Source organism: Osmia bicornis, chromosome 1, assembly GCF_907164935.1.
Source record: "Osmia bicornis bicornis chromosome 1, iOsmBic2.1, whole genome shotgun sequence".
NCBI lineage: Eukaryota > Metazoa > Arthropoda > Insecta > Hymenoptera > Megachilidae > Osmia > Osmia bicornis.
Window position 1 is genome coordinate 16,286,865 of NC_060216.1, and position 204,752 is coordinate 16,491,616.

The 204,752-nt window shown below is 37.3% G+C and overlaps 21 protein-coding genes across 32 annotated transcripts; 11 read left to right on the forward strand and 10 right to left on the reverse strand.

The window, feature by feature from the left end:
* Nucleotides 1-692: 692 nt before the first annotated feature.
* On the forward strand, nt 693-28,489 carry LOC114871881. Of its 2 annotated transcripts, XM_046285791.1 has the most exons (7): nt 693-1,177; nt 15,554-15,654; nt 21,614-21,934; nt 24,660-26,466; nt 26,526-27,082; nt 27,861-27,981; nt 28,106-28,489. In XM_046285791.1, exons 3-7 carry the CDS (start codon nt 21,622-21,624, stop codon nt 28,140-28,142), a joined length of 2,835 nt encoding a protein of 944 aa, XP_046141747.1. In that variant the 5' UTR covers nt 693-1,177; nt 15,554-15,654; nt 21,614-21,621; the 3' UTR covers nt 28,143-28,489. The 2 variants fall into 2 exon arrangements, with proteins under 2 accessions (XP_046141747.1, XP_029034269.2); XM_029178436.2 differs by lacking the exon at nt 15,554-15,654.
* A 48-nt stretch (nt 28,490-28,537) lies between these two features.
* On the reverse strand, nt 28,538-43,822 carry LOC114871882. Its single transcript, XM_029178437.2, has 5 exons — nt 43,632-43,822; nt 32,207-32,326; nt 29,298-31,202; nt 29,042-29,240; nt 28,538-28,661 (listed from the first exon to the last, which is right to left on the reverse strand). The coding sequence occupies exons 2-5, from the start codon at nt 32,322-32,324 to the stop codon at nt 28,613-28,615; spliced, it is 2,271 nt and encodes a 756-aa protein (XP_029034270.2). The 5' UTR covers nt 32,325-32,326; nt 43,632-43,822; the 3' UTR covers nt 28,538-28,612.
* Nucleotides 43,823-45,432: 1,610 nt separating this feature from the next.
* LOC114871835 (Golgi phosphoprotein 3 homolog sauron) lies at nt 45,433-49,103 on the forward strand. The gene is made up of 4 exons (XM_029178304.2): nt 45,433-46,071; nt 46,146-46,392; nt 46,467-46,642; nt 46,815-49,103. Exons 1-4 carry the CDS (start codon nt 45,826-45,828, stop codon nt 47,061-47,063), a joined length of 918 nt encoding a protein of 305 aa, XP_029034137.1. The 5' UTR covers nt 45,433-45,825; the 3' UTR covers nt 47,064-49,103.
* On the forward strand, nt 48,085-51,413 carry LOC114871836 (sentrin-specific protease 8-like). Of its 2 annotated transcripts, XM_029178305.2 has the most exons (3): nt 48,085-48,170; nt 49,880-50,204; nt 50,331-51,413. In XM_029178305.2, the coding sequence occupies exon 3, from the start codon at nt 50,365-50,367 to the stop codon at nt 51,037-51,039; it is 675 nt and encodes a 224-aa protein (XP_029034138.1). In that variant the 5' UTR covers nt 48,085-48,170; nt 49,880-50,204; nt 50,331-50,364; the 3' UTR covers nt 51,040-51,413. The 2 variants fall into 2 exon arrangements, with proteins under 2 accessions (XP_029034138.1, XP_029034139.1); XM_029178306.2 differs by lacking the exon at nt 49,880-50,204.
* A 100-nt stretch (nt 51,414-51,513) lies between these two features.
* LOC114871833 lies at nt 51,514-55,485 on the forward strand. The gene is made up of 10 exons (XM_046288557.1): nt 51,514-51,873; nt 52,114-52,240; nt 52,751-52,894; nt 52,995-53,122; nt 53,265-53,456; nt 53,658-53,866; nt 53,936-54,079; nt 54,283-54,478; nt 54,593-54,920; nt 55,052-55,485. The coding sequence occupies exons 1-10, from the start codon at nt 51,724-51,726 to the stop codon at nt 55,393-55,395; spliced, it is 1,962 nt and encodes a 653-aa protein (XP_046144513.1). The 5' UTR covers nt 51,514-51,723; the 3' UTR covers nt 55,396-55,485.
* On the forward strand, nt 55,479-59,414 carry LOC114871834 (monocarboxylate transporter 9-like). Its single transcript, XM_029178303.2, has 10 exons — nt 55,479-56,357; nt 56,690-56,960; nt 57,041-57,204; nt 57,343-57,496; nt 57,556-57,732; nt 57,845-57,922; nt 57,983-58,178; nt 58,308-58,633; nt 58,739-58,930; nt 59,029-59,414. The coding sequence occupies exons 1-10, from the start codon at nt 56,271-56,273 to the stop codon at nt 59,178-59,180; spliced, it is 1,797 nt and encodes a 598-aa protein (XP_029034136.1). The 5' UTR covers nt 55,479-56,270; the 3' UTR covers nt 59,181-59,414.
* On the reverse strand, nt 59,412-67,964 carry LOC114871831. Its single transcript, XM_029178295.2, has 6 exons — nt 67,595-67,964; nt 62,541-64,262; nt 62,102-62,461; nt 61,730-61,951; nt 61,008-61,463; nt 59,412-60,867 (listed from the first exon to the last, which is right to left on the reverse strand). Exons 1-6 carry the CDS (start codon nt 67,607-67,609, stop codon nt 60,847-60,849), a joined length of 2,796 nt encoding a protein of 931 aa, XP_029034128.2. The 5' UTR covers nt 67,610-67,964; the 3' UTR covers nt 59,412-60,846.
* Nucleotides 67,965-69,609: 1,645 nt separating this feature from the next.
* On the forward strand, nt 69,610-82,515 carry LOC114871933 (protein quick-to-court). 4 transcript variants are annotated; one of them, XM_029178540.2, is made up of 8 exons: nt 69,610-70,564; nt 71,904-72,356; nt 73,775-74,053; nt 74,125-74,661; nt 75,077-75,313; nt 75,552-75,647; nt 76,271-76,372; nt 82,428-82,448. In XM_029178540.2, exons 2-8 carry the CDS (start codon nt 71,919-71,921, stop codon nt 82,431-82,433), a joined length of 1,695 nt encoding a protein of 564 aa, XP_029034373.2. In that variant the 5' UTR covers nt 69,610-70,564; nt 71,904-71,918; the 3' UTR covers nt 82,434-82,448. The 4 variants fall into 4 exon arrangements, with proteins under 4 accessions (XP_029034373.2, XP_029034369.2, XP_029034374.2 ...); XM_029178536.2 differs by lacking the exon at nt 82,428-82,448 and adding an exon at nt 78,125-80,839; XM_029178541.2 differs by lacking the exon at nt 76,271-76,372 and having other exon boundaries at nt 82,428-82,515.
* On the reverse strand, nt 80,740-82,488 carry LOC114871934 (60S ribosomal protein L11). Its single transcript, XM_029178543.2, has 5 exons — nt 82,464-82,488; nt 81,909-82,075; nt 81,685-81,834; nt 81,237-81,384; nt 80,740-80,917 (listed from the first exon to the last, which is right to left on the reverse strand). The coding sequence occupies exons 2-5, from the start codon at nt 81,987-81,989 to the stop codon at nt 80,790-80,792; spliced, it is 507 nt and encodes a 168-aa protein (XP_029034376.2). The 5' UTR covers nt 81,990-82,075; nt 82,464-82,488; the 3' UTR covers nt 80,740-80,789.
* Nucleotides 82,516-84,257: 1,742 nt separating the features above from the next.
* On the reverse strand, nt 84,258-87,923 carry LOC114871936 (tetraspanin-7-like). Its single transcript, XM_029178548.2, has 5 exons — nt 87,472-87,923; nt 86,010-86,198; nt 85,632-85,802; nt 85,344-85,475; nt 84,258-85,092 (listed from the first exon to the last, which is right to left on the reverse strand). The coding sequence occupies exons 1-5, from the start codon at nt 87,547-87,549 to the stop codon at nt 84,937-84,939; spliced, it is 726 nt and encodes a 241-aa protein (XP_029034381.1). The 5' UTR covers nt 87,550-87,923; the 3' UTR covers nt 84,258-84,936.
* Nucleotides 87,924-88,096: 173 nt separating this feature from the next.
* Nucleotides 88,097-89,619, reverse strand: LOC114871935. 2 transcript variants are annotated; one of them, XR_006829939.1, is made up of 2 exons: nt 88,365-89,619; nt 88,097-88,111 (listed from the first exon to the last, which is right to left on the reverse strand). XR_006829939.1 is itself a non-coding variant. In XM_029178546.1 (1 exon), the coding sequence occupies exon 1, from the start codon at nt 89,560-89,562 to the stop codon at nt 88,696-88,698; it is 867 nt and encodes a 288-aa protein (XP_029034379.1). In that variant the 5' UTR covers nt 89,563-89,619; the 3' UTR covers nt 88,352-88,695. The 2 variants fall into 2 exon arrangements, 1 of the variants encoding a protein (XP_029034379.1); XM_029178546.1 differs by lacking the exon at nt 88,097-88,111 and having other exon boundaries at nt 88,352-89,619.
* A 140-nt stretch (nt 89,620-89,759) lies between these two features.
* Nucleotides 89,760-91,189, forward strand: LOC114871838 (drosulfakinins). Of its 2 annotated transcripts, none has more exons than XM_029178311.2 (3): nt 89,760-90,249; nt 90,653-90,789; nt 90,929-91,189. In XM_029178311.2, exons 2-3 carry the CDS (start codon nt 90,662-90,664, stop codon nt 91,077-91,079), a joined length of 279 nt encoding a protein of 92 aa, XP_029034144.1. In that variant the 5' UTR covers nt 89,760-90,249; nt 90,653-90,661; the 3' UTR covers nt 91,080-91,189. The 2 variants fall into 2 exon arrangements, with proteins under 2 accessions (XP_029034144.1, XP_029034143.1); XM_029178310.2 differs by having other exon boundaries at nt 89,761-90,386.
* A 359-nt stretch (nt 91,190-91,548) lies between these two features.
* LOC114871902 lies at nt 91,549-92,682 on the reverse strand. Its single transcript, XM_029178466.2, has 3 exons — nt 92,627-92,682; nt 91,941-92,159; nt 91,549-91,861 (listed from the first exon to the last, which is right to left on the reverse strand). Exons 1-3 carry the CDS (start codon nt 92,635-92,637, stop codon nt 91,549-91,551), a joined length of 543 nt encoding a protein of 180 aa, XP_029034299.2. The 5' UTR covers nt 92,638-92,682.
* Nucleotides 92,683-93,690: 1,008 nt separating this feature from the next.
* LOC114871903 (radial spoke head 10 homolog B-like) lies at nt 93,691-97,859 on the forward strand. Its single transcript, XM_046288590.1, is given in 13 exon segments — nt 93,691-93,741; nt 93,845-93,964; nt 93,966-94,021; nt 94,085-94,282; nt 94,461-94,564; nt 94,619-94,705; nt 94,776-94,923; nt 95,002-95,204; nt 95,377-95,670; nt 95,736-95,945; nt 96,013-96,132; nt 96,413-96,663; nt 96,665-97,859. Coding segments are annotated over 13 exon segments (2,022 nt in total). The 3' UTR covers nt 96,845-97,859.
* Nucleotides 96,874-108,147, reverse strand: LOC114871839 (eIF-2-alpha kinase activator GCN1). Its single transcript, XM_029178312.2, is given in 16 exon segments — nt 96,874-98,386; nt 98,461-98,682; nt 98,771-99,024; nt 99,088-99,299; nt 99,392-99,585; nt 99,651-99,995; nt 100,088-100,724; nt 100,893-102,378; nt 102,588-104,765; nt 104,768-105,766; nt 105,769-106,393; nt 106,695-107,034; nt 107,240-107,435; nt 107,952-108,002; nt 108,005-108,053; nt 108,133-108,147. Coding segments are annotated over 16 exon segments (7,932 nt in total). The 3' UTR covers nt 96,874-98,257.
* Nucleotides 108,148-108,668: 521 nt separating this feature from the next.
* LOC114871896 (inhibitor of nuclear factor kappa-B kinase subunit alpha-like) lies at nt 108,669-113,360 on the forward strand. 3 transcript variants are annotated; one of them, XM_029178456.2, is made up of 13 exons: nt 108,669-108,997; nt 109,185-109,304; nt 109,535-109,702; nt 109,778-109,936; nt 110,089-110,306; nt 110,422-110,526; nt 110,627-110,765; nt 110,837-111,025; nt 111,187-111,398; nt 111,525-111,809; nt 111,891-112,049; nt 112,240-112,560; nt 112,644-113,360. In XM_029178456.2, the coding sequence occupies exons 2-13, from the start codon at nt 109,221-109,223 to the stop codon at nt 112,705-112,707; spliced, it is 2,103 nt and encodes a 700-aa protein (XP_029034289.1). In that variant the 5' UTR covers nt 108,669-108,997; nt 109,185-109,220; the 3' UTR covers nt 112,708-113,360. The 3 variants fall into 3 exon arrangements, with proteins under 3 accessions (XP_029034289.1, XP_029034290.2, XP_029034288.2); XM_029178455.2 differs by having other exon boundaries at nt 108,670-108,997; nt 109,503-109,702; XM_029178457.2 differs by lacking the exons at nt 112,240-112,560; nt 112,644-113,360 and adding an exon at nt 112,108-112,191 and having other exon boundaries at nt 109,503-109,702.
* Nucleotides 113,361-115,267: 1,907 nt separating this feature from the next.
* On the reverse strand, nt 115,268-120,127 carry LOC114871877 (translocation protein SEC63 homolog). Its single transcript, XM_029178428.2, is given in 13 exon segments — nt 115,268-116,191; nt 116,250-116,541; nt 116,745-117,216; nt 117,331-117,478; nt 117,597-117,742; nt 118,058-118,286; nt 118,346-118,507; nt 118,578-118,645; nt 118,648-118,800; nt 118,850-118,955; nt 119,025-119,139; nt 119,201-119,303; nt 119,883-120,127. Coding segments are annotated over 13 exon segments (2,259 nt in total). The 5' UTR covers nt 120,007-120,127; the 3' UTR covers nt 115,268-116,050.
* An 88-nt stretch (nt 120,128-120,215) lies between these two features.
* Nucleotides 120,216-123,641, forward strand: LOC114871878 (ceramide phosphoethanolamine synthase). The gene is made up of 6 exons (XM_029178429.2): nt 120,216-120,642; nt 120,876-121,200; nt 121,324-121,652; nt 121,724-121,864; nt 121,972-122,126; nt 122,266-123,641. Exons 2-6 carry the CDS (start codon nt 120,898-120,900, stop codon nt 122,667-122,669), a joined length of 1,332 nt encoding a protein of 443 aa, XP_029034262.1. The 5' UTR covers nt 120,216-120,642; nt 120,876-120,897; the 3' UTR covers nt 122,670-123,641.
* Nucleotides 123,642-124,129: 488 nt separating this feature from the next.
* LOC114871895 (SET domain-containing protein SmydA-8-like) lies at nt 124,130-126,632 on the forward strand. Its single transcript, XM_029178454.2, has 4 exons — nt 124,130-124,644; nt 124,843-125,220; nt 125,468-125,803; nt 126,161-126,632. Exons 1-4 carry the CDS (start codon nt 124,193-124,195, stop codon nt 126,474-126,476), a joined length of 1,482 nt encoding a protein of 493 aa, XP_029034287.1. The 5' UTR covers nt 124,130-124,192; the 3' UTR covers nt 126,477-126,632.
* A 91-nt stretch (nt 126,633-126,723) lies between these two features.
* Nucleotides 126,724-132,421, reverse strand: LOC114871894 (protein NDNF). The gene is made up of 7 exons (XM_029178453.2): nt 132,099-132,421; nt 129,529-129,659; nt 129,030-129,339; nt 128,617-128,857; nt 128,307-128,540; nt 128,019-128,174; nt 126,724-127,690 (listed from the first exon to the last, which is right to left on the reverse strand). The coding sequence occupies exons 1-7, from the start codon at nt 132,359-132,361 to the stop codon at nt 127,322-127,324; spliced, it is 1,704 nt and encodes a 567-aa protein (XP_029034286.1). The 5' UTR covers nt 132,362-132,421; the 3' UTR covers nt 126,724-127,321.
* Nucleotides 132,422-138,988: 6,567 nt separating this feature from the next.
* Nucleotides 138,989-153,808, reverse strand: LOC114871880 (protein jim lovell). 3 transcript variants are annotated; one of them, XR_003788658.2, is made up of 4 exons: nt 153,733-153,808; nt 149,915-150,278; nt 146,407-148,758; nt 138,989-145,810 (listed from the first exon to the last, which is right to left on the reverse strand). XR_003788658.2 is itself a non-coding variant. In XM_029178433.2 (3 exons), the coding sequence occupies exons 2-3, from the start codon at nt 150,103-150,105 to the stop codon at nt 146,772-146,774; spliced, it is 2,178 nt and encodes a 725-aa protein (XP_029034266.1). In that variant the 5' UTR covers nt 150,106-150,278; nt 153,733-153,808; the 3' UTR covers nt 138,989-146,771. The 3 variants fall into 3 exon arrangements, 2 of the variants coding, with proteins under 2 accessions (XP_029034266.1, XP_029034267.1); XM_029178433.2 differs by having other exon boundaries at nt 138,989-148,758; XM_029178434.2 differs by lacking the exon at nt 153,733-153,808 and adding an exon at nt 153,174-153,722 and having other exon boundaries at nt 138,989-148,758.
* Nucleotides 153,809-204,752: the final 50,944 nt, after the last annotated feature.

The following is a 204,752-nucleotide window of genomic DNA, read 5'->3' on the forward strand; positions in this document are numbered from 1 at the left end:
ATCGGCTGCTAGAATCTTAATCGTGTCGTGAAAAATGATAAAAGGTCTACGGACTTAAAAGTGCTATTTAAAAGAGTACTTTGGAAGGTATAGATGTGCTTGCATAATAGGTTTATCGACCTTTTATAAATCGATACAGTCAGGTTATAAGAAATGAAGTAAGGTCAGTCCAATAATAGTGAAGTTTTGCTGTTCGTAAAATGATTTAAACATTTGCTGCAGGTGATCGGGTGTTTTTAATTCTTTTCACTTTCCTTCGAGTTCCTCTATTCAGAATTTCATTTTAAATTCAGGGGTTTCTAATTTATTATGCATGCAGGAATTTTAAGAAACTGAAGATGAATATTGCATAGTAATTAAACCCCTATATTGAATTTAAAATATTTTCAATGTTCTTCTGTTGTTATAATATTGTTTTTATTTTGCCCGTTTAAATAATTATAAAATATTGAACTCAAACATTAATATATATATATTAAAATATTGCTACAAGGCGATATAACACTGATTTAATTTGAAACAGCACGTGAAATAATAATTTTCTAGAAAAATGATAGGTGTTTAATGAAATCAAATGAAATCAAACATTCCTATCGGCGCGCGCCATTTGAGCGCGACGCGCATGCGTGCGCATCCATATATAAGAAGGAGCCACGCATGCGCGCACAGTAGTTCCGAATGGAAAAGCTCGCGGGAATCAGTGCGAATTTATGGAAAATGGGGGAAAACGTTCGATGTTCAGTGGTGGCATGGGCACGAACGTCGAAATTCAGTGTTATATTTCGATTGGGAAGCAACAGAAGTGAGACGGCGCCATGTTAAATAGTGGGGGTCGCGAAAGAAGAAGCGAGAAGCGTGAGCGGGACGAACAGAGAGCACGACATGACGAACACCCGGCAAGCAGCGAGGTGCAGGCAGTCTGCGCACGGACATCGATCGAAGCTCACGTACCATCCACTCCCTGAAATTTCCCGGTGTTTTCCTTTCGATTCATTCACGTATCGCGAACGAAATTTAAACGCCTCGCGACGCAACACTCTTGTGAATCGTGCCTCGGTGTAGTGACACTTGTGCCTTGCGAAAACAAAGACTGATATAATCACCCTTCCAATTCGTCCTGGTCTCTGCAACCATCCTGGACTATGGTTCGCGGTTAATTTCTTCACGTTCGTCATTGGTGAGTAATAGTTTAATTTAAGAATTTATAGAATAAGTTATATAGGAACACGCCTGTACCGATATATGTATAATATTTTTATGTTATACTCATTTTTGACTGTCATGGCGTGACAGCTATAAAAACGCGGCAATAATTTAAATTTCTCGTTTGGTATTTTCCTTCGATTACTTTTGGTGTGGTCACTGGTGACCCCTAGTCTGTTTACTATTGGGTCGTCCTTTGACCCCCAAAGTCCGCAATGCGTCGCGGCGAGTACGACACTTTCAGTGGAAGCGGGAAAAGCTGTAGGGCTAACCGTAGAAAGTCTATGGGGCTAACCTTCGTCGTAACCTCTAAAACGATTACGAAATCTGCCCACGAAGCATGCTTTCAACGGCGGGACAGTGTTTACGAGTGGTGATACGAGTCGGACAATAAGTACGCGACAATAAAACGACTTTGGTACCGCTATTGTCGCGGTTAAAGCGTGAAAGGGTTCAAAATGATACAACCGTCATTTATTTAATAAAAATCTAACTAATTTTTTATCTCATATGAAAAATCATCGTTACGTTCGGAATGTTTAATTTTTTGCAAAAAATTAACTGGTTTTTATTCTGAATTATTATGTTTTTCGTTCCGGGGGACATTAATCAATTAGTTTTTTAAATTCTTGGAAAAGGATACCTGTATTTTCGATTTACTCATTTTTATTTATAGAGGAGGGTCCTGTTTACGTCTCTCAGTGGAATTTTATTATTTATTTATTAGCAGAATCGATTATTCACTTTGTGGCGTTCGATGGTGTAAATATTAAGATTTGTTTGAAAAAGGTTGAATTTAGGAAATGCAAGAAACAGACTCCATAGATATGCTCCAGAAACTCGTATCTGTTTGCTTTTTTTTCGGTTCGTGTATTGGTTTAAATGGTGTTCCTTTCGAAACTCTTTGCTGATGGTAAAATTAAAATTATTTCCTGTGAAGTTTCTCTAGATAATGAATATTTAATGAATTTTCTGAATAATGAACGTTTAATTATTCGGTATTTCTCCTTATCCTTCGATGATCACAGTTTCTTTCAATTTTGTTCCACATCTTTTTATTAACCCTCGAACGGCGGACCATGGAGAGAGCCACATTTTCTAAATTTTACACTGTTACACTCTTTTGTTGTAAAGAGTTTTAATTCAACTCGAATTACCAATTTCCTTCAAATTATTTTAAAGAAAAGTCTTATCCCGGCTATTTAAGGATATTTTCGTAATGGATCACCATACTTGATCCTCGATTCTAAATAGAATGCAAACAATCGTGAAAGCGAATTCACTTTTCCTTATCTCAACACTTGCTCCAATTGAAGAGTTTCGAAGCGACTTTGTAAACGACTGTCTTCACGTGTGTTTCCATATTCGTCGTCCCTTTCTCTCGTCCAATTAAACTATCAAGCCAAAACGCATTACCAGGCCTTCCATCGAATGGGTTCGTTTCTTAAATTAACAACTTTATTTTTCGATTAAGGAATTCTGAGATACTTTAACGATCTATAATTTCAGTATTTATTGGCTCATTACGATAATTAATGGAAAAGGTTCTGAGTCAATTTCATGAATTAAAAGTATATCAAAATGACACTTATGATATATCAATTTAAAAATTGAAATTACAAGAATATGACTACATAAAGATTTGATATTTTTACAATACCTTTATGTCATCAAATCTATTCCAAATGGAAACGAAAAGCATCAGGCAAAGAAAAAAATCATGGAAAGTTATCCAATGATAGTTTACAAGGTTTGAGCACGTGGTTTTAGCGATTTCTGCATACTTACTCGTAGTCTGTTGGACAAAGTGTTCGTTGTTCCTCGTTACCGCGATTCCTGGTATCGAAATTGCCTGGCCTACGTCCATGGAACGAGCAATGTTTCAGAGTACCTTTTGCTGGTCGTGGATACCACGCGAATATGTTCAAACGCAATAATTCACACGGCTGGCGTACACTTTCGTTCAATTCGAGAAATATTTCCGTGGTTGCATGGCGAATTGCCGCATTCCCATCTTTATACAGGGTGATCCATTCAATTTTCTTCAAAATTTACAGAAATATCAAAAAATCCTTCACTTTACTATTTTTAAAAATACAGACAAAATCCATCAGTCTAGACCATCAAACATCACTTTAGAATTCAAGAATTCTGGGTTAGTTATATCTGGGTTAAGTCATCCAAGGCAAATGTAATATATACCTATAGACAATTACTCCAGGTTTTAGTTGTAATATTATTTATTATTTCGGGTACACGTACACCACCTAATACTCATGGTCGCTTTATAAGAATCACCCTGTACATCTGATGGTTACCCCGTCGTCTTTTATTACTGTTCCATCCTTGACTTGTGGAACTCTAAAATCACACGGAACACGCCGAAACGTTTATGGAACGACGATTAAGGTAGTGCGATATCATTCCGGTGATTTACATGTGGCTCGTGTTTGTCGTTGTCCGAAGATAGGCCAGGTTTGTATATCATGATGCGCGAGAGATTGCTCGTGTTTGCAGTCCGCTTACGTAAGTCCATGCTTCTTGATAAAATACCGTATGCTGTTAATTACATACCTCACCATTGTAAATTATTGATAACGAGATAATAGATGGCCCAAAACGAGGCGCAAAAATTACTTTCCTCCGACTTTCCCCGCCTCTGAAATAGAAATGAAAAGTAATTAACTTTCGTACGACTGAACGACATAAATTCAAATAGAAATTTAATTGAACGCCCATTGGATATAGGCTAAGAAACCGTGTCTCTAGTTGGCACACTTTTCCTTCTCAGATTTTCACTCATATAAATTTCCATCTGCTTCGGATTAAAATACGGAAGTATCGATCCATCGATAAATAATTTTTTGTGGAAAAAATTAATAATTCAACACACGAGATTAGTGAAAGCAACGTTAACGAAGCAGAACACTTGCAAGTTCAAGTTCAGTAACTTTCCGTAATAATTCAACTTGGAATCGAGTAAAAATTCTATTGTCTTGAAAGGATCGTTTATCAGTTCCAAAATATGTTAATAAAAAAAATTCGTGGGTGATTAATAATATATCTCTTGTTTAGAGAAAGTAGCATGAAACTCTTGATCAAGATCGAACAAGGAAATTATTGCTGGGGATCTATCACGATCTTGATCTTTTAATACGGTTCGATGGGTTTCTTATCTTCCACTGAACGTGCAGTTGCATCTGTAAATATATTAACCAGAGTTATAGCTTGTCGATGATCAATACGAATCGTTTAATCCGTGTGCGAGACAGCCGGATAAAGATATTTGATAAAATCTGACCGAAGAATCATCGATCAGCTACCAGTTTCTCGTTCTTAGCTTTCTCTAAAAAAAAAATTACTCAGAATTTCCTGTGGAGTTTTTTCAATTTTTTGGCATTTTGCTCTAGTGCGCCGAGAGAAAGAAGGTGAACAAACACGATGCAAGCAATATGGTATGCAGATATGCAGTCAAGCACGTTATATGATTATTTTGCAAGGCCACCCTACGGTGACAGGATCTTCTCGCGTCTAACCCGTCGTCTCGTGGACCAGGAACCTTGAGGAATTCCCGTTTAAAGAAGTCAAATAAAAAAGGAAGAAAATGTGTCGCATAAAAGCTCCCCAAACGGGTCAAGCCGGGTCAACCGATGCGATTTGGTTTATGGCGCGACCGAGAACCTCCTTGCATTATTGTATTTTCGTCGGTGATTTACGACACCGCGTTTCTCTTTTTAGAATACTTTCGTGCCTACATCAGGTCTTTGGTAAATTTCTTCACTTCTAACCAGACACGAACAAAATAATTCGAAAGTGTGAAGTAATGATAATTAGAGCCTCGTTTGCTAGGGGTGTGAGGGTTCCTGAGACTTGGGGCGGGTTGGATTGGATCTGGTCGGGTAATAAACGCGAAAAACACTTGCAACTTTGCCTAGTAATAGTCTCAAATATATCAACACAAATCAACATCTTCTTTCCCTTAGTCCACCATGGGACTCTGTAGAGACTAGGCTAATAAATATCTCTATTCCCCCTTTTCATGGGATTTCTTGTCTCCTATGCGATTCAATAGCATCGATACTCGGTTTCAAGTAGCATCTATGAGGGTGTATTTAACCCCTGTGGGAACAGGAAGCTAACCATAGAGGCACTCGAAATTGAAAATATTTGGTATTCAGGGGAGATTTACCGCGTTTCCGTTGCTGGAAAGTCGTTTCCGCTCACGTCCTCGCGAATTCTAGATGCACCTGCAACTTCGCTACAACTCTTTCGCTATTTCATTTACATTTGACGATGGATTAGTATTGCAAAAAGGTAGAAACTGGTATTTCTACCGCACCATAATTGTCCAACGCATCGAGTAACTTCAATATTTGGTTGGAAATACAAAACTGCAACTTTATTAACTTGTGTTTGAATGTTTAATTAAAATATGATACATCAGGCTGCAACAGTAAGGTAGTGAACATCGTGTAGTAGCTTGAAGTAATTAAGAATAATTACTTGCAAAGCGGCAAGAACTTAAACGACCAGCGTTAACTTAAGACACTTAATGAACCTGTTATGGAGGTACTAGATGTTTTTTTGCTGTCCTCTGTTGGATTTACTTTGAAAAGTTTCTACTAGACAAAAACGTATTTATCAAATTCAGGAGAGTGCTAATTATTCGAATATAATTAAGTATCTATAATAAATCGCCATCGTTCGGCCCTAGCTTATGGTAGACAGTTTAGAGTCCATTGCTCCCATTTCCTTCGAACCAGTTCCCTCAATAGTTTCCACCTCTCTACCTACACGTTTCCCTTAGAAATCTTTAGCAACCTTTAATGGAGTACTGTAATAAAAACAACAATACCTTGTATTATTATAGCAATTATACTTCGATTCCTCTTTGTTTCGTTTTCTTCCGTTTTGATTATACATAGAACAAGGTCTGAGAAGAGTAGCGTGTCCGAGGTTCGCTTCCGGTGTTCGAAAGGATCTACGATTGTAGGATCGTAACGCGTTCCTGGCGATATCGCGCATCGATGCTCCTGTCAACGGGCGAAAATTATCGGCACCACGACAACGTGAATATCGGTGCCGACTTTAATGCTCCAGAGTTGCTGGCGGAATGCCGTAGTTGTCGCTGGAACAACTAGTTTACCTCTGGTGGCCATTGCACGCTACCAAGTGCGACTCTAGCAGGAGAAAAAAAGGAAAAATCAGTGGCGATCGCTGGAGCAACTGGCTCGGGTGACACACGAGAAACTCCGTTAGATCTCATCGTCAGACAAAATGAAAGCTTTAGAAGGATCATCGTCGCTTGCGTTGTAATAGGTTGTTGAGTTTCACTAAATTTCATGACAGAAAAGTATTGCAAAATGTCACTTGTGATATATCAAATTAAAGCTTAAGGTGGCTCGAACATTTCTATAGCATTTACTCCTGGATATCTTTAACTCGAGTGAAGTAATAATTAAAAGAGAAACGCTTTGAAATGGTCAGATACCAAATCTCTACCTAACTTGTGTCGTTCGTTGCGATCCTCAACCCTTCATTCTCTATCAAGAATATCAATGAAGCGTTTATACAGCCATGTTTTTGAAGCTTTAAACTTTAATTCAATGTACCATAGGTGTAAGTTTGAGATACTTTTATGTGATGAAATCATGTCAGAAATTCTAAGTGAAAATTTCATCAAAACGGGTCCAGTATATTTTTAAATTCCTCTCTATATAATAGTATAGATATTAAAAAGATTTAAAAGAATCTTCGTTCAAAGAAGAAACATCAAAGAAACGCGTTACGACACCGTCCTTTTCACCGGTCAATTATAGTCGCCTTCCATTTGTAATAAAAGATCGTCATTCACCGCTAAATTTGAAAGTAGGTAACTAATTGCCAGCACATCAATTCAAAGCAAAAAAGAAAAAAAAATTAACAGGTTCATGGACACCATGGGTACTTTTACAAGAATCACCTTTTATCCATCCACCTTTGATTTTCTAATATCTCTTCTTTCCGGTTCTAGTCCCGCTAATTCCTTAATCCTTCATTTTTTTAAGCGAGCAGGGACATTCTGCCTGTTTATCGACCGGTCGTATTATCGTTCGAGTAGATCGATCTTAATAGAGGACGTCGATGATCCCTGCGGCGATTCTATGCGACTTAATACCGTGTTTAATACCCGACTAGCGCAGTTACTCGTTCCAGGACGAAGAATAAAATTCTACTAAAGAAAATGTGCAACGATACTCCAGATTCCATTTGATTTATTTTTCCTAGCGGCAATTAAAAGGTGGGCGGCGCTCGAGCGTACAGCGCGTCTCGTGCCACGCCCCATGAGGGTGCTTTTCAAATTATTAAAACATTTGACGAGGCGATTTAACGAAAAGCAAAAATTATAAGGAGGCACGCTTCGAGAGGAAATAATTCAGGGACAAGGAATAAGTGGGACAGAAATCCTGTCCATGGAACGATCCGGTCCACTGGAGATCCTGAGAGGCACGAAGCGTGTCTGAAGGCTATTAAAGACCCATCTACCTGGTCCTAAAACAATACGATCGTTGAATGCAGGTGTGTAACGCCACGGATCGTCCCGAGAAATCGGTCGTGAACCTTTGATCTTCGTAGGTAAAGTTGTTTCTGACCCGATCCAATTATGCACGTCGACCGTAATTATGGGTTTAATTAGATGGCCAGATGGGCACGGTGAGAACGTCGAAACGCCGTGACTCGAGCATGGACCTTCGAGTGATTAATTAACTTTGATCTTACTCTTGAACTTTGTCCTCCGGTGTAGTTGGCGGATTCGCGAGAAGGTGCCTTTTTTCACGGGAAGCCAGGTATCAATTTTATTATCATCGACTAGGATTTGCATTCCTTATGCCGCGCTTCCTCCAGGCTATTTCCGGTCCGCACGCATCGAAAGTTTTTCACGCGGCCGGACAGATCGCGCCAGAGGGGATTCCACTCATCCTTTCTCGTCCAAGCGTAAAGAAGCGGATGTTTTGCTACGAACCGCAGGATGCGCGTCATTGCTCCCGGCTGATCCTCCATCTTTTCCTATCGAAACTATCGAGGAACCAGAATTTCCAGGAAATTTCGAGCGACCGCCGCTGCAACCATGTGTACATACACCCGAGTCTTTGTCCAACGGACCGTTTTATTTGCACCGATTATATCACAGGTGTTATCTTACGTTACCGGACGAGGTATCGGATGTTACGCGGCATAAGGGCAACGTCGAAACGTGGCCCTTTTCTTTGCAATTTGAAACTTCTTACTATTAATCAACTCCCCTCTCATCGGTCAATCAATATTAATATTTTCCTTCCGGGTTGCCGCATACATCCAGGCTCGGGTTAATATTGTATTATTTCATTGGTTATTACACGCGCTGCGTCACTGGTCAACAAGGTGTTAATTAGGAGCATTACCATTCATAAATTACCGGCGACCGCGAAAACGTTTATTAACGATAATCAATGCTCGCCAGTGTGGCTCTCTTCTGGTGTATATTGCACTTGCAAATGGTACCGGATAGCTATTTAGGATCATGGGGATACCGTTAAGCACAATGTGCAGACCGTGCAACGATAAACCACACCGGCTAGCTTCTCTCTCTCTCTCTCTCTCTCTCTCTCTCTCTCTCTCTTTCTCTCTCACTGTACCATTCTCGAGCGTTATTCTTGCGTAAAGGGCCGCGTAACTTTATAATAGATATTAAGCGGAACAGTTACTGCTCTTACGACGACCGTGATTCTCTTCAGGCTGCTTTATACACGAGGGACGGAGGTCGGAGACAAGGGTAACGTCGGTAGATGCCATTTTAAATTTGTTACTTTCGCTCTGATGCTCGGTTCCTGCAGAGAGAAAATGCAAGCTGAACCCCGTTGCACGGTGTGTAATTTTCGGAACGATTAAAGCCTCTTTCCCTTACTCGTTCACGCTGCTTAACAGCTCGCGTACCACTCTCGGCGCCGCGCCGCGCCGTTTCTAAATAAGGCGCGGAAAAAGCGCGGTCCGTGAGATAGCATTAACGATCGCCGGGCCGAGTGGCGCGATAAATTTTCCAACGAGCTTCGACAAATTTCCAGACGATAAGGAAGCTACCGTGTCGCCTGATTAGCCGAGTTTATCTACTATCGACACGGTTGGAAAAATCGCAGACGGTGAACCATCCTCCACGACCCCTTCTTCCATTCAACGCAATATCTTACTCCAGGTTGGAGAGCTAAGTCGAGACAGTTCGGCATTATCTCGCGCGCTCTCGTCGCATTATTCCGCCCCGAGCACTATATTAAGGCTACGAAATTCCTCGAACAAGCCGGCCAAGTATCCAACAGTACAGGCGAACGGCATGGCACTCGGAGCGCTTAGGAAATCCAGATGTCTTAGCCTCGAAATGTTTACGATGGAAAGTGGAGGCGTACACCTCCTCGTTATCGAAACCTTTCTCTATTCCGCCGTTTTTAACCTACCGTCGTCGATCCTCTTTTTCTCACCTTGAACTCTTCTTGCCTAGCCGGGGCGCGCTCTATTTGGATTCGCGTGGCCAGAGGAATGATCGTATATGGTAGACAGGTTAGCCTTAGATGGTTTGAAAGACCGGTGGCTGGCTACCAGGTCCCAGCCTCGCTCCCTTCGGTCAGGATAGGCAAAAACTAGGATAGGCCTAGATGGCCGCTTCCCCCGAGACAGGCTACGTGATTAGAGAGGAATAGAGACGGGAAACTCGTCCGGGGCTAGCTTCTTACATGCGTGTAAGTGCGTACGGAGAAGAGAAGAGGCTGCTGGATTGATCGTGGAGCCGAGGGAGAGGGAGAAGCAGATATATTCAGCCTAGCCACGGCCGGACAGTGCACTGAACTTGGCAAGAAATCCAAGGTTGCATGGCTTAATGATCTAGTTTCTTCGGTGACGATATGATTCACTCGCGGGCAAGATGATAGCTGGAATTTTTGGAAGTCACCAAAAAAGTGTAACATATTTCTTCTTCGTTTATTTTTCATCATTCCGAATCGGATCATAATTCAAAATAATCCACGCTTCATTGACGCGTTGCTCCGATACGCATACCGTTAGCAGCGATCGAGAGGCAACATTCCGGTTAGTTTCAGAATAATTACTCTTCCACGTAGCTCAGACCAGGCTAATGATCACGGTATCAAAAGAAAAAGATGGAAGGATAAACACCGCGTGATTGCTATACGCTACCTGATTTATACCTATCCTTTCCACGGCTTAGGGGATTCGTAATCGCGACCGAATCAAGTGCAATCTTTAATAGCAACCTTGCCTTAATAACACCGTCCTTTTCCTTCTGTTTTCATCCGGCGAACCCTCCCGATGCGATGGGCTACCATTAAACTTTAGCGTCCTTGGACCCATGGAAACCTTTTACGCTGGACGGGAGTAAATTGGTCCAGACGTAAGAAAAAGAGAATCCGTTAGTCTTTGGGTGTCACTGGACCACTCGATGAACTCTTCTGGTTACTCGAATGTCCCGATACGAATCCAATGCTCGAGAAACCCGAGCGGATTTCTGGTGGTGGATCGTCTAGACGCACATTGTGTCCGGTAACACGATCATCGATGCTCCTTCTTCATCATCATCATCATCTTCTTCTTCTTCTTCTTCTTCTTCTTTATCGAGTTACCGTAACATCGCTGGTGCCCGAAAATGGTGGCGCGCTCGTTATTTTCGTAATAACGGAAACTTTTTTTCAGCCCCTTCTGGCGAACCTTTCCTGGTCATTAGACTGCTTTTTTCGTTGTCGAACGGGACGAGGACAAAATTTTTCTTCCCTTAAACCTCATTTCCGCGTGAACCGTTATTTCAAGCGGGTTCATTTTTCTGTGCACCATCGACCGGTAGCCGATTAAAATTTCCCGGGTGATAGGAGATAAAGGTGATTCATCGGGGGAGGGCAAGGCTGCCTGGAGGACACACGTGCAGGAAGTGGCACGCCCTTTGGAATGCCGTCGAACATTGTGAACGGCCGCAAGGTGGAAACAAAAGAAACGCATTCTAATAGTTGCATACGCACGTAGTGGCCCTTCGTGCCTCGACTTTGGTAAAAGGTAACACGTGTTCCCGAGAAATAAGTCGTTGAACCGAAAATTTGTTTAATTAATCCTTGAACGATCAAACTTACAAAATATATACAAGAATGTTATCATCATTTTTAAACGAGAGAGTTCCATGTATTGAAACAATAATTTTCAAAGGAATCATGTAAGATTTAAAAAATGAAAATAAATTGGGACTCTCTTCGTGGTCCACGGCGACATCCGAGGGTTAATTTCGAACGATTCTTATGGAAATTCACCGTCACCGTTACCATCACCGTCAATCAGGCCACTTTGCACGAGTATAATCGATAAATTGAATGATAAATGGAGACGATTGGCCCTCTCTCTCGCCGTTTGGACGGTGAATAAGAAGAACAAGTGGCAAGGCTGCGTGGAGGACACGCGGACAGGAAACGGTAGGACCGTTTGGAATGCAATTCGAGCAACGAAATTCGTTCTAAAGCATACGGGCTGGCCCTTTGTCTGCATGACCTAAACGCAACTGGATGACCGGTGAGAAGCTGAAGGGAGAGGCGAGGAAGAAGAAGACGTGATGCGCCTTTCGATGCGAATTCTAAGCCTCCGGGCTGACGGCCTCAGGCCTTCTGAAACCTCTGCCATCTTTTCTTTGCTCTAAGCTTCCATGGTGGAATGAACTCCGGATGGATGGCTTTTTGCTTCGATTTGCTTCGATTTGCTCGATTAAAATTTAAGTAATTCTTAAGCGTGTTACTTGCATTAGGCAAATGAAGAATTCTTCAGGGTCGGTTTGATCCTGACGAAGATTTTCTTTAATATCATAGCAATCTTCATTTTTGATCCACGTTTCTAGGAGAAGAAGTTTCCTTCGTTTTTACGGAAAAAGAAAATTACCTACCTAATTTGATGCTTCTAATATTTTATCAGATGGGTAATTGAAATATAATCTTTTATAAATGACCGCAAAAAGTGTGGGCAAAGAAACGTGATAAGCGAGGAGGAATTCTTTTAATATAGTTGATCGATTCGACTTCCGACAAGCTTGAATACCGGAAGTGGGCAAGAAAATCACTCCAAGTTCAGACCACTTGACAGAGTTGACAGAGAAAAAAATCCTTGCATAGAAAGGATTCTTCGGCCTGTGATGCTTGAATGTCATAAGAACCAAGCGAAATTCGTTCGAATGCGTGGTAAATGCGAATCGTCGCGTTCCATTATGGCGAAGCTTGGCAATAAAAGTCCATCTACGCATCTGTCTTTCCTAGTTTTTCTACGGAGGACAGCCGAGTCCATCCAAATGGATGATGCAGCGCCTTTAGACGGGCACAAAGGATTCCACCTGGTCTACCTCGATTCACCTGATTCCACGGCTCTTCCAATATTTTCTTCCTTCAAAGAATTCACATTTGCAACCTTGCATTATTTAACGCGTAAGGCGTCTTCTATCTTTAGTTTCCATCAATTTGGTCGCTGCTCGATAAAAAGGAAAATGGCGCGTGCCATTTAACCCCTCTCGGTCAACAGGTGCAACAGGTATTTGACGAAAGATTAGCCGGCCACTAGGAAACGCGCACCGTGATTTATGCATGCAACTTGAAAACATGTTTCCAAGTCTAGCGGAAACGCCTTAAGCCTGCGAATCCCGTTTCCGTTCTTCTGTTTAGTAAAATCCAATCGATACATCCTGAATACTTATCTGTTTCATCCTACACCCTGCAGCTACTCTCATTTCCGGTCTGACTATCATAAAATCACTTTCCTGGCCTATCCACTTAGCTGGATTAAGGAAATCAGGCATCCTGTAACTTCTTGCTTTAATGCTAGGCTGATAAATAATTACCTGATTGTAAGTTGCTCTAATTTATCTAGAAACATGATTCCTCCGGTTAGGTGGAATATTTATTCAAATTAATTCTACAACATAGGACATCTCTTTAATATGTTCAGTACCGTGACACCCATATTTGAATTTCCATATCATTCCATCATTCATATTAATTTTTTTACTTACCTAAGTGGAAATACTCATATTGGATACTTGAAATTATATCTATAACTTGTTAGTGCAAAAATTACGAGCCACGTTTTCCAGGGGCTTCATTTTAAATCTTCAATTTACTATATCAAAAAATTCCAAAATTTGATCCTAGAAAAATTCATTATCCAATGAAACTTTCAATAGTTCCAGCTTCAGAATCAATCTAATTAGAAAAAAAAAAGATGTCAAGGATATGGGTAGACGCGTGCTCTAACGCATAAAACTACCAGTTGTTTAAAAGTAGAACACACATGCATGCAATTAAAATCAAGTTAAGATTGAAGACCGTACACCTGTCTATACTGTCTTATCTACTGGAAGAAATATCACATTCATCTATCTCTTTGCAAAACGCATACCGACCCCTTATTGCATAATGACAATAATAACAGTAATTACATTTTTGCATATCTCACGATTAGGTTAATATTGCATATTTGCAACCTTGTAAATGTGCAGTCCAATTATTATTAAAAAAAAGTTTGCCTGTGTGGGTCCGATCGACCCGCAAATGATCAATTCTGCTCATTAAACCTAAGGTACGTGAATTTCCTGTATAATTCCGAGAAACGTCCTCGTGTAATAATAACGACAAAACCGCTATCTCTCCTCCGGCATCGTAGAAATACTGCGTGGTTCGGTATTATGCTGACATGCACGCCAGTCCCATAAGAAGAGACTGTCCTATCAGGGTGCGTTTCAAACAGGAAGGGAATGATTTATCGAAACACGTAATATGTCTAATGGCTGATAAAAGGCCGCATAGAAATGTTCATTCACCGGTGTACGTACAATTTAAAAATGTTAAATCGCGGTGTCCTCTGGTTGATTAATTACCACGCCGCGCTCAGCTAAATACACGGTGTGTTTTCGATAATTTAATCCGAGCCGACTCTTTTCCGGCATGCACGTTCATTGATAGAACTTGTTAAATCCACTCTTGGAGGGCTTTCTCTGCACGCCAACGATTAGCATAATTCTCCCTCATAATGAACGGAGGAAGAGCCGGGTCTAGCCGGCAGGAAAAGAAGAACAAAGGCCAGAAGAACGGAGCTCTGGACCCTACCCTCGTTTCGGTTCCGTCACGAGCACGCTAGTTAACGTTTTATGGAATCGAGCCGAACAGGTGCACGAATTGGTCCATTCGATGATCTCCTTTTTTCCCCTCTTTTCTCTAGCCCTTTCTCAACCTCTAATTCTCGAAGGAACAAAAACTTAATCGCTCGCTTCCTCTCGGGATGCTCGTTCAGAAAGAAGGAACAAAGTGACACGCACCGTAGAATTAACTTCTTCGCTAAGGTTACAATAAATAACCTTGAAATATAATACGTGTAACAGGACTTTTTAACGAGAAACAGTCGCTTTGGATCTAGATAGTTGCCTAGGCCATTTAACACCACTCCTGACTATCCGTGAATCTTGAGATAGTGAAATCCTGAAGACACTCTTCACCCCTGTCTAGTCGCGAAAATTTACGGCTCTATTGACGCTGATTAATGGTACGCTCGGTCTATTTATAATTTCAATTTATGAGAATTCTATTTCGATGAAAAATTCACCGTTGAAAGATGTACATAATAATTTCTAGATCTCATTGAATTTTTATTCGTACACCTTGCGTGTTTCGCGTTGGAATTTTTTACGGAGAAAAATGATCACTCGCCGGCCAATGAAAGCGTGACTTCCGGCGGATTCGCGTCGACACTGCTTCCATTGATAAATAGAGACTCGTACACGAATCAATATTCCTAATTGTTTCTTAATACGATTCTCGATTAATCCTGCTCCTGTTCGAAGAGTAGAGGCACGCAATGGACCATGGGGCCACGAAAATGGTAAAGAATAGAGGGGGAGAGGGGGTGTTGGCAGTGCGACAAGCAGTAGCTTGAAATAGCCGAGGAGTAGGGACTGTGGCTTATAGTTAGCTCCTCTTATAGTTAGCCGGTGACTAGCTCTCTGTAGAATGCGAAATGGGTCCTCTCTCTTCCATCTTTCTCATCCAGAATATCATTTTCTTTTTTCGTCTAATCGCTCGTCCTGGATACTTCTGTCTCGCTCGCTTATTTAGGCCTCAAAGTGTCTTCTCTTTGTTTTGCCCGGTTTATTTCGGCGTCAGGATCGTGGACGGTGTTTTGGAGAGTTAAGTCTGTTGGCCCAGACTCCGAGCGACGGAATCTCGGCAGAAAAAAGGAACACGCTTCGCTCCGCTCGACGATGAATTCCGACGAACGAATAACAAAAATCATTCTAATCTAATTTTTCGATTTGTTTCAGATAGAATGTAATCGAGCCAGTAGATCTACTAAGGATGCTATAAGCTGTTGGGTTTTCCTCAAAATCGAAATCGAAATCGAAATCGAAATCGAAATCGAATCGTGAGTATTTCGTTCACTTCCTTGTTCAAACCGCGAATGTAACACGATAGTATTCTATTTCCCATAAAATACAGAAGCCATAGAGAAGACAGAGAAGCCAAAAGAAAATTTTATCGATTTCTATTCGCGAAGCTTTTATAATAGCTCTTTTATAATCAACTATCGTCGTAAATTAAACGGTACAAGTTTCTCAGGTTTCGAATTATTTATAATCCATTTGTAAGCTTGAAACACACATAGGTTCAATTAAGCCCGGGGTCACTGCTCGGACTTATTTCAACGCTGAGCCGCTCTCATTGGCTAAATTCTATTATTTATTTACGCTCGTGTTGCTTTATCAGGCTTGAGAAAGCGGAAGAGGCAGAGGCTTCCATGGCTTCGAAAACGTATAGAGAGGGGAAGCTTGAAAAGTGCGCTAATTATTGTGTCACTCTTAGAACTTAAAATCAGTGCAATTTAAAGAAAAAAGAAAATTACTATCAACGAAGCCAACCCTAGTCAATTGACTTAAAAAAGAAAAAGAAAAAAGAAAAACTAAACGATTTTTATCAGAATTGTTTGCTTATCAGTGCACGTGTTTGAACCTGGTCTTGTTCTACTCGAGCGAGCAACAGAAACGTCTGTTCATCGTGGCAGCTCAGAGGAATAAAAATCTCGAAGGAATTTCGCCACATTTACGAGCAGCCTGCTCGACCGTGAATCGAATTCGCGTTGCAACACGACGACGATTTTCCTTTCGCCTGGAATTACGCGCGCTCCGCTCCTCGCATCGAGATGGCCCGATTCGTGAAAGCTCCACTATTCATGCATTTTTTTGCTCGATTAAGGCCAATAAACTTGTGAATCATGTACGAACATGGGAGTACGAGCTCCTGTATTAAAAACGAAAAATTTACATAACTGGATTGAAGTCTTGCGCTAGATAAAAAAAATAGACGTATCAGGTTAAGAAGATTCTGAAGAGTTGGGCGGGTATTTCTTGAACAGTGATTAACGGATTTTATAGATAAAAGGTGAAGCTACATTTCTCTTTTTTATATCGCTTCGTTTTATATCGATCCTGTGGTTTGTTATCGATGAAAAAATTCAGGTGTCTTAGTTGAAAGCGGAGTTCTTGGTATTAGTGAAACTCGAAGACAAATTAATGAGGAAGAAAGGAAAGAACACGAGCTTGCATAAAGAAGGGAGGTCTTTTATTACTGCTCTGCATGTATAATTAAAATTTTCCACTCGCCAAGTCATTCCAGTGACCTATATTTCGTTACAACATGAATTATTAAACTTTCAAAAATTCTTTGTACTAATTGCATGAATTTCTTGACAGACACCCATAAATTGGCCCATTTTTTCCTAGAATTACAGTTCTAAAGTTTCCATAAAATTATTGCCAATAGTGTTACTTAATTCTCTGCATAATACCTACACGTGGCTGTGTATTCGTAATTATATTGTGTAACGCAATTCGAATACCTTGGTGAGCCAACTTGCTCCTCTTTAAATGAAATTTTTTTACCTCCAAAACCTGTACGAGCATCTTAACGCGACATATTATGTAAATGATGAAGTGGACAGGAACATCTATACTCGACAGTGCAGCCGTGTGATATCTAAAATTATAGATGTAACAGGCTTTGACGAGGATCGGGGAAAGCTGAAGAAACTTCTCACCACGTTATGTCATCCTCGATAGAATGCATTGTATAGTACTTAATTAATAAATTTTCAGGCCATTTGTTCTTGAAATAATGGCAAAGTAGCTCATATTACTCACGCAGTTCCGTTTCGCTGTATCTATAATTTTCTCCTCTTTTTCTAACACTGATCAGTGTTTCGAGATACCAGAACCTACGTCAATAAATAGTTTTCCTTCGATTCAGACACCCTGTAACTTGTTTTGCTTTCAGTATTAAAAGGTACATTCGTTATTAACCCCTTGAGGATGTTTTAATTACTAGTGAATTAACTTTCACAGCTTTTGAAAAAATTTCAAGTCTGTTACAAAAGAAATTTTTCCAATTTGTTGTAAGGGGTATACGATCACTTTTACGGTCCACTGTACAATGTTAATTTGCAAATGGTGTTAATTTCTAAATTACCTAACGAATTACCAAAGTCATGCTCCCATTGACGGTGCAACGTACCGTGATCATTTTTCCTGAGGATTAATTTTGTCTGAATGTGTTTCTGCCGGTGGCCGAAGGTAGGATCGCGACACCTCCTCCTCGCTGCGGCAAACGAGTGAAAGTACTCGGAATTCTTGCGGCCAGCTCGAGCCCTGAAGAGGCTTACGCAACGCGTACGGTAACAGGTGTATTACCTGCTGTAATAACGTGTCCAGCTCGTTCGCACTCGCGTATACTCGTCAAAATATCGCCAACTCGAAGACAAAACGAAGGCCCTGAAAGATGTTGCGTCACAGGCAATGTCGGGCGAACGATTAGAAACAGCCTGACCAAAGCCGAGGAATTCGTGTTAACGAGTAATTGACTGTAAAGGGGCGTTCACATTAAGAGGAAATATCTACGAGCCCGTCAAAAACCGAATTTACGAGCAGCGGATAATTAACGCGAACGCTGTAAACGATCTTGCCGACCGTGTGGACATTAATTCTGAATCAACGCTGCTGATAATTGACCAGCACGTTTCTCCACTAGGAATGTTAACAATAATGTTGCTATTGATTGGTTAATCATCTTGGAATGCTAGCGAGCCTTTTGAAGGTGAAAGTAATAAAAAGTGCAAGGCCGAATACTTTTCCTTTCTACGCTACTTTACGTTGGACGTGAAGTGGCCTCTGTAGCGGAATTCCTCGAGTCTTTCCTTTAAAATTAATACCATTTTTTTTTTTCGGATAGAAGAAGTTGTTTTCTAATCTGATACCATAAGAGTTCGCAGAAATGAGTTAGCGGTTGAAACAGGAAAAGGGTGAAAATAGAAATGCATTGCGGCCCCTATTTGGCACGCGTTCCGCTTGGGGATCACCTATTTCGACATTCGAAACTTCCTAGTTTATAAAGGAAAATGGACGGATCGATTGCACGTAATTAACCGGTATCTCTTGTTTAGAATTGAACAAGCTTTTCCAACCTCGTCACGCAAGATAAGAGAAATTCGCGGGTACATTTCTCGTTCTAACTGATCGCCAGCCATTTTGCAAAGATATTCGTTAGGTCTTAAAGCTATTTTTCTGTCATGAAATCGTATGCAACAATGTCCACGTACCATGCAACTAGATTTCTAGCGTAGAAGAGAAATCCTCTATCACGGAAGCTTGTACCAAAAATTTCACTCGCCTTTTTTAAACGTTCTTAAGATAATAACGACGATGTACACGGATGCTGTAGCATGACCCCAACGTTGGATTTCTAAACAGAGGAGAAATCTAACGAGATTTTATCGCGGAAGTACAGTCCTTTATCCCGACTCGTTAAGTAGGACGTCATCGAATTTCTATCTGGGTCTCGTGTGTCCGCATTACAAGCCGTGTAATCATCTTTCTTCGCGGGGAAAATTACAGGCCACGTGTACCATTAAAAAACCGTGCAACGTTAAGGAAAAAATTACCACCTATCCGTGTATCATTTTCGAAGTTCGACGACACCAAAGTATCAGAAAATGCCACTTATGGTATATCAATTTTGTAACGATGCTGCTTTGACACGTGCGTTATGTGAAACGATGCGATGGTATAAAAGTGCATTTAGTTACTGCAGCCAGAAGAACTTTCTCCAGCCCGGAGCGTAGTAAGTTTGCTTACTCGGCCGTTCCTTTCTTTCGAGTCAGAAAGTTTTTAATGCATTTTAATCGCGTTCGCGCGGCGATATCTCCGGCGCTCCTTAATTAATTGGAAACTTTACAAGACCGTTCCTGTAATTCGATCTCGTGAGATGATTAATTTCTAATTGCCGAACCTTAATTAGCCAGGAAAAATCAGTGAATTTTCAATGAAAATTTCTCTGATAATTGTAGCGAGCAACAGTTGGCAACGGTAGATAAAAGGAGGATCGCGGAGAAATGTTAATTTTCCATTTCGCAATGCGCCTCGTCATTCATCATCCCCGACCATTAGTTCCGTTCGCGCCTCGTATGAATATTTAACGAAACCGGCCGATTCGGCTTATCCTTTCATCGCTGCTCCTTTCTAAGGCCCGATAGAATTCGAAAAAGAAAACAAACGCTCTGCAGAGAGATTAATATTACTCTATAGAAATTTTATTGCTGTATGGCCACGTTTGATAAATCATGAAATTACCATTAATTGATAAAAAAGTGATCGTCGATCATTGTTGGCCGACGCATCAGGATCGATGCCCGTCCGCGAAAGAAGTTGGGCACGTTTTTTATCAGGATGTGAACGGGTTAGACGGTGAGGAAGAAGACGAAAGTCGTGCTTCTGGGCCCGCCAATTAACGCGTATGAAAGATAATCGTGGGGACTCGTTAATTCGCGCGGAAACCACCTGTCGCCGTATCAAAACGCGTTTCTTCTGTTGCACTCTGCTTACAAGACATATACACCGGTCATCTTCCAGCCTGATTCAATTTACAACCACCGGGAATCAATAAGTGAAAAGATAAACAGCTGTTATTTTAATACACGGTTTATTCGATAAACGCTTACCAAAAAATAATAATTTCATTACCGACTGGATGAATTGTAATTTTAATTACGCCCGAATGAATTCGAAACTTCCTCGTTCGATAAAATAATAAAAGAAGTTTAACTGTCTGGTTTCGCGTCGCTGAAGTGAAACGTGTCGTCGCGTGAAAAAACACGCGTGAATTAATTCGAGGTTGAATCTTTTCCTGGCCATTGCGCTCGCGGTATTGCTAAAGGAAGGGAATCGAAACCGACAGTTTCCGGCTCGTGATACCACGCGAGAAAGAGCTGTAAAATGAAAATTGAGAGCAAAGTGTGATCGATGATGATACGTCCGGATCGATGACTGCGGAAGGCTGGAGATTTCCAACGCTGCTGACAACTCGACTAGAAAAATCGAATCTTGAAGAAAATTCGTCGCTGAAGACTCGAATCGTACGAAACCGTAAGAACGGGACGTTTCACGGGACATCCGGTAATTCCGGCGCTTCCCTTGGGTTCGTTGATAAAATCAGGCCACTTTCACTGCAAAACGGTTAATTTACGAGCAAAACCAGCATGCAGCGTGACCAGCAGCAACGGGAGAACGAAAGGACGATGACGAGGAGAGAAAGAAGGAGGTCGACGTTCGCTTTCTTCTCATCGGGTTAATTGACCGCATCCGAACGTCCTGGTGACAAAAGATGGCTTCTGTAATTAGAGGAAAAGTAACGCGAGGACGGCGGAGAGCAGAAGTTAAATGACTTAAACGGAAGCGCGTAGGAGGTTGAATTTCGTTCGTTTCTCGCGTGCATTAGCCGTCGCGCGCTACAACTAGAGGACCTTGGAGAAGGAAAATAAATAATAGCGAGTGGCCTTCGTAGTCGACCGCGAGAGAGAAGTTAATTGCTCTCAGCGAGTTCCAGCTACCGTCGTTCGAAAATAATATATCCCGTGATCGGTGTAATGGCAATGTTACACGGCACCACGACCTCGTTCTTGACCCTCAAAAAACACAACCACTTTGAAGCAATATTCTTCAGATATTAACCTTTAATTTGATGTATCATAAGTGCCATTTCATGATACTTTCCTGCCATGAAATCGTATGCAATAAAAATCATCCAGCCCTTCGAGGGGATTCTCTTCGCTTACGATAATGATAATTAAAATGACTTTGCGCGTGACTTTGCGTTCGTTTCACCTTCGATATGACCTTCGAAGTTCATTGAATACCATTATGACGAAGCGTGCACCTTGAAAAGAAGCCATCAGGGTAAACAAGTTATCCTGAGTCAAAGAAAATGTTTCCTCGGCCAATTAATTTGCCTCGCCATATCGCTAATTCTAATTAAATTTCCAAATTTTCGTCCGCTTTCAGAAAAGAGGATGTTCAAGCGTCTGTCAAAATCGCGCCGCCACAGCGCGGACGACGTGGCCCTTTCGTTGTCCAGCCCGACGACCCTGGACGAGCCACCCGGGACGTCTACGTCGCGGGACAACTGTCCAAGCATCGCTTCTGCCGCCCTGCTGAGGGTTTCGAGGACGAAGTACAGCAGAAGGAGTTGCGGGGACACGAGTGCCGTACAGGCTTTGCTGTCCAGCAAGCAGGAGCAGGAGCAGGACGTGGTCGAGGCCGATTATCAAATGGTCACGGCCGTGCCCGCGTTCATCGTCGAACACGAGCCCGAGAAACAGCGAGGTAATTTGCTGCAACCAATTAACCAATAGATGATCAATTAATTTCTGGATTAATACAAAACGCTGATTGCAACAATTTTAATCTTTGATGCTTTTAAAATGAATGGTTCTATTCTAATTTTGGTATACCTCGACTCGTATTCTAATTAGCACGTCTGCCTAGGGGTTAATGAACTCCTAATCGGATTTCATTCCCTGGTGACTATTAATGGAACAGATCCAAACATCCGTAATGACTATTGATCGAGTAATTGTCTGTTAATTACACGTCACTTCCACTGCCAATGAATATTGATTTTCAATGAATTTTACAAAGCATTAAATGAAACCTCAAAGTTCAAGGAACACGTGATGGTTCAAAGATAAAAAATCTCCTTAATAAATAACTTCCTGCCAGAGGCTTCAAAATTTTTTCTATCTCCGGTAATTACCTCTCGGCATCATCTACATCGGGAGCAAAAAATAATGGGATGATTAGTAGTAATTTTGTCAGTAATCAAATAAATGACCGTGGATACAGGTAGCTGATGAGCATAATTATCTATGGGGACAAATAGATATCATTTATGCGGCAAACAATGAATCCGGGGTTCTAGTAACGGGCTGTGAAAGAGTACAGTTACTTCGATCGGTAACAAAAGTGTCTCATTTACAAAATCATCGAGGCATTCGACGCACGTTCGATGGAGAAAAGGAGAGGAACGTGATTTTCACATTTAAATGCGATCAGAGGTGTTCAGATGTTGCTGGGTCATACCATTTCATTTTACCTGAAGAATAATAAAATTTTGAGGCTTGCAATATAGGGTGAACATAGGATAGATGGTAACTTATTTTTCAAATTATTCTGCAAAAATTTCTCGAACGCCGTTCCTTGACATGGCGAGTCTAAGTACTCCCCGCGAGTATTCCATGCTCTGATGACTTCAGTGTCCTTTCGCGAAGTAACTGTTGCTCTGATCGTTTGGTTTTATGGTCAGACTTCTTTCTAGAACCGCGGCGCGTTGCTAACATTAGAACTTCGCATCCTTTTACTAATCGCTTCTCGGTTCGTTAGAACACGGAACGCGCAGGTGGCTGTCTGCAAAGGTGCAACATTTTTTTCACCGCGTACAACTCGCGAATTAGTAAATTGAGACAAAAATTCGAAGATAAAGACGCAGACGGCTTGAAAATCCTCGCCGCAGGTTTGCTTTAATAGGCCACGGGTTCTGCTCCGTGTCACGGTGTCTTCTTCTGGAATTAAATTGCGGATTGTAACGTGCTACCAGTGACGATGCGTTGTATAACTGTTTTCCCGCCATTCGCGTCGCGACGCCTCGAATTCAAAAGACGATTCAGCGAGAAACGCGAAACCGCGGAGTTAGATTGAATTGGACTGGAAATTTCGTTCCGCTGATATTTTTTTTTTTTATCCTTTGTGATTCCGCGCATGGATCGGATTTCTGAAGCCGACTGCACATTTCCAAAGTTTCATGCAAATAAAATCATTAATTTTTCATATTCTTTGAAAGGCACATTATCATCGGCTTATCTGGGTACATGATGCGATTAATTAATTAATTATAATCAAAATGCGTTGTCATTATATATATATAATACCCTCTAGACTAATGAGGAACACACGCGAGTGACGTTTGTCTAATAAAAAATTCCCTGTGAATTAATAATCGTCAAGAAATTTCAATACGAGAATAACAATAATCAGTGTAATTACAGTCACGTATTCTATAGTTGATTAATTAAGAAACTAATTAATCAAGGGTAGAGCGACGACGCGGCACGTCATCGCGATCGAACGGTATAGATGCACCATGTAAAACACATGCACGCTTTGATTGTGCATCAGGATGCACGGATGCAACTCGTTACCTTAATGAGAGTATAAGGCATCGCGCTTGTCACGCTGCATTCGGCTTATAATGAATTTTCCCACTTTATCCGACAAGATTGATTCGAAGAATTACTTGTCGCGTTGTGCGCCGTTCATTTCCAGCCCTTTATCTTTCAATTTGCATCACCGTACAAATGCGACGCGATGCATCATGCGAGTCAATCTTCGCCATGCTAAACTGTACACTTTAACCGTGGACATATTTTGTAGATTATTTATTGCATAACAAATTAGAAATTCCTTTAGTACTTTCGGGATTTAAGGCCATTTTGGAATTTGAATAGTACATTCAAATTTTCTGTCACGAAATTATATCAGACTTTCTATATTTCAAAACCGACCATTTAATACACAATTACGAACTACCATACCCTGGTAGCAGCTAAGAGAAGTAGCGATGACACATGCAGTCATTAAATAAATGGTCAGGCAACGGGTTAACGAGGCCATATTGCCGTTTCTCGCTCGTACTGCCGCGTGCGTTATCGCAAAACACGTGTTCCCGATACCTGAGCAGCCTGACAATCGTTGGCCATCGTATGGCCCGGCCCCGTTAACTGGGGTGACACCTCGAAAAAGTAGTCCCAAAATACGCGGAACCAACTCGTTCCTGGCTGCTGCTACGGCTTCCTCAACGTTCCTGGGGGCGACCATATGTCGCTCGCGAATGCGGATGCCGACGGGTGGTTTTTCGTTGACGCCGAGATGGCCCGGTTCTTCTGCTTCTTTGGTAGAGCTCGCGGGAATGCTTGAATTCTGCGAAACCATTCGCGCAAATGATTCTTCTCTTCTAATTAAAACTGGGAATATTTTGAAAATAACATTTTTTCAGGCTCGAGCTTCGGGGTATGGGGTCGCAGGATGAGCAAGAAGATAGACTCGTTCCGGCGGGCTGGTTCCCGCGAAACGATCTGCTCCATTTCCGAGAAACCCGACAGCACGAACAACAACAACAATAACTGTACCGCGAGTAACAACAACATAGCTCAGAAACAAGATAAAACACTGCCAGATTTCAAGCTAGACTCTAAGTCAGAAAAGAGAATACCGGGAACCTTTCATAGATCACCATCACCCTTCAAGTCCTTCTTCATCCGCATGGGGTCTACCGGGATGCTGAATTCCGCGAGAAGTAACAGGCGTTCGCAAAACATCGACGACAGACTGAAGACGAACGAGAAAGAGAATCTCTTTAGAAGCTGCAGCACCAGCCAACTGAACACCAGTCCAACCTACGTGAAGGGAGACGACCCTTCAGAAGGGATAGACCTGCAGATCTCTAGTCGCAAGGATAAGACAGTGTCCTGTGACAATTTGGCCGGACGTCAAAACGACGACATGTTCGACGAGCATAACGACCCTGCTTCCTTGTATCCCTTGGGAAGTCCTTCCATGACCAGCTTTAGCCCCTGCGATTTCGATCAATCCCGGACCGAATCGGCGATGAGAAAGAGCAGTAGCTGCGATTTCAAGGAGGCCAAGAAGTCCAGCTTCCCCTACGCCTTCTTGCGATCCAAACTGTCCGTCCTGCCCGAAGAACGTCACAGCACGTTCGCATCGAAAGACGAAAGACTGTTCAAGACTGCCTCCGAAGAGCACTTCCCAACGCTGAAGGTGGAGGATGCGTACACCGGCACCACGACGTTGGGACGTCGGCGTGCCAGGAACGGGAACCTGACCAGAGCAAGTTCCAGCAAGTGTCAGGAGGCGTCGGGCTCGAAGTCCAGTCGGAATTCGTACGCGGAATTCCGGAGGAGTTCGAGCAGATGCGAGGACAGGTACAGCCTGAACTCTAGCCATCTGGAGAGGATCGAGGACAACTTCCAGCAGGAGGACGCCGGTTGCTACGGCTCCTACGATAGCAGTCCGATGTCCAGGCAGCAGGACAACACCAGTCAGGACAGAGTGGACTTTGCTGGAAGAATGAACGATCCCAGATTTTCGGAAACGTCCTCGTTGAACGTTGACATCGATATGGTGGCCACCTTGAGAAACCACAGAAGGAATTCCGCACCCAGCGGCGAACAGAGGCTCTCCTCTCACTATGTCAGCTCCAACGAGTCCGGGTACGACAGTGACGGACCAAGAGGAGAGTCCGCAGCCGCCTCTGAGAACGAAGGTTTAAGTTTGAAGTGTACGGACAGCTCGGACACCAGCAGCGTGGTGGACTCGGAGCTGGAGAAACCCATCAGGAGCTCCACTCCCAGCGAGTGCCATGAACAGGAGAACGATACCAGGACAAGGAAGAATTCCGAGGATAGCCGAGCTGGGAGTTCAGAGCTAAACGACGGAATTGATGGTCTCAGGTGGCACCAGAGCAACTCTGGGAGGATGCTACCCAGCATCCATCAAACCTACGACGACGTAGCTATGAATTCCCAGTTTCCTGTCTGTGGAAATGGGTTACAAAGTCCTCACAAAACCCTGGACATCTCCCCGCATCGAATGAGACTGCAGCAGGACAAGAGCAGGTTCCTCAGCGACATCATCCAGCCCCCGAAGAGGGTCAGGAGGTGTCGATTGGTGCAGCTTCACAAGAGGGACCCCAAGGAGAGCCTGGGTATCCGGTTGGCCCAACAACGCTTGGGGGAACTGAGATATATTGTCGTGCAGCTAGAGAGCGATGGAATAGCGCATAGGTGAGTTGAAGCAGGAATTCTGCTCTAATTCTACCCTAACTTTTACGTCACTTCCACAGAGACGGCAGGCTGAGGCTAGGCGACGAGATCGTGGAGGTTGAGGGAAAGGAGCTGAAGACACTGGAAAGCCTTGAAGAGGTTCAGGAGTTCCTGAGGTCTTTCACGGGTAACAAGATACATTTGATGACCGCCTATGAGGAGACGGTGCCCCAGGTGTACGTCAGTCCACCCACGTTACCCGGAGAGTACGAGTACCTGGAGAATGCGAAGAATCTTTCCAATCTCTCACTGATCGACGGCGAAACGAAACAAGTATTGGAACAGTCCACTGCTAAGAGCAGCAATGATGGAAACCAGTCGACGAAGAGGCCAGACTTTCTGCCACTTTCCTGTTTGTCCAAGGAACGAAAAGGCACCGAAAGTAATCTGGAGTCATCGACGGAGCCGCAACACTACTTGACGAGGCACATTGCCAAATTCGAGAAGGGTTACGGAAAGCCGAGCCTGGGGTTCAGCGTCGTAGGGGGCAGAGACAGCCCTCGGGGCGAGATGGGGATCTTCGTCAGGAGGGTTTTCCCTGGGGGTCAGGCTGACGTCTCCAAGTCACTATTTCAAGGTAAATACACCTTCGCTTTATCTCATCAGGAATCACCAGATGCGTTTCATCAAGAACTGCTTTTACAATGCACGTAACCCAATGCACCAGCCGTGACGTAATCGAGCATTCCTTGCAAGGATCTAGCGACATAGTTCACTGTTTCAGGATCAACTATGGCCGCGAATGTGGAAGGAGCGGATCGATGCGTCACGTACGGGTCGTCTTTGCTCGTGCATTCACACCGTCAACCTCATGGACACATCTCGAATCTTTAATCCGACGCCTAACGTTGCTTGCATTTCTAAACAGCCCCAGCCATCTCCACCTTTTTCGCTTCCTCTCGCCTTTTGTAACAGCTCGCATGCCACTGTACTCGTCAGCTTTCTCGACCTCCAGCTCAAAGGATAGGTCGTTCGAAGACAGAAATTTTAATGAACTTTGTATACGGGCTGACAGGGAAATATTGAATTTCTCTTGCACGCGCGTCAGACCATCTCCTAAGCGATTTTTGTTATGCTCCCGTCGCGGTAGGCGGCGGGCACGTTATATACGAAGGTTTCACGCAACGCGTTTCGAGTTACAACCGATCCAGCACGCTTTTTACGAGCACGCGAACGTCCGCGGTTTCCTCGTGCCACTGCACCCTGCTGCATGCTTGCATAACGGATCGTCGTTCGTTTCGGTTGCATAAGTTCAGGATCGATGCATCTCCAACTGCATCCTAAATATTCCAACGCCATTGGTTCTACAGTCAAATTTCGATTCAATAATATTTTGATTTTGATTTTTCTTTCAGGTGACGAAATTCTAAGCTTGAACGGAAAAGTGTTGCGTGGTCACACCCATCAGGAAGTAATTGAATTATTTAAAGCTGTAAGAGAGGGTCCTGTTGAGTTGGAAATTACAAGGAGACACAGGTATTAATACTACCTCATGTATTTTTAATTAATTATTTCTAATTATTTTGTGATACCAATTAGCAGTGACCTCCGTGTACAATTAATAAATTTTCAATTGGAAAATCTGTTATGGGTGTCTCAGGTATCCAAAAAATCCGCAAAAATCCGCGCCATGCTGAAAGGGAGGCGTCGTGGACGAATCTGCCCACCGGAAGTGCTCTTTCGAATCAATTCTAAGCGTACGTTTCGCTGCCAACGAAGTTTTAGGATTCTAGTCTATATCAGAACGAATCTTCGATCTTTCATGATGTTTGTTTCAATTAATTTATTTAACGCGGTGTCGCGGTTGCATAGTGAATAAGTTTATTATCAAATGTTTATTATTATTGACACTATATTGATTATTATATATATTATTATTATTACTATAAGATTTTATACAGATACGTTATAGCAGCGTGAAATTCACTGTATGCGATTTCTTTTTTTATTATTATAGAGGACAATAAAAAGGTCGTAATTTTAAGGACGTCATCTTAGTTATTAAATAATCAGTTTATTTCAAAGAAATTTTACAAATTTACAGTATGTACAGGTCCCGAAATTATTTTTACAACGATCTGGGGTTTCTTCTTTTTTATACATTTCTTCAAGCGTCGACAAGTAATAGGTCTGCGCACGACTTGGCCTTCGTTGTCCTGGAACACATTATTAAATAAAATGTATAATAAAACGTTATCCTGTTTATCACATTCCCTTTGAAATGAAAAAGTAAGTCAAAAATATAGAGTAACATTTTTTCGTACAAGGCCTCATTTTTTAATAAATCAACTTTGAAGATTTAGAAGAATGCGTGGCGCCATCTAGTGTCAAAAATGAGCTTTTTTATTTTGCCGATAGGGCGCGCAAAATATATCTTTATTTTTAGTTCCTCCCATCGACACTAGACGGTGCAGTTATGTAAAATAGCTATTTAAAAAATTTCAAATTTTTTTTACAAATTGATGTATCATAAGTACCATTTTGCAATACTTTTGTGTCATGAAATTGTTAGAAAATGCAAGTCTACTATACGCACTGTAATTCCTTGTTCTTAACCCGTCTACAAAGGTGCAAGGCAACAGGTCCGGTCTTAATATTCCGGAAAAGCTGGACAGCTTTTCTGTGGGTCAAGTCGTGGCAAACGTGGCCATTCACTGCCAAAATCTCGTCACCAGCACGCAAACGGCCATCTTCAGCGGCTTGCCCTCCTGGCAATACCGATTTTATAAAGATACCTGTAACAAACACGAATCATCAATAATAACAACTTATTAAAATTAACATTAACTCACCGATGCTTCCTTTAGGACTGTCGCTTCCCCCCACGATGGTGAAACCCAAGGACTTCCGCCCAGGACCCTTTTGGAACACCACCGTCATGAATGTGGAGACAGTGCTTCTCGGCCTCCTCGGTAACGTGCAGAAATTCGAAACACTTTGCGATCCACTATTATCAACGTTCACAAAAGTCTTCTCTGTGGAGCTGGATCTATTGCACTCCTTCTTATCACGAAGATGTTTACTTTGGCGCTTCCTGAAGCGTGACCTCGGTGAATTTTCCACAATAGTACCATGTCCATTTTCCATATGAACGTTTTCATAATCCACGCTGCTCTCTGTCAGCTTCTTCGGGGATTGATCCATAGCAGTGTATCTGGAGACCACTATGTCAACGTCCCCAGGTCCACTGCCACTTCCGAGGATCCTCCTGGCCTCCACCATGCTGAGTCCTCGCAGCCTTTTGCCATTTACTATCAGGATCTCATCTCCTATCCTCAAGGTACCCTCCTTATCTGCCAGGCCATTTGGAACTACGTGGGCCACAAGGTATCCAGGACTCGATTCGGCAGTTTTCGCGATAAAAATTCCTAGACACTGATCAGAATCTCCCCTAGGGAGCTTCACCACTATCGTCTCCGTGGCGTAGGACCTGCTCCTGACTACAGCGAGCCGGGAACCCTCTGATGCCATCGAGTCAGGAGACTTCCTGTCGGGGGACTTGGAGTCTTCTCGACCAATCAGCTCACTGTTCGCAGCCTGGCAAATCTGACTCGTAGAATCCTCCAGAGAACTTATCCTGGACATGTCCCTCTTGCAGCCCCTCCCTTCGTTCCTGCTGCAGTACATATCCAGACTGGAGAAGAGCCTGGCTGTCCTCTCCACGTCCACGATGGAGGAGGAAGGCTTTCTAGGTGGTAGCTGAGGAGGTGAGTTCAAGGAGTCGTTGAGACCAGTCAACAACCCGGAAGCACTACTACTACACCTGTCATCCAGCAGGGAGCTGGTGGCGGAATCATTGTCCAGGATGCCAGAATCATTGTCATCCTGGTCCTGCTCTTCGTACAAAGGATTCGTCCTGAGTTCTTCGAGGCCTGGCAAGGTCCCATATGAAAAACTCCTCAGTCTTCTTCGCTCCCTGTCCTTCACGTCCTTTTTGTAGATCTTGGCGATGAGTTTGCTGGTGGAACTCTTCAAGTATCTGTCCTGCATCGCCCTAAACTTGGCTGCCAGGCAGCTGGAAGGTGTTATGCTGTCAAACTGAGAACCATCTTTAAATGCTGGGTCCTCTACACTTGTGGACACTTCAGGGTCGTGGTCCATGGGTGTTTTAGGTGTTTGGTGATCCTGGAACTCTTTACTCTTCCTCCATTTACGATTATATTGATTGGTATCCATTTCCATGATGCGGTCTTTTGATAATGCTGCTTTTTGACCTGGTGAAGGTCGGAAGTTTAGGAAGGAGAAGCGTTCTTCATGGTGTTTCCTATAAGGCAATCTGCTTTGAGATTTCGACCGTTTTTTTCTTTTAGCTTGAGTCTTTTCTTCTTCGATGATGTCCTTCAGATCTGATTCACAAACAGACCTGCGAAATTCGTTTCTCGTTAGATCATTCTGATCCAATTCGCACATGGAACGAAACTGCATCTTCTCAGGGTCTTCTTCTTCCTCTTCATCATCTTCCTGTTCGTCATCGTCGGAATCCCGGTCCTTGAAGAAGCTTAGTCTTGTATTCTTCACACGATCAAGAAGAGGATTACGCTTTTCACATATCCTTCGTCTTTCTTCTTGGATTCTCTTCTTGTCTTTCTTCGTGGGAGTCCGTTCCGTTGTCACTTGCGACGTCTGCACGTTGTAGCAGTTCCGCTCCGACTCGGAACTTGACGACTTCCGGCGAGCCCATCGCACCGGGGACATGTCTGTGAAAATGATATTAAAAATTGAATGACTCCTCATCTTCCAAGCGAAAGTTCGACTGGTAATGAGGGCCGAGACGAAAATGATGACGCTATATGAGCACGGGGAAGGCTCCAGACGGATGTGTGTAAGCCAGGACATCCCGTATGAGCAATTCATGAGTACGTTACTCGAGTGATAGTGAAAATAGTCACACGAAGAACAGGAAGTCGGAAGTAATTGGACTGTGTGTGAATTTCTTCGCTGGTGAGAGAAAACAAAAATATATGTATGCTTGAGTGAACTCAAATTTTAAGCCCCCCACCCCCAGATATGAATTAGTTGCATCATTATTCTAAAATTTTAAGCCTCCAAGATTCAAAAATTCAAAAATTACAAAATTACAAAAATTCATTACGCGAGAATCACTGCAAATGAAACAATTGTCATAAATATAGAAGTCTCGGGTCAACGTTTCCTGGTATTTATTATGGCGTTTCGCACCAAAAACCGCAACGATGTTATCGCAATCGTTCATAGAAGTGCGTTGACTAACATTGTGGTTTTTCAGTGAAGGCGCATGATATTTTCAAAACTAGAATACCTATTGCATTACCACAACACTATTCTCAAAGATTTACTAAAAATTTGAAACAAAAAATATTTTAAAAATCATTCACAATGTTTCCAAGATGAATGTATCTGTTTACAAAGCGTCCCGTCATATTTATTCGCTGAATTAATCGCAATCTTTTTTTTCCAATTCGTAGACCACCATAATTCTTCATAAAAGTCGACTCTCGCGGAGTCAACGATGCTTCGCGAAGTTTCTTCGCTTTCGAAAGCAAACAGAACGAATGATCAGAGAGATTCATTGGTCGCTACACGACCCAAAAAATCTGAGAAAACACAGTATCACTTTTGAACTCTACCCAGCGGCTAATTACAATTGTAAAAGTTGACGTCGCATCCTGTTTTTTGTACCATCGTGTGGCAATTGTATCGGTAGACTCTCACGGATTCTTACCTCTGTACCGAGACGTTGCATGGAAGTGGTAAGATGCTCCGTCAAGGTCTTCATCGACTTGAAGAGGACTTAGGCTCAAGAGTCTCGGTGCCTCGGCGTGGCCACGAAACCAACGCATTTCTGAAATAAAAAAAGAAAATCCATTCGAATAATTTTGTAAAAGTGAAACTGTTTACAGTTGCAGTGAATGGCGATAGAACCGAGGTCATTTTTTGTAGCGCCAAATGACGTGGAGAACGTGAAAAATGTACAAATAATTCATAAACAGACAACCTTGAGTATTTCCTCACGTTTGTGATTATGTACAGTATCGAGCAAAGTAGACTTTCCTAGGAAAAAGAGAAGTTACAAACAATTAAAATTAAAAATAATAATAATAATATTTAATTGGCCTTTGTACGATCAAATTAGACTGAAGAAAGCCCGAGGAAGAGGAAGCCCACCATACCCTCAACTGTACAATATTTTATCTCTAGAAATGTTTATGAATGGAGAATTCAGCTTTGACGCATTACATTAAAACGATAACAGAAACAGTATCATTCTTTAATGACACCATCCAAGATTTATTCTTGTAAATGAAGCCCATACTTAAACGATCCATGCGAGGATACCGCTTGTGCGCTCGTTAAAATCTCCGGCGCCGCGCCAGTCGGAATCGCGCGTGTAGGGGAAAAAAAACGGTGCAGAATCTCGATGAAATCTTTCCGTTCTTCGCATTGGATACCGTTGCCAATAAACCCATCTTTTTTCTGCCATGGACCATCGGACCATCCGAAGGCGTTACCGTTCATCTGCTCCCCGTAGAAACCGTAATTTAAACCCGGGAATATAATAGCTTCGGCTTTAACGGTTTCTCCGAGTCCATCATGCTTTTTCCGCGTGATAGTTTCTGCTCAACGGAACCCGATTATCCTGTCACCGAGACGGTGATCGGAAATGTCATTATTCTCGATGATGCTTGGAAACAGGAAGAAACATATATGCGTGTGCCACTTATTTACTCCGTCAAGCATTTCTGTTATTTATGAAGAATTCTTTAACGAGTTTACGATTCGTTAAACTCGAGGAATTGAGGAAAATATGAAAACGGAGAAAATGGATTGGAGGATCGTGGATTGTACCCTGATGAGTTGACGACCATGAACTTGTAGGTGATCCTCGATGACGATGGATTCAGGGATCCAACGCGATGGCCGGTGGTCTGAATGAAAAGTGAAAAGCGGACGTCGTGGGAGCTGGTCGTTGGAAATGTGCCGTTGGCACAGATATTTGCATCAGAGAAAGTCGTCTCCCTTCCCTTCTCTTCTTCTTCTTCTTCTTCTTCTTCTTCTTCTTCCTCCTCTTCTTCTTCTACTTCTTCTTCTTCTTCTGTCCACGATGCGCTCGTGACTACGTGTATGTACATAATCGATGCATTAACACCTTGCATAACCGAGCCGCGATGTATTAATCATCTCCATTATGCGACCGGCTCGTGGAAACGGGATTCTTCGCGTCACAGACGATGCTTTCCACGCTCGACACGTAACGCGAGACCATGGGAAACTCAGAGATCATGGTTCGTTTGTTTTCTCTCAGCCATTGTGGGATCATTTGGATAGAGAAGATTCTTGGGTCACCTTTAGACCGTTTAATGCACAACGATGTATTCATTGGCTTAAGTACGGTTTTTGGAGAGGGCCAAATGGCTTAGCTTTGGAATTTTTAAATATTGGAATCCTAGAACCTCACAATTTTAGAATTTTTAAATTTTGGAACTTCAGAACCTTAGAATCTTAGAATCTTAATTAGAATCTTAGAAGGGCCAGTTCCCCCTTCACTATAAATTAAACACTTTATTACTAACGTGAAAGTTATTTCATTGCATAACTATAATTCCATCAAGAACACGGATAAATCACAAGAGTTGCACGTAATCAAAATCGCATTTTCATAAAATCCATTCGTCGTATTTGTCAATCTACAAAAGAATTAAATAGCACCGAGGCATTGATAAGGTGATGGATGAAAGTAGAAAGTATCCAAAGAGTATCCATGATGGTACTACCAGTAGCAAGTATCGCTTAGACTTTCTTTTGACAAAGTAAACCTACTACCGGGTAATTGGCCTCGATCTATAGATCTTACGAGCTATTTCATCATACTAACTTCTAACACCAAGTGCTACACTTTCCTGTTCTTTAAAATAAGATTCTAACGACTGCCTGCCAGGCAATTTGTTTCGCAATCAAATGCACGCGATAAAAACAGAATTCCTTGCTGCTATTTCAGATTTTTTATCTTTCGAAATTTAGTAATTTGAAAATTTGGGAAGTTGACAATTTAAAAACTTGGAAATTGGCACTTTGGTGATTTGAAAATTTTGAAACTTGACAACTAGAAAATTTTAATTGCTCTGCAATAAAAATTCCTTTTTAATTGATCGAAGATATTAATTTACTGCATTCCCATTAAGAAATATTGCAGAATGCGTCTATTTCATCAGCAACGCCAACGGCGACGTCTAACACCAGTTATCCACGAATCCCTTCAGGCTGGTACCACAAAGCGACCCACTTACTGGACAACGCTCGTTGCACGGACACACAGAGAGTGTGCAAGTTGCGTACAAACTCGAGTCTTTTGGGACGGGTCGTCCGTGGAATGCCGATCGCAAACTACTTTCACGCCAGCATGATTTGAGGTAGAAATTCCCTTGGAAAATTTCACTAAATCAATATTTATAAAAGTCAGCAAAAGTTATGTACACCTATCACGAAAGAAATTTTTTTCTTTAGATTTTAGGGCCATTTCCAACAAGCCTTATCTTATTTTCCATTCACGGAAATCGCGTATCCTTGCACGCGCATCATCCACGTAAGTGCATTTCCATGGCTATGGAGCCGTGGTCGTAAACCTTGGCTTCGCCTCAAGCCTGGCACGAGGTGCGAATTATCGCTCCACGTTTAAATTGCACGCGATTTTTCCAGATGCCTTTTACTAGAAGAAGAGGCTATCTTATTACCTGGTGCACGTGCATCGCGAGACAAACTTTTTCTTCTTCTTGAAATTATACGCACGAAATACGAGCTGCGCTTCTCTTTCGTCCGACCGTGACCCATAAATCTAGCAGTGCAGTTTACTGCTTACAAACGAAAATAATTTAATAATAGTTCAAACTTTTGTCCAAGTATTAAACGATTAGTCATACGTTCGGTATGAGAAAGTGGGTCAAATGGTACCGGACAGACTGCATGCGAGTTCCTGATTTTAAAGGGCTCTCCAGAACATATCAGTATACGTAATACATATATTAATCGCATTAAAATATATCTGAATTTTCCGATTTCTTAAACCATCTTCCAAAAATGGTGACTTTTCAAATTTTTCTTTCTAACACATGATAACCTCTTGGCAATGACATTTGATGATGTCTAACAAAATTTTTAACGTAACGAGCCTAATTACTTGGAAGATGGTATCGTGGCTGGAAACAACCGCGGGAGTGATTTAACGAAGCGCACCGCGAGGTTAATTGGTTCTGGGTGTGACGACGAATTAATGAACAAAGTAGCAACGAGATCGTAATTAATTATTCAACGGATAGCATGAAACTCGGAAGTCAATTACATTTTATTTGTCTCGATTGAGTAACGTTAGAAATTTGTTTATCAAATCCTGCAGCGTCACGCTGACTTTGGTATGCGATTAAAGCTTGTTCCAGCAAGCTGCTCGTGGCCGTTTATCATTCCTGGTCCCAGCGTTACACGCGACATGCGAAATACACATTTAAGGAGACCACGGTGCACCGATGCGCGCTGCAATTGCATTCGTGCACCACGGGTTAGAGCTCGACGTTACAAATAACTCCTCCTGATTCAGGTTTAATATCGTGAAAATTACGAGTCGTAAGAGAGCCTGAAGTGTTTACGAGAACGCGAGGGCGGGTCGCTATGTTTCAAGGACAATCTCGATGATGAAGAATATTTGGAAAATAATTCAATGCTTTATTTTCATTCCACCACCGGAAATAGGGTCCATCCCTCAGAAAGATATCCACCATTCCAGTCGAATAGTATATTTATCTCTTGGAGGCTGAAGAATTTACCAAGAGAATAAAAAAAGAAATGTATTGCAAAAACAGAGAGGATATAAATGAAACAGTGTACTATTTTTATCCGTCTTTGTATAACACCGAGAAAATATTGTCCAGTCGAAGTATTCCAGATTCGAGGAATGCTCTATTTTTAAATTGAACTGAAAATTTACTGTTTGTGTGTTGCAGAAAATTCCAGAGAACGGCCGAAATGTAAAACGAAACGTGACTGGTGTGCACGACATTCTTCGAGTGCTCATAAAACATTCGCAAGGGTATGGCTACCGGCTCGTAACTCCGCTTCCTAGGTATTGTAACCTCACCGAAGGATTCTTCTTCAAGCATAGTAGCGGAACCTTTGAAAAATCCTCTAGGAATTTTATTCGATACGTATCCTTACTGCTCACTATTTCACAGAGACCAAAGTTTGGTAGCTGAAGTCACGTTGAACCGGACTTGGCATATTTCACTTGGAAACTATTCAACCGCATAGCCAAGCGGAGGGAAAAAAGTAGGCAGCCGAAGCGGATTAGCTGATCTCCTTTCCAGCCACGGTATTCCAGAATTCACGAAGCATCGCGACGTAAAGAGACCGGTTGACGGGGGCAAGAAGTTAACTGACCGTGCAATCTAAACGAGCCTCGCTTTATTCGAACTCGGAAATACGCGTTGTCAGCAATTAACGTCGCCCGTACGTAGCACCTTTCAACCTATCCTCCGTATCTAAGTCCAAACAGAGCTTTTCAGTCAACCAGTCCTCTTTACTGATACTAGGATTTTTTTTTGAGGGGGGGGGGGGCAGGTTCTTTAGACATTTTAAAATTCCGGAATTTTGGAATGCTGAAACCTTACAATCTTAAAATATTAGAATAACGAGTGTGTCAGTCTACAAAATCTTTCCAGGTTTGATTGTTACGTAACGAGGCAATTGAATGGATAATTTATGTTACAGGGAAACAGTTCGGTTCAATGATATCAGTAATTACAGTATCGAACGAAAGGCGCAGCATTCCTCGGGGCTCTTTGATCTAGCCAGATCGTTTGAACCCAAACACAGTTAATTCGTGGAATTCAGGAGTTAGATGGATAATAATCAATCCGGCATACCGTAGGAGCCACGAGTCTCTGTTTCTTCGACAACAAATGGCGATCATTGTGCAGTGTATGCTAATGATAGAAAATATTTAAGAATTAATTGGTGTACAGTGGGGATCATTTAAACGTACTATCCAAACAAGGAAGCAGTACCAGGCACGTTCAAACGATTTCTATCGTTCCTGGACTCTAACCAGCGTTGTTCCGAGTACACCGACCTCTCGTATCGATTCCTGCTTCGTTTCCGATCGAGCCAGAGCTCCGATAAGGAGAAGGCAGGTGCAAACTCGAGGCTCCTAGGCGAGTTTTCAGCATAGGCCCTGAGGAAGCTTCGTCAAGGACGTAGGCAAGGTGAACCGGAGACTTGGTTCGGTCAATTAACGGACGCGGTTGCAAATATTTCAAAGTAGAACTACTATTTGCTATTTCCGAGGAAGCTGACCCTTTGGTGGTAGCTGACCCCTTAAGAATCGTGGTAGGGAAGCTTCTATCAAGGCCGCGGCCGTGCTAGTCCTTTTATTTTCTGGCCATTTGACGAGAGCGACATGCCAGGCATTCCTCGCTCGAATAGCCGTGTAACTATGCCCTCGGCATCGCTCGCCAGTGTGTGCGTTCCTCGGTTAGGTACTTGTACAGGAGAAATCACAAAAAGTGTACCTTTCTCTACTAGGAAAATAAGAATAGAAATTAGGACTTTGATGCGTTCATTTAGAGATCAGGAATTTTTTATTCCTTTCCAATGTTGTAAAATTGCAAACGAGCCTGCGTGCTTTCCACCCGTATACATACTTTCTTCCACGTGGAGGCCTATGAATATTCATAGGACCGAAATCCACGATAAAGTTGTAAAACTAGCCTCGCGCGGTTTACACAGCTTCCAGTGATTATGCTAATCGCGAACGTGCAGGCATCTGAAATATTTTGGCACAGAATATTCTTGCTCGATTTCTCTTATCCGTTTAATACACTGGTTTATAGGTAAATTGTTGCAGATGAAATGGCAGATTTATTCGTGAAACTTCGTTATAACCCGCTGAATCATAGTCTGATTTATTGTTCGTTGCGATCCGCTACCAGTCATTCTCTATTAAGAATATTAAGGAAACCTTTATACAATCATTTTTCTTAAGGTTTAAGCTTTAAGTTGATGCATCATAACGTGTGATATCAAAATAGAGCCTGTAGTTGACATTTATGCATATACCCAGAGGTATTTGTGTGCGTAAAGGACGGAGGCTCAAGGCCGATCATTGGACAACCCTTTCTCCATTCTGAACGTGATCCCAAGAAAGACAATTTGAGGCCGTCGAGTTACCATGAACGTGGTATATCTTTATCAAAGATAGTTGCAACAGAGGTGAATAATCACGTTGTATGTACACCGAGTAACTCACGAGTCCTTTGATCGAAAGGGTTTCATAACTTTTAAGGGAAATTTTCATAGTCCGCCGTCCGAGGATCAAGTAAATCATTTTCCTATGCAATTAAAATATTTTCACCTGAAAATATTCCAAGCTCATCGTTCAAACATCAATTATCTTAATTCATTCCGCTGAAAAAGTGTTTTCCTGCATTTCACTTTCCTTCAGACTTTCCAATCCATCTATAGAAAAAGAAACAATCTAGCGTTTCCTTTAATCCTTTCGTTCAGATGGGCAGGTAACGGTGATGGATTCGTTTCAGTCGACCTCGGTTGACGTTTTGAAGAATCGAAAGGTCGCATCAAAACGTATGCGTGTTTACGCGGTACGTGACTTTTCGGTTTAATGCTTTCTACGCTTCGACGACGGATACTCGTTTCTCTTGGTGTGTACACGTTGTGCAAGTGCCACGGGAATATTGATGGGCTTTCAAAACGAATTAACCAGAAGAAACCGCTTGGACGATGGAGTTTTGCCTATTTCTCGTCTCCCATTGTTTCCTCTCGTATAACCGATTGGTTCCGTAATTATCCACGTTTATTACGCTATTCTTGTCAACCAATAGCGTTCGTTCGCGCGTTAACCATTTTTGAATTATTCTACGGAGGGAGTGGAACGTCAAAAGCGTGCAAGGACATATTCCGCTTAGCCGCTTGACTTTCCTCAGAGTTCATGGAGAACGACCGGATGTAACGATCGCATCTTCTCAGAGAACTGGTTATAAGAGATATAGGTATCGGAAAGCTGTCTTGGTACGCAACTTACCGGTCATATTTTTATCATCTATTAAGAAAACGTACCTTGATACCATTAAACCGTTTACTTATTGCAATGACCGTTCTTAGAATCGTGTTCATCTGAATCCTACCGTTCCGTGAAATCACGTATTCGGAATAATTTTCAAGTGATTCATTTTATGGAGTCTGACCAGCGTCGACAGGAACTACTTAAGGAGCTCTGCGAAGGTTAAAAATCTCATTCGAGTCTGACGTGAATTCGTGACAGAAAACTTTTGCAAAATGGTACTTGCGATATATCAAATTAAAGTCTGAAATTTGATAAAAATGGAGGTGACAGCGCTTCATTGTTATCTCTAAGATTAAGCAAAATAAGATAAAAAGAAGAGAAGACTACCATATTTCTAAATGTAAAATTTGATGTGATCTTAATGACAGAAAAGTTCTTCGAAATGACACTTGTGATACATTAAAACAAAGCTTAAGCTTTATAGAAAATAACCACACAGGATCCTTGTTAATATCTTCAACACAAAATGGCTGGTCGTGGATCGCAACGAACAATCGAGCAGAGTGTAGTTAAGACGGAGTAATCCGGCTTTGGAGGCACGCGCAAGGACACGCGCCATCCCTGGACCACGCATCCCTTTCTGAAGAGCTGACGACCGGAAGTTGGATACGTACGACGCGAGCAATTACGCTGGTAATCATGGTTGGCCCGAGAACTGGCTGCGTGGTTCGTTTTGCTTCGGGCTCTCTCCTGGCCACGCTCGACTTTCCGGTTTAACCGCTCCTTCTTCTAATCGCTCCTCTTCCTGCCGAACGATCCTCGTCCTTGGTCTTTTCCACGCACTACACCTGGGAACTTCTATTCAAAGCTCTCTGTTCGTAGGTGTGAATCCTGCCACCATCCTAACTCATAAATCGAAAAGCTAAGCAACCAGTAGCAGACACAATCGTCTAACTAGCGTTTTCTCACGTCTGCAGAAGACAGACAGTTACGATTTTTCTCGCGGTCATCCAATGGAATATCGTATGAACCAGAAACGAGATAGGTCGAAAGAGAATCCTTGAACGACAGAGGTGTCGATCGTTGAAAGGTGTCTAGTTTCATTCATCTCTGAGCGAGAATCAGGACACCCAGCGTCTCCGGAGCTGGATTTTTATGAATGAACGAAGGAGCGATGCCGTCCTAATCAGAACCAGACCACGGAAGGATGAAACTGGAAGCTACTTAAGTATCCTCATTAACACCAGGATCGACCATATGATATTTCAGTCATCTCTTTACGTAATCACCTGGGATGACTCAATCTGGGAACGAATAGAATCTGAGAAAATCTACTGAGAAAGTTTCGCGTTGGATGAACACTCGATGGTGCTATTTTTTTTTATCTGTATTAACGCGGCGAATTGTGGCCATGTCAGTTTCTGTAATTAGAACACCATTCAGGTGAACAGTAGCCAGACCCGTTTGTAAAGAATACGAAACAAGATTTTCCAACCATGTTGAATATCAATGCGCCGAATGTCGGCCGTAGAAATGACCATGCGGATAGCGATTCAGGTCGAACACGAGGATCATGAAAAGTCGTTGCTGGTTACCGGGTTAAGCCTTAGCCCCGGGCAGATGGTACCCGAAGTAGGCGATCCATACAGTAGGCGTCCGCTAATTCCCTGCCGTGTAACTAGAGAAATGAATGAACTGTGAAAAATGCACGCGTCTTCAGAGTCTCTAAAGCAGCTATGTACTTCTTGTAGCTACTTTCTCGTCCAATTACGCAACCTGATGGACCGGTCCACGAAATTCATACGCGTAGACGGCCTTCCCTATCGGCTCGAGGCTGTTCTGATATCTGTCAGCTGGATTACTATCCAACTGGAAGAAAGGGTTTTAGAGACACTCGGGCGCCTAACACGCGTGGATATAATGTTCGCTTTATTCTACCGTGACGATCAAGATACTAAACTGGTACTTTAAACGCGAAATGCTGGAATGCGAGCCAGGAAAAGTATTCATTTTCGACAGTTCCATTAGCGTAACTAGAGGCCTCCCCAAACATAGGGTACTGGTCCCCTCAATATTTTAAGGTTTTAGAATTAAAAAATTGTAAACTGTTAAAATTTTCAGATTTTTAAATTCAAAATTTCCAAATTACACATATTCAATGAATATATCTCCAAAATTCTAGTATTCTAATATTCTAAAAATGAAATATTATTAATAAAGCCAGGAGACCGACCCCATCGAATAATTTTAGTTATACCAATGGACACTAAGATCTCTACAAATACTTTGGTCAATATTTGATCGAACTTCGAGTGAAAGTCTGAATACAAGGAGTGCAAGAGCCCCGCCAATACCTGTTTCACGTGCCGCATAATTAATGTCGTTTCGCAAATAGCTACGTGCGCGATATTGTCCAGTAATTTTTGTCTGCTATCCTGACGCAGCAGAATAGTTTCTCCAAAGGAGAAACATTAACGCTGTAGAAAATAATTCTGATACATTTGAATCGACTAAATATTATTTACAAACGTACACTTGGATGCAACGTGGTATTCGACTCGAAGAATGCAAAGGCACTTTCACTCGAAAGCCCGAAACCAGCTCGCTCCAATAATCGCCGGATCATTTTCTGTAATTTTTTCCGCGTGAAATCGTGGCCACCGTCGACGCGTGAAATTTAAATAGAGGAATTTTCTATTTTATACACTAACAACTGTGATGTAAGGAGATATATTTCATATGAAATAGCTCGTTAGTTACACCTAGAAAGCTTGAAATATTCCACGCTTCCTCGTTTATTAATATTTCTAAATGATCATTCATTTAGAAAGCGTCAAATCTTAGGACAAAGGTAGAAATTCAAGGAAATGTTAAGAAACGAGCTGGTCACCGGGTACTCGTTAACAAGCAGAAGGCTTCTATCGGACTTGGCGACTGTGAGGCACACCTGAGTCATCTTAGGAATGTAACACTACGAACAGTTCGGATTTACAGTGGCCCGTTCCTCTGCAACTCTCTCAGGAAAAAGAGGAGACTGTTTTAACAGTAGCTTCGAATAATTTCACGTGAACGAATCAATTTATGAAAGTACGCGGCTCGTTGACTAAGACGAATCGCTTGAGACAACGATCATCAATCCTCTTAGTTAGTTGATTAAATTCCTTGTAATTAGATGGTAGTCAGTTTCTATACAGGGTGTTCGAAAAATTACCATCTATACGCAATTTGTTCGAGATAACGAGATAACGCAAGCTGCTTAATTGCCGTAATGTTTTATCAATTTTTCCTCGTCAACGACGATTACTAATTCAAACCATTACGTAAGGAATTAATAATTAGATAAAGGCGAATTAAAACCGTTAATTTCATAATTAAAGAGAACTCTGAAAAAGAGTGAATCTTTTCATATGTTAATAACATATTCACGGGTTGAAAATAGTTTTGGACATTGCGTAAGTCTACTTTCAAATGCAAATTTTGGGTTTTGTGTAATATTTTTTCTTTTGTTTTTCAGATTCTACATAATTACCAAACAACCAAGGTGTAATTAATTCACATTCAGTGACATTTAAATTTTTCCTCTTCTGGAACAAGTATAATCCTTATGTTTGCCGAGATGGATTAGTCACGATGAGATCAGTATGCAATCACGGTTAGCTTTGCAAGGTGCAAGTAATTGTTTACCAAAACCGAGCACCCGATCAGCTGTTATGCTGACAACCATAATCGAATTTGAATCAGCGTCGGAACAAGTGGTTCACATCGTTAAAGTGGCGTCTTCGAAGCTCCGGTTAATTACGGATAATAGGATTACGCGATACTTCCCATGGTTTCCCTTTTGTGAGACCAAGTTGCAGGGAAGTTTGCGATTCACAAGCTCGAGAATGAAATTCCGCTCGGTCAGATTCGTACACGTGCCCGAAAGTGTGCAAAACATTTCGCAAATCATTCGATACGTATCGATCACTTGACATATTTAAACAGCTGTTGAAATTCAACGATATTCACAATTTAACGCGTCGTTAATTTGATAACACTCCACCTTATCTCTTTTAGAAATTCTCTTTCCTTTAACCAGACTCACCTGACTACCTGTCCTCGCGTAATATCGATGCACAATCAATAACTCTGGCACCGAATCATCCTTGCATCCGTTATCGAAGATGGATTTTCACAATTAACAGTGAAAAGTATCACGATCGAAGACCTGACAGAGCAACGAGTACTGTTTCAGACCGACCGACCGACCGGGTCCGTACGACTGAACGTACCTCTCGTTGCGCCTTCACCGACAGCCTCGATTCCGACCTTCTCTTTCGCTCCCTCTCCATCCTACCGTCTCTTTACCTTTTTTATTTTACACTGTGCAAATAGAAATTCTACAGAGACTATCTTTGTTTTCGTGGCTCGGTGACCGATCGATTTGCGAAAACACGATAAGAAAGTTATCCGTCGCATTAAAGAATTTTCGAAATTCTTTGCTCGAAATATTTGGAAAGTAATCGATTTTCATCGATGCCATATGTTTCGAACGATCACGAGTGATCTGGAATGTCACTGTCTTCACCTTCGTCTGTGTTCCAGAGATTCGTAAGTTATGCAGATTAGGCGTGGAATTGACATTGAGCGGGAAAGGAGAATTGTTGTAACTGTTGCAGAGGGAAAGGCGCGTGAGAAAAAATGTTTGACATTTCAATGATAGTGCTGTTCGAGATTTCTCGGTTGCACGATTGAAATTGTGAATCTGTTAAGAGACACCGTTTGATAGTTGCAGCTCTGGCCCTGTAGTACATGCAAATGTGGCCACCGGCATTGAATAGTTGACATTGAACGGCGGGAAACGGTCATTAAGCTCAATATCAGTGTACGCAACGATCGGCCATGATGTCAGTGACCCCGATAAAACAGTGATTATCCTCACCTCGCTGAAATACTAAACATTTTACACGAGTACAAGTATCACTTTATTGCTACTTTCGAGGACACGTGCGTGGTTTAACTGTAAAACTTAATGTTTCTCCAGGCAAAGTCTGAACTGTAATTTTCGTTTCGCTCCATTGTTCAAGAGCGATAAAAATTGATCGTTACTTTGCCTCCGACATCTTTTCTTTGTCATATTTTGCATGTAAAAATCTTCCACGATAAGATTACCGAACATTAACGTTATCGCCCGGTTATCATTCGCCAGGGTGCTATCAAGCAATATCGTGATCACGGTTTGTCCCATGGATGCACCAGGTACTGAACTGTAAAGTAATATCTGATTAGAATTTCTAATAAAGACGTGGAAAAGATAGAATGAATCTTCCATTCAAATATTAGTAGCTTCTATCGCGTGGATTCTTTCTACTTAAAGATAATTAAGCGGCTATATTGATTACAATAGGAAAAGATTCCAATCTTATATCCGGGTTAGATTATTCCGTTATTTGACAAATATTTCAACGGAATCATTATGATAAAGAAAAACTGACTTCTGCGAAATGGAGCAGCCTTTGAACGTAGCGCGTCACGTAATTGTATGCTGGTTCATTGTACACTGCACCATTACAATTGTTTGATGAAATAATGGAAACAAAATGCATACAATAATTCATGGTAAATTAGAATAAAAATAACATTTTTAAGACGTTACCATAGAATATTATTAATAGGCTATCTAATAACGATACACTGAACTGATAAAGCCACTTAACTGTTCTTAAAATATCCGCTGAGGTATGTTTACAAATTTGTAAGAAGCTACAAAAATACACGCTTATCTATCAGTAAAATGAACGAAAATTTTCAGCAATCGCATCATCGGATGTTTTTGAAACGTTCGCGCGAAATTGTTGCGAATTGGCGCGACGATCGCAGTAAAACTACCAACGAAGAGAGCTCTCTCTTCTAAGTAACATGGTACCCGATTCGCGTTCCAGCCTCGACAATTTCCCGATTCAATTGCCATAGATTTCTTTCTGAAAACATCAGTGCCGAAACAACGCACTACATTGAGAACAATAGTGGTGTATATAACGCGCTGGGACCTGTTCATTGTTCTAGATCGAGTAATAAATGCGGACAGTATCGTTAAAATAAAATAACGACGTACTGTAGAGATTTGGCCATCTTGGAAAGATATGTCGTATCGGTCGAAACGTCAACAGTATAGTGTGTACTACTCGATACATGTCGCTGGCTTGCTTTAACTACGGCTGACTACACGCCTAATTATTCCACGGAAATATTAACACGGTGGCGTATTTGACACGCGATTATAATTGCGACAAAAGTGAATGATGAATCGCACTGACGGATTAGTACAACGTAGACGTGTGGTTAACAGCAGTAGTAGTAGTGGACTAGGCCAGGATGGCTCAAACGATATTGGTCACAATGATAAATTATCTGGCCATACGGATACAGACTCTTCCATGCAAAAGGATCTTAATTCGAACCCGACTATCGACGACGATTCCGACAAAGAAACCAGATTGACACTTATGGAGGAGGTTCTCTTACTTGGTTTGAAGGACAAGGAGGTTTGTTTGCACCACTCTTCTGTCTTCCTTTAATTCTTCAATAATATATTTTTGAAGTATACATTGTTTTACAGGGATACACTTCCTTCTGGAATGATTGCATAAGTTCTGGACTACGTGGTTGTATTCTGGCAGAACTGGGATTTCGTGGGCGGGTAGAGTTGGAGAAGGCTGGTATGCGTAAGAAGGGTTTGTTAGTCAGGAAACTCCTGCTAAAAAATGATGCTCCTACCGGGGATGTATTATTAGATGAAGCTTTGAAACACTTAAAAGAAACCGATCCACCTGAAACTGTTCCTAGTTGGATTGAATATCTCAGCGGTTAGTTGATATTTAGGTACTTTGGAAACATCATACCTGCTTTGTTTTGTTACTATTAATTCAAATTGATTCAGGGGAGACGTGGAATCCTTTAAAATTAAGATACCAGTTGAAAAATGTTAGAGAAAGATTAGCCAAAAATCTTGTAGAAAAAGGTGTTTTAACAACTGAGAAACAGAATTTCTTACTCTTTGATATGACAACCCATCCTCTTACTGACAACCTTGCCAAAAGTCGTCTTGTAAAAAAGGTAAATCGTGTGTTTTGTAATGTTTTATAATGTTTTGTAATTACTGTCTATATTTTATCTTATCTCAGTTTATGAATGTAGTCGTATCTATGTGAGAACATGCGTGAAACGTGATTAGATTGTTTGAATCCTGCTTCATGCCTTTTACACACGTTTCCGTTTATATTTTCAGATTCAAGAAGCTGTATTAAGTCGTTGGGTCAATGATGCCGGCCGTATGGACAGGCGAACCTTAGCGTTAGTTATCCTAGCTCATGCAGCTGACGTTTTAGAAAACGCATTTGCACCATTGTCTGACGATGATTATGAGGTAGCAATGCGACGAGTACGGACATTATTAGACCTCGACTTTGAAGCGGAAGCTGCTAAACCTAATGCTAATCCAGTTCTCTGGGCTGTATTTGCTGCATTTACTAAGTAACAGCCTTTTTACAAACTACAAAGTGTATAAAGCAAATACTGGGTACTAGCGTGGATACTTGGGACTACCAATTTTGCATGAATTTTAGTTGCAGTCTAAAATGGAATAGTTGCAATTTGAAACGGAATAGATGCAATCATTGTTAAAGATCATATGATTCAGACCAAATACCTTGAGCTCGACTGTGTAAAGCAGACTTAGAACATTAGCCATTTCCATTATTGTTATTTAATACACTTGATAGCTGAATTATGAATGTTCATATTTAAATATTACGAAAAAAAAAAAAAAAGAAATAACAGGATTTAAAAGTGTGAATGAGTACTTCGTGTGTGGGGTAGTGCCATGTCAGCTCAGAAACAAAAAAGATTGCACTGTGCTGAATTTTGTCCCATATTTTCTCCATGTTTATTGTGTCTGCGCATGGACTGCAAATATGTTTACAGACACAGTATTTACGTGGCCGACATTTAATGTCGAATTAAGTGCCACAGTTCCGCTAGTTATCTGAACGATAAAGTGATGAAAGTAATTCTTTGCACATTTCTGACGACGAGCAATTTTTACGATTCCTTTAGGGTCTTCTCTTACGTTAGGTTCACTTCGAAAAATTTCGTTTCAAATTTATAACTTCACTAGGTGGCAGTAAAGTACTCGAATGTCAAAAATATAATTATTTGTGAAGGTCATTCGTATCACACATTTAAAACTATCTTGATGTATTGCCATGATTTATAATTAAACGTTTCGCGGGAACAGTTCAGTGTTGTATACAAATTCCGAAGTTGATAAATTTTTAATTAATTATAGGGCTGGGTTGAAATTTCTCAATCCTTGAAACTCTTGAAACTCTTCAATTTCGAGAAATTCATTCCTGATTGGTATGTGCTTAGATACATTTTCAGTACATTTTTGTTACTAACTTGTCATGTATATGTTGCTATTATTAACATTGTACAATGTGATATATAAGTAGAAAAAAGAAGTGCAAAGTGAAGATTTCTTATTAGTGAATCAGTTTGTGAGAACAACAAAACGGATGACATTCAAACGGACTTGGATATTTTAGGAATATATGTTGTTACTGTTTTAATACGATGGAGAAATGTAAGTAAATATTAATAATATATATACCATCATCTTACAAAAATTTTATGAGTATGTATAGGGTGATCAAGAAATATTTCATTCGTTTGCAACATTAATTTAAGATATTATGTACACAAAAAGTTTGTAATATCGTCTTCAATGTTTATTTAGGTGGCATTTTTAAGTATTTAATTCACAAACATAATTTGTGAAGATACATTAATCCTTCTAACAAAAGGTATATTACTATTCTTCATTGTCATTTTAATCATATTGATTTCAATGTACAGTTTATATTAACAATTTTCATTCAGATAATGGATGGAATCACACTACATACATACATACATCTATAAAGATTAGTTTTAGTACGTGGATTAAAAAGGATCAAAGAGTTTCAGACCAATTTTTACCTTTTATTATGTAATATCAGCTAAAATTTTATATGTATTTAAAAATAGTGTCTTTAATTTATTTGCTAAAAAATAACATGTTACATTGTTTTTATGTGATTAATATTTCTTGAAACATCCTGCAACCATTGAATATTGTAAAGGTACTTTAATTAACATATAATAATATTAAAGAATTCTATAGATAAGTTTGTACAATATACAGAATTATTTTGTGTTTAAATAATTATGTATCATAGGACAGTAAATTTCTTTTCGTTTATATATATTTCTTCAAAATAATAAACAGCTGATAAAGAAATAGGTGTTCTAAAGTCCCTTAATATTGCTGCCTTAGTATTACACGATTATAAACATTTTATGTTACCACCAAACTTATCATAAAAAGGTATGAGCTATTGTTAAATTCCTTATCATGCAAATTATTAAACAATAACTAAAAGAGAGCTTGCTGGACAAGCATGGTTCATAAGTGATGAGCACTTTATTTAACATTTATTGTAATAATACTAATAATTAAAAGTAATGTTTCTACTGATATGAATTTGTTTTATTTATAAAAATTATGATGATATTATGAGCTCTACTGCCACTTGGTAGAATTTTTAGAAGTTTTTAGAAGAGTTCTAGATGCTTACACTTACAATTAGATGATGTATTATTTTTTGGAGATATTACTTAGTTTTTTTTTATTCATAGATTTTTTAAAGAGCATAGTATTATTTTAAAATTTATAAGATCATACGTGAATTATAATCAATAAGTACTAAAAATATACATATAGAAACATAAGAGTTTAATCATTTATATGAATATCATACCTGTAATAAAAAATGGTTGTATATTTCAGAAATATTAATTATGATTTGAATTATATTATTATCACATTTCTTATGTATAAAACAATATATAATAAAACTAGAATAATTAAAAGCAAACGAAATACATTTTTAGCATAGTTGAACTTGGAATTTTTTATAGAATAACGAGTAAAGGCTTATTAAGATTGATTGAAATTTGTGTATTTTAAAAAGACCGCCATAAATTAAAATTTTTTTAATTCGATCCTATTGCCATCTATACAAAAATGGCGCAAACTATTTATTAGAAACAAAAAAATCGATCGGTAACTCGTTGAGTAGTTTACGCCTTTTTTGTATAGATGGCAATACGATCGAATTTTAAAGATTTTAATTTATGGCGGTCTTTTCAAAATACACGAATTTCGATCAGTCTTTAATATCAACTTAATCAGCAACAGAACCTCGTATAAAAAGATATTACTCTACATTTTCTACTTACTATTTCATATAGATTCATCATTCTTTGCGACTGTGTCACCAGCCTGGACATATCCTATATCTATAACCTTAATTTGATAATGTAAATAACCTCAAAAAATTGCCACATATGACATATAATTTCCTATTTAAATTACGTATAAATTTGGATTTATAATTATTAGAAAGTGAATGAGAAATGTTTTGAGTTCTATTAAAGAAATAATTAATAATAACAGAAAAAAATTATTAATGATGATATTATGAATGTTTACAAATAAAAGGGTCAAATTATTCATATGAGTACTAAAATACTTATTTAAGAATATACTGAATAATTTTTAAAGATTGTTTAAAATGTAAGTAATATGAATTAAGAGTATCAGTCATTTCAATTGTTATTTATTGTGTACAAAAATATTTTAATCCTAAATCCCCTGTAAATAAATATGTTACTCTAATTGACTTTAAATATTGATTTTCAGGTTCCAGGAAATCTAGTTGTATACATATAATAAAATGGCAAAAAGTCATTCAGATGAAATTGTTCTCAGCTATTATGACTGTCTACTCAGAGCTAGTGATGTTGCATTACTTCAAGGAACACATTGGCTGAACGATGTTATAATAGGATTCTACTTTGAATATCTAGACCAAAGATACAATGGAACTGGCGAAAAAGAATTCTATTTCATAAGCCCAGAATTAACACAGTTACTAAAAATGACAGATCCATCTCAATATTCCATATTCTTGGATCCTGTTAATGTTTCAAACTCCAAATGTATAATTTTTCCTTTGAATAATTGTGACAAAAAAGATGCTGCAGGAGGATCACACTGGAGCTTATTAGTATATTCCAAACAGGAGAAAACATGTTATCATTTTGATTCATCAAAAGGTTTCAATAGTAGCATTGCTTCAAAATTTGCAAAAAATATAATGAGTTGCATTCTTAATGAAAATAATCTTAATGGAAAATTTGTGGAAGCTGATTGTCCTCAGCAGGACAATGGATATGACTGTGGAATTTATGTACTGTGTTTAACAGATGTAATTGTACAATATGTTCTGAAAACTGGGAGAGTAGGGGGATGTGACTGCAGTGAAGTTAAAAGATTGTCACAGTTAAAACGTACGCAATTGTTGAATTTAATTAATGAATTAAAGCGTAAATTAATTACTTGTACATAAATAAAAAGTGATGCGAAAATATTGTTCAAGGATTAATTGATAAATATCAAAGCGTTAGTATGAAACAGCGTTATCTCTTGTACAAAATAAACATATAGATAGAGTTAAGCATAGAATGTACATAGCCGAGAAAATATTTGGTCCGGATGCAGTTATCAAAGTTAATGTAGCATTTATAACGGTGGATAATCTAAAACTATGAAACTCGAAGTAACGTTAGTTTAAAGCACTATCGTGGTACAAGTTAGTGTGTTTTCAAGGTGCAGTATAAACCTTGAATAGTAACCGTGAACACGTCAGTTTACCTGTGTAAAATTTTAAAAACATTTATAACAAAGATCATCAATTAAATAAAGAATATTCAAATCCTACCATTACTTTTTTCTGATAGTGTTCTATTTTAAGAATACATATGAGCTTATTACTATAAATTTTGTTAATAAATTCAAAGTTTTATTTAACACGATAAGCGAGCCAATCGTTGTGTGTCGTAATGTTTAAATATTAACCATACCTAACACGCGATGTCGCGTGATGGGATTTTTAGCATTTGACGTCATCGAACATTATTTTGATGAAATAACATACAGTGTTTTAGTTTTTTTTAAATTAAAACAAAGGAATTCATGTTTAAGCAGTTGGTTGATAAGTTTGTGTTAATTAAGTCACTGATAAACAATCATTATGTCAGTTAGACAAAAGGAGTCGATAGTTAATAGGAACAAGAGTGAAGTGGAAAACAAAATTAAAAAAATAGATAATGGTAGCGAAGGTTTTGTGCCACCTGATGGTGGTTGGGGGTGGATTATTGTGATGGCTGCTGGTTTTTCTAATGTAAGTAATAATTAATTTTATTTCGGTTGAAAATTGCTAGAAAATTGAACTAAGAAATTATTAATAAAATGAATACTGCGCGAGTATTACTGAATACTGATTGAATACTGCTTTAATAACTTGAAATTTATAAATTTTTCAAATAAAAATGTGAGAAATAAATTTCAAATTATTTTTGAGTTATTTTTCACACGGATAAATCAATAAATAGATGTTACAATATATATTATTTTTTTTCAGTTTTGTACATTTCCAGTATTGCAATGTTTCGGATTAATATTCAGAGACAGATTTGCAGAATTAGGAATCAATTCGTCTCAAATAACAACAATATTAAATATAAATTGTACAGTAACATCTTGCCTCGGTATGTTAATGTTTATTAATTAATCTTTTTATTCATGCACTAAATCGACGCTAGAAAAGATTTACCATAACTGCACTATATCTTTCATAAATATTGTTACAATATCAACTGTCTAATGCTAACAGACGATGACTCGTTATCATGAATCGACAGAAAGAAACGATCTTATCATACATTTTTGTATGATTCTGTATTTTTTACTCTTATCACTGATACGCTCGTTCGTCATTAATTTATAATACTTTGTGGTCCCAATAATAACACGTGGTTATTATTGAGCTTAATTAGTGCAACAATTCTTATCGCTGTTTCGTAATTCTACATAGATATGTAGAACGTAAAGCGATAAATGATGTAAAAGTAGATAAAGAATTTTACCAGGAATTTGACTCAGGTTAATGAAACAAATATTTGATTACGTTGAATCAATTTTTACCTTCTTTTCCAAACTTCTAATATTTAATAATACTGCAAATTCGTAAAATAGCACATCAATTTTTTGTTTTATAGGCCTAGCTAATGGTCCTTTATTTCGAAAGTTCAGTTGTAGACAGGTAGCATTCGTAGGGGCTCTTATTTGTGCTATTTCTATTACGATATTGTCAACTATGACAACTTTTACCGGATCTATAATATTTTTTTCAATTTTATATGGTAAGTTAAGCGAATTTTAACTTTAGGTTAACAATTCTTGTAAGTTTGGGTCTTGATTGATCCAAGCTCCGCTGTTCAAGAGTTATCTATCGATTTTTAGGTGCTGGTCTCGGTATTACGATGTCATCAAACTCTTTAGCTTTGAATACTTATTTTAAGAAAAAAAGAAGAATTGCCACTGGTCTTAGCTGGACCTGCACTGGCATGGGACCCATAGTAATGCCACAAGTAACGATATTTTATATTAAAAAAATGTTATAAAAATTTATTTAAAATTTTGTAACAGAAGGATAGAAAAATATATTAATCTTAAAAAAACAAGATTCAAATAAGTTGTAGCTGCTAATTTGTTAATGTTGTTGATTTTTAGATAATCACACAATTGATACCACTATATGGGGTGACTGGTACCGTTCTAATTTTTGGAAGTTTTGCATTCAATGCTGTTGTTTGCGCACTTTTATTACAACCAGTTCATTGGCATGTTGAAAAGGAGAAAGACATAGATAAACTAAATAATAGTGCAAATGTAGAATCCCAAGGATTACCTCTACCTGACCAGGTATAATATTACCAATAAGTAATTTTGTAAGCTTCGCGACTTATGGGGCTCCTGCCCCTGCCTTCAGTAGACCTTCCTTTCCCCAGGTTTCCGGTCCTCGTCTGCCCTCGAAAGCGGATGTACAGTATAATATACATGCTATTAACTGTTTATTAATAAAATAACGTCAAACGTAATAACACTTTAATTAGGAAATGACAGAAACTCCTTGTCAAAATCGTGAAAACAATATTCAAAGTACTTCCAAAATCACTAGAAGATATTGGTGAAAATATCCAGAGCAATTTAAATCTTTCAAGAGGAAAATTTGGAAGTCAGTATTTGTATTATGATGACGAAGAAGATGGCCCTTCTGGTATAGATGTAATGGAACCTGGAACACCTATGATGTCACGAGCTAATGATGGATGGTGTGTATGAATGAACTATATAAAAGGTTTATCTAAATAAGAAATTTAAAAAGCGAATGTATGAGATAGGTTTTCCAGAAGACATACTTCAACTCCATCTATAGTATCCAAGGCATCAAGGAAAGAGAACTCATCGATGAATTCTAGACTATCGATGGATTTGAGTAGACAGTCTAATCTTAATGCAGGATCGTCGGTAAGCAACCTTACTAGGTAAATATTTATTATAAATAGTAACATTAAAAATTTATTAATTGTAAAAAATATTCTTGTATTTTTTTATTTTATTTTTTCTGATGGCAAAATTTTAAAGTTCACTATTATTAAAATTGAGTAATAGTGAAATTTGTAAGTAGGCACCTGTTGTTTTTTTTTTTTTTAATTCACAAATAAGTATTGACTATAAATATTTGCAGGCAAAATAGCGAAACAGAAAAAAGTAGAAGAAGGATTTCCAGTTATCAAAAGTCTATGGTTCCATTGATTATTGTTAACGAATCTAATGAACAATCAGAGGACGTTGAACGTTGCAAAGATCCGAGTTGTAATGATAAATTAGAACAAAAGCCAGTAATAATAGAAGAAGTTGAAACTGACCAATTAATAAGAAATGTGAGTTTAATGACAAAAATTAAAACAAACGATTTGATATTTTAATTAAAAACAGGCCAAAGTGTACTCCTAGTACAACTATCAGTATAAATTTTATCTAATTGTTATTTGCAGGAATATACGGAAGAAAAGACGAAGAAAACGTTCTTAGAAGCTATAATAATATTCTTTGATTTAGATTTATTACGCGATCTTGTTTATGTGAATATACTATTGGGTATGACGTTTGCTAATTTCACAGAACTGAATTTCTCTCTATTGACCCCGTTTATATTAGGGGAATACGGATATTCGAAAATACAAGTAGCAACATATATGTCACTTTTAGCCGGTGTAGATGTCGGAACCAGGTTGATTATTCCTTTTATTGCTGATTTTATTGGATGGCAAAATAGAACGTTTTTCTTGGTTGGCGTCTGTGGAATAGCAGCTGGTCGCATAGGTAAAACATTGATGAATTTTTTTGTACAATAAGAAATAAGCAAATTCAATGAAAAATTGTATGAAAATCAAAATTGATAATAATATAGATTTTATTGATTATGAGGATTAAAATGAATCAATCTTTTTCAGTGCTGGCACACGTACAGAATTATGAAGTGACTTTAGCAGTTGCAATCTTAATCGGTATTGGGAAAGCATTACGAACAGTATTCGTAGCTTTGGTAATTTCAAGTCACGTTCCCTTATCAAGACTTCCGGGTGCGACTGGTATTCAATTATTAACCAGTGGCATAGTATTCTTAACATTAGGACCAATTGTTGGTTGGATCAGGGATGTAACATCAAATTACATGATAATGCTACATTGTCTCAATCTGTTTACTTATTTAACTACAATTTCGTGGTTACTCGAAATTTATTTCGTTAAAAGAAAATCAGAAAAATTGATGGAAAAGAAAAGAAACACCAAGTGAATATGAATCTCGTAACAGAAATAATAAATAAGTATTTTATATTTATTTGTATTTAAAAAAGTACAGTACAGTATAACTATTATAATAATTAATCACTGATATTGAATTTAATTATTTGTTGTAAAATCATAAATAATATTTAATAGCTATCTCATTTTATTATCTCAAGATAATATTAAACCGTGATAAAGGTAATAAATAACGGTTTTTTTATATGAATACAATTACAGAATTATATAACGATAGTGATTATAAGGTAATTAAAATATTAATTGATATTACGCAATTAGAGGTACGAAATATTGTAATCAGTAACATTATGATTAAACGGAAATACTTTCAGTCCAATCCTTTTTTCCTGTCACCTGGTAATGATAAAGCTCAATGATAGACAATAATAGTAGATTAGATTAATCTCTCGCGTGTTTTATCGATTATAAAACATAATGAGTATTCGTTTCGTGTAGACACTTTGGACCCTACTGTATGGCTGACGCGTTTACCATCATACCTTATCGAATTTATTGGGTTCCAAAAATTCCGTGAAATTATTACGTATACTTATGAAACTATCTTCAATAGAAAGAAAAAAAAATTGTGAATTACAAATTTTGTGTCTGAAAAGGTGACAATGTGCAAGGACTAAAAGGGATGTTATAATAAGTTTTATACAGTGATACTATGCATTGTATATGAATAGAAATATTATAAGTGTATAATTTATTATTAACGTTATTAACAAGTGTGTAAAATTTCAACGGTATAATTTGTTTAAAGGTTAAACTATATTGAAGTAATTTTAATAATTAAAATTGTGTATTAAGATATTGTGATATAATATAAGAAGAATCTCTGAATTTTAATATACGAAGAAAATGAAAATGAGCGCAGAGGAAGTTACTGTAGTACCGCCGGATGGAAACTGGGGATGGATGATCGTCGTAGCATACGCATTAAATGGGGTATATTGAATATCATTTCAAGATACACATGAAGTCATTTTTTAGGGAACTTTTTTTAACGTTTAAACGATTTTATAAAAAATGGAACGAATCACAGATTAAGGGTATCATAAGGGTAGTTTTAGTTTAAAAAATGTATTTGACCTTGAAATAATCTGTTAATTTAACTTCAAGAATAATGTCAAGGTCACGGTCAAGATCAAAGCCAAGGTCGAGGTTTATTAAGCTTGAATTTATTTCAATTCAGTATAATTCAACATAATCCAATTAAATACAATTCAATTATTATTATTATTATTATTATTATTAATAAAAACAATTATTGTTCTCAGATATGCACTGTATCCCTCATGCAAGGATTTGTATTAATATTCAAGGATACGTTTCCTCTATTTGGTTTCAATGCTACAGAAAGTACAGTCATTATTAACACTAATTTAGCATTTGGTATGATACTTGGATTGACCAATGGTCCACTGTTAAGGACTTTTGGATATAGAAAAATGGCTGTTATTGGTAGTATACTTTATAGTATTGGAGTATTTATGACAACATTTGCAAGATCTTTTACTTTTCTTATTATTTCCTATGGTGTATTTGCCTGTAAGTGTAATTGTAATCAACTAATACTTTACGATAAATAATAATTATACTTTAGAAAAAATATATTATCTTTTATATAGCGTTGGGTACGACTATAACGTCGTCTGCCTTCTCATATGCATTAAATTCATATTTTACGACAAAAAGAGGACGAGCAATATCCTTGGCATTAACAATTATTGGATTGGGCCCTATAATTGTACCTCAAATAACTACGTTCTTCGTTTCATATTATGGATTTCAGGTATTACGAATTTTTTGTAAAATCCTAATTTTGTGAGATCTGAAATGTTAGAATTTATAATTTTGGAATTTAGGATTTTGAACTGAAATTTTAATTTCCATGTAATTTAACATATTTTTTTGCATATTGTATTGGTAGGGAACAATACTATTGTATGGAGCTTTCAGTTTACATTCGTTAGTAGGTAGCTTGCTACTTCGCCCTCTCAAATGGTATGCGAAAAATGTGACTAATCAAACCGACACAACGAATGAAATACCATCAAACAATGAGAAAGAAAATAAAATTATAGGTAAGAATTTTCTGAATAAATATCGACAATATTTGTAATGTAGAATTTTCAAATTACAGATGAAAAAACTATTTTACAAGACGAAGAAAGTTCAAAAGATTCTGCACCGGATATAAGTGATAATTTACAAAAAAAAAGAAGAATAACTATTTCAAGTATTGATCATGATGCTGAAATTGGAAGCATATATGGATTTGATATATCCTATATTCGGCAACTATCAGAAACGCCAAGTGGTAAAGAAAATACATATTATATTTTGAGTTTCAATACAACTTCACCTATTTGTATATAATGTCGTTTAAATTTCAATAAAACAATTAATAATTTATTTTTGGGGAGAGACAGAAATAGATGTATATCAAAGCACCGAAGATTGCAGTAGAGTAGCAAAAGAACGAAAAATAGCTCGTCTTAATAACCGCTGTAAGTACAAAGAATTAAAAAAAAAAAGAACAATAAAATTTAAATAAATTTTAATTTCAGTTAAAAGCATTGAAACTATTAATCTTGGCAGTAGTATGAAAATTTTCGAAGGAAAACCTATTTCCGTGAAATACAGTAATTTGAATGGTTACGAGGCGAACGATTCTGTTAAGACAAATGCAACAGAAAATAATACATTGTTGGAAGAAAATAACACAAAAAGTACTTTGGATAATGGAACTGATAACAATGAAAAGTATGTATATCTACACAAAGTTCACTTATTTGGAAATTTCATATCAATTAATACTTACAATTAGAAAATATTTGTTTGATTGTAAGCATTAATCATTATTAATTTTCAACAATTTAACTTTAATTACAGACCTAAAAAGAAGTGGAGTTTACTAAGAATATTCAAAATGATAACTGAATTATTTGATCTCAATCTATTACGAGATCCAATCTATGTAAATATAATGTTGGGAATGTCCGTGGCTATTTTCGCTGAAATCAATTTCTCTCAATTAACACCATTTATTTTATCGGATATGAAATTGTCGAACAACCAAATTGCGACTACAATGAGCGTTATTGCTAGTGTTGATTTGGTTTTCAGAACTCTTGCTCCCTTTGTTGGGGAATGGCTTCATCAAACACCTAGAATAATGTACATGTTTAGTTTATGCCTTTTGATCCTTAGCAGAACATGTACGTATTACATATAATAATTAATACAAAATTTAAAATATTTTTCCATTATTTTTTTTATTATTTATTTTTAACAAATATATGTGTGTTTGATTAATCCTGCAGCTTTATTATTTGCCGATGGATTCGTCTCAGTAATAATAGTCGCTGTGGGAATAGGAACTGCTAAAGGTTTTCGTTCAGTTTACATGAGTCTGGTAATACCAGCTTATGTACCAATTGAAAGATTACCGAATGCATCAGGAATTCAAATGATCGTAAATGGAGTGATACTTCTCTCTGCTGGTCCAATGCTTGGTATATAAAATAACAAATAAATAGTTCAAAAAAGCAGTATTCATTATTATTTATATGTTTTCGTATTTTAATAAATTTTTTGTTTATAACATTTACAGGTGTAATGCGTGACAGTATCGGCAGCTATACATGCAGTTTAATTACCATAAATTCCGCAACAGCACTCACAGTGATAATGTGGTCGATAGAAATAGTAATTGTTAAAAGAAGAAATTCAAAAACAAAATCAGAACAACAAGAACATTGTTGATTGACAATAAAATCTCGTAAATTTCAGAAATTGATTAGAAGCCACTTTGTATCATATGTATCATTGTAACCATTATCAATTTGCCATTACAGTACCATTAAAAAATCCATATGTCATAAAAATTGAATTTTAAAAATAAACTATGGTAAACATCAATAGAAGAACAAAGCATTAAATTATAAATAAGTATTGTTGTTTATTATATTTTTAAGTAGCATTAACATTTTTGTATATATAAATATAACAAATAATGGTATTTATTTTAAGATATTAGAAATTATACTTTTTGTACAAATTTAATTTCTCCTTTTTCTAAACATTTTCTTTATATGTATAGATGAAAATCTGTATGGCGAGCTTTCTATAGGAAAGTAGTAACCGCAACGGTATATGAAGTATGTAACTGCTATGGAATTTAATTAAGGTCGCGTGCTTGTTCAATGTCGTACGCCACAGAAACGAACTTAATGATACGAAGTGTTTCGTTACCGCAGCTCTGGTCTCTTAACAACCACGATCTTTCATCCTAACAATACGTTGTTTTTTCTCAGAATCTTCCGGTAAAAGTTCTCACACGCCATTAAAAGAACAAGCTACTATTAGCAGTTTCGTTCAAAACAGATGATTGCTTTTGTATTCGTAATTCAGAAAACCATAATATTTTATTATTCGAAATACGAAAAGATATTTCATATAAAAATTGCTAATTATTATTTACAGGTATAAGAAGAGATCTTGAATTTTGGAATTTTATTTAAACTTCAAGTCATTTTTAAACCACTGGTTCGAGTCTGTGCCCGAAACTGTGCTCGCGGGCAACCCTGGCGCCCGTCGTACTATTTACTGGGCACACCTGCACTAGTTACAACCTGAATCCTGGAAATATTTTTAGGTATAATAAAATTAGAGAGTACCACCATTTGACATTTAAGTCACGAAATGTGCTCGCACTTTTCAATTGATGAAACAACATGAACCGGAATACGATCTCCTTTCACCGTATAATCGGGAAAGTCTTAAACATTGTCAATCCAACCCGTACGCGGAATACCTATAAATGTGCATTCATCGTGTCATCGGAATACGAATGACTAACTTCTTTTTGGCTGGTTTCCATTTATGCAAAATCAGCGAAAGTGAAATAGGAAAGCAAATTATGTGTCGAAGAAAAAATGCTTGCAAAACAGGTAAGTGAAACACAATAAAATTAAATTCTTAATTATCATGACTTAGAAATATCATATAAAATTAACCCGGGATTTTTTAATATATAAATACTGTTTTATAATTATTTATACAATTAGAGTAATAAAATTTACAGTTATAATTACCTTACATTCTGCTTATAATACTTTCAATTTTAACTGTATTTACAAATACAAAAAATAATATTACGTAAGTAGAAAAATATGATATTTAATATTGACTATACAATATTCACGACTTATTACTTAATTACCATGTTGACTTATGTTTAATTTAATCATACACTGGCCGTATAAAGTTTTACACTAGCACCTTAGACACTAAAATTATTTCATTTGTGTTTTATAACACAACATGAAAGGCAGTCTTTCAAATCTGAAAGTTATTGATAAACAGTCAATTATTTATTCACTATTATAAATTGTAGTTCGTTGAACTTCATGTTTAATGAATATGCATGTCATCGTTTAGCTCGTGAAACCTATAAACAAAATCGGTATAAGTAACAGATTTATGAAACTTAATATTTTACGCTAAAAATACGCTATTTTTATTTTATCAATTTTTACATAATAAAATGTTCCGAATTATTTATTAAAAATGTTATTAATATTTAATCACCTTTGAATGTCCAGAATAAAGGACAGGTCCATCCAGCCCTTCTCCAGTCGCTCCTTCCCCAGTGTCATCAGAATTCAACGAAGCAAACTCTTCATGCTCCATAATTCCCCATAAAGGAATATTCTCCTTCCCCGTGGAGGCAACCGCTAAATTATTTACTGCCTGTGGAAGTACCTGATAAGCCTTTTCGATTGCTTCGAATTCACTAAAGTTTCCATTACTATCATTTGTATTATCAATTTTTGTTTCATTTTCTTTTTTCTCTTTGAGATTGTTTTTAGAAGACGTTTCTGAAACGGTTTGTGGTGTCACTACGTAAACTCGTTCTTTGTCAACAGGCGATACGGACACAGAATACGCTTTCCATGTCGTATTTTCCTCTGTCGCAGATTTATTTTTGCTCTCTAAAACGCTGTCCTCTGTTTTAGACGTTTCTACTCGTAAAGCTTTGACCGGCTGGAAAGGAAAGTTCAATGTTTTCAGTTCGCCCCCTTTACCATTTAAAACTCTAAAAATTTCACAATTTCAAAACTTTAAATTTCAGAATTGTTTAATTTTTATTAGACCCACTCAGCTCTATCAAAAAATTCTACTTACGCCAATGTTTGGAAGAATAAATGATCAATATACTGATATGAGATAATTATGTGTATATGAGGTAATTATATTAGTAATAATTAATTATTAATTAGATTGTTTGTAAAGATATTAAAGCAAATTACCGTTCTAGTTTCTTCGATGCGATTACTCGCAGAACCCTCGTGTTCCACTTCGTTGAAACTGAAGCCAGCTAAAGAATACGTTTTCACACTTTCGTTGTGATCAATTGATTCCCCTGGTTCTGTTGTCGTCAGGTACTTCGTTGGAATTTTCTTCGATGGCAACAGATAGGGATGCGGCGAACTTGGGAGAACAGTGTTAGACGTCGTTGGCTTTGAATACTCCTGAGTGAAAGAAGGAAACTTAACAAAATTATCCTTTATCTTCCAATTCATTTCTGTATAGTGCATTTCTATTAAATTTAATTAGCTTATTATATATATATTTTTTTTTTTAAATAGAAGAAAGGAAAAATTATAATGTTTTAAACTTACTTGTATTGTCCAATTATCAATATTTTTCTGCAATCTTCGTACATCAATAGAATTGCTCACTTTTGGTAGGATATTTCTTGTATTATTATTTTGTACTGTATTTATCGATGTCCTTACTTGTTGAACATTTAATTTATTGGAATCATTAAAATGGTACTGTGATTGTAAACTATTGATAATTTGAATATCATTTCTTGATTCTTGTTGAATATAATTATCGATGTTGTTTGAATTAGAATTAGAAGAAGGTACTTTTCTTGGTTGAGTTCTTTCAAAATTAGTTCTAACACTCCAGTCTCCATATGATTGTTGAAATGGTACTGGTGTGTATTCTGATGTGTACGGAATAACAACTTGTACCTGAAACATCATTAAAATTAGGTCGTTCTACTTTTGGAATTTTGGAATTCTTACTATAGGCCACAACGTATTAACTTACTTGTTTATTTCGTTTTACACTTTGTTGTTTCGGAACCACGTCCTTTGAATAAAGATTCTCTTGTTTCTCAAATTTCTTCCCATCATTAGAATTATTCCAATGAGGAAGAGAATCCGAGTACGCATGATTTCCATAAGATTCATTTTTCAAATCCAAATTTGTCCACAACAATCCCTGCCCTCCTCCACTTTGATGATTTACATAAGGTGTATTAATCGTTGATGCTTCAACATCCTCATTTTTATTATATCCCAAACTTGAGGGAGTCGTTGTTTCCAAAGCACCATTAATATTCCTGATATCCGACAAGGAATAAGATTCGCTCTGTCTAATAAAATTCGAAGAATCCTCAAAATATATATTATCAGTCTCTAAAGTGTAATCCGTAGTCGTCTTTAAAATATTATCAAAACCTTCTTCAGCATTGTAGGTGGCAGTAGATGGTGGCCATTTTGTATCAGGGTGAATCTCATCCTTTTTAGTGAGGTCTAATAATGGAGACTCTTCAAAGTGTACAAAATCCTTGGAATTATCAGGTACCTGAGAATCTTTGATGACACTACTGCTGGAAGATAGGTCATCAGGATATTGATTACTTTGATCATTAAAATTGGATGATCCAAAGCTGGGCAGAGGATCTAAATTCTGAGTATGAACATAATGGACGTTGGATTCTTCGTGATAGCCATTATCATTTTCATTAAAATTTGACGATCCAAAATTGGCCACACTAGGATGATTACCACCTCCATTTTGATTTTCTTGATCAGGTGGTCCAGAAATCGGAGGCTGATTATATTCCAAAGGTTCTTTAATTCCTGATCCATAATTCTGAGGGGCAGCACTTAAACGACCCTCTCCAGCCTGTGTCCCACTGGATGTCAAATCTTCATTCCCCCGAAGATTGGAATGTCCATTGATTTGTATATTTGGTTGCTGATCAGGATTCGATAAAGTAGATTCGAAGTGGGAACTTGGAGGTACAGGATGAGGATACAGAGGAGGACCTTGTGCGAAACTTGGGACACTGATGTCTTGGGATGCTGAATGGTGATTGTCATGATTTATAGGATTACTTGGAGGAAGATAGCCATTATTAGAAATTTGTGGATGTGGATGATGGTCATCGCGTAGTCCGCCACCTTGCATAGGGATCCAAGGAATTCTATTGCAAGGATTACAAGACTTTCCTTTATTTATGGCAACATATGGTGCGGGATTATTTCTCAAAGGCTGGATATTGTGTATAATCGCTGGAGGAGCATTGTAAGCTGGCAACGGATTGGAAGGAAGATTTATAGGTGGACCAGGATGTATCCCCGCTGGTTGCTGATTTGGAGGTGGACCCAAAGGTGGATACAGAGATCCAGGGGGGTGCAATGGTGGACCAGATTGCAAATTAAACTGTGGGGGACTGCGAGGTTGGAATGGTGTTTCTATAGGTGGGGGTACTGGAGACGAAACTCCATAATTGAAGGGGTTCAACCAGTTCATCAATTTGGAAAAGTATCCTGGTGCATCTGTTGGCGACGGGTTTGCTACTCTTCCTGATCTTAGTGAATGAGGCCTTGGTGGCGGGGGTGGAACCAGATATTCATTTAATTCGATTCTTCTGCTATTTCGAATGAAATTTGGTGCATTATTGAATGATGGTCCACCTCGATCATTTTTCAGGCTTGATGAATTATGACATGAGATGATGAGAAGTGTTGTTAATAAAACCTAGAATCACAGAAGTTTAATTTTGGTATAGTGTTTTTATGGGGTTCAGACGTTCTTAAATTACAGGTGGCAGATGTATAGTTGAGTTAAAAATCCAAAGATGGACTACTTCTAAACCTGTAAGATACATAGTGACTTGAGATGGTAGTAGATTTAAAAGTGATACCAGAAGGACCGTATCTTCTTTTTCCGTTTCTTCACTTTCTTATGCAGTTCCGGTTCTCGCGACAAGTACGCTCTTTGCGACTAACTCTCGTTCTCTCTCACACATACGCATATTTCACAGTAAACGTGAAATAGCACGTGAAATACTACGGGAACCATTGAATTTACAACTCGTGAGAAAATCCCCATAGATAATTGCTAGGGTCCCTCAAATCTTCTCTGCGCTGGATTTTATGCTATGTTTGTTCCCCTTTCACTTCTGACCTTTTGTTTTCGATAGCTTCATTGAATATCATTCTACAAACATAGTGATCTAGTAGATGATTAATTATCTTCTTTTTCATTATTATACTTTCAATTTTAAGATCAGTTATTTGTTGCATGAACAATTTCTGGAATGCATTTGAATTTTATTTGAACTAATCATGGATTATTTTGCGAAAGGATGAATACACTAGGTTTATTGATTATATTGGATTAATATGGCTAATTAACAAAAATATCAATACTTATTACTAATTATCAATTATCAATAATTAGCTATCAACGAACAACTGCTACCTATTAGTTGCCACTTTCCATTTACGATTAACTATTGACCATTCATCATTTACTAGATACTATTTATGTAGCATTTTTATCATTTTTCCCCATTTTTACTATTCTTAAATGACAAATTTGAAATTTCTTGTAATTAATGTTTAATTGAAGTAATCAGTCTTGAATACATATGATTATGGTGTAGATTTATTGGAACTGAAATTATTAATAAGAATGATTTTCTACAATTTTACCTTGACGCTTAAAGTGCTAAGATGGATCTGATTTTCATTGAAGAGTAGGTGGTTCACACAGTGTAACAGCTGAAGTATATAAGAGAAACCCTCGTGTAGCAGGGATAATGTAGGTAAGTGGGCTGTGGGTATTACGAGAGTCGACCTATAGTGAGAAGATGTAATATGCGGTTGCATGTAATCTGTATAATGCACATTCAGCAAGGATTTTTTTTTCTATGTGTACACGCACGGGGAACACGTGTGGTAAATGGATTTCGACGTTAATCAAGACTAACCAATGTCAATCATGAGATTGCAATTTTCTTCCTCGCGGATAATTCGTGCTGACATTATTCTATCGCTTCCAAAGCAATTTGACAATTAGATCAAAAATTTATTTATCCAAATTATCATAGAATGGTGAATTCATATAATTATGAATTTTTGTCCCAATTGTTATTGCATTGCTCTTGTTTTAAATCGAAAATCACATCTCTCTGTCAGTCTCTGTTAATATATTACTACATTATGACTGTAATTAATTCTATGTAATTGTAATTCTATATAATTTTGCATCACTTATATACGTAGTTCGTTAAATGGAATGAAACATACTTGCAGATCATATCTAGCCACATTTTTACATAGTTTCTTTGTTAAGCAATTAAGCTAAGGAAGGCTATGTTTGTCAGGAAGTTGGCGGAAAGAGATAAGCGGAAATCTTGAAATCCTACTTCCAACAAGAAACAACTTAAAAAGATAATGAGAAAGTACCTTGATAGTGAGATTTAGCTGTGACTATACTTCAAAAACATTGTAAAATATGTCTATCACAAAATTAGTATCTGAAATTAGTATCTGAGATCGGAATTGTTGAAATTTTAAAATTCTGAAATATTTGGATGTTAAAATGTTAGAATGATTATTTTTTAACTAGTTACACCAATGATTGGGATCCTCCCCACCTAGTTGCACTAATGGTTGGAGTTCTTCCCTTGTAGGAGTTAATAGAAATTATCTTTGAAGGTTGATACATAAGAACTAATAGCTTATTCGAAGAAAATCGTTATTGACACTGTGATAAAGTGAAAAAACGTGCAAACGGAAAGCGACAGATTTAGGTCGTAGACGGAAGAGTTTCGCTCCTACGTTGGCACTATGCCAAACGACCAGGATCATTCGAAAGCGTCGAGCATATGTTTTCTTCGCATCATTCATGTCGTCCTTGTTGGATCATGTACGATTGACAATTCGCCATGTGTACAAATCAGTTCATTCTGGCTTTCGACATCTTTCAGACATGAAATAAATGGTATTCAAATGAAGGAAAATTCCAAATTAGAAACTCGGATTAAAATTAATCCATTGAAATTAGGACCTTAGAATCTGAATCTTTAAATTGAAATAAAAATCTTCAATTATTAAGTACACTAAACAGTTGTTAAAAGTGTCATTTTTCTTTGGTATAAGGAGTTTTGAGCTTTGTAAAGAATTTTTGAATTTCAAAGTTATACATATACGAAAAAATGTTATCTTATCTTTTTGACTTATTTTTTTACATAAAATTATCCCTTTACTTGTTGTACAAGTAAATTTCTTGAAAGACCCAAATTTGGTCATTCTATTCAGTTATCGTGCTACCATTCTTTTGAATTGGTGATTTTTAACTTTCGCCTGGTATGCTTTGCATGACAAATTAACCACCTGTTCTTATATGCAGTTCCATACAAAACGTAGTAGTTGAATACAGGGTCAATCTGACCCATAAGAATGTTATAAATTATAATCAATTTTTATTTCAACTGTTTCTATTTAATCTACGAACTATCGCAAGTTTTTGAACTATGCTTATGAAATATTTATTTTAATTTAAAATTGAAAAAACAGATTACAGTTATATCCATGGGCATCAAGTGCCACATGTTTAAGATGACACACATGACAGTATGTTCTTCTGCTTGAATACTACTTCACGGACTAGTTTTTTCTTAAATGTAATTCCAATGTCGTAAATAAATAGGACGCTTACGATAAGTGCATAGTCATAGTGCAACGCAATGATGCAATTTAATGCACATTGTACAATATAGATATAATACAATAATAATAGAAAAATACTATTTCAATTATTGTTTTACATTTTTATTGAAAAATTGACATAGAATATAATTAAAAAAAATAAATAATTGAGTTTATTATTATCATAAGCATTATTTAATATTGGATTGGTTCATAGATAAAAAATTTGTAGTACTTTTGATCAAATCAATACTAATTTGATTAACACTGCATCTAATTTAAAAAACTCACTAAGATTTTAAATTTTGGAAAATTAAAAATTTGTTTTTAGATTTTAATCCATTCTTCCCCCATTTATATTTTATTACTCACCCGATGAACGTTCATTTTTCACTGAAGTGTCTTCAGGATCTTCTCCTCAGGAACATGACACAAAAACCACGTTAAAATAAAAAATCACAGGTTTCTTCGGCGAAACAACAGAGAAAGATATAAAAGTTAACTTTTCACCTTTGGTAACACAAGATACGGAAGAACTGTCGCTTCTTCAAGGTTGGATGAGGATTGAATAACACGGATGCCGTTTAAAGGAAGTTTATGGAAAGAAGGAGAACAAAAGAAAAAACGCGAAGAAAGGTGCACACTTCGTTAAGGTCAAAGAGAGAGTCCATTGGATCGTCTTCCATGCAAGTCGCTTATATACATTTGCTCCTTCTTCACTTCCATCTTGTTTTCTGTCTTCCTTCAGCCTTTTATCCTTTCTCTTGCACCCGAAGAATCGAACTCCTTTTCTATCCACCGATCTCTCCCACGATGCACACCTTCTTTTACCTGTTAACCCCCTGCTGGAGAACGATACAGAAGAAAATCTACCTGGCTCTAAGGGTTGCTGAAGAAACCATTGAAAAATGGTTTGTAACACTGATTTTAAAGGAATTCAACTTTTCAGTTCTATATAGGGTGGTTCACTTAAATTCAACATTTTAATCTGTCAATTTCGATTACTAATAACAACAACCTTGAATTCCTAGGAGCAGTAAAAGAAATTCCTAGAAATTTAGATAATGGAAGCTAAAATGTAACGTTGTTTTCGTGTTAAAAAATGTGGAACATGTTAACATGTTTATTTTTGTCATAAACGAGGTATTGTACTATATTTGCTCAAAATTCAGCTTTTATAACACTCTTCAATAAAGCAATAAAACCAGTAGGTAATATATTCGCGAGAATGCGCACCCAACGATTACATCTTCAGTAGTGATGAACCGGTGTAGTACAATACGTAAAATGAATATTTTATCTATTCTTGAGATTTTCATTTTGGGTTACATTCCTATGGGAATGTCTCAGATAATTGCTTCATCTCGAACGTGCATAATGCCTGGAACATTTGAGATCAATGATGGCACGTGTCAGAATTACTACATGTGTGTTTATGATGGCGTTGAATACATCTCTTATGATTTAAAATGTGCTACTTCTATGGTGTTTGACCCTTCGTTGGAGTACTGTACGTCGCCTTCGACCTATACTTGTACACAAACTACACCGGCTTTGAAGGCATCAACGGCTTCAACGGAATCACCAGCTTCAACGGCATCATCGGCTCCAACGGAATCAACAGCTTCAATGGCATCATCGACTTCAACGGAATCACCAGCTTCAACGGCATCAACAGCGTCACCAACATCATCGGCTTCAACAGGACCACCAGCTTCAACGGCATCATCAGCTTCAACGGGATCATCGGCTTCGACAGCATCGTCAGCTTCAACGGTATCATCGGCTTCAACGGAATCACCAGCTTCAACGGCATCATCAGCGTCACCAGCATCATCGGCTTCAACAGGACCGCCAGCTTCAACGGCATCATCGGCTTCAACGGCATCATCAGCGTCACCAACATCATCGGCTTCAACAGGACCGCCAGCTTCAACGGCATCATCGGCTTCAACGGGATCATCGGCTTCGACGGCATCGTCAGCTTCAACGGTATCATCGGCTTCAACGGAATCACCAGCTTCAACGGCATCATCAGCGTCACCAGCATCATCGGCTTCAACAGGACCGCCAACTTCAACGGCATCGTCGGCTTCAACGGCATCGTCGGCTTCAACGGCATCGTCGGCTTCAACGGCATCGTCGGCCTCAACGACACCGTCGACATCAACAACGTCAACAGCATCATCAACGACAGAAGCTCCATGTGAAGCCAATGGCAGATTCGAAATTAAAGATCCTAAGTGTCAGAAATATTATTTCTGTTACATAGATGGTACAACTGTAATTAGATATGATCTTCAATGTCCTAATGATTTGAGATTTAATGCAAACACAAAGAAATGTGTCTTAGCAACGTCTTATCCTTGTCTTGCTACAAGCTGAACAAGGTAATGCTGTCCCCACTGATTAATTGAATTTTTGTTATTGAAAATGGTGTGAAATGTTTCTTTGATTGTAGAATAAAAAGAAGAATTAAGAAATTTTGATGTCGACGTATGCAAGTAAATGGAATTTTGTCGTAATTTAATTTTGATGATTTATTGCAGTTTCTTAGAAAATGGAATGGAAATAGATGCCATGCTGCGGAGTTGAATAATAAATGATAAAGCATTTTAAAATCAGGTACTTATGATTTTCTCGACAACTGATCATCAGAATTAAGTATACAGATTAATATTACACAGATTTTATGTTTAATAATCCTTAGTTGCATAAATTATTTGATGTTATGTAGACAAAATTTAAAATTGAATTGAGATTTATTAAAGTAATAATTTATTTACAGTCGATAACATAGACAAATTCAACAGTTGGATAAGGTAAGAGTGCCTACAGTTGGTAAATACTCTATTCTACATATATCATAACGAGATGGCGTACGTTGGTCAAAATTCTGATATTGTCAGTGCTCGGTGCCAGGCAATACGACATCTCGTGATTCTCTATCGTTGTAGCATAACGCTGTTTGTTTCCATGAGTCGCGTTACGATCGTGGGAGATTGATGTTCGCTCAGTATCCACGTTTTTCAAAGCTGTTCAGTGTTCCGTAGCAAAATGTATTCAATGTGCGGTGTAGTGTTTCTCGTATACCCTTCGAATAAATCAAAGACAGTGTCCCGTCTAACCATGATCGTGTTATAATTTACATAGGAGATCTATGACCGCTGGATTACTACTCGCAGCTATGTTCAACCTCTACACGCGATAAGCCCGCGTGGCACAAATTATTGTTCCTTATTTTCAACTTTTTCAACTTGTGATACTAATTACAAATAACGACAATAACGTTTTAAAGATTCATTGGTGAACCTGATACGACTTCGAATTCATGTTCCAAAGGTAAGCTTGGTTAATTAGTACTTTCTAATTGCTAATTAGTTCCTGGTCATGCGGAGTTTGCAAAATCAGTGCTGGGTTTGTGACGTAGACTTGGTTTACGTAAATAAGCGATTGTGCATATGTCAAAATTTGATTTTTCTTTTTTCCTCCTTAAATGAAGTCACATGTTTAATGTATCGATAAGGTAAAAATTTGAAGTTTAAATAATCTGACAGGTGAATTCGAAGATATTGTTAAGAAAATAAAATTGATGATTTTAAGGATGATAGACGCTGCATAATGCCGCAGCATGTGCTTGAAATAGGACACCAAATGATCGATTACTTTATTCCAATAGGCCTTTCTCTGCTCTAATTCGTCAGTTCGAATGACACGGAGAAATATTAACGGCAACAAAGTTTCAGAAACAATGATTATGATATTGGCTAAATTCGAAATCATTGGCATTAGGTAGCCCTCCTCCCCCTAAGAAAATGTAAAATTGTTCCAGAATTCAAAAATTGCCAAACTCCTAATTTTTAAATTTCAACATTCCAAAATTTTTAAATTTTAAATTTACGAGATTTCAATATTTCAAAGTTTCTAAGGTTCCTAGCTCCCTCCAAAAAATCCTAGTTACACTAATGGTTTAAATTCAACATTCTTCCCCTTCCATTTGTAATCGCTGTGTTATATAAAAACACTTGTTAAAATAACTTTACCTTTCACTGGAGTTGGTACATAGATACGCGATAAGAAATATAATACTTTTATATTATAAAGAAAGATAAGCGGAAATAACTGTCACAGAGATATTAATATGATTAAGTGTACATATTTACAATGAAGAATTCGCTCTTTGAGTAGATAAAAAATATTACAATGGCAATATTAATGTGCGTTTTATAATATACAAAAATTTTGAACAATTATAACTTTTTTAAAAAATTACAATTGATTGAATTTTACAAGATTGTGTTTGATATATTAATTACTTTAAATATTATTCAGTTTGAATAACTTTTAATTTAGAGTTGTCATTGTATGTAATCATTACTTATACTATAATGAGTCTTTTGACTGTATAATCGTAAACTTGGTAACCTTTGTCCTTGTCTGAAGTTTGAATAAGTCATTTAAACTAACGATAACACAAAGGTATCTCTTTAAATATTCCGAATAAAAATTATGGAACTAAAAATAGAAATTTATTATTGTATTTTGTACTTTGTGCTGCATTTATTATTGTATTTTGATTACAAAACAATTTGATGAAAGAGCTAAGATCTACATAACTTAAATTTCTCAACGTTTATTTTTTTTTTTCACTTTGTTAATGAAATATTTTCTTTTCTTTTAGATAGTGTAGAAAAGAATGGCTCGCCACGGCATCGAAAGGTCCTTGCATTCGCCTCAATCGATGCACCCAGACACCTCGAGCCCCAACGCAACTGCCATCACGGAATTGGTACCTTTGGAATCAGCAACATGTACTGACAAGGTCAATGCCAACAGTACAGGAAGTGCATCTGGTACCGTACCGTCACCCTCGATATCCTCTTCCTGCGACTCCCGTATTCCACGTCCCTCGCTCTCGGGTCTGCGCCGCTCGGCCAGTATGCGCATGCGCGGTGAACGAATTTCACCTAACCAACCACCACCACCACCACCCAGTACCGCGGCGAACGCGGCCCTGAATAGACGTTGTCAGTGTTCTCGTCGATCTAACCTTCTGCAACACCATCATCTGGACCATCAAATTTTTCCAGTCATCACGGAGAATGGAAGTGATTCACCTCGACAACGATCTCTCGTAAGTAATACTCTAATTGATTGTTTAAAAGGGGATTTGAATCAGAGTTTCTTAGATACCTACTACGCCGTATTCGTTCGATGCAGATCGCAGATGCGAGCTGACATTTCTCTTATTGACTTCAGTGTTGAAATTTCGTTTTTATGGGAGATTTGTGGTTGAGGGAAGGGGTAATAATTTTAACAGAGTCTTTGAATATTTTTATTTTGGTATAGAATGTTATACTGATATTGTTCGTATAAAATAATTGTATGTTCTGGTAAACATATGTGGATAATTACTGTGTTTTGAAATTTGTGTATATTTAAACTGAAATTTAAGATTATTAATATATATCTAATGTAGTTATTAATTAATATATTCAATATTATATAAATCGTATTGGATTCAAAATATTTGTTTATTATGATCTAACTATTCCTTATTTTTTATGATTATAATTGTTTTTACTTTTACATAATATTTTTAATTTATAATATAGAAAATTTCTTATTATTATCAATCAATGGAAAAAATTCACTTTGGATTTCAAACTTCGATTTAAATAGCACGAAGAAAGAACAAAGTAAACAGAACTTCTCTTGTAAGTTTTGATGGTTCACATAAGTTGATAAGTATAGGCAGTTTGCCAGAGCCAAGTCTCTTTTAATATCACTGTAACAGTTTATACGATACGCTCCTTCAACATGAAAATTGGTAGTCAGATACGAAGTCACAAAACTGAAAATATATTTAAGTATAATAATTCATCCTGGGTCAATATGACCTCGTATTCGGCGTGTGAAAAAACTGTAAATTATACGACTGTGAAACTTTGAGTTTTGTAATGGTTAACAATAAAATGCCTGTTTTGCAATATGTTAAGAAAGTGTACATATGTACATACATACACTTAAATTTATATAGCTCAATTGTTCAAAATAATAGGTTAGATAAATAAGAAAGACGCGTGCAACAATGAAAAGATGACTGGCGCTTAGCTCGGCGGATTTTGAATTATTAAGTGTACCTGGGTTCGAGTAGCCACGATGGGGTGTCCTGACCTTCCTCAAACCAAAGCGTCGGCGCAGAAGCTTCTTCGCTACTTTTGCTCAACTAAAGAATAGTCTCTTATCTTTTCACTAGTGAGGTCTTTGATTTTTTCTTACATTCAAACTACATATTGAGGACAGAAGAAAGCTTCTCTTAAGCTTTTAAGCCTTAGGCCCTAAGGTGAACCACCTTTAGATCAACTATGTATGAAAGGGCAAATCATTCTTATGCTTCGAGTACCACCTTAGTGTACACGTTAGAGACACATTATTCATTAGGTATTGACCGTTCCAAGAGAATTCTCGAATTTTTGAATTTTGCAGTTTTTTTCACTTAATTTTCTAATCCGAGCAAAGGGTTTAACAAACCCATTGTTTATTGTCCAGAGTCTTTCATTGACACCGGCGAGGCCGCGATCTGGATACGCGGCCTCTGGAGGATCTAGTACCGGAATTGCCGATGACAGTGACGCAGAAAGTGTAAAAAGTTATGGAAGTGCCTGCAGCACCGCAAGCGCCTGTGATCATGCTACCTTCGCTCTCAATGGTACTACATGGTCAGGTAGATCAAGAAAATACGTTGTTCATTGTTCAAACCATAGCGGTGACAATGAACAATATCTCACGCCAACGCAGAGGGCTGCTAGACAAGTTAGAAAATTCCAGGTTCGAATCGCATTGAAAAATAATTTAGGTCGCGTTTAGAAATATTGCTAAACCTATTTTGCTTTGTATAGGCTTTACTGAAAGAAGCCAAAAAAGAAATAGAAGAAAAAGATCAGGAAATCTTTCGTTTAACGAAAGAAGTGGTGGAGTTAAGATTATATAAGGCGGCTTTGAACAGTCCAGACGAGAGGACGGACAGCAGTGATGCGCTTACCGTACGAGAAAATAACCCTTTCTCACCAGAATCACCGAGTAAAGATTTACCAGATGAAAGTGTATTGCAGAAAATTACTAGTCCAACCACACCCGAAAAACGCGTTCATTCTGATTTACCCTCCTCTCTGGCGGACTCTGGCCACTTTGAAGATGGATCCGTCCATTCGAAAGATTCTGTGTTTCTACCGGAAGCGCAACAAGAGACGCATGCTGCTACGACGACTAAGGTTCAAGATGAGAGCGCGTCAGAACCATTTAGGTCGGCTACAGAGACTCCGGAAAGAGATGAGGAGAGACGTAAATTGGTTAATTTGTATGAAAGTAGGATTGAAGAGATGCACAGAAGACACGTTGATGAGCTGCAGGAACTGAAGCAGAAACATAATGATAAGGTATGTTCATAGGTAGAGAAGTTATATACGGTGCAATGTATGGAGTTTGATAGGTTTATAGGGTAATGAGTCACAGGTGTATTAGTATGCCTAGTTTTCTTATAATAAATGTTTTTAAAAAATTAATGCCCCCCTCCCCCTCCTCCTCCTCCTCTATCCCAAGGTAGAGATGATTATTTTTTTAAATCCTAAAATCTTATATTAATAAGAAACATATTCATAAAAGAATTAATTTCATTAACAGTATTAATTTTCCCCTGTGGCTGGGGGTTAGAATACAGCCACGGTATCCCCTGCCTGTCGTAAGAGGCGACTAAAAGGGGATTGGTGAGGGAAAGCGTTTCTCTTATGATAGCGGACCATCATGATCCTGGCATTTAATATTGTTGGTGAACTCAGTTGTTCCGAATTCTAGGTTGAAAGTTTACTGAATCAATTGGCTGAAATAAATACCCGTTACTGTGAAGTGAGACCTTCTGTCGACACTGCAGAGGCTCGAGCACGTGAATTAGAGGCGGAATTAGAGGCTGTGAAAGCGGAACTCGCTGAACAAAAGACTTTGTTAAATGAACAAGAAGAGAGAAATAAACAAATGTACCTGAAAATGTATGCCAAAGGTCAGGAGGCTGCGCGTATAGAACAAGCTGATCAGGTATGACAATAGTATTAAATAAATTAATAAATGTTAATGTTGTTATCATTATTAATTATTTGTTTTTTATTTGTAAGTATATTCTGATATAGGTTCTATTAATTATGTACTTCCTGATTTAAAAAAGGCCCAGCTACGCTGTTTCTCCCACCGGCTCGTAACAATATAAATGATACAACGTTGAATATTGTCTATTTTCAATTTATAATAATAATTCGTTTTTTGAATGCAATTATAGATACTAGAGCATGCTTATCAAACACCACCAAAGGTTACCGTCGCAGAACTACTTCAACAATTAACGATTACACAGGCAGAATTAGAAAATATCAAGGTAAATGTTTTTATTCCTGTTATTACTAATATTAGATATATTGCCATGTAAAACATGAAATAAGATTCCTTGGCTGATATCGTTAATGACCGAGGCTTTATCTTTACGCCTATATAAAACAGCATGAAGTTTCTACTAAAACTTATTAAAGTACATTACTAACGGTAATAATTTATCTAATTATTTGTAAAAGCAAAATATAAAAGATAGTTATTATTAATCATTTATGAGTATTGATAATTCATCGCATTGCGGATATACAATTTTGAAATATTCATTGGCGTAACTGCATTGGGTGCGAGGGGACCTGCCCTCGCAAACTTCCGAAAATGGGATATTAAAAATCGTCCAAAAATGTCAATATCATTTAATTACTAAGTAATAGTACATAACGGTACATAAATTATTTGTACGTTTGATTTTTGAAAAGATTTTTAAGAGTATTTTGAATTTTAAAGATTTGTTAGCTTCGAATAGTTAACAATATCAAATAAAATTGAATAGTACAAAATTATTGAAGTACATGAGAATGATTCGGTGATCACTGTCTGTGCATCTCTGTAGTTTTCAAATCTCTTGTACTAATGATGTGCCACTTTTTTTGGTCGCCGCTCACACTCCAGGACACAAGCTACTCGCCTGAACCTCACATTTCAGCCGATCGTAGCCACAGTTTATTAAGTGCTCAGGAGGCTGTTTCTCTCTGGCTCCTTGGCACACGTAAGGTCTGTATTTCCGCTGAACCGCCACGTGATGCAATTCTCATCCACTGTTTAAACATTAATGTACAGAATCGAGCACGGTAAGCATCCTTAAGAAAAACGGTGACGGGAAAAGGAGACCTTAAGTTCAAAATTCAAAATTCCAAACTCTAAATTTCTGTAAACATTTACAGACGAGTAGTGGAATTTTTTCCTTCAAAAACCATTTTCCCTAAAGAAGCCTATCATGTTTGGCACTGTACATACATGTTCACGTACATTTTCATTCTTTTTTCCCGTCTATTTCTGTTTTGAATAAATTTTGTTGCAGGGTATTGTATGTATTTTCATTGTCGTTACATAAAATGTCTGTATTTCTATATTTTGAAATCAAGAAATTTATTGATATTTGTATTGTGTATAATGTTTTGATTCATTGTTGTAAATGATAGCTGTTTGATTACATGTTTCGGAAAATTATGTTGTATATATATTCTATTTCTCAAGCATGGCGTTAATACCAAATAAGTGTAGCACAATGACAGATATGTAATCTGAAATGTGCACATTAAATCTTCCTTATAAAAGTAGTACATATATGTATAAAGGATATTTATATTCGTTTGATGTTTCAATTATTTAATTTGACTTGGTAGCAAATGTGTTAATCTAAATGTATAGATTAACTGAATCTCTATTTATACATTGGCGTAATTACAATTTTTCCCGGGGTGAGCCAGGTCCCGTAGATTTCTTAATATTATCAAATGTTTATTATTGTTTTAAGAGAAGAATTTTAAAATTTTAATTTTTTAATTGTAATTTTTGGGATCTGAGAATTCTGAACATGGTCCTTACATAGTTACGCCATTGTATGTATATTTAATCGGTCAAAAATCTACTTTTATGATCATTATTACTATTCATACACACATATTAATATGCCATTATTCATTCATCTACTATGAAATATAGATACTGAATAATATTTCAGTGTAAATAAATCAAATCCTACATTTACTATGTGTCAAAATCATCAGTTCTATCATTTTATGAATAAATTCAGTCTTTCCATTAAAATGATAATTCATATATTTAGATAGCGAACATAGTGGCAAGAATTGGCTTCACGTGCTCTCATTTATGAGTTACAAGGTTTATCTAAGAGAATGTATTAATATTAAATGCTTCGCCACAGTGACTGCATGTCAATTACTAAACACAAATGTAGTTGGTTTGTTCTATTATACAGTATTATTAGGTTCGAAAAGACTTTTATGTGCGCTTGGAAGAAACAGCCTCTTATTTATTATTCTTCAGTTAATGTAAGTTTGCACGTGCTTAAGCATCACATGCTCGCACCGTCACACATTGTAGAAAAATTAGATCCAGAAAAGAATAACTGTTTAATTCACAGCTGCACCTTATGTGTTTTTTCACACATCGAATTTATTGTGTCTGGATCTAATCAACACAATATTCATATGTTATTTGAAACACGATACACAGGATACATAATTATTGGCGTAAATAGGATGGGCCTGATTCCCCGAAAGGTGAATTGACCCCTTTAACTTTACACGGTTTCAGAATTTCGGTATTAAAAAATTTCAAATTCCTTAAGTTCCAGATTTTCGAAATTTTAAAATTCAAAAATTTCCAATTTTCTAATGGACCTGCTCCACTGTATTCAAAACTCCTAGTTATGCCAATGAGACTAACACACGAATAAATAGTTATTAACAAAATCATTATTAACATGAATTTGTTCAACAGGCAATGTATCGTCGTATCGTAGAAGCAAGGAGTAATCAAGGTGCCCTTGATCCAGAGATAACATTACAGTTCCTAAAATCAGCTATCTATTATTTTCTAACTGACAAAGAAAATCATCACGGTCATCTTAACGCTATCGAAAGCATCCTGGGATTCAGTGAAGCTGAAAAGCACAATATTGATAAAATTTACAGATCATCGAGAAAGTAACGCATTATAAAGTTTTTTAATTAATTTCAGTACACAGATGAACTAACAGCAGAAGCAGTTTATGAATCATGTTTTAATCAAATTTAACATATAAACTGAGATTTGTATGTTTAATTAATTTAACAAAGTATACCTTTTTCATATATTAGCAATTAAATAAGTTAATTACGATTGAAAGGCTGACATCTTCCAAAATTATAATACAAATACTTTTTAATTTACAGTTGCACGTTAAAAATAAAAATTATAGAAAAGAGAAAGATTTAAAAGCATGCAAGGATAAAAATTAATTAAATATCTTCTATATCTGTTGGTGCACTTTCGACATAAACTGCATATAAAACACAAAATTCATTACGAATGTATTGAAATATGTAATGTGTCTAGACTAGCGCATTATATTTAAAAAATGTTACAGCATTTTATATTGTTTTTATTATTTATGAACAACAATTTGTAGCATTGCAGTATTTTTAAACATATATTAAGTAACAATATTTTATATAGTTTATCTTATTAAATCATGTAATTAAGATCTAAATGCAGTTTCCAAAGTATTAGAAATGTAATATAATTTTAAATTTCAAAAAGTGTCTCGCAAAATGTAAAATCGCATAGAGCCAAGCATCAAATTAATTTTTTCTTAGTAAAATTTTATTAAATTATTGAATTGTTTAAATAAAATCGTGATCCGGCATGTATGTATATATATCAGTAAGGATAAAATACAGAAAATGATCTAATCTTTTGCATTGGATTTCAAATTGTTAGCTGACATCATGTAAAATATTGAACAGTTTTTATACATGCTAATATCATATATACACATGTGTTACAGATTATTAATATATAGTAAATTATATTGATATCAAAAGAAAAAAATATGAAAGTATCTGAGGTAAATGTACATACTTTATGTATTCCAATGCAAAAGACTAATTATATTCACTTATTCGTGCTAAAAAGAAAATGTTCTGATAAGAAGCAAAATGTAGGTATACATGTGCATAAATTTTCAATTTAATTAATCATACGTTGCGGCACTATTTAAATCTTTAAATATGAATTGTATACGTATATCTGTTACTAAGGAATACATGTTATATATAAATACTATAGTTAATACCAGTTTCACTATATAACGTCCAGATAAGGAAACAATTTGGAGACTGAGGGAAAATATCTTGCCTTTTTATCTGCCTGTTGTGTCAAGCTAAGTATCACGAAAGAATATTATAATGTATTTATGATCATGAAAAAAGATTTATAGCACATTTATTATATAGCTGTTATAACTCTATTTCACTTATTAAACATATATAAATATGTTGCTTATTTCATGGCTGTTGAGCAATATTTTTCCATTGGAAATTAGATGTTAAAATCTTAACTTTATTGGAATTATGTTTTCATAATATAAAGAATTTAGATAATTTTGTGTATAATCAAAGGATCCATATCAACACGCAGTAATTTAATTGTTAATAATTAATAATGCTTGGCTAGTGGGGATGACGAGGTCTACATGAGTGTTTGGAATTTTAAAACTCGCGTTTGAACTTCGAGCTTTAGGCTTCAGGTCGGATCAGAAACACTTGGATGAGATTGGGGAGAGCCCGATGAACATATCTTCAGATACACGAAAGGTCATTCGAAACCGAGCATTCGTATTGTAAATATGTACTTCCGGTCTCCCAGCCATTTGTGTCCCATTCCTTACGATCTCACTTGAAGCTTATTACCCGCACATCCCTCTTGGCTTAAAGTTGAAGTATCACACTCAGGGTAATATTCAATTTTTATTTTTATGTATGAAAACATAACTTCCAAATACTTTTGTTATCTAAAACTATAATTCAACCATATTTTATGTACACCACAAAGAACTAATGTGAAAATAGAATTTAAAGAAATATTCTCATCTCGAATTAAAACATGTATATAATTGTTCCAAGTTCCTTTCATATAACTGAGCCTATAGATTTAAGTTAATGATTCAGTTTCTATATTAATTTATGTAATAAGGTTGGCGTAATAGAAACCACATACATGTATTCATAAATGAGGGCCTTTTATATTTTTATCTCTTATACAATTGTGTTTTTTATAAGTAGTTCTGATAGTTATCTGAAAGGTGTGTAATTATAAAATATTATACTACTTGCTTCGCAAAGATGAATGTGTTTAATGCTATAATTATATAACATCACGGTTATGAATAAAGTCTATAAAATTAGCATATAAATATTGTGTAATTATAGAATTTATTTTATAAGTATTTTATGGAAAATATGGAAATTTTATGTAAAGCGCCCAGCACAGTAGGTTTTCCTAGGGAAGCTTACCATGCTCTGTACTTAAAAAGGAACGGAAGTATGAAGAAAAATTTATTGAACAATAGTTAATTTGTTTTGAAAATTTTTATGAAAGAATTGTAAGATACAAGATGTGTATATTACTTCTTTCCGGCTATAATAATACCATCATACTTCTGTTGGAACCATTTCATTGCATCTTCTTTAGTAAGTCTGTGTTGGAAACCGACTTTTCCAGTTTTCCTTCTCCTATGGGCTACGTTAAAACCTGCGCATAGACAATTAAAGATAAACATTTTTATGACGAAGTATTACACAATATATTGGCGTAACTAGGCTCCGAATGTACAGTGCTGTTTAATACGCCTAGTTACGCCACGGAAAATAGAAATCACTTATTCAATTATAAAGTGTAGCCCCAATTGAGTAACACACCCAGTAGAGAGAAGTGGGCATGGGTTGCAAATATGAAGCACTATTCTCTAGCACACTTTTTACAAAAATAATAGATACAACCTCTTACAGTAATATCCATGTTAAATGTGCATATACTCAATTTTATGATATCTTTATGAAGTTAAACTAACCTGGGCGTCCAAGTACAACATAGAAGTCTAATCCATAAATACCAATGCTTGGGTCATACTTAATTCCTAAGTCAATATGTTCTTGGATACCAAAACCGAAATTTCCAGTACCGGAGAAATTCTCCTTTCTCAGTTCATATTCTCGGACCTATAAATAATAAATAATTTTACAACGGAAACTTAGGAACTAATCTTTATCGATGTGAAATGAAATTTCGTGTGATGTTGATTCTACGGAAATTAACCTCGGATGGCGAACTAATGATAAAACAAAAAATCTATTTAAGATTTGAAAAAATCATATTAAAAAATATTGACAATTGCGGCGAGACGATTAACGTCTTATTATGAAACTAAATTATCACACTGAATTTCATTGAAATTCCCAAGAATCATTAGAGACATATGTTAATGCTTAAATACCTATACCACAATGATTAATAATTACCTTCAGTCCTCTTTCCAGAATTTCTTCTGCTTTAGCGCCTCGCACAGTACAGTGCACAGCTATTTTTTCATTACGACGTATACCGAAAGAACGAACGGTATACCTTGCTTTGGAGAAAACTGGTTGCTGTCCAGTTAATTGCTCCAATACCTACATTAAAATAGATTAGAATATTAAAATTAAATTATGTCTGATAACTTTAGAATTGTAATTTCGATAAATACCTTGGCAGCACGTGTGAGTCTGTCACCAGATTCACCTACACAAATATTCAAACAGAGTTTGCGAATGCGAACTTCACGCATCACATTTTTAGATGCGTCTTTCGGCTCCTTTTTCAATTTTTTGTGGTCTTCTTTTCGACCTTTTTCTCAGTGGGTTTCTTAACATCCTGCAAACAATATTAATTTTTAACATTCAAGTGCAAATAAAAGTTATTCTACAGTTAACTTATAATAATGGTAATTTATAAAATAGGAATATTCGACCATCTGTTTAAAATTTTTTAATTTGTATGTTTAAATAATTACATATTTGAAAATTCTATAATCTTGGAACAGATTTAAGTTACATTTGCGGTTATATACACGCTGGTCATATACCTCCTCTGTCACGTAAAAAATTACATATACACTTATTACATTTTCAAAGAAAGAATTTCATCAGTATTATATTAACAATGATTGTTTCGTTATGGTATATTACATATATGTGTTTTATGTTTGATGCTATTGATATTTTAGGATTAAGAAGATTGTTTTCGAAGAAACGAAACATACACTCACCGCCATGATGAAGGAAAGAGGATGAAGCAACGCTGCACTCTACTGGTAAATGCTGGAACAAAATGAGAGTAGCCAAAGTACGAAAAAGAAAATTCAAAATGTATTAGGTGTACTTCGATTATTGAAATTATTTTCGCGCTACTGATTATCTTTTATATTGATCATGATAATCGTAATAATGATATTGAGGAATTGAAAATTCATAAAACCAAGATATTTGTCTTATTTATCTTTATTTAAGTATTTGAAACATGTGTAAAACATTAATATATGAATTATACACATTCACGCAATTATAATTTTAAGAAACTCTTAAACATTGTTAATAAGATATACCTATTCAATGTCACAGCGTCAAATTTTGAGAACTTGGTCTCAAATTAGAAGGCAGATCATAATAAATTCACGATTACATACATCGTTTGTAATGAAATATAACACGTACGTATGTTATTATAATAAAGTGTTACAGGCTATTTTCGATGAAACTTATTAAGAAAATTTATTTTTCATTTAATATAATAAAATTCATGTTCCTTTTAAAAAAAAAGTTATTTTCCTTACATTCTTATAAAGTTAAAATATCCGAGATTTGAAAATTAATTTTTAAAGTTAATTTTTGTGAAAATAGCTTGTAATATATTATATGAACGATTTTATAATATGCGTATACATCTTCTATGAATATAACAAATATATTTTGTAAGATATTCGATATTCTATGTTTAAAACCCTAATCTTCTATAGTACATTTTAATATGATTAATTGATATAAGGCGATCGTGCAAAATGCTAGATTAAAGTTTTCTAAATTTTCTATACACAATTAGTGCAAGTATTATTTTAAAATAAATAGAAATATTATTGTGTAGGTGCAGTTGAACGAAGTACAGTTCACATTTTCTTTAATCCTTTGTTAAAACAGTATGATTCTTACGTAAATGTAATATTTATACGAGTTGTATATTAAATAACAGATATTACTATAAAAATAAACCTATAAACGCATGGAACAGTTAATAAAATTCAGTTTTCTATTGTTAAAAAAATATTAGTACGTATGTATCTAGGAACGTAGCTTTCGTGGTATTATTTTTTTACAATTCGTTGAATAACAAATTTTTTAATAGAAATTTGAAATATCTAACAAGAAATAGGTAAATGAATTGTTTCATTCTTCCTGAGATGTCTATAGAAAATGTTAAAATAAGAAAAGGTCAAGTAATTAAGAAAAGTGTAATATGCAATTATAGAAAATTAAAAAAGAAATTTACTATTATTGAAAAATTTATAATCTCTACTTTGTAAAAGTACAATTATTTGCGAAATTATTAAAGAACACTTTCCCAATTCCTTCATAAACTTTTAATAGAGAATTTTACAGTAATTTATGTAATATTCACAACATTAAGAAGTTTTGTCTAATGTAATACGTTTTTCAAAATCTCCCCCAAAAATTCATGCAATATTTTGCAAATATAAGGTGCAAAGATATAATAAAAAATATACTTTTTCTTTTCACAAGATAGAAAAAAATGGAAAAGTGCTACATGTATAATAAGATTTATTGAAGAAGATGTACGTAGACGAAATTGACGGTAATTCACGTGCTAGAATTACATATAAATACGTATGTAAAATTACAGCAACATTGGTAACAATACGATGCAAATGCATACTAGAGAAATATAGTAAATATACAAGTTATATAAGAACAAATGTAAGGGAAGTTCGAAGCAATTTGAGGAAATTGTAGAAAAATTGGAAAGAAATATAAGGAAGCTTAAATCCTGTTGTGCGTTTTTAATATTTTTGAACTTAGAAAAAGATATGTCTCTAATATTATAAAAGATAAAAATGTAAGACTACATATATGCACTCGATAACAAAATACAAAATCATGCGATTTTCATGAACTTATTTAATAAAATTTAAAAAAGAGAAGTATAGTAGTTAAAAGAAAATGCATCCCATATCAAGTATTATAACTTACTCGACATTACTGATTTGTCTTTTCGTATAATTTTCATTCTTTGTACAAACTTGCACCCTCTGCACCCTCTCAATCTAGTGGATATCATTCTAATGCATTTATCATTTCCTAATGCAATCACATGTAGATAGCAATTGTGTCTTGTATAAATGTTTGTAACGATATAATATTAACATATATTTAATAATAAAATGACTTAAATAATACATGAATGATAATGATAATTCTAATGATTATAATATTCATTAGAATTCTGCTACACACAAATTATTAAAAAGATTAGAAAAAAAAGTATTTATCAAATAATAAAAGATTATATATAACGAATAATAGTAGCTTACTATTCTTTATTTTGTGCATAAAAACAAAAGATCATGAAATGAATTTTTGCAATGAAATTTGTAAAAGTTGTTAATAATCAAATGAAGGATTGTCTCTTTACTGGTACAGCGAGTTGTTCTGTGAGCGTAAATTCTAAGCAACCTGCTCGTATTTTACTTTGTTGATGTTGCTGGCTAAGCAACATGCTAGGAAAACGCCAACCAAAGGGTAGAAAGCCACGCCGATTGCTATACCAGCAACCAGACCTATGTTGCTATTTATGAAGTCAAGCACACGGGTATAGCATCCCTGAAAATATAAATTTTCCTAATATATAAATGTACAGAAAAAGAAGTACAATAGTAGAGAATACTATATTATGTAAAAGATGAAAAAAAAAATATAGTTAAGATTGGGTGGTGATACGATAGTTTACATTAATAGCTTAGATAAATACTTTTCGAAATTAATCAAAGTAGTATAAATTGGCGTCTTTAATATCAGTAGAGTGTGCGCGCATCCCATGATTAGAAAGCGCGCGTATCTATTTTCCACATTACCTGAGTATAAAATTGATTCGGATCGTAAGTTTTACACTGTTCAGTTGGCACTTTGCAACAAGATCGTGGAATTTCCTTTGGTGGAACCATTTTTAACCAATCGGTGTAGTCCCTATTACCACAGCATTGAAGCTGTAAATCAATTTAAGCTTTATCTGATTAAACTTATATTGATTCTATAAGACTCTTTATTCTATAGAACACGATCAATGTTCATAATTAATTTAGTTAAATTGAAAATTGCAGTGAGTTTAAATATAATTAATTGTAGCTAAATTAATCACTTACAGTAGATTGTATAGTATCGATGTCAGCAGTTTTCCTTTCATTTTGTCCATATACAGCCATGGTATCGTTGAAATCTTGACCAAACTGATCATTTAAATTGGTACGATAAGCATAGATTGATGCACCAGCTCCAAGCTCCAATAATGTAACGACAGCTAAAAATGCGCCATACTGCAAGCAAAATTATTTTTTTACTTCTTTCAATTAACTTTTCTCGGCAGAAATGCAACAACCACAAACCACTAGAATGAATCATGCCTTGTCACTATCGAGTAAAAGCCCACGGTACAATATATGTGAGCCCGCGAATACATCGCGGGCACTCATGCGCCCTATAAGCAATTTTGTATTTATACCCAATATAAAGTAGGTCCTTACCAGGTACAAAAGAGCTGGGTGACCATGGGTTGTGCAGCAACAGGCAAGTGTTGCTGTTAGGGTTAAAATCGCCCCTAAACATGCTAACGCCAGTAAAGCTGCCCTTCCACTTTCTGCGCTTACATCAACGTAGTCGCGAAGTTCTATTCGCATCCAAATACCAATACACAGCATCAGAATACCAAAGACCTAAGCAAAATTTAATTATATAATTAGTACAAATAGTGATTAAATTATTTTCTCTTATTTAAGCTGACTTAAGTCACTTAAACCTAGATTTTTAATTCTTACTAGACATTATTACATTTATAAGAAACTTTTATGATTCATTCAGGTGTGAGAGCACACTCTTAAAAAAGATCAACAATTTGGGAGATATTTCTTATCGAAGATTTGTAACATGAACAGATGGTTCATTTATAGCAATCGATTCGTGGAGAAAGTCCTGGATTGATATCAGTCACGTAGGAGCAGGATGTTGATAACAGAAATATTGATAAGAGTTACTTATGATATGTACACAGTGTTAAATTAAGTAACATACTGTGCATTAAAAATAGTAAAATTTATAAATATACATAATATTCTTGTGACAAGATTTTACAAGATTTTATTAGCAAGTTTAGCGCTTCGTAAATGTACCCTCCACATCGACATTTAATTGGGCATATAATGTTACTTACTACGGTATACTATATACATAGGTATACCGGAATATAAGGAGTATAGGCATATGTTGAAATATTAGGAGAGAGTAACGAGATCATGCTTACGTAAGAAGATTTTTTTTTCGATATTATTCGAACACGTTCCTGTTTTATAAGTTTTTAACATTTCACTCAAACTTCTTTTTCAAATAATACAATTACAATAATAATTATATCATATAAAAAATACAGAACTGAACATTTTATTTTAATTATTTACTAGAATAGGTAATACTTTCGTAATCTTTTTTATTGATGTAGTTAACCCTCGGACAACGGACCGTGGAGAAAACCCGAATTTTAATTTAATAAATTTAACTTTAATAGCTAGTGTAACTTATTGAAGAAAAAATTGACTTCTTATATATTACCATGCAAATAATTTATATAATTAAAATAATATCATATTAATACACTATATAATTAAAATAGTACTATAATATTTATACTACAATTATGAAAATGTTTTTATTTCCTTCCAACTAATTTTCGAATTCACAGTATTCTCCAATCATTTATAAACAATTTCCAAAACTCACCTCAAAATAAAAAAACAAACATATTCACATAATTATCTTCATTAAACATGAAGAATAAACATTAATTTAAAAAACAAAACAAAAAATGAAATTTTAATAGCAATACGATATTGACATGACAATACAGTATGCAACAGTTGGTTCAAAGGACATTCTCCTCATCTAAGACTCAAAATATGTCAAATTTGATTATATCATAAGAAACAATTCACTCACCCAAAAGACACAATTGAACAGCATCAGCAATGTCTTCATGCAAGCCATTGTGGCTACGGTTTCTAAACGTTTAGTCATTATTATATTCTTTTAGTTTATGATATTCTTCTGTCAATGACTCTTGGATAAAGTTTTTCGAAAATGTACTACGCACTACTCTCTTGAAACAAGTGAGAAGACGATCGATTTACAGCCGGGTTGCACGAGCTTACGTGTTGCGTGCGTGGCTTGCCCCACCAGTGGTGCATGCGCGCTGACCGGGTCACTTTATTCCCCTTGGTGGGTTATATTTTAATTTAGAACAAAATGCAATTTCGTTTTAAAAGGCTTGATTGACTCCCGATCATATTATGGAGTAAATATTGTAGGCTGTGCCGCATAAAGAGAAGAGTCTAAGGGGGGCTACAACCCCAGGCCCCATTATGCAAAGGCCCGTTATAAGCCATCTATTTAAGACGTTAAAAAATATATTGAATGCAATTTATTTTACTGTTACCTTTTTTCCTTACGATTAAATGTTATTTAGTTTCAATTTTTTAACCGAGTTTATCAGTCAAGGGAGTCCTCGAAGGGTTGATAGCCCCAGCCTGCTGGGAAGTCTACGGGGAAGCCTATAGAAAGGGTGACATCGCCATTTTCCCTAGGGAAGAATACTATGCTCAATGCTGTACCTTTTTTAGAAATTATTAATATCTATTTTCAATATAATTAGGATTATTTAAAGTTTCTAAATTCAAGAAAATTATTAAAGTGTTAATTTTAAGTATAGAAATTTTTATTGGTACTATAAGATATGATAGTTTAGAATATCAATCAGTATCAGTAATTAGAATGAGCATATGAAGAGTCAAACTACTAAATGAAATCACTGAATAAAGTATTTAGTTTCATACCTATTTTATATTTCCTTTTTTAATAAAAATACATTTTTCTTATTTTCTCTCGCCAGGCAACTCTGTTATTTTGTATCAAGAACCATAACACATTGAGCCCGGGACAATTTTTTGAAGTCCACTTTGGGTTCTTTTATCTAAGAGGGTAGATTTACGTCATCAGGACCTACGGTCCGTCTTACAGAGCGTAAATCTACGGTAGGCATACATAGCAAGTATCCTGATATCATATCTAACAAAATATAATAAAACAAGCAAATATTTATACACATCTGACCTTAAAGAAGGTTAACGAAACGTAGCACATACTTTTCAAAAAAGCTAAAACAATTCAATCGAACACTCGACCATCTGTAATCGGAAATTGCTCCGTTCTTCTAATATCAATGAATCTCTCAATATCTTCTTCATCTTCTACCACAAACTGCGTTTGGTTCTTCAAGTTCTCATCCATAACATGATTGTTATTATTTTCTTCATTTTCAATATCAAATTTCATTTTCATATTACTTTGATTATTCTGTTCATCAACAACTGAAACAGTAGTTGTCTCTTCGTTCAAATCTAGTTTGGATAAATCAATATTGAACCAAGTGACAGAACCAATTTCGTCGGTACCCGGGTCAGAATTGTCCATAGCGTCCAAAACGTTCTGAAAGCCGTCCTCTAGAATCTGATTGGCGATGAAGTCAGACACTGCGTTGACGTCCCACTCCACCAGCTCCTCACTGCTGATGGAAATCCTGTCCTCTTCATTTTTAACTTCTTCAGCCTCTTTTTTACTATTTTTAATGTCTCCAATGGTCTTGAAGTAAATACTGTGATCATACCTGTAGGTCTCCAGACAGGTACTATCCAGATTACTATTAGATTGGTAATTAAACGTGCCACAGCAGTTGATTTTGGTTTCTTCGGGTCGAGACTTTCGTCGTGACTTCTTCAGAGTGTGAAAACGTGGACTCCACGAAGAGTCATCGATTATGAGTTTGTTGGAGGAAATACTCCAGCGAGGTTCTTGTCCACCTTGCATGGTCATTCTTCCTCTGGACAATCTCTGGGACCTCAGACGATTGTAGCCTCTGGCATATGCTGCCCATCTTTCTATCCTTTGGAAAATGTACTCCGTTTCTTCGCTCCACCATTCAGCCAAGCCCTTCTGAAGCATCACACCAACGTCTTCGGCCATTTTGATGGTCATGGGCCCGAAGGAAGTGCTACTCCCTTCATCGAAGGTGGTACCGAATAGAAGGAATGACAAGGGACAAGTGAGTCTTCAAGGTGATATTCAGATGATTTATATAACGTTCCTTGGAAGCACTAAAATTTCAGAAGCCATTTGAGGACTGACATAATCCGTGACCATGACTTCATACCGACGTTTGGTTATTTCATGTCTGTGTATTTCTGAGGATTTTGTGGAAATTGTATTCACGTGGGGGGTAGAGTGGTTACATGGCTGATTTAAATATCAGAGTTAGGAAAGGGTTTACAAGGAAAATTATAAGTAAAATGAGCAAAATTGGTGTACTTTTTATTTTCGATTATTAATTGTATATTGTTTATACAAAAACAAAAATAATAATTGTTTAAAAAATTTTCAAAATAATACAAAGACTTGTATAATAATTCGAAGGGTTAAAAATAAACGTTTTCTTAATTTACAAACTTAAAGTAGCAACAGAATGAAAGTTTATTCAAACTGACAACAGTAATTCACAATAGAGTTTCTCTAACTGACATACTTCTTTCATCGATAAAATTGCCATTATTGTCTTACAAAAAGAAAAGTCAAGTTAAGACGGTAATACGGTTATTCAAGCTGCCAATCATCGAATACCATCGTGGAATATTGAAAGAGGAGAAAATTGTTTATCAGACATCACAGGTACGTGAATTAAAATTCAAACAGCTCAACCGTTCCCCTCTGAATTTTCCAAGGATGATGGGATTCGTGTATAAAAAGCCCGGTAGAAGCTATGGACCGTGCATTCTTCCGCCGATTTCCGATTCTCCAACACACAGGTAAATACTATCGAGACTATTAAGTCGAAATTATTATTATCTAATCGAAAATGTAAAGTGACATTTGCTCGCAGGAGACTTTATTTCTGATTAAATCAATTTCTTAAAAAACCACTATAACTATGTGGCGCCTCTTCGCGTTTCATCGATTTTTAAAAAAATGAAGCTTCGTAAAAAAGCGGTTCTTCTCATTAACAAAAAAAAACTGAACCTATAACACTTGCATAGATCGCTTTGTATAATTCTTAGCATGTATTTTCATTAAGTTCGCAGATATGAATTTAACTGTTGCCCTGGCATTCACAATGGCCATTATTTGGTTTTTCTACGGAAAATGTGAAGCAGCTCCTGAAATTGTTAATAACATGCGTCGAAGGTTCCGTAGTCGACCTTTATTACGAGGGTAATTATACAATCTCGTTTAGTTTAACTATAACATATACACGAAATGAAACATTTTGTTTAAGTAAATAGAAACATAGAAACATAGATACTAATCGTAAGAATAAAAAGTTTGTACTAATACTATTTTTCTTTAACAGGTATGCAGTGGAAAATTTATTTGGAGAAGACGATGACTTTTTAGATATAAATAAACGACAACAATTCGATGATTATGGTCATATGAGATTTGGAAAACGGGAACAGTTTGATGATTATGGTCATATGCGATTCGGTAGGAGTCACGAATAATTAATGGTGTCATAAATAAATAATTTGCAGTGGTATTTCATTGTTTTTGCTGCAGAAGTAATACTTGGTTCAAACTGTAGATGAAATATATTTTACATTGCGACGATGCATTTCGATGTTTTGTCATTATCCTGATGTTCTCCTTGAAAATATATGTAATTTAATGATTAAACATTAAGTACAAATTAATTTAGCGCCTTTTCTTCTCTTCTTAATTGAAAATTTGTTTTTAAAATGTCATGATAACTTCAATTATTGATAATATTAAAAGCACCGAATTAGTTCGTATAACTAATAATACTATAATAATTTTAGTTATTAATTTAATTATTGGTTAGTTATAATAATATTTATTATCATTTTGAATATCTTGTTATTGTTTAAAAAACTAAATTACTTAATATCATTATAAAAAATACTTTCTAAATTTTATATATTTCCGATTATTGGCAAATCAATGATAACATTTTTAATTTTTAGATGTTACTTCATGTAACTTATTCCTTCTCATTTTTAAATCAGCTATTTTCCTATGAAGCTCCATGTTATCATCCAAAAATGTATTTACACCATCCCTTTTTTCTAATTGTTCAAGACTATAACCAATAGTTCTTCTATTTAACAACCATGGTTCTGGTGGTGGCGGAGGTAGTAATGATCTTGGCTTCATGGGATAAGGTAATCTATAATGAATTTCTTGTGTTGTTCTATAATCCATATGTTTAGCTTCTTCAGAATCATATAATAAATCTGTTAATGTAGATTCCTTTTCTTCTTCTATCCTATAAACATTAAAAGATGATTTCATGACACTTATGTATAGAAATAAATAAATAAAGAAATAAGATTCATAATACATACTGTCCATATGCAAGAGCCCTCATTTTATGTAAAGTACGTTGCGGATAAACTGGTTTGTACAAATCCTTCAATTCTATCTGAGACAACATTGCCTGTGTTTCGGAAATTCCTGTACGAGTATCTTCTGTTCCTATTCTTTTATATGATGATTTAAAAAGATTTCCTTTCGGTGGAAATATGTCTGTATTGTCCCTAGGTTCTTCTAATGTATCCATGTGCCTGAAAAAAAACCAAGATTTGTGAAATGTTTTATTTTTTTTTTTTAATTACTTACTTAAGGGTAATTATTATCTTAATATTTATTTATAACGCTTTTGCTTTCAGATTGAGTATACTTTATTAGAAAATTGTTAATTTTGTATAATGTTTGATATTGGTATTAATCGTTGTTTAGTTAATAATAAAGAATAACCCTTTTATTATTGATGGAATCAGGAATTCTCTGACCAGTAACAGAGCCCACTAAATAAACAGAATTGATGTCACAATCGTGTTGCTATGTGTAACGAACCAAAAGGGTAATTCCACCCCCAACTAAGGGACCGACGTTAAAGACTCTTTCGTCTAATTTTATTATAGTCAAGACTGTAGTAGATACCATTACAAAAATACATACATACAATTTCCCAAAAGTGTTATTATCATCGTTATTTATACATAATAATTATATCTATCTATATACTTACCAACCATGCATTTTTACTTTATTACTATAAGTAGCAGGAACATGAAAAACTATGGGTTCTAAGTCTTTAGCTTCATCTCCACAAGATGGAAAAATTGTCTGCAATATAAAGAATCATTTATATTATTCTTAAACAATTAGTTGAAGACTGAATACCGAAATATAAAAAAAGAAGTAACGTTACATTCATTTTTCCCTTTGTCGACATTTTTCTTCTTATAATTTTAATAACAAAATATTTGGCAACTTTTCTCCAATGAATACAACTTACAAAAAAATAAGAATGGCTCTGAAGATAGCATATGACATATAACATTTTAAAAAATATTCTCATGTTTCTGTTTCTATTATTTCTCAAATATGTTCAGTTCATAATTTTAACTGATTACTTATTATAATATTCTATTTAATTAGTAATTAAGAATGAGCGCAACATTACGGGAAATTCTTCTACAAAAATGTAGAAAGAAACTTAAACGCATTCAATCATACGACGAAGAGGAAGAATGGGAAGAAACCGAAGAAACAATAAATAATTTAGAAAATGTAAAATCAATAGAAGAATTACCTTTGGAAGATATTCTAGCAGAGAAACGTCGTAAATATACTATCGAAGAAGAGTTCACCTTTCTACTATACAATGATTTGTTACAATTCTTTCTAAAGGAGTAACTACATTTCTTTATATAAAAAACGAATTCATTTTTATTTATAACTGTATGTAAACATTATTAAAAATTAGAAAAATAGTATATTTACAATAATAATAGTAGTATGCATTCCGCGTAAGTGGTAATGACCTTGCGTTAATATTCAAATATAAATTAATCATTTATTTTATACAGATGGGATGGTGAAATCTTAAGAAAGAAACCTAAAAACAAAATTGATGACGATAACGAAAGCGTTAATGAATTAAAAAATAATGGTACTGATTACAAAGAACATAACGAAGAGACGTCTAAATCAAATTCGAATATGTATTGGAAAATGACAGCCCCCGATGAATTTGCAAATATAAAATTCATTAGTAATAATACATACACTGGTCGCATCAGTAGGAAAATGATGGAAGGGAAAGGTGTTTATAGATGGTCAAATGGTGCACAATACAAAGTAATTATAATTAATATTAATTAGGTCAGATCGCTCATGTCGCAATATAACGTAAGTCTACTGTAATTAGAAAATATCTTCTAAAAGTTACATTGTTTCATAGGGAGACTTTGAACAAAATCGAATGCATGGGAAAGGTTTATTAGAATGGAACAATAATTGTTGGTACGAGGGAGATTTTGTAAATGGTTATCGACATGGTAGAGGAATCATGGTAGATGGAGGAAAATCGCTATATGTATACTGGCATATGGTACATGGGTCAGCGGCACGGAAAAGGGTAAACATTTGCCATATAAATAAAATATAATAATTTTGCTAATCTATATTTTTATATTTGCAGGTACTGTCGTTATGGTGATAATAGTTCGTACGATGGTGATTGGGTAATGGACAAAATGCATGGAATTGGATTACGAACTTATACAAAGGGTAGTTATTACGGTCAATGGAAGAATGGACTTCGTGATGGTAGAGGAACGATGGTTTGGACCAATGGCAATGTTTATCGCGGGGAATGGAAATGTGGTGCGATGCATGGGTTTGTCAATTTTAAATTTAACAATAATTAGGATGATACCAGAAAAGGTTTCAAAATTTTAAGGGTAAATAAACTTCTAAACCTCATAAAAATATATCAAACTGAATAATTCTTTTCTCAAATAACTAATAATATAGTATAATACTGTGTAATGTTGATACATTTTGTTTGTTTCTAGTTATGGAGAATATGTATGGAATGCATTCTTCAATAAAACTTTAACTTGGCCACAAGAAGCTCTTTATGTTGGTAATTGGCGGAATGGAATGCGTAATGGCGAAGGTAATTTTAAATTTTTCTTTTAAATAATAAATAGTAATGAAATATTTATTATAGGAGAGTTAAAATTAAGTGCAGTCGGTGGTGCTAAATATTTTGGGCATTGGAAGGATAATAAGAAACATGGTTATGGAGTTATAATTGGTAACATAACATTTTTCAAAAATCGAATACATAAATTTTTCAAAATTTCAAGTATTTTTATTTTACTTAGGAAGCAACGGGGAAAAATTTGAATCTAATCCATTATTTTTAAACGATGTATTATGTACATCTAATGTTGAAAATAATGATTTAAATAATGAATTAGAGGATAAGGATGAAATAAAATGTGTACGCGTAATCAAAGAAATGAAACCACAGTAAAAGATATTATCATATATGTATATAAGAATATTTAAAATAAATAATAACAAAAATTATTATTTATTCCTTTGCAGATTTCTTGACAGACCAACTCAATTAGAGAAAGCTCCCATAATTCCTATTTTAAAACCAGAACAATTTCCATCATTATCTTATTATATAACTCGTTTATTTGACCCAGAAAGTCTAGAAGTACATCCATTATTACCAATTCTATCTGGAAAATGTTATAGTTGTGAAAATGAATCTTGCACCTGTTTGGCAGTGAAGTCAATTGGTCAGTCATACCTACATACGTATGTAAATTACCGGGCACAGTAGATTTCCTCAGGGATATATTCGTTTTAATATATTCGGGATTATTTAAAATTTCTAAACTTTAAGAATATTATATCATTTTTATTTATTATTTTTAAATATAGAAATTTTTATAGATTCGAGACAGCAAGATGAAAATGATAAAGAAGCGACAGATATTGTTGAACAAGAAACAAATGTTTCTGAATTTACTGTAAATAATATAAAGAAATCTGATTGGGAATATGAAGAACGATGGACACATAATTATTTAATATTACATATGGCTCGCTTACGAGAAATTTATAATAATTATGCAAAATTGTTTACAAATTCAGCGCCGCAATGCGATATTGCAATGAGCAGATTGTGTTTATGGCAATTATGGAGTGATTGTGGTATTCATAAGAAAGGATTGAGTTTAATTGAAATTGATAATTATATTGGTAAGTTATTAAGGGTGGATCTGCTCCCCGCCCCAAGTTCAATTTACAGCGGAGAATAATTTCAGCAAAGAATAAAACCACCTGTGTACAAAATCCACATCATCCATTCGAAAAAATTGAAATTTGGCAATATTTGCATGCGCTGTTAGAAGTCTCGTGGCACTTGTATACGAAATTCAGTGATATAGAAACAGAGGAAATTAATGGGAAACTTGCTGGTGGTTTGCATAATTTCTTGAAAAATGATATATATCCACATACTGGTAATCATATTGGTACGTAAATAATTATATTTTTCCCGAAACTATACATATATATGTTAATTTACTTTTTTTATGACAGGAAGTTTATGTCAAGAGAATCAAGATTTATTGCCTATATATGCCGTCTTTAAATTATGTAAACGAATTGGATATCCATTTTCTATGAAAGATCTTCTTCAAACTATGTGTGTTTTAAATGGTAAATTTAAATTGTGTCAATTATTCTTTTATTTATAACGTTAAATGTAACAAAAATAGTTTTCACTATCATTCTTTAATACTGAGAGGAGTAAAAACAAAACATACAACTTTAAAGTATTTTATTAATAATGAACAATTACGTTTGTACATTTTACAATATGCATGCGGAATCTGCTAAAGACGTACATGTTAAATAGAAAAAAAGAGTAATCTTTATAAAACAGAAATTGAGCAGTTTTTCAATTCTTTGTATTTTTACATTAAATTTAACATTATAGATACAACTGATCCACAACCTTCCATAACTACAGAAACTATTAAAAGCTTATCAAATGGTGTTAACTGTACAATAATAGGTGAAAAAATCAATTATTTACTTAAATCTGATGACATTTTTATGCAATCACACTGTACAATCCAAGTTTCAAGAAATAATAAAAATGATCACCTGTGTACGTATAACATATTTTGTAAATTTAATTATAATAATATTATTGCATATTGGCTTTTGTAAATTTGTATTATTTCATTTTATTTTAATAATTGAATTTTTAGCCCATGGATTATCGGTGTTCGGAGAACTGGGACCTTCGAAATTGTTAGAAATTATGGTATTAATATGCCCTGCAATTAAAGATATAGAAACTGATATGATTATTAATATGGATTATGAGGTATTGTTTTATTATTCAAACTTACTAAGCTTTTAATGGTTAAAAAATAAATGAATTGAGCAACGAATATTCAAAGAGTTTGCGAAAATTCTATATTTTTAAACTCAATCATTTGTCACTGAGACAGATACAGCACACTTTACAGACATTACGTATAATTTACAATGTGAAAAATCGGATACTATTAACATTGCAGTTGACGTTTCTCGAGTTTTATGAAATAATTCTGGAGGCAACGAAACAATTACTCGTTAAGAAAAAATTGCAAATGAAGGAACGTGAAACAGAAGACGCATCGTCGCAAAAAAATAATAATTTGCAGAAAATAGAAAATTTTACAACGATAAAACGATCTTCGGTTAGGAAAAGTTTTAAAATTAATAAAAACAAAACATAAATATCATTTCTTTTTGAATAACTTAATTCGATTCGGATTCACTTTTCTGTCTAAAATACAATATATGTATACGCGTTACTTCTGGTCCATCACGTTACCGCCCTCATTTTCCTTATCCTTCATAGGAATTTTTAAATATCATAATAATAAAGTATTTTATAAAATTAGCATCTTTACATTAAATCGTTCAAAGGAGAACATAACTTAAGACTGTCCTGTATTTTTTCTTTTTTATGTAACGATTTTGATAAATTGAATATTATTACCAGAAAATTGAATTCAACATTTTGCGAGCAACAACGGTGATGCAACTTTGAAAGATTTACATACAAAAGTATAAAATCCCACTTTAGTCCGCTAAATTGTAGCGTATGTAAAGTATATATACAGAATACGTACATTCGCGAATTTGTGGGTAAGATGAACAATGTAATTGTCAGAAAAATTAAAAATTAAAAGATTATGAACGAAGACGCTTTAATGATAGATCTAGAAGCATCGCGTCGTTATGGTTTAGCCAACAATTGTTATAATTATGTAATTCTAAAGTATAAATATATAATTACAGTATAAAACAGTGGTATACACTGTTGTAATACCTGATACGAATAATATGTTTCCGCTGAAAAGTAATAGTACGATAAAAAGATACCACAAGACGTGAGATAATAAGTGAAAAGAAGATATACAATAAAACTGAATTTATTTGATATATTATTCTCACCACTCTGGTATCCCAATTTCATACGTTCTGAACTTAACACGTAACAAAAAAACATGTGATTATAAGAAACATTTTTCACAGACGTATCTACAAGTTTCGTTCGAATCACTCGGTAAATAGGACATCTTAATTTAAGTAACTTGAATGCCATCGAGCGATTGTTACAATTAACTTTGTTTAATTGATTATCGAGATACAATGTTGAGTGATCTAAAATTTTTATAATGCAGCTAGTACACGAACAGTAAGTTTCTTTATAAAAATGATTGATAGTACGTCTAGTTAAATGGATGTAGTACGTAATGAGCCCCAGGACGTACAATGTCTCTCACGTGAGTAATGTATCGTCCAGTTCTTCTATTTTTCCTTCAGGTTGAGAGAGAACTTTGCGCAGTACTTTGCTAACAACATCCGACAAAGATTCCCTTGCGCCTACATCTAAGAATGCCATACAACGCTGAAAAGAAAAGAAATAAAATTTGTTCAATTCAATTCTAGATAATTATAAAAAGTAGAAATAAAAATACATACTTGATGTTCTTCTTCGCCTTGCCTCAATCTCAGTACTGCTATAAGAGCAAGTTCGCTATTGGCTTTTACATAACCATTTTTCTCTTTTGTTCCGTTTACTAACATAGGTAATAATGACTTAAGTAGTTCTGGAGACATTCTGCCAGGTGGTATATTACGTGCCAGATGAATGCAAACCCTGGCTAGCAATTGTTTAACGTCGTTGCTATTGTTGTTCATTGACTAAAACAAATACAATTTTTTGAATAAATAAATTCTAATTGCTAAAAAAAATATATTCTATGAATTTAGAATTCACAAATATTCTTACCCGTACAAATGGAGACAGTATTTGTTGAGGTATAGGTTGCCCTTCGTTCATCAAATGTTGAAACAAATAACCACAAGCTCTTACACCATTCATAACTATTTGCACTCTATCCGCAGCTAAATAGGAAAGTATTACAGTACAGACACGGTCCTTTTCTTTGTCATTGTATACAGTTGTTGGGGATTCTTTCAATGCAACAAACAATGCTGCTGAACGGCCGTGTCTGAGCATCCAATCAACATTGGTATCGTTACCTGTAGATTGTTAATGAAGTAATGCAAATATGAAACTAAGAGATATGTTTAATAAAAACTTACATAATAAATGATCGTTAAATGTAATTGCAAGTTGCTCTGGACTAAGCCATCTCACAAGTGCTCCAAAACAGCCAGCTACAGCATTCCTTGTAACATCTTCTGGATGTCCAAGCATACTACTTAAAGTAGCGAAGACTTGTTTCTTCATCGGTTCTGTCATTTTGTCACCGGCAGGTGTGAGTACACCTCTTAAAGCTTGTAACATTGTTTCTCTAAAAGAACAAATATATCTTATTATAACTAGGATTTCTTTTTAGAACGGGACTAGAACTTTTGGAATTCAAAAACATATATTTCTATTTACCTAATAGCCGGATCATCGCCAGTCTTTATCCCAGTATGAAGCTCCGTAAACAAAGGATCAACACGTGTATGAATAATAATTAAATTACTTAAAGCATAAGCAGCTTTCAACCTCACTTGTCTATTACTATCATTTAATGCTTTCAAAAAGGTTGTTTGTAACTGTGGTAGAAACTGTTTCAACATTACTCCAACCTAATGAAACAAAAATATTCAATTATTAAGTACATTTTTTTTTTTCGCTTATGTAACATACATACCTTGCCAAGCAAGATTGCAAGCGTCTCCAATACTGCAGCTTTCACACTCCAATTAAATCGATCTCCAAGAATCCTAATTAAAGGTCCAGTAATATGAACAACACTTGGTTGTAGCGCTGTTGCACTGGTTAATTTGATGACCTCTCCAAGACCCTGAGCTGCTTGTTCCTTTGCTTCTGGTAGACCATTTAATATAGCTTCCCTGAATATTGGAAGAATTGGCGTAATTCCTTTGGGTAAACAGAATCCAGGCAATAATTCTTGTCCTCTTAAATCAGACACTGCGAAGCGTACGGCTTGTCTGATATCTTGGACATGAGCTATCTGCTGATCAGATGCTAGAGTCTAAAAATATTAACGAGAATAAACATAATTTATATTATATTAAAAATACTATGCACAATAACTAGAATTCAATTATTCTAAAAAATAATTACTTTAGTTACTGCTGTAAGGGCCTCCCAGCTCATCTGTAGCACATCTTTATCATCATCAGTGAACAAATGAATGAGTCCTCTCAGTAATTGTGGAACATACTGACTATAATCTGCACGCGTATCTCTGCAAAAAGCACACAGCAATGTCGCAGCACTTCGTCTTTTAGATGGATCCTCTGCCCTCGTAGCCTCCATAAGTTGGTCCATCACTGTTCGGACACCAACTTCATCCGTCACAGATAAAATAACTGCTTGACAGTATTCTAATTCTTGGACTTCGTTAGGTGTCCCTTGGGCACTGGATAGAGCAGTCAACAATGCTGGTAGGATTTTATGGAGGAATCTAGTTAATGCTTCACCAGCCACACTGGCCAATATTGATAATGCTTTTGTATTAACCGGTGGTGTTGTCAACTGAGGAACTAGGTATGGCAATACGACTCTGGATTTTATCGCCATTACTTGACGAAGACCATCCAGAGTGTTTTCAGCTTCTGCCTGGTCGGGAGAATTTAGTTGGGTTAACATTGCTGGGAGTATGTCGTCTAGCGCGCGGACTCCTACGGTTGAGTGTAGACCGTCGAATGTTTTCGCAGCAGCTTGGCGGACTTCTGGTAATGGATCGCATAATGCTTTCCTGAAATTTAAATTATGTTTTAATAGTAGTAAGAATGATTTTGTGCAGCAGTGTAACTAGGGGAATTTCTGAAAATTTTTCACAGCGATTCATATTGTTTTGTGTCCGGGTCTACTCTGCCCCTTCTAATTACACCACTACTTTCCTATTAAAAAAAAAAATACTAACCTCACTGTTGGAACCAAACTGATAACAAACGTCAACACCATATCCTTATTGGTACTCGCCATAATCTCCGACAATCCAATACAAACACCTTGCCTTTGATCAGCCTGATCACTTTGCAAGCCTTTCTCCAAAATAGGTATAATCTCTGGCAATACCCTCTCCCCCAGTTTTCTAACAAGATCTCCCAAAGTCCTAGCAGCCACTTGTCTCTTATCATAACTGGTACTCGCCAAACAGCCCAATAATAAAGTGAACAACGTAGGCAATATTTCTCTCAGTGTCCTTGGAGTATTCGTAACAACAACTTTCCATACATGAAGGGCAGCCTGACGAACCATCAGTGCAACATCAGACCTGCCCATATACAATCCAGCCAGAACACGATTCCTTCTTTCCGCGCCAAGTGCATTGATAATAGCATAGTGAGATTGTTCTGTTCCGAAATTATCATCTTCGCTTGCCGTTTCGGTAGACATCTTCCCAGATACTCCAGAGATTCTGTACAATAAATCTCCAAGCAACTGCACCGATGAATACCTGATACGCCAATTGTCATCGAATAGACCCTTTTCTAATTCAGGTAATAATAACATAATTGCAGAGTCAGCGTAAAGAGTGACAATACGCTGGCCTGCTCTGAGTGCTGTCTCGCGAACATACTCGTTCTCATCAGCCAGCGCTTTCAAAATAGGATTAATAATTTGTCCAATGTACGGTGTAAATTCAGTAGTGAATGCACTTGGCATATAAATGAACATCATGATGTATCCATCCTTGACATGAGGAGCTATGTCAGTCCTTTCTGCTGTGCTGATAATTTCTGGCATGAGTTTGTGCAGTTTCTCTACACCAAGGCCTCGAACAACCTCTGAGAGACCCTGCGCAGCACCTGAGCGATCCACACTGCTCGTTTCAGAAGTAAGCGTTTGCATCAGCCATGGAAGAAGATCTTCAAAACTGGATTCTCCCATTCCTCTCACCATGGCACCCAGTGCTCTTGCAGAGACACTGCGCACTTCTGGCACAGGGTCCAATAAACTTGTTTTCAGTCCAGGAATAATTGTCGGTAAATATGGAGTTAAATCTTTTTGATCGGTTAAAGAATACATGTTTCCAATAATCTGTGCGGCCATTTTTCTTGTCTCCGTGGACCGATCCAAGAATGCTCGCTGAACTACTGGCATAATTAGAGCCAAAGATGGTGCATCGATGAAATGAACAAATTGTGTATCCAATAGGGTTTGGAGACAGGTGGCTGTTTTGTGAGATGGATCTTGAAGGGCTTTTAATAAGACTGGTACGATGGCTTGAATTTCTGGGTTACGGATTACACTTCCAATTACTTTAAGAGCCTCTGCACCAGCTTCTTGGACTTTTGTGTGGGAGTCACTGAGAACTTCGATGAGCTTTGGGACTATGCTAGGTAGGCAACTGCTGAGTTGCTTTGGAGCGCAGTATGCCATCGCACCGAGCAATTCAACGGACCCTTAAAATAAAATTTATGATTTTTAAAAAATAATATATACTTTTGATGGCATTAAATTCATTGGCGTAACTAGTATAGGCTGATTCACGTACAGTAAACTATAAACTATACGAGAATGATTCTGAATATTTAAATTCAGAAAATTTAGAATTCTGAGACCAGGCCGATCCTGCCCGCTATTTATTTATACCAACATTTAAATTACTCACCAGTCTTAGTTCTCCAAGAATCCTCTTCTAAAGCCGCGAGCAAACTAGGCAGCACAAGTTTCACTCCATGTGCCGAAAGTTTGCTCATAACAACCCTGGCAGTATCATCGGTAGCCGCCCTCACATATTGACTCGAATCCCCAAAACACAGTAGCAAATGTGGCAACACGTGAACAATATAAGGCTCAAATAATCTCCCGAGCATCGTACACAACATTTCAAAAGCAAACAAAGCTCCCTCTCGATGCCTATAGTTTTTCTTATCCTGAATAGCATTAGTTAATGTGGTCATAATATCAAGTTGCTTAAGCGCCAATATCCCCATACCCTTGATTATACCTGCCAAACCGTACGCTGCACCCTTTCGTTCTCCATATTTATCAGATTTCAACAATTGATCCATCAGATTATCCACTATCTTTGGAGCGTCTTCTTTGATAGAAGGTACAAGATGCGGAAGACAATTAGCAACAGCCTCTTGTACTTGCTGCGATGGAGTAGAAAGTGCAGCAATGAGACGCATTACAATTGGTTTGATACGAGAATCATCTTTGTCTAAATGCCTAGCCAGTGATCCCATAAGAATGACCACTGATTGCTTAATAGAATCGAAACTTCCAATCTTTGGCGCCTTGTCCATGAACTCTTCGAAGACCGGTAATAAAGACGTTATATTTGTCTTTCCATGAAGATCCACAACAGCCACGGCAGCTGTTAACATCTCTGTGCGCACAGCTTGATTTCTGTCTCCCAATCCAGTCGAAACAAAAAATTGTACCAATTTAAGTACCGTGTCTGCAGTGAGCAGAGGAGCTATCTGAGCTAATGCAAGAGCTACGCCTCGCCGTGGACCCCAAGTGTCAATGGGTTGTTCTACGACACGTCCAAAGTTGTTTAATTTTGGAGGGATCATTGCTAGTTTCTCCTGATACAACTGGAGAAGATTGTTCAGAATCATTGGTACTAAATGAGGAACCTCTGTTAGACACTGCGCCAGGGCACATGCCGCAGCCTGCTGTATGGGTTCTACAGGGTGTGAAATGTCCTGAATAAGCTCGTCTGCTAAAACATCGGGCTCCATTGCTAAATCCGCTGCATGCCATAATTCATTCGCCAGAATTTTATTCTCATCGCAGATGTCAAACCTAGCGATCCATATTCTTCTTATGAGACAGGAGAATTGTTCACAGTGTTCTTTCTTTGATGGAAATGCTTGGCGCACTACTGTTAAAGCTCTCAGAGCTGCGTCTCTTATGGTGGATAAGGAATTTTGTAAGGCTCCAGTTAGGGAATTTATATCCTCACTGGTTGCTAGCGCGGTGCCTGGCTGACCGCTACCAGACTGAGCTACATCTAGCAAAGTTGCTACTGCATGTGTCTGCACTCTCCCAGTTGTAATCTCCATCAACTCCATTAAGAGATCAAACATGTGTTTACGAGGAAGTAACTGCGGATGCCTTGTGTCTCTGAAATCAGAAGCTCCTCTCTGTTTAGCGTGTTCTTGGATTATTTGTAATCCTTGCACAATCATGTTATCGTCCTTGTAAGTTAACAGTGTCTTCTTTATGAATGGAAAGATGTAGCAAAACGCAGGCGCAGTGAATAGTTTCTTCTGCTTTATCGTTGTTGCGTGGAGGAGGTTCAGGGTTCTCTTCACCGCACTGTCAAGGTTTTCTTCCTCCCACGCCGGGATCAAGTCACATTGGGGTTGGAGTTGCCTCAGTGTTACGTGAGCCACTAAATCACTTAGTACTGGATTATTATTTATGTTTACGATTTGTTTCAGGTGGACGAAGAGCTCTGACATTGCGGGCGCAGCTAACAGTGACCTTAAATTCTTCAGAATTGATGGAAGAAGGTCTTTTAAGTGTAATGATAATTCTTGACCATTTCCAAGCACCGCACATTTGATTAGAGATACTGAATTATCTATTTTCAATTTTAGGTCTGTTAGTTTTTTGCGGATTGCGCTTTCCTTCGCCATTTGAGTTTTAAGAATTTCTTCCTGTTTAGGCGTTAACTTTGGTTCCTTTATTTTTCCTTCTTTCTTTCGCTTCTCGTATAATTCTCGCCTCAGCTGGAGCTCCTCCTGTTGTTCTTTAAATGAATACACTTTGCTCTCCCGTTTCATGTTCATCGAGTTAAGAATATCATTCTCATCATTCGTTGGGAGTACGCTTTGTCGTACAATTCTCCCTCCGGAGTAAGATAAGTGAAATATTCATCCTTGGTTACTTTCAGAATTTCCGGATCATCAAGCTTATTTGTTACATTAGACACTATCGCAGGCATTATAATGTCTGGAATAATTGATATCACCTTCGTTAAAGCATTTTCGTAACTGGGAGTAGGCTTGTAATTCTGTACAAGCATCTTCTTTATCTCATGGTTCATCGAACAAAGGAAATCTTTTGATACGAGATTATAGTTCTTCACAATCTTGAACCACAGATTTGGCATTGCTTTGAGAATCGCTGGATGGTGAGAAGGAATCAATGCATCTCTTGCCATCTGCGTCGGAGGGGCTTCGAACAGAAAAGAACCTGAGCAAATAGCAAGTAAACCATCCGCAAGACATCTGCCAGTTATTTCCCCGGTTAAATCTTCCTTGTTCTCTCTATCATTCTCAGATTTAATTTTCACGTTCTCTAAAAATCTATTGAACTCCATTAACAATTCCTGTGCAGGCTTGTACGTACTCAAACCTGTTAGGACCTTTTTAATCAGTGGAGCGCAGCGTTTTCTTGTACTGAACTTTGGAGCTGTTGCACATGTAACAATTGCTCTATGTACACCATTCAAAGCTTTCTCGTTTAACCTATCTCCAAATTCTATAATAAGCCTTTCACAGAATAACATGAGATGGTACAAAATGTCATCGCCACAGGTTGAGAGAAATTTTTCTGAGAAGAATATCTGCTCGTCGATGGCGTTCCACAATACAGCTTGTTTATCATTCTCCACTTGATTAGCAAGGACCAGCTTCACTAATAAATAAGAAGCGACTAAGCCTTCAGTGACTGCAGCTGGCTGTGCACACTGTTGTATGGCTCTTGTAATTGCTTGAACTAATAACGGGGTAATTATTCCTGAATACGAAGCCACGGGCGTAGAAAAGAAGAGTCTGATGTAAGCAGTGCGCACAGAGGCAGTGGAAGTTTTTGCAGTCATACCTTTTTAAATGCATCTATTACACTCTTTGGAACATTATTTGTGAATTTATTGGACCACAATGCCATCATTTCTAAAGCATAGATTAGAGTCTTTTCGTGGACTTCGGTTTCTAAAACTTTGATAAAATGCTCGCAGGCTGTCTCTGCTAATCTTTGAACGCTGCTCCCTGATGCAGCGTTATAGCTGAGATTTCCGGCACCTTGGAGTACGGAGATCTTGTGAGTTGTTACTGTGAGCTTCCCTTCGGGACCATGAAACACTGCGAACACTGATGACAATAGATTTTCCAAGGCAGTAGTGTCAGAACATTGAAGAGCGAGTCTACGACAAGCTCCTACAGCTTCTTCTCGTACTAAATCTTCTTTCGAGTGGAGGTTTGCAAATAGTCCTTTGCTTATTTCTTGACTGTATTGGCTTAAATCTAGACTTAAGCCAGAGAGAATATGTCCAACAGATTCTATAATTATTTCTGGGTTTCTTAACATGGCTTTTTGTAAAGCTGGCAGCAATTGGTTTTTGAATTCATCGTGGGATATTCGACGGAGGAGAGGTACTGCATTGTAAACGACGTATAAGTCGGGTTTCTTCTTGCAACTGATGGCTACTTTTATAAAAACGTCTATGATTTCTACCTGTAAGGAAAGTAAATATTAGTTTGGAATTCTGAAGACCCAGGGGGGACCAGATTCTTTGCAATTCTAAAATTTCAAATATTACAGAATTATGAAAATTCAAACTTTCAAAAATTCTCTAGAATACTAGAATACTAGAATACTAGAGAATTTAAACAAACAGAGAAATACTGTTCATTTTTCTATTCTTTTCTTCTAATTATTCTGTTACTAACAGAGTAGGATAATTAATAAATAGATATTATTAATAAACCTAAAGAACCTAGCCCACCCACCTGATACAAATCTCCACAAAACTAACCTTTAATTTTCCTACTAGTTCACTCTTCTTTGTATTAACCAAATATCTAGTGAGCAAACTAGCAAGAACAATCACACCATTTCCAACTTCCAGCTTTGTCAATGTTTCCAGATACTCAATCTCTATCTCTTTAACACTTGACCACTGATGTGCCAGTAAAATATACACTTTCTCTGTTAGCTTCTTATCCATTGCTGCCAAAGCTGCTGCACTTAAATTTGCTTGTGCTTCAATTAGTTTTGGAAGTTCTATATTAACATCTGTATTACTTTTGTGTCCATAAAGAATGATTAAGGTTGACCATTTTAGTGTGAGATATGCAGTCAAAGCAGTGTTCAAACTACAAAATAATACTTTATTAGTAAGTAATTTAATATTTAAGCATTCATTATTATACTAAAGTCATTGAAAATTTCTTTTACTTTTAACAATGCTTATCTTTGTTTTCCATGATACTTATAATTCCAGTCAATTAATAACAGTGTTTTTAATTAGATAATCTAAGGGACTACAATCTGTTAAATTCTGTAAAATTAGTTACATACGTAGGAACTACATTCTTATGCCACATAGCCTGCTCCACAACAACATTGGTCATGTGCTTCACAGTAGCCTCAGGTTGCTTTTTCAGTAATTCAACGATCAAATTCTTCATGTAAGATTGGGAAGCAGTGTCCTTATATCGATGTAAAGTGAGGGATATAGTTTTGCAAATTCCATTGACAATCTTCTCATTAATGCCTAAAATAAGAATAGTATTTTTCATTTTCTTAAACTCTGGAATATTCTATTTTACATTTTATACTATTACAAAGACTCAACATAAAGACTCATAATCCAAAATTTAAATTTTACAGGTTTACAAAGTCAAAATTTTGAAAAGAAAATTTTTTAATTTATATCTACTTACAATAATATTTAATTAGATATAAATACAAATTTCTTGATTTCTTAATTTAACAGATAATAAGTCCTAAAAGTATTTGAATCATTGTTAACTTAAGAATTAATTAAAAATATTCATATTAATTGTAAAATTTCCTCTACAAATAGTTTAAAAAAAATTATATATGAAAATTAAATAAAAATTTTTAATATTTTATTTGAAAAACAATATTCATGTACCAGTCACATTATCACTAAAATTACATAATATAAAATATGAAATTTTTAAAAAATTGTATGTTAGAATTCATTTCTCTCTGACCATTAATTTTAATGTAAATTCATTTGAATACTATCTGGTGGCTTCCTTACCAGGATTTGACAACACATTGACGACATTTTGTAGAATCTCTCGCCGCTCGTTTTACTTGCGGTTTGAACTCGATTTGGCAGATCTTTCAGTGCTTTCGTTAACTGAAAAAAAAACAATGGTCAATAATAAGTAATTTGGAAATAACAATACGGTTTGTGGAGTTCCACGTGACAGACTCACTTCAACATCCGCCATATTTCTTCAAAAACCGGACCGACATAGAGCGCCACCCCTTCTGAAACTTTAGATTGCTTTCAGCAATGACTACAGATTCAACAAGACTAAATACTTAGACATGCTTTTGTTTTCAAGGAGTTTTGAATTTGTGCTGTAGCGTCGCTGAGCGCTTCCGCTTCCGGTAGTCAATTTTTAAATTATTATTTTTATTCAGTTGTTCTGATTTTTACTTGTCTTCTTCATCCTCCTACATTGAACGCGTTGTTTGATCGAAGTCGTGAGATTTTTGTGTTGTGAAATATTTCGCACTGCAACAGTCTAAAGCACGTTGATGGTAATAGTAGATTGTTTCGATATCAAAGACTGTACCCCACTACCACTTGTCGGTACCATTACTCATTGTTAGTGTCTCCGACAGAGGGTAATATATACAACTGCGAAATGTTTTATGTTTTTATACTAGAATAGATCAGATGGCGCTTATTCGCAAGACAAATTCAACACTTCTGGAAAACAAAAGTTCAATGTTGGATCTGTATGGATCTGTATAAGTTCATAAGAGTCCGTAACTGTGAAAAGACCAGTTTTCGTTCTTCACGCATCTCTAGTACGCATCTTCGTCCTGATTGGCGATACTCCCAAACGAAGTGGAAAGCGATTGGCAGAGAGCTCGCTGCGTTCCCCCACCATCTTCCAACCTGCGCGTCGCAGTTATGGACTCTGGTGAACTGCGGTATAATATTATTGATGTTATTCATACTTTGACAAAGTAAATATAATAATAACTTGATTAAACAATAATGCAAAAGTTATGGAATATAGTCATTTATATTCTATAACTAATATATACAGTAAAAGAAGACAAAAGGTAAAAGAATTTGTATAATATACAAAATATTTTTCATATAACATAAAAATTCAGTGGGTTTATATGATATAAAATTGTAAAAATGTAATTATCTTATAATAGCAGATATTTTTCATTCTACAGATTATATAATTTAAATTCCTTTAAATATTTTTCTCTACATACAATTTAAATATCTATTTTTTAGGTAAGAAACTTAAAATGACTGCTAAAAATTCTTTTGATGGTTGGAGTGTTGATAGAATTCTTGGAACTGGAGGATTTGGTATTGTTGAACTTTGGGTACATGCCAATGGTACAAAACTTGGTATGTCTCCTTCTTCATGCCTTGATAACAATATAATTGAACTCAGTGGAATCCAATTATTATTAGGGCATGGATAGTATTATTATTCAACTATTGTCACTAAAAATTGCAAGTCCCAAAGTGTGGATTCCACTGTATTAATGCATCATATTATAACTCTGATAATTTTTATATTACAATCATTATCATGCATTATAGCAATCAAAAGATGTAAATGGGACATTAATCAGTTAACAGAAACCCAACAAAACAGATGGATCAATGAAGTACAGATAATGAAACGTTTGAAACATACAAATATTATCAAAGGTTTAGAATTGCCATTTAAGCATCCTAATGATAGAACAGAGTTACCTGTTTTGTGTATGGAATTTTGCAAGAAAGGTGATCTGAGAAAGGTAATTCTAAAACCATAACCCTTTTCCTTAAGTAATATAGAATTAATTAATATATTTTTAAGTTTTAATTAACAGGTTTTGTGTAAAACAGAAAATTGTTGTGGTGTAAGTGAAAAGGAAGCAATTAGTGTTATGAAAGATATTTCTTCTGCAGTGGAATATTTGCATTCTAATAAAATTACCCATCGAGACTTGAAACCTGAAAATATAGTTTTGCAAGATAAACACGATATTGTAAGTATTCCTTATTTATTTTATTTATTTAATCCAGAAAATATTAAAACGTTATATACTGTAAGCTCTCGTTGTATTGCCGCGGGAGCATTATATTGTTTAGTGATGCTCTTCCACCCTCAGAGCCTCATATTTTCATATTTTTTTTTTAGATTTCATATAAATTGATAGATTTAGGATATGCAAAAGAACTTGGAGAAGCTAGTACTTCTGCATCTTTAGTAGGTACATTAAATTATGTAGCCCCAGAGCTTTTATGGAAACAGAGGTATAGTTGTTCTGTGGATTATTGGAGTTTAGGTATTCTCTTTTACGAAATGGTTACTGGATCGAGACCGTTTCTTCCAAGAATGCAGCATACTATGGCATGGTATATTAATTATAACATTAAAATCTTAATGGTAGAGGACCCTGCTCCTTTCTAATTGCACCCTTAATTATGACAACTCCTAGTATTAATATTAATTAATACGTACATTTTATAGGATGCAACATATTAAAAATAAAAGATATGAAGTTATTCGTGCCTTTGAATCAGAAGGAAAGATAATTTTTGGTACAGACATTGCTAATCCCACCAATCTATCGAGGTAATACTTTATGTCATTACTAAATTAGATATAATTTATCTAAACTTTCTAATTCACTATTTTAATTAACTTATTATTTTGAAATTATCTCCTCTATTAGATGTCTTAGAGATAAACTAGCGGAATGGTTTAGAGTAGTATTACAATGGGATCCAAAGGAAAGAGGAAGGCAATGTGACAAAAATGGAGTACCACAACTTGTTGTGTTCAAATTGTTACATACTATTTTATCTAAAGAGGTAATTTCACTTGCCAAATTGCTTACGTTAAGTGAATAGTTCATATATGATAAATGTATTTATATGTTTAGATAATCCACGTATTCTCCGCATCAACGTACAAAATTTATTCCTATGAAATAGATCAAACTACTAATATCACTGAGTTACAATCCATGATTGAAAAAGATATTACTACTCTAGTAAACCAGCAAACTTTAACGGATTACTTCGGCAAAATTCTTATTGAAAACAAAAAACCACTTTTGTCACAAATTCAGGTACGGCTGTATTGCCAATTGAGCCAGTTCTCCTTCACACAGATTTGCACATATGCCAGTGATGCTTCCTTACTATATCGTCAATTCCAAGAATTTTCCGTGTATAGCCTCGTAACCGACAATATAGAGAGTAACAATACATTGTTCACTTTATTTTTCAGGACCCAGTTTTGTTTGTCTTTATAACTGGAAGTACATTAATAGAGAATATACCTACACCAAATTTTCCTTTAGAAATTCAAAAAATGATAGAATTATCTGGAACTCAATTGGATATTGAGACGTTAAAAGATTATTACAGAGTAGCAGTGTTTTTTATTAAGCAAGAAATATATTTATTTCAACTGTATATTTTTGCTGTGACTATTAAAGTGTAAGTATTTTACATAGTTAGGAAACAAGATAGCTCCCTCCTCCAAAATATGGAGTGGCTTCTTTCGCCATTTTAAAATTTCAAGATTTTATAATTGCTAATAAGTATATTAACATAATATTACAGAGATTTATTCATTAAAAGACTCAATACATTCAACGAAAACATAATAAATACATTGAAGAACATAAATACCCTCCTGAGTAAATTGTCCATCATTTGTGCTCAAAAAGAGAAAGAATCTTTAAATAAAGAACGAACAGAAGCTGTAGAAATCAGTTTTGAAAAAGTCAGTAAACTTGTCAATGCCACTGAACAAATAAAATTAAAATTTGATTTACTAACCCAAGAAGGTAATGAATTGGAAAAAACAGCTCAGTCTATTGATTGCATCAAAGATATATCTCAATTGTAAGTAAATTTCATATGTTTTAAAATAAAAATAAAGTGTATATTTAAATAAAAGTAAATTTATGTTTTCATTTTATTTAGATATGATAAAGCAGTAAAAATGTTTGAATCATGTAAAAATATGAGTCATGAAAATCTTCATAGAAGTTCAAAACCAACAGACATGGTAAAATTAATTTTCGATTTTCTACAAGTATTGGAAACACAATTTCGTAATGAAAATATTTCTGAAATTTTAAAGTAAGTATATTTATATTATAATTAACATGTATTCATATTATTCATATTAGTATAATAGATTTCAGATTTTCTGAACTCCAAACTTTGTAATTCTAAAGATTAATTAATTAATATTAAACTAATTAATTAAATTAATATTAAGTAATATAATTAGAGAATAATTACTATTAGATTATAATTAATGTCTTAGACTAACAGCAAAATTGGAATCAGAGCTTCTAAAGCTAGAAAGGATCTTTGAGTCTGTTCTTGCTATGACTACTGTATATCATGAAAAAGTTCAAAATATAGTACAATTTTCTTTTGATTATATGGCTAAAGAACCTAATGTAGATATGTGTTTAAATACACAAATTGAAACCACAGATGATATACGTGTAAAAAATAATGACACTATGGAAGTATCTAATGAATTTAACAGCAATCGGACATTAAATACATCTGTTAAGAATACCAAAGATAGTGATGCAAATAGTGACATAATATACGACAATTTAGTCATACGTTATACGTAAGTGTAATTGAAATTATTATAAAGTACACTATATAGTAAGTAAAATATAATAGTAAAACAATTTTATCTAATTTCAACAGGTTAGATAATCTTCTGATAGAGTTACAGAAAAAATACATGGAAATGATTGATCTGGAGTCGTAAACAAATTATTCTACACTATTCTTCATTTAAATTTTATTAGATGAATCAATTCGATGTCTTTTCTTTTATCAATTAAAGATTTATTTTTAAAGTCATAGTAACTCCAATTATTAAAATCATGTTCTTGCGTCACTTTTCAAGTCCGTAAAAACACGGAAAATTCAAATTTAAAATAGTAGTGCTAAAGACACCGAATTAATTGGTATGTTCTTACATACACATAATAGATTATTGTTTACGTTTACAGTATATTTTATTGGTTTTTTGATACTCGTGGAATATAATGACGCACGCCCCATTTAATATTAGCTTCTTTATCTGTTTTAAGGAATGTATATGTAGGTCCACTTATTATGTTTTTTGGTTTCATTTTCTTCCGGATATTAGTAAATGACTTCGGAAGATCTGTAAAATATTATTTTATCAAAATTAATTATATTTTTATGTTGTGCTGATCTCAAATTGGCTGTGGACAAAAAGTTTAATCAAAAATAGCGTATGATGAGGTAAATATATAATAATTTAAAAGCATTAGTGTAACTAGGAGTTTTTCTAGGGTCGGGCAAAGTATTTATTTCTATTAAGACTAGTGGAACGCCCCGTGCTATGCACGGGTAATTAATCAGTTACAATATAAATCAGTTAAAATTTGACTTATGGGCCTCGGCTCAACCTTCCCAGTTATTTATTATTTTCTTCTCTTTAAGGGCCTCACGAGGCCCAACCCTTTATCACTGCATCCCTTACATGTCTGCATCCTTAACATCCCTGTATCCCTTATATCATTACATTCCCTATATTCCTGCTTCCCGTATATTCCGGCATTCCTTATACCTCGACATCCCTTACATCTCTGTACCCTTTATATCTCTGTATCCCTTACACTCCTGAATTCTCCCTGCATCTCTTGTATCCTTTCAACCCTTATAATAAATATATTATAACTATAATACTTATGGCCACTGGTTCGAGTAAAGGTAAGTAAAGGTAAGTAATGTCTTGTGAAAAATAATTTTAAATTTAAATTTTTGCAAAATTTAGTTCCTTGTTCTGCTGCCAGAGGACGCTGATTCGAGGTTGAAAAATTAGTTCTCATTTTTGCCGCTAGAGGGCCAAAATTGATGCCTGATTTAGTTCCTTTTCCTGAAACCAGATGGCGCTGATTCGAGGTCGAGATTTTAGTTCACATTTTTGCCGCTAGAGGGCCAAAAATCACTGCGTGATATAGTTCCTTTTTCAAAAACCAGATGGCGCTGATTCGAGGTCGATATTTTAGTTCACATTTTTGCCGCTAGAGGGCCAAAATCACTGCGTGATATAGTTCCTTTTTCAAAAACCAGATGGCGCTGATTCGAGGTCGAGATTTTAGTTCACATTTTTGCCGCTAGAGGGCCAAAATCACTGCGTGATATAGTTCCTTTTTCAAAAACCAGATGGCGCTGATTTGAGGTCGAGACTTTAGTTCGCATTTTTGCCGCTAGAGGGCCAAAATCCTTGCTGGATTTAGTTCCGTTTTCAAAAACCAGATGGCGCTAAATTTATTTGTTCTTTTTTTCTCCACTAGAGGGCGCTGTTGCGAACGCCGAAAGCGCCTTTTCAAGGATATAAATGATAAAGGGATGTAAGGAATGCAGGGATGTAAGGAATGCAAGGATGTAAGGAGTGCAGGGATGTAAGGAATGCGGGGATGTAAGGAATGCGGGGATGTAAGGAATGCGGGGATGTAAGGAATGCAGGGATGTAAGGAATGCAGAGATGTAAGGGATGCACAGATGTAAAGGATTTTTTTCTTTTTTTTAACGTGAGGAAATCTTGCATAAGACCCCCCGCCAACCCCTTGGGCAGGGCGGCGGGGTAGTGTCAGATTCCTATTGACTAAAACCCCACGGCGACCGACTCTGTCGCTAATCAAGTGGTCATCATTCAACGAACGTCTTAAAGTTAACGCAAATTATCTTTACTTTGAATTTTTAACAAAAATTTGATGATCGATATTGTGGTACTATCATTGCAAGAGTATGTACATAAACATATAACATTTTTCTGCCTTGCTTCCGAGCATGCGTACAACGTCTCAGCGTCACTCACAGACATGTTTCCGCGTTATTAAAAGAAAGGATTTTGAAATTTTGTGAATTTTAGAATGATCTAGTTACACCAATATTTAAAAATTATTATATATGTACATAATTTGTTATTAAAGATATACTTTTAATATTAAACTTACCTCTTTCAGAAATAACATTAACCACCATACACATCATTAAGTATATAAAAATATATTTGAATATCTACAACAAAATTTACCGTTACTATATGATTTATAACTATACACATTTTCTTTAAATTATACTTACAACATAGATACTCAAAATCTTAAGATTCATTGTGATTCTCACAAAAGTAGAATACTAACTGTTTTATAATATAAAATAGATTTATGCTTGAATGAATATCTAATACAGATAGTTTTTGTTATACTTTCACTTATTTGAAAGGACATCTCAGACTCCATCATTCAACTTCAAGTTTGAAATTTCCAAAAAAGAAAGCAACATTATTATATTTTAAAATGTATTTTATTAAAAAACCGTATGCACATCCTAAACTGAGAATTAAACAACAATGTTAAAATAAATATGATTTTCATTTAGTAGAGGTGTGCGGATTGAACCGAGTCTCGGGAACCCGGACTTTGGGGCGGGACGGAAGAACTTCAAGCGAGATCGGGCGCGTAGGGGGATCCCCTACTGCTCGGGAGTACCAATCTTAAACGTTCAAGCATCCGGTTTCTGTCAAGGCGACCCGAAGCCAAATATGATACATAGCACCAACGTTCGAGATCGAGGGATAAAAGAGGGGTTTCAGGGGAAGGTAGTCAGTAATGACGCCATACAGAGCTATATGTATATACTAATTTGACTTATGCACATTGTATGACAATTAGTTCTATGCCAATGATGAGGTCATGTCGATGGCAAGGGAAGAGAAGAAATCCCTCGGCGTTGACCTTTTGACCTATGTTTACTAAGGTATTTTTTTTACTTAGTATAGTGTGCTATGTACCATATAAATATTGAATGGGTTATTTTAAACACTCAGTATATAATGAAAGATTGACTCCCGCAAAATCGTAATCTCGCCCGACCTCGCCGGAAGTACAACGGTTCAGTATCCCCCACACGTCTATCATTTACTATTATTCTCTTACACACCGTACTATTTTCCTAGATTGTCCACATACATCAACGATTATGCAATTTCACGTATAAAAGTTCATTGTACATTAACTTGACAAGTAAAAAAAGAGGAAAATGCGAACTCTTGAATATCCATTCGGATATTACTCATTGTCGCTGATATCTTCATCAGTTGTGAACTCGGAATGTTCATCAGCTGCATCAACATCCTCCGCAGTCTCTTCGTCTGAAATATCCCACTGAGGATGTTCTGTGGGTACTTCCGGTGCTTCTTTAACATCCAACTACAAAGTAATACATTTTTCATATTTTTGTTTGATATAAATAAATTTTGTTACATACCTTGATATCTTGGGCCTGATCAAAGCCAAGATAAGAATCACTACGCAAACATACGGTAAATGTGTATACACCTGGCCATCGAGGCGCTGTAAATCTTAATTGAACTTCTTCGAAATGCGCTAACGATGTAACGTGAACTGGAGTTGTTAACAGCGTTTGACTCTTGCGATCACATATGTAAACCCACCAGTATTCTTGTTTAATGTCTGGAAAGAGGGGACAATGCACTTCGTGGGATAGATTACTTCTGCCTTCTAGGACTTTTTCTCTCTTAGAAATGCGTTGTTGAAACCTATGAAGAAAATTGTTAGAGTTAGTATTGGGACAAGGGTGGGTACGGCGGGCAGCGATGAAATGTAAGAAATACCGAAATTCAAAATTAAGAAATTTATAAATTTAGAATTTTAATTGTCTATTCAACAATGCTCACTTCCAAGCTTTTTGCCCCTTCATGTCCTCGTTACCCATCATTATTATAAACAAAAAGTACTTTACCTTTCCCATTCCGTATCATCATCATCAATAGATACATCCTTTTTATCAGGACTGTCTTCATCATCACTTCTCTCACTATCCACATCACTGTCACTTACATCAGATAACTTATCTTTGGAAGACTCTTTATCCTCTTTCTTCCTCGCGTTAGGAGTATTTGTTTGAGCATTGTTATTCGCGTTAGACTGTGTCTGTGCATTTTTTGGCGCAGTGAATTTCTTACTAGTTCCTTTTTTATGAGACTTCTTTTGACCTTTCTTTTGTCTAAGCCACGCTGGTTTTTTAACCGACTGAATTTGTTCTTCTATTACTTCGTCAGGAGCATCGTTGCTTATTTTACTATCATCAATCATTTGTTGCTCTTTGACAGAATCATCTCCGAATAACTGTTTCATGTCCTTACGGGTTAATGATACTGTTACAGTGACGATAGCACCAGCAGTGTAAACAGTTGGGTTTTCATCGTCAATTACTGAAATTAAAAAATTTCAAATTTTCAAATTTCTAAATGTAGAAATATAGAAATTAAAATGGCAAAAATGTATGGATGTCCTAGATGTTCGTAGAAATGGTAAATAATTCTTACCTTCAGAGCGTACTTTAAACTCTATGTACGGCATACTTCCAAGAACTTTCATTACATCTTCGTATTGACTGTCTGATAAATTTCTAAGGATCAGTCTTCTTTCTTCTCCTTTCAATTGTGCAAATTGTTGAAGACTTTTGATTTGATGCTAATAACATAATAGTTAATTACTACATGTCTGTGAAAATCCGTGTGAAGGGGAATTCGTCCAACTGGGAATATAGCGAGAGTTTATTGTAAAATACATTATAATAACTTGAGTGTACCTTTTTTGGTAAGAAGCATTTTAAATTATCTTCAGTTATATGAGGTAACTGTAAAAGAGGATTTTTAAATTCCCAAAATCCTTGAACTATCATCGAACATAATTTCATACAATTTTCTACAGTTTTTATGGTTGGTAAGCGCGGAACTGAAAGAGAAGATGTATTTAAATTTATGTTCATATTGAAGATGTATATTCTCATTGGCGTAACTAGAGTCTTTTTGGGGCGGGACAGGTCTCTTTTGAAATTTTTGAGTTATGCAATACTCAAATTTAAAAAGCTTAAAATTCTAGAAGTTTAAGATGCCGAATATACCCACATCTTAGAAGGGGTGCACGCCCATCCTGATTTAAGCCCCTACTTAGCTACACCAATAAAGATTTTTAAACATATAAAAAAAAAAAAGTACAATTATATAAGCTACAAAGCTTATTCATATTTTATAAAGCATGCATATGTACCTCTTCTAGCATAAGCTAATAGAATCACTCGATTAACGCAAGTTACCATTTCTTGAATTAGATATGGACATTTTTTAATAATGTACTGCCTATCTTTCTCTAACGTTACTGGATTTAGTAGTATACGAGACAAATGTGCATGAATTAAAGCTCTAGCTTTAATTGAATACGAGTCACACAATGGTGTTTCCTTATTTTTTACTCCTAGATCTGGCAGCTGCTTGATAAGCTGAAAATAAAAAAATTAAGTAAAAATACAAACTAATAAATAATTTTCATATATCTTACCGAATAAACTTCTTCGCTGTCAGTATATCTCTCAACAATTTCAGCATTTCTCTTTTTATGAAATTCAAAGGAAGCAGCAAGAATCATAATAACCCTTTTCAGAGACATTGAAGGAGTTTTAATAAAAAATACATAATACAATTGAGTAGTAGCTAACAACACCTAGAAACAAATACAGCGAATCGTTATTCAAATAATATTGAAATATCATGTTTAAATTAAATCTATTTACTTGATCACCGGTGTAACGAATACTTTTATACCACCACGTTCCGACAACGGTTGGTAGAACAAACATGATACCAACGAGTACAATCCTAAAACCCACACTGAATTCTCTTTTTCAACAATCCATGATGGTAAAGCAATTCCGAAGCTCATCGCTCCCGGTCCGTCTGGGTTTCCGTACTTTTCCCAGTTCTTTCTAGCTTCCTCGTCGGTCAGTGCTCTATAAGCTGTTAATTAATATAGAAACGAATATTACTGCTATATTTTAATTCTTACCTTTAGTTAATTTCATGAATGCCTTTTCATTTCCAGTTTCCTTATCTGGATGAAGAATTAAAGAAAGTTTACGGTATGCTTTTTTAATGTCACTTTGACTTGCAGACTAGGAATAATTACAACATTATATACATATCACTACATAATGAAAATACATATGTATATAAATACTTACAGGAGGAACACCCAGTATTTCAAAAGGATCAAAATTGGCCATTTCATAATCAAACTGGGACACCTTGTATGCCAAAAAAATAAGGATTACCCATCCAAAAATAATGAGAAATTTCCTGCATTAGAAAAAACAATGTTTAATCTACATATAAACAAATATTATAGAAAATAACTTACATAAATAATGCTTTGGTTTCTTTCCATGGTTCATTGAGCTGCAGAATGATTTTCTTCCTTTTACAACCATCGCACTGACATTCTTTTGCCTCTTGATCAGGATCTAAATTAAAATAATTTTTATATTTTGCATTTCAATAACTTCACGCAACATTGCGTGTGCTGTCGCAAAAAAATTTGCCCGTGCGATATCGCGTTAATGATCCATTGTGAAAAGTCCATTCACGCGATATCGCACGTTCCACTGAAAAATGTGCCTCCACGCGATGTCGCGTGCACCAAGGCTAAAAATCCGTTAACGCGATATCGCGTGCTCGGTGCTCAGTGTTCGAACGTCACGGCATACAATGATCGACTCGGTGCCGAGACTTGGTCAAAAATGCATTAAACGGTGGCAATTATTTTACATAACAACAAAACTATTCTTTAAGTAAATTTTTAATAAAAAATTGATATAATTTTTACAATGTTTTATTTACAAACTACTATGTACCGTTATTGGTATTATTAGTAAATTAGTAACGGGATATTCACAATTAAGTGATGGTTAAGTCTTCTGTCACAATGTAATGGAATAAACTGTAGATAGATAAAAAGGTTTGTTAAATGCAGAGAAATTCATCAAAGGAAAATAATCCGGTAATTATGTTAAATTAGTAAATATATAACGTTAAAATCTAACCTTGTTTAGGGCAACGTGGCCAAAGGTAATAAGTCCCAGGTATCAAAAGAAGCGCCAGGAATGATAACAAAAAGTAGAAAAACGTTCCACCGCTTTCGTCATATTGCAACTTTTGGCCGCTCATCGCTCATTAAGTAATGATATTTAAGTATATCGTTTAAGTACATTCATTACTAACTCCACTTTAAATCTCACGGCACCATTCAATACACAATGCACAGTTGTCGCCGTCAAGTCAAGACTGCCAACTCAGCACCGAATGCTAATAGTTTAAGGCACGACGTGCAATTGGCGTTGCCGGTCACGTAATGAGAAAAAGAGGAGGATGCTAAGATCCACGATAATTACAACAAAATATCAACCCTACAAGATATACCGTGTCGTTGTAATAAATTCCTAACCGTGCAACGTCAACGACATCAACGTCATTATTTACCATAAACAAATGTCGATTTTGTAAATACGAATCAAGAACAAAGAATTGTGCTTTTATGATCTCAAAAGTGTATCGCGCTCTGAATTTAGAGGCCCTTTGTACCTCAATTGGCATTTTTTCAATGGACAAAATTTATACCATGCTGAATGTGTCAATTGTATTTGTGACATTTTGATTAATGGTGTCATCTGGCTTATTTTATTTACATATACTGCCAACGTATGGTTCTGTTTGACAATAAGGCCATAATATTCATTATGTATAATAAACGCACGAAAAGATTGTGATATACAACTTTGATAATCCAAGTATTAAATTTCTAAGGTACGTAAATAGTCGTTTGAGGTTATGTTGGTTACATTTCAAAACGTAACTCATCGAATGAATAATTTAAATGTAACTCATTGAATTAATTAATTAAACGTAAAACCGACACCTGCTAATTAAAAATGTACATCTAAATTTATTTTCTCCTATTATATTTTATTATTTTAACCTAAATAAATACGTTTGTTATTATATTGTAATAATCACTAATATAACATTCTTTTACACAGAATTAGTACAACTTTACAATAAATGATGACTGCGAAAAATATAGCTGAATGGACACAAAAAGATGTGACAAAGTGGCTCAATGATTGTGGACACGAAAAATTTGTTGATTCATTTCTCTATCATGAAATTGATGGGAAGGTATTGTTGACTTTGAAAGAAGATGACCTGAAATTGATAGCTGTGAATATACACAAAATTGGAGATATCAAGAAGCTATATATTAATGTAAAGCAATTACAAAGGGATAACATGGCAGTATTATTTGAATTAGGATGCGTAGACATATTTCCTACACCCAATTTTTATAGTCATCATAAACATGAAGTAAGTAGAAACTTTTATCAGTCGTGCGCAACACAGGCGTCCGAGATTGCCGGCGCGCATTATTACGAGCAGAGGCTCAATCAATTTCCTGTGTATCAATTAATTATAGTTGATTTTTGACAGATGCCTATCAAGGTTATAAATAATGAGAATTCTATCGAGCACGAATTTCATTCAGCATCTGTCTCAGAAGATGGCCATGCATCACACTTGCCACCTGAAATATGGAAAGCTTTCATTAGTTTGGCATACTTATTTATTGTTACCTGGATTACTGCCTTTGTGATGGTCATTGTTCATGATAGAGTTCCTGATATGAAGAAGTATCCCCCATTACCTGACATATTTTTAGATAATGTTCCACATATTCCTTGGGCATTTGATATGTGCGAAGTCACAGGAACTATACTCTTTGCTATATGGCTTGTTGTGTTAATTTTTCATAAGTACAGGTAAAGTACAGACACGAGGTTTCAAAGGTATTTATTTTAGATGAGTGAATTAAAATTTTGATGATTTTCAGATTTATTTTATTGCGAAGATTTTTCGCTTTGTCTGGTACAGTCTTCCTGTTAAGATGCGTTACGATGCTTATTACTTCCTTATCAGTACCAGGTGCCCACTTGCAATGTCAACCACGTAAGGTGCCCGAAGATTGGACAAGGTATATTTCTTACAGCCTTCGAACTGACAATATAGCGGGAGTTTATTGTAGCGAGGGGGCGAGCGCTTATGAACACAAATAAATATACTGTCACTTTCATTTTACAGTTCTGCATATGTAGAGTTATACAACAAAATCGCTATGGCTTACGTTATATGGCGTGGTGCTGGTATGTCCATTCAAGGAGTCAGAACCTGTGGTGACTATATGTTTAGCGGACATACTGTTGCTCTTACAATGTTAAATTTTTTCATTACAGAATGTAAGTATTCGCTAATGAGCTTTTAACATTAAATATCTGCATTGTTGACTGCTTATAGCAGGCATGCGCACTAGATGTAGGCAGGTAATTTCCTTGTTAATATATAGTACTTCATACATATAATAAATAAATTTTACAGATACCCCAAGACAACTGTACTTCTTACACACCTTTACCTGGATGCTCAACATGTTTGGTATATTCTTCATTTTAGCCGCACATGAACATTATTCAATCGACGTTTTCGTAGCATTTTACATAACTTCCCGACTCTTTCTTTATTACCATACATTGGCGAATAATCAAGCATTAATGCAGCGTGATTCAAATAGAACTAGAATTTGGTTTCCATTATTCAGTTTCTTCGAATCTTCTGTTGATGGAATTGTACCGAATGAGTATGAATCACCGTCATTAATTGTTTGTAATCTTGTGGGTACAGGGAAAGATATATGGAATTTGGTACGGTCTTCAATCTGCTTCCGCAAATCATGGCGCGATGTAAATGGTAGCATAAAGAATAGCACAAAAAAGGAACACTAGCCAATTTATCTATTTTATCTGTTTTTTATTTATTTGATAGACTTCAGAGAATATTCATTTTGTTTTAAAAAAAATTAATTGTAAATATTTATTTTTCTAAGTAAATAAATCATCTAGCTGTTATTCGAAGAAATTTTTATGTTATTTAGATTTTTCTAACTATACTGCGGCATTTGGAAAGAAATTTTAACATTTTTTCATTTCTTTGTAAAATTGTACGTTTAATGCATTGCAAATCTCTGAAAGTTACGGTGATGAATTTTTAAATAAATCACAAATATTGCTAAAAGTTGATCTATGGATACTTTTATTCTATAACTTTTGATATGGTTCTTAAAGAGATGGAGAAATGTAATACTGTATAGAAATACATATAGTGTATAGGGATATGCGGGTAGGCAGATAAGTCGGCAGATGTTTGCCGACTAGACCCGAGTTCATAATTCAAACGTCCCTAATAAATAGCTTTTTCACCTTTAATTCGTACCTACTTTTTACTGAAATTAATTATAAGCGAAAGAATTGTAATATTAATCGTTCATATCTAATTGTTGCCATTTATTTCTATTGTCATAGGTCTCCATTATTTATGTTATTTAGATAGAATAAAATCTGTATATTAAATCTATTAATTAATAAGAGGCTATTCATAAGATATTTATATTTGTTACAAACAAAATCTTCAAACGAGGCTCACAATATATCGTGCTATTAAAATAAACCTAATACTTAAATAGCAAACTTATGTGATAAATATTCTACTTATATATACAATTATGACCATATTATATTAGGTTGACAAGATTATTTTTCTATATTGTATTACTTTCAATGTATTTTATATTCTTTTACAAACCAATGTATGTACATTCAAACTTTTGTAAATATAATACTTAAACTAGTTATAGAGTTAAGGTTGAACAGTTACAAATGCAATATACCAAATTTCACAATAAATTCTTTTAGAAAGCACTTACATTATACTTTCATTTCACCATTACCTAATAAAGTCTAACAAGAGAAGGTTTCCACGTATTTCATTTACTTATTAATAAAATTTAAATAAAAAAAATCTAGCATTCAAGTCCTGATTAAATAATTTGTTTTTAAAAGTAGTCATTGCATCTATTAGTAATTTATTGAAAAAAATAATAACAAAAATAATAAATTGTAATGAAAAAAGAAAGTGGATTCGAACTCGAGATCTCTATATTTGTAGTCACGCGTTTAACCGCATAAGCATATAAAGGGGTAAGTACAACATTTTCTTATACTTTAAAATAAATGGAGTAATTACTTTTAATTAGTATCTCCTAAACAATCAGATAGATGTGTTCATCTAATTAAATTCTATACAATGACAGAGTTTAATTAATAAGCGAGCGTAACATTTGGAAGCGATTAGTTCAATGTAATTGTAAGAAGATGGTTTCAAAAATAGCTTCCTATAATTAAACCAGCAGTATACAGACTTCGCCGCTTCTTCAGTCAGTAGCAATCTAGCTTTGTCTACGCCTCTTGTGATGATAAAAAATGAAAAATTAAACGAAACTGTATCGAATATGGAAGGTATTTGCCCGATCTGCAATGGACACGCGACATTAAAATGCAGTGGTTGTAAACATCAGTTTTATTGCAACAAGGAGCATCAGAAACAGGACTGGCCACGACACAAATCCATATGCCAGGCATGGGTGATTCACGAAGATTCGGAATTGGGTAGACACTTATTGGCATCGAGGGATCTGGATCCAGGTGACGTGATCCTGTCAGAGTCCCCTTTGGTTTGGGGACCGGCTTTGCACACGGATGACCAAAGGATATGTGTAGGATGTGGAAAACAGTGCATGAATAACAGCACCAGATGCCGAAGGTGCCTATGGCCAGCCTGTGACCCGGACTGTCCGGGTCTTTTTGATAAGAATAGACACAATTTGGAGTGTCCGTTTCTTGTTGAAGCAAGAGTCTTCCCTAGGTTTGTATAGTTCATTCATAAATCTTATTTCTTATGAAGACCCTTCAATGATGTAAGGATTGGATCAGGGTAGGCTACAATCGAATTTTTCAAATCCCAAAGATTTTGGGAAGTATTGTAGACGAAATTTGAACGTTTATTAATTTCGTTTCTTTGCTGCTTTTTAGATATTTATTTTTTATTCATATTTTTTCATAGATCCGATGTTCTCTTAGTGATACGAATGTTACTACTATCGCGCAAGAAATCAAAACAATGGGCAGCTTTAGAGAAATTACAAAGTCATGAAGATTCTCGTGGTCCAGGAACAGAAGCATATGAAGAAGCTATGAGTATAAGTCAACATATTGAACGTTTCTTATCAGGCATTAAAACTGATAAAGATATGGTAGGGAAGATCTGTGGATTGATAGATGTTAATGCATTAGAAACTGCACCGCCCAAAGGATGTGTCGCTATTTATAATACGGCTTGTCTTTTGGAGCATTCTTGCGTGGCTAATACGAGGCATTCTTTTCTGATCGATGATAAAGGAAGACCTAGAATCATTATCAAGGCTCTTTGTTTTATTAAAAAGTATGTGTATTCTTTCTTAGAGTTGGGTGACGGTCGGCTTCCCGAGGGTAAATGGCGATGCAGTGCAAACATTTATACGGGAAAATTTAATTTGATTTGATATTTATTTTATTATTCATATTTCTTTTTCCGAGATCATCATTTTACCTAGGGAAGCCCCCATACTATATTCTGTACAGTGTACAACGTATGTACTTCCATTCTAGTGCTATGTAGATTTCTCTTATGTTTTCTCATTTGCGTACAGAGGAGAACATTTAAGTACAATGTACACTCACGCACTATGGGCAACGAGAGCTCGAAGAACTCATCTCCTGGAAACAAAATACTTTTCCTGTCGTTGTAAACGATGTGCTGATCCAACGGAATTAGGATCCCATCTGGGCACTTTAAAATGTCCTCATGATAATGGTTTCATATTACCAAAAGACCCATTGGACTTTGAATCAGAATGGGCCTGCGATTCCTGTCCTGGTGTTCTTACGGCAGCGGAAGTGATGCAGTTTACTGGAAAGTTGGAGGAGGATGTCGACGAAGTTATGTTCCAACCGAGAAAAAATACATTAATCGATCTTTATTCCAGGTGAGATGATTAGAGCAGTACAATTTTGTAAAAATTTAGTTTTTTTTTTAAAAAAGACCACCATAAACACGTGTCGCCACTGATCGATTAAAAAAAGGCAGTTTATTTAAAATACGAAAATTGATCTTTCTGCCTTTAGTAATTTATTCTTAACTACCTCTATATTTTATAGAACATCATTAATAATTCCTTTATTTATACAAAAAGTAATTAGTTTACAAATTGTTATGATATATACATTAGGATACCTTAAATATTACAACTTTTGATTATTCTTGTTGATTAATCAAGTACAGAGTTACCTTAAAGCAACTTAATTTTTTAAACCGTAATTGATTCATTTTTTTTCTGTTTCAGGCTCACAACTTTGTTGCATCCAGGACATCAACAGTGTATCACCGTTGGTCATTCACTGATTCAACTACTGCCTGCAAATGATCCAAGGAAAGCTGAATTGTGTAAACGTATTATAGAAGTTACCAAATTATTGGATCCTTATGGTGCAAGAGTGGCATTGTACACAGCAGTTGCCTTAAGAGAATTATCCGTTTGCCCAGGAGAAGATAAAATAGGTCTTTTAGAAGAAGCATTATCTTTGTTGCAATATGAACCAGAAGATTCAGCTGGTAATAAACTTAGGTCGTTAATCAAGGCTGAATTAAAATACTCCTAATAAGTGTGACCTTTTATTGCCATGACTATCTTCATGGTGTATGAGGTGTAACAAATTAATTCGGTGCCTTTAAATTATGATTTTATAACTTCTTTGAATATTGGCACGAGAATTTGTCAACAATAAAAAAAGAGTTAAATAAATCATTAAAGTTTATTAATTATTAAGTTACTAAAGACTAAGTACTTTAAGCTTTATTTGTAATATACATCCTTTAAAACGCGATGTAATGAACAGTGAAAAAATATCTTTCGTAAATTCAAATAAACTCGTTTGGTTCAATTTTAAAAAAGTTACAAAAGGACTGTACATATACTTTGCATGGCTGCTCTGCATGGTAGCCATTGTGATACTTTTATATCCTAATGTTCTAGCAGAATTCTGCCATTTGTGATGCAACAACCTAATATATTGTATATGTATTTACAATGCAAGTGTAATTGGTACCTATATTGATTAATATTTTTACAGAGAAAAATTGTAGAAAGGTATCTTAAACTAGAGAGAAAAAAAAATGCAAATTCCAAAATGTAAACATTATGGAGTGAATCTGGACTAGATTTAGCCTCGAAAAGAATGTCTTTTTGTAATTGAAAGAATTTTGAATTTTAGAAAAAAATAGACATTACTTTATCAAATTGAATTAGTTGGAATTTCAATTAAAAAATTTCAGAATGTTAAACTTCTTAAATTCCAAAATTCCAAAGCTTAGGTTTCCAAATTTTCTGCCTTCCAGAATTTCGAAATTTCTAAGGGACCCCGAAATAAATCCTAATTACTCCAATGACGAAGAAAGAGGACAGCAGGGTTAATAATTGTCATTGGTAATTTCTATTTCGTTAGTATCAAGGTATACAGGAACGTCGTGTACGTACAACTAACAGTGGATAGGATAAAGATTGACCCTTCAATTGAGCCGTGATTTGTAGAAGATAGGTCTTTCCTGGTTGCAGTCTCTTCAGGGTGAAAGGAAGTGCCCTATCCTTAGGAGGACTTTGTTTCTCTTCGCATACTTCGAAGGTATATTCGGAACGACGTCGACGATGAAGACCACATTGGTCTGGTATTGTTGTTATGCTGGATATTGATGATGAACTTTTTAATTCTCGTACTAGGATGCAATATTTTGCTGCACCTGCCGATTCTACTCCTACCGTTACTTCGTGGCAAGTTCTTAGAGAACGATACTCGTGGGGTGCACTTCTAGATGGTATCTAAAGAAAATGGTTTAATACATCTTATCGTTAGTAATATACCATTTCACATCTTCACATCATGAAATTATATCAGACCTCCCATGTCTCATGATAGGCCTGCCTTTACATTTAATTGAGAGAAAAATCCTTTACGACTTTCATCATCAAGGCAATGCTTTACAAATTCTAAGTTGTTTGCACGATTAAATAACGAGTTTTATAAACGATCTTGAAAGATAGGTTCTGAAACATTGTCTGTAATCATGTGTTTCGATCAGCGTACCGAGAAGATGAATATTACGCTGACAATGTTATTTAACAGAGATTACTTCATTCATGGATTCACCTGAGGGTATATGGTCGACGATTCTTGGGTGGCTAGTACTTTTATGGCGGATACCCGTACTAATTCCTGTGGTGTAGCGGATATCCGTAATGTGTATGTCTTCCCCGAAGTTAAAGGTGGTACCCTTAATGATGCATATCCTACAACCTCTTTTTCCTACAAATGTAAACCACTAATAATATTACTAGGAATCTCTTCATTGGTACACGATACCTATACAATTAAGTTTCTGATACATTTTGTAAAAAAATTTGGATTTTCTTTAAATATTTTAAGAAGGTTTCTTACCCTTAAAATTCCTGGCCCATTTAATTTCGCTTTAACGATGCCACCACCACAGGGTAGAATATGGAAGATACTCGAGGCATTTCCTGGAGGACGGTACCGGAAGTTGATGAATCCATCAGTTTTTCGTAAATTTGCAGTAGTGTACCTTCCGGTACGTAGTATCAGTTCCGGGGTTCTTCGGAATCTTATAGCATCGGTTGCTATCCGATTCGAAACATTATTTCGGGTATTCACCTGACGTGGAATAAGAATAATTACGATCGATGATTTGCCGACTTTTATAAGCTCTTTTCAGATCGTTCTTACTAACCACGTATAAAGTGAAATTGTACGTGGTATCGTACTTCATTCTGTGAAGCGTCAATTTTGTTTGACGCACGCAATGAAGTCCTTCCGGAATACCACGATGTTGTTGTTCCTTCGAAGAGCTTCCTTTACTTGGATAAGGATGGACACGTAATAAGTTCTGCGCTGCGCAAAGCGTTAAAGGGTGTGCTTGAGATCCTGATGTCACTGCTAAACAATAATGAGAGAGATGGGGATCTATGTTGCTGTAAAAATAAACAAATTATTCCTTAAAGTCGTATTTATCGATATTCCAAACTCAAAATGATTCGACATTCGGCATATGAAGGTTGAAGTTTCAAAATTCAAATTTTAAAATTTCACAAAATTTATTAAACGTTAATTAACCAAATTAAAAAAAAAAATTATTAACTATACCTTTTATTCCAAGATATGGTAAGTCGTCTTTTGCTCCTTCGTTGCTGAAATCTTAATGAATGATGACGATTTTCTCTTTCATTAGCATACAATTCCGGAATATGTCGTAATCCACTTGATGTTGCATACAAGAGTACTGTGCTAGGTGTTAATTTTTGTAGATTCGCATCTGGCGGATCCATAGATTCAATTTCGAACCAATATAAACCAGCTCTTGTTTTTGATATGGTGAAATTCTGGTCCTCTGCTCCTTTGTAGGTAAAGAGGGGAGAACCTGGCTTCAAACTTTTCACTGGCCATCGCGATTGAGCTATTATATTAATCATAATTTAAAATTATTCTTCCGAGTTTTGAAAAATTTTGTATACTTCCAATGTTTTATAATTGTGGAATTTTAATTAGTTAGACACTAAATATGACTATAAATATAAAATCATAAGAAATTATTATTTTTTTATCGTATCACCCCCATATATTTTATATTAATGTGATTTCATACAGTTTGCTCCTTCCGTTTCTTCAGTGTTTTCGGGTGGTTCGACGTAACTGACTGTCCATGATATGGGTCCGCTACATGGACTGACTAGTAAGGTAAGAGGTGGACCTTCCCGTGGACTTAGATAATAGAACCTGTAATAATTTCAGCTGCATCCAGTACGATATTAATGTTCTACACGTGTTAAGTTTAACCGTATACGATTTTAATTAATACGTTAATTAAATAATAAACCTATGATTCGTTACTATTTATTTATAGGGTACATTGATTATAAGAATCAATGAAAAGTTGATCAAAATCTCGTTAAAATCCAACTCCGTTCAGTGAGTAAGTTCTTGTCAGAAGGCGTCGCGGCGTCACGCGTCGCAGGGACGGTTATTGGCGAGGATTTCCAGGAAAGTCGCGAGACGGCCTCGCGACACGAACCCGAATGACAGAATCAATTCGTGTCTGTAGTGGGACAAACCGACCGCCAAAATTAGACCAAGGGGGTCGTGGCTACGCGACCCCAGACGCCGCGACGCCGGCATTGTGTGTAGACGCTAATTTTACAATAGTCGTTTCAGTGCCAGGCAGTCAGCGAAGAGCACGTGCGGCGTCCCGACGCTCTCGCCGGACGATTCTAACGGGATGAAACGCGACGATGTTCTAAAGGGATGAAGGGGGAGGGGGACAGGAGACAGAGAAAGAATGATACGACGACTATGCACAGGCGTATGCTTAAAGGGTTAAATAGATTCTGATTTCGAAACTTGGATATATTGAATTTTGCAGTTTTGCAATTTGAATTTCGAAGGCTGAATTTTGAAATGCTGATTTTGAAACTTTGCAATTTTGATTTAAAGATTTTAAAACCTTGAATTTTGAGATTTTGCATTTCGAAATTTGAATTTTATTTGGGTTCTTCTGAACCATCATTGTTATTATCATTTTTTAGTGAGTTTGACATGGATGCTATGAATTCTGATTAAGTGACATTTTGGAGATACGTATATTAATGGCATATTCAATGGTATGTAAATGAGGTATGTAAAAAAATGTTTATATACTATGTAATTATGTCCTATATCCATACGATATGAAGTTAAATATACTCAAAATTCAAGTTTAATGTGCAACCTAGAGTTTTAATGTTCGAAGTAATAGTACAATTAGACTTGCGTATGAGTTTCACGGAAAGCATCTGATAGTAAGTAGAATTTTATGGCGCGTAGCGTCGCGACGCATCGGATCATTAAGTACAGTAGACGTATTACTAAGAAAATACTGCTCGCTCTGACAATACTAGCAAAACAAACAAAACATTCAAATACGATGCGAAAAAAGGAAGCTCGTAAAAGAAACACCTAGGAAAGTAGTTAATACGACGTTCCTGGTAATTCGAGTCAAATTACAATTTATAAAATCAGTGTTATGGTTGATGAAACACGGCACGGGGTTCGTGACGTTCCCGTATAAACGTTGAAAGCCCCATAGGGCTGGATACACGTGCATCGAATAAACAAGCCTATGTAGGCGCAAACGAAATTCGCATGAATTGTTTCTATAGTTCGTCGAAATGTGAATGCACCATTCTTATGTGCCGTTTATCTTTAGGCCAAAGCGTATGTAATTTTGGTCAATGAGAAAGGAAAAGATTGTACTTTGCAGCTGTTGCTATTCCATTCGTGATATGAAATTGTTGGTAGATAGATGACCATCTAACCGTGTATTATAATAAGGTGAATCTCTGGTAGCTATTAAAAAAAAAATGTCTAAAAAGTTTAGATATTCATTTTTAGTGAGTTCTAAGCTTTAATTTGATGTGCCATAAGTGGCATTTCAGAACACTTTTATGTCATGAAATTGACTTGGATCTCTTGCGTTTCGAAATTAGATATTTGATATAGTGAAACAACACTGTTTGCTATAATTGACTGCCAGACATTTTGTATTAAGAATATCAATGGAGCATTTGTATGATCATTTTCATTAAATTTTAAGCTTTATTTTGATGTATCATAAGTGGTATTTGAAGATACTTTTATGTCATGAAATTGCTTTAGAATATTGATGTGTAAACATTGCTTAATTCTTTTATAACAAAAGGATTGTTATATTGTTCTTTTCTATAGAAGTGATAGTTGCATAGTTGAAATAGTTGTTTCTAAGATACATTAGTCATTCCAATGTGTTTCGTTATCCGATAGTCAGAGACATAATACGTTCTCAGTAATGTAATCTACAGGTATCCACGTTTCTATTATATTGCCTGGACGAAGGATTTGGCATTCCGTATAAATTGGACTGTAATGTAATCTATGTTATTTCAGTCCCATGTAATTCATCTCACAATGAAAATAAAGTAAAAACATCAAAGTAATATACTTTATTTTTATCATTTCTGCAACTATTGAAAAAATAAAAATAATAAAATCTCTTAAAAAAATTAAATTTAAAGAAATTCCATAAAAAAAAAGAAATTTTACTTTACGATTAATATACCCAACATTTCAGATACCATCATTTAAACCCCTCAACCCCTACATGATCAAAATGACCCCGCGTTAGGACCCGAAGTGCATACTCACTGAGACACATTGCCAGGCCGAAGGGTAGCAGGTATCTGGTACTCGGGATGTAGAACACCGGTCCTATTAAATTCCTGCGCCCTGGTAGGTTTCTCAGCCCCAAATGGTCTCGGACTACCCATCGTCTTGTACCCTTGTTGTTGCTGTTGTTGTTGCTGCTGGGACAATTGTTGCAGTTGCCTGAGCTGCAACTGTCTGTCGCAGAAGGTGCAGCCGGTGACCACTGACACGAACGCGAGGACGAAAGCAACTATAGAGCGCATTTTCCTTGATTATGAAACAACAGAGGCCGACGCCGACGACGCCGCGACGTCCGTCGTCCAGTGGCGAGCTCGTTCGACTGTAGACGATGCCAGTCGGCGAGCGAGGCTGCCGCTTGGGAAACCACGCTGAGACGAAACGAAATAACCCCTCTACCGAGGCGACTTCGTGTTTGCCCCATCTTCTGGAAGGAACCCTCTTCCTCCCCGCCCTACTTCCCAGTCCCCCTCGAACGAAACCGTCCTATACACGTTGTTACGTTTTGCCATGCATATGCTGACCCACGTGTGCACGTCCGTAACCCTGATTCCGATGAATTTGTCCGCGAGCACTGGTAGGTCAGTTCAGGGGTGTTATTCACCCTGCATCTACTGCTTCACCGTCTTCGGCTGTGTATGTGCAAAGTGAACGGGGTCAGCCGACTTTCTAAGGTTAAACTATGCGTAACTGTCAATATTAATAGGAATATTGCGTTAGGTATGACATACGCGGAGTGGCGTAATTGGTAAAGGTCATGGTCCAGCTGTTGAGACACTGTGATTCAATCTAATAGTGTTGGAACGCCTATGGACTATGATTTTTTGGAATTTTCATGATTAAACAGATGGGAATCTAACAAGATTCTGACTGGTGCTGGTTTAGATTTGATACCAAACTCTGCCCTCCACCGCAGAGGGCATCGACCCTTAAGTCGCATCCCTCCTATTGGTATGCGTGCTATTATTGCTATTATTGTTATTTGCGTATTAAATTAGGCAAAGAAAGAAGGTTAAAATGTGCGATCATTAAGAAAAAGTTAGACACCCAATTGAACATGACCTCTTTACGACTGCTCCCGCATCAATGGCGTAGACAGTAATGCTACCAGTAGCATAGATAAATAAGTAGGTAACTATTAAGTCCCTTGGAGTATCGTACTTGGTAAGGATAAAACAAGGCGGATGGAGTGGCATCAAACGGGGCTTTCCTGTTTCGTCGGGGCGCGATGGAAGAAGGAGCCGATATGGCGCGAAAGATCGCGAAGAAAGGGAAGTTATATACGGTACGGTTCGCTGTATCTTGGACCAACCATGGGATGATGATGACGGCAGGTCTGGCGGGTGGCAGGCCAATAAATCATTGCCTACAGTGTGGGAACCTCTGCCTATATGCTTCTCGATGCTTGTATGGGATATGCCATCGGTAAAACCTTTACTCACGTGAGCTGGTCGCAGGGTGACCGTACGTCCTACGTGCATATAACTCGATCTCTTTTTATCGTTTTCTTCAGGGCACTGTATACGTATTCTGTAGAGTAAAAGCGTTAATTCATCATATATATATATATACATTTAGCAGTTAATACACAATGTCATGTGATTAACATAAGTTCTATTGTAGAAATATAAAAAATTTCAGGTGAATATGATAAAAGATTATTAGTTGTAATTTATGAAATTTTTATTGGAGTAGTTAGGATTTTTCTATGGGTGGACCAGGTTCATAGTAATTTTTCAAATGCAAATTATCGATATGACGTTTTTCACAGTCAGATTTTTTCAATGGATTATGAATCAATGCAGTTCGTTTTTGGACGGTAGGCACTTTCAAGTGCACGGTATACATATACCGGTGCTTCCGATGAGAGATTGTGATCGTGTCGGGAAAGTAACGATTACCGAAAAAGGCTGATCCCTTGTACCGATTCGTTCGGTTACTGATTACAAGGGATTGATCGTTACCCATCACAACAATGTAATCAATGTGTTCAATATGTACAGCGTCGATCATGGTAGGCTTCCCTAAAGAAAAAAGAAAAAAGACTAATCAATTTTATTTTCTATATTAATCATAACGTTCCAATATATCTGAAGTTTTAAGGCAATATTATTTCTATTTTTTTAACAGTTAATTTTGCGTGAAGCAATTCTTATAATATCTTATGTAAGAGTGTAACGTAATTCACAAAAAAAGATAATGGATTTTAATAAGATCATGTTCGCAATAGGTCCGCTCCAAAAAGAAAAAAGAATTATTCAAAGAAGCAAAACGATACAAGGGAGATAAAAGCAACCGGCGTACTGCTTCCGTCAGGTATCGTTTTTTTGACCAATTGTCCTTTCGATCAATTTTTTTCCACTTTGATAAATTTCATGCAAAGGTATTTTGGTAGAACGTTTTACTTTGATGTAGAATGCTGTATTGTGTAATTTGTTGCAGTAGCATGAACACGCGGAATCTTATAGCCTGTACGCGTGTATCATGATTCTTATGTGTTTCTTGTATACAGGGTGTCTTATCTCAGTTGGTCATCAATTATTACGTCATTTCAAGAGGTCTGTGTGTTTTTCAGATGAATTTTATTATGGAATATATTTAATTTTCAATGTAATTTTTTACTTCCTTTCTATAAAATGTCATCTGAAAATTATATTCTTTAAGAATTTACAGTGATTCTCTATTCAGCAATTCTTCAATCCCACAATCCCACAAATTCCATAAACTCTGGAAAATATTACAACACTTCTTTTTGTAAGAAAAATCAATATACAATTCAATTTAAAAAGGTAAATGTGGTTATGAAATCTCAAAAGAAGATACGATCTTAAGGTGACCTTAAGGTGTCTGTAAATACCTATAACAAAATAATGAGACAGATGATGGTCAAGTTAGATAAAACACCCTATATATGTTGACGTATATTGTTGCAAAACAGGTTAACACCATGAAATCGGATATCCCATTGTTGAGAATGAAGCGATCCGGATCTTTAGTAGATATGGGTGAATTATTCACGCAACATTGTGAATTCAGGTGCTTTATCTCGGAACCTGTTAAAGCTGGCTCGTTTACCTGACACTGTGTATCTGTACGAGTAAATAAATTGATGCTGCAATATCATCTTATTGCAAATAATATATTATAAATATTTCAAATTACATTATACATAATTTTCTTTGTAACAAATCTTTAAACAAAATAGAAAGAAAATTAATTATCGATGTTTTTTTTTTTAATTGAAACAGTTGTACGATGAAAGATTCAGAATTTAATTATACAAAAATTACAGTTACCTTTGCAAGTCTTAAATTCCGCAAAGCATTGGTTCAATTCTTCAGCCACATGTTGAGTAAAAACTTGTCACAGTTTAATTCACGCCGGAAACGAAGTAAAGTATTTTTGCTCCTTGTAGCCAATCTCATAAACAAGTTGCACCTTAATTATATCGCATCCAATTAATCTTCTCTGAAATTTACACGAGGGCCTACAATGTTACAAACCTGACTTCCCATTAATTGGCCGTGTAATCTCATTTCTAAGAATACATCGGTTTTTTTTTCTTCAACCATGTGTATTTTTTCATCTTAATTGTCGTTCACCTTTTCAGTTCTTATTTTGTAGACAGGTCCAAGAGATATGTGGTAGATATTTCGTGTCGTTGTTTTCTTATTTTCCTATTTTGCTACAAAATTTGAAAAAGTCAAATTAAAATTTTAAAATATTTGCATATCTCTCCATTTTTCTACCGAAAAATGTTTTAATTTCCTATTAGCTTTTCTTTCCATTAAAAGTTTCTTTTTATTTTTATCACTTTATGATAGGTAGAGAAATGAGAGATGAACACTATACCTCAGACTGTGAGGTTAGCCGCAATTTATTGGAACAAATAACGTTAGGAGGGTAGGCGAAAAAGAGCTACACCACACTCTTAACTTTGACAAGACTCGGTTCACTTGGGTCGTTTCTGTTCCCAACGAGTCCACGATGGAGCCTCGAATGTCAGGTTCCGATGATCCCAGTTGAGTATCGAGTTTACACGTAACTTTTCTTTTATCTCTCTCTCCTTCGCGAAGACCTACTCTCAGGTGTTCAGGGTGATAGTGACCCTGGCCGAGAGGACCCTGCCGACACCTTCCAAGTGTTACGCGGTCCAAGTGTTACCGTATAACCGTGCAAGAAAATCTCACCTGGCCACGTGAGGTCCCTTTCGGACTACTCAGATGTCACACTGGCAACCTGAGATCTTATTTGGAGCGTGCAGAGCAGCACACCTATATCTACACCTTTGATGGTGTACCGTAAAAAAGGAACCTAATAAATTTCTTCTCCTAAATTTATTTCGCTCGATTAGCACGTTTCCGTGAAACTTGAGGGCAGGTTACTTTCTTCCCCTTTTCCTTTTTTCGGGAATCTGGAACCTGTTGCTCAATTGAATTGATATTATTAGGGGAATTTTATAGACCACACGACTCTATGTACATATTCAAGTATCTGTACCTAAATAACTAAAAATTATTGATTTTTATATAACATAATAGATTTTTATCTATTTATTTTTGTTGCACCGTGTTATCGAACTTTAACTGCAGCTTTGATTAAATACAGAGTGGAATTGAAGTAGAAGAATGTCATACATTACTGAAACAATCCACAGATATTAGTATGAATTCATACGAATTATTTTGTAATTTTAAACTTTTCAAAAGTTCGTACCGGGAGGTACTTCTCAAAAAATTAAGCGGTATTTAATTAAAACTTTTCATTACAGTTTAACATACCTATCTCTCTTTTAATACTCTCATAAAGGTTCTGAAATATGTGTACATATTTTGTATTATTATATAACTGCTTTAGGGTCTTCAATTCCCGACAATATTGCATTCATGAAAATTATTAATTAAGGGATACAATAGGATCTTCCTCCGTGATTTAATTAATATTATCAATAACATTTTTGTTGCCGAATTAAAGAAGCTAATTTTTTAAAATAAATAAAATCGTTTATATAAAATATTAATTTCGCAAATTAAGATTAAAATTTAACGTTTATACGCAGGTGGTGGTCCGCTATAGAACTATATACATATGGGGCCTTCTTCCCTACATCGTTATTCTCGTCGGAACCGCCTAAGGGGAAAGGTGGGAAGCCGGAACATCAGCATTTTCCCTGGGGAAGCCTGATTTGATCGAGAGTGTACTCTAGTCGCCTATTGCTCTCACTATGTATGTATTTATAGGTCCTTTCAAAATAGTTTCAGAGCAGTGTTACAAAGAGCGTAGAAATTCACGTGAATTCATGCGCATACGATGTCACATTCTCACTAAAAGCTGTATTTCATCTTCCAAGCCTTCTACTGTATTCTGAATCAACGAACAATTTTAATTACGCTCGTAAAATCATCAAAGAACTAAGCCCCGCTTAGAATTTAGAAAATGCACCAATTGCTCAAACACTGCTCTTTATTAATTTGACTGAGATTTAATAATTAATAATTAAATTATAAAAGAGTTGATGGATCATAACTGCTGATGTTAATTCTTTTTTATGGCAAAAAGTAAAAATAGATGAAGAACGTTCTATAGGAAATCTGCAATGAGTTCAAGTGCCATCAAACAAGTATTATTTTAATAATACATTTATTCTAGTTGTATTGATTTTATGCAGGATATTCAGTACAAATTAATTCATTTAAATATTTATAAGACTATAATGATAGTTCAGTAAAAATTTTAGCTATTATTTCTGAAAACGTTTCTAATACAAAATAAGTACCATTAATAGCAACGATCATTTTTAGTAACAAATAAATCTAAAATAAATCATTTATTCGTGCTCTAAATGTTCACGTTTAAAATAACCGATCTCAATGTAACGAAGTGTCCAAGTGATTAATTACACGTGCCAATCTTAAGGCTGTTAGAGTGAGGTGTTAAAAGGATAATTACTGTGGAGATGACTATTGCTTTGACACGACGCCATAACGCGTCGTACAGAAGTGAAATGGCAAAAGGAAGAGAAGTGAAATAGCTGAAACATTGCACCAGCCTAAAATTTTCAAATTTCTGCCTACGATTGTCACTAATGAGATTCCCAGTTGATGCGAAATCGAACTGATATAAGAAAAGAAAAATTCTTTTATAATTTACAGGCATTGTTTCAGTGTATCTCGTGGCCCCTCCCGGAATCCTGATGTTTCGGTCGAACCGACGTATTACTTATTTATTAGGACCGTGTCCGGGTGGTCCGCGACATGACGGAATCGATTACGCGAATTCGCGGAACTGGCCCTTGGAATTATGCTTCGGATACTCTGCCTTCTCCTTTGGTCCCATTCGTACCTCTGTTGCGCGTACAGCACCATCTTCTTCCCACAAGAACAGCCAACCGACCCACGTTAACGTTCGGCTTATTATGTAATCAGAATAACAATAATTGTTTCGGAACATTCGACTACTCATCAATCCGGGTGACAGCCGGTTGCCGGCAGCTACGTGGATAAACGAGCCTTTGGATAGGGATCGGAGTGCGGTAGGTTTGACCAACTTCAAATTATCTCCGCTTTTGAGAGCTTTATCGGCTACGTATTGGATTATTGGCCGATGATTTTCCTCGCGAGTTATGGCCTATCATAGGGCAAAGGAAGACACGACATGAACCCTGGGGATCATTATTATTGCCCTCAGGCTTATCTTGGGGCAAATTTCGGGGCATCGTTTGGACAGGCTGTTATCTACATATACGTAATCATTAGGATTTGCGAATTTGGGAATTTTTGAAATTTAGAATTTCTGTCCTAACATTTATGGACAACAGTGTAGATGGTCCTAGGTGATGAGGAATGCTGAAGGTATGAAGAAACAACACCATGAACGTTGCAATTGTATGTACAGTTTTTATTGGGGTTAATATAGTAATTCTCATTATCAGGGCGGGTGAATACGATTGGGTCGTGTGTGTATGTCTGTGTATGTGTGTACGTATGTATCGTTTTCTTTTTAGTCCGAAGAGTGAACGTGGGATTTAGGTAGCTAGCCTCGTCCTAGCCTCGTGTGCGCATCACATCGTTTTCATCGCGCCTTTCACAATGACCGTTTCTTTTTTTCTGTTCGTTTAAGTACATCATCTAATTGAATTTATCGTACGTAATCAATAAATCCGTAATAAATCGGTATAAACGTTGAATCGTGTGCGTGAGTGAACTAGTGGCGCCGATCCTGTCGTAGGACCGGCTAGGAAGTCTCTGTAGTAACCAGTGGTAAACGTATCACAAGTTATGCAGCATTTATTCAATGCATTGTCGGCACGAGAGTTTGAGAACCGAGGTCTATTTCGTACTCTTCAATTCATTTATTAATAATTAATATCAACGAACGACGAACAATCTCTGCTTCCTTTTAACACTTCGATGGCCATATCATCCCTTTACTCATCAGATACTAATTACAATTTAAAAATTCATAATGAAACTATCAAGCATGTGTAATTATATTAAACCTTTCATCATGGTTGCTTTTATTGGAAGGTGTACTTGTTAACTCTTGTACTGTTAACTCTTCAGACTCTAATGAAGTTGGTATTACTAGGAAATATAATTTTATAACGTTTAATAATTAGAAATTATATTAATTTTTTTTTTAAATTGCTATCTTCAAAACTAGGATTTTGAGAAGCATTTATTTAATATTATGTACAATCCTAAGCATGGTAAGACACAGCGTATGTATACCTAAAGGGTTAATAATCTCCCGATAAGGAATGTACTTACATAAAGCTGCATAAAATATAAAACCATCAAAGTGTTAAATATGTATAAATTAAAAAGAAAAAAAGAAAAGAAAATGTGCAAGTCTATTGCTGGTCGCAAGGCAACGGTCACAGCAACAGTACACAACCCCCTTCCGTTTCTATTTCTATCGTTTGGCGGATCAATACTAATTAAATTGTACTCGACTGATCGCATAATCCATCCTATTTATAAAGAGTCTCGTTGTGCGTGAAATGCGCTGCACGCATTCTGTATACATATATTTATATTTATACATATATATATATACATATATATATATATATTGTTTGTGTATACATATAAAATATCTATATGTTCGGCACGAAAGAAAAGTCTTCCTGCTCGCCATTACCTTATGGTTTCTCGAAATACATCGGTTCTCAAACACTCGGAAGTTATTGTAGTTATAGAGTGGCGCATTGTCCATGATGTTTTTTGCAGTTCTACCTATAGTTATTAGGCCCACGCGACACCATGGCAATGCGCCTTAGGTAATTGTTATTGTATATCAAACTTTTATAAACTGTAATACAATGTAAACCTGTAAAAAATATACTGGGTGGCGGCGGCTCTGTATAATATAATAAGTAGTATTATAATCATTATGGTACAATTGTAATTCGTATAAATATATCGTTATATTATATTTCTGCAATGTGCGCTTTCGATCGTTTTATTGGGTGTATCGTACAAAACCGGAAGTAGAATTAACAACCGGTTATCGTTCTATTTCTTCTTACCTTCGTTGTACGGTAAATACGGCTAAGCACCGTTATGGAACCCTAACTCCATTATTCCGTATATCGCCACATTAGTTTCAAATTCGAAACTTGTCCCCTTGCTCTGGTATTATCGGTGAAATAAATTACTTTCTTTCTTAAACACTGCGTGAAACTAGTTCATAAAAATCTTGGTCTCCACGACTTTAATCCTGTCGCAATATATTTTATATTTAGTAGAAAATTAAAGGATGAGATAACTAAATAACGATGGATATAACTCTGTAGGATTAAATTCAGCGCAGCGTTTAAAAAAAAATTCTCTGTTTTGTTAAGTTGGATATTAGTATTAGGTACAGTTCTGAGAATCGGAGATTTGCCTAGGAAACTACCAATAGCATGTAAATGTTTATGCAGGAAAATTTGAATTCATATTTGTTGAAATTTAAAAATTTGGATATCAGAACTTTGTAATTAAAATTTTGAAATTACATTGACTTTTTTCTAAATCTGCTCTCCTTCACTAAATCACATTTTTTTCCTAGGTAGCTCCATGCTCTGTACTGTATCAGGAATAATAGTGTTAATAATATTACTAAAGATAATGAATTACTCCTTCAACCAAGAGCATCGAAGTCGCAGCGTTTACCGTACCACGAATTGCAACAGCATTGAAATTCAGTTTATTTTTCTCTCGTGCGCTCGGGGCGAGGCTAGGGCGATTTAGGAACTACGTGACAGCACAACCGATGCAGTAACTATTTCATCTGTTTTTCCTGGTTTCATCTCTGTCGCTTTTATACAGTTGAATTTGACGGTTTCTATGTCACGACCATTGGAACCCGGTCAAAAAAAAAGTGACCGATGGAAATCCTCCTCGTCCGTGTCGAGTGAAAAGCCGCGAAAAACTAGGTTCAAAAGAACTGAATAAATCTGTTTAACCGACAATGGGTATGACTACCGACCATCGGTAGCAGAACGCCATCTAATACCGGTAACTCGCACCCCCGATACACTTTTGCACCCGATACACGGAACTCGGAAACTTTCTCAAACTTCCCACATTACATATTGCACGACAAAGAAACCGCGTGTCTTATGTACTCATTCTCTCCTCACACTCGCTTACACTCTCTTCGTACATTCCTCTCTCATTCACGCAGTTTCTTACAATTTTGAAGGTTGTATCCGAAGAACAATGCTCGCGTGAAATATATATGTATATACATATATATTTGGTATGTATGTATATTACGTATAAATAATCGACTGCTCGCTCTTTTGGATCCTATGTACAAGTGTATTCAGCTTCCACGTAAATTAAAAATAATTATTTCTTCCGGGCGATATCGTATATGCTCGCGCTTTCAATTCTTTCTCTCTCACGCTCACTCTCAACAATAATACTTTTTCTCATTCTTGTTCGGTTTTTTCCCTTTTCCTGTACTTATTTTCATCCTCGCACTGTAGGAACTTAAGATGGTGACTTCGGTTACGGAGTCCCAGAAAATCAAAGTATCTCTGTTCTATGTTTCTGCCATTGGATGTACACTTCGGAGCAACGAGGCTTCTTTTAAAGAATCCTATGAGCTTGGGAAAAATTCAAAGAGAAAAATTATCTACGCTTTGTGAAAGAAATTGTAGGTCCTGACATAGACCGTATATTTACCACCCTATTCTGTAGCATTAGAAACCCATGATGGAGTTTGTAAAATTGTTTGTAAATTAGTTGTCTGTTTAGATTGGAAAATCTGACTTTTTAATTCAAGGAAACCTCATTGCCTCAAACTGCACATTTACTGTATACGTAGAAGTTATGTATAATCAGTGTTTAACAGTGTATACAATATAGAATGGTTAATTAACGATGTGTGTATTCGTTTAATTGTGGATGTAATGATAACGATTGACGACCATAATAAAAATGAGAATGATCAGGGTAATCATGATAACAATAGTAAGGGTGATAATTCCTACTTAAGGACTAAGGGGATAACGAGTAACGTTGTACGAAAGATTATCGCGATAAAAATTCATTAATTGAGTGAAATGGTTTTTGTGGAGTTGTAAAATAAAAGTATAAGGTATTTCTAGAAATTTGTTTCCTTTTCTATTATTCATTTTGAGTGGTTGTTGAAGTAAAATCAGAAATATGGAGCAAAAGCTTGGAAAACTAAATATTTAGTGGATCCAATTAGGAATTAACTTATCTTTTTACATATACATAGAAAACACATTTGGCTATTGTTCTTATCGATGATAAGTCAATAACTTAAATACTGTTTTCATGTTTATAATTTGCAAAAGTTGCAAGACTTTCGCTGAATTTTGAATTCTAGCCTTTTGATGGCCGCCAATTTATTGAATATTTGATACTGACGATGCTTATTTTTATAAAAACTAAAAAAATAAATGAATGATTTCTTTTAAATAATTATAAGCAGTCGAGTTTTATCATTGTTTAGAGATGCTTCTTAAAGCAACTCTTAAAATATCACAAATTCTACCCTCAAAATGACAATATTGAAGACTCTAAGCTTACAGTGATACTAATCCTTTAATTTTTATTTCACAAAAATGACTTTGAATTTGATGATGATTTTTCTGCATAGCTCTCGAAACACCTTATCTTTTAACGCACCATTTCACTCATCTTCTCAACACTTTGACCGCCATGTAAACTTCACCACCAATCAGTCATCACTGACTCAAAAGTATATTCAATGGAAGATTATTCCCTAACAGGTTTCTGCCAAAGGCAATAGATCCATGCTGTGTGAAACGAATTGTCAGCCCTGACCTCATAGATCTACCCCCTTAGACATATGAATTTTATAGTTTTAGAAAGCTACGGTGGACTTTGAAAAATTGAAGAAAAACTAGTCAGTCGTTGTGTGCCACCTTTAAATACTGGCGATGAAGCACGCGGTATCGCGTTTTTGATTTAATGCCATTTTCACGCCAGTCAAAGTGTTGAAAACGTGCACATTATTTATTTAAAGAAAAGGAAAATTAACGATAGAGCTAATGATATGTCGCATTTGAAACGAGGCGACCATAAGTGGCGCGAGTCAATCGATCGCTTCCGATCAATTCATTAATTAATAATATTAGATAATAATTGTAACACAAAGAACGATGATAATAATAATAATCATACTACAGTAATAATAATAGCGACCCAAGTAAGAAATCAGTAACAACACGACAAATCACAAATGTCCGATTTTCTGTTTCTTCTACCACCATTCGAATACAACCTTTCGTATCCTCCCTCCCGCCGCTATTTCGTCCAACATCACTAACAACGAATTAATTATTACCGACCAACCCTTCAACGGTTACACGACCCCTTCAATAATTCAACTAACTTGTACTACGTGCAATCATATTCTTATGTGGTTTGGTCCAAAAATAATGGAAATTCTATTGCAGAGATATAAAAAATACGACGAAGTAATTCAATGCCTTTAATGCTACTAATAAATGGCACTAAATGATTGATTATTTAAATAACTGAAGTTGCCATGACTTTATGAAAATGAATTTTGAATATAAAAAATTAATGAATGTATTAATTTTTATTCTACATTAATTTAAGTTTTTCAAATCAAAATTTTTCTTAATGGTCTCATTATCTTTGGATCAACCCACACAATATTTCTCGAGTAATAAAGTGACCAATCGACACGCACCTCTTCATTTCTTTCTACCTACAACCTATGTGGCAATGATAATTAATCTCAGTGTGCGTGTGTGATTATGCGAGTAGACGTGTGTATCCTTTCACACAAGCAAATCTGAGTCTCACTCTTTCGCACGGCCAACCATACATCCGGTATCTTGTGAGCCGAACAAGTATCCCTAGGCTCGTATGACCCCGAGTGGATTGGTCGAGTGTGTTTTCGCGATCAGGGGTGTGGTTCCTAAAAATAATCGCTTACGAACAACGAAACAGGCGTAAGTTTTCTAACTAACGTACAGATCCACTTCGTATTTTTTGTTTTGTTTCTTTTTTACCCCGTTTTAACTGCAAAATAATACTGAAGTCTGCACATGGTGCCTATCACATTATGTCTATTACGTAGTCTCTTTCGCATCGGGCATACCAACCATTCGCACGTACACTTCTTTCTTTTCTTTTTTAGAGAAAAAAAGATTTTCTCACACGCATTCATCTAGATTATCTCGCTCCTTCTTCTCGTCAACAGAGTGGATAAAAAATTGTTAAAACCATTCTCGATGCGATCGTACCGTATTGGTCAGTTTGTTTTTTATAAAAATTATTTTTCAATTAATGACGATGTATGAGAGAAGTTAGATCTACCCTCATGGATACAGGTAAATGCCCCCATAGTCATGTGCAAAGATCATCTTCCCTTGGAAATTCCATGCTCGACACTGTACAACGTAAGTTATCAAGGTATTCTAATCGCGTTAAAATCGGACACCATGAATTTAATACAATTGATTAGTTAAAAAAAAATAAAAATAAATTAAAAATAAAAATTTTTATAAAATTATTAAATGAACAAACACCCCCCAAACAATTCAACTAGTTTCAAAGAAGCTATTGTCAATTCTTAATAAAAAACAATAAATAATACAAATACATATACAGTACTGAACATGCGGTATGACCCATCGAAGTAGTTATAAACTCTTTTGAAACACCCTGTATATATAATATTTATATATATATATAATATTAATAATCAATAATATCAGTTTGTATTGTACAGGCTATTTTGGGGGCTGAAAGCCTGTGGTCTCTCTAATATTTACTTAAACCCCTTCTTCTTACCCATCCACTCTCCACTCATTCGTTACACTCTAATTATTTCTTTAAATAATAATATATTTTAATCTCGCTCTCGCTAATTGCAGCAAGGTTATGACATCAACCGGAATTGAACCGTTTCCATTAGTGTCGGTTTCCTCGCCACTCTGTGTATCTCGTTATTATAGATTTACGTTAATTTTTTTCATTTTTCATCATTTTTTTTTTCTTTTTTGTTCATCATTTACCTTTACAAGTTTAATACGTTAGCTCGTAGATTTGTCTGTGGCTATCCCTGATGTGTTAGTTACCCTGCGCTTCCGTCTGTCGAAATATTGTTTGCGAAATTCTGGTCTACGATTAAAATTCATTTGTCTCTTCTTTTCAGCAAGATGACGCGCGGAGCTGGTCAAGATAATGCAGAAAAAGAAAATTAGAAAATGATCATGGGGGATGAATATCAAACACATTAGCGAAACTAGGACTTTCGGATGAGATGTGCCAGCTAAATTTTTTAGAATAGTGAGAAGGTCACCCCTCATTTTTGTGGTATTCAATCCCAACCTGTCCCCTAGTTAGGCCAATGCTCGCCCCTATGGTCAGAAACGGCCGACTGTGAAAATGAGAAACACCAAACTATCCTGGCAAGCTCTGACCGTCATCTAGCATGTGGAACCCCCGATTTCCGAACGATGATAATTGGCGGGCATTTAAATCCGCGTCAGGGAGCAACGCAAACGTCTCGCTCGAAAGTGACGCATAAAAATGAATAAAGATCAGCTTGGAAGCTCGTTTCGACCCGTCCCCGGGGACAGCAGCTGTGATTCTATTTGGTCAGTGTCAGATACGGCAACATCGTTAATAAACTGTGTAACAATATATATATATATACATATATGTCGCAAAAATATGCCGGCAAAAAGTGTAAAACAAACGAGCAACAACCATTCCTGCTGTCTCCGCACGGTATCAGAACATTTAAACTATTGTTCAAGTCTTACCTCGTGTAGCGGAACCGTCACTTTCTCGACGAGGGATGTCTGCAGCGGCATTTTCAAGCAACGGAGCAATTTTCTCCATCCGTTAAACTGTACTATTTGGTATGATCGCTCTTTTGTAGCAGGAACTATTTATAGTGATGAATATAACGAGTAGTCTGGGCCGCGGGCGCAGCTTCATCTTGCAGCTGGACCATGGAGGCGACGTCAATATTTTAGCTGACGGACAAAAAGGAGTAGACAGCGTGCGGCTTAAGCGTTGTACCCTTTCGTAAAGTCAGTCTTGCGAGAAGAGAACAAATCGGGGGGGGTGTTTTAGGTTAGATGTGTTCTGTTCAGTGTATTCTTCGAGCACCTAGGGTTCTCTTCTAGTCCGACCCGTTTTGCTGGAGCAGCGCGGGTGCCGACTGGGGCGGCTGCGGCTGTAGAGACTCGTGATGATGATGATGATGGTCGACGGGCGAGGGCGAACGACTGCTCCGGCCGGTGGACAGATCGCCGCTGCCCGCGGCCCCACCGCCGGGGTTCGCAGGTGACTCGTAAGCCTTCTGTTCGCTGGGGGGTAGCAAATGCACCATACTAACCGGCACCGGGAACGCGGCGGCCGCAAAGTCAGGGAAGAAACCCTGGGGCAAATTGCCGGCCAGCAACGAGTGGTGAGGGAATCCTCCGTCATCGCCTGGGTGGGGAGGCAAGCCGGTCAGGGGATGGGTCATTTGCGTGGGAGGCTGGACAGCCTTTACGTTGTTGTTCAACGAGTTCATCACCACCTCCCCGGTGGTGGCGCCCGTGCAGTCCCTCCTCAATTGCTCCAACTTCAGACTCTTCCCATACTTCCCTCGCACGTACATGAGGAGGCTATTATATGGGATGCCGAAGATCCTGCTCGCCTGCGACGTGGTCATCTTCTTGTTCCAGACGTGCTGCAGTGCCTCGGTGAGCTCCGCGTTTGTCCACGATCTAGGAGGTCCTCCCCTAGGTGCACTGTGCTGGCCTTTGGGCCTTCCAACCGGTAGACCCCTGCTACCATGATCCCCCCATCTGCGGGGCGAGTCTCCATCGCCCCTGTGCTTTTTCGGCTTTTTCCCCGGATGGTGACCACCGAGACCCGCTGCGCCGAACAGACCGTGCAGGGTTTCAGGTTTAAAGCTGTCGTGCAAGTCCGCCAAGAGGGATCCTCTGTCCAGGGCACCCGCATGGGGAAACAGTCCGCCACCCAAAGATGCCACGCCATCCAGTGGGAACATTGCTGTGACAGAGGTGCGTCGCGGCCCTAACGGAGACTCCTGCTGCTGCTGTTGTTGTTGCTGCTGTTGCTGGTAGGGATGCGTTCTGTTGGGCCCGTGGGGGCTGCCTTCTCGCGGATGGTGGCCTTGAGGTGGGGGAGGCAGTTGGTTCTGCGGGTGGTTTGGTAACCACTGAGCCGCTAACTGGCCCAAGCTCGTCAGGTACTCGCTGTGATGATGCGGCGGCGTCAGCGACAATGCTGACATGGCCGGAAGGCCGGTCGCAGCAGCCGCCGCCGCCGCCGCCGCCGCCGCTGCTGCTGCAGACGGGATGTCCTGGAGAGACCCGTCAGGGTGCAGCAGACTTGTGCCCGTCAGCGGAGACGCCCTTGGACTGCTCGCCGTTTCGCTGCTCTCCGCTTTCACTTGATGTTGTTCGGCTCCACTCGGTGACAGGGACCTCTTCATAGAGAGATTCTCCGCCATGTCCTCTTGAGGCTGCTGTTGTTGATGGTGTTGCTGTTGTTGTTGTTGTTGTTGCTGTTGACCACTGCTCAGATTCAACCCATTGGCGGGTGGACTCAGGCTCGGGGGTGCGTGGGGTCGACTCAGGTCCTGCGGTACCAGCTCCCCGGATCTCCTTCGGGGTCGGGCCTGTTTTCGCCGTGGCAGCAGCGGTGAACCGCAGCTCTCCCGCAGCTCGCGCATCCCGAAGTGCAAATGACCCATGTGCGGTAGCCTGTCGCGATGGTCCCTCGCTGGGTGGAATATGGCGGTAGTTGTCACCGATGACGGCTCCCGCGTTGGCGGTGCCGTGCTCTCCGACGCGTTGTCATCCTCCTCTGGGCTGCCCTGTCGGGCACCTTCCGGTGTCGACGGTTCTCCCAATAGTAGGTCCGCCGTCGGGGTGTCCGGCGGGGACGCCGGCCTTGGCTCCGACGACGCTAATCCACGCACTTGCAAACTCTCCGCTGCTCTCATCAGTCCTGGGAGCTCCTCGCGACCCACTCTCACCTCGCCGCGGTACATGAAGTCAATTAACGCCGCCACCTCGTGGCCCGGGAAGTCCTTCAGCACGATCACCGGATGTTTGCACGGGTGCTCCGCAAATATCCTCTCGAAAAATGGGCTGCAACAGAAACGTTTCGATGTAATGGTATATTTGTGGGATACGAGGTAAGGAGAATTCATGATATAATTATTTATCGACAAATCACTCGAAATGAATTTTTTTAATTATTCTAGTTGCTTTGCTTTAGGTGCTACTGCAAGAAATAAAATATCGTGAAAGTATGCGTTTTAAAGCATCGTTTTCTGTTATCCTTCTATTTAGGTTCTTTTTATTTCTTATAAGACAATTACGTCTGATTTACTCAGCCATTTTCTAACACGCAAGCCGTGTTTAAAACGAGAAGCAAGTATGCATAATTTTTATGGTGCATGGAAAAAGGAAGTTGAATACTATACATGCGAAAACTGTATTCATGGGGTGTATTAAACTGATCAAAATAGTAGATGGCGATTTATTTTTGTGTTTTGGTAAAACTCTGCTAGTTCTATTCCCTTCTAGTTCTATAATTTATTATTATTATTATTTATCATTGTATTATTTTTATATAAAGGAAGCATAAGAACAAAATCTGCATATAATAATTTTCTTTTCAGAACCATAATTTTGTTCTGTATTTTACACAGTGTGGAACTTGTTTTAGAGATTGAGAAAACCAGAAGAAATGGAAGTAGAATTTATAAGAAATACTGATCGTAGTGAATGTTCCTTGTTAAATCAAAGTACCCGATATATCTTCTACATTCTCGATCATGTTTCAAGAAAAAGTAGGTAAAAAGCTTCAACCGCATGTCGACAGATTGTCCCCACAATAGAGAGACGATGGTAAACACGGACGTTAAAGAACAAAACACCTTGATCGTCTGATATATCCACAATAGGTTGTGATAATGGAGAATATATGGGTCAAATGAAAAAAAAAAGTAATAGGTATAAATTTCATCAATGAGTTATTTATAAATTATAATTATTATACTATGAAAAATATTAATAATTGTTGATCGTTAGATAACTATCTGACTGGACATCAGAATAAGGTGACCCACTGGTAGATCGTATTACCAAATATTTCAGTGAATTTTAAGCTTCAATTTGACGTGCCATAAGTGATATTTCAAGATACTTTTATGTCGCGAAATCATGTTAAAATATTTGTTATTCTGCATATATTTCGAATTAGATGGAACACGAGAAAAGATTGCTTTCCTTTAAATACCTGCAAGCACTAAGAACGACCTTGTGCGCTCTGAGGCTGGTTTCGGCGCAGACCAGGGTCACGTCGACGAGTATCTCTGCGTGTAACAGCGCCTCGAATGCCTGCAGTATGTGAGTCTGATGATTGTTCCATCGTAGGGAATAGTGCGACTGCAAAGCCATCCCATCAGGACTGTCCGCGGCGCTCGACATTTTTTCACCGCCGCACGTGCCGTTAGCGGAGCCACCTTGATGCTCCGCCTGTTTCTCCTTCGTACCACGAGCTCCTCCTCTCGTTTCTTTCTTCCATGCACGCACCCACCTGGACACCCACGTATCCTGAACGATCTCGACCCTTCGACACTATCTTGAACGACACTCTTCTCCTAGAAACATCCAAAACAATCAATCTCCATCGAAAAAAGAGAGATTTCTTCAAGGAGATTTAGGACGAAGGTGTTCAAGGTCAATTACGGGGTGCTTCTCTGTTGTAGAGTAGTCTAAAATAATTCATGGAAGCTTAGTATAATAATATTATACGTATATCAAGAAGAGGTACTTTTTGTAGAAGGGGAAAATATTTTGGATTTGAATTCTACTGTGTCAATGGTTCACAACCCTATGCTATAAGATTGTTGAATATTAACTCTTGAACAGCAGCGGAGCCTAGATCACTCGTGATCGAAATTTTAAAAACATAAACAAAGATATTAACTTCTTCCCTATAATGTCATTTTCTCCAAAGATGCCTATGGGAATGGACAAGAAACCGGATCAGTATCATTTACAGGTGGTGATTTTTAAGTAGTCAGAGTGTTAAATCACGTTGACCGTCGCAGTAGATTCAGCCGTGTCTGATACGGCAGTTGATCGTTGTTTCTACTGCGGCACACGGTGATCAGACATGCTTGACTCTACTGAGGTGGCCAACGTTTCTTAATCCCTTATATCCGACGCATTACTTGGCCCATAGAAATTTCGTTGCAAATAAATTATTATAACTTTTAAAATACTTAGAATATTGGGTTCTGGTGTCCTTAATTATATTCTCAGAATAGATATTTGACTTTTGTTGGAACACTTTTAACACGCTCAGTTTTACATTGTTCCTCCAAAAATTATATGAAACTCTTTTGTTTAAAAATTATACATTTAACATTTATACGTTTTGTAAGTTTGGGTCACGATTGACCCACAATCGTCCACATTCAGTAAATCCTGTATTCATGATAGAAATTGTCAGTTGATTTTGAACGACACTATACAAACAAATTTCACACGTGTCTCTAATTATAAGAACATATACCAACACTTTCTTCGATGATATACAAAATTCTTTCAAATTTCATCGTGTAACCTTGATGATGTTTACGAAATCCAGTCAACGTCTATCGAAATAAAGTATCATCAACTGAGTGATCAAATCATTATGAATACTATCAAATTATTAATCACTTGCAAGCATAATGACACAACTCAGAAATCATCAATTTTGAGGTGGCTGAGAAAATAGGCTGTTAGTATATTGCAAAATATGTACAAGGATATTAACCTAAAGTTAAATATATAATTTTTAAACAAAACAGTTTCGTATATTGCAAGAATAATTTTTGAAGAACCAATGTAAAATTGAGGCTCTTTCCATGTTCCACAGTTCAAGGGTTAATATTTGTTCTTAAAATCATTATTCAGTATTATCAATGAAACATATACCTGATAACTAAATTTAATATTATTGAACATAATTTAATATTCGTAATTTGATCACGCATTGTGTGTGCGTATCTTTCATTGATTCGTCAATAAAACTCGTCAAATCCGAGGACTGTCTCGTTAAATAGAGGATAGAAGGAAAATTAATCTACCATCCATGGGACGAAGCGTCAAAGTTTCGAAAACAGAAGTTGACGAGGGAAAGCACCGGAAATGCTCGAATAATAGCTACATTCCTTCTACTTGGATTTTTAACCCTTTTATGTTCAATTGGCTATCTATTGATACTTTAATATTCAAAATTTTCATTTTAAAAACATTAAGGGATTTGGAGGGAAATTGGTATTTAAATATCATTGAAGGGTCAGGTTTTGCCATTATTGATAAATGTGTACCGATAAAAAATTAAGAAAATCGTGATATAGCACTGTATTTTCATTTTAAAATTTCAAAGTCTAAAAACGTAGTTTTAGCACAATTTTGCAATATTTTTGCAGAAACACATAAAATATAGTAGTCGAATATCTAGGTACCATGCAAAAATCAGTTTTTGCTATTATTCATACACGTGTATTACCATCGGATAGAAGATCATGGAGAGAGCCTTAATTTTAATTTTGCATTTCGCATTATTTTCATTTCATAAATTTTATACTGTTCTTTTAAAATTATTCTCACAGGGGTTCAAGTGTTAATACAAATTTGCAGAGAATTAAACAAATCGCGAAACGTCACAGTAATTTTATTTTGATACCGTAGAAATCTAAAATTTCATAATAACATAATAAAATATAGCAGTGAGTACTGGCTATCATTCAAGAATTAATTTGTACCATTGATTATGTGTCTGTACTGATATATAATTTGATGAAGATGGAACGTTCGCGATATGTCATTGAAACTTTATTGTCAAACTCGCACGCGTTCAAAAAAAAACCTGAATAGGTACCTAGAAATTTACACTGTACTCATTTGATTTGAACTTTGAATGACTATAACTCCAAATAAGGTACACTCATTTTTAATTACGATACATTGATATTAAGAGTATGCAAACGTTATTATCGCTCATATGCAAATAACAAGAAATATTTTAATAACAGTTTTGGACATTTTCTGTTCCATTATAATAATAAATAAAATTACATAGGACATATCTTCTATATTTTTAACTTGTACGATACATATTTATTACTGTATATTTTTATTGCTTAATTAAAATAAAATAATTATAAAGTTGAGAAGAAACACAAATTTAAAAATAAATATCACACGTGTTGCTTGAATTCCATATTTCTATAACCGTGTTAAAATAACTCTACAATCAGCGTACAAACATAAACACTTTCATGAAGTTTTGCCATCTAGAGTCCCCCGTCAGTTTACCACTAAAATTCCTCCATTACAAAATCAAGATCAATCCTTAAAAAGTTCGTCTCTGACATTTGATGATTTATAACGACACTCAAGAATGATTTTTCAAAACCATTACTTCTCAAGATCAAAAGCAAAAGAGAATTGAAATTGACTGAAATTCACAGTGAATGGACAAGTCTACGATCTGTTACCTCGCGTCCTGACTTTCCCAAAAGACACACCGTATCGCCCGTTGTGTACTGTCCGCAGCGACTTCCGTCAACAAGTATCACCTAATGCGTAGCATACACAGCCTATTTCCACAGGGCGACACAAACATGACACTGTATCGTCCATTACCACCATACAATCGAGTAACGTAGATCTACTCCCTTACGACTTCGAAAAACCGTACAGGTCTGAAGGAAATTGACCTCCCCTAAGGGGGAGGCTAAAAATCGGGCATGGATCGGTTGGCGGGAAAACTAAACACAGCCGGTGGACCGCGTGGATGCCAGAGAGAGGAGAGAGAGAGAGAGAGAAAAAGCGCGCGTTAGAGTGTGGCGCCCCTAAACGATCAGCTGATTCGTCACTTGATCACACACTATCTCAAACACTAAACCAAACACGTAAGAAACCACCCGCGGGTGTCCCTTCCTTGATAGGATCACTTTTTGAATTCAAATTTCCCGCGCAATTATAATTCACTATGGTGTACCACTATCGAGGGATGGATGGTAAAAATCAGAACACTGGGAAGAGGAAACTAACCGTATCGTGTGAGTTGCGTGTGCGGCACAGCGGCGTCGGCGACGGCCGGTGAGTGAATGCGCCGTGACGTTAGGCGCCCCTCCTAAGATCCCCGCCCCTCCTGCTCCTTAAAACCCTCTCCCGACTGTGTTCCGTGTCTCTCTTTTCCCGCACGATACACACGGCTCCAACTCCCCTCCCCTCCCCTCCCCGTCGCACTGGCCACCTACCCCTTCCTACCCACCGATCTGCTTGCTTTCTCCTCTTCGTCACCTTACCACCCCGCAGGCAAACCTTGCCACCACCCCTGCCCCACTGTGTCCTGCCGCTCCAACCAACATTCGCAGACCGCCAACTACCCCTTTCCTTCCTTTCCACGGACAGAAATCTACGGAGACGCGTTCCTTCTTGTTGCCCTAACCTCGCGTTTCCTGACACTGCTCTCGTACTTCGGGACGTAGGATGCTCAAGACTTATGCTTTTCATGGAATAGTGCTAAAGACTGATGGATTATGGTACGGATGATTTTTCCATGATTTCAGGAATGAAAAGTGGAGATATAGGCGATGATGGTTATTTGACTCTTTGACACTGGGTGTACACAAGACCAAGTGTATCCACTGCGGGGGAGGGGGGATCTTTGTAGGTGGGCTTATAGAACAATAGTAAAAATTAACGACTTATGGTACTTATGGGCATACTATAGTTCACACTATGAAAGAGTGATTTTCAAGTGTTTCATACGCGTACCAACCCCCTTGAATTTTGTTAAATTTCAAGCATTGGAATAAATAAATACAAAAATGTCCGGTAGCAAACAGTTATCTTAAGTAAAGAATGCTATGATTGAAACCATTCGCACCTAAGGGTGCATAGTTGGGGGGTCAGAAAAGTGCCGTCGCAGATTTCGTCCCAAAGTGAAAATCGTATCGGGAAAACGTCGTCACGGACGAACTTAAATTGATTAGGGTAATTTCTAATAAAGTGATTTTCATTAACATCTGCTTATTAAAATAGAGTGTAGGGTAAATGCTTCCAAAAGCTCCGTTTACTGGATAATTATAAACTGTTCACATATTTATGATGATCAACGGGTAGATCCACGGGTAGTAGTAGGTGTTATAAAGATGATAAAGATGATGAGAAATGAAGAGAGCCGACGGAGGTGGTATGATGAAGAGTGAATTCCAAGTTCAGGACCTTTCGAAGGATGTTGGATGGCAATGGGGTACCATAGGTAGGTAGGAACTGTAAATAGTTTCCCCTCCTTTACAACGTATACAAGCGTTCCTTAAGTTGGTGTGGGTTTATATAGTACCACCAAATACTCTTACGACCCCTTGTCGACTTCGCGACCCGATAAACTGCCAGTTTCACCCTTGAAAACCCTTACACTCCTTTTTCGAAGAACGGATTTATATCGTCGCACCGGTTTGATAGAAGAGTGATACAAGTAACAATAAGAAAAGTAAATTTTTAAAAGAAATTATTGCTGATTCAATTATACAAAACTCATTTGAGATTTTAAGAGGCCATGGTTACTATACTGTTGCAACAGACAATAATACTCTTCTTTTTTTAAATAAAAAAAGATGCAAAAATTTATATTTAAAATTCTTTAAAATTACTAAAAGTTATGCAAATTATAGAAACTTCAAACAATCAAATATTGAAATAATTTTGCAATAATCTCTGGATTTTAATTAAAAATGATTGAAGCATAAATATCAATAAAGGGTCAAAAATATTTGTCGTGTACCGTTCACCTATACACGAATCACCATCTTTCCCGTATACGCATGAATCTACAAGAATCATCAACGTCCACAAACAGCACGAATGAAAAATATACCATATATCAACAGACGAATCCCAAAAATGAATGTCCACAACGAAAACATGAAACCTACCCTCAACTCCACTCAGCAGCAGCAATCTCAATATCTGTCGAAACTGTTCACAAGAGCAATCCTCAACAATCAGCACGATGCTTCGTCCTGGTACACGTGTAACTGCACCTCCGATCAACCATCCCTCCACCCAAAACATCCCCAACCATATCCATAATCACTATGAAAAAAAAAGAAGAAAAAGAAGAAAAGTGTCTTGAGTTCACACAGCTGTTGCACGTATCACACGTCACAAGTCAGTCCTGTATCTTCAATGCTGTACCATGATCGATGGTACGTTTTTATCACAGATGGTTAAACGCGTGGTGGCACGCGTGGAATTCCGCAGGTGGTGGACACGTCGCGTCTACTGTCGGTGTGGGTGCACCGTAACGAACAGGTGTGTGCGCATGTAGGTAGATTGGTGCTCCTTTTCTTGGTGTACGGTCGAGTGGCGACGGGCGGCCTGGCTCTTAGAGCAGTCGCGTTGTGACTGCCTCTTCGGACTTGCCACTGAAAGTGGAGAACGAGGCGAACAGTCCCACCTCCTTGTGCCACCTCCAACCGGGTGGGTACCAGCCCATCGGACCCTCCTCTTCTCCTCTCTTTTATTCTATTCAACCGCTTTTCCTACGCGCCCAACTGACACCGGTCTGCCACCGACACGTTTCTTACACGATCCATGTAAGCTACGAAACAGCCAGCCGTTCGCTGTGTGCCGTTATGCCGATGCGGTGCCCACTGACCACGCGATACCGCGTGAGTGGACACTCAGCGTTGATAATTTATTGCACAATATCGTGAGAGCACGATATAGCATCATACTACAACTGTCATGATTATATTATCATATTATTGGAATATGATATTGTCATGGTTATGGTAGTTCACCCCTGAACAGCAGAGCCTGGGTTAATCGTGATAAAATTTAGATAACGAAAATAATATGAAATACAAAATTCTCTCCATGGTCCGCCGTCCGAGGGTTGGCAATATCAAAACAAAGTGTAAGGTGAATGCTTTCAAAAGTATCATAAATAGCAATTCTTATTAACCCACCCTGTATATCATTAGAAACTTGTATTTTTATTATCCTTCAAAAACCCATTAAGAATCGTAGTCGTTCATTTATGGTCCTTTCTCTATTTACCATCCTCGGTGGCGATTAGACCCAGCAAGGTTCTTCCTTCTACCTGGGGGTCCTGCGCTACGTCCTAAGACCTATGCCCTAAATATCGTTACCTTCCGAAGAAAGTACACCTGCTCGACAACCTGTACCTTTAGTGACCGTCACACAGGACTATATAGTCCTTGAAGGATTTGTAATCGAGGCTTCAAGGATTTTCAAGAAATCCGTACTCTTGTCACGGGGCTGCTTCCTCTACGCGACATAATACGACGATTCTTTTATGGATGTGTAGTTATGGTCTTAGGTCTTAGGGCGAAGAAAGTCGGAAGCCTCTTTTGTTTGGGGTCGTTTGGGGTGCGCTGTTGGAGGACCAGGGGTCGATATTGTCTACACTTGGGTATTTGCTGGCTGATTGAATTTTCGGCGTTTAAACTGTTGTCTGTATTTAGAGATCTATTATTGATAGATTAAATTAGTTTTTCAGTATTAGACTAATTCAATTTTCTTTATTTATATTGAACTGTAAGCGTTTAGAATGAAATTTGATATTGATTAATTTAATTAATTAATCGATTAAATCAATATTAATTGAATAAATGAAGGAACATTTAAAAATGAAAATTCATGTAAATGCAGAATTAAATTAAAATGGGAGCACTCTCCATGATCCGCCGTTCGAGGGGCAAATAGTTTTGAAAGTTTTATACACAAAATTATAGATATAGGAAGATTGGTAATAAAATGATTTTAAATTGTGAATTATAACTTAAAATATCTACCTTAAGAGTCAACAAGTCATCTAGATTATTAAAAAGTACGTATCAACTTAGTATTAATTTGATAACATAAATAATTTATATTTGTTCAACAAGTGATTTATCAAGGAATGGATTAAGTTTTCAGTTAAATTAAAATAGAAATCTTTAAAAAAATTAGGCTATTAAATAAAGTACAAAATGAATGAAGGTTTAAATAGAAGAATAAAACAGCTTAAATGAAAATTAAACGTCTAATTGACAAATTAAATAATTGAAACATGTATTTTAAATGTAAAAATGTTAGATTCTAGATTGTGCTATTGGCACAAAATTTTTTTTCCTATACTAAATACGATTTAATAAATAGTGACCCATAATAATTTTTACAATTATAGAAAATTCGTCAAATAAATGATGACTACACTCCAGTAAATTTTAATGAAATCAACTCCATATAGCATAACCTACTTCAAGACGATATCTTCTGTAATTTTAGGAAATTAATCATAAGCTTAAGAGTTGTTAAATATTTTAGAAAGAGAGAAAAACAGGAAAATTATTTAAACTTTCAGCCCGCGGACGACGGACCGTGGAGATAGGTTCAATTTTATTTTAATTTTGTATTTCACATTATTTTAATTTTCTAAATTTTAGACTGTTCTTTTAAAATTATTCTTCTTTAACATTCTAAAATTAAAGAAAAAGTATAAATTGAATAATAGATAGGTTTTAGAAAAGAAATTTTCTTCATTTTAGGTTTAAATGAAGAGGATATGTATGACAGTGGGTTAAGAAGTGGCCGCCATTGTTACGCCAGTCACTGCTGACCACAGGAAATATTAATTCCTCAAAAATATAAATTTTTAGAAATATTTATAAAGATTAAGGTATTGATAAATATAAGGAGAGAGATAATACAAAAATTTACATTAGAAAATTAGAAAAATTTTAGATTGTTGCATATTAGACGGTTTGACGATGATATAAGAGTATTGCAAAGTGGCACTTATGTGGCTATATAAATGTTACATTAATATTTTTAATATGTTGTATAACATTGTTCGCTATAATTGACCACGAGCCACTTTGTATTAGGCATTTGTATCAATGAGGCATTTAGATGGTCGTTTTCGTGAAATTTTCAGCTTTCAATTAATTGATGTATCACACGTAGTATTTTAAGATATTTTTATGTTATGAAATGTATTATTAACCCTTCGTAAAATTCCATCGAGGTCCGCCTGTAATAGATGCTACCAAAGAATGAATCATGGTCCTATTTACGCACCATCACAGTATACGGTCTAAAATATGATCCAGCATCCCTATTTTGGATATTCTGCCAGATTTCTAAGAATAAAAGCTCTCCTATACAATCCACATTTATTCCATAACAAAACAGTGAAGTGATCCACGACATAGTCACACATGACGATCCTATATGGAAGGGTACCACCATCCAAAAACCCAAGGTATCCTTCTAAGGTACCCATCCACTGTAAATGTCCTCAGTGCAGGCTGGTACCACACCATCCCCCAGGAGTCAGTCTCCCCCTGCCACTCTTCTCTGCACCCCTCCCTTTGCCCCACTTCCCTGCGAAAGAAGTGGTCCCAGTAGTTCTCAGTCGGCCTGTTGCCGCGCATACGCCTTCTATATAACGTTGTACAGGTATATATACCGGTCGGTTTTGGTGGGGGTTTGGTTGGTGCCGAGCACGCGTCACGAGGCGCTAGAAAAGCGAAGGTGGCCACGGATGTATTTTTTAATTATTGATTTTAATGACGAGGGGAGCCGCTGGCAACGCCATCTTGGATGCTGGGCGGAGTAAGAAGTGTCTCTCTCCTCCTTCACTGCCACTCTTTCCATCTTTCGGTCCAGTATTCTCCTCTGCACGCGTCCACCCCACTTCCGTCTTTTCATTCTTTCTCCCTCTACCCCCTCCCGACTAATGCCGAGAGATAGACAGATGATGATTAAGAAAGCGCCGGTACGTGTGAGGACAACGCCGCGACGCTCTATCCGACCACCCCATCCTCCTCGCGACGTCAACCCTCCTTCCATCCTACCCCTTACTGCCCCCTTCTGATGTCGAGTTTTCCTTCGTCCGCCTCCTTCGCTCGTTTTTTTCTACCTCGTCGCTTGATTTCCCTTCTAATTCCTCCTTTCCTTTTTCTTCGTCTTCGAGGGGGTTTCTTCGAGGTCGATGACTCCCAATGATGGTTTTGAAGATAAAATTCAATATTAGTTAAGGGAAATTTCGAAATATTTACTGTACATCTTTTTTGACCCGGCGCATCGTAATTACATATACATTCACCATAGGCTAATGAGTAGATATACCTAATCGAATGAATGTGTAAATCAATGAATTTCTAGTTTCGTGATGGTGCCTACAATTATTTTTATTGTTATATGGGAATAAGTATCTATGACCAAGGACCTCTATAAAATGAATGACGTAGCGTAGATGAGGGATTTTAAATAACTCAGGCAACCTCAATAAAAGTGACGTTTTGACAATAGCGAATGACTGAAATGTTTTTCTGAAAATTGTGCGGACAGGTATGGACTACCTGATATACACCTGACCACGTAACTTTGCGTGCAACATATTCTAGCATTTTCTGGGAATGGTCTTGCGACCAACGTGAAGTCATAAATTCGGAAATATCCTCAGCTGTATTGTTTGTGAATTTATCGATATTGCAAAAAAAATGTAAATGAGTTGTTGAAATTTTTATTAATGGTAGTGTTATTTTGTTATTGTTCATAATGGTACATTGTCTGATCCCTATTTAATTTCAAAATTTTATAGAAGCACATAGGTATCGATGACAAGTGCTTATTTTATTATGCACAACCCTCCATAAAATCAAGTTCAGGTATAACTCGGGTAATCTCAATAAAAATGACACTTTTATTATAGGTACAATCTTCAAATTAGCGTGGATAGTTTCTTGAGGATAATTTAAATAATACACGAATCATCCAGGAACGGATTTTTGGGGTCCGGAGCTATCATGCGGAGCGATGGTGCTCTTTGATGATAAACTTGGTTTAAAAATTATCTAGCACATGGAGGAACTATATTTCTTATCTTGTTTAAATTTAAACTTTCCTATTTTATATCAACCTATGTGTATACAATTGTACCTTATATTTTTCTGTTCATAATTATTTTAGCATATAATAAATTTTGTTTGGTTTAATTACACAATTTTACAGTTCCATATATGTGCATGAAACAAGTTAATATATTTGTCAGGATAGTAGCAATGACACGGTTTAACTTCAGAAGATATAAAATGTTCCATGGGTATATACTGTGAAATCAGTGCGCGACGCTTCAGTAAATCTAGATCAACGGTGAAAGAGCGAAAGAAAAAAAAGTCACAAAACAAATCAAGAGAACTGATCAATATGTTACCGATCTTTTGTTTTTTATTCACTGAATTTCGTTATATAAAAATCAAACAATACTTTATCAATATAAATTTACAATAACGTTGATATTTATTGACCAGCTAGTCAAATCAGTTATTAAAAGATGGTCTTAAAATATCCCACTGAAACTAATTACACTTTTTTTTCCTTTCACAATTTTGCAAATAGTACCTGGATTCCACCTTACCAGTTAAGGGTTACCAAACAGATTTTCGATGCCTGTAATATCGTGACAATTATTAAGTCTATCTGGAGGTTTTTATCGAGAAGAGAGGAGCGATTGTGCGGATTCATTACGAAGAAGAAAGAAAATGAGAATCGTTTCGCTGGTCTCGGCTATTCGAAGTAACCTTGTTGCAGCCAACCCACCGGAAGGATATAATGTCGATAGTGCTTTCGATTTCTGCTTCATCAAGACTTTTGTCACTAGATGGATGTCACAGCTCTATGAAACACGTTTCGTTCGTGTACCGTGACGTTTGGCTTATTAGACATAATTATGCGTGAATTTCCATTGCAATTTCCAATAAAAGGATCAAAGGGTATCGCTATCTTTGTTGTTATATTGAGGGTTAAATGTTAAGGAAGGAAATTGTGAATATAATTTTTCTTTCCCAATAACATATAATAATTAAGTGTATGTGTAATTGCAGTAATTATAAGCTGGAAATTTAAAATTACAAAAAATAATAAATGCAAGAATTTCGAGAAACCTGAATTTTACCTGAATTTTAAAACATTTAAAATTTTTAATAGTAAAATAGGAAAACTGAATAATATAACTTTAATATGATCTTCTACTATTTTTAATTTCCCAAAAATCAATATCAAAGATCATTGGTGCTTCATCCCAACTATTTTTCTTTTCTCCTCTTTACGCTTTAATACACCCCCTTTTTCTTCGAACGTTTCCCCTCCATTGTTCGCGTCACACAGTCGGTAATCTGTGTCGACGTGGACTCCCTTTATCTAAACCCCGGCCCTAGTGAAAGTGTATATAACATCAACAGCACAGCTACATATCTACAATTATCTCTTCCTGACAACTTTCTTTCAGAGTCGTTGCCCGATTGCACACGCACTTTCTTTTCTTCGGTTCAATGTGTCAACTTATTCTTTAGAAAGTCTTGTAAAATTCGAAAGACTCCGAAGACTTCCAATCAATAACGATACTACTTCTTCGTTAAGAACTTGAACAAAAATCCTATAAAATCTTAAGAAATTTCAGATTTCCAAATTTTCTGTTCATTAATATCGACGTCTGTACTCCCCCGCGAGTACCCTTGCCCATCACTGATATAGCCGACCATTTCCAAGATGACAGTATGAAAGAGAAGAAAGACTTTCACGTTTTCAAGAAGCGTCACGTTTTCTTAAAACTCGAAGAAGACACCCTCACACCAGGAGGGTAGCAGATCGTCGAACTCTCTTCGTCGTACCCTTCGTATCCGGCTGCGTGCTCTCATAGGCGCCAAGCGTTGATGAGTCGCGGCAGGAGAGGAAACGAGGGCGCGTGGGGGAGAGGGGGATGATGTGGAGGAGTTGAAACGAGCCTGAACAGAATGAGAGCGAAGCAGAAAAGGGAGAGTGGACAGAAAAGGAAGGAGACTGAAGGAGAGACGGAGGTGGCGGAGGTGGAATTAATGCACGCACCGGGCCACGCACCCAAACCCCTTACAAGCAAGCCAGCCTACTTCGTTATACGACAAGTATAAGAGGAGAGCACAGAGACTTTTATTGATCGCCTGGCAAAAACTCAGGAACCCTCATTTCGTGCTCCGTACCCCCGACTCTTACCCACCGAACCATCCACCCACCTCATTTTTTTTTTTAGCAAACGTGGGCTGCCGATGTCGTTGCTGTTGCCGATGCTGATAATCTACCACTTTGACCCATTGCCGATGGGTGCCGTGGACATCCTCGACTTCAGAGTAGAACCAAAGCAGAATCACCAGTAGAAGGGTGCGAAAAAAGAAACGTAGAATTTCAAGTTTGCTCGTACCCCTGGCCTGCATTTGCACCCTCACAGGTGGCAGGAGGAAGAAGGAACAGGAAAGATTCTTTAAAAAGGAAAGGGTTACAGGGGCTCTGTTTGTATCGTAGTATGATAGTGCGATAGTTATTATAGAATAATGGATTATCTAACCTATATAACGTTTCCAATAACCAACATTTATTATGAAACATTCTTCACGTTTAGCAGCATACTTGAGGGGGAAGAAGGTTGACTGGAAGGCAGTCGTATAATGTCTCTCAACGATCGTTCGGAAATGTATCGTCTCTATAATCTCATTTCTCGAGGGTACTTTACCTCATCCCTCAACAGTGTACTCGTATCAAACACGGTAAATCCTGTTCGACCACAAATAGCGTTATTTCCAGAAAGTCGGAAAGTTTGAAACGCGACCAAAATACAGTACGACATTCGAAGAAGTTAAAACGCAGTCACTTTCCAAGTATTTCTTGATACGGTGTTTAGAAATTTTTCAGGGATAAACGAAGTCTTTTGTGTTAAGTCCTAACGGATGCCACGATCTGATTTCGTTTTATTTCTTTTCTGCCTCTTCTTATCCCCATATATCTCCCCCTCCCAAACTTTGCGTTCGGCGAACCCTTTTTCACCTACGAACACTTTCTGTTACTTTATATCATCGCGTGATGGGTTAACTTTTTTTCTTCTTTTCTAATGTTATTTAAATTTGCAAATTTAGGAACGTAGAATTTTGGAAATTTCAAAATTTAAGAATTTCTAAATTTGAGACTTTAGAGAATATCAAAATTTGGGAATCTTTATATTTCCAAATTTTCTACCCATTGGTGCCCAGAAATGCAGCCCACTTTCATATCTTCTGTCCTTCGTGTCCTGATTGCCCATCACTGGTCTGCTCTTATCCTTACGAGTCGAAATTCCCAAAGCCTCACGTATCTCCATTTTCACATCCGAAAATTCCAGTATATCATTGTTGGGAGTAAAGTTTCCTCTGTCCACCCCTATTGTTCTGGTACTGTGTATAGAGACGTTGCGAAGCAATAGAGCTTTTAAAGCTTAAAAACGTAAGTATGTGAAGTGTGCGGAGGAGGATGTAGCCCGGAACGGTGGCTTGCGCATGAGGGGACACTGACATTGGGGGGAGGTTGGAGGAGACAGGAGAGGGTAAGAAACGTTAAGATGTGTTTGTTCCACACGAGCTATTGTCTGCCAAGACTACCTTTCCATTGTTTGTTACAGTCTCGCCTCTCTCTTTCAACAACACGTTCTCCCCTATCATTCGGTATCTTACATCACGCCAACCTTTATACCCATGTCTTTCGTGGCAAATATTTCCTAGTATTTTCTGCTTTCTAAAAACCTTCAATCCGCCTGGAAATTTCGTTTCATTGTATGTTTTCTCTTTGTATTATAAAATCAATTGTACCGTTGTAGATAATAGTTGAGGGAAGGTTTTTGCGAACGTTTGTATAACTTACATATATCCGAGAGGTGGAGTAAAAAGGGCGAAATTGACTTTGAAAAATTTATATAAACTTTTAAATGATTGTATTAGTACTTATTAACGTACGAGATGGGTCGTTTTGATACCTGGAATTCGAAGAAGGGTTAAAGTAGAGGATAGGGCATGAAGGTTTCCCCGGGAAAAATAGCTATTTAGGGAAAAAATATCTCATCATTTGAGGATAAATATTTGCTCGAAAAATGTATTATTATATTATTAGTATTGAATGTATCTTTTTATAGCGACATTCTTCGTGGAAAAACATATCCAATAAATGCTTTATTCGCGTCAGAAACTTTTCCTCGGTCTCTGTGTTTTATTTTTGTTCTCTGATCCGACGGTGAACGCGTGGGGTTTATTCTGCGACGTCAAAGCCGCAGGATGTACACGTGACCGCGGTGGAAGCGCGCGAAAATTCAGATTTCAAAGTTAAGAATTTTTTACTTTCAAATGCAGAATCTAAAAATTTTGAAACTCATCCGTAGTATGACAGTTTAATGCCAAAAAATTGAAAATGAAAAAATTTGTCCAATCTCAAAAGCTCGACTCGTTATAAAAACAGGTCAGGTCATAAGTGGCCTACCAAGTATATGCGTGCGAAAGCTTCAAAATGTTTGCGTGCACAGCCCGGCCTCATACACGTATGTTATTTACCATGTACGCCTACTCCTTATTGTCGTACACCGGGCTCTTTGGTCCGCCATAATAATAATTAAACTCCTGTGCACACAATTCCAGTAATGGTGGTGTCCGCAGAGTCGGCGACCGCCGGTAAGGAGCCTGCACCGTCGAGTGCAGGGGCTCTACCCCTGCCCTTCGGCCCAGACCGAGGAGAATGAGGGATGTCGGTGCAACCTTTGAGGCAGGGGGTGAGGGAGGAGGGGGGCAGCTGGAAATATTCTAATAAGCAAAATTTTCGCTTTTGTGTTTAAGAAAAGAAAAAGAAGTGGCGTCGAGGACAAAGACGAGAGTAGGCGGTGGTTAAAGGGCTAGAGCGAGAAGCTGCGAAGGAATGCCTGCTCGGGTAGTTGCGATGCTGACGGTGGTGGGTGGCGATACCGGTCTTCAAGGGGTTAGAACGAGAAGAAGGAGTTCGACGGATGAAGAAGGCGAAGAAGACGGGCCCGAGTTGCCGAGGGTTTGAGTTGCTGGTATTGTCTCAGCGGGGTGGTTGCTCGCGGGCTGTGCGGATCGAGGGGACATCGCGAGCGCGAGGAGGTTGGTCGGGTTACCCATTGGGTTGAGGCGAAGTAGGTGGAAGAAGAAGAAGAAGAAGAAGAAGAAGAAGAAGAAGAAGTAGCAGTAGAAGCAGAAGAAGAAGAAGAAGAAGAAAGAAGAAGAAGAAGAAAGAAGAAGAAGAGGGACCAGGAGGTTTCGGCGGCGAAGGGGGTAAGACGTTGCATGAAGGGTTGGAAATGTAGATAGAATTTCTTCATTTCACGTCCTTCGCCCCACACTCACCCTCGCCGACCGCCACCGCGATCCCCTCCCCCACTACACCGAGCCTCCTTCTTCGTCTTTTCCTAAAGGCTCCCTTTTCTCTTCTTTCCGCGCCGTCCTCCCACATCTCCTCGACACCCTCGCCAACTCCTCTCATTTCACCCATCCCCGCCATTCTTTCTCTTAAGACTCCGCGGCAGAGGAATCGTTAAAATCTGGCCGTACCCTCGGTACCCACCCTACCCTTACCCTCCGACCAGCTTTTCTCTCTCTCACCCACCGCACTCGTTCGCAATCTTTCTTCCTTTTCTATTCGTTGCTTGCCGTTCGAGCTACCACCCACAGTCACCAACCCTTGAATGCCGCTCACTCACTACTTACTTTCGCGGCTGGGGCAGAAGGAAGGAAGGGCTGAGGCACAGGGGCGGGGGAGGGGGCGAGACCGTTCACTCGACTCCTGCAGGATAGTGTTCTGGTATTAATCGGATGGAGATGTTACGGCTACCATCCGGGGAGGTAGGTAATGTGGTTGGGTCAAGGATTAGATGACTGTTGATGGGACCTAGCTTTACATGTCGCACTTTCACAATAATTTCGGGCCCTGTAAATAGCAAATGATAATTTCATCTTTGGAAAGTAATTAATTCTTGAAGTTAGTGACTTGGCGCAAGGATTTAGGGTCAAAGATGATCGCGACGTCGGCTCTTCTTCCTCCTTTCTCTCCCCTCACTGGCAAGGGATAACCAGAGTGTTTTCGAGCGACGCTCAAGGGTTATTGTTTCGGGTACTGTGAATTTACATTATTTCCTCCGACCGGTCTCATTGTTCGTCCATTTGTATTTTTTTTTTTAATGTTGCATCCTCAGTCACGAATTCGTCGTTGTTCTTGCGTCTCACGATACATTTACACAAGCGTAATTACCAGCGCGATGGTGCACCACGTTTTTCATAATTAAAATCAGTCATCCCCTCTCTTCCATTTTGTTTCTTTTCTTGCGCTTTTCTGGCGGTGGTATTGTAAGGTGTGCTACAAATGTACCTTTATTACCATATTTTTTGTTGAGTTTTCTTTTTTATGTGTATTGTTTTTGGTCGAACCCTACGGATGTTGTTATATAATTTATATACCTAGTATCGTAAATACATATTTTGCATACATTCATTCCTTCCAAAAAATGATCATTTTCATTTACACACATATCTAATTAAAGTACATAAATATCTGTTAAAGCTTCACGCCTAAAGTGTTTTACCAAGGGTACGATTATTAATTAAAATCATCGTAGCATAATTTTTATCTTTAGTGAAAAATTAAAACAGCTCATTACTAACGTTCGTACGACGATAACAAGTATCTGAGAAAGAAACTGGCGCATGCTTACGAAATATGAAGATATCTGATTCTTTGTTTAAAGTAAAAAATGTCGCCGGTACTTGTAATTATTTACGAGCACGCGTTACACGAGGTCTGTTGTGTGGAAAGAGACTTGTACAGGATCAGAGGGGTAGCTACCCTCCGACTTGTGTGAAAAATATGTAAAGTATTGATTGCATTTTATAATTACTTGGGAACCGCTCGTCTTAGCTACCCTATCCACTCTCGACCCACCCTCTTCGCGTTCTCGCACCCTCCGTTACCATCCACCGCCCCCGACCTTCTTACCCTCTCTCTCTCTCTCTGCCACTTTCTTTCTAGCTGTCTCATTTCCTTCGTCGTTCGCTCCTTCAGACATTTCCTTCTCCTTCGGACCGGCTAGAAAACGCGCCCGTACGCCTGCTACTTCCCGTGTACACACTCAGTATATACGTGTATATCCTTATTCGTTTACACTCGAACAGAAAACGGAGAGATATTCCCCACTCGGTCTCTTCGCGTTGTTTTCACGCTGCGTGCGCGTGCAACTGGAATTAAAACGTTCTCTCGTAAATGCGAATGTTCAAAAATTGGCCAGCCAACCTCCTGCCAGTTAATCGTTGCCCGTCTACCGATTGCTAGAAGAATACAATTCTGACGGAGCCATTAGAAAATAAAAATGCAACATCGCATGTAACTGTGAGGTTGAAGACTGAAAAGGATACACTTCCGGTCCGGTAATCAGGATCATTTCACAGACAAGAATGCATATTTTGAAGCCTGCTGTTTGGATAAAGGTACATAATGACATCATCATCCCCCCTAACTTCCAATAATCTTATAGTTCGTCCAACGAGATGAGTCAGTATATGTTTACAAATTCACGCGCTCGACGCAGAGCCGGAGCACAGTTGTTTCCAGTTCTTCAAACGCTTCGGTCGAGTCGTGCCTGTTTCGAGCACGTGAATTTCTACGCATCTACTGTCTCGTCTCGTTGGATGGATTACAGAGTTATTACGACGTGTGTACATACACGTTGTTGAAGGTATTTATTTGGATAAATCTTGATATTACGAACTGTGGTCGTAATATTGCTTCATTGCATAGAATTCAATCGAAGTCTGTTTCGTTTGGGAGCAGCGAACTTTCGTCGGGGGTGGGGGCGAGATGGAGGGCCAAGATTTCAGCGCGAAGCAATTCAAAAGATACAATTAAGATTTATCTAGCAATGCAAAAGCGGATTGATTAAAAGTTGGAATAGTACTTCACAAACACGTTCCATTAATAAACATCGGTCTTAGGAAGACAGCTAAGCGTAGTTCGCTGTTGCGTTCGTCAGGCTTCAACCAGTTACGTGATTATTGGATTTAATACCTCCCTCTCCCTTGAAGGGGAATATAAATATTGCAGTAGTAGCATCAGGATTAGATATCAGGTATTTTTTCGATGAACTTTGCTTAGGAATTTCCAACGCAACGAGTCGCGATTTAAATGTAGCCACGTGCGAGCTCCCGATGAGACAAATCCTTTAGTCCTAGATCATAGGGGATGTTGGTTGTATAATTCGTCATTTTCGCGAAGGTTTAAGACTCATTCGTCTACGAACGCGTGCGGCAGCCAGAAGTAACATCGGAAAAGGAGGGAGGGTTTTCGGGTGAAACGATGGCGCGGAGCGGAGGGTGAAGAGGGGTAGTAACGAAGGAAAGGGTAGGTAAAGAGGGCCACTGTTTTTACCAACCAGCCTGCGACTGCCGCGCGCTCATTTACTCTCAAACCAACACCGTCTCACCCGGTCGACGCGCACCCACCTCTATTCACGGTTTCCTAGGGGTGCGGATATGTGTGTATAAAACTGAAACGAATAAAACTAAAGAAGCAAAGGTACCAGCTAAAACTCCATCCACCGTGGTAGGCTCAAAGGAACATGCTTAGTACTACGTTAATCACCATCCAGTAGATTAACCCGTAAGGGTCAGCGGTGACCAGCATTACGAATTCTCATGAATATTGGTCCATGATGATAGTCATTATCAATTTCAAAATCTGAAATAACTGTAGGCCCATGCTGGGGTCGCGTTACTCTCTGAATGATTCAACGACCACCGTAGGATCAAGGTCTTGTGCCAATGACATCACTTTACAACTTACAAAGTCCATCTAGAAAGTTATCTAAAGTAAATTACTGCCCTTTCAAGATTAACGCTCATGTCCAGATGGCACATAAGGAGGTGGCGACTACCTTAAACTTACCATAAGCTATGGGCAGTAATTCTCCAACGAATACACCCAAAATATTCCATACGAATTCCACAAAGATTTGTTTATTTATCAGAAGATTAATTCGTTGTTGGTTTCCAGCCATTCTTTTTCATAGCCTTTGGCGCACCTGTTTTTCCACGAGCCAAATCACTATAATCTGAATATCAAAAGGGCAAATTTTTACCCTAATCCACCCTCCTGAAATCAACACCATCCCGTGTCCAGATCGCGCGTAGGACCAGAGTCCATCCGTGGGGCGAATGTTGGCTGGGGGTGGAGTGCGATGCTGCGAGTGGGAAGAGGCAGCGGGAACGCACGTAAGGGTTTTCTCGGTTTCTTACAGCTACGGAAAGTGGGGTGAGGCAGGGTCGGTAGCGCGTGGGGCCACGTTGGGAGGGTGGACGTAGTGGGTGGTAAAGCAGCTCTGCCTAGAAGTTGCGCCCAGCATTTTAATCGATTTCATTTGCGCGCATGTGAGTGAGAGTGAGCGGGCACCGGTCTGAGACAGAGAAAGTAGTCAGAGAGGGAGGTTTTCGCGCGCGAGCGAGAAAGAATAGGGGGTTGGGGGAGGGAAATAACAGAAAGAGAAAGAGACGAAACGAGCAAATCGAAAGAGCGAGGTAGTTGCCGCTCTGCTTCTAAAGGGGAGGGAAAGAGGAGCAAGCCCCCTACCGGTGTATAAACCTTTCTTTGTTTTGCTTTGCTTGCGTCATTAGGGGTTGGGGATGGATGAGGCGAAGATGGTGGTCGGGTGGCGGATGTACGAGCGGGGCAAGGGTACCAGGCCTCCACGGAAGAGGGCGTGGTTCTTCTGCAATCTACATATAGGCATCCGTGCAGACGACTTTACGCGCTGTATATGTATGTTTGCACGTGTGTTTTCTGTTGGTGCACACGGTTACGCTACTGGAATTCCCTGTTTCCTAAGAGTCGTTCTCCTCGTCGTATCTCTACTTATAATTCGCATGATGGCTCGACACACGCTTGAGTTAAAACTTTGCCATGTATCTCGTGACAGGCCCCCTCTTCCCCCATCTTCCTGAAGGGCGACTGCCGTGCGAAGAATTCGCGTTTCCCTTCGAAAATACGGCTTGCTGGATGATGGCACTTTATTGTTTCGGATTTATATTATATATAAATCAACGATTTTTTTCATGAAGATATATTTTAAACCCTTTAATTCCTCCATTGAGGTACCATGACAATTTAAATTTAATTTTTTATTTTGCTTCTTGGCTGACGGGTCACTTTGATCCACAGACATTTTTCATTCTTTTTTCTTCTTCTTCTTTTTAATGGTGATATTGAAAGTTATTTGGTTGCCCTCGATATAGGGTGAATTATGTTGGCGAGATTCGATTGCGCGGGAAAATTGTACACAAGCTCAGAAAAGTTTCCATGTATTCAGTATCGATGAAGATGGTAAATAGACTGTAAACATTAACCTTAATATAGGTAGATAACAGTGTCCGGTAATTTACGTACACGCGTGCCATAGGGCAATTTAAAGAGCCGGAAGCTTTGGAATTACCATGCTTCGTTCACGGTAAGACGTCATCCATCTTCGACTTCTTTAGTATTATACGTTTTTTTTCATTTATAGTGAATTTTAATGTAAAAAGAAGAAATAATTGTCGAATAATCATTCTCGTGGACTTAGAAAGAAAAAAGTCCGGGAGAAGAATGAAATGGGGCAAACAGGTTGGTAGCGGTCAGCTGATGGGTCGAAGCAGTCAGGGGGCAGTAGTCACGTGTCGCGTGGCCAGTCCAGTTGGAGTGCCGGCCGGCCGGCCCACGTGGTTGAACGGTAAAAACAAGGAAAAAGAAGAAAGGCTTTCCAACGGGCATGCGGTACCGTGGCGTGGCAGTATTTCAGAGGGGAGGTCAGGGAACGCGGCGGGAGAGTAACGCAGAGATTTTATTGGCGTCTGTACGGGATGGTCCACTGTGTGGTCAGCTGGCGTCGGCGCGGCTTTAACGCGCGCCTGACAGGGTGGAATGGTAAGGTGGTTGTAAGAGGGGTGGGTTGAGAGGGTGCGAGGTTGAAGGGGTGGGGCTCGGTCACCACGTGGCTGAGCACGTGGTGCTTTACCCTCCGACAAGTTCTATCCTTTCTCTTTCCTTCCTCTCTCTTCCCCCTCATCGACCACCTCTACCTTTGTCCCTCCAATCGCGAACATGTGTGCACCTGTTTCTACACGTCATTCTGTCAGGTGCTTCTTTTGTACGAATGCCTTTTATTTCACCGTTATTGTACGCCGGGCTGCTGTTTTTAGGATTGCTTTCAATGTAAGCGAAAGTGGTGATATCCATTGCTGATGGTACCTCTATAGGGTGTCCCAGGCCAATGGAAGGGGGTATATTTCAAGGGTAAAATTTTTAATCATTTCTGAAAAGATGGTACATTTTTTAATTGATTATAAAACTAAAAATGTATATATTTAATTTCAAAAATTTAAATTTCTAACTTAACTCTATGGGACATCCTGTATAACAGGTCTTAGGATTTGAGTGTGTGCAGGAAGAATAGCCAATGGGTAACCTTGGATCCTTCAACAAAGGGTATCTTAATAAGATAAATCAAGTGCGTTAAATATTCAACGAGGCGGCAGGCTCGCGTTTGAGTCTGCTACGTAAGGGTGACTCGTGATCGCGCATTAAAGAGCAAGTACAGAGGATAAAAACAGCGAGGGGTTACTCGAAGCACATCGCATGAATCGAATCAAAGTAAAACTTACCGATCCACACCCACGTACGATATACACACCTGGGGTGGTATGCTGACCAAGGAAGTAGAGAAGGACACAGAAATGATCCATATTACAAAATATCGTCACATTAAAAAATGTCTAACGTAGAAAGTAGAAATATTCATGAGCACAAGTATCCTTAGTCCTCTCCACAGTCTTACTCCACACGTGTAGGTATTCGTAGGACGGAAGGTAATCGAGGGTGAAGGAGGGTGGGTACATGACATGTCATGCTGTGCCTGGCTCGCCTCCACCTTCTTCCAGTCTCCCTCAACCCACAGTTCTCTTCCTCCTCCTCTCTTTCATAGGGTGGCAGCCTCATCCCGTCGTTGCCGCATCCACTGGCACATCGATCCGCCTTAATGAGTGGAAAGAATAAGACAGCCTCCCCTACTGCGAAAGCAGGAGTTTTCACCCTCCCCTAGGAAACGGCGAACGACGTTCGTGTATAGGAAAAGAAGGGGTCGCGGGAATCGGAGATGGGTGAAGGAAACGGGACTGAGGAGACGAGAAGGGATGGAAAAGAGAAGGAGACGGTCAGAGGGGGCTGAGTTTCAAGAGGTGAAGGAGGTGATGGAGCTGGGGGCAAGAGGGGTGGTAATGCTCCCGTTGTTTCGCGAGGCAAGGAAGGCACGCATGCACACCCACCCTCCTCCACCCCCTTATTCCGACGAAACTCTCATCCTCCTTTTACGTCCAAACCCGACCCCTTCCTTCATCGGCCCCCTCACGGCTCCGAGGAATGTTAATTCCCGCCGCTTTAATTCTTACGAATATTTCCCTCGTGCCTGGGGACGATCGTGGGAGATCCAGAAAAGACGAGAGGCGAACGAAATGAAGAAGGAAGATGGCATAGACGAAGAGGGAGGACAGAATTGCGAGAACAAGACGAAGGAACCCCTGAAGGCCTTCGTTCCTTACCACCTTCCCATCCACTATGTCGTTTCCTTTTTTTCTTTCTTTTTTCTTTCTTTACACACTCCGCAGTTTGTATACAACGTTTGAAGGTTTTAAGTCCTACATATACAGTTATTTTCGGATGCCAACCTTTTTTACGCGACTGGTTTATACAGTGTGGGAGGAGGCTTACAGCAATCTTCTAATTTATGTCCTCTTGATTTATGTGATTTTAATAATAGTGCCATGGATATTTATCTGAATTATTGTTTATTAATTCTTACTGTATAAATATTTGGTTTTTGTGTACATGTGCTATCATGGGTGTATTTATGATTTTTATATGAGTGAGCCAGATTCTCAGTTTCCTCAACTATACAATATTATAATCAAAAGTTTGTATATCATAAGGAAAGTTTCGACATCTTCAAAATCAGTTTTTTCTTTCTCTTTTTTAAATAAGAGCCTTAGATAAGAAGGTCTTCTGTAATTAAAAGTGGCCAAGTAGTTGCATCAATATGGTTTCTATTCTGATTAATTTCTGCAGAATTTTATTTTTTTATTTTTGCATCTATTGTATTGCAGAGACACTATTAAAGGAACTTTTTGATTATTTTGTGGAACTTGGCTGGCAGTCAGTTATAGCAAATAGTATTTCTTTTTTACTATATCAGATCTCCAATTCCGGAACGTAAGAAGTCTAGGATCAGTTATTTTGTACTAAGAATACGAATCTCAGACCAAATGCACGAGTTATTTTTATTCTCAATGGAAGTAAGAAACGTTGAAAGATCGAACTGGATTAATGGGAGTTCTAGATAGAGGTAAAAAGAAGAGAAAAAAGACAAGAGACACTCGCAAATTACCAAGCACGGACCAAGAAGAGGAACTCTATAACCGATGAACAAAGATGAATTTACTTCGGAAGGAGCAAATGGAGAGTCAAAGAGAAAAGCGTAACTATTGCGGTTTTTGTAAGACCGTCATATCCGGTCATCTGTCTATTCTACCACTTATTCCTACCTAGGTCATGGCTGACAGCGTATTCATTCGAATAAATCATTGATATACTTCAATGATTCAATATTTTACTGCTAATGCTTTCTAGGATCTTTGTTCCTGTTACAATTCACAGATATTCTTCAACAAAAGATATATACATATATACATATATACATAATACTACCCTATATAAAACCATTTATTCAAATTTATTAAAAACAATTATTTATTATTTTAAAGTAAAATTTAAAAAAAATGTCAATAATAGATCTTTCATATGTATATTCATTTATCAATTTTTTTTTAAAATTTGCCAATATAATTATATAATAAAAAATGATTTGAAACCATTTAAACAGTACAAGTTTAAGTGGGAAGAAAATTGAAGTTAATTTAAGGGATGTAAGGTTATTAATTAGGCTGACACATTTCACAGAAATTCCTTTGTATTAACATGATTTTCAATATGCCTCGTCTCTGTTTAGTTTCCCTTACGACCGACATTCTATGGTTCCCCCTTTATCTTACTCAATTCCACGTCTCGATACATACTGTTAGCAGACGAAGCAGGTCCGCAGTTTTGCACGATATTAAATTATCAAGGGAGGCAACCCCACTGTTTCACCCTCCAGCATCGAAACACATATTACATAATCCTTATTCATAATTTCCGTCGAAAAGAATTCTGTGTGGAAATTTATTGCGCAATCATTTCCTAATATCTTTTAGATTTCAACATCTTAACATATAATTTCAGAAAGAAAAGGAAGACCCAGACTCCGCTGTTCAAGGGTCAACCGATTGATGTAAGTGAATAATATTGCAGAAATTCGTGTAAGTTTAATAAAAATAATAGACCTCTGTATACTTCAGTACCTAATAGGTACATTTGTAACGTTGACCATCGATAACCCCCGTTGGCAATCAAGGTGTTCAAACACGAAGCGTGTATCGTGCTGACAAACTGGTGTAAAACCAAGGCCTGCAATTTCGCGTCAGTGGTGAATAGCATCTTAATCTTTTCCTCAGCAATCTGTACTATAAAACAACGTGGCTCACGATGTTAACATATACAGAGAAAGTGTGAGGCCGGGGATACGTACAAACACAGCTGTAGCTTGATCTAAACTCACAACGGACGATAAATTCGGTCGACGAATAAAATAGATCTCGACTAATTGTGAGAGATACACGACTCACTTTACTTGCACGCTCGAACCATCGTTCTACACTATGTTTCAAAAGTATACCATATGGTAACTATCAATATCGTGGTACGACTATTACACTATCTATCATGCTATGATGCTGATTAACTACTACTATACTATGATAATATGGTAAAGTGATGATAAGATGGTATCGTAATATAATAATATGATTATTCTGCCAATCTAAGTTTTTAATCAATATTCTAATAGATCTTGAAGTAGGTATATCTGATAGTGTATAATCAGTTTTTACTAAATTATATTGTACAATGATTTTTTTATCGAAATAATAAATGGTAGGATATGGGTATATTTTTGTCAAGTTAGGTTTAGTTTGGACTATCAGATTAATATTGAAATTGCCCATGATGAAATCATTACATAGGTATTCGCATATGTAGGAATCCATTAATTAGTATTTTTGAGTTAAATTAATAAATTGGGCTGAGTTTCTTATTAACATATTTTTTGAATGGTACTGTATTTTCCTTCGTAGTTTTACTTGATCGATCCCTTTCTCTTTCTTTCGTGTACCACATCCTTCCATCGGCTTCTTCATGCTCTAGAACGCGGTATGCACTCCTTACATTCTGAGCTGTCCTATGTTGAGGATGGGCAGAAGGGGGAGGTAGGCTTCGATGCTTGGTTAAACCTTCTAGGAGATCGGGTTATGCACACCGCAACTTCGTCCACAGATTTAACGAGTAATGGCTACGAGTGATGGATTAGTTTTTTTTTTATTTGGGGCTAGATTCCATATTTAACTCTAGGATGGTGGATAGTGGGTCAAATTCGTTGTGTGGATCCACTAATATACTTTTTGAACACTTTCCAGGAAATGGCATGTTTGGTTAATTTGATGGAAAATTTGATGGGACAGATCAGTTCTTAATTACCGTCTTAATTTCTTCTTCACCGGATATTGGGTATCAATAGTTATCCAATTATTACAATATTTTGAGAATCTTACTGTCATGGAACGTATCAAATCAATTCAATTAACACTGTATTATTTTTAATAAAATTCCAATTTCATTAATTATTAACTGCAATTACATTTTATTTTGTATACTGCTTATATAATGTCACAGTAGACTTTGAAAACTAGTCCAGAACTCAATGTTTTGAAATGAAAAATCATTTGAATAGAAAAAAAATATGTCTCTGCCGTGGTAGTTGGGGTGCAAATGACCCTCGGAGGGAATTCCTTGAACAAGACACAATCGGGAGGATGTTCGTAGCCCTTGGTAGGTCTCGTGAGATCGCACGAGCGCAAAGATCAAGCAGGATCGTGCGACCCGGACCCCTCGACCTGAAAGAATGAACCTGAACGGCCTCCCTATCCCCCCCTTATACAACACTTGGGGTCCATCCTCTTCTTCTTTCCAGCATCAACCTCACGTGGCAGAGATGTGATCCACGCCTGTGATGCAACAACGCGGGATTGTGTTACTTCACCGGTGCTTCGGAGGAGTCGAATTATGTCGGATACGGTCGTGGTCTCTCGTATACATTTGTTGCGATCACGTGTCCAGCCGACAACAGGATTGGCGGATGGATCGTGGGCATTCGGATCGAAGATAGGGAATCTTGTAAACGATTCTACCTTTATTGCTAGGGAACAGTTTATTAATCATGCCTTGACACGGTCAGGACGGTGTCCGGATAGCGACCATTGCAATACAATACTTGGGTCAATAGGAGATTTATCGTTTGGGTCTGTATTAATCTAGAATTATTTTTTTCCTGATAGTAGAAGAGGGACTGTGAATAATTGCGAATAAATTATTGATTTGTTATTGATAATTAATTTTTTACGGCTGATATCTATTTTGCAATTTTTCATCCCCTATGTCTCTATGCCCTTACGTACAACATTTTCCTTTAATAATAAAACGAGTTGTCCGGTCTTCCTCCAGATTTTTTAAAAATAATTTTTTCGAGCTGACCCAATAAAACGAAACAACGTCTGTCTACGTCACCGGTGTTTCAATTTCGCGGCTGAAAGCAGAGTCGCACAAGTCGTTGCCCGAGGCGTCGTCGCCTACGTAGCATCCCACGAATAGCATTAATGCGCTGCAAATATAATCGCTTTTGCAATCTCCACGGGGGTGGTGGTAGTTGGATAGAGAAAGGAATAAAGAAAAAAAGAGCGCGGTTCGCGCCTCACAACCCTGCCATTCGAAAGAGGCCGACGCGCAGGTATACTTTAGCAGTGGAGGACGAGGGACGAAGAGGGCGGAATACCGGTAGCAGCGGAAGCTAAGATGGCGTCGTGTTTACTTCGTTAAGGAGTTAATTACTCCTGGAGTCCCGGGTCCTGCCGCTACGTAGGACGATGGACGTGGGAGTGGCGGATGCTGGAATTTGATGTAGATGCAGAGAACGTTAGGTAGAAAGAGGAAATCTTTCTCTCTTTCTCGTTATATCTCTACGTCGACGAGAAGAGGGTCGCGACTTAAGTGCCTCGACGCTCGGCAAATCCGATCGAGCCTTTTCCACGGAATCTATTTATCTATTTATCCACGGCCTACAGGTAATAAGCTGATATTAAAATGAGTAGGTAGGCCCAAGAGGTGGTCGCTTAACTTACCTAGCCCGATCAGGTTAAGGAATGATTTGCGGACGTACGGTGTCAATCTGATTACCTGCGATCATCTATTGGATAAACGAACGATTTATCATCAAATGATGCATTCGTTCTCAGTTCAGTTTTATTCTTGATTAAATATATTTAGAATCGATAAGCTATCTATTTGACGAGTTCAAAAATTAAAATTTTTTTTTTTCATTTCTTGGGTGGTCAAGTGTGAAATATATTATACTTAAATTTTGCCACCTGAAGGAGTTAGTGTTTTAGAAAAAGATTTACTGAGAGTGGTCACTCATGAGAGTGATGGCACCATATTCTTTTTTGTTTTGGAGGTCCATCAGATACATGTCCATGCCAATTAAATTTGTAGTTGTGCAAATCCCATACTTGTCCCAACGAAATTCCCAGACATTTTAAAAAGAAGCCAAATTCGTCCTGTGTTCAAATGTGCGCTAACAAGTGTACGAACCGGCGGTACTTGAAAGTATTTGAAATAAGGAGGCGGAATGCAGCACCTCGTTCTCAGGGTGACTGAGGGGTAGGGAGGGATGGAGGCAGTAGTCTGGTTACGCGGTGGAGGGGCGTAGTGCGCACTAGGCACTTCTAGCTTCCATCAGCAAAGTAATTAATTTTTAATGTACTTTGCCTGCTTATTTCTTTCGTATCATGGGTTTTTTCCTCGTGCCTCCGTGGAGAGGAGGGGATGGTTGGCAACCGGTAGAGCAGGGGGACAGGCGACGGTTATGAATTTCTAATGAGATTCCGTGAGAGATCTGCGAGAGATTAGCGTAGCTGGAAGGTAGTACGCTTCGGCTAAAAGTGTGTACCTTGCATGTCTAAGACTGTGGTAACACTGGGGGACCGTTTCGCGAGAGGAAAACAAGATACCGATGATGTAACCCAGAAGAACGATATCAAGGGTGCGAACGGTGTCGCCAAATCATTCAGGATATTTATGATGTTCTATCTAGGGCAGGTACCCCTGCATCCCCTTGGTTCCATACGAGTATCCTTGTGAAAAAAAATAGTTGTCAATTTTACAAAATATTGTAACTGTACTTTACGCGGATATACATATACATACAAAGAATGTCCTACGGATTAGAAGCATGAAGTGGGGGAGAAAGCAACTATGTAATGGGACCGTTACGTCATGCGTATGAAGAGCGCATGCTTGTTATCCCCTCCAAGCGTCGGATGAGCTGGGGACCTAGTGATTGATAGGTCGACGATCACTCTGATCTCTACGGGCGACTAGACTACACGTGTTTTGAAAGGGGAATTCCGCTTAGCGAAACACGGGATATAACTTGAGCCAAACTAACATTCGAGCACATAGCAAAACGGCTAGTACTCGCGGTTATTGTTTCTCGCCTTAAATTGAGGAATCTGTTACGTATTAAAATCACGATTTTGGAATAGGGAGTTTAACATCCGGGGGATCAGAGTCAAGTAGGGAAATTTTCCAAGTTTCCGTCATCATAGAGGAATTTATTCTATCATTCGTCCGCGTGTTATTCTATCATTCAACGCCTCTCGTTCAAAATCTATTGCCTCCTTGCGGCGTCCTTCTAAATAATCTGTAACTGATACGATCAACAAACTTTGCAACATTCCACCGGCGAATTAAGTAACCTGCGCAAGCGGATAAGTCTTCTTTTACAAAGTGTTAATTGAGATGCTGCATAGTTTCTTTTGCTTAAGAAAACTTTCAAAGAATCTTCACAAAATTTTTATTTAGCCTTACAAGTTTCAAAGGTACTCGACGATAGGCATTTTTTGCACAGTAGTATTCGAGTTTAAAGGATAAAATCGTTTTGAAAATTAACTCCTGTGAAACTTGTTGTACGTAAGAAACTATTAGACGTAGATAAAGCACTCGTGTCTTAATTTTTCATATAAATTCATCCATTGACAGTTAAGTACCAACAGTCCAGAAGCATCCAGTACACATAATCATAAATAAAGGTGTCGGTAGTTAGAACACGGAGTAAACACGCGATGGAAGCCACAGGCTAGAGGGCATGCACTTTACAGGGTAGTTTCATAAATTTCCTCGTTGAAGAGGCAGTAAAGGGGTCCTGCTTGACCATTGCCACCTTGCTTCAAAGAAAAAACAGGTCCTTTACGGTACTCGTTCCTTTGAATAACCCACGTGCTCACACATTCATTCGTGCACACTTACGAGCCGGAAAGACTTTAGTTCCGCCTACGGAAATGACCATTGGTGGTCAGGTGCTTCGTGTGTGAGCCCTAGGCACCCTGATGAGCAAGCTCACCAGGATCCTTGTCCGCATTTTTTCCTTTTCTACCTGCTATCTTATTTTCTTAGCGCAAGCAGCTAGAGGTAGTAGAGTACAACTGATTTTGAATTTGTTAACGCATGAACAAGGTGTAGATGATCCAACAACTTGGAATTCAACATTTTTAGAATCATAGAGAATTCTCAGTATTTTTGGGTATCCAGGCCCACTACCATCTACCTAGCAGCTTCCTCTACAAGTCCACCTAATTACCGTCACTTTTAGCCGATGTACCATATCTTTCCAAAACGAAGTTCGAAATTCGAGAATGAGTCATAAACGACAGCGGGAAGCAATAAATTTAGTGGTAGAGGAGAAGAATCTGTCAGGTTTATTCTTAAGCTTACCTCGTAGGACATGGGTGATCAGGTGTTAGTGTATAAGTCCAAACAGAGCCGAATGGCGCACTCGACCTTTCGTGAGTGCTATTCAGGCTGTTCGTCCCTTTACCTTCACATGTGAACCGTGCAACACCGTTACTACGACTCCGTGCATTAGGCCGAATTTATAATCCTCCGTACCGTACAAGCGTCCATGTACCCTCTTGTCTCTCGTACAGTGTTATATATCTGTCTTTTCTAAAAGCCATTCGAAGGTCTGCAGACGTCTTATTATTACAGGTAATGTTTCAAATCTTTCGCTTGCATCTTATGATGCCATACATATCTGTGCAGTATAATCTTTGTTAAGTGAGCTAATAAGTTCATCCTCGTATTAAGCTTTGATTAATTGCAATAAATTAAAAATTAGAGTAACCGTAAAAGTAAATAAAATTTTGGAATTTTTATAAGTACGGTTGTCAGTGAAACGCGAATTGCAAGATAATGAATAACGCTTGCCTACGTGGGTGGTCGACTCGTGATATAGGAGAATTGTTTTGCACCGTTCAGCATCGAAAGTTCTAGCTCACAACGGAGGTCCAATTTGCCGACTCTGCTTCAACTATAATAACGATTTTCTGCATACGAGACTAGGTACCTGTTATTATGCACAATTATGCAAGATTAAAAAGTATCCGTAAACGATCCAATTCACGTTGCCTGATAACCAAGCTTGGAAATATCATAAATGAAGATTAATGTTCAAGTTTTGGTATCTTCGAATTTTCGAATTTAGGATCTTAAAATTCTGAAATTTTAGATTTTGGAATTTGAAATTGTGGAATAGATTATATGAATATTAACAGGTGCATATGAGAATAAAACTGAAAATAATTTACGGTGTCCAAAACCACTGTCCAGCCCTGTCAGTTGGTCAACGGTTCATAAGATTAGAAGCTCGTTAGCTCGTAAAACGCGAAGGGACAAATTAGTGTCCTTCGTAAGGAATATCCTTGGAAAGTGCATTTTGCTTACCTTCCAAGGAGATTACAATGTTCACGTGGGTGCAGTTGCACCTGTACGAGGAACCGTGGTCACTACCTGCTCTTCTTCATCAGTGAAAAAGAAACGCGTTCGATGGTCAGGAACGGACACGAGGGACAGGGGGAGTGTAAGTAGGAGAACAAAAGGAAAGTGGATAAAGGATAAACACATAATACGGTTGAAAAGGAAGGGTTTACGTGTTCCCCGAAGACTGACCGAGCGAAGGCCAGAAACGGAACTGCTGAATCGTGAAAAACGAGCCGCGATGAGAGAAACTCAGAGTTGAATAGAGAGGAAGCATGATACGCGCTTTTCTTCTGGATCGTCGATAATTGCATCCGTAATACGGACAAGTATTTGGTAAATATTTGAGGCTCATTGGAAATGCTAGATCGAAGGAAATAAATCATTCTTCGAGGCTATTGCGTCTGATTGCAACGATTAGATATTGGACCATTTTATTGCATTGTTTTTTTCTCAGCTTATATATTTTAATTAACAATTGCATATATCGCCAAAAAATTAATTTTCTGGAAACTAACGAATATAAACAGTTAATAGAATTTTAGAAATAAAAAGTTAGTATAAACATGGGCCCTAATGGATACGTTTACTTATTTATTTATGAGAGGTATTTATAGACGTCACTGTATCATTTAAAAATCAATTACTAAAATCTATAGAAATTGTATCAAACTAAATGTAAGCAAGTCCAAGTCGAGTAAGAAGTATCTGGGTACCTGAACATAAATCCAGAGAATGGGTAGTAGGGTCGCCATTGAAGGTGTAGGTAGCGTAAAACAGGTACAATTACGAGACATAAAGTGACGAGCGCAAGCAGATCGTTGAAGGGAATAAGGTAGAAAGATGGATGACGTGCATGCAGAATTCTTGGAAAAAGAGGAGAAGACCTAAGACAATGTTGTGCTTCTCTTGAACGTCCAAAGAGGCTCAGCCATTAGCACGAGTTCTAATACTGGTGGCCAAATGCCAAGTGCCCTTCGTTTAAAGCTTCACTACATAGAGATAGAAGGTTGCAAAAGACAAACGGGTTAATTATAAATTTTATGTACAAAATATGTACAAGGAAGCTTCTTTATAACTCATTAGTAGAAATTAATGTTCTTTAAGGAAGTTGTATCAAATGATGAGCGTTTGAAGTATTCATTTTCGCCGGAAGAGTGATCTTTTCCAAGTATCTCGTTAAAACCAATCTACAGACAAAGTAATTCATAGAAATCACTGACGACTTTTCTAACCCTCTTACTTCGATGCACCAATTAATTATCGTTCAAGAAGAAATAGTGAAGTTATCATGGAGCAAATGAAATCCGAACGATTTAATTAACCATTCGCCATAGAAATGTACCTTGCTAAAATATACCAAATTAAATGGAATAATATAGAATAATTATAATAAATATTACCATTCAAATTTCATATTTTCGAGTCCGACGTCAAAAAGTTCATTCGTGCGCTAAATTTCCCACTGTTCGAACGTTGTGGCATGGCAGCGATAAACTCGCTCCTTCAGCCCCATGGCAGCAAACGTCTTGAAAAAAATCATCGTTATTAACGTTTCATTTACAAAAAAAATTGTTTGTATATCCATATGAAAAGGCTAAAAGTTTCAATTGATTTTCTTCTAAAAAGCAAAATTCAATCTATTCAGAATCAGCGCGGCCTGTATTCACGCCGAATACTAGCGTTCTCATTTAGCGACTTTCTTAATTACATTCCACATGCCCGGGTTTCAAACGATCGCGATTCAATGCACGAACGCTCGGTCGTCGAGTTTTCGAATAAAAAATAAAATGATTAAACGAGCCAACACGGTTTTAAACCGGTATTATATAATATACACGTACATATAATTCTTGAGAGTTAAAAAAAAAAAAAAAGAAAAGGCTGCCTCGGTTGGTAATTAGCCATCCCCCATTCACCCGCAAGCTCGGCAATTATGCATACTTAAATACACAATTAACTTCTCCTCTACTTAGTACCCGCGATCTGAATTCGAAAAACATCGGGGAATCGGAACGGTCCACTCGACTTCCGTTGCGGGAGCGGTGCGTGAAAGGGTTCAAAGACTTGCGCGTAGAAGCCGTGTACGAAGGAAGAGGTACTGCCTCGTCGAGTAAGGTTAAGGTAAGAGGCCTTCGGGCCATCCTTAAGCACTCCATCTTTCCGTCTCTCTTTTACTTCCTTCTTCCTCCTTTTGCCACCTCTACAGGGTGTCTCATGGATCTGGGAGAAGGTTACAGATGGATGCAATTAATTTCTTCTAGTAAGACATACATATATACATACGTATCTGTATCACCTTCCGAAATTATTTATTTGATAAAATATCAGTATCAATACCATTTTATAAATTAAAACTTATATATTTAATTATAAATTAAGTATGTAGCAATATATTTTAATACTTGATGTACGTTTTTATTTTTATGTTGGTATGACCATTAACGAAAGTGAGAAAGGGTAAAGGAATATTTAATTATCATATCTTTCAGGTCTTTCACTTTGCATGGCTTCTTTCCGCAAGTTATGGAAGATTTTATCAGGCGGTTGATGTAGCTATTTTAAATTAACTTACCAGAATTTAAGATAATAGGAAAGCGTCGTTTCTATGACAGAAAAATTGGATCAGATAATAACGATTTCTAATAAAAGATACACTACCATCGTAAAATCAAAAAAAGAAGGGTATAATATAATATTTCAGTACTTCAATTTTATATGCGAATTAACTACAATTATTACGAGTGCAGAAAAGCCATCTTATTTATTTATATTTTAAAATTCAATTCAATTCTAAAAACATAACATAGAAGGAAGGTTTTTTCGGTGACGCCCTCCGATTGTTTTGATTTTTGGATATGTTTAAAGGATCGAAAAATAAATTTTAGCCCGTTTTCATATTTAGGGGTTGAAACGACCCCCTAAAGTTTCGGCTACAATAGGCTATCTCGAAAAATATCATAGATAAACAGCTGACCATAGTCCCAAAAATATTCTTTTCCTATTCTAATATAAACATTAGTATACTACTACTAATGCTATTGCCCCTCTAGAATAATGTATGTTAAGGCAGTTTCCATGAAGAACTTTGACACGAGGTCGCGGGTTGAACGGCAATCCTTGAATGAAAGCAACTATTCCTACGCACGTTTTCATAGAGTCGTAGAATCCGAGTATATGAATGAAGCCAGAAATAGCAGTGGCAGGAAGTGGTGCTATAATAAATACGTCTACCGGGCTTCCTCGTGCTAGATATCGAGCCCTTTCCCAAAATGAAAGCTCTTATATAATGATATAAGGACAGCCGTTCTTGAGCTGATCGGTTCATTTTCAGACAACTTGGCCCTCTAAATCATTTACGTATGCATATTTATCAGAATCGAGCGTTCTACAATGATCTGAAATAGCATTTATCCATCTAAATATAACCATTAACGGAGCGTGATAATTGAAATAGATTCTGCGACGAGATCCTTCTCAGGAAACTTGCTTCTTAATTATTCCTGACATCCTATCTTTTCCCCTTCTGTGAATGTGTCCCATGCGTGAAAATCGGTTTATTCTTGAAAATGGGGAACGATGAACTTTGATTCCTCGAAATTTTTAAGTATATATCAGTAAAATAAATAACATATTGAGAGCATTCTTTGATTCATTAGAAGATAAGAGAGGGGGTTAGTCTTACCGGAATGGTAAGAGTGCGGCAATTTATCTGTCTTTCTAACTTTCGTCGCTGGACAATACCGGTGACACGGTATAACTCGGAACCTTTCCTGACGAGTGAAGTCAGCAGGCCGCCAGTTGCAAAGCGAATTTATCGTCGCTGGGCCAGAGGGTCGGTCGGGTATAGTTCCATCGTAATGAGATCGGAGGGGCTTGCTGGTGGTTGGATAGGAAGAGATGGTTTAGGGTCCATACATAGAAGCAGCTAGCACGTATAAGGGATAGAACGTGTGGGGTATTGACTAGCCGGCTGGTCCCGGCAAGGGTTGCGGCTAAGACGTAGCAGAAGAGAAGGAGCACCTTGAAGAGGACGGGGAAAGTGAGAAAGGAATACGAAGACAGAGATAATGGTAAGGAGGGAGAAGAGAGAAAGAGAGAGATAGAGAGAGAGAGAGAGAGCTTCTCTCATTGCTAAAGGTGGTTGCAGGGATGAGACGCGTTGGGTGGTTGGGTGGACTACCTAAGACTGATATGGATTGTAGATTATTCTGGACCTCGGGGTGCGGCTTGGCCAAGGGTTAGTATCTCAGAACCCTTGGCGTTCACCTCCACCTCCTCTCATCTTCTGCCTCTGCCTCGTTCTCAAGCCGCGTTACCAAACCTCTCCGCGTCCAACCACCCACACACTCACCCTTCAACATCCACCGATCTCTTCGTGCTTCCTGCCAAGCAACCCTCCGCGCGTTGCCCACTCGCCCATCTCGCGGCTCCTCTCGCTGAAACTTCGTCTGTTCCGACGTGGCTAGGCCTGCGGCCGATTACATGCCTTTCCGTAATCCGATGTTGCGCGAATCCGACGTTTCAGCTCAATTTACTAGGCTTCCTAACATTCAAATGTACGAAATTCCTCTGGTACATTTTTATAAGTATAATTGTCAAGATTGTTTCAGTGAGAAAGTAAACGCACGGAAAATGTTTGTATCGGTCAGCCGATGAAGCACCCACTTTCCTTCTTCCTGCATTTTTATTCTCGTATACAACCGATTGGCAAGCTGTTTAAACAGCATTTGTTTTTTCTAAATTTTATAACGTTCCTTAGGTGGGTAGGTACCTTATGTACGTTCCAGAACGTGCACAGTAATTACCGGCGTGTGCTTCTACGTACCAGGTACACGAGAACTAATTAGTCGCCAAGTAAGTTGTAACAAGTATCATTAACCGTCATTAACAAACGCACCGCTACTTCTCGGGCCAGTCGTAAAAAAATGAGGGTGGGATGTGCGATCAGCGGAAGAAATTCACATGACCGTAATCACCTTCACGACTATTTGGATTTCTGGGTTATCCTTCCCTTACAATTTCTTAATTCCCCACCTCTCAGATAACGAAAACCTTAAATTTCAGTTTGGATTTCTTTAAAATTCGAAATATTTTGATTTAAATTAAATGGTGTAGAATGAAGGTATAGCATTGGATTAAAGAGAAAGAAAGAACGTAGACGGCTGCAGTTTACGTGGTTCAGTGTAGACAAACTCTCACAACACTGAGCTTAAGAACGCGAAGTTAAGTGGGAGACCTGCAAAAACTTATCGGATATAAATTGATCGATCCAATTGACGTGTAAACCATACGTACCAGATATAATGATAATACTTAGATATACAAACAACAAATTTCATAGCTTAATCGTGTTAATTAAAGAAGAGAAAAAATTTTCAAAATTTAAACTCGAAACCACCAGAATTACCCAAAATAATTCCTTCGTACCATATGGTGTCATACCGGGGAAGCGCCACCTTAAAGATACGCTGATCTTATTCACTGCTACCTACTGTTATGTACACTTGCTTAAAAAACCGTTTACGTAAGATTCGCATTTTTCCTTAACCCAGTACACCGATCTCTCTTATGCAACATTGATTTCATTTTCTTGCCAGCTCCCACTTTTTATCCTATCCTGTAAACCACCGAGTATTATCAGATCGTCTTGGACAGTGATTTCGCGAGGCGGTAGCAAATCGAAGTCGTTAAACATATTCGCAAGAATTGCAGACACCGCGCGAATGAATTAGGTTGGGTTAGAGTAATTGAGCATTTACATGGTAAATCCGTGAAAGTTGTTATTACTTATCGTGAAATCGTTCATCTCGAGTGATTCGTTCCGCCTGTGACCTCTATGTACCTCCACCACATATATTTGCTCGTGGTCATTACGTACGCAAAGGAACTGCATGATTCAATCAGCCTATTCCGTATATCTATTAAGGTCTGATATGATTTATTTTGCTTCCAAATAATACAAGCCGTTTAAAACGTACGAAACCTCGATGGAAGTGATGGATTATGGTGTCTTTAATGTAACGGACAATGACCCTTTAAAAGCACTCGAGGTTTAACCCCCATAAAATCCCTGGACTAACCTCATACGTCACAGGGTGCATGGTAAAATTTGAAATCTGTCGCGGCAGCAGGCCGGTTTCCGAAATCGGCGATAAAATTGATGGTAAACAGCCACTTGGCACGCTGTTCGCGCCGAAAGATTACTCCCCAGAGGGTTCAACCTCTCCGTCTGCTTACTTTCTCCCCCGTTCTCTTTCCTCCATGTGCTACCCTTTTGTGTGCGAGCGAGCAGCGATACCCAAGCAACAACAACAACAGCACAGCAACATGGTCCGTTAAGAGGATAAGAGGGAGAGGAGGAGGCAGCCATAAACAGCTTGTTGCTTCCGCGAAACTGCCGAGGCTCCTACGGCGAACCTCCAACTCCAGCCTTTACCTCGCCTCCAGTTATACCACCTATTCTGCTAGAATAGCCTGGCTGGGCGCAAGTATGCGTAGAATGTGAAAGATTGTTTCCGTGAGAGTGAGAATTGTACCAGAGCACCATCAGCTTTCCATCGGTTTTTTAAACAATAAACGTATAGCGTATGGGATGGAAATTTTGATAGAATAAAGAAATGTGATTTTATGGTAGGGGAGAGTTTACGTTGGACAAGTGGATAGGGCATTTGTCTTTCTCACACCTCCAGCTCCTGGCAAGACCTACTATCCTGTAAATTCGCCCTCGGGCTTGAAGGTGATCAGTGGAAGTCAAATGACAGGTGTGGGATTCTGGCTTGTCGAATTAAACCCACGTGCGAAAATATATTAAAAATAACCTAGCTCACCCACCCCAAAAAGCAACACATAATCATCTAATAAAACCTCCTCCATGGACTCATTCTTTCCTCGCCGCGAGTGTATCGTTTGCGAATTCTCTTCTAAGCCAATAGAGGAGTATATTTGTCAAGGGGAAGGGGGGTGTAAAGAGGACGAGCGTGTACAGGATTATCGTTGGACGGAATTTCGTCGGAGCCAGCGGGACAGGACAATCAAAATCCTTGCCCGAAACTTTATCGATCCGCGGTCCTCGCGTGATTCATGTACTCGACATGCAATTCCTGATCAACCCTGGTCCGAGTGTCCAGATAACAGAGGGATGCGTCCATGGCGTAGGGGAAGTAGAATGGACCGATTGACCAAGGAAAGGAGCCAGTAGGTTCGCATCTCAACCCGTTGCATCCCTTACCACCTCCTCCCACCTTTTGGTTGTACACACCAGAGGGGGGCGATCTGGGACGTGTGCTGCTGGGCAGAGGCGAATACGAAGGTGGCCGTAGCGGGGTAAATCGTAAGACGTCGAGTGAGAAACCGGGTGAGAGAAAGACGGAAAGATGTACCGTGTACAGGTACATAGAGAGAGAGAGAGAAAGGACGAGAGAACGAGACACAATTAGAAAGACGGGCAAGGAGTTGGTGGTAAGAGAAGGGCAAGAGGTAGGAGGTACGGGCCGGGAGGGAGTACCGTTAATTCCCCGATACAATGCTCATATCACCTTCCCCTCTACCCTGACCACCCACCGCCCGACAACGTCCCTCCCACCTTGCAGGTTCGCCTCGCGGACGTTCCTTGTCTTAGTGGCAAACTTAATCGATATTTCACAGTTTCTTACCCCCTCCGGGTTCGCCCGCCTCCACCATCCCTTTCTTTCACTCGATCCTTAGACCGTCGTCATCTCCTTCCAGCTCTTCGTGTCCGGCCGCAGAACGTGAGAGAAGGAGAGAAACGTGGACAACAGAGATGAACACAGGCATCTTCCTTCCCTCCAATCGCACTTCCGAGAGCAGCATGGGGCAGTACTGCTGCTCCTGCCTGCCTGCGGGAACTCGCTCTGCGAGTTGCAAATATCTATCTGCATATTGTATTACACGTCACCGATAATGCACGCCGAGGGGTGAACCCGTACAAATTTTAATATTAGGGAGGACACAGGGGGTGGGGGTCGGGGGTGAACTTTACGATGAGGACATTCCGAAATTCATTTTATAGAATTCCAGGAACTTAACTGATCTATCATCTCCTAAATAAATCTTAAATATAATTAATATAACATGAAAGGACCAAAATAACTTCACCATAAAGATCAAATTCATTGATACTTTAGAGGGTCAACCTCAGCATTGATATATTTAGACTGGTGTCATTTTGTCCCCTATTAATGTATTTTCTACCTTTTCCAGCTTCCTATATTGTTTCTTCTCGCTGTTACCTTTGTTTGTCTCATCACAGCGATTACTTTTGCCCTTCCCAATGACGTCTTCGTCCAAATTGATTCTGCTTTGTTATATTCCCCTACCTAGATCATTTTTTTCCCCCTTTTTCATTGTCTCGTTATTTGTAGCCACGGTTCTCCGTCGCATGCCACTTGTTCCTTCGTTTTTCTTGACACTTGTTGGTATCAACAAGAGGCGTCACGGATCGTACGCGAAAGATCATGGGAATTGGAGCGAGCATCGAATGATAGCTGTAAAATCCTTACGTTTTCTCACGATTCCTCTACGTGACTTTTATAGGTATCAAGTTAGGTAAACGTATATCTGCTATCAATAAACTTCAAAAATACACCAACCATCCTATATATGGATATTTTATCCTTTACTCACAATACTTTCCATATTACGGTATGCTTTGTTGTCTCGTTATTCTAATTATATGATGTTTATCGGTGAAATTGTGACGATCAAGCGATGATTGGTTACTCGGTAGTAAGATGAACATGACTACCTGTTGACAAAAACTACGAACTCGTGAAAGTGTAAAAGTCGCGGATGAGTGAAAATGATTGCGAACGACGGAGATCAGTTTTGGCAATCATTTGCTTCTTGCATATACCTACTCGAGTGAAAAAAAGTATGACGAAAGAGAATTGTTTATGTGTAGTGTTGTTGGGTGTCTCAATAGCCCTTTAAATTACCCTCGGACGGAGGACCATGGAGAAAGCTCCAATTTTAATTTAAATTTGTATTTCATTCGTTTGTAAATATTTCTTATATTTTTTATAAATTCATGAATCTTGATACAAATTTTGCGGTGAATAAATGTAGTGTACTTACGTCGGTTACTTTGTTATATTTTTAATGAGAAGCAAAGATATTTAACATCTCCCAGATAAAAATATAATCTTACGAAGTAACTGTTGAACAGCGAACGGGAAGTAGATATCGCTTGCAGTAGGAGAGAGTTCCGATTCAAGAGTACCAAAATGGGGTGATGAGTACGAGGGGTTGAACGACTGATATTCGCACCACGCGGTTTAATGTACCGTTTATAGCATTTACTGAGCTCCCTTTTCTATTCTTACTATGATAGTTCATTTCAATCATAATTAAGAGTATTAATGATTGTCTATTAACCCCTTAACAGCACAGCCTAGATGAATCGTGACCTAAATTTACAAAATATGTACAAGGATGTTAGCCTAAAGTTTCATGTATTGGAAGAATAATTTTCAAAGGAACAGTGTAAAATTTAGGAAATGAAAATAATTTGAAATTGTTGAGACCTCATGAATATTGCAATATCACTGCAAAATTCAAATAAGGTAGTCTAAAAGTGAAACTTAAGCTGGATATATGTATATTTAGTCTGCTTTACCTGGAATCGTATTACATCTAGAAGACGATTATTGACGTTTGATGGATTCGCGGAAATTTTCTTCGTTAGAATTCACGAATGCTATATCATACCAACATAGACGTCATTTAAAATGAAACTCGGGCAGAGTTACACTGGTTAGGATAGGACTTTCCAATCAAGATCAAGTAACGTTAGCTTAACTGGAAAAACACCACGGGCCTTCGCTTTAAGTCAATGAATGTCGCATTTCGTTGTCGATGTAGACAGTTTCTTGCACTCAAAATTATTGCGATAGGTTTATTTTTGTCATCCGTTTCGAGTCGCCAGAAAAAACTCAAAGAGCACGGGACAAAGATCTAAACGCTGTCCACCATGATCCTCGGTCAACCGATGCAGCACCCACTTTTCTTCCTTCTGTATTTTTATCCTCGTATACAACCGATTGGAAAAACTGATTCGAGATGCTTTACGTTGTATACCAAGCTATTGTTGCTACAGCATCATCAGTATAGAAGTATCATCGGACGTTATTGGTTTCTAATCTGTCACGTTAAATCAATACGCATCAGGGAGCCAACGACCCAACACAGTTGCCGAAAACTTTCTCGTTCGGGGTCCAGGATAAAAGTCAAAGTGCTAGCCGTTTCCCCTTTCCAGAAGCATTCCACTGGACACTTAAAGCTGGTGTCCTGTCCTAACTTCCCAACTTCCTACAAAAGTACAAGGGTCTATCTGATAATGTAATAGGAGAAAGAAAAATAGATTACAAGAAAAAATAAGATAAAGCTATTGTAGTATAGTCGCTTCTATATAAGTGTTAATATGTTACTATACTATTAGTATAGTTCAATATATTTAATTCTGCTGACCTATGAATTGATTACAAAATTTTTGCATAAAAAAGTCTACAAATATTCCATACACAGCCCTAAATTTGTATTATAATAAATCTTGTATTATTCTTAAGACACGAAGAAAGGACGAAGAGAGGGATTCGTTACTGTCAAACAGTGGCGCTTCTATCCAACCACCTTGTGCACGTGAATCAATAGCATTAACCCATTCCATCTTATCAAAAGGGGTGAGGTGGTCGAACGAAGGAGAGGGTGCAAAAGGGGGTGGCAATAGTAACAATCCTGAGGTATTTAGCCGCTCGCCCCCAGGACAGCGAGGGAGCCAAGATATCGCTAAGACCGTCCGCGTACTGTGTAGCATTTCATCCCTCCTTACAAACCCCTTCTAACATTCTCTCTTTATCCCTCTATCGGCTATCTGTTTCTATCTGTTGTGTTCCTCTCTACAACCTGCTGTGTATTTCTCATACGGACTCGTGCTTCTACTCTCCCCTATGGGATGCACGTAAGTGTGTGTCCATACCGGGTGATCAGAAGGATACCATCCTCCTTCGGTCAACCATTCCAAATCCCTATGAACCATAGTCTCCATCTTGAATTTTCATCAATTTTATTGTATAATAAAAATTATAGAATTGTTTCAAGTAATTGTATATGATTAAGGATTATGATGAGGATTGGATGAAGAAAATTTTTTATTTTTTCAACACTTCTACTTTCATTTAAATTTTCAAAATGAAAATTCTCGAAATGAAGGTTTCAATATAGTTCTTTGCGAAGAATTGCTTGTTCCTTGCCTTTTTCAAAGCATTTAAATATTGAATTTTTAAGATATTCAAGACATATCAAAATAATTTGTAACCGCGGTCACTGTTGACCCTGATGGCATTCAAATGACCTCGAATGGCTGATAATTCGAAGGAAGATGCCGATCTGAATTTGCAGTAGCCGGTCGATGATGCCGGATGTGGACTGCGGTCTGTGTCATGCATCAGCAACTCACATCTCTTTCACAGCTTCATTGTTTGCGTGAAGGAAATCCTGGAATCCCACGTCAACGAGGTCCATCGGCGGCTGCCTCGACGATTCGTCCCATTCCGGAAATGCGTTTTTACGATTTTGCACGTGAACAGCTTCGACGTTCATTGTTTCTCGCGAACACTTTGTATCCTTCGTCATCCGCTCGCTTTTATTGCCGCAACGCTTTTTGCTCGATCGGAGAATTTCCGTAGCTCACGCTCTCTTAAAAAACTCGCCTTCGCGTTGAACATCCAATATTAATTCATAATAGAAATAGAAACTAGCGGAGCCAGAAAATTTTCAACGAGGGTTAAACAAAAACAGTGGCGCAGTTTTGGTTGAAATACACCAGAGGAGGGGAAGGAGGTGGACCCGGGGGGCAAAAAAAAAAAAAATTCATGTCATACTCGAATGCTCAGCGCGTTTTACTGCGCTCTACTGGGCTCTGGCTGGCTCCACTTCGCCAGAACAAGGAAGGTCTCGGTTAAATCCAAAAGCGACTAGCACGCTTCTACTGGCCGCACCAAAGCGAGCGTATTCCACCAGCAGACTGCACAGATCGCTGCATTAATGCCATTCTTTCCCGGCCCGTTCATATTTTTTTCCATACCTTCCTTTTTTTTTCTTTTTTTATTGTAGAAATATTGCACGCTAGTGGTGAGCCTCACCAATGATGATAAAAGAATAATCGGAAGGGAGGATTATTGATATCGATCTTCTGCATGATCACCTTGATTTTCAAAGGATTATTTCTTCGTTTGTTGATCTTAACATTTCAACACCTTGGAATTCCTATGTTTGATATTAAATAAATATCAAATTTTATAGTAAACAAATTTACCATCCTCATTGTATTTAATTACCATTGCAATCTCATTATCATTATCATTTTTGAGGTGAACTGTAATTTTGTAAAATTTCGGCCAGTTCAAAATAATTTCAGTTGTCCCATTGACAATACAATGATAATTTAAGACGACCACGTTCATTTTATATAATAATGAATTCTAGCATTCAAGATAATAAGCAAACAGGTATACTGTTACCAATTTGCCAGTTTAAATTGATCCTTCTATTCCCAGGATAATCAATATTGTTCGTATCTATTTTTAATGAGACAGAAGTATAATGAAGTTAAAAATGTGTTGGTGGTGTTTGTGTCAGAATTTTCAGGTTAGAAACAATAATCATTATTAAGCTATCCAATTAGTGGAAACTACAAATATTAAAATAGAATAATACTCTAACTGACTGCCATGTCGTCTATATTTCAATGACACTTCAGAGAATGTAATTCCACAGAAATTATGCTCATACTTATGGAATAAGGACTCCCAAGTACAATAAAAGTAATCATAAAAGAACGTTACATTTCAATGAAGATCATCGATGGAATGATGAACCGTCATTACACGAGTAATTATTACAAATTAATCATACAATGACTCGTCATTGCAAAATCTCAATGACCGAAGGAAAAAAAGTCTAAGGAAGAAAAACACAACAAGAAAAGAAGAATCCTTGGTATGTCTACATTTGTAATAAGAAAGACCGAATAAAGAGATAGAAACAAAGAAAGAATGATTTCCCCTCTCTTTCGAAGGCAACGACTACCAATTCCCTTATACCCACCATCCGCCAACCCACCACCCTCGAAAAGAGTATTTAAAGTGACGTCACAGGGTTGGGATAAAGAAGAAGAAGGAGGAGGAGAGGGTTGTTCGTGCAACAGAAGAAAGAGAGAGAATGGCGGGTAAGGAAGAAGGACAGGTAGATGCTTTAAGACGCTCAATATAAATACTAGAGGGGGTTGAGAAAAAGGGTTGCTTCCCTTCGGGCCGACGACGCTGGCCGGAGCGTGTACGCTCAAGGAGAACCATTGAAGAGAGACAGTAAAAAGCAAGGACCATCGAATAAACAAGGAGCAATGGTAGAAGAAGGATGGAAGTAGTTCGGCAAGGAAGGGGTAGGAAGGTAAGGTGGGTTAGAGGGGAAAGAACAGGGCCTACGGGGCTCTCTCTGGAAAACTCACCCCTTTTCTTGCTTACCCTCGCTCGCTGTTTAATTGCATCTTACTTTCGAATTTTCCGCGTGGAGCTATCGATCGAGACACGCGAAAGGGGGTTCGTTTGCGTCTTATCTCCGACAGCCCTCGTCGTCTACTCTCTATCTCTTTCGCCCTTTTTCTCGAGCAGCCCAGACCGGTTCGTTCCTTTTGCTAGTCTTCGCCCACCTCATCCAACTTACCCACATCAACCCCTATTTCCCAGAAAGCGTGGGGTGCAACTCGTCCTACCCATACTCTGGACTATTTAAAACTGCAAGGCTGCGTAAGCTCATGGACGTTGCCCGGAAGGATGCCTTAAGGTTATTTTTATGCCCCTCAGGTGGCTTGACCCCCCAACCAAAGAACCTTAGGGATAGATTGTTATCTTGAACAATTTTTAATTTTTAATTTTTTCTTTTTCAAAATCCAATTCTGAACGTTACTCGAAGGTATATGCTAGTTCTTGATATGGCACAAGAGTTTCTGAAAAAAATATATAATAGTTTTAAAGAAAATGCTCGAGAAACCTGGTGTAACACGCAGGTGCCCGATGTTATTTTCGCCCCCTTAGATTTTTAATCAATCCGTCACTGGTAGGGTAGAGTCCGGGGGTGGTTTCTTCCTTAGTTCCCTTCCTCGTCTCGTATTTAAAACCTCGGGGCTGATGAACGCTTCTCATGCCAAGCAGCCTGCCACCTCCTCCAACCCTCCAACCCCTTCGACTTCACCATCTCTCCTTCCACTTCTTCTTCAACCCTGCTGAAACTCACGCACGCATACGTAGCCAGCGGAGCTCGTTCACCCTTCGCGTTTCTTTGAGGAGGGTTTCAGGGGGAGGTGGGGTCATTTCATAAGTGTCCTGCACCGTTACCTTTTCTTGCGTTGCAATATGGGACGAGGACAATGGGTGTTACGAACACTTATGGGGGTGTACATGCGAACATTGCGTAATGGGCTGGCTCGTGTTGGGTGTGGGTTAGGTTTAACCGTGGTATAGTTATTGATAATTAAAGCTGGGTCGTGGATACTTTGATAAAAAAGTAAATGTCAAAATTTAAATTTATATAAAATACTCCACTGCGTTGAATGGGGTTAATTTTATGGCTGATATGTATTTTATGGAGAAAAAAGTGGTACGTGGGGAAACGCTTTTGTGAATTCAGATAGTGAGGAGCTTTGGGTGCTTTCGCACGTACGTTGCCTTTTTTCGAACACACAATAGCAGCATTGTTCCAATTTCTTTGTTCGAGTATAATGTACGATATGTGTGAAACTAGTGATGAACATTTTGTGAAATTGCTCGCGCTTTCATGTCACACCTTTTTTAATTGCTGTATAAGATTTTATATCTGAAGAAGATAAAAAAAAATAATTAAAGTGTTGAATAATATCATTCGTAATCAGCTTTGTTTCTTACGATTGCGATTGGCTATGTTATTATATTTCTGTAAAAATATTACCAGAATTCATTTGTGGCAAGACTTTGTTTCATTCTCTTTATTATCTCCACAACGAGGTACCTCTTATTGTTAGATAACTTTCTTGCTCGAGCATGTAACCAAGTCTTACCTGTCATCCACACTCGTTCCTATTATCCACGTAACACGTTTCATTTCATGACTCAATCACGGTAAATGTACGATAGAATTCACGTGTAGTACACGATGGTTAAATAGGGGATGAATCAAACAACGACCTGGATTTTTCTTGTTCTTTTTTTAATTTGTACGAACGTTTTCTCGCGTGCCTGACCCGAACGCCTCGCGTGTAATTTCATCCTTGTGTGCGGACTCAATGCTGGTTTACATGAGAACCATTACACGAGTAACGTACGCGTAGTCTGTTAACCCCGTCGAATGATTCGAACGATTACAATAGTACAAATTTTGAGAATTTGAAATGTAAGCATTAATAGTGTCGTACTTTGATAAAATTCTATAATGGCCCCGAGGGCAAAACATACAAGTCTCCCGTAGAAGTCAATGTATTAAATATTCAGAAAGAAAGAAAAGTAGATAGATGATGCAGGTAGTTTGGGAGCCTGGTCCGAATACAGAATCTCGATCAGGCACGCTTATGATCGAATGGGTGCAAGAAACGAAACAGATTGCCATGGACCGCTCCCACATCAATCATCTTTCACAGTTTCGTGGTAGAAAGGATCGGTTGCCGAGCAAATCGTTTCATTGGGGGTCAATCCTGGTTGCGTAACGAGTCAACTTCAGTTCTCTGGGACGAGACCCAGAGTGGTGTATAAACTGGTCTTGTTGACTTAACGGATCAATTTGATGCAAATCACACGTTTCCTTTCCTCAGTGTAATGTCACGAAAACCTACCACTGTCTTCTACCATTTGGAAATTAGCAAATGGGTCAATTATCCGTCTTCACGATTCACGTTAGGCCCAATTGCGAAGTAGAGACCATGGGTCACTGGGTGACTGTGGGAATCCTTTGAAACGGTCATTTAACGAGCTGATTAATCCAACTGCTTATTAAGACGAATTTTAGACTTCCTATTTTAAGGTAACGCGTTTAGCTACTGTGATTTCTAAATTTCTAAATGTGAAAAGTTAAATTTTCTGATTAAATAATTCACAAGTATAGGGTCTTGGATGATTTTTGGGTTATGCCATTTTTATGGCAAAAATAAGGAATTATGGGTTGTATGGAGGAATGCATAAAAAACAGCGTAGCCAATATAGTAAACTTAAACGAGCGAGGAAAATAGAGATTTACCGAAGATAGTTATTCGCTTGGATGTACGCAACCAAGCAAGAGGTATCTGCTGTTTGGTTTATGGGTGAACGATTATGTATGTGGAATGAATAAATCACGAGTACCTGGTATAGCTACCACGTTTGCCTTCCGGAAACAGAAAAGCATTCCTCGTCATTTCGCTGGGTTATAGTATGGAAACTCTTCGTGGTCCGCCATTCGAAAAGGAATTTTTCAATGGTGTTGAACCATGGGTCAACGATGACCCAAATCTAAGAAAATACACAGATGCTTTGACTTTAAAATTAAAATTGTTCTTTTCCATCTAACATCAATCACACGTGTACTATTCTTGTACCATTTGATTATTTACGGCCCACCTTTTGTGTTCGGCTACACGGTTCACTTTCACGGATCAAGGAGAACCTGTCGAACGATCGTATTGTCTCAATTGACTTGATATTTTCACGAAGTTAGGTTAGTTGGGGGGTCTGAGAAGCGTTTCCAGGCATTCTGTAATCCTCCTCTTAAATTATGCTTCGTACCTTAAGTTAATTTTGGACTTGCGCTGTTGTTTAAGTCAGGGATGGGCAAATGTGCTGTACCTAGTTAAAAATTTCCAGATTTCTATGTTCCTAAATTTGGAAATTTGAAAATTTGACATTAAAAAATTCAATGTTGCACCTTACCACTGTACGTCCATCAGCCCGTGAGCTTTTCCACGGGCAATCGATTTGTTCATTGCCTATCACTGGTTTAAATAATGTTCCAGTTGCGTGCCAACTTGAGACAGATGAAACCAGATTAAGAGATAGAAGGAAACAGAAGGGGAGGTGGGGGAGGGGTAGAGGGAACGGAAATAGCGGAGACGTAGAGAGGACTTGCCGAGGGGTTAACGCGATAGAGGAGGGAGGACGACCACAGCGACGTGCCGGAAGCGAGCAGGTGACTGGTAGTTCCGCTCCATCGAACGCTGTTCCGCGCCACGGCCACTCAAGATCGGCTTCTCCACCTTGCACACAGTATTTCTACCAATGAATTCGCATCACACGCGGCTGACTTTTCGATGATCCTTTTATTCTTCACCGCGCTTCACTTTTCGCTTTGTTTCTTTCTGCCGTGCAGCTGAACGGACGTCGTTTAGTGATTATGCAATTTCTGATCAGGTTAACTGGGGTATATAAGAATTTGTTAAAGTGATGGTAATTTGATGGGGATGGGGGTTAAAATGGGATTTCCTATTTACAATTAAAGGTGGTTGAAGAACCTTCAGTTTCTCATATGGGACCACAATTTATCATGTAAGGTTTGATATTATCCGTGGTTTTCAGTTAATATGAAAATCTTCAAATTCCAATTAAGTACTGGTAGTAAAGGAATTAATGAACTGAATTAGTATTGGAGAATATTGGACGCCTTAACAAGAGACCAGTGAATATAATAAAGGTATCCATCGAATTCGTTGTGTACAACAAGTTTCATGGTCTGAGTATGAATGTGTCCCGATTAAACGAGCGACCATCGGTCGATGGTTCGATCTGCTTGTCCAGTCCAGATCCGAAGCAACCGGAACGCTTAGTCATGCTCGACGTTCCCAGGCGTGGAACGCTTCAAGCAGTCTTCTATATACACAGACACATTGTATATAAATACATAGTCGTAAGCCTTTGTACCCAGAGAAACAGCACAAGACATAAGGCAATTTTTACACGTACAACGTAAACTGACTTAAATCACTGTTTCGAATCGGTTGTATACAAGGAATGAAAAGGTGGCCCTTCCATAGAATCTGATGATCACAGTGGATTAGTACAAATATTGTTTAATTATTTGAACAGAACACCTGGAGAGAAATCTTCAGTTTGACTAATAAAATGAGGAGAAAATATTTTGCGATATAACAAAGAAGGGGCTGTGCTGTTTTCTACTTACTTGGGCAGTGTTGGATTTACCTTATTTCTTCATCTTTCGTGTGCATAATTTTGTTATTATATGTACGTTGAATGAAAGTATTAAATGTACTTATTAATTCAAGGACAATTCATTTTCAAGATCTCTGTATCCTACTTGAAGATTATATTCATATATTCTCAATTGCTGAATGTCATTATATTAATGGGATGATAAGAATGATAAGAGCTCATGTCAATGGAAATAAGAAGTATGTATAAAAGAATAATATTAGCAATGTTTTCTATTCATTTTTGCAAATATAAACAATATCCTGACGGCTTGATATGTATGCACAAAGGTACAATTCAAAACGTATTTGAATTAGAATATCTTTATAGAGATTGCAATATATGAAACTGTTTTGTTCAAAAATTTCTGTGTCTAATTTTAATAGGAATAGGTTTGGGTCACGATTAACCCAGCATCCAGAAAGTTATACAATACCTAGTAGATTTACTTGTAGGTTTGTATTTCTATGAAATTATCTGTATTGTTTCAACTGTTCCTCAATTAACAGATTTAAATCAAGGATTTAGGAAGGTTTAAGCTAAGAAACGATCTCGTTTAAACTTTCGAGTGATATTAATCTATAGCCAAGTTTGTCTATCTTTCATCATTCATCCACGACTATCTATTTATTTATTTACAAACATAAGATAACAATTTGTCTGATTAGAAATTTTATATAATGGATTTGCAACATTATGCGACGAAGGGTTGTCCTAATTTTTGAACCACTTTAAGTGATTCTAACTCTTGAGACACCTAACCGGAAGTCGAAGAAATTGATTCGAGTGAAACGAACGTACGTTCGTTCTTTCGCCGAAACTCTAATAAGATCGAACTTTCGAACCTACTGTTGTCATTACAGTGGAATGTTTCCATTTCTTAAGATTATTATTCGGAGAAACGCTCTCTCGGCACAGTACATACTCTTTTCTACAAATACATAGCATACCCATAAATATTTCTTCCACACATGAAGTTTAATGTATACGCAATGTAATTTATTTGTGAAATTAATATCATCAAGAAAAATGTAATAATTCATTTAAATAGCAAAACGTAAATAGAAAAATATTCAGTTCTAAAGAGTGTCAGTTTTAAATTACATTATTTCATTGATTGATTAATTTATCATTTTAAGGGCAAATTACATTTTATTTGCTCCATATGTAATATTTTTATCGATGCAACCTTTCCTTATGGCATTTCACAAGTTTACTCTATTTTCCGTTCAGAAGAAACTTTTATCCCCCAGTGCATCGTATCGCGTATCAAAGGTCACGTACATACTCTTCGTATACAAACCATAGCATTGTGTTCAAGTTGCGTTTCATGCTCGCCGCACACACAGTCTTCTTTCAGTACCTCGATGACACGTGCAGAAGCAATTGCAAGGATTCTCAACCGTCCATCGTTAAAAACAATAGAATTTCTCATCTGTGTAATAACTTTCCAAAAGAAAAAAAAAAAAAGAAACGTTTCTTCCGTTTCGTTTGGTTTCGCTTATAGAAGCAATATTTAGGGAGTGCCTATACCTTTTTATGTTTTTATTTTGCATTTGAAATACAAAGCGATTCACGATTTCCAGAATCCTCGAAGTTATCAAGCATGGTTCTTGCGGATGGTTGTTGGAAATGGTCCTTTTTTTTTTTTTATTTTACCTTTGCCGAATAGCCAGTTGCTCGGTGTTCCAGGTACACGAGTGTCGTGGGTAGAACAATGTGGTATTTTTTTGCGAACGTTGCACGGGATGCGTATAACAGTGCATGAAGCCTAGCCTACGGTTTTATGGCCACGTAATGGACCCCTTAGCCCCGTATTTCTGCGCCAAGCAGAAAACGAGGTATCCCAATATTCGAGTTTTCTCACTTTCTACACACCGGTTCGTTATTTTAGATCTTAAATAATAATTGTAGTTTAAATTCTAAAAAACATTTAATAATACAGAATGATTTTTTGGCTGGTTAATCCATTTTTGAAAGCTACCGTATATATCTGAGAGATAAAAAGAGTTTCTCCATCGGCAAGATCGTTTCGTCTGGATGGAGAGGTATTCAGTGGAAATTCACATATATCCACAGGTGTGAAATTACTCACTTTCGTCGCGCTATTCCTTTTTCTCCGCCGCGATTTCACAGTTCAGGTGCGGGTGTGCGCGTTTATGCGTGTCCTGCACGGAATCCACGTAATCGTGACGGATAAAATTTACGGTTGCTACCTTTTAACCCGTGAGAATGTAGAATAAAAAACTGACATCATCTAGAAGCTGTTTCTTGCCTTTCAGCGGGATGATTCCGTTCACATTTCACCGGGCACACACCTGTCCAGCTTCGTGTTTCACTCTTGATCAATTATGATCCGGACATAAAAAATTAGATCCCTCCTAATTACGCCACTGTATTTATTTTAAATAATACCTATTGGATCAGAATATAGTTTCTTGTCACCTCTAGTAGAATGACTCGTAGCTCGAGTCATTGACTCTGCTTCCGGTTCGTCTCTCCATCGTTCTCATTCTTATCTACTTCTTCGTCCCTCCTCTCTTTTTCTATGTTTTGCAACCGTCTCTTTCTGTCTGCGTAGTTATAGTTTACTGTCTCTGTTTCGTAGATCTGTTTCCAGAATCCCTCATGGTTGACGAGATGGAATTAGAGACCCCGGGTTCTTCTTTATATACAGAGTGAATCATTAATTATTTTGAAAAATATTTTTCATACGAAAGATTTATAACGGAGAATCTATTATGCGAGTATAACAAATTTTTTATTGGCGATGTCGTTCAGGAGATACGAAGGTTACATTGATTTTCCACCATGCGCACCGATGAATGGATGTATTTCAGGGGTTGGTGAATTAGTAACGCGATATCCGGAACCACGATTTTCTCGCGCCTGCACCCCTTCTTCCCCTCAACCAACTCTCATTCCTTTGTCTATCCTTTTCTCATCCACTAGGAGCGATGATTTTATTCGAGATAGACCGAGTTTAACGTAGATTGCAGGATTTCGATGTTAGGCTATCTCCTTTTCTTTTTGGAAAATGGTGTATCATTTTTTCTTTTCTTTCTTTTATGGATTATTATAATTTCCGATTAAATCTCATTTTCAATCAAGATGAAAATAAAAAAAAATATAATCATTTTGAATGTATATCTCTCGAAAGTAGTATGAATTAAATTATACCATAGCTTTTCCACAGATTTCCTTGACTCTCCTTTTTCTATCTGGTAAATCGCGATGAAGTCTCTTTCACGGATTGGATCGAGGATCAGTAGTCAGATACAAAATATTCGATCTGTAGGTTAGCTAAGTGGCCTGGCTGAAGATCAAAGGAATAAGGAAACTAGAGCTTTCCACGTTGAAGGCTCAAAAAATTAGAAGCCTCTTGGAAAGATCTCGTGGTTTCCATCTTCTATCACTGTCATTTTTAAATTAATGGGTCGAAATTTACAATAATTGATACTAAATGAAAATTTAACATTTTTAATTTCAAGCTTTCAATTTGTTAGCTTTTAATTAATAATGATATTTTTCTTGGAGATGTGGGTTACAGCCTCCATAGTATTCAGCTTATTAAAAATTTTAGAATTAATATTGTCCTATTATTTTAAAGGGTGTGAAGCCTTGAAATTTCCAATAACCTAATCAAAAAAAATGAATATTCCATGGATGTTAATTAATTATCAGTATCTTTGATACTAGTGTTTCTTTCAAACAACAGCAACGGTATACTTATTGTTAGCTATCAGAGTAAAAATTTGCACAAAGCATCGATGTCTATGAGAAAACAAACAGAAGAAAAAAGTTCGGATCAGAAGCGGCATTCATTCAGTAGAAGAAGAATAACTACCACCACGAAGAAGAAGAAGAAGAAGAAGAAGAAGAAGAAGAACAAGAAGGAAGCCGATCGATTCTTGTAATACAGTACCTTGGCATGGGGTTAGGTCGTTCGTCCTTCTCTTCTTCCATCTGTTGGACACGCATCAGTCTCGCATCTCCAGCTACGAATGAAGTTAATGTGGGGTCGTGCGAGCCCAGTGTGGGAAGCAAAGTGGACGGAATACCACCTCGTGAGGCTTCTGTTCCATCTCTGTAAATTCAGACAAAAACTTGTGATAGTCATCGCAATGTTCTTGTAGAAGCAGAGGTACTGGCAACTGAAATCCCTGAAATAATTATCTCCATTGGAAATATTTGATTTTCTAAATTTTACACTGTTCTGAAAATTATTTTGAACGATCGTGTCTACAGGTACCACGTACCATTTGTACTGGACAATTGGGAAAGAGAAACCGCTCGGTCATGCGTGAAAAAAGGTTGCCGACATAAAACTGAAGGAGTGACAGAAGGAGTCAAAAAATTTTAGGACTTGCAACGCAAATGCAATTCAAAGTCAATCGTACAGAACGTCGAAGGATTTTTAATAACAACCGCGATCGTTCGGAAGGAGATAATTGCATGTTTTACCAGCACTCGTTATCGCGTGATCAGATTTTTCAGTGACCGACGAGATTAAGAGGAATGAAAATCCTAAACGGTCCAGGAATTATGGACTGCCTAGGACGGGAGAAGGTCCACGTTCCAAGAAGTGCCATCCAGATTGTAAAACGCGATCTGCACGAGCCGTCATCGGCGTAGAAAATTGCGTTCACGTGATGGCGGATAGCGTAACAGTGTACCGTGAACAAAGCGTGTCGAAAGAGAGAACGAGACGGGAACAAGGGTGGCGGATGAAAAAGAAACAGAGCCAAGGGGTCGAGCTCTAGGAAAAGTCTTAAATCCCTGAATGAACCGGTCAAATGGCACCACGGAACGAAGAATGAATGGTTCTTCTTCTTCTCCGCAACTTCGCCCCTAATTATGTCATAACAATTTAACTGTAAGCCTATCCTTCGTTTCTTCCTCGGCATCTAT

Coding starts and splice junctions, on each gene's coding strand:
- LOC114871935 (XM_029178546.1), bottom strand. CDS start 89,562: ATGACCATCAAAATGGCCGAAGACGTTGGTGTGATGCTTCAGAAGGGC.
- LOC114871882 (XM_029178437.2), bottom strand. CDS start 32,324: ATGCGTTGGTTTCGTGGCCACGCCGAGGCACCGAGACTCTTGAGCCTA. Junction 31,203..32,206: donor TGCAACGTCTCGGTACAGAG/GTAAGAATCCGT, acceptor TCATTTTCACAG/ACATGTCCCCGGTGCGATGG. Junction 28,662..29,041: donor GTTAAGAACAAGGAATTACA/GTGCGTATAGTA, acceptor AATGTGTTCCAG/GACAACGAAGGCCAAGTCGT.
- LOC114871834 (XM_029178303.2), top strand. CDS start 56,271: ATGAAAATGAGCGCAGAGGAAGTTACTGTAGTACCGCCGGATGGAAAC. Junction 56,358..56,689: donor TAGCATACGCATTAAATGGG/GTATATTGAATA, acceptor TATTGTTCTCAG/ATATGCACTGTATCCCTCAT. Junction 58,931..59,028: donor CTCTGCTGGTCCAATGCTTG/GTATATAAAATA, acceptor TAACATTTACAG/GTGTAATGCGTGACAGTATC.
- LOC114871835 (XM_029178304.2), top strand. CDS start 45,826: ATGATGAATCGCACTGACGGATTAGTACAACGTAGACGTGTGGTTAAC. Junction 46,072..46,145: donor TTGGTTTGAAGGACAAGGAG/GTTTGTTTGCAC, acceptor ATTGTTTTACAG/GGATACACTTCCTTCTGGAA. Junction 46,393..46,466: donor TTGGATTGAATATCTCAGCG/GTTAGTTGATAT, acceptor AAATTGATTCAG/GGGAGACGTGGAATCCTTTA.
- LOC114871902 (XM_029178466.2), bottom strand. Junction 91,862..91,940: donor AGGGCTCTTGCATATGGACA/GTATGTATTATG, acceptor TAATGTTTATAG/GATAGAAGAAGAAAAGGAAT.
- LOC114871838 (XM_029178311.2), top strand. CDS start 90,662: ATGAATTTAACTGTTGCCCTGGCATTCACAATGGCCATTATTTGGTTT. Junction 90,790..90,928: donor AGTCGACCTTTATTACGAGG/GTAATTATACAA, acceptor TTTCTTTAACAG/GTATGCAGTGGAAAATTTAT.
- LOC114871934 (XM_029178543.2), bottom strand. CDS start 81,989: ATGCGTGAAGTTCGCATTCGCAAACTCTGTTTGAATATTTGTGTAGGT. Junction 81,835..81,908: donor GACTCACACGTGCTGCCAAG/GTATTTATCGAA, acceptor ATTTTAATGTAG/GTATTGGAGCAATTAACTGG. Junction 80,918..81,236: donor TGTTGTACTTGGACGCCCAG/GTTAGTTTAACT, acceptor GTCTATGCGCAG/GTTTTAACGTAGCCCATAGG.
- LOC114871894 (XM_029178453.2), bottom strand. CDS start 132,361: ATGCGCTCTATAGTTGCTTTCGTCCTCGCGTTCGTGTCAGTGGTCACC. Junction 129,340..129,528: donor AGAAACGGAAGGAGCAAACT/GTATGAAATCAC, acceptor TTAATATAATAG/CTCAATCGCGATGGCCAGTG. Junction 128,541..128,616: donor ACAATTTCACTTTATACGTG/GTTAGTAAGAAC, acceptor ATTCCACGTCAG/GTGAATACCCGAAATAATGT.
- LOC114871831 (XM_029178295.2), bottom strand. Junction 61,464..61,729: donor GCATCGAAGAAACTAGAACG/GTAATTTGCTTT, acceptor TTTCCTTTCCAG/CCGGTCAAAGCTTTACGAGT. Junction 60,868..61,007: donor TTTATTCTGGACATTCAAAG/GTGATTAAATAT, acceptor TTTTGTTTATAG/GTTTCACGAGCTAAACGATG.
- LOC114871881 (XM_046285791.1), top strand. CDS start 21,622: ATGTTCAAGCGTCTGTCAAAATCGCGCCGCCACAGCGCGGACGACGTG. Junction 27,083..27,860: donor CTCCAAGTCACTATTTCAAG/GTAAATACACCT, acceptor TTTTTCTTTCAG/GTGACGAAATTCTAAGCTTG. Junction 27,982..28,105: donor GAAATTACAAGGAGACACAG/GTATTAATACTA, acceptor TGGGTGTCTCAG/GTATCCAAAAAATCCGCAAA.
- LOC114871878 (XM_029178429.2), top strand. CDS start 120,898: ATGATGACTGCGAAAAATATAGCTGAATGGACACAAAAAGATGTGACA. Junction 121,653..121,723: donor TTAATTTTTCATAAGTACAG/GTAAAGTACAGA, acceptor GATGATTTTCAG/ATTTATTTTATTGCGAAGAT. Junction 121,865..121,971: donor GTGCCCGAAGATTGGACAAG/GTATATTTCTTA, acceptor TTCATTTTACAG/TTCTGCATATGTAGAGTTAT.
- LOC114871895 (XM_029178454.2), top strand. CDS start 124,193: ATGATAAAAAATGAAAAATTAAACGAAACTGTATCGAATATGGAAGGT. Junction 124,645..124,842: donor GAAGCAAGAGTCTTCCCTAG/GTTTGTATAGTT, acceptor ATTTTTTCATAG/ATCCGATGTTCTCTTAGTGA. Junction 125,804..126,160: donor TTAATCGATCTTTATTCCAG/GTGAGATGATTA, acceptor TTTCTGTTTCAG/GCTCACAACTTTGTTGCATC.
- LOC114871836 (XM_029178305.2), top strand. CDS start 50,365: ATGGCAAAAAGTCATTCAGATGAAATTGTTCTCAGCTATTATGACTGT.
- LOC114871896 (XM_029178455.2), top strand. CDS start 109,199: ATGACTGCTAAAAATTCTTTTGATGGTTGGAGTGTTGATAGAATTCTT. Junction 109,703..109,777: donor AGAAAGGTGATCTGAGAAAG/GTAATTCTAAAA, acceptor TTTAATTAACAG/GTTTTGTGTAAAACAGAAAA. Junction 112,050..112,239: donor AATATTTCTGAAATTTTAAA/GTAAGTATATTT, acceptor TTAATGTCTTAG/ACTAACAGCAAAATTGGAAT.
- LOC114871936 (XM_029178548.2), bottom strand. CDS start 87,549: ATGACTAAACGTTTAGAAACCGTAGCCACAATGGCTTGCATGAAGACA. Junction 86,199..87,471: donor TGTTCAATTGTGTCTTTTGG/GTGAGTGAATTG, acceptor AATTTTGCTTAG/GTCTTTGGTATTCTGATGCT. Junction 85,476..85,631: donor TCGATACTATACAATCTACT/GTAAGTGATTAA, acceptor ATTGATTTACAG/CTTCAATGCTGTGGTAATAG.
- LOC114871880 (XM_029178433.2), bottom strand. CDS start 150,105: ATGTCGAGCGCCGCGGACAGTCCTGATGGGATGGCTTTGCAGTCGCAC. Junction 148,759..149,914: donor GTCGTTCTTAGTGCTTGCAG/GTATTTAAAGGA, acceptor TTTCTGTTGCAG/CCCATTTTTCGAGAGGATAT.
- LOC114871833 (XM_046288557.1), top strand. CDS start 51,724: ATGTCAGTTAGACAAAAGGAGTCGATAGTTAATAGGAACAAGAGTGAA. Junction 53,457..53,657: donor GATTACCTCTACCTGACCAG/GTATAATATTAC, acceptor AGGAAATGACAG/AAACTCCTTGTCAAAATCGT. Junction 54,921..55,051: donor AATAGCAGCTGGTCGCATAG/GTAAAACATTGA, acceptor AATCTTTTTCAG/TGCTGGCACACGTACAGAAT.
- LOC114871933 (XM_029178536.2), top strand. CDS start 71,919: ATGGCTCGCCACGGCATCGAAAGGTCCTTGCATTCGCCTCAATCGATG. Junction 72,357..73,774: donor CACCTCGACAACGATCTCTC/GTAAGTAATACT, acceptor TTTATTGTCCAG/AGTCTTTCATTGACACCGGC. Junction 75,648..76,270: donor CAGAATTAGAAAATATCAAG/GTAAATGTTTTT, acceptor CTCACACTCCAG/GACACAAGCTACTCGCCTGA.